Source organism: Schistocerca piceifrons, chromosome 3 (assembly GCF_021461385.2).
Source record: "Schistocerca piceifrons isolate TAMUIC-IGC-003096 chromosome 3, iqSchPice1.1, whole genome shotgun sequence".
Taxonomy (NCBI): Eukaryota; Metazoa; Arthropoda; class Insecta; order Orthoptera; family Acrididae; genus Schistocerca; species Schistocerca piceifrons.
In genome coordinates this window covers 650,920,815-651,209,172 of record NC_060140.1, presented here as the reverse complement: position 1 = coordinate 651,209,172, position 288,358 = coordinate 650,920,815, and the positions used below count along the sequence as shown (strand labels likewise).

At 42.8% G+C, this 288,358-nt stretch overlaps 1 non-coding gene across 1 annotated transcript; it reads right to left on the bottom strand.

The window, feature by feature from the left end:
• Positions 1–201,528: 201,528 nt before the first annotated feature.
• Trnap-cgg lies at positions 201,529–201,603 on the bottom strand. The gene has a single exon. It is a non-coding gene; the product is annotated as a tRNA-Pro (tRNA).
• Between the last annotated feature and the right edge of the window lie 86,755 nt (positions 201,604–288,358).

Below are 288,358 nucleotides of genomic sequence, written 5' to 3'. Positions count from 1 at the left end.
TCCGTAATGATTGTCTGGTGTGTCTCGAATGAAAAACAGCTCAAAGTTGCACTAAATTACGTTTATTTTAAACATTGACCATGGTTTAAGCTATAATAATATAGCCTTCTTCAGAAGTCATATACACTATAAATGAAAAATGTCTTAGCCCAACGGCTGCTTCAAGACAAATAAAATAACTTCAACATACACAAGACTGTTTCGGAGATAAATAAAATTATATATGGCACCGTATGGTTAAGGGTTAAAATAAACATAATTTAGTGCAACTGTGGGCTGTTTTTCATTCGAGACTATTTCGTAACGGTTGCTGTTGTCACTGCCATGATGAAAATAATTGTCTGGTGTCTTTCTATAATATAATCAGCACAGGATATTTCGAGTACATATACTTCTAGTCCCTCGCTATACCCTTTTTGTACAAGTAGTTCTGCAGCGCCAATTGAGAAATTCAGAATTTGAAAGAAACCGGAGAACATCATGACAAATTTGATTGTATCAGGGAGGGTGATATAACTGGTATCTCACATCTCGCCGAAGGCATGGTCCCGAGATCTAATCCCTAACTGGTACACCGACTGAACTTGTAACTGTCATCAATGCATTATTGTCAGCAAAGAATAAAAGATTCCTTTCACATTCGAAAACATGATTAGCCATTTCAGGTATACTGACATATTTGTCTCGAAAACTGATCTTCTGTTTACAGGCACAGCAGTAGGCGAATGCTATCGATATCGTACGTCAGATTTGTGATGTGCGACATCTTATGTGCATAAACAGAACACAACGCTGACAATATTACTTTTACTTTAATATAATTTTTTGAAATGTAGGATTCAGTCATGCACTGATTTATTGCATAGACTGAGGTCAGGGGTACGTTTAAAAGTCATAGTTTATGTACAGATCTCGTTTATATACACGAAAAGTTTATACAACATGCATATCCAACTCACAGAGGAATATCTGTGTAATATTTTTGGCTCATTGGCTCCATGCTGAAATCTACCAAACCTGAAACGTTATGTCGGTTTATTGGGAGACACTTCAGCGAAATGATGCGGTATATGAGAACTGTAAAGTTGCGTAACACTACAGCTGGAGGATGGATACTGCGTCGTGGTCATGCAGTGCATGCTTAGTCGACCACTTCAAACGACTGAAAAATACATATTCCCGTCTGTCTACACCACGACCTTATAATGAAGCGTTGTCCTTCCTGGCCTCTAATTGGGTAACATTTGAGAACAGACAGTCTAGAACGGCCTGACACGTACAAGTGGCATCAGTCTGAGGATTAACATGCGAGAGTGTTTCGAACTATGGTTTCTTAAGAGACCGCTAGAAGTCGGGCCTGAAGTACCACGTTTACAATTCCAACATGAGCAAGTAGTTGTGCAGCAGCCGTTACGTAATGCACTGTTTAATCCGCTTTGCTTTGGACTGAGAGTTGCTCGTTGTTTTCTCTCCTCATTGTGTAATGTGTGAAGAGGATTTCCTGGTAAGTCATGGCATTTGGTTAAGGCACTCACAACAGAAGGGATCGGCATCCCAACGAGCTTTCGCAGAAGCGTAAAACAAGATGATTAACTTCGAGCCCTGCGACGCGTGACTGTTCATTCACCCAACTCGTAACTCCACAAGCAAAGTTCTCGTTTGTTTACAGTCACGTCCGACTACCGTGCAGTGGTGTCCACACTGTACCTGTTGCCCATTGTTCCTCAGATAGAAATGACTGCAGTTGACTCTCCAGCGACTCGGTCGAACGCAGCGGTCGAACATGCCGGCTGCCAAAGAAATATTAATGTCTCTCCAGAATACTACAAGGAACGCAATGTCCTGCTGAAGCTTAAAAGAGAACTCAACCAGCTGTTCTGTGGTCACTTTACTCGTTTTGCTTGGCGAGAGATAATTGTGTTATGTATCCCTGAAAATCACAACCATGTAACCAAGTTGCTGATGCCAAGCATACACAGAACAATGATGAACCTGCTCGAAGAAAAACTGACTTGAACCTGCTTAATCTACGACGTGCATTTTTCTAGCCACAATAATTTTAAGATATTGACAAATATACCAAGGTAACATTTAACCATCGGGTTGTACAACACACATTCGTAAATAAGTCTTCAGACTGTTACTGTGAGACGTATTCAGTTACAATAGTGGATACAATTTAAAGCAAAACCCATGTTTGTACGTAAACAGGTAATTCAATTCTTTAAGTAAGATCATCGGTTATCATTCTGTTTAGATGACTATATGTTCTTAAGCTATAAAATTGTCTGTAAAATCATATTATATATTTTTGGTTATATCTCTAAAAACTAGTGTTTATATAGCGTTTGGCAATGACTTGGTATTGAAAGCTCCTTTAAAGATGTGAGTCTGCCTTTTTCATAGTTCTTGAACTAAAATATGATGTGGTTTCATCACAAACTGTGACGTCATCACATGAGGGGGGGGGGGGGGGGGGTATGCAAGATCGAGGTACGTTCTCACTATGGACGATACTATTTTTCTTGAGTATTTGGACTTTACGAACCATGGTTGTCTTGGTATGAATGGCCGTATACCCGCGTAGCGCCCCCCCCCCCCCCTTGCTTCTAGGGTTCCGTATGTTACTCTATCTAAACAGAGCCGTAATGAGTTTATTTTGTTGTTAGTCTGTCTGTCTGCTGTCTGTCTGTTTGACTGTTCAAAACCTTTTTTCTCAGGAAACAAGTAGAGGTACAAGATTAAAATTTATATCACATATAAAGGTCTACTCTTCCATGGCGATGGGAAATAGTGAGTCTTCTAAATCAAACCAATCAGCCATTCATACCATTTGTGACCCATATTTTGATTCTAGCAAACTCAGTCATCAAAACCTACAATAACGAAATTTTTGAAGAAGTAAGATTTCACACTACAAGCAAAGAAGAAAATCCGAAAATTCTATTCTGTAATTATAGCACATGAAAAACATTTTCATTTGTCATCTAACTGTCTGTCTGTACCTTTATCTCAAGATATTGTAAACGTACCAAGCTGAAATTTATGTTACAGACTGAGGTCTATAGTCGTTAAGCTTACAAGTCGTTTCAATCAAAAGATACGGCACCAAGTCACATTTTGGTACCTGCAGATTCACTCACTAAATCCTATAGGGGACTTCCTCTTTACGTAGAATCGTGAAATTTGGCAAGAAGAAAGGTTCTGCAGTACAAGTAAATGAAAAGAATCAGATAATTGCTAATTCGTGTTTATATCAAATTAAAAAAAGTATTTCTTCTGTCATTGGTTATCTGAGCTCCGACTTAAGTTTAAAAGCATTCTTGAAAGTCTTGGAACCCTTAGGACCGATATTTTTCTAGTATCAGTGTCGACAATACGTAAAAATCATCGAGATCCTCGATTCTCGGGGCGGATGAACTGTCTGTATACATAATTAAGTTTGTACGGGACACTCAGTGCGCATGTCCTACACGCACCAGATCAATTTTTTTACTTTTGTTCTATTCTCCTTGCCACGAGACAGTCGCTTGTTTTATTTGAATGGTCTCTGATATCAGAAAGCCTTTGTCAAATAATTGCAGAGATATAACATATACCAATCACATGTAGAAGAGTGAAACACAGTTATAATTGCATGTCGTATATTGCATCACAGGTCTAGGAAATGATTTGTTTCATGGCCACCCAAATACGTTTTAACAAAGGATTATGAAAGTAGGTTTCCACTGTTGTCCATGTATGCCACTTTGACGGATTATACCAAAAATATGAAAATGGCTACACAGTAGTACTGAATAGGAAAAAACAAAATGGTATTATAATCCAAAGAACAACAGCCAGTGAGGCATAGTTGTTGAGAAAATGCAGAGTGTTTCAGAAAGAATGACCTGATTTTAAAACTCCATATGTAGTGATAAAAACATGCCACATACAGGGAATACATTGCAAAATCTTCATAAAATCTTAAAGTTTTAGTTATGCTATTACGAATGCTCTATGTGTCCACCAGCAGCAGCAGCAGCGCGAACAACATATAGACGGTAGCTTAATTCGTCATAACCTTTACACACTATATCTGCTTTTGCGGAAGTTATGGTGACTGTTATTCTGGTCTTCACTTCTTCTATATCGCGAGATAAGCGGGAGATGAACATACTTTCTTTCACATGACCCCACAAGAAAAAATCGCATGACGTCATGTCTGGCGATCTTTGAAGGCAAGAATGCAGCGTTGAGGCAGAGTGTCATTGTGTGAGAAGCTGACGACGTTGTTTTGCCAGGTCGTTGAGCTCCATCCTGTCGGAAAATGAAGTCATCGGAGTTCTCCTAGTGGAAAAATCCAATTCTACAAGCAGGGTGCTGGGTCCCCTCCCAGACACTGCCTCGCATTCTTGATCGCCAAGACCGCCAGACATGACCCCATGCGATTTTTTCTTGTGGAGATACGTGAAGGAAAGTATGTTCGTATCCCCTTTGCCTCACGACACAGAAATAATGACTTCTGTAAAAACAGATATAGTGTGTGAAGTTTATAACGACTTTAGCTATCGTCTTGATGTTGTTCGTGCTGCGCTGGTGGACGAACATTTGTAATACCATAGCTAAGACTACAAGTTTTTTGAGTATTTTGCAATTGATCCCATGTTCATAGCACGATTTATCAGTAAATACGGAGTTTTGAAATCGGGTCATTCTTTTTGAAACACCCTGTATTCAGTACGTCAACACTTTGTATCACGTGACACGCGTCAACAGCTACGAAACATAGGCGCATCCTACTGCGGGTGATACCAATAGAGCGAATCGACAAAGCGCCTGCCTATGACTGTAAACTGAACACATATCACCTGCCGGACACGGCAGTACATCACTGCAGCCAACAAATTCCTCGTAGCGGCGGTGCTCGGTACACACAAACTTTGAGAGGCCGGAGCCGCCGCGTGTTGTGGTCAGCCTGTTGATTTGGAGCTGACGGCCAGCGCGGCGGAGTGGCGTGCTGTGCCGGGACGAGCCCGCGCCTCCCTCGGGACTAGACGCTGCAACTGGAGCGCGCGCCGCGCCCTGTATTATTCATGGGGGGAGGGCCCGGCGGCTAATGAGCAGGCGGCACCAGCAGCGGGCGGCGTGTGGCGCTCGGAGCGCAGGACAGGGCAGGACCGGACGTGGCAGTACGTACTCGAGTGGCCACCTGCCAAATTTTCGATAAGTCGTCTGAGTGACAACGAATTTCGTGGTACACAGGGTGATTCTTACTAACGTTTAAAAACCCCCGAAGCGATATAGATGGGGCTGAGACATTTATTATAAGACACATTTGGTTGTAAATGCCGGGAAATACCCCAAAAGTAGATGACAAATGTGGAACATGTGACGTCACTAGATGACGTACCTCAGCACACGTTCAGCAGCTGGGTATGGATGCGAAGGGAGGTTTGAGCGTTGCAGTATCTAACAACCCTACCACAACAAAGGTCAAAAATTAATTACGATTGTAGTGTTGCTCACGCTGCTAAATATTGCTTTTTCGGGCAACAACAAAGTTATATCATGTGGCAGTTGTCATTAGAGCACAGTTAATAACGTCATTTCTTGAAATAATGGATAAACTAGGCACTCATCTACTCGTGTTTCCCACGCTGGTCTCGTTGTGAACTCATGGCTCAATCGTAGAATATGTAGGTAGTGATGATTCCAAGCTCGGATGCAAAGAGGCCTAGGTGTTATTCTGTGATATTCAAATGTTACATAGATGTGTTTCACAAACCATTCTTGACGATTAAACTTTTGCAAGTTAGGACAATGGTGATGTAAAAAAGCAATCAGCACTCCGAATTTAAGTTATACTACTTTTTTATTACTTTTGTTGCAATATCACGTAACTCGTTCCAAAACATCACTTCACAATATAAAACCTACTTGAAAATATCTTCCTCACTGTCAAAGTTCACATTTCATAAAGTGACTACAATTTACGTCTTTTTAACATGACGACCAAAGCTTGACTCTCTAATAACCGCTTACGCGCCCAAAAATCACAGTTACAAGTACGTCAAAGATCATAGTGACAAAAGAAAGAATACACATAAGAATAATATCATTGCAATATGTCCATATCGGTGTATCGAAGTACTTCTACATTAATGAAATCAAATCTGAATGTTGTCACAGAAATATGTTAACTATTTTACAGAAACAGTAGAATATTGCTGGTATCGAGAGGTTGAGGTGAGGTGCCGTAATGGTTACGTAATTCAAGTACCATTACAAGTACTAACGGTGAAAACTTCGAACACCATCTGTAAATGTGTAGAAGTAGAAGTTACAAAATTATTGTCCTCGCTCTAACCAAGGAAAAGCTGTTCTTATTTAGTGTTTCTTTCATTCAATCCTTTCTCTTTTTTTTACAGACATTATTTAATAAACAAAACTTATTTACTGGTGAGGACTCTGTTCGGAAGCTTATACTCATGTACTTGTGATGCATGTGGTAGGTTTTTGTTGTTCTGTATTTGCAATAAACCAGCGGAGACGCGAGACCGGAAGCAGGATGATCTGGTGTGACAGACGGATTAAGTCAACTGCTGCACGTGCGCCGAGGCATGGTGACGTCACATGTTCAATATGTGTCTTCCACTATTGTGCTATTTCCCGACATTTGAGAGGCCATGTGTCTTCTACATTGAAGCGCCAAAGAAACTGGTACAGGCAAGCGTATTCAAATACAGAGATATGTAAGCAGCAGAATATGGCGCTGCGGTCGCGTTTTATATACCCTCCACTGCTGGTGTTGGCACTTGCCACCTGTGAGTGGTTACCGCACATTGACGTCGAGCAAAGGTGACGGTCACGTTAGTGTGACTGGATCGTGTGTTTGGTTTACTTATTTGTGAAGTATTGCAGTGGCTGTAGGCAATAAGGAAAAGATAACCAGCTCATTGTCAAGCTGTGATGTTAGATCATAAAATGTCAGTTAACAATTTTTTTGTCGAATGGTTTCCTCGAAATCGAATGAGAAAAGCTGCCTAGCGGGTAATAAATGTAAGATCCAAAACAGAACCAGTGGTTTGTCATTTTTTATGCGAAAAGTAAAACGTTTTGCTGAGAAATTGGAGATAGCTTTGCTTCATTTATCTAAGCCTTTTTTTTTTGTTTGTTTGAGGCACATAGGATAACTTTAATTTCCCTCGCCATGTATTAAACGACACGAGTTGCGTGGAGTGACCAGCAGTCCATGTTGCGCCTCGCAATATTACAAAGATATGGGCCAGTGTCGTGTCACTATCGTCCCACTGTGAACCAGACAAATAGCTTCAGCTACATTTCTATGCAGCCCGCCAATGCGGGTTTCTTCAGCATCTATTGGTGTGTTGCATCGCGTATCGTATCACATATCATATTGCCTCAGTGTGGACATCACATTACTGTGTGAATATAGTATTAGTAGGAAGAATTGATATTTTTATTGATTTGTGGTTATACAGGACGTAAACTTTAGTACACGGAGCAGAGGCTCTTCAACTGTAAGCTGTTTGAGTGTAGGGAGAATGCCAAGTGAGCTGGATTGAAGGGGGAGACATGCAGGGCTAGTCCATGCAGATGTATGCAGTTACTGTGCCAGTTTGGCGTAGTGGTTAGCATCTCTATCTAGTGAACAGGAGACGTGTGTTCGAATTCTGGTTTTGCTATAAATTTTAATTCTTCGCTTCAGTCTGCATTTATACATCGTTAATACATGCTTTATTGAACAACATATTACAACATGTTGCAGCACAAGCAAAAAGCTTTGACGCTCAATGACACATGCAATGAATGCAGAAACTGTTGATACCACAAATGTAACAGTGTTTGGTCCTGACAGAAATACAATAAGTCTTAACTCAAAATATCAACAATAACAGTAATGTTTTTAAAACACGTTCCTATATTCCTTACATAAAAGAATTTTGTTTGGCCTGAATAAGTATACAAAGGGGTTCCAACTAAAAATGACACCTTGTTTAAGCCCGCAGACGTGCACATTGAATAACAAAGACTAGCAACCGAATCACTGTAATATCTACAATTTACTGATGTTTGCCTCCATTGTCTGCCGGACCAGGCCTAAAGGATAAGACAGCTAAACAGAACTACTTACTACATGGACCTCAAGGAAAGCAGTACCATACACAACTGATCATATGACAAGAACTGATTCAAAGACATGGAAATACATCAGTGTTACGGAATCATAGTTCTAAATAACAACATAGTAATGTGAAGTTAATTTATTACTTTTAATTCAAAGTATTTTTGGCTGTTACTAACACCCCAATTTCCTTGCTCCATTAGATCACAGACTACGAACTGAATTAAATAGTACAGGTTTCGTCGATTCAGGATAGCACTAACATCGTTCCTAACATAATAACCGACAATTAACAGATCTACTTAATGAATGCAGAGCTATTATTAGAGCTCTACGAATGATGTGTGCGCTCTACTGACGACTTCCAGCAGTGTCAGCTAGGCCGTTAGTCAGTTGGCGGCGTGGCGAACAAGGTACAGTAAGTCCTTTCGCACGGCAGGACACATCGAACAACTCAAGCTGAAAAATTCTGCCCGCTAGATACCTAGTCAGAATAATGCATCAAGTGTGCGAACTCAGTTACTCGCCACTGCGCAGCCATCGTAAATTGCAGACAAATGGGTCGAAAATAAGTGAAACTGGACTCATGCCAGAATACAGTCCCACATCGCGGTGCCGGAACAATTAAGTAAATTAGACAGTACGTGTGCGCTGCGCAACAAATACCACTTATGTACTTTTACCGGAAAAAAGCCACAGTTTCGAGCTCAGTTAATATGAAAACAATATTCATTTTATTTAATTTCAACGAGCAATAACATGCACTCGAACTAATTGATAGTTAATTACTCCGATGTGATAAATTTCAGTAGTTCAAAATAAAACCGCTTTTTGTATGCTCCACAGTAAATTTGTTTTATTTATCTTGTGCCTCTAGACGCGTTTCACCTTAGTTCAAAGACATCTTCACTAGGTATCCAGAAATATTACATGATTTTTTTCGTTTGTACGTTTACTTTACCGTTTGCACATACAGGTTATAGATTTCAAATGGCTCTAAGCACTATAGGACTTAACATCTGAGGTCATCAGTCCGCGAGAAATAGAACAACTTAAACCTAACTAACCTAAGGACATCACACACATCCATGCCCGAGGCAGGATTCTAACTTGCGACGGTAGCAGTAGTGCGGTTCCGGACTGAAGCGCCTGGAACCGCTCGGCCACAGCGGCCGGCGTTATAAATTTAAAACAGCCCATTGAGGTTTTTGTGATAAAATGGAAAAGCACAGATCAATGCCTAATTCATTATTTGTAAGGCAAGCAAAATAATAAAGTTTATAGCTGTTTTCTTATGGTAATATGTTAGTTTTCACACCAAAACCTACCCTATCTTCCTGCTATTCTTCACACATTCTCCACTTTTAGCCACTGGCCTAACGTGCACGTGTTCATTCACTTTACTTTCTCAGAGAGGCACCCGTAGCCAATGTCCTCATTTACTTGTTGGATGTATTAGAGGCTGAGTCTTTCCATGACGTTTGCATCCTTTACAGCTCACTCTAGTATCGTTGAGACTATTCCCTGATTTCCTAACAAATATGCTATCAATCTCTCCCTTCTTCTTGTCAATGTTTTCCACATGTTCCTGTCCTCGTAAATTCTACGAACAACATCTTCGCTTTTTGTCACTTCGCCTAATTTTTAACATCCTTCTATAGCACCACATCTCAAACGTTCCGATTCTCCTTATCTCCGGTTTTCACACAATCCATAATTCACTTCCACCCAATGCTGTGTGGTTTAACTTGTAATACACATCATCTGAGATGAATGCCTAGAATACCTGGACTCGAGATTCTTCGGGTGTGTACTTCTGCCCATGTTTAGTAACTTAAGCACTGCAATATTTTATTTTGTTTTGTGAATACTGCAAACATGCCGATGAGGGCAGCTGGTATGAAAAGATTCCTATTTATTTTCGTTTCATTCATATACGCTATCAGCTATCCAATTTTTCTTTCCTATCAGTTGCTTTCCTTGTAAGGTTTCATTTTTTTTTTAACGTTAGATTCCATATTACCAATGCACCTACAACGTGTGCCATACCGATGGTATAAAAATTTTAAAGGTTTTCGCTCTGAATAGAAAATAAGATTTCGTAAGAAATCCTTGAGATATATTAAATTTTATGTTAGAAAGTAAACTTCTATGGTGAACACATTTTTAAGCATTTTTATGTTTTAGTTTTCTAAACCTGCAATAAAATCTACTTTGGGTGTGTTTAGTTCATAGAACTTTCTTCCACTGGTAACAACTAAGTAGTGAGTAGCCATCATTAAGGCAATACCTTGTGATTTAAAGGTGCTTGATGTGTTACAACACATGGACGCCAGTTTCTGTTCTCATTTCCTTTTAATTCGCTTTGGACTAAACATTCATGGAGAAAGCGAGTTTCTGGTTCGTAGTAGAATTTCTGGTTGACATGCTAACGGAAGTCTTAGAAGGACTGTTAACGTCTGAAAAAATTTACTCATAATTTATACGTAGTAATATAAAGTTTAGAGATGATTGGTCCAGAGTGGTTGTCTTGATGTTCTCAGACCGCAGACTGATTTGATGCAACTCTCTAATCTAACCCAACTTGTGCAGTTCTCCTCAACGTTTTTTTTTTATTTTACACCTCCACTTGCGTAAGACAAAATTGATAAGCAAATTTACATAATTATGGAACATGTCAGTACATGAAATTACAGTAGAAAAGTAATAACGGACAAAATAAAATGGTTACGAATCCTAAAAAGACGCAAGCTATACGTTTATAAGTACAAACACAATGAAAAATGTAACACAGAAATTAGCTTGGTTTTTTAAGAAACTCCTCGACAGAGTAACAGGAGTTTCCCTGGAGAATACCCTTAGGTTTACATTTGAAAGCGCGTGGGTTACTGCTTAAATTTTTGAGTTCTTGTGGTATGTTACTGAAAATGGATGGAGCAGAATACAGCATGTCTTTCTGCAAAAGAGGAAAGAGGTGCGATTCAAACGCAAGATTGGATTTCTGCCTAGTATTAACTGAGTGCAAACTGCCAATTCTTGGGAATAAGCAGATATTGTTAACAGAAAAGACATTAAACAGTGCCTGTATTGACAGGCCAATGTCAGAATACCCAGACTAATGAACAGGGATTGACACCTACTGCATCACCTACTGCAAGAATCGCACGTTCTTGAGCCAAAAATACCCTCTGAGAATGGGAAAAGTTACCCCAAAATATATAAAAATACTTCATAAGCGAATTAAAATATTCAAACAACACTACTTTCCGTGCCGAACCGTCACTTACTTCAAGTACTGTTCTAATAGCACAAATGTCAGCATTAAGTCTTTGAACATGGGCTTTCCATGACAGTTTAATATCAACATGAATTTGAACTGTCTCACTAATCAAATGCCCATTCTGTGTAATTGGAACGTCATGCTTTGTTGAACTGTGAGTTAGAAACTGTAAAAAGTGAGTCCCACTGTATGTGTTTATTTTCTACAAGCCATGATATTATATCTTGAACTGCACTATTTCAAACAGTGTCAGTTTTGCAAAACATCCTTTACTTCCACGTTATATAAATTTGAACGTGCTTACAATTTTCACCCTGAACACTTCCCCCAATTACAAAATTCCTTGATGACTCGGAATGTATTCTATCAACCAGCCCCTTTAGTCAAGTTTTTCCATAAATTTTTGTTCTATAAATTTCTTTTCTCCTCGCTTCAAATCAATAGCTTTCCATCAGCTGTCTTATCTACCCATGTAATCCCTCCTCCTGTCTGTACCTCACATTTCACCCCCGAATTAAGCTATACTCAAAGCAAATACTTTAGGGAAAAACACTGTATCGCGTAAATCTACAGTAATTAACATATCTCTCTTTTTCAAGACTGTTTCGCTTACTAATAAATGTGTGCATTCTGCTTCTCATCTGCTTCTGCTATAGTCAGTTACGTTGGTATGTTGATATCCACGCAGCAAAAATCGTCAATTGCTGCTTATGCCTCATTTCTTAATGAAAAATCCCTCAGTATTACCTTATTTGTATGGACTACATTCCATTCAATTACCATTGTTTTACTTCTGTTGGCGTTTATCTTCCAATCTCTACCAATACATTACTCTTTTCGTTCAACTGACCTTCGACGTTCTTCGTAATCTCTGTCAGACTTACAATGTCAATGACAAAACTTAACATTTTTATTCCTCCTTCTCGAACTTAAATATAATGCCTAACAATTTTCTCGTTGGTTTCGTTCAACGTTTCTTAAATTTACAGATTGAGAAACTTATGGGAGAGACTATAAATCTGTCTAACTACCCTGACAACTACAGGCACCCTTTCATGTCTCTCGATTCTTGTAATTGCAGTATGGTTTCTGTGTAAACTGTAGGGGAACCCGAGGTAGAACGGGCTACAAAGTTGAAAACATTGATTAAAAGCACAAAACTCTTAAATAAGAGAGTTACCAATCTTTATATGAACACATTAGCATGTATTAATCACAAAAATACAAGAAAATCGCCATAAAATAAAAGAACAATATTTTTTCACTCAAAAACAGAAAGCTATGTCATTCATTATTACAATTCGCTGAAAACTCGCCAACTTGATCATCCAACCCGTAGGCGTCTTCTTTTTTAGCTGGTGTGATAGGTGAAGGCAATTCCAATTGTTCAGATTGGGGTGGTAAGCACAAGTGATTATAAAAACGTATAAAATTATCGGAAATGGAGAAAATATTGGCTTTATCGGTATTGATTTACTTTAAAGTGAATGTTAATGTCAAACTACAGTTGTCGTGTATTGTATCCTTTTCTTAAGGCTATTTATAAAATTCACACACGAGGAAAGACTTCATCACCTAAGCTATCTATTCATGCAGAAGAATCGTGTGCCCATTTTTTGCACATAGAACAAGCGACCCAACCTTCAACCGATTTTGAATAAAACTCACCACAATATAAACATTCACAGTCAGAACTTTCCTCATAATCAGTCTCGTTAGTATTTGATGCTCTCTCCTTCTTCTTTCCATTTATCTTCAGGCCCCTTCCTTTCTTTTTTGAATTCTTAATTTTATTCTCTTTCACAAATAGTTTTTTCTTTGCTCTTTCTTCTTTGGGAAAGTTCTTTGCCTCTTTTTCCTTAATAATGGCTTCCAATTCATTCTTGTACCACCAATCAGTTAAAGCAACGTTTTCCCCCTCTTCCGTTTCGCCCTTTTAGTGCTTTCGTTAACTTTTGGCAAGGGCATCAGAATTTCAGGTGAAATATGAAATGAGGAGGCCGTGTTGTCAGTTGTCATCCAAGAGCACCCAGGACTAGAACAATTAGCCTCAATAGCAGTTCATTATTACAATTCGCTGAAAACTCGCCAACTTGATCATCCAACCCGTAGGCGTCTTCTTTTTTAGCTGGTGTGATAGGTGAAGGCAATTCCAATTGTTCAGCTCCAGATATAATAACACCTTTATCTGACGGCCTATCAAGTCCGATGTCAGTTGCGTCTGCCGGGAGGAAATCTGCATCGGTGAATATGGATGGGTCCGTGTGCCATATTCCAGTAGCTTCGAAACCTTTAATAGCGGTTTTCATTGTTGCACTTTTTATGAAAGCTCAACCGCAAAGCGATGGAATTTGGAAGAGAGTTACGACTTTCCCTGGGTTGCTTCGTAGCCATTTTCGGAGCTCATCACTATAATGAAGACTTAAAGAATTCATAAAAGAGACATCAAGCAGCTGTAAGTCTGTGAGAGCAATGTGGTGGTAAACATAGCAACGAAATGTCACTCTCCCACGCGTAGTCTACAACGCCAAAGTTCTTGGTATGTGTTGAGTGGCCATGTATTATGAGAAGAACTGGGAAGTCTTCTGATGCATTAGAAAAGCCCACAACTTTTCGAAACCATAAAAAGAATGACTACGTGGTCATCCATCCGGTGCTGTGGACCTCAGCCCAACCTCCTGGTGGCAGTCTTAACTCAAATTCTTTCTGATTCTTCTTTCGTGGAAAAATAAGCATTGGAGGCATGTAAGCTCCGCTTGCTGACATACAAATGAGGAAGGTTACAGTTTCGGCCCTATCTGCAGATGTTAACGATCCTACTTGACGTTTCACCTTGCAAGCCATAACCTTTGAATGGTTTTTGGGGTTAACCGAAACACCTGTTTCATCACAGTTAAGTATTTGAGAAGCCATTAGTTTGTGTTGGTCAAATACATTTGTTACTAACGAAAAAAATACCTATTGACAGCTACTTTATTAAAACCCATGGCTCTTACATCAGACGTTGCTTCGGGTTTGCGAACATATCAAGTAGGATGTCCTCTAAGGAATCCGTTGGCCCAATCTTCGCCTGCAATTTCATTATTAAATCTATGAACAATGCCATTTCTTACGGCAACTGATAAGCTAAGTTACGCAAGCCTTTGATTGTTAAGCCGAATAACCTAGCCTCCATATTTTTTAAGCACTTAACGAGCTCAAGCTCCTGTTCTTCTGGAAATACTTTTTTAAACTTTCCAGCCATTTTATCAATTTTGTAGTCAGGGTTATCCATTCTTTTTTAACGTAACTTTCCAGAGTAGTCTGGGGGAACGTCACAATGGCCAGAATTAACTGCCTGCATAGCATTGTTCATGGCCTCAGTAGACCATGACTGCCTATTTGTTTTTCTGTTATATACTCGACCATCTATAATCGAAAGCAAAATAGATTAGGAACCTAATAAAAGCGATCTCTTTGTTAAAAATGTAGCAGGGCAGAATGGGGTACTTCCCCACCCCAGGTGCATCCCTAGGTTATGGTGGTCAGGCCACTAAACAAAGATACGAAAACAAACATTTAACCGCATGAAACTGAAGATTATTAAACATATTTTAAGCATCTACTAACAATATTCCTATTGTAAATAAGTAAGTATGCCTTTTCGTGCCTCCAATTCGCCTGAAGTTACAAGGCAGGAGCAAAAATTAGCACAACGAAAACTTTGCGATCTAACGCTTACGAAAACCAAACAAAGATGGCAGCCAAGGTTGAGCAGTAACTGTCTGAACTACAGTAGTTCTACTTACTGCCGATCGTTGGCAGCACCTCCTTGACACGAAAATACGTACATCTTCATTCTGCCCCGGTACCCCGTTCTAGCCCGGGTTCCCCTGTGTATCCTGTTACCTTTAGAAGTTCGAATAGTGGATAACAGTCTACATCATCAAAAGCCTTGTACATTAAGACTCTGTGAGTAGAGTTTGTAGGGGTTAGCTTCTGTCACTGAAAAGTTTTCACTAACAAACATCATCCCTTAATAAAAGGAGAATCGTTTACAAGACTAAAAAAGGGAACAGACATTTTGACGTAAATGAACTGTAGCATGTGTATAAAAATGGGTATCGCTTTCAACTATTGACGAATCTGTGTTGTTCTCTTTCATTTGATTTTTTTGCATCTGACATGTCGTTTTCATGATCTTGGAAGTAATTCCGAGCCATTGACAGGTTTGGAATTACAGGAACAACAAGGAAAATTAGTGCGCATTCGTCTCAGTTTCATCAAAGAAATGAATTGTTCACTCAATAATGTCGTACGTAACAGAAGATGTTCAAAATAGCGATCACAGCATATAGTATAGGCATAGCATGTTCGTAGAAAATTCTGGCGCATTCCACCAGGTACAGCAGGAATCACACGAAGATCAGACGCTGCAAATATCCTGGCGTGTTATTCGTCGGGAACCGGTTTCACTACGCCTATAATAAGTTACCTGAGATGAGGGGAGTGATGTGACCATGCAAACTGGATTTCCCCTTTCGGTCGAACGCCCGACTTATGTGGTATTGAAAACGTCACGGACTTTTACAGAACAGTATGCCGGTGCTCCATCTAGTTGCATCCAAACATACGACATAGAAATACATTACCTTTGCTGAACTTACGGCGCGTTTGCACCGATTGTCGTCGTTGTCCTTACATTTCAAAGCTTTCACTGGCTCAGGATTTTTTCCAAGACCATAAGTCCATTTCTAATGCTTTTATATTTCGACTCTTCTATGAGCACCTTCAGCTGGTGCAAAACCTTTTCAACCCGCCCGTATATAAAACTTACATGAAATCATCTTTCATTATTAAGGAAGCAAATCAAAAACACTTCTCAAGAACTTCTCATGTCTCAAATGTCTTTGCAATTAACCGTCTCTCCTGCGTGTTGATTTAGCTATAACATCATCAATGTCACGGTCCGGCATTTGCTACTGCAAACCCGCAATTGATCTTTCTTTACGAGCAGTGAAATCTACAGTGCCAACAAAAACAAAAGCGGTTCCACAGCTGCTCGGAACTCGCTGCAGGCTGCACTCAGGAAAAAATAAAACAGCAGGCGCAGTGCTTGGATTGCGCACGTCATCCACGTCCTTTCAGCTGACACGTTAAGCACTGTATTGGCATGTTATCAGACTGGTAGCATCCGAAAGAGATGGAGTGGGAAAAATTCCCATACAGTATACTGCAGTGTTTTGCCTCTAAATCTGCCATAGCTATGTAGTTATGACGAGGTATGTTCACTAAGGCGGTGGAATACTCAATTCATTTAACAGGCTTCTGTTGCGAATTGGGGTTTGAAAAAAAAGAAAAAAAATGCTCTTATGAAACCAAAGCGAATTCACTTGTTATACAGATTACCCACGTCTGTGGGTAATGAAACTTCACATGGACTAAATATCCCTGCCTTAAAACGAAATAAAATAACAAGCAGACTCGTTTTTGCGGGCAAGAACAGACAAGAGTCGTGACAGTATGAGTATCGAAGTGTGCATCTCACCACTCTTTCTCATAAGAGTAATACACAAACAGCTACAAACCAACGTTTTCATAAAACCTGAATTGCCACAATTTTTCAAATTAATTGATCTGCTGTACTGAACAAGATTTATTATGATCATCTGAATAGTACAGATTGTTTATACAGAGAATTGCGCATAGACGCCATTATTTTCCACCAATTTTCCAACCGTTTCGGAACGTTGGCAACCGCCTTCAGAAGGAACCCTTGTGGTAGGTTGCTGAAAACATGGCGGATTCGAGCTTCCAAGTAATGCAGAATACCTGGTTTGCTCCGATAATCTTCCTCCTTTGTCCGCACTCACAAGAAGAAGTCACAGGTGTAAAATCAGGGCTGCTCATGAAGTCTGCGGTGACCCGACCGACGTCCCAGAAAATCATTTTCGAGTATTTGGCTACACTAATTGCAAATTATGTGGCGGGCCACCATCTTGTATATACTCGACTTAGTTGCTATGGTCGTACATAGACACAATCGGCCACACCTGATTTTCGAGATGGCTAGATACCTGTCTTAGTTCATAGTTTTGCGAAGAAGGAAAACACCAGTAAGTGGTTTAGATGTCATGATATTGGTGGCATACGAAGAATCATTCACGCAGTAATGCCAATACGGCCTCTCAAGCGCTTCATCAATCCGTAATACATATGAAAACAACTCGGGGACGTCTCCGAACACACTTATAGAGATTTATCCATACTGCAACCCGGCGGTAAGTCTTCCGCATACAATTACTGACAATAATGCGGCTTCTGCGAACGCAATTACAATCCCTTTTTAATGACATTACAGATCGGGTTATTCGTTAGACTGTTTCTAAAGGCTGCCTGGCGTGCTGAATTTTTAGAACTTTGGGATTTTCCTATGAGGTGGATATCCTTTGATGACTATTTCTCATAATGTCCACAACAGATCGGGTAGTCGTCAGTTTGGTACTGAAATTCCTGATGGTCCTCAGAAGTAAATTACCACGGAGCCTATGCACAGACCTTCACTATTTCTGTACCATTATCACAGAAAGCCATACTTCATATCGAGTGGCCCCATTAACCAAGTCGTGCACTGAAGGAAGTCTTTCTACTGTGTTCAGTTTATGCCAATGTAAAGAATGCAAAACAACTGGCTTTAAACAAAAATATCATCACTTACTACTTCCAATGTTTCTGTCTCCATTTTTCGAGGTTCTTTTTAACTTATTGGATTCGTAACACAGTTTTTGATTTTTCTATATATGTCATAGTCTTTTGTGTAAGCCTCATTGTTGAAAGTATTTGAAAATGTACATGTAGTTTTCATCTTCGTTCTCTAATGTCTGCAAATATATCAGTTTTTCTGTTGCTTTATTGGATTTCAGTCTATATCCTTCTTCCGTCTCTTTCCGGGCCAAGAATTTTGCTCATAATCGTTTTCTCGTCCTTCAGGATGTTTTCAAGATCTTCTTTCATTCAGAATTGAACTTTTACTTACGTACATAGCTTCAGACTTTATCATCATGCTGTAATGTCCGATCTACGTATGTGTGAGCAAACAATTTTTGTTTAGATGTCACGTCCCTCCTGCAGACTCTCTTGAATTTTCTTAATCGAATTCCTTGTGCTTCCTTTTCTAATCCCTTTCGGTCTATAACCTCGCCGAAATATTTAAGGTATGGGAGCCTTTGGATCTGCTCGTAATTCATGTTTCAATAATTCCTGAATGTTAAAGTTAATGCAGATGAACAGAATATTTTTCAAAAGAGATTAACTAGGCCAGCTTTTTCGGTGCATTCCTTGAGGAATCCTAAATGTTCGATCGATGTGCTTTTACACTCACACACACAAAAGCACACACAGATATGTACAAGGCCTCCCTGTTAAGGGACGGCGGATGCAGTCTCTCCTGTGTTTGGTTATTGGGATATGTAGCTAGGGTCAATCTCAACAAATACAGCACATTCGACGGAAAGCGTTGAGCTGTTTCCCGTTACAAACAAAATTATTTTTGAACCGCAATTCTAAGTGCCCATTCCATAGGGTGGTCCCAGATTAGTCTCGTGAGATATTCACTTTACTAATATGTTTTAACCAGCTTTGTACCTGTAATAGAAGTGAGAGAGGAGAAAACTAATTGAGTTGTCGGCCGAAATGGCCGTGCGGTTAAAGGCGCTGCAGCCTGGAACCGCAAGACCGCTACGGTCGCAGGTTCGAATCCTGCCTCGGGCATGGATGTTTGTGATGTCCTTAGGTTAGTTAGGTTTAACTAGTTCTAAGTTCTAGGGGACTAATGACCTCAGCAGTTGAGTCCCATAGTGCTCAGAACCATTTGAACCATTTGAACTAATTGAGTTCTGCAATAAATTTGAGCTAGTAATAATAAATACTCCGTTCAAGAATCACAAGAGGGGGAAATATACTTCCAAGAGGACAGGAGATGAGCGAGAAGGTTCCACTTAGATTACATCACAGTGTAAGTAGGCTGTTTAGGTTTTTATATTGGTAACGCCACGTAGCGCTCTGTATGAAAATCACTGGCTGCTCTGTGTGCAGTTTGTGGCTAGTTTGCATTGTTGCCTGCCATTGTAGTGTTGGGTAGCTGGATGTTAACAGCGCATAGCGTTCGGCAGTTGGAGGTGAGCCGCCAGCAGTGGTGGATGTGGGGAAAGAAATGGCGGAGTTTTGAAATTTGTAAGATTGGATGTCATGAACTGCTATACATATGATGACTTTTGATGATATGAAGGTAAATACATTGTTTGTTCTCTATTAAAATCTTTCGTTTGCTAACTATGCCTTCCGTTGTTTAAATCTTTTATTTAGCTGGCAGTAGTGGCGCTCGCTGTATTGCAGTGGTTCGATTAACCAAGATTTTTGTGAGGTAAGCGATTTGTGAAACGTATAGGTTAATGTTAGTCTGGGGCATTTTTTTGTTGGGTTTTTTGAAAGTCATATTGCGTTGCGCTAAAAATATTGTGTGTCAGTTTAAACACAGTCCTGTACAATTGTTCAAAGGGGATGTTTCATATGTCGACCCTTAGCCAAGGATACCTCACTGGAATCTTCTGATTTTTTTCTTGTAGTTTGTGTAATTAGTGTAGATTTTGTTTATTGCTAGCGCGTAATTGTAGAGAGAATCTCCTTTGTAGTTGCAGTCTTTCATTGTTGTACAGTAAAACAGGTGTGGCATGCATGTACATTTGCACCAAGTATTTTGCAGCTGCGCTTGCAATTAACTAGATATCATTTTCAGTGCTATGTTAATGTGTTTTCTTATTTTGTTCTTCAAATTGTGCTTTTCTGTATTGTCGTGTGAAATACTGTGACAATAATGGTGTGTGAAAAACGTAACACTAGGCTCCAAAGTAAACTGAGAAATAATAGTGACGACGAGCGTAGCTTATCAGCGCCGCCGAGTAATGAATTAACTAATGTTCAAAGTAGTAATTTGGTAATTGTGCATAGGGAAATGGAGCAGGCTGCAAATAATGCTGTAGGCAGTGAAACAATTAGTGAACAGGGAAGCATTATCGATTGATCGGTCGGCAAGAGCTCGCCTCAGGAATCCGAAATGACAGGACACAATCTTGCAAATACTGTAGATTTAGGTTTTGCGTCCTCACCGTTTTCTCAAATAAGTCAAGACACATTTTCTGCTTGTCAAAATTTGAATGTTGCCGGTGCAAATTCTCTGCCGAAAAGCATAGAGGAACAGATTCCAGACACTAATACATTATTATTGCAATTAATGCAACAAATGGGACAAAATCAGAGACAAACACAGCAAAAGCTTCAAACGATAGACACAATGGAACAAAATCAGAGAAAAACACAGCAAAAGCTTCAAAAGTTAGACATAATGGAACAAAATCTTCGGAAGTTAGACACCACACTTGAACAAACACGCCAAGATATAACTACTGTGTTAGATAACATTGAATCAAAATATCAAAAAGTCTGTAATGACGTAAAAACACAAATTTGTGAGAATTTTCAACCTATTTTTTCGCGGCATGAAAATGCATTACAGAATCACGAAGCAGCCATAAAAGAACTGCAAACCATTGTTCATGAAAATCATGAGACCTTGTGGGCTAAAATTGACTCAGTTGCATCTACCGATTCGGTTACGCAACTTGCAAAAACTCAGGAAAACTTAAAGGACACAGTAGATTCGATTTCATCACAAATGGATACTCTGAAACTTGGTTCAGAAAAACACACTGAGGAAATGTGTTCACTATCGGAGAAAGTAGCCGAACTTTCGGATCAGTTCACTAACTTATCTACGAAGGTAGATGACACAAAACCGGTAGTCTTTAATGACACAGAAGAGTGCGAACAAATTAGTAAATGCAAACAAAATCAGAATCAAATTAATACGCAACACCAAAGAGAAATCCGGGAAGTACAAGATCAGCTGACACAGGTAATACAAGAATAACGTATTTCAGAGGACACTCGCGCTCCAATACGGGAAGAGGGAGTTAGAAATACGGAACAGTCACAAAATAATAACACAGCGCATTTCGGAACTTATGAAAGAAATTGGCAAGGTGCAACGAATTTTGAAATAGAACCGCCGAAACGACGTAACAATGACCGATATGCGACTCGCCGACAGGATGATTTTGACTATAAGCTGTTCATTACTACACGTAAATTTAAAACATTTAAGAATTCTGACAACGACATTCATCCGCAAGTGTGGCTCCATCAATTCTCTCATTGTTTTCCTACCAACTGGTCATTAGAGCACAGATTAGAATTTATGTGTGGCTATTTAGAGAATGAACCAGCTGTAAGAATGCGATCGGTCATTCAGGATTGCCACAGTGAAGGAGAATTTTACCATGCCTTCCTCTCAGCATATTGGTCTCAAGCTACACAAGACGGAGTTAAACATAGCATCTTAATGATGAAACATTTCGAACAATCTGAATTTTCCAGTCTTGTGAAATATTTTGAATACATGTTGCACAAGATTCAGTACCTGTCAAACCCGTACAGCCCCTCAAAACTCATCCGCATTTGCTTAATGAAATTGCCTGAACATTTAAGAAATATTATTTTGGCAGGACGTTGCAAAGACGACATTGAAACTTTTCAGGGACTCTTACAAGAACTAGAAATTGACACTGACAATCGCAGAACGCGAAAACAGGAACACAACAATTACAGGTCACATCTGTCGCAATTCCGCGATGAAAGAAATAATAACTGGACACGACGAGGCTATTCTCACAACACAAATCGTGACCAAAACAGACACCACCCGTATGACAACCAGTGGCAGAGTAATAGTTACAGAGAAAGTTCGCATTTCCGTAGTAATGAATATGACAGAGACAATCATAGAAACAGACAATGTGGTAACCAGAACTATTATTATCAAGGGAGACAGAATAATTTCAGACGCAACAGTTCAGCGCGCAGTTACGATTCAGGGAGAAATTCTCCACCACGTGACCGACAAGAAAGAAACTGTGGAATCTACCGACATGACGACAGACCATATGATAGTAACGACGGACCTGAATTGCATCAGAACTGGCGGGATTTAAACAGAGCAGGGCCCTCTCGACAAGGTGAATTTGTAGAAGTTATGTCTCCAAATCCCAATACCGACGCGCGCCAACAAAGAAACAGACAATGACTCGCACCGCAGGCAGCCACGTGCGCCCGCTGGCTCAGGGAAAAATAACATAGACGGTAACCTTGAGAAAAATTCCAGTATTCTTTACCGACGTATACGACATGATAATTCCGTTGAAGCTCGAGCTTTGCATAGTAGGAAGAGTTAATGCTTGCACCACATTTCACATGTAAAACCATTTATTGAAAGATAATCTGCTTTTTAACTTTGTCTTTGCCATAAAACTTTTCACTTTACATTACTAGTATGCTTTGTCACACTTAGAATCTGTTAATATGCAACAATGTTTGAAGTCAAATATCCAGTTAAGAACCAAGAGAACTTATTTAAACAGAAATTACGAATGCATTGTTATTGTGAACAGATGACACAGTGTTATTGTGTGTGTACATTCTTGCTTGTTAGTTGCACGATTACATAACGACTATAAGGCTCACATACTTAGAACATTTACCAGTACTGCTAATGAGATTTTAATGCTACATTTTGGTTTACTTGAAAATACATTCTGGATTCAAAGTACTTTCTGTGAGATACCAGATGACACAGTGGTTAGTTTATGTGACAGCTACACGATTTTATCACGACGCTACTAATGAGTGACAATTCACAATGTTGTTTTTGCGGTGTATCTGTTTTATATCTGCACAGTTTTTCTGAATTCTTCTGTAAAGTAAAACATGTTTTACTTTTGTGGTATAGCTACAATGAGACAGCCTTTTCCGTAGCACAACAATACGTTACAGCACAGTATTTTCTTCATCACGGCAATAAGCGTAATAACTAAGATATCTATACGCAAAGCATTTCACTTTTGTATATCATGAGGTAAGTGCATTGACTTCTGCAGAACTTAGCTTACAGAGGATGATAACTACGACACTTCAACAGAATTATCTTACAGCAAGACGCACATTTAGCGCTACAGGACACGCATTCCAGTGATTAATTTTGTACTTAAAACATTCATTTTTAAAGATTTTTGAATTACAAAGAAAGTTTTCCGTGATACATTTCACTCCATTGCTGTAATCTGTAGCACCTGAGGGTATAATTACATTAATCCTCAGAGGGGTACACGCCTACTTTGTGTACCATGTGTTAGGCAAGCACAAGAAGCCCTAGCTAATATGGTATTTGCTTATACAACTTTACACATCAGTACCATATTTCTCTAACACACAAATTACACTGCTATCTGATCATTTAACTGAGAGAGACAAATATTTATTTTACTACATCAGTGACTGATGTTTACGTAATTACACAACTGGATAACTTCACATTTATGAAATTGTATTTTGTCTGTACTTTGTGAAATGTTCATATTTTTTTGGAACCATTGTGATATTACAAGAGCTTTCAATGATGTATTTGGTATGGGATCATGATTTTAAAGTGCGTTTGAGGTAGATGACACTATTGAAATGAGCAGAGGTTTTTTTTTTAGGTTTTGAAATCATTGGAGGAAGCTACGACGATTTTGAGAGTTGACTGAGGTGTTATGATGTTATTATTACGATGACTATGTGTACTATGCTGTTGCGGTATGTTTATGATCAATAAGCTGATACTATATGAGGAATTTGATTATGCTATGTATTTATTATGATGAAATATTGAAGAAGTGTTGACGAATATGTATATGTGGATTAAGGTAAGGAATAATGAGTAGTGGTTAGGGACTCTGACTTGTGAAAAAGTATGTTGGAAACCAAGAATCGTGCATTAAGAGTTATGAAATATGTCTAAATGCATGAATGTATCACAATGCCAATGAATATTTTTTGGACACTGTTATATTTATAGGATTTTGTTTCTACAGATTTGCAACACAAATTCTCGATCCGTGAAATTTTTATATGAGACTCGTAAATATTTTGGTGAGAAAGCCAAGTGACCTTGACGTAATGCGTCTTGAGTGGCCAGCTGTGTCAGACGCTTGGAGGAAAAGCCATTAGTGTGTGCCTTTTCAGAGGCCATTATCCTCGCTATTGACATTCCTTTGTAGAAAGCATCGTAAATACGACACCCTCAAACTTGAAAACATGATTACACGGTAGAGTTCTTAATTTATGATATTTACTGAAATGAAATGATGAGAAACATTTCATGTCTATTGTCTTGCTAGTTGAAAGATTGTTTACTGCATTATGAAATGCCATATTGCTAGTGAATGACGTTTCACGCCCTGCTTTGCCTATTTTGTTTAATATCTAGTTCCTAGCTGCACTGCAGCATTGGTTAAAATAAAATTTTATAGATGTACTAATATAAATATTTTATGCCTACGGATCCAGTAAAAAATAACTTCATGATGGATGTACTCCAAAAAAATGAGGGAGCACAAAAAGACATTTCCACTTCACAGGAATTGCATACATAATTTTTGTCAGTGACTTGGTAACTTGTCTGCTAGAGTAAGTTACAGTGATGCATCACTCTAGTGTTAAGATGTGACATAGGTATTAGACATGGCCATCTTTACTGTAATATTTTTTTCTGCTTGAGCTTTTTCCTGATTAGATATAAGTTATGCATTTGCTGCTGCTGTTTGCCAGGGATAGTGTTATTAAATTTCACTTTGCATTACTCTGTTAATCCAGTTTTACTACTGATATATTTTTCTTCTTTGCTGTGCATTGCCTTATATTAGTTGTAATATTGCATTTGCTTTGCTAATTTATGCTGCTTGCTTTGCCATTTGTATTTTTTATCATTGCTATTTGTGTTAATTGTTTTGTGCTGCTGCATTGCCTCGTTCCTTAGTTTAGCATCTGAGCTCAGTAGATTTAAGTTAGCTTAAGATGGGGTAGGCCATATGAGAGAACGAGTTGTGATAAATTGGAAGAAATGCATTGAGAAGCTATAAGAAAATGGTTTGGCCAAAAAAGTATTTTGAAAGAGAATATGAGCAAAAAAGTAGAGTTTAGGGACAATAGATTTAGGTAGGATTTTCTTGGAAATAGATGATGAGGTAAGACAATGGAAAATACATTATGAGGTAAGAAATATGTGAACATATAAATACAGAAAGCATGCTTGGATAGGATTTTTTTGTTGGAAACAAATGTTGAAATGAGACGAAAGATCTATGGAATGAAGTTTTGGGTTGGATTGCAGTACCAAATGTTACACTGAAAACAAACCCTGCCCTTTCCTCTTGTGTTATTCTGCTATGTGCTTGTCTACTCTTGTATATTGGTGTTTTTCCTGTCTTTATGTGTTTAGCTGATATGAGTTATGTTGTGGAATTTTTCTAATAATATGTTATTTACTTTGTAAAGATATTTAGATATTATTTATCCGTTCTGTTTTGTTGCTCACGTGTGAAGTTGATGTTTCAAAAGTTATTCTGATCTTTTATGCATGTACTCATGTCATAATTCCTGTAACACTGATGTACATGCTTGTTTCTATTCTTTTGTAAAGCCTGTTTTACTAAAAATGTTATCTGTATTGTTATGTTCTTTAATGATGCATTTTGTACCTTTGTAAATGTATTCTTATGTTATAAAATTGTAATTGACACCCATTCATCATATTATTAACTTGTAAGTTCCATTTCACTGCACACGTTTCTGTTGGTCATAGTATAAGGACAATATGTGAGAAGTAGGGACTGATAGTGTTTGCACATGTGTTAATAATTCAGCAAGGGACTGGATAACAGCATTGCTGGTTCTAAGGACAATACCAGAAACTTTGTGAGTTCACAAGTGGTGGTTATGGACTTGCTATATTATCTGCAAGACTCTTCAATGGTGATCGTGCACCTGCACAGTCACAACAGATGGCTGCTGGCGATCTTTACAAGGCTACAGTAAGCCTACACCTTTGATGATTCATCAATACCATTATTTCTACAAGGACTACAGTGGGTCTGCACCTCTGGTAGCCCACCAATACCATAATCTCTACCAGGACTACAGTGGGTCTGCTCTGTGATGACCTACCTACCAATACTCTTCAAAATTTAGACTGACTCTGCTGTGGGTTTGCTCTGTTGTGGACCAATACCTGTCTGCATGTCAAGAGTCAGTACTGTCTTTCCGTTGGAAGGACAACACTACTTCTTCAAGATTGCATGTAAATCCACTACTTCCATGTGCATTTTCTTTTACTGCTCAGACTTCGAAAAAAAAATTTTACTGTGATGAATGATCAGGACTGTCTTTATGGACTGTGAGAATATTTTAGTTTTTGACTAACATTGTATCAATAAGTGTGTGCATTTGATATCTTTGTTATTGTAATTATGAACAATTTTATCAAATCATTATTGGCTACTGCCAAAAACAATTTGTAAAATTTTTTGTGGGGAGCATGGGGGCTATGTAAGTAGGCTGTTTAGGTTTTTATATTGGTAACGCCACATAGCGCTCTGTATGGCTGTGCTGTGTGCAGCCTGTGGCTAGTTTGCATTGTTGTCTGCCATTGTCTGCCATTGTAGTGTTGTTAACAGCGCATAGCGTTCGGCAGTTGGAGGTGAGCCGCCAGCAGTGGTGGATGTGGGGAAAGAAATGGCGGAGTTTTGAAATTTGTAAGACTGGATGTCATGAACTGCTATATATATGATGACTTTTGATGATATGAAGGTAAATACATTGTTTGTTCTCTATTAAAATCTTTCATTTGCTAACTATCCCTATCAGTAGTTAGTGCCTTCCTTAGTTTGAATCTTTTATTTAGCTGGCAGTAGTGGCGCTCGCTGTATTGCAGTGGTTCGAGTAACCAAGATTTTTGTGAGGTACGTGATTTGTGAAACGTATGGGTTAAAGTTAGTCAGGGCCATTTTTTTGTAGGGATTTTTGAAAGTCAGATTGCGTTGCGCTAAAAATATTGTGTGTCAGTTTAAGCACAGTCTTGTATAATTTTTCTAGGGGGACGTTTCAACAGTCAGGAAGAGATTCAGAAATAAGACAGTGGATTGTGAGGTATGCCTAGGAGCAGATATAGGCTCAAATCACAATTTAGTAAAGCCTGAAGCTTAAGAGACTATTCAGGAAGAACCATTGTGCAAAGAACTGGTATATTGGAATACTAAGGAATGAAGTGATACGCCTAAAGTTCACTGGCGCTATACATGTAGCGATAATGAGTTGCTCAGTGGAGAGTTTACTGGAAAAGGAATGGACATCTCCAAAACGATAATCACAGAATTTGAAAAGAAAACCATAGGTGCAAGGAAGGTAACCGCCAGGAACCATGGGTAACAGATGAACTGCTTCAGCTGGTCGACGAAGGAAGAAAGTGCAAAAATGGTCACGGAAATTCAGTAAGACAGAAATACAAGTCAATCCGAAATGAAATAAATAGGAACTACAAGGAAGATAGATGATTTACATGAAAAATATGCAGAAATCGAAAAGAAATGAGTGATGGAAGGACAGACTCAGCATACAGAAATGTCAAAATAGCCTTCGGTGAAAATAAAAGCAGCGGCGGTAACGATAAGAGTGCAACGGGAATTCCACTGATAAATGCAGAAGAGAAAGCAAATAGGTGGAAAGAGTACATTGAAGGCCTCTATGAGGGGGTGGACTTGTTTGATGCGGTAGAATAAGAAACAGTAGGAGGGATGTAGTATTAGAAAGAGCTTTGGAAAACGTAAGAGCAAATATGGCAGGTGGAATAGATAACATTGCATCAGAGTTTCTAAAAGCATTAGAGGAAGTGGCAACAAAGGACTATTCACGTTGTTGTGTAGAATGTGTGAGTCTGGCGAAAAACCCTCTGACTTTTGAAAAATATCATCCACACAATTCCGAAGACTGCAAGAGCTGACAAGTGCGAGAATCATCGTACAATCAGTTTAACAGTTTATGCATCCAAGTTGCTGCCCAGAATAACATACAGAAGAATGGAAAACAAAATTGATAATCTACTAGATGACAATAGGTTTGGCTCTATTAAATGTGAAGACAAAGAGAGGTAGTTCTGATGTTTAGGTTGGTAATCAGGACACGTTCATAGAGTTTGCGAACTGGTAAATGTGTTCGACAACGCAAAATGGTGCAAGGTGTTCGAAATTCTGAGAGAAGTACGGGCCAGTTTTAGTAGGAGACGGGTAGTATACAATGTACAGGAATCAAGAGGGAAGAATAAAATTGGTACAACAAGGAGGAAGTGCTCAGATTGAAAAAGTTGTAAGACGGGGACATAGTCTTGCGCCCCTTCTAGACAGAGACCTAGTCTTTCACACATGATCAATGTCTAGCGAAGAAACAATGACAGATATAAGAGGAAAGTCCAACAATGGAATTATAATTCAAGCTGAAAGTATATCAATGATAAGATTCGCTGTTGACATTGCTGTCAATAGTGAATGAGAGGAAGAACTGCGTGATGTATTGAAGGTGTAAGTAGGCTGTTTAAGTTTTTATGTTGGTAACGGCACGTAGCGCTCTATATGAAAATCACTGACTGTGCTGTGTGAAGGCTGTGATTAGTTTGCATTGCTGGAGTATATGCTATTGTAGTGTTGGCAGTTGGCTGTTAACAGCACGTAGCGTTGCGCAGTTGGAGAAGAGCCGCTAGCAGTGGTGGATGTGGGGAGAGAAATGGCGGAGTTTTGAGAGCGGATGATCTGGACGTGTGTCCATCAGAGACAGTACATTTGTAAGACTGGATGCCATGAACTGCTATATATATTATGACTTTTGAACGCTATTAACGTAAATACATTGTTTTTTCTCTATCAAAATCTTTCATCAGTAGTTAGTGCCTTCAGTAGTCTGAATCTTTTATTAAGCTGGCAGAAGTGCACTCGCTGTACTGCAGAAGTTCGAGTAACGAAGATTTTTGTGTGGTAAGTAATTTGTCAAAGGTATAGGTTAATGTTAGTCAGGGCCATTCTTTTGTAGGGATTGTTGAAGGTCAGATTGCGTTGGGCTAAAAATATTGTGTGTCAGTTGAGTGTTGATCAGAATAGGTAAAGAGCGAAATGTCTGAGTACGTTCAGTTCTGCTCAGCTTTTTGAAAATCAAATAATGTAAGAGGTTTATCAGCACAGTAATTCATTAATTTTTCTAAGGGGACGTTTCAAAGGGAATGAATAGTCTAATGAGTACAGAATATGGATTGAGAGTAAATCTAAGAAAGACGAAAGTAATGAGAAGTAGTACAAATGAGAACAGCGAGAAATAGAATATCATGATTGGTGGTCACGAAGTAGATGAAGTTAAAGAATTCTGTTGCCTAGGCATAAAAATAACCCTGTGACGAAGTGAGCAAGAGAGATATAAACAGTAGGCTCACACTGGCAAAAATAGCATTCCAGGCCAAGAGAAATTTACTTGTATCTAACGTAGGCCCTAACTCGAGGACGACATTTTTGACGACGTACGTTTGAAGCACAGTATTGTACGTAAGTGAAACTTGGGCAGGACAAAAATTGGATCAGAAGGGAATCGAAGCATTTGAGATGTGGTGCTGCAGAAGAATATTTAAAATTAGGTGGACTGATAAGGCATGAGGAGGTTCTGCACAGAATCTGTGAGGAAAGGAGTATATGGAAAACACTGACAAGAAGAGGGGACAGGACGATAGGACATCTGTTAAGACATCAGGGAATGACTTCCATGGTAACAGAGGGAGCTGTATAGGGTGAAAGCAGCAGAGGAAGACAGAGATTGGGAGATTGGCGTATATCTAGCTGACGGAGGTATAACTGAGAACGTAGGTAGCAAGCGCTCAGAGATGAAAAGGATGGCACAGGAGAGGAATTCGTGGCGGGCCCATGGGACCAGTCAGAAGACTAATGACAAAAAAATGTCAGAAATATCTTGATAGTTACTTTACGCACGGTGTACTGCATTACGGGTAGATTTTAGATAACGTCGCTAGTTTATTTTGTAGATGGTGACTTTCTAATACCTAACAGTATAAGAAACGGAAAGAGTGACTGTACTAACGCGGCCTATACAGCCTTCAACACTGGCCGCTTGCTTTCGTCTGCGCGACGCACCCTAGTTGTCTATTCAGGCGCCGGCTACACCACGCGCTGATGACGTCAGCAGTCGGCGCCGCGGTGGCCGGGCGCAGTCGTGGCTGGCGGCGGAGGAAGCAGGAGAGACGCGGCGCCTCTTACGTGGACACAGCGCGTCGACCCCAAATACAGGCCGGAAGGGCAGAGCACTTCCAGGAAATTGCAATTTCCGGGGCTATCTACCGCTGACCGCGTGCAATTATGTGTGGCATCTTTGCTTCGACGGTAGAAATTTGCCTCACTTGTTGGCTAGCTTCACTTTCCAACGAAAGTCGTAGGGAACACAATCGCTGTTTAAAGGCATTTCTCCACACAGGGGATGCCAAGTATATCGAATATTAAGGTCGGTGGTAAAATGTGTTCTCCCAATAAACACGGATTTGGCCCAAGTACGCTGTAGGTTACAGTAAATGAAATATCCCGCTTAAAAGATGTTCCGGGATTAATAAACACGGTGGATTTTAGCAAGAAATGCCTACCATCAGTTTCCTTATCACAACTGGAGGCAACTTGCTTACTTTCCGTCTTCAGAAATCGTCTCCTAGCCGTCGTCTCACTTCGTTTCACCTCCGACGGTCGCGAGCTCTAACACTTGTGAAATAAAATAGTATATAATAACGTGACAAGTGGGTAGGTTTAAATGCTAAGCATTACAAGAATCGTAAAATGTTAGCAAGCCAAAAAATTTTGTTTTATTTCACTAATCACAAATTAGTAAAACGATTCCTAGAGCCAGTCTGTCGTTAATATTCATAATAAGATTCGTAGTCATTAATCATTTGTTCCCGACAAAAGTCACAAAAATACAACGTAGTTCACACGACCTTAGAATAAACATGATATCGCGCAAATATGTTTTCCGAAGCAGCTATAACAATACTTCCGACTTCCTGTGTAGTTGCACGTCACACACTAGTCCGCGCGTTGCCACCGCGAAAACCGATCGTGGACTGTCTTGAATTAACACATTGCACAAGTATGTCATCCGACGCAATTTCTCAACAAACTGCTCTGTCTTTATATGAGATCAGATTTCTTACACTGATTCATGTAGTACCTCCATGCAAACCGACCATAGACTCCTAGGAAGCTACCTTAGTAGTGGGGCGTCTGCCCTTTCAGAGTACACCCGTGATCGGTCCATCCTTTCATTCAATAAACACTGACAATAGCTAAAATTTGTATTTACCATTTCCTTACGAGTTGAGTGATACTGTAATTATTATTAACAAGTTCTCAGTGCAAGTAACATCTTCAGTAAGGTTGGAGCTGTACATTAATATTTAAACAGTAAATATAAATAATGAAAGTTTCGCTACTTGACGCCCAGCGTGGTAGGTGAACCTCTACAGTCCCTCTCCGCTCCAGTACGATATGGCTCTTGGTCACCCGGCCGTTCTCTCTCGCTGTGTGGCCACCTGGCGCGTCGTTCGATGAGTTTGCCTAGTAATCCCACTACCCAGCCCCCTTAACAAAATCTTACTGTGTTGTGCATTAGAACACAGTAACAAAAATACACTGAAGCACCTAGGAAACTGCTATAGGCATGCATATTCAAATACAGAGGTATGTAAGTAGACAGATTACGGCACTGTGGTCGGCAACACCTAAATGAAACAACAAGAATCTGGTGCAGTTGTTAGATCGGTTATTGCTGTTACAATGGCAGGTTTTCAAGATTTAAGATAGTTTGAACGTGCTGTTATAGACAGCGCACGAGCGATGAGACGCACCATCTCCGAGGTAGCGATGAAGTGGGGATTTCCACATACGACCATTTCACGAGTGTACCGTGAATATCAGGAATCCGATAAAACATCAAATCTCCGACATCGCTGCGACCGGAAAAAGGTTCTGCAAGAACGGAACTAACGAAGACTGAAGACAATCGTTCAGCGTGACAGAAGTGCAACCCTTCCACAAATTGCTGCAGGTTTCAATGCTGGGTCACAACAAATGCCGGCGTGCGAACCATTCAACGAAACATCATCGATATGGGCTTTCGGAGGCGAAGGCGCACTCATGTTCCCTTGATGACTGCCCGACGCCACGCCGGGGCCCTTCAACACCAAAATGGATTGTTGATGAATGGAAACATGTTCCCTGGTCTGACCAGTCTCGTTTCAAATTGTATCGAGCCGATGGACGTGTACACGTATCGAGACAACCTCATGAATCTATGGAACCTGCATGTCAGCCGGGGACTGTTCAAGCTGGTGGAGGCTCTGTAATGGTATGGGGTGTGTGCAGTTGGAGTGATATGGGACTCCTGATACGTCTAGATACGACTCTGACAGGTGATGCGTGCGTAAATATCCAGTCTGATCACCTGCTTGCATTCATGTCCATTGTGCATTCCGGGGGGTTGGGTTATTTTGAGGAAGGAGACCAGACAGCGAGGTCATCGGTCTTATCGGATTAAGGAAGGATAGGGAAGGAAGTCGGCCGTGCCCTTTCACAGGAACCATCACGGCATTTGCCTGGAGTGATTTAGGGAAATCACGGAAAACCTAAATCAGGATGACCGGACGCGGGATTGAACCATCGTCCTCCCGAATGCGAGTCCAGTGTCTAACCACTGCGCCACCTCGCTCGGTGTGCATTCCGGCTGACTACGGCAATACCAGCAGGACAATGTGACACCCTACCCGTCGAGGACTGCTACTTAGTGGACCCAGGAACACTCTTCTGAGTTTAAACACTTCGCTGGCCATGAGACACGCCAGACGGGAACATTATTGTGTAGGAAACATGCTGTTCAGAGGACATCACCACCCCCTCGTGCTCTTACGGATTTATGGACAGCCGTGCAGGGTCCATGGGGTCAGTTCCCTCCAACACTACTTTAGACATTAGTCGAGTATATGCCACGTCGTGTTGCGGCACTTCTGCGTGCTCGCGGGGACCCTACTCGATATTAGGCCGGTGTACCAGTTTCTTTGGCTCTTCAGCGTATAGTAACGTAGGCACTAATGTGATATAAACTCCACTACCGGTCCGTGGCTGCTAAAAATATTATAAACAAGCTATATCATAAAAAATGGTTCAAATGGCTCTGAGCACTATGGGACTTAACAGATGACGTCATCTGTCCCCTAGAACTTAGAACTACTTAAACCTAACCAACGTAAGGACTTTACACACATCCATGCCCGAGGCAGGAATCGAACCTGTGACCGTAGCGGTCGCGCGGTTTCAGACTAAAGCACCTAGAACCACTCGGCCACAACGGCCGGCAGCTATCATAATTTTTAGCGAAAAGTCCAAGGTTGACATTATACGACATTTCAAGGTAAATGTAATATGTTCCACAAATGTCTGCAGCTCGTGGTCGTACGGTAGCCTTCTCGCTTCCCACGCCCGGGTTCCCGGGTTGGATTCCCGGCAGGGTCAGGGATTTTCTCTGCCTCGTGATGACTGGGTGTTGTGTGATGTCCTTAGGTTAGTTAGGTTTAAGTAGTTCTAAGTTCTAGGGGACTGATGACCATAGATGTTTAGTTCCATAGTGCTCAGAGCCATTTGAACTCTGTTCCACAAATGAGCCGTTTGCGAGATAATCGTGAATATTTTGTGAGCCCTATGCGCTTCACCTAATCAGCATATAAGGTGAAATAAACTGTTGCAATTGGCTCAGTTTTCTTGCAATCTCCCACTTGTAAGGCTAACGTGTTTATAATGATGTCAAGAGAAGCCTTGCATAGTTTAAGTGATATCACACACGATACCCTGGACAACAGTACCGAAATCTAAACCTTCATCGAAACCAATTTCCTGGAGAAATTATCACAGCAATTAAACTATCATAGATAAATAAATATAATTTCTAATCCTCCTTTATGAAATGTAATGCTATGTTCACTAAATCCCTGCAACACTCTGGCTGCCAAGGGCCATGGATGAAGCAGGGCTGAAAATACCTGCCTACCTCCATGTCCTGTTAAATAAATATCGTGTCTCATATGCGTTATAACATGGAAAAGTAATAGTTTTTTTTCTCATGAGTCTACCGACTGGTTTGCTGCGACCGCGACTTGCGACTAATTCCTCTACAGTGCCAAACTCTTTATGTCAGACTAGCACTTGAAACCTACATCCTCAATAATTTGCTGGATGTATTCCAATATCTGTCTTCCTCTAAGTTTTTATCCTCTACAACTCTCTCTAGTACCGTGGAAATTATTCTATGATGTCTTAGCAGATGTTTTATCGTCCGGCCCCTTCCTCTTGTACGTGTTTCCTCTACTCGCCGATTCTGCGGAGAACATCCCCATTTCTTACCTTATGAATCAATCCTTTTTTAAACTTTCTTTTGTAGAACCACATGTCAAATATTTAAACTCTGTTCCGGTTTTCCCACAGTTCATATTTTACAAACATTCAATGCTGTTCTGCAGACGTTTACAGTGAGATATTTGTTCCTCAGTTAAAGGCTTGTGTTTGATACTATTAGACTTTTCTTGTCCAGGAATGCCGTTTTTGCCAGTGCTAATCTGCCTTTTATGTCCTCCTTGCTCCATCCACCATGGGTTAGTGTGCTGCCGAGGTAGCAGAATTCCTTAATCTCTTCTACTTTGTGATCAACAATTCTGATGTACAGTTTCTTGCTGTTCTCATTGCTCCTTATTCTCATTACTTTTGTCTTTCTTCGATTTACTGTCAATCCATATTCTGCATCCACTGTTCATTCTATTCAACACATCCGGTAATGCTTCTTCGCTGTTACTGAGGATAGCTTGGTCATCAGCGAATGTTGCCATTGATATCCTTTCGCCTTAATCTTACGCCAACCTTTAACCTTATTTTTAATTCCATCATTGCTTGTTCAATTAGCAAATTGAACAGTGGGGGTGGAAGACCACATCCCTATTTTAACCCATTCTAATCCGACAACTTTGTTCTTGATCTCCCATTCTTATCGTTCCATCTTGCTTCTTGTACATTATCTGTCGTTCCCGATAGCTTACTCCTATTTTTCTCGGAACTTCGAACACCTTGCATTATTTCGCAATGTCGAAGACTTTTTCAGGTCGACAAATCCTGTGAACGTTACTTCACCTTTCTTCAGTCTTGCTTCCATTATCCACCGCAAAGTCAGAGCTACCTCTCTGGTGTCTTTACCTTTAATAGAGCAGAAACTGATCGTCACCTAACCGATTCTAAATTTTCTTTTCCATTTTTCTGCATGTTGTTCTTGTCAGAAACTTGGATGCATGAGCTAAACTTACACCATTTTACACTACTAGCCAAACTTTACATCGTAGCGAGCTGTTGCTAACATGGTCCCTGGAACTTGAAAATAAACACATACAAGTAGATAAAAATGGATCAAGTGGCTCTGAGCACTATGCGACTTAACTTCTGAGGTCATCAGTCGCCTAGAACTTAGATATAATTAAACCTAACTAACCTAAGGACATCACACACATCCATGCCCGAGGCAGGATTCGAACCTGCGACCGCAGCGGTCGCTCGGCTCCAGACTGTAGCGCCCAGAACCGCACGGCCACTCCGGCCGTCACATACAAGTAGATACAAAACCTTACGAGTAACACTTCTAAATTATTACATTTCTCTCAAGTGAGTGTCTCTTTCGAAACATCTAATTTCGTTAGTTCGAAGTAGCTGATCTACGTTTTCATGATACTGATGAATTATAAGGGACAATCAAAAATTGTCTGTTTGAGGGCGTTGCTGCAGCTTCTATTCAACGTAGCGCGACTTCAAAGCTGGTGTATAAGAACCTACATACCGTACCGGCAAGGGATTGGTGTAAAATTCATTTGTTTCTGACGTGCATGCGGTAAATGAGAAAATCTGCACTATGTCCAAGTTAGTACTATATGCGACCAAACATGACTAACGTGCTGTTATTCTTTTCTTTGCTACTGAAGGCCAAACAAAGGTAGAATCCGTAGGAGAATGAAGAATGTGTATGGGGCAGCATGTCTGTGAAAAAGCACCGCTATGAATGGTGCGGCAAGTTCATGATGCACGTCCTCACGTTGCAAGTGTCGTAACACAGAAGTTACGCCACCTCAAGTGGGAGAAACTCGAGCAACCCCCCTACAGTCCTGGTCTCTCCCCATGCGATTATCAAGCCTTAGGTTCCACAAGAAAGGCCTTGAAAAGTTGACGATTCCTGTCGGACGAGGATGTGCAACATGCAGTTACGGACTTCTCCACGGAGCAGGACACGATGTTTTATGTGTTTTACCAGACGGGTGTCTTCATCTTGGTTCGATGGTGGGATGATTGCCTCAGTGCTGACGGCGATTGTTGCTGACTGTGCATTGCAAGGCCTTCGAACGGAAACATTTTGATCGCCCTTATACTCCAACCCATAGGCATTTGATTTCCTCCCGTAAGCTTGCCAAATTAAGCTGGTGATCAGTCCCTTGTCATTTCGACATCGACTGGACACCTAACTCTAGTTTTGCTTCGTCGGAGGAGGAAGTAACTATGACACATGACCTCTTCTTCATGTAAACTGTCCATGCTGTTTGCCGACACATTCTCTCATTGCCCATATGAGAAACCGTCGACCTGCTGCCATCGATGTGATAAAACAGTTCAGAAGCGCACGTGCGACTCATCAAAGAGGACATATTTGCTGTGGGCAGCAAATCGTCTTCACGACAAACGTACTGCAGACAGGCCGCTGCGATCTCAAACCTCCCAAGTGTTGCACTGTAAAACACTATTCTTTACTCTCTAGTTTTCACATGATAAAGGAACCATTGGAGCATTACCGGAGATTTACTCAGGCCTGCATGATGATAATGGAGATAAAGGTTTCCAGCATTGTTTCCCGTTTTGATATATACAGGCTATGCACTGCATCGACCTATTTACTGAGGAAGTCATTTTTATAGTGCGTGTTGAAGACTATTTCGTACCAGTTTTAGTGTCGTCGCCGAACTTGAACATCGATATCGAGATCGAAACACCAACGTTGCCCATCCAGAGTTTTTTGGTTCCAAGGCCGCACCGCAGGTGGCGTGGACCTCGCGTCAGTTGGCAAAACCCCCTGGCGGCTTAAGCTAGGAGGAATTAGCGCGTGAGTTACTCGTCCGTTTGTACTGATATACCCAAAGCTTTCCATTTTCCGATGTTTCTCTTCTCAGACAGTTACTCGTTTGCCGTGTTTTACGTGTCTCGGTATGCTATTGTGATTTTCTTTGTACGCTGTTGACGACTCTACTGAGAAATTTTAATTTCTAACTTATCCATGAGACCAATACGAGAAAAAACGAAAATTTCAAAGAAACAATGAGTTTTATAATCATTGCACTAGATACAACATTCAAAAGAACTGTGGTGAATGTCGGCAACCAGGTCGGTCGAGACACTGTTTAACAACTATAAGTCGGTGGACTCCCATCAACATCAGACGCGGCAACAGCCTTACGTAAGGGGCATCCTTGTACACGGGGCCAGCCTGACAGCACCATCTAGTCGCAATGAACTGTATCAAGTATCAAATCATTCCAGTTTACGATGATGAATTGACTGTGTATGTACATATGATGGTAATAAAAATTTATGAAAATATTGGTCCACAGTAAAACCATACAGAAATAAGAAGAAGAAACTAAGAGTAATCCAAAACGTGAAAGGCACTTTTATTTCTGTATGGTTTTACTGTGGACCAATTTTTTTCATAAATTTTTATTACCATCATATGTACATACATAATCAATTCATAAACGTAAACTGGAAATGATTTGATACTTGATACAGTTTATTGCGACTAGGTGGTCGCAGAAGAAGAAACTGAGAGTAATCCAAAACGTGAAAGGCACTCTTACTTCTGTATGGTTTTACTGTGGACCAATTTTTTTCGTAAATTTTTATTACCATCATATGTACTTACATAGTTAATTCATAAACTCAAACTGAAGATGATTTGATACTTGATACAGTATATTGCGACTAGGTGATGCTGGCAGGCTGGCATTTTCTTGAATACTGATTCTCTATATTTCCCAACTGTCTTTCGTCATAAAAACAGTTCCCTTCCTCAGAAGACGCTCAGTTTGATTCCCTGAGTTACCTATGAGCTATACTGACTCGTTAAAATCCTGCAACACGTCACTAAACTCCTTAGGTACAAGACCTCATATCACTACGACGGCGACCAAGAAACAGCAGAATATATGACAGTAACACGTCTACTACAGGTGTACTGTTATGCGTCACATCCTTAATTGAGTCATTTTCCTTAATATAACTTTCACATAGGTATACAATTTTATACACTCTGCCTCACAGAAAAATGGAGCTCCCAGAACGAGGTATGGATACAAAATGGAACTTCATAAGCTGAGAGGGTATGTCATGTTGTTTCAGTGATTAGAAAATGGAGTCAAATGCATCAAGAATTTGGCAGTAAGAGCCCGCCTATCAGTGTTGTGTAGCACCTCTTGCGGCCTGGATGAAAGGGAACGGTGTCATAAAGCCTTTGCATCCTCTCCTGAGGCTTGTTGGTTCACATCTGTTTTCAATGGTCTTTGATGTCCTGGGCCAAGTTGAAGTCCGACTTAATCCAGACCTGTTCTATCGGGAACAGATCTGGGGATATTTCCAGCGTCAGTGTACTGTGGATAAAAGGCACCACGCTAGTATCGCATGAGAGTTAACACATGAGGACGCACCGTCATCCCTCCAGAGTTCCCCAGTCACTGCCAAAAAAGACTTGAGGTCGTTCCCTACGGTTTCCCATTCAATGACGTCAGGAGTGACTGCCCATACACCTTTTCAAAACATTGGGAGAATGGGACCTCTTAGCCCGTCGCCATACTCGCCGGCGATGGACGTCTTGGGTAGTGCAGAATAATGATTCATCGCAGAACACAGTGCTTCATTATTCATTAGCAGTCCATGCAACACCTCGAACGCAACCGTTTGTGTTGTGGAGTTAACGGCATCTGCGCATCCCCAGTACGTCTCCTGTTACTCTCCGACCAACGGTTCACGGTGACACACAACGTTACGGAGACTGCATTACTTGTTCTCGGGTGGCAGGCGTAGATATGATGGGGTTATGTAGAGCTTGGTGCACGAGACACGGTTCGTCCTTTGAGGTGGTCAGACGTGGATATGTCTACTCTCACGGTACCAATAGGCCCAACATCAGTTCGCTTTGATATTCGATTGCCTCACAAACACGAGTGTGTAGATTCTCTGCATCATTCATAGTGATCACTGCTCATGCCCCTTATATAACCCACCACACCTGTTAGTAAACAAAACACGATCAACATTAATGCACTGTGCTAGACGTTCTACTGTCACAGAGAATGTCATCTCTAATCAGCCCGTACGTACCGGTTGTGTGTACTTGTACGAAGTTACAATACCATCCGACGATCTTCTGCTCACTTTTCTTGTAGTCCAATGTAGCTTCGTAGTATTATTTCTAAATATCTGAAAGACACTTTCTGTACATGAAATTCATCATTGATCTTTATACTTCCTACAGATAGTTTCTAGCGTTTATTTAAGAAGTATTCCATTTCATTACAGTCAGCTGGTGACAATACTTTTCTGAAGACAAAATGAAAAGATATCTGAAAGTATTGCTGACAATATCTGATAAATCATTTATGTAAAATGGCGTTATTGATGTTACTGTGACACACAATACTACTTTTGTTCCTATCGAAAGTTTCGGCTATATTAGGAGACACTAGTATATAAGCAAACTTTCATCTCACGATTCGCATGTTCATATAGATATTTCTCACTATCACAGTTTGATTATCAATCGACAGTCTGGTGTAGTTTCGGATGTCTTGCGGGGATCTGGGCAAAAGTAAGATACCATTTCACCTGGGCATCTGACTTCCTACATCACGCTTTACATATTCAAGCTTGCGCTCCGTCTCTAATGGCCACGCCTTCAGTGGGTCGTTAAGCGCTAATCTTCGTGCTTTGTCTCTTTTACTCCGTTCCTTACCAATCTTTATTTAATGTCTCCATTATTTCAGCAATGTCTTGTTATCTTGCTTTACAAGCTGAAAATTTTTCTTGCTTCTTCTAATTTACGGATCCCAATTTAGGTAGTTACCACGTCGTTGTTGTCCTTTCTGATGCTCATTAGCATTTTCGTCTTAGCTTTGTTTATCTCAAATTCAGTTTCGTGTTATTCGCTGTAAATTCGATTTAATGTCTGACAATGTTTGATTTTACTTTCTTTTAGCCAGAAGAGCCATGTCTTATGCAAGCATTGTATAGTATCATTCTGTCTGGGGCTTTTATTTCACTTCATTAATTGTTTCACAGTTTTATATAGCTTGAAAGGTACACAATATTAGTGGTAAATTACAACAGTAACATACAGGCTACCTAAATCGGTTCTTCTTGTTTTTCCTCATTTTTATACTCAGACCTGGCTACAGTAGATTTTGTAAATTAATTTTTTCTCGATGTAAATCGCCTTACACCCTGTCGAAGGCTTTCTCTGCGTCTTCAGTTGCCACAGTGCTGTACCTCTTGTTCTTAATTCTTTCATCCATTTCCAACTGGTAGGTTAACTGCATCTTTTTTCCAAATCAAATGAATAATCACTCACTATAATTTCAATGTTGCTGTCAATAGTTCTACATAAATCTTAACAATTACTTATAAGATGTCAAAGTAATCCTCGATTAGTGCACAATTTTTTCTGTCTATTGCATTAGATATGATAAGTCGTATCCTAGCGATTACTGTTACTTATTACATGTTCTGACTGTTTGAGGGAGGCATGGTGTACACTACTGCTTTATTTGCTTGCAGAAAAGAGGTACACGGGAATGTATATTTTCGTCAGTCTTCTGCGTCTGAAACTGTCCAGAGCGTGATGCCATTAAAACTTCTTGGGCTGACAAAGTTGTTTTCACCTCGTTATGCAGGCTCAGAGTCTGCCTACCTCCGGGGTCTCTACAAAAAATAAGATTATATCGTCGCCAAACAACTTTCCTCCGCTGCCGGTGTTAGCAGTTTGTTACATTCATCATTCAAGATATATTAACAGCAGTATTAACAGTAAATTCTGTTTTATTCAAACACAGAAATTTGGCAGGAAACATGAAGATTTTGTGGATGTAGGTGCCCTTTTTTTCAGATTTATCCTATCATCATCAGGACATATGCAGTCATTTTCGAGAGAAATGTAATGTGGTGGAGTTAGCGTTACCAACGTTCCTACAAAAGTCGACGAAATTTGAACCGATATTGGCAAACGCTGAGTATTGTCACTCATTTCAATTAACAAATGGATTTTCAGTTATACTTTTTTGTCTGGTCGACGTTTCAGCGGTGGATTTAAAATTTTTTTGAAATGCTGTGTACTCTAAGACCCTCAAAAAAGGTATAAGTGTGATCAATAGCACTCTGAGTAACAGTTTTGATGACTCCACTGCGTAGTCTCTACAGAACACTGGGAAATGAAAGGTAGTGTTCACAGATTTATGAATCCATAAAATCACAGCACACATCTGTCCGGCAGATACCACACGTCATTTGTAAATATAGGTGCCTACATGTATTATACACATTGTAAATAATTACTGTATAATGTGAAAGTTACTTTCTGAAACACACGAGGCTATTTGTGGTCTGAATGATACATTGTCTCCGGCATGTCAAACTCAGGTGTAGATGAAAAGAGAAACTACCAAGCTTGTGATATTTCATTTCACATTTGGTTATGAAACAGAAGTTGACATAGAGAAACTTAATTTACAAAACGTACATGGAATGCTGAAAGTAGGTCTCAGGTTAAAACTCAGATTAACTGACATTCGAAGCTTCATCTCTTTCTTCCGCGAACAATGCATTACAAATTGCGTTGTCCGAGTAAACTTTGTAAATCAGCCCAATGATTCCTTTTTCTTTCGTTTTCCTATATCACTTGTGGAGAATACCGGGATGATTTCTTTAAAGAAGACTCGAAATATTTTCTTTCTCATCCTTTTCAGTCCCAGACCAAACTCCGTTTCTGAGGTTCCCGTAGGTGACGTGACGTCAGATGCCTGTCCTCTTTTTCCTTTCCTTTAAATATCGTAGAATTTCTACTAAATATGCTGTTCTGTTTCAGGTACCAGTATTCGAAAATTATTATCCTCTATGGGTCGTCTTCACGTCAACAACGGTTCTGGATATTGTAGTGCTGTTAAAGAATTAATTCTATAATTTTAATTATTAAATCCCTATTTATTCCTAAATATTTTGACTGACGAGCGACAGTCCATACTTTTTTTCAAGCCATCCTTACTTGTTAGGAATTTGGAAGTGAAATAATAGTGAAATACATATATCTTTATTTCTCATGAGCAACTGCCATTAATCGGTTAGTACAGTACTGAGATAGTACAGTCGACATACATAAAAATTCCGTTGAAGCAATGTACACCGATAAATATACTGAAGCGACCACAAGTTTCCCAATACGACAATTAATCCATAAAGCTGAAACAGCCTTTGACACCCTAATTCTCATTAAAATGAGGTAACATTTGAATCACATTACAGTAGGGAGAATGAACAGCAAAAATAGCTCAATAACTTAGTTGAAGAAAACAATTCATACGCATTAAGATTAATATTTGCAAGAATCGTTCCTCACTGGCAAATTCATTTGTGTTTGTCATGTAGGTATGAACAAATATTACTCATCTTTTGCTAATGACTGCTAATTGTTGGTTTGAACCAAATATTATTCACCTATTTGTACTAGGCAACATCAATGGTTTATAAAAAAAAAGAAATGACAATAGTTTATTCATTTTGTTGTGATGTACGTAGTGTCACTTAGTATTATCTTAATATACCTCTGTCTGCACTACTCATAAACACAGAATTGTAATTTAGCACTTGCTTTTATTTCTCCTTCACTTTTCTCTTGTGTAAGTAATTGACGCACACAATATACTTGTTCAGTTAACTTTATGTCACAATTAGGAGTGTCATGGGCCCTAACCTGACTTGTCGTGCACTACACTCGACCTTCTTGCGGTGCTAGCTGAGGGAACTGCAGAGAATAACAGTGATGTGGGATGATGGTATGATACGGAAACCTTAAACTATATCCACAAAAGAAAGAGCATGTTCACTGCCCACAAGAAAAATAGAAGTATGTTCAATGACCGAAAGAGTGAGTGTGTTTGTAAAAAGAAATAAACACACACACACACACACACAAACAAACAATATAAGCACCAGAGTGCCCTCTTTACAGTTCACACAATGTCTCAGTTAGCCTTGACGCAATGTGAAATGCTGTGTACAACAAGAAACGTTACGCCCAGTGACGTGCTTTCTATTGAGCTACAGTTACTGAAAGCTTATACTGCATTGACAATCATCAAAATGATCGCTTTGAGAGAATTTATAAACTGTATACGAGTACTTATTTAAGATAATTCTCTTTTATTGTTACTTCTCAGTTGCACACTTTTTAAAATTAGATTACATGTTTCGATCACTCTGAATCATCTTGAGATGAGTAATTGCATCAGGAACGCGTCTTATCTACTCAGACCAACATATCAGAGTACTCTAATATGGTACACTAAGTGATCGAAACATATAACAGAATAAAAAAGGTCTGCAACTGAGGCGGGACAATAAATGAGAATGATCTTAAATTATATTGTTTTCGTTTAATGTTTGCACAAGAGAAAAGAACAGGATACAAATGTTAAATTAAATTCCTATATCTGTAGATACTGCAGGCAGTAAGGTAACACATATAAAGAAGTGTCTAGTTAGACAGTTCCCTCATATACATTTATAAGGCACTGATGACGACAAATAGGAAAAGGTCAAACATGTTTAGTTGTAAAGAGTAATAAACATTTAGCTGCAAAAATGGACAGACTAATATTTACTCATATCAAGGTGATTAAAACAAATCATAAATTGGTTTGCATTCTAGATCTACATCTGCGTACTTACCCTGAAAGTCACCATTCGGTGCGTGGCAAGGGTACCCTTTACCACTACTAATAATTTCCTTTCCTGTTCTACTCTCAAATAGAGCGAGGGGAAAACGATTGTCTGTATGCCTTAGTAGGAGCTCTAATTTGTCGAACCTTATCTTCGTAGTCTTTACGCGAAATGTATAATATGTTAGCAGCAGTAGGATCGTTCTGTAGTCAGCTTCAAACACAGATTCTCTAAATTTTGTCGATAACGTTCTTCGAAAAGAAAGTCGCCTTCCCTCCAGGGATTCCCATTTGAGTTCCCGAAACATCTCCGTAGCACTTGCGTGTTTTTCGAAGCTGCCAGAAACAGATCTTGCAGCTCGCATATGGATTGCTTCGATGTCTTCTCTGATTCTACCTGTCGCGGATACCAACACTCGTGCAGTACACTAGAATAGGTAACAATAGCGTCCTGTATACGGTCTCCTCTGGAGAGTAACAACTTTCGAAAATTCTCCCAATAAACCCAAGTCGATTTTCCCCTTCCCTACCTCAGTCCTAACATGCTCGTTCCATTTCATATTGCTTTGCAACGTTACGCCCATATATTTGAACTACGTAACTATTAATGCAGTACTTATCATTGCGGTTTCTTTTTTTTTGTACTCATCCGCATTAACTTAAATTTTTCTACCTGTACAATTATCTGCCATTCATCATACTAACTAGAAATTTTGTCAAAGGCATCTTATCGTCCTACAAGTCAGTTTATCGTCCTACAGTCACTCAATTTCGACACATTCCCGTACACCACAGAGAATCATCAGCGAACAACCCCCAATAGTGGCCCACGCCGTCCTCCAGATCGTTTATGTGTATAGAAAATAATAGCGTTCCTATCCCTCTTCACTGTGGCGACCGTGACGATACCCTCGTCTCTGATAAACACTCACCGGCGAGGACAACATACTAGGTTCTTTAACTTAAGAATTCGATCCACTCACATATTTGGGAAATTATTCGATATGCTCTTATTTTCGTTAACAGTCTGCAGTGGGGCGTCGTGTCAAATGTTTTTCGGGAATCTAGATACGTGGGATCTGCCTCTTACCCTTCATCTATAGTTCGCAATATTTCATCTACGAAAAGGGCAACCTGAGTTTCAAACGACTGATAGTTTCTAAACCTTGCTTTACTTGATTCATGAACCTCTTATTAAGTTTCTTGCAACATTTGTTATTAAATTAATTTGTAAATTTGTGGTATGATCTTATGGGACCAAACTGATTAGGTCATCGGTCCCTAAGCTTACACACTACCTAATCTAATTTAAAGTAACTTACGCTAAGGACGACACACACACCCATGCCCGAGGGAGGACTCGAACCTCCGAAGGGGGGAGCCGTGCGGACCGTGACAAAATTCCTAGACCACGCGCTTACCACGCGCTTACCCCGCGCGGCTGTTATTAAATACCAGCCTATCGGACACGTGAATGTACCGACAGAAATTAGAAATACGGAAGTTGATTTGGTTGCCGCGGTATTACATGCAGAAGGATACCAGCAGCGGCGCAGTCGAGTGGCTGTGTGTGGCGATCACTCGTCTGCCGCCCGCCGCGGCCGTGCGTCAGTTCCCCTCTCCGGGCCATCCGGCCACAGCCCCTGGGGAGCAGCACTGTCGCTCCAGCACTTAGCGTGCCGCCCTCGCAGCGAAATTTATCGCCTCGTCCTCCGCAACCTGCTTACAAAATAAAAAGAGAGAGAGAGCAGACCTGTTGTGGGGCGTTTACGTCGTTCTGCTGCAGTGAAGCTTTGCGGTGCGATACTCGAAGCCGTCGTACTGGGAAAAGTTTGCTGACTTCTGTGAATTTATCGTTTCTTATAACGTGCAACACAGTTGTGACCTGATCGATTGCACTACCTTAATAGCGTACAGTAATGTGAAGCTACAGGCACCTCAAGCATATCCCTAAAATATAAGGAGATATGCATTTTATTATTGATATTGCTCTATCTCACTCTTAACAGATAAGGATGAACTGAAATCTATAATTTTTGTCGCTCTCCAGGCAAAAGTTTAAGAATCAAATTGGATTTAAAATTTACGGAATTGTTTTTGTGGTCTTCAGTCCTGAGACTGGTTTGATGCGGCTCTCCATGCTACTCTATGCTGTGTAACCTTCTTCATCTCCCAGTACTTACTGCAACTTACATCCTTCTGATTCTGTTTAGTATATTCATCTCTTGGTCTCCCTCTACGATTTTTACCCTCCACGCTGCCCTTCAATGCTAAATTTGTGAGCCCTTGATGCCTCAGAACATGTGCTAATAACCGGTCCCTTCTTCTAACCAAGTTGTGCCACGAACTCCTCTTCTCCCCAATTCTATTCAATATCTCCTCATTAGTCATGTGATCTACCCATCTAATCTTCTGCATTCTTCTGTAGCACCACATTTCGAATGCTTCTATTTTCTTCTTGTCTAAACTGTTTATCGTCCATGTTTCACTTCCATACATGGCTACACTCCATACAAATACTTTCAGAAACGACTTCCTGACACTGAAATCTATACTCGATGTTAACAAATTTCTCTTCTTCAGAAACGCTTTCCTTGCCATTGCCAGTCTACATTTTGTATCCTCTCTACTTCGACCATCATCAGTTATTTTGCTCCCCAAATAACAAAACTCCTTTACTACTTTAAGCGTCTCATTTCCTAATCTAATTCCCTCAGCATTACCCGACTTAATTCGACTACATTCCATTATCCTCGTTTTGCTTTTGTTGATGTTCATCTTATATCCTCCTTTCAAGACACTGTCCATTCCGTTCAACAGCTCTTCCAAGTCCTTTGCTGTCTCTGACAGAATTACAATGTCATCGGCGAACCTCAAAGTTTTTATTTCTTCTCCATGGATTTTAATACCTACTCCTAATTTTTGTTTTTTCCCTTTACTGCTTGCTCAATATACAGCTTGAATAACATCAGGGAGAGGCTAAACCCTGTCTCACTCCCTTCCCAACCACTGCTTCCCTTTCATGCCCCTCGACTCTTATAACTGCCATCTGGTTTCTGTGCAAATTGTAAATAGCCTTTCGATCCCTATATTTTACCCCTGCCACTTTCCGAATTTGAAAGAGAGTATTCCAGTCAACATTGTCAAAAGATGTCTCTAAGTCTACAAATGCTAGAAATGTAGGTTTGCCTTTCCTTAATCTTTCTTCTAAGATAAGTCGTAGAGTCAGTATTGCCTCACGTGTTCCAATATTTCTACGGAATCCAAACTAATCTTCCCCGAGGTCGTCCTCTACCAGTTTTTTCCATTTATCTGTAAAGAATTCGCGTTAGTATTTTGCTAATGTGACTTACTAAACTGATAGTTCGGTAATTTTCACATCTGTCAACACCTGCTTTCTTTGGGATTGGAATTATTACATTCTTCTTGAAGTCTGAGGGTATTTCGCCTGTCTCATACATCTTGCTCACCAGATAGTAGAGTTTTGTCAGGAATGGCTCTCCCAAGGCCGTCAGTAGTTCTAATAGAATGTTGTCTACTCCCAGAGCCTTGTTTACAGAATTAAAAAGTTTTAATATTAAGGAGAAATGATGTCGATGTTAAGAGATCGTGATACAATTTTTTGTATTTTTAGATGATGTTGATCAAGAAGGTAGGACAACGAATCAGACAAGCAGTGGAGCAACCACGGACCAAAAGGGCTCATATGTGGGAGAAAAATTGTTTGTTGCAGCTAAGTATGGAAATATATTTGTATGAAGGGTGAACTAGAATTATTTAAAATAAATGAAAGTTTAGCTTATGTGAGGGCGAAGCGTCTTGATATGGGAAATGTTGAAGACTAGCCATACAGCCTAACGGGAACATAATCATTCTGTTATAAACGAAATTATCTTATGATATGCGATCTGAGGACATCGTCTGATGATGGCTTTTTAAGAAGCCAGTGGACTGAAGCAGGAAAAATGTAGTCAGTGGCGCTTCAGACGATTCACTGATCATGTAGATTCTTGTCTTCATGCAGGCAGGCCCATTCTCTCACTTTGGGCATGTGGCATGACTGTTCGATCTTGCATGACTGAGTGAAGAATATGTCTGTCCTCTCGGGCGCTAGTCGCATAGCGGCGCTGATGTCCTAGATGAGTATGTTGATCCTGACCCCTGATTCCATACTGGCACGGCAGTCGTGAGATTCCAACCAACTGGAGCAGCAATATCGCGAAACGGTAAAGGTCAGTTTCGAGAGGCCATGATCTTGCCGCTGTCGAGATCAGAAACCTTTCTATTTCACACGATGTTTTCACAAATAAACAATACTGAAATGTGATTTGTGAATGATTAATCTCGTGCATAATCGTTCCTTGTTTACAGAACGTAGGTGACATTACTTCTAACTATTTTTCGCAGTTGCGCTGAAATGATAATCATTTGCATGTCCAAGCACGTAAATAATATGTACGGACAAAGCTGCATGTGGATGGCCCTGTATTTATTACTTCGGTTATGCACTCACTGGTTGTATCGACAAGGAAAGCGTTGTGATTGTTTAGAGAATTTGGAGAACAGTGAACAGTGCTAGGGATACAATGTCGTCGACGTACAGTAGAAGTTTTAGTCGCGTTGGTAGTGAACATCGTGTTTAGAATAGAGAGTGTAGGATCGACGGAAAAGGCTTTCTGTGGGATGCAAAGAGTATGGAAAATGCGTAGCAACAAGGCATCCGCAGAGAGTCGAGAGATCAAATGTATTATCATCATCTTCAAATCAACAGCACAGATATACAGTACATGACCATTCCCATAGTTTCTCTACATTTTGTCCAACATCTTTTCAGGTCCAATTACTTTCGAGGCATTTGTTCTTACGACTGGTCTTTCACATAAAATTAGCACATCACTAATGACTGCATTTTTCCAATCTTATACCTTCACAATTGTTTCGATTTGATTCCTGCTGTTCAGAAACTTAGGTACCGTCGTTATCCACCGTTACTCAGTCCTTGTCCTAAGTATTACTTTATCATTATTGCAGTAGTTAGCTAAATAAAAACAACCTAAGTTCTCATTAAAGAGATACTTACTCACTTTACTCAATTTCTTTGAAGTACCACAGGAATAGAAATCATTTTTGGGACATGTTGGTAGCCGCAATAGGAAAGCAATCCTGCACTCACTGAAGTGAAGTGAAATGAAGGGCAAAAGTCGTTTCCAACCAACGAGCTACTCTCTTTTGATCTCCCAGACGAAGCACGCCCACCTCTCCGTAACCCCCTCCCCCCAATCCCCCACCCATCCACCTCAGCCCGGTAATCTTACCACTCCCCAGTGCCGGTAATCTTCAAAGGCATGCCGCACTGCGAAGACTGACCATGTTACTGATAAATCGGAAATCGTCTTTCTATAAGCCAACGACGAATCCTATTATGAAATCTGTTAGGCCTCGTTAATTCCTTCGCATCCATAATGAACCTGACAAATACCGCTTAAGAGACTTTTTCGTTTTTCTGAAGAAGACAGAAGCGAAGTTAGTTGAAGATGAAGTATATATGTTAGTCATTTGAAACAGACGAAGTGATTTACCATGTGCTTACACGGGGGAAGCCAGTCCTTGTAAAAGTTTTATACATACAGGGCATAAACGATAACTGTTTAAAACGTCCCACATTGGTGTAGATGAAGTCGAGACGAACTATTTGATACGGGACATTTATGTTCTATCATGTCGGGAAACTACCTCAAACTGACCAACAAGAACTAGCTGAGCTACGGTGCATGAGCGTCGCGCGAGATTTTCAATACGCTTCCTCTCCTCCAGCATATTATTGGTCCGAGAAAAAAATCAGTGAGGATTTTTGTGTAGGAAATTTAATGTAATTTCATTTTGTACTGATACATTATTTAGGTAGAGGTCGTGGTCTTCGTGTTATTCAAGAAAAATGCAAAGAAGTGGAGTTCCATCGCTCTTCCCCAGCTCCCCCACCCTCATCCCCATGGTCAGAATTATTTGTATGTTGTTCTTGGCACTCCTTCCTACCGCTCTACCAGTGTTCAAAAATTTGTTCGTCTTGACTTCCTCTACAATGCTGTGGTACGCTGTAAACACCTCATCGCTTATACAGGGCGATTCAAAAGCAACTGTACACACTTCATGGGTGTAATGTATATGTCAAAATAAGAGTAAAATCTCAAATAAAATTTTGTCTGAAATGGCTTGATTTCCGAGGCATACAGTAGAGCATGGATCACACATGCAACATTAACAACACAAAATGAATTCTACTCAGCAAGCAACGACGCGAAGAGAGCCGATTTCAGCATAACTATGTACTGTACTTTACCCCAGAACATATTCAAAATGATGATCGTGTAGACGAAGACAATGGCGTGCTCTACGTCTTACCACTCTCGAAATATTGCAGACTCTGTTCAAATCATTCTGCACAATTGCTCAGCCATTTCCAGTTCGTTTTATTCTCAGCTGCAATACTATACACAAGCTCCTAAAGGTAAAGTGCAGGGGGTTAAGGTCCGAAGATCTTACAGGCCAAGCGACTGGTCCTGCGCAGCCTATCCACTAATCGGGATAAGCAACGTAGAGATACTCTCTTGCCTTCCGACTCAAATGTGCAGGGACACCGTCGTGCACAAACCGTAAGTTGGTTCGTGTAGCGAGTTGGACATCATGAAGCATGCCACACAGTTCATGTCCCAAAAGCTATCGACACATTCTGCCAGTCAGCCACTATACTACCCGAAAAGTCCACTGCAATAGGATGTTGATATCCTCTTCTACATCTACATCTACACCCATACTCCGCAAGCCACCTGACGGTGTGTGGCGGAGGATACCTTGAATACACTTATAGTATAGAATTGGAAGAAGAATCAGCATTGGTCGTATTTTTTTGTTTTATTATACGCAAAAATCGATTTTCGGTCACTTAGTGACCATCCTCAGTGCTGTAATATACAATTAAAATTGGTAGGCACTGGTATCAACAAACTTAGAGCGATCACATAGTTTATGTGATCGCTCTGCGCTACGGTCGCAGGTTCGAATCCTGCCTCGGGCATGGATGTGTATGATGTCCTTAGGTTAGTTAGGTTTAAGTAGTTCTAGTATCTATCGGACTAATGACCTGAGATGTTAAGTCCCACAGTGTTCATAGCATTTTTTTTTTTTTTCGTAAGAGAGGGCCGCGCTGACCACTCAGCTACCGGGGCGGACTTCCCAGCTAAATATATTCTAAATGTATGTTCTACTTATATTGTATATACACTTTTTCTTTTAATTTTATTTCTTTTTAATCTTGTGTTGTGTTTGTGTTTTCTTTTTACAAAAAAATGGCTCTGAACACAATGGGACTTAACGTCTTAGGTCATCAGTTCCTTAGAACTTAGGACTACTTAAACCTAACTAACCTAAGGACAACACACACATCAATGCCCGAGGCAGGATTCGAACCGGCCACTGTAGCGCACGCGCGGTTCCAGACTGTTGCGCCTAGACCCGTTCTTTTTACATTTACCGTACTTTCTTTTTTTCAAGCTGCTACATTTTCATATTTCATTACTTGATATTTGAGATTGTTTGCACAATATTGTTTTTATGTAAGTTTCTTTTTTTTTTTTGTTCCAAGCAGTTCTGCATTATTCTACAAATTTGCGATACCTTGGGACAAAAAAATCTGAATGCAGTTTGATTTGCGCTGAAGCACACGGGATTTTTTTAAAGGACTTTTTCAACAAATCTGGGTGCACCGAAGTAACGTATATTAAAAAGGACACAAGTTTTATATAAAGTGCCTTTTTGTATGTGTTACCTTTTCAACGGCATTCATTCACAAATATTTCACTCATTTTCTTTTTTTTTTTTTTTAAAGGGGGTGTTTCTCCCTGTTAACGGCCTTATGGTCACCTATAAAAAACATGTGTCCCTTGGTTTGGTCTACACTAAAACATATTCAAAGACGATGAGAATCGAAGCGTGTCCCTTGGGTAGGTTTACTTGTAAGAGTCGCGACCGAGGTTCGGGCCGGCAGCTGTGCAGGTGGTGACGGTGGCCTGCAGAAGAGGCAGGGGGCAGCACTCGCGGGCCTGGCGGATTAACACCGCGCGATACCCGCAAATCATCCGTCCGTAAGCCGGCAGTAAATCCCATTAGCAGCAACAATTACAGCGCGCTCGCTGCCTGCCGCCGCGAGGTGCGGCGCGGCGCGTGCTGATCGCGCATCGATTTCCGATGCGCCGCGCTGCGAGAGCCGCGCCTGTCGCGAGGGAGACAGACAGGGACAGAGAGGTAGCGGCTCCGCCGCGTGCGGGGACAGCGGCGGCGGGCCGCTCTTTTGTAGGGCTCTCGCCGCCTCCAACCACAAACGCCGCCGCTCTGAGCGCTGGGCGCGCGCAGCGACGGCCGACGCTGGGGCTTCGCAGCTGACTGAGCGCCTTCACTGCACCCGGCGCCAGCGTGGCCAGCTGGTGTGGCAGGGCGTCGCGACTGGAAAAGCGGACAGCAGTGGTTGGGCACCCAAGCTAGCGGCGCTCAGCTGTTAAGTCAAAACGTGGATGACAAACGACAGCTGAACAAAGCAAAATTGAAACTACTTGGTTCCAGAGAACTTTTTAAATTTCAAACATCCATATGTATGTACTCAGAAATTACTGACTCTTTAACTGGCCACAAGACTTTACGGGAAGGACTGCGCCTAGTGTATTTCATATGCTTCATTAACTCATTTAATCCAATCCTCATTACAAATTACGTAAAATTTGCTACAAAACGCAATACACGCTAAGAAATACACTTTAACAAACAGAGAAGTTACCTAAGTGACAAGTTACTTTAAAAAATGGTAGCTATTCATAATACCTATGATTAATAATTTGAACAGGAGCAATAACTTGGAACTGACGGATTACCAATATGCAAACGCCCCTAGGTACCATGAACACACGGTACCCACTGATGCACAGGACAAATTTCAAAACTCACTTTTAAATGACAACGGACATAAGCCGTCCCTTAATAAAGCCTTTAAAATAGAAACTATCAGTTTGATTTAGATAAATAACAACTTTCCCTTTTACATCAACATCAAATCAAGTTAAAATCCCCTGCCTTAGAGAAAATGTTCACAGATATATTAATTTCGTAAAAATAAATTTAACCATGTTAGAACGGCATTAATAACAGCCGAGAACGCTCTTAAACAGCTTAATCGTCAGAGACCTCAGGAATCCCTGAAAGCTGACACTCGTGCAGTGCCTAGAAAACAACAAAGTCTAAATGATGCTAACTTAACTTGTCCAGAATATACACTATGTGATCAAAAGTATCCGGACAACCCCAAAACATACGTTTTTCCTATTACGTGCATTGTGCTGCCACCTACTGCCAGGTACTCCAAATCAGCGACCTCAGTAGTCATTCGACATCGTGACAGAGCAGAATGTGGCGCTCCGCGGAACTCACGGACTTCGAATGTGGTCAGGTGATTGTGTGTCACTTGTGTCACACGTTTGTACGCGAAATTTCCACACTCCTAAACATCCCTAGGTCCACTGTTTTCGATGTAATAGTGAAGTGGAAACGCGAAGGGACACGTACAGCACAAAAGCGTACAGGCCGACCTTGTCTTTTGACTGACAGAGACCGCCGTCAGTTGAAGAGGGTCGTCATGTGTAATAGGCAGACATCTATCCAGACCACCTCACAGGAACTCCAAACCGTAACAGGAACCACTGCAGGTAATGTGACAGTTAGGCAGGACGTGAGACAATTTCGATTTCACGATTGAGCGGCTGCTCATAAGCCACACATCACACCGGTGCATGCCAAACGACGCCTCGCTTGGTGCAAGGAGCGTAAACGGTGGACGATTGAACAGTGGAAAAACGTTTTATGGAGTGACCAATCACGGTACAAAATGTGGCGATCCGATGGCAGGGTGTGGGTATTTCGAATGCCCGGTGGATTTCATCTGCCAGCGTGTATGGTGCCAACAGTAAAATTCGGATGCCGTGGTGTTATGGTGTGGACGTGTTTTTCTTGGAGGGGCTTGCACCCCTTGATGTTTTCATGGCACTGTCACAGCACAGGCCTACATTGACGTTTTAAGCACCTTCCTCCTTCACTCTGTTTAAAAGCAATGGCGACTGCATCTTTCAACACGATCGAGCACCTGTTCACAATGTACGTCATATAGTGGAGTGGTTACACGACAGTAACATCCCTGTAATGGACTGGCCTGCACAGAGTCCTGACATGAATCCTACAGAACACTTTTGGCATGTTTTGGAACGCCGACTTCGTGCCAGGCGTCACCGTCCGACATCGATACCTCCTCTCCTCAGTCTAGCACTCCGTGAAGAATCGGCTGCCATTTCCCAAGAAACCTTGCAGCACCTCATTGAAAGTATGCCTGCGAGAGTGGAAACTGTTACCAAGGCTAAGAGTGTGCCAACACCATAATTAAATCTAGCATTACCGATCGAGGGCGCCACGAACTAGTATGTTATTTTCAGCCATGCGTCCGGATACTTTTGATCACATATTGAAGCTGAGCGCAACTGTGGCTGGCGCCCCGCTTCGGCGAACGCAGCGTGTAGTGGATGTGTGGCGGCAAGAGAGGAGACACCGCGGCCGTCCTTAAACACCAGGGCAGCGCGCTACGGGGTCCTGCATGGCCGACAGTCTCAGCTTGAGCGGGCCGCTTCCATACGAACTCCGTCACCGATAATCCGCTTAGAGAAATATCAATGACACCTTCGTGCAGTACAGAATAGTTACCGTAACATATGGACTACTACAAAGACACCATCAAGTGACACATTCCCAAATATATATTTTAACGGCAGGCGCTCCAAGACATCCACGATGGTCTCCTTTAAATAAAAAATAACAATCTAACGGCCTCATCAGGGCCCGAAAACTCCAAGGAATCTTTTTAATTTTTTGTTTTCAAAACATGAAGCCTTAAAATTAAATTACAAATAAAATAGTTAGTTTTTATCTGACACTGTGTTTGGTGTGGACGTAGAAACGCTTTGAAATGTCCCCTTAGAAAAATTAATGAATGACTCTGCTGAAAACCTCTTACATTATTTGATTTTCAAACAGCTGAGCAGAACTGAACGTACTCAGACATTTCGCTCTTTACCTATTCTGATCAACACTAAACTGACACACAATATTTTTAGCGCAACACAACCTGACTTTCAATAAACCCTACAAAAGAATGGCCCTGACTAACAATAGCCTATACCTTTCATGAATCACTTACCTCACAAAAATCTTCGTTACTCGAACTACCGCAATACAGCGAGTGCCAATACTGCCAGCTAAATAAAGGATTCTAACTGCTGAAGGTACTAACTACTGATAGGCATAGTTAGCAAATAAGAGATTTTGATATAAAACAAACAATGTATTTACCTTAATAGTGTTAAAATATATATATATCAGTTCATGACATCCAGTTTTACAAATTTACTCTCTCTGATGGACACACGTCCACGTCATTCGCTCTCAAAACTCCACCATCTCACTTCCCACATCCACCACTGCTGGCGGCACACCTCCAACTGCCCAACACTACGAGAAATAGTTGTTGTTGTTGTGGTCTTCAGTCCTGAGACTGGTTTGATGCAGCTCTCCATGCTACTCTATCCTGTGCAAGCTTCTTCATCTCCCAGTACCTACTGCAACCTACATCCTTCTGAATCTGCTTAGTGTATTGATCTGATCCACTGAGGCATCAAGAGAAATAGTATACCATCATTATTCACCCATTAAAATGCATTAATGAATAGTGCCATGTCAGTCGGGTTTTATAATTTAGTGCCAACATAACAAACCAAAGCCAACCCAGATGGGCACACGGTAGAATTTACTACTTTAATTCATGACTCATGCCTCGGTCATGCACGAAAATTACAATCTGAACTTACTTTAAACACCAAGCTGAATTACCAAAATTGCCATTAGGGGAAAGCTGTAAAGGGGGTGTGAGAACACAGGATCATCCGGGGCTGCTTAGCATAGTGCCCCCCTCCATTCAAGAACACTTGATATTAATTACAAACCAGTAAAATAAACCAATAAGATAATAAAAATTCATACACACAGCATATCAGAGCAAAAGTTCCAATACATAAATCCATAGTTTGACAGAAACATAATTTAAGGGGAGTTCAAACGGATTTTTTTTCATCACGTTTTCGGATTTTTATCTCATTATAAAATCTGCAATTTTTCGAATAAAATGATATATATATATTACTTATAAACTCAATGGGAAGTATTTTATTTTATCTTTATTTTTTAAATATTAGTCCACATCAGTTGAAAATGTTAAAAATTTCACGTGCATTACTTCAAGATCTAATAAAATCGGTAATTTTTTATATAAAAGGCTGTGGATTGCTGTGTTATAAAGGTCATGTCCAGGACAGGATTGGCACCAGGTTGAGGAAGCTGAAACAAAGTTTGAGAGACAAGAAACTCTCTGATGGTGAAACCATAAGAGACAGGCTGAGAAAGAAAATGATTGATGAAGTGGTGCAGTAATATGGGATGGCCATTAGAAATAATACTTAGGATTTATTGAAAACGAATCAGGCGTTAAGGGTTACCTTGCTCCACAGACTGTCAATTAATGAAAAACTAGTACACCACCTTTGCCCTCCTGGACCTGATTCATGTCTCGCTTCCCACGCCCGGGTTCCCGGGTTCGATTCCTGGCGGGGTCAGGGATTTTCTCTGCCTAGTGATGACTGGGTGTTGTGTGATGTCCTTAGGTTAGTTAGGTTTAAGTAGTTCTAAGTTCTAGGGGACTGATGACCATAGCTGTTAAGTCCCATAGTGCTCAGAGCCATTTGAACCATTTGATTCATGGTGCAATTACCGCAATGCACTGTACTCAAATAGTTCAAACAGCCATAAACGTTCCGTCTCAGCAGCAGTCATGGGTATCATAAAACCTATTTACAGAGACCTGGCAAATCCTTAATTACTGAAGAAGTGACTGCGTGGTCAGACTCAAAATCCCAATGATTGTTCAATAAACTCATATGGACTCGCTACGCCAAAAAATGTTTTTGTTGGAATGAAAACACTAAAGTGGGGGGTCAGTGATGATGTTATTGTTTTTAATTGTAGCAACATTAGTCGGGTCAAAGTGCTACAACATACGGGAATTAATACTGGAGCAAACTACATCAGAAAACGTGAACGGATGGACAAGGTTTGCACTGATAATGCTGAGTATGAAGTCCAGTTGGCCACTAAGGAGTCCAGAAAGAGGAAAAGAGGAAAAAACTTGGAAAAAGATCAAGAGGATGACATACAGTACGGTGCAGGGTGCTTCTGAGTGGCTAAAAATAAAAAATTAAGCATATATTGAGTTACAGTCTGTTGAAACTTTATAAGCCGTTTCTGAAAATTTACATTTTCTGTTGCATTTTTCCATAAATATCAGAAACCAATTCGAGTAGAGTATTCAGATTTTCAGGGAGTAATAACATACATATCCTGAGTCTACTGAACTAAAAGAAGAACATAATCTTATGTGTAATTAAATTATTTAGGATAACGTACAAATAAGTACACAAAATTTTAACCGTGTAGTTAAAAGACTGTATTTCCGAAATCAGTGGCTGGAATGTAATTATTGTAGTTCTGTAGACTCAAAACATACAGCTTAATGTCCTGTAAATATTTCATGTCAATGGTTACAGACATTCCTGAAATACAATGAAGCCAAGTCACGAAATTTAACATTGTCGGGATAGGGCGTTCCAACTCCCCTTAACAGACCTTAATGTCAACTCACTGTCTTAACCACAGGGAAGCCACTGCAATCCATCACGACGAAGACGAGAATAACCACGAATTGAACATAGCAGAAAAACACCCGTCCATCTTAGTGAGCATGCCTCTGGCAGTTCCAGTACTTCCCTCGTAAAGAACTGCAGCTCCTCTAAGATGCTAAACGGTGAATACAAGGCTCCTTCAGGTCATAAGATTGAGAGCCTTTTTCGCCCATTGCAGCGAGAGATTGGACGCCGCCAGAAAATCTTGTTTTTGATTCCACTCCACAGCCCATCCTACCATGACCAAAAACCACGAGACCCCTTGCTACACTTCTCCCAGAGGGAACCACACTGGTGTCAAAGACATGCGGTCAAAGATAAGAGGTGATTATCAAAGGCGACATCGCCTGATAAGCCGCCACAGCTCAGTGTACATACGCAGAACTAAGCGACAAATGAAAATTTGTATCAAAGCCGGGATTCGAACTGGGGTCTCCGCTCGTTCAGCAGACACACTAACCGTTATGCCGACATGGCATACTGGCTTTGCGCAGCTGCGCAGACTGCCTCAACACACCTCCCTCCTTAGTCCAAGTTGCCATACAAATCTCAGCTCACTTGGTATTCCCCTTAAACTCGAAGAGATTTGCAGGGACCCGGGTTAGAATCCCTGAATTGGTGCAGATTTTAATTCGTCACTTCAGTCCGTATAGATGCTGTGGTATCATGTATCGATACCATCCCATGGTTCTCAAAGTTGGCAACGTAAACGCAAGTTTCCGTCAGAAGCCAATAGCGGCCATGCGGCATCCAGCAGACCCAACGAAGTCGCCTGCTGAGCCACGCCTACAAAGCGCCCTTTGCCGCCGCTGTATAAGAAGGCCTGCGGCAGCCATACGGCCGACTTGCACTTGAAACTACTTCACTACGTGATACTATGTAGATGCCAGCTAGTAGCACCTCCAACACCATCAATCGTGCTTTAGTTCAGAGAGCCCATTTTTCTTGACATTGAGAGCTGGAATCTATTTCTTGCTGCGTTATTTGTAATGATTCTTCATACACTTGGAGAAACACAAATTAATAAAACTCCTGTCTCCTGAGTTAACTTGTTGGCTAATAACTTCTGCTTCTAGCTTTCGTAAGACATGAGTTGATTCAGCATTTCTAACCTACCTCTCCTTACCGTTGTGTACAAAGTCGTACACAACAGATACGTCACAGACGTTTGAAGCTCTAAAAGGTCTCTGAAACCATGTAGTTTTATTTGATTGAAGTACCTATCCCTGGGCTTCAGGTAGTATTCCCTATTTCCTTTGATGTTGAGGTGCTACTCTATAACAGGTGGGGAACCTCTGGACGGTTATTCGAGTTTAGTGGGAATACCAAGTGGGCTATGACGTGAATGGGAATTTAGACTGAAGAGAGAAGTTTGCTAGGGTAATCCGTGCAGTTCGACGCCGTTGTTCTAGGATGGCGTAGCAGTTAGCGCATCCGTGTAATGAGTGGTAGACCTGGGTTTGAATTCAGAGCTTGATACAAATTTGCATTCATCGCTTCAGTCTGCAAATATACATCAAAAGTGAGCAAGGAGGGAGGCGTTTAATGACTTTGAAAGTAAAATTTTATCAACCGATCTGACTAAAACCGCAAGATATTTTCATCTTACATCAAATTAGTAAGCTGTTAGAAATCATCTGTTCAATCACTCAGTGACCACAAAGGCACCGAAACGGAAAATGACAGAGAGAGGGCAGAAATACTGAATTCCGTGCTCTGAAACTGTAACATCGAAACACAGTCCCTTGTTTCAATAATCGTACAACCTTCAAAATGGCAGATATTGATATAACTGGTCACGGAACAGAAAGACAGCTACAACCGTTTTATACAGGAAGGACTTCAGGACCAGATGAGATACCTGTAAGATATTACAGAGATTATGCAAAAGAACTTGCTCGCCTGCTAGCAGCAGTTTATCGTAGGTCACTGTAGACACGAGGGGTACCTAGCGACTGGAAAGAAGTGGAGGTCTTTCCCATTTTCAAGAAGGATCGCAGGACAGATGCACATAATTGTAGGCCTCTATCAAAAAAAATTGCTCAAATGGCTCTGAGCACTATGGGATTTAACTTCTGAGGTCATTACTCCTCTAGAACCTAGAACTACTTCAACCTAACTAAGGACAGCACACACATCCATGCCCGAGACAGGATTCGAACATGCGACCGTAGCAGTCGCGCGGTTCCGGACTGTAGCGCCTAGAACCGCTTGGCCACTCTGGCCGGCCTGCAGGCCCCTATCGCTGATGTCAATCTGTTGCAGAATTCTGGTACATGTTTTATTCTCGTGTATTATAAAGTTTTAGGAGGACGAAAATCTCCTCTGTGAAAGTTTCTATTCCAACAACAGAGATCTTGCGAAACTTAGCTCGTGCTGTTCGTCCATGAGATCCACAGTGCTGCAGACATCGGCGCTCAGGCTGATGGCGTGATCCTCGACTTTATGAGGGCAATTAACACTCTTCCGCAGTGCCATTTAATAAAAAAATTCTAGCTTATCGAGTATCGAACCACATTTTCGAATGTGTGCAGTACTTTCTTGCAGACAGAACTTGAAACGTCGTTCTTAATGGCAGAAAACTGACAGATGTAAAGATTATTTCCGGAGTATCCCAAGACAGTGTGATAGGACTGCTACTGTTTGCAATGTTATAAATGATCTACTAGAATGCGTCGGAAGCTTTTTAAGACTGTTCGCAGATGAGGCAGTTGTCTGTAAGAAGACAGCAACACCAGAAGGTTTGAAAAATGACTTGCAGAGGTTTGATGAATGGTGCAGGCTTTGGCAATTGATCCTGAACGTAAATAAGCGTAACATATTGCGCATATATAGCAGAAGGTCACGACTGTACAGCTACACTACTGATGATAATCGGCTGAAAACTGGGTCTACCGTAAAATATCAAGGAGTAACTATATACGCGACCTTAGGTGGATTGATCACATAAAACAAATTATAAGAACAGCATATGACGGACTGACATTCATATGAAGAATCCTAAGGACATGTAACACATCATCTGAAGAACGGGCTTTCACGTTTGTTCTATCGATTCTTGGGTATTACTCATGAATCTAGGAACGTTATCAGTAGGACTGATAGAAAAGATAGAAAAGATACAACGAAGAGCGGCGTGTATCGCCAAGGGGTTGTTATTCGGCGAGAGAGCGTTACAAAGGTTCCCCCATAAACTACTGTGGCAAACGCTATAAGAGGGGCATTGTGCATCACAGAAAAGTTTGCTATTGAAATTTAGAGAGAGTATTTCCCCTCACATGCGTCTCGCGACCACAACGACAAAATTCAAAAGATTATAACTAATATAGGGGTTTAGTGACAAACATTCTTCATCACGCCGTTTGCGAATGGAACATGAAAGGTGAGATCGGTTAATAATGGCAGACGTAGCCTCTGGTACACATCGTAAGGTGGCCTGCGGAGTTTTGATGTAAATGTGGATAATAACTTAAACTCGGTTTTTTAACTGGGTGCTAGACTTCTCTCAGTATAGAACTCAATACTTCGCTCCTAACGGGTCGAAATACAGTAATTCTCTGGCCATTAAAAGTTCTGTGATGTTGAAAGACCAACTAATTTTGCTTCTGATACCTACACAGTACAGTAGTCAAAATATGTAACCAAGCATGTAGGTCTAATAATTTCGTGAGACTTATTTCGTTGAGGGCATCAGGTTACGACACTACCTGCTTTCCACAGGATACTATCAGGTACTGATTAACGTCATGGACGGGAAGAAGAAGCAGGCAGATCTAGAACTCTAGAAAACATCAGACACGCTCGATAAGAGCTGAACCAGAGAACGTAGGAAAGAGAGGCATCTAACAGCAGAAGTAGCAATGCACGGGCTTCGGAATAAAATATGCACCAACAACACTAATCGACTGAAGAGTGTAAATGTGTGCTACGCGAAAAGGATTTCAAAACTACCACATTATAATGTGTGTGAAAAGAATGAACTTTAGAACAGACTACAGCAAAGCCTAAAACATCTATAGACTTTTATAAGAATGACCAGTCTCTGTACCATTTTCTCAGTAATAATAATTTCGTGTGTGTTAACGGTCGGGTGCAAGCCTTTCAATTAGACGCCAATTCGACAACTTGCGTGTTCGTAACCTGCCCCTGTAATCCAACTGGGGAAACAGGCCTACCTTTTAACGTGGAATCTGAACTACGAGTCGATCTTGGTGACATCTCATATCGTTGAGATGTGTGACTCAAAATTTCCCTGTGCGACCAGAATTCGAGCACGCGACATCTGCTTTCCCTGGAATGTGCTTCGCCACTGGGCCCACAAGACCCGACAGTTTGTCTCTAATTTGCGGAGGTATAACCCAGAAGGTCAATATACAGAGCTGCTACGTCCACCAGAAAGCGAGGCTCTAACCAAGCTGTAAAACGAGGATAAGTCTTGGACGAAGTATGTCATTGCACACTGCTTTTACTCTCTACCAGAGTTCATCATTGTGAATTGCTAGTGATAACATGTCAGTCTCTGGAAGCTCTCGGAGATTGGAAGCAGACACAGGCATCAGAACGGAAAAATTTAGCGTCGTATGCACCCCATGGCACACCACGTCATTGGGCCAGGTACTAGGCCTGTATGAAGATCACTAATTATTGGAACTTTCATTCTCCTCGGAATCTCCACTCATGAACACGTCCAACATCTGAACTCGTCTGAAAAGAAGATGTTCTGCCACTTTTGTCCAGTGTTGTCGTTGGAACCACCACTGTCGGCCCGCCTCCCTGCTGCGGCCTCAAGGGAAGCCGTTAGAGTGGTCGTCGTCGTGTCACTTAGTGGTATTCGTGTCGCAAGGTGAGATTGGATGTTTGACCTGCAGCAAACCAGCCTACTCGCTCACACAGGATACGTGACGTGACTGTACGAGCCTTGGCGATTGAGAGAATAATATGTCCTATCTGGCGCTAGTCGAGAGGGGCCATGGAGATCCTGCTAAACGTTGAATATGGTGATACTGAATCTATCGATTCCGTACTTCCATGACGACCTTGCCATCCCAACCAATGAGAGCAGCAATATGACAGAACCACTAACTACTGTTTAATAAGCCACGATCCGGCCGGCCTGAGTGGCCGAGCGGTTCTAGGATCTACAGTCTGGAACAGCGCGATTGCTACGGTCGCAGGTTCGAATCCTGCCTCGGGCATGGATGTGTGTGATGTCCTTAGGTTAGTTAGGTTTAAGTAGTTCTAAGTTCTAGGGGACTGATGACCTTAGAAGTTTAGTCCCATAGTGCTCAGGGCCATTTGAACCAAGCCACGATCCGGTCACTGTCGAAATCAGTTATGTGCTTTTAGCCATTTATATGTCTTAATCAAAAATTAACACGATTGTTTCACATGCAGCCAATATTGAAATGCGGTTTCTGAATGATAAATCCACTGCATAGTATTTCTTTATACACTGTGTTCCAAAGTTTTTGCGACAAACATATAATGTGATTCATTACCCTCAGAGGCAACAACCCTTGTTAGAGACAAAATCATCGCTGATGCTTCCCAATGACGCTATACCCGAGAGGAAGAAGGCATTGTCACTCTGCTGCATATATGTGCAATTATAGTCAACTGCTTCGCAAGAAAGGCGCTAGGCCAAACAATGTTATTGAACTTCCTGATTCGTTCTCTGCTTGGATACATTCATTAGGATTATCTTGATGAAGATCATTCTGTCAATCTACTGGGGTAGTTTGTATGCTACACACTTGATTAGTAGACCATGCTCGTCGTCCAGGGCCGGCAAATACTAAACGACATGTAGCGTCGAATGAAGCCCCAGCGGACATTTTGCCTCTAATAGAAATTGTTCCCCACGACGTGATCTACCGCCTCTACATGTTTGCGTATAGACTTTGAAAAATCCTGTACACACACTGTATAGCTACTTGTTCATGTTGCATTGAAATACTGAATATCTGCATATCCAAGCATGCTAGTTAGGCGCTCGTTTCAGGCAGTCTTCAAAGAGTTGCAGTTTCAAAGTTCGGTAGTGTAACACAGACATTACCACAAGGAAGCGTTACAAGCCCGTAACTTCTTATGCAGGGTGTCGCACAACTCCTGTTATAGGCTTCTAGGTGCTGTAGAGGGGAATTATTAGATAAACATTTGATAAGGAGCCCATGTCAAGAAATGTTCCATTCGTATATAAAATAAATTTGAAGATCGGATCACATCCAAAACTCCCGCTTCACGGTACCCAGGCAAACTGATAAGAGGGTGTCTGTGGAAATTATAATATCACATACAGTTTTCATCGGACTGTAGCGATGGAAGGGATAAACTGATACTCTCGCATCTACGACTGTTTACTGTACTGCTCTACGCACGCCCGGCACTCTCGACTTTGAAGAAGACATCTTTCGTCCGACAGAAAATAACCCGATGACGTGAATGTGAAACATTGCCGGTGCCATTGGCTCCTGTAGAGCTGTCGAAGGCACTGATCAGAGCTGATTGTCTACCTTTTGAAGCTGAAGGTTTGAAAATGAAACGATGTTCATACATATTTCGCATCGAAACGGTACATTTCCACGCATTGGTTCATTGTCAGAAATTCCCTTCTACAAGCCCTAGTAGCCTGTTATACTAACTGCGAAACGCCCTGTATTTGTATTGTCCGTAAACAACTTCACTTTATCCGATGAAACATCTACAGCGACACCTACACTCCGCAAACTTCCTTACAATGTATGACGGAGGTTACTTCTGGTATCATCATCTAATCCCCCATTGCTCACTGTGTTGACGAATGGTGCGTTGGACGCACGACTGACAGTTGCTAAACTTCGGTATGAACTCTAAAATTCTCTTATTTCTTTCTTCTGTGTGGACGATACTCGAGACGTATGTTACAAGAAATAATGTCACCGGACTCATACTGGAACGTACGACTTTGGAATTTCAACAGTGAACGTTTATGAGATCACCCCCCCCCCCCCCACCTCCCAACCGCTTGGTTGTGCATCTCCACCATAACACTTTCGCGCCTACTAAACGATACCTTGACGAAGGGCGCACCAATCTTCTTTTTGTTTTGTCTACCCCTGCTGTTAAACCAGGCTAACAACCGTCCCAATCGTCTGTAGGACGGTTTTGTTGCCAGAAGACCGGCAGGGGGAAATGTGATAATTGACCATTGCTGCATAGAGAAGCACTTGACATTAAACCCAAATATATGTGACGTACGTAAAGAACCTCTAAAAACAAATACACTCCTGGAAATTGAAATAAGAACACCGTGAATTCATTGTCCCAGGAAGGGGAAACTTTATTGACACATTCCTGGGGTCAGATACATCACATGATCACACTGACAGAACCACAGGCACATAGACACAGGCAACAGAGCATGCACAATGTCGGCACTAGTACAGTGTATATCCACCTTTCGCAGCAATGCAGGCTGCTATTCTCCCATGGAGACGATCGTAGAGATGCTGGATGTAGTCCTGTGGAACGGCTTGCCATGCCATTTCCACCTAGCGCCTCAGTTGGACCAGCGTTCGTGCTGGACGTGCAGACCGCGTGAGACGACGCTTCATCCAGTCCCAAACATGCTCAATGGGGGACAGATCCGGAGATCTTGCTGGCCAGGGTAGTTGACTTACACCTTCTAGAGCACGTTGGGTGGCACGGGATACATGCGGACGTGCATTGTCCTGTTGGAACAGCAAGTTCCCTTGCCGGTCTAGGAATGGTAGAAGGATGGGTTCGATGACGGTTTGGATGTACCGTGCACTATTCAGTGTCCCCTCGACGATCACCAATGGTGTATGGCCAGTGTAGGAGATCGCTCCCCACACCATGATGCCGGGTGTTGGCCCTGTGTGCCTCGGTCGTATGCAGTCCTGATTGTGGCGCTCACCTGCACGGCGCCAAACACGCATTTGACCATCATTGGCACCAAGGCAGAAGCGACTCTCATCGCTAAAGACGACACGTCTCCATTCGTCCCTCCATTCACGCCTGTCGCGACACCACTGGAGGCGGGCTGCACGATGTTGGGGCGTGAGCGGAAGGCGGCCTAACGGTGTGCGGGACCGTAGCCCAGCTTCATGGAGACGGTTGCGAATGGTCCTCGCCGATACCCCAGGAGCAACAGTGTCCCTAATTTGCTGGGAAGTGGCGGTGCGGTCCCCTACGGCACTGCGTAGGATCCTACGGTCTTGGCGTGCATCCGTGCGTCGCTGCGGTCCGGTCCCAGGTTGACGGGCACGTGCACCTTCCGCCGACCACTGGCGACAACATCGATGTACTGTGGAGACCTCACGCCCCACGTGTTGGGCAATTCGGCGGTACATCCACCCGGCCTCCCGCATGCCCACTATACGCCCTCGCTCAAAGTCCATCAACTGCACATACGGTTCACGTCCACGCTGTCGCGGCATGCTACCAGTGTTAAAGACTGTGATGGAGCTCCGTATGCCACGGCGAACTGGCTGACACTGACGGTGGCGGTGCACAAATGCTGCGCAGCTAGCGCCATTCGACGGCCAACACCGCGGTTCCTGGTGTGTCCGCTGTGCCGTGCGTGTGATCATTGCTTGTACAGCCCTCTCGCAGTGTCCGGAGCAAGTATGGTGGGTCTGACACACCGGTGTCAATGTGTTCTTTTTTCCATTTCCAGGAGTGTATATTGGAGTAAATGTCCGAAGCGACCTCGAATTCAGTCAACGCATATAATAAGTTTCAAGAAAAGTAGATGGCAGATTGAGATTCGTCTGAAGAACCGTAAGGAAATCGGCAATTGACTCTAAATAATGAAAAGTGTGAAATATCAAAAGAAATCCGCTAAATTTCGGCTACACGATGGACTACACATAGGCTGTAAGGTTGTAAATTCAACCAAATTCTTATGATTACAACTACGTTAAACTTTATTTGTAAAGATTATATGCATAATATTGTGGGGAAAGCAAGCCAAAGACTCTGATTTAATGGAAAAACATTTACGAGTTGCAGGGGTCTACTAAAGAGACTGCTTACACCACTTTTCTCCACGCTCTTCTGGAGTATCGCTGTGCGGTGTAGGATCCGCAGCAGTTGGGATTGACGGAGGACACAGACAAAGTTCGCCGCGCGGGATTAGCCGAGGGGTCTAGCGCTGCAGTCATGGACTGTGCGACTGGTCCCGGCGGAGGTTCGAGTCCTCCCTCGGGCGTGGTGTGTGTGTTTGTCCTTAGGATAATTTAGGTTAAGTAGTGTGTAAGCTTGGGAACTGATGACATTAGCAGTTAAGTCCCATAAGATTTCACACACATCTTTTTAGGAAAAGTTCAGAGAAGGATAGCTCGTTTTGTATTAGCGCGAAACAGTGGGGAGAGTACCATGGAAGTGATGCGTGAGTTGGAACGTAAATCACTAAAAAAAGGTGTATTTCGTTGCGGCAGAATATTTTCGTGAACTTTGAATCACCAACTTTCTCATCCGATTGCGAAAATATTCTGTTGGCGCCAGCGACGTACGAGAACTCAGAGTTCACACACAAAGACTTAAATGTTCGTTTTCCCCGCGTACCGATGAAGAGTGGAACGGTAGCGAAATAGCTTGAAGGTGGTTCGACGAACCGTCTGCCAGTCACTTAAGTGTGAGTTGTAGAGCAGTCATATAGGCGAAGGTGTAGAATATTCATTGACGGAAAAAGTAAGGTAGAAACGCTCTTTCAACCAAATCTTATGTCTTCCTCGTCAATCTGAGATACTTATTGTTGAAAGGATAGAGAGGATCCGATGAAGAGCGGCGCGTTTTGTCTCTGGTTTGTTTAGGAAGAGAGAATGCATTACGGGCATGCTTAACTATTTAAAGTGGCAGATGGTAGAACATGGCCTTTATGTATGAGAGTTTTATGGTTAAATTTCCAAGACTTTCCAGGTAACGTATTGCTCTCTCGTAGATGTATCTCGCGAAAGTATGAAGATAAAATTCTGTGTTACATAGCAGATTCAGTATATCTAAATGTTTTACACTGATATCATTTCATGTCCTTTAGTGTTCACTGTTTTCATTCACGTAGATGCATTAATTAAGTTTCATTGTATTTAATTCTTTTCATTTATTAAAACACTTCAAATGTATGTAACTTAATAATCATCCTGAATTACCTGCACAAACGACACCAACTGACACAAACGTAACATCTATAAAATGTTATTTATTTATTTGTTAATCGTGTGGTTTCTAAATATAAGTTTAAATAAACCATAACACGTAATTTTCAAACACAGATATAAATTTCTAGAATAATCTAATGCCTTTTTCTTTGCCTTCAGCAAATCGTCGGAAGTTACGGAAGAAGAAATACTGTCAGACAATATTATGCAAATGCTGAAGTACATATACTTGTGCCACGTATTTAATTAGTGATATTTATAGCGTTTTACTCAAAGTTTGTATTATAAATAGTCCTTAAGAAATTCTACCTAGGAGCGCAATATTGAAATTGCAAAATTTTGACAAAATAGAATGTGTAACCACAAACTCAGTTTGTAATTTATCATTTACTTGTCCTTGTTCCTTATCATGATGGCCGCGAGTGCTGTTGCTTGACATACACAAACTGATGACTGCGCTGTTCCTGTACGTTGTCATATCGCTGGTAGGGTACAAATTAATGCGTCAGTAGAAGAAACGAGTAGCAGGATTTGAGGGGTAGCAAGTGGCGATTGATAAAGTTAACAGTTCAGCTGTAATTTCCTCTAATCCGAGGCATATTCAGCTATGAAAGCATCTCATAACACGTGAATTATTCCATCAGCTAGAGCCGTCATTGGTCTGTGCTGTTGGATGGAGGTATATAAACATTTAAGTTGTGTAAATAAATCACAGTCCCTCCAAAATCGTAAACAGGAAATTCGTTAGTTATGAATTCAAACAGGAATCACAATTAACTCAGTTTCTTGTATTGAAATGTGCATTAAATCATCTGACGAACATCGACAATATCAAACTATTACCTTGGCAAATCTGTGTAAAGATCTAGGTTCTGATTCTAAGAATTGTGTCTCAGTACAAAACAATACTATCAATGAATTGTAGCGTCATTGCTCGAATGTTAGAATTAAAAAGACAAATGGTTTATAGAATAGCATGCGTTTACATCTGTGGCCAGAGTTGAAAGCATGTTGAAGGTAAAAGACTGCAAACTAGTCTTCAGAGCGAAGCTTCGAAATTCCTGAAACTCAGTAGAAAAGCTATGACTGACCCTATTGTTCACGGCTACATCTCACTGTATTAAGCTGCAGGTAGAGGCTAAAGTGGCTGCGAAAACAATTATTCGTTTCTCACCAAATACATGCCTCTGCTGCTAAATTCAACTTTGTCCAAAATATTTCTGAGCCCTCCAACTCGTCTCTTTGACGACGTACTTGCCTGCCTGCTTGGCTGATGAGGCACAGGGATGAAGTCTGGCGGATACAAACCGTACTAAAGAAGTGATTTTGTTTTGTGTGCTTCCAAAAAGGAAGACTCGGGTTTGCAGATATTCCGAGTGCCGACCATTAAAAAGGGTGCCTTAAACGAAGCTGGTCCCCTCCACGACTCTGATTTCAGACGGTTAACCAGTAATACAATCCATAACATTTGGTGCTGAAAACTGCGCCCTGCTCTCTCTCTCTCTCTGTCTTTTTCTCTGGACGTGAGGTGGATCCTCGACAGCACAGCTTTGTTTCTCCTTATAACTCTTGATTCATTTACGTTAACTAGTCTAGGTGTGTCTTCCACTGTGTTAAACATGCAGTTTCTACAGTGCCTGAGCCTTGCGACACACAACTCGCTCTAAAGGCGGCCTGACACGACGTTTTGTGCTTATCTCCTGGAGAAGGGGTTCTAAGAAAACCTCCGGGGCCTCGCCAAAAATGGCATTTCTCTTCTTTCACCTTCAGGTGGTAAATCAGCCTCTGGCGGCGGTCCTACGCTGTCAGGGATCTTATCTGTCTTGTGACCTCAGTGTTCAGCGCCCAGCACCATCTCCTTAAAGAATGACAGTGGAGTTGACATATGTAGCTAGCGGCTAGCATTTTCCGGGAACTATCCCGGGGTGTTGGCCTCTCCCTATCAGCCTACGTGACCGGCTGCTCGCTGTCTTGCCCTGAAGATGCTTCCAGCCTGGAATCTTACTTGGATGAATCATGTGGATCCTTATAAAAGTGTAAGCCTAATTTGAATAACTACCGGCAACCACCGGTACTGATAAACTCATTGGTCCTTGGGGATTAATTATTTGTCTTGATTAGAGTTTTATATTAGTTATGGGACAGTTTTGGGAAAACGGTTATGGAACAGTTATGGGAAAAACGGTTGCGTAATACATGCGAACCTCTGTATGCCATGTTGTAAATGAATATGATTTACATTGTTATAAAAATGTCTGTAGAATGTGTGAGACTCGCAATATACTATTAGACGTTCGGAGAAAAACATCATCCACACAGTTCCAAAAACTCGAAGAGCCAAAAAGAGCGAGAAATATGCACGATCAGTTTAACAGCTCATGTTTTGCTTCCTAGTTGCTGACAGTAACAATATATATCAGAATGGAAACAAAACTGAGGCTCTGTCAAATTACGACCAGTGTCGCTTTAGGACAGGAATAGTTAATAGAGAAGCAGTTTTGACGTTGCCGTTCCTATTGGAAGCAAGAGCAAAGAAAAATCAACACGAGCTCCTAGGATCTTTCAGTCTGGAAAAAGCATTCGACAATGTCAGTCGGCGAAGAGAAAGACGGCTAACATGCAATTTGTACGAGAATCAAGAAGGACCATTAAGACTGGAAGATCTTACATTAAAAAGGGTGTAAGAAAGGCAGCCTTTCGCTCCTTCTGTTGAATCTATACATGGAAGAAGCAATACCGGAAATAAAAGAAAGGCTCAAGAGTTCGACTGAAATTCAAGGTGTAAGGATATCACTGATGAAATTTGCTGATGCCATTGCTATCCTCAGTGAAAGAGAAGGGTTACAGGATGAGCTGAATAGGATGAACAGTAGAATGAGTACAGTATATGGATTGAGAGTAAATCGAAGAAAGTCGAAGGTAATATTGATGGTCACGAAGTAGATGAAGTCGAGGAATTTGCTACCTTGGCAGCTAAATAACCCTTGATGGACGAAGCAAGGACGACATGAAAAGCAGACTAGAAGTGGCGAAAAGGGCATTCATGGCCAAGAGAAGTCTTCTAGTATCAAACATAGTCCTTAATTTGTGAAAGAAACTTCTGAAAATTTACGTTTAAAGCACAGAATTGCATGACAGTGAGCATAGACAGAAGAGAATGGAAGCATTTGAGATGTGATGCTACAGAAGAAAGTTGAAAATTAGGTGGACTGGTAAGGCAAGGAATGACGAGATTCTCCGCAGAATCAACAAAGAAAGAAAGGAAGATGATGAAGAAGAAGAAGAAGAAGAAGAAGAAGCAGGAACAGGTTAATTGGATATGTGTTACGAAATCAGGGAATAACGTCCATGGTACTAGCAGACTGGGAGCTTTAGAAGTTAGAAACTGTAGGGGAAGGCAGATATTGGAATACATCCAACAAATATTTTAGGACCTAGTTTGCAATGGCTCCTCTGAGAAAAAAAGAAAAAAAAAACACAGACTTTACCCAGTTTGAGATGTTTTGTTCAATCAGTCTATCTTCGAATTGTGAGCACTCTAAAAGATAAGAATTTAGTTTATTCTTCTCAAACTAATGTTACTTACACTCTTCCACGCATCAGAAGTACTGCAGACTGCCTTTTCGGTGGCCGAAAAATTTTTAATTTTTACTGCAAACATTTTTAGAAGTTGTAAATCTAATGGCATACATTTACTTAATGTGAACGACTTTATAATATTAAAAAAATTCTTATTGGTTGTTGTAAACGAAAAGCAGTTGAGGGTGAGGGCACCGAAAAGGAGATAAATCAGGACTTGCTCCAGAACCTGACGACACTGATGGGCTGGATAGTGCTTGAGACTCAATTTGTTTTTTTTTGGGAGGAAGCAGAGGTCGGCGAGGACACTTCACAAGAAATGATTTCTCCAATTTCTGCATCGATTGGTGGCGATCTTGATGGGCTTCCTGACCCACACTGTTCCTGAGGTACTGTAGCATGCCTCGATTTAAGATGTCTCTTCAGGTTTGATGATGAGCCAGAAGCCATGACGATTATCTGCTCACAGTAGCGGTATTTTCCTTTTTCCTTCATTTTGGTAAAATGGTACCCATCATAGCTCGTAATTCTTCTAGCCGAAGTCAATGTTGATAGCATATTGTCGTGCAGCACTGAAAGTACACTGGTAAAATTAAAACACCTTCTATTAACATAGCCATTTTACATTGTAAAAGCTTAGAGTTAGAACAAATACACATGCAGCAATTCTATAATCGGAAGTTATACAGTAGGATGTAGGAAGTAGTGATCTGCGAAACCTAGAGCCACAATCGTGAAGTTTGTATCATATACGGAAAGGTCCGAAAGAGTCATAGTGATTAGCAAACTCGCGAAGACCTACCGATAGTGCAGCCTTTATTCAGGTCCCCATAGAATACTTTCCACGAAATCCACAAGCAAAGAAATTCGTACCTGTAATATCAGCTCACAACATCATTACCAAGCTAACCCTGTTATCTAATCAATATGTTCCCCAAAGACTGGAAGACTGAAGGGAAAACCTGCACCTTCGCTAACGGAAGAGCTAAAACAGTCCATGAATGTCGGAGACACTGCACATCAGACTCACAAATGACCTCCTACCCTAGAAAATAACATTTATTACATGCAGAAAGCAAACAGAATCAATCAAACTGAGAGCAACAACAACTAAGACATTCCAATGCAATAATCTAAAACATAACGACCAGATATTCTATGAAAAGCTTGTGTGGTTTAGGGAAGTAGAAGCTGCAGAAGATTAGATTGTCCCAACCAAGGAACTAAACCAATACTTGGCTTTAGCGATAACCTTAATTGAACTGTACACAAAACATAGATGTACTTATTATTTCACAAAGGTAAATGACAGTAGTTGCGAGAAACTCTTTCTTGAGCTGAAAATGCTGTCGAAAAATCCTTCAGCTCAGAATTTACTGTACAGGACGACGTCGCAGTCCAAATACTCAAGTTTATTGTTTTTCAAGTAACTGTGATTTTAATGAGTTTTGTATTTACTGATGTAAGAGAACTCATGAGGGCATTAATCTCTTCAGGTTAAATGAATTAATAAAAAATTAAACATAATGTAAAGGTTGTCCCAGGATAAATGGTCAGTATTCAGGCATATGACAGGAACGACCATTTGAAGCAAAAAACTTCATTTGGACATATACACTCTTCTGAATGGTTTCCAAGATAGAACATATTTAATGTACATTGTTACTTATTTTCTTTACTATTCAGTACATTGTCATTGTTTACATTGTGCCATAGTAGTGTAGATGAATTCGAGACAAATAATTTGATATAGGACATGTGGTCTGTCAAGTCGAAAAACTACCGTGAATTCCCTTACTTACACCTCACTGCATGCGCGTTGCGCAATAGTTTCCATATTCTTTACCTCTCCTCACGGAACCTAAAAGTCCTTGAGAAAAAATTAATAGAACCCTTTAAAAGGAAATTTAATGCAGTTTAATTTTGTTTGGTGACAAGTTTTTTCTAGAGGCTGCGGATTTCGTGTTATTCAGCAAAAACATACGAAAATAACTTTAAATATGTTTCATCTCAGAAGCCATTTGGAATAGGTCATATGTCCATATTTAGTTTTTTACTTCAAGTGATCGTTCTTGTCACATCTGTGAATAATGACCATTCCTCCTGAGACAACGTGTGTACATGGACTATCATGTATGTCAAAATAACCGTTACTGTTAGTATTCTATCCACCCAAAGTAATTAAAAGGTGCATGAAGGTATCAACACACCAACAAAAGCAACTATAAATGCAACAGACATAGAGGAAGACGTAATAGTACACCCAAAAAGAACAATCACACAATAAGGAACCAGAAGAACAACAGCCCAAGAAGATGACGATTAGAACAGATCAAATATGGATACAAAGAATTAAGAGCTGAAGTTGGATGGAGACGCGCTCAGTCATGAAAGCGAGATGCAAGCTGTTTCACTGCGCCAAGAGCACAGAAAACAGAGTGACGTCTCAAGTCGCCATGGGATCTGCTCCATACGATTTCCTCGATGAGAGCCAATTGCCCTGGTGCGGAGCAGAGCTAGTTGCAAAAGGATCAGTAAGAATGGTGGAGAGCAGTGAGCCAGTGAGCTACCTTGCGATCTGATCCCTGAGAGTGGTGGGGAGCTGTGAGCTAGTGAGACAGCCTAGAGTCTGAACGGTGAGAGTGGTGGGGAGCGCTGAGCTATTGGGAGGGGAGTGATGCCCAGATCGCTTTGCGGCACACTCCGACCACGTGGTGGCTGAAGCCTGCAGCTTTTATGATCACTGGCAACACATTACAAGTGTGACGCTAATTCAAAGGATAAGAAGTAGCAACTCGCTCAAAAACATGTAAACGTTTATTGAGCTTTTGAAATTTGAGGTATTCTTTCGAAATCAAGAATGGCAACATGTTGCAAGTGCTTTCTACATTAATGTACCGTTCTGAAAGCCTTGATTTTCGTTTGCCTCAGTAGCTCCGTGGAAAGTGCCATCGACTGTGCAAAGTCGATTTTTTTTCCACTCACAAACTGGGTGTTGTATTGTGCTTACTTTCATATCGTCATAATTACCATTACTACTGAAATGGCTGAATGGATACTGTCTGACAGCCGATACATTGTAAAAAAAAACGGAGTTTTCTCTGTTTTCTGTTTTCATGGATGAGGCAAGTTTCATATACTAATAAGGTTTGCAAATCCACATGTGAACGTGATCTATAACACATTTTTTGTATCTTGGGAAACGTTTTCCTAAGGACATGATGTAGGACGCCATTGCAGCAGCCTAGTGGAGAATTTTCTTCCCACTCACTGCAGCCATCAGAAATGCATTTTGAAATCAGATGAGCTACCATTCATTATTTCCGAATCATACATTATCCATTCTTTAGAAAGAGCTTTCAATCAATTCAGGAGCAGAGTGCTCATCTCTACAGCATGGGGGCAGTGGGTCACTGCCCGCTTCATTATTGGTCAATAACTTTCCAACTACATGGGGAGGCGGGGCGGGAGTCGTGCCTTCATGGCACGAGAAGCCTTTCAGGGGCTGTTGAGCGCAAAGAGGCACCGCTGGTGGAGGAGGTTGCCTCACGAAGGCCATCGCTGGCCAACACTGTGCTCTGTCAGTAATCCTGGGCGTCCGCGTTGATTGACACAGAGGAATTAATTAGCCAAGTTGTTCCCATCCTGTAATGAGCTGCAGGACGGTGAAATAATTATGGACACTGGGTGTTGCAGACTGTTTCTCTGGAGCTCCTGGAGTCCTACAACCAAAACCGAGTTCCTACCACCCCCACAGGTAGCGCCTGCAAGTGCTGCCAGTAAATCGGTGACCCTAATATTCATGCCATGTTTCGAAATAATATAATTCTGTCTTCTGACATACAGTAAAGCGTAATGGAACTAAGCCTGTCTTCCACCCTATGTTATCGCAACATTAATAATTCCATCGTGGCACTCAATAAAACATCAGAGCACTATGTAGTTACCTCAGCATAGGGTGGAAGACAACCTTTGCTCTTTCACGCTATATTGTATGACAGAAGATCGAATTATATTATTTCAAAATCGGCCTTAAACAATAAAACGTTATTGGTTGAACAACTGTTGCGCTTTTTTTTAATTTGTGAAAAGAGACGTGCTTTAGGGTTTCTGTGATGTCTGAAGATTCACATAAATAGGTCGGTCTCGTATTCTCAAGTTAGATCATTGTTCTCAAGTCATAGTCTTGCGAAGTTTCTTATTTGATTAATTTACATAAAATTCTATTATACTACAGGTAAAGTAGCCATAACTTTAGCAACAGGTCATTTATTTTGTGTTGTATTGTTTGTTAGGAAGTGTAGCTAAATGTAGGAACGGATTTTCGAAAGTGTATCACACTGCAGTTCAATAATTTACTTTTAAAAACGCATTATTAAATATTTGAGTATCAAATGATTAGAGTAGAGGTGCTAATAAGCTAGCTTAGACGCCAATTCACACAACCCCCACTATCACAGTAGACGATTAGTAGTCAACGTCTTGTTGGGTATTGGTGGTCGAGTTATGAGAGAAACCACTTATTCAGTAACTAGTGAACTGCACGCAATAAACAAAGCCATTGTGTGTGGGTGTGTACAGAAAAACCGGCTGCCATTTCGTTTTGCTGTACTTAACTTCTTTTTTGGCAACTAGTAAACAGGATTAATTTTTTAATGCTTTATAAGCTTCGTAAACAACCGAAAATTTATGGTGACAACGCAGGGAATAAAGGGGTATCTACTTTGTTATGTTTCAAGTTTGTAGAATAAATATACCTTCGCATTATTTGAAGCTGTTCTTAGTTGTTGGAGCCTCAAAATTCACAGATCTTTTCCTGGCAGATTTGACATCGTGTTCCAGACTGATACTCGAACCTGTGACCTTTCTCCAGAATATCCCTTCTTCCACGAGTGCTAGCCCCGCACGGTATGCAAAAGAACTTCTGTGGAGTTAGTATAGTAGGAATCATGGCAGTGGCCGTTGTGAAGTTGTGAGTCGTGCTCGGATAGCTCAGTCGATGCCGACACTGTCGCTCAGCGTGTTCGCGCAGGGCACTGTTGAACCCCTGCAATAAAAATTTTTCAAAAAAGAGAAAAATGAGTGAAGTCCTCATTGACGGAGTTTGAGAGATGTCATACTACACAAAACTACTGAAGCGAAACGATGAACGAACAGATAGGAAGAAAAGAGGAAAAGAAGTTGGTAGAGCACTTGTCCGCCAACTGGCGAACGTCCCAGCTTCGAATCCCAGATTTTTTAATCTGCCAGGAAATTTCAAATCAGCAAACACTCTGATGCAGAGTGCCAATTCATTCTGTAAGTACATTTTTTTAAAGCTAAGGGAAACTTGATTATAATCAATTATTCTCACTCCAACTCTCACATTTTGTACTATGTCCCGCACAGGAATGATCGCAAATTACTGACAATAAAAAGATCCATTTTAATTGAAAAATATTTCTCGTGGACGTAAAGTCATCTCGGACATTTAAACAAAAATATCGAGAATGAACAAACTGCGCCACTGAACTCAAATCAGACACTACAGCGATACCATTTTTATAGTGTATTTAGCCTCATAACTGATAAATTCGAAGTTTATTACATCCTGCTGGAAAAAGAACAAACATCCTCATGCAAAATTTTGGCAAATGGTACAGCCTGTTGTTGCTGTAAATTTTTAAACACTAGTGTTTTTCATTTAAAAGGAACAACGTACTTTTAACACCATTGGATAGCTTGTAAGAAAGAAGCATAGGGTGCCTTACGCCTCACTTGTAACAATATTGGGCGAGTGCGTTAACGTGAGACCAAAGGTATGCAGCGCAGTTTTATCAACACTAAGGTACAAGTGTTGGACAAGCACATGGAAACACTGCGAAAAATGCAGATACTAGCCTAGCCTGCAGGTTGTGCTGTTCTAGTTGACCAAGAACAGCACCTGCACAATGTCCACAACACGTTGCAAGCGACAGTCGTGGTCAGAACAATGGTGTAGTTGTGAATGCATTGTGTAGGAGCAAAGAGAATGCGAATGTGGGCAGATTGTTGCTGCTCGTATGGTACGTGCCTCCGTAACTGAAATAGCTGAAGTGTTCGTTGTTTCAAGAGACACCATGTCGAAGACATATACTGCATAGAGGAAAAGTGGAAAAACACCATCTGCTAAGTCACAAAGCGGACGGAAGTGTCTGTTGAGTTATTGTGAAAGACGCGAGTTGAAGACTGTGGCGAATAATAACGGGCGACAGCACCAAAAGTCGTTGCAGAATTGAAACTCGCATTCGCGAACTCTGGCAGCAACAAAATAACACAAAGGCGCTGCAGTCATGGACTGTGCGGTTGGTCCCGGCGGCGGTTCGAGTCCTCCCTCGGGCATGGGTGTGTGTGTGTGTTCTTAGGTTAATATAGGTTAAGTAGCGTGTAAGCTTACGGACTGATGACCTTAGCAGTTAGGTTCCATAAGATTTCACACACATTTGAACATTTTTTTAAAGAAAGTCGTTTGGTCGGATGAGTCACGTTACACACTGTTTCCGACTTTTGGCCGTTTTGACGTCTCAGCACTGAAATATGGCATGGGTTCTATGATGGTTTGGGAAGCCATACCGTGGTATTCCATGGACGTGCAAGATCGCATTGTTGCCGAGGATTGTATGAACTTTCTGGCTGATCAGGTCCGTAGGGTACAATGCTTGTTCCCCAGTGGTGAAGCTGTCCTCCAGGACGGCGGCACGCTGTTCACTCAGCTCGCATCGTCCAGCACTGTTTTTGTGAGCACTACAGTGAAATGTCGCACCGCACCTGGACACCACAGTCACCAGATCTTAACATTACCGAGCCTTCGTCGTCTACTTTGAACGGAAGGGTGTGTGATCGCTATCGACCTCTATCATCGTTACCAGAATTTTTCACTATCTTTGCAGGAAGCGTGGTATAACGGACAGTCAGTTGAAAACGAGACTGATGGAAAAAACATAAGTTAGCTGTTTATTACTTGAATAGTAATCGCAATAACCCGAATACATTTATCCCATTGTAAGACACGTTGCCATTGTTGTTTCGAGTATGACGCAGACGTTTCGCTAGAAGTCCTTACACGTCCTTCATACAGTAATGATCTCTCACTCTACGATTTACATATTTTTGGAGCTCAACAACATTCGTGTCCGTCGATTTGCTTTGGGCGGAGAGTGCGTGCCAGAGGACCATCATGTTTCTGTAATCATTTCTACAAGATTGTCTTGTCTCACCGAGGAATACGAGTACTGTTAGTTATTCCGCTTACATTTGAAATAATAAATAGTTTACTTACTTTTTTTCCATGTGTCACTTTTCCATTTGACTGCCCCTTATATAAGATATCCTTGCAAATCGTACAGGATCTATATGTATCCATTCCAAACGACAGGAAGCAGTTGTTAACGGTAACGGATTTCCTACACCGAACTGAGAATGCTAATGTTTACGTTTTTTGTTTTTCCATAATGTTGTCCGCCCCCTGTACCAACAGCAGGTGTTATAGTTTAATCTTAGTTATACCGACGACCTTGGCTTCAGATTAAGCACATTTACAAACATTTTGAGTGAAAAGAGTTCACCTTTGTTACATCATAAGCTACCGAACACAAAATTCATTATCAATCACTATCTCGGAATATACATGAAACAAAACTTTAAAAACACAGATAAATAAGTATCTTACTATATTTCGATATCTTGAATGATTTATAAAATAATAGATACGTCAATGCCACGTTTAAGTATCCAGAAAAGTAATTTGATTTTATCTTTGAATGTATATTTCTTAGATAGTATGGTTCATGCATGTAATTCACTGTGGGTTGTGCAGATAGTTGGCATCTCTACTCCATAAGATGTAATAATTTAAGTTATCGAAATGTTGAAGACCCTACTAAGCTGAAACCAAGACATTAATCATATACACCTGTAACCTCCCCATCACTTATCGACCTTAATGACGGTGAAAAATTAAACCACGTGCACCTAATGGAAATTTGGGAAAAGCAATCGTCACAGAAGTTAATTTGTCGGTAAAGATGGAGGAAAGGGTTACATCTAAATGAAAGGAAAAATGCAAATGAATTTGGTGGAAATTAATTTTGAAAAGGGGTAAAGTTACTAAAGAAAGTAAATGTGCGGTCATTACATTAACAATTAATTGGCGTTAATTAGATATTTGAGATTTGGGGAAAATTATGGTCGCCAGTCCCACGGACAACTACTATAATAACTGAAAATGAAAGATTAATGCACATGTATTTAGCACTAAAAGTGTGGCAATTGAAGGTTGACACGTGTTGTTTGAAGATTGAATGTTTGTCAGAAGTAATAAATTTCGCTACACTCTGACTTAATTTAGCAATAAAACCGGAAAATTGAAAGTTAATGTAGTGACTGAAATTAATAGTGAACTTTGTTTCTAAAGCACTACGTAATTCAATAAAATATGGTTAGTCTTGGGCTACCTCAACAATCATTTAAAAAGCTACTTGAATCTACACAATTTAGAAATAAGAGATTTAACTTTGAACCTGTATTAAATGATTCTGAACAATTAACAATAGTAAAATTTAGTAAGTACCAAGCTCAGGTGCAGTCACAGGTAAGCTAAAATATGGTAACAAAACTCACACTCTTAATTTGTGCTTGTGTAATCTAAATATTCTAGCCAGCTATGAATACTATAACTGAACCTTGAAATTAAGACAGTGAAATGGAATGATATTGCTTTGATGCTGGCGTTTGAATTTTAACGACACTCAGGTTCATTCCGGAAAAGGAAGGGACCTGGCTTGGTAATGCAATTGGGAGCAACAAATGTTCATGCTAAGTTGCTGTAATTTTAGTTATGAAAATGGAACAGTTTGAAAAGCTGAGGTCTTCCATACAGTTCTAAAACTTTACGTGCTTCCAGTCTTCCTTGTTGATTGATTGAATGTTTGAAGCCGTCGATCGAGGAGGTGGCGACAGTCACTCATTGTCGGCCGTCGCTGTTGCAGAAGCTGGATGTTGGCGCGCCTTCTTCTCGACATGATCACCAGGCGAAACTGGATTTTGATGTGCGCCAGCTAATGCTTCCGGTCTGCGACACTGTGTCAGAAACTATCGTAGCAAGTCAAGCACAATTACATGCTGCAAAACCCCGAAAGCGTGGCAACTCGCGGGAGCGTCACACAACACACCTGCTCCACCGCTCTACTCCAGCCAGACCCTGCTCTGCCCGCGCTCCAAGCGGCAGAGTTCACACTACCAAAGATCCTAAACACTTTGGTTCTCCACACGACGTATCTCTGTATTCGTTCGATAGCATAGTTTTCCCTAGGCAAGACCCAGCGTAAAAATACAAATAGTATTTACAAAATAAACCAATTATACATCGACATAAATGCATATATATACAAATTGGAAAACAATTAAAATATATAAAGACACAGAAATGTCATATCTTCAGGTAACAAATAAAGGAAAAAAAATTATAGTACAATAGATGGAAATAGGAGGATATGCATTTCCGGCATTACACACTAACTCAGAAAATAATCGTGTACGGCAAGGATCGTGTGACAGGAATTCCAACTACAGTTCTCAGTATTAATTAGGAAATACTTCCTACCATTCTGCAAAAGTACGCTTATTTGGCCACAAACCGGTTTTCTGTTTCTTTGCTACTTTTATGGTAGTTCCAGCAAGCTCTCAGCATTCACAGAGCCACAATCACGCAGCTTTCCATTCGATGGTTTATTGCCTTCTATCTGTCCAGTTACCTGAATCTTCCTTTCAAACAGAACTACAGACCACCAGACGATATCACTTCCGGTAATGGCTATAACACTTATCTTATTGATATACACTACGAAAATTATACCATTTGTGTACGCTGGCCGACACGAACCAGTGAGTAGTTATTAACAATGGTGCACCTTCTCATATTTTAGCAAAATTTCCGGTGACCTAGCAGGAAAATGAGTCTTGCCACCACTGACCTACTGTTTATTATACATCAAACTTTTTGTGCAGTAGTAAAGACAAATTGCAACCCCTCTCACAGGGGGGAGGGGGGATGTCTAAAATCACACGCTTGCATTGTGGACAAGTATTTGCTAGTCAGTCAGGTACAGGTGTGGCAATTAGATTGAACATGAGAGAAACTGGAGATGGGAAAGTAAGATTAAACTTTGCCTATAATCTTTCGACAGAAAACCACTCATATAACATAGCATGCCATGTTTTACGTTCTACTAAGAAATTTCAAAGTTGATCCTATTGAAAACACAAAAAATCAGCAAATATGACACGATGCTAGCTTAGTATTAGATCAAATTCTATTTCCCTCACTGCACCCTGCCCCCCTACCAGCTTAAGTTTTAGTTGCATATAAAATATTAGAAGTGTATATCAATGTTACTTTTCATCAGTTGTTAAATGTATCACCAGATGACAAAAACATGTTCCATCTTTCAGTTAATGCAATTATTTCTGCGTGATGCAAAATATAATGCTTTACTAAATTCAGAGATGCTGTTAGGACTGTAGCATCTCGTTACTGCCCTTACAAATGCTTAACGGAAATACATGGGGAACTTGAACGGAAAAAGTTGCAAGAAAGACGACGTAGTGTTCGCAAAACTGTGTTGCAGAAATTTGGATAACCTTTGTTAGTAGAAGACTGTGTGACTCTCCCCTATGCATGTATCGCAAGAGTAAGGTAAGACAGACTACGGAACGTACAGAGGCATATTAATCTTCGCTGTCCCAATACTTCCGATATTACAGAAAATTGGCAATATGAGTGTGGAACAGTCTGCCACGCAGTATACAATAACTTGTGAGAAATTTTTGTAATTGTGGATGTAACTCTGCTTCCGTAGAATCTTATTCCCGAGAAGGGATCTCAGGCTGAATCAGGTTCTTTTTCTCTTAATTCCTTCTGCTGGATAAACACCTACCGTATATACCCAAACTTTCGGAAGTTGTTCAGGAATATTTTCTGAACGGTGACATGTATAATCAAATAGTTTGTAGTACCCACATACGTATGTAAGACGGCAACTGTGTTACAGATGATTTCTTGGGAAAAAGTCGTTTTGACACGGCATATGATTGGAATACGAGTAGGAAGTAAGAAACATTGCCGCAGGGGACCGCGAAGGTACTCCCGCTTCCCTCTTTACCAACCGGAAACTCAGTCCGCTCAGCATTCGCGTGGTCTCCTCGGTCGAAGGACTGCCACCCATTCAGCGGCGGTTCCCGCATCGATCTGGAAACACTGAAAGCTGGCTTCAAACGCTGCGGCCCTCTAAGTAACTTAATGGCCCTCAGCGGTACTCGCGGCACGCTCCGCTAAATCAAGGGCTCAATGGTAACCCTGACAGGTTTTCAGCGAAAGGGGTTTACTTCTGAGAGATTCCGCGAGAAGCTGGTTCAGGAAAGCGTGTCTGCCCTGCAGTTATTTTGTTACGTGCACGTACACTGTTAGTCTCAATGCTTTGTGTGTTGTACACCATTTTAACAACTGAGTGAAGTCTAACTACTTTTCATACTACTATCTTTCCAGAGCACTGAAACTAGAAGCCGTTCCTCAAAAAGCTGAGTAATGGAAGTAGCGATACAACGACTTCTTGTTGCAGGTAGTGACTGATTAGTGACACAGGAAAGAATTATAACGTAGTAAGTTGTAGTTTTCGAATCTCACAAGGGTTCTCATTTGCAGGGTGTCCCAGGAAGAATGGTGAATACTCAGGGATCTGAGAGGAACGGTAATTCGAAACAAAAATTTTAGGATACATGGGCTCTAAATGCATACCGTAAGACCCATGAGCACTTGTTCAGTACAAAGGTGTGTTCCACATTAGCGAAGATGGACAAGTGCTCATCGCTCTTAAGGTATGCACTTTAGAGTCAGTGTTTGGTGGACATCATTTTCTTATTTTGGACCACACTACTACCTCTCAAGATATAGAAAGCAAAGAGCTTGCAGTAGTAGATATTTGTATACACAGTATCTAAGATAAAATGCTCGTAGCTCCTAACTAGTATTTCAAATCCCATGTTTAATAGACTTTATTGCTTCGAATGATCTCCCCTGTAATATCTCTGAATATTAACCTCTCCTTCTCAAAAACCTTGTGTACGCAGGAACATCACTTCTGTCAAGCACGTATCAGCATAATTGTTTCTACTAGCTTCGTCCAAAGTAGGCCAAGACTCCCGAACTTCCCCCGCCCCTTTCACCCCCACCCCCCTCTCAGCCACTCTTTCCTCGTTATTAACCCACTAACCAATTGTTGCAGCGGTGTTTTCATCATTTGCCAAATTTCTACATGATTGTCACAAATTCTCGCAGTTGTATAGAGATACGACAGGAATAATCGGCAGTATATTAGTCACTGGAATCGTAGTGTAAATATCGATGTCTGGAGACCCTCTTTCTTGTGTATTGTATTTTCTTTGGTTCGACCAGAAATCAGCTGTGTAGCCAGTACGTCGTGTTCCTCCACACACGAGACGCAATTGTATATACAGAATGAAGGTTAACAATATTTGGTACACTTAAAAATACTTCGTATTCGAGTATTTAAGTTTATGAACAACATTACTGTATGTGTTGCACTTTTAATTTCAGCTACGTTGGACGAATTTTATGCTGTCTGACGCCACATTATTAATATTCCAAAGAAAGCTATTATAAAAGACTTGAAGTGAGTATGTTATATTATGAGAGCTTTCGTGAGAGTATACACCCATAGCGGCTACTGACATTTCACGTATTCTCTCCCGTTTCTTTACCTTGGTATACACGATACGTGGTAATGAGACAAGGATTGAAAGTGTTTGTGAATAAAGAAATATTTGTTAGCAGCACTTACCGGCGGTTGAACTATTACGTTTATTTGCAAATTTCTTTTACTTAACTCTTTGTCTAGATGTCCTTTCTGTCAGTAGGTTCGTCAGTTACTGTAGCGTGAGGGAAGTCCTGAGCACCATGTATCTGTGAACCATGTAAACTTTGTTCCATGTTTTACCGCATTTTGTTTGCGTCTCTTATTTTCAAATGCGAAGATTGGGTACTAGCGCAACACATGCCTTAACGAGTATGGAAACCCCTTAAAAACCACATTCTGGCTGGTTAAACAGCCACATAGATTTGATCATGGTGTGGTTCACATCTCTCACACCTTGCGCGGTAAGGTATACGGGCTTCCAGAGGCGCGTTTAAGAATGAGAGATGAAAATTTTCTAATCATCTATCAAATATATGTTACATTGATTATAATTACGTGACATGTTAAGTCAATAGCGTGTCCGTACAACAAAACCGAACTTTCGTAATTGTCGAGCACTGTCGGGTTGACAGTGATTTCCACCCACGCACAAAGCAAATACATTTATTAGACTTCTAATAAACCCCCATTGGCCACAATATAATTGTAATTTGATTGAAGGTGGTTTAAACCATCTAGATTTGGTACCTTTAGGAATGTATCGGAATACAGACGTCGCGTTTTTATAAACACTACTGGCCATTAAAATTGCTACACCAAGAAGAAATGCAGATGAGAAACGGGTATTAATTGAACAAATATATTATACTAGAACTGACATGTAATTACATTTTCCCGCAATTTGGCTGCATAGATACTGAGATATCAGTACCCAGAACAACCACCTCTCGCCATAATAACGGCCTTGCTACGCCTGGGCATTGAGTCAAACAGATCTTGGATGGCGTGTACAGGTACAGCTGCCCATGCACCTTCAACACGATACCACAGTTCATCAAGAGTAGTGACTGGCGTATTGCAACGAGCCAGTTGCTCGGCCACCATTGACCAGACGTTTTCAATTGGTGAGAGATCTGGAGAATGTGCTGGCCAGGGCAGCAGTCGAACATTTTCTGTATCTAGAAAGGCCCGTACATGCGGTCGTGCGCTATCCTGCTGAAATGTAGGGTTTCGCAGGTATCGAATGAAGGTTAGGGCTACGGGTCCTAACACATCTGAAATGTAACGTCCACTGTTCAAAGTGCCGTCAATGCGAAAAAGATGTGACCGAGACGTGTAACCAATTGCAACCCATACCATCACGCCAGGTGATAAGCCAGTATGGCGATGACGAATACACGCTTCCAGTGTGCGTTCACCGCGATGTCGCCGAACACGGATGCGACCATCATGATTCTGTTAACAGAACCAGGATTTATCCGGAAAAATGACGTTTTCCCATTCGTGTACCCAGGTTCGTCGTTGAGTACACCATCGCAGGCGCTCCTGTCTGTGATGCAGCGTCAAGGGTAACCGCAGCCATGGTCTCCGAGCTGATAGTCCATGCTGCTGCAAACGTCATCGAACTGTTCGTGTAGATGGTTGTTGTCTTGCAAATGTCCCCATCTGCTGACTCGGGGATCGAGACGTGGCTGCACGAACCGTTACAGCCATGCGGATAAGATGCCTGTCATCTCGACCGCTAGTGGTACGAGGCCGCTGGGATCCAGCAAGGCGTTCCGTATTACCCTCCTGCGCCCACCGATTCCATATTCTGTTAACAGTCATTGGATCTCGACCAACGCGAGCTTGAACGTCGCGATACGATAAACCGCAATCGCGATGGGCTACAATCCGACCTTTATCAAAGTAGGAAACGTGATGGTACGCATTTCTCCTCCTTACACGAGGCATCACAACAACGTTTCACCAGGCAACGCCTGTCGACTGCTGTTTGTGTATAAGTAATCGGTTGGAAACTTTCCTCATGTCAGCACGTTGTAGGTGTCGCCACCGGCGCCAACCTTGTGTGAGTGCTCTGAAAAGCTAATAATTTGCATATCACTGCATCTTCTTCCTGTCGGTTAAATTTCGCGTTTGTAGCACGTCATCTTCGTGGTATATATATATATATATATATATATATATAGGGTAAGTCATCTAACGTTACCGCTGGATATATTTCGTAAACCACATCAAATACTGACGAACCGATTCCACAGACCGAACGTGAGGAGAGGGGCTAGTGTAATTGTTTAATACAAACCATACAAAAATGCACGGAAGTATGTTTTTTAACACAAACCTATGTTTTTTTAAATGGAACCACGTTAGTTTTGTTATCACATCTGAACATATAAACAAATACGTAGCCAGTGCATTGTAAAATGTTAATCAGATCCGGAGATATTGTAACCTAAAGTTGACGCTTGAAACCTCCGACGTTCAGTTGCGTGTTGTAACATACAGCTGCAACATACATCGTGTTTCTACAGAATGATCTGCCAACGTTGCTCGGAAATGTCGCACTGGAAACGTGTCGACGTATGTGGTATCAGCATGATGGTGCACCTGCACATTCCGCAATTAACACTAGGCTGAGCCTTGACAGGATGCTCGACGGGCGTTTCATAGCACGTGGAGGACGCATAATTTGCCAGCCCGTTCTCCTGATCTTACACCTCTGGACTTCTTTCTGTGGGGTAAGTTATAGGAGAATGTGTACCGTGATGTTCCTACAACCCCAGAGGATATGAAACAACGTATTGTGGCAGCCTGCGGCGACATTACACCAGATGTACTGCGGCGTGTACGACATTCGTTACGCCAGAGATTGCAACTGTGTGCAGCAAATGATGGCCACCACATTGAACATCTATTGGCCTGACATGTCGGGACACACTCTATTCCACTCGGTAATTGAAAACGGAAACCACGTGTGTACGTGTACCTCACCCCTAATGGTAATGTACATCATGTGCGTCAGTGAAAAAGACCAATAAAAAGGTGTTAGCATGTGGACGTAATGTGCTGTTCCAGTCTCTTCTGTACCTAAGGTCCATCACCGTTCCCTTTGGATCCCTACGTAATTCGGTCTCTCCGATACACACGATCGAACAGCGGAGGAGTGGTACTCAAGCGTCAACTTTAGGTTACAATATCTCCACATGTAATTTACGTTTTACAATGCAACAAACGGCACTGATTACATATTTGTTTCTATGTTCAGATGTGCTAATAAAACTAACGGGGTTCCATTTTAAAAAAACGTAGGTTTGTGTTAAAAAACATATTTCCGTGCATTTTTTTTATGGTTTGTATTAACCAATTACACTAGCCCCTCTCCTCACGTTCGATCTGTGGAATCGATTCGTCAGTATTCGATGTGGTTTACGAAATATATCCAGCGGTAATGTTAGGTAACTCACCCTGTATATATATATATATATATATATATATATATATATATATTCCTAAAAGAATTCAGACGAGGTTCGAAGTTGCAAGTGACATAACGCTTGCTTATCTTGGTCCGCATCAAACTTGTTTTACGAGCTGTCGTCCCTCACGATGGATATCAGTCATATGAAACTTCAAGCAGTTTCCAAGCATTTTTTGACTGGCAGTCAGTTTGAATGACAGCATTCCTGAACAGATGTAACGGCTTTGCGACTGGTATCACTGAAGTCATCACTATGAACTGTAATTGCTTCCAAGATTCTTTTTATAAAATAAGAATTGAAGCCGTTCACAGCAGACACAACGCGGAGAGGAATTACCTGGAAGATATTGACTAGACGATGGGATAGCATGATGCGATATACCCTACCATTTCAGGGAACAGATTCTATCCCAAATAGAAGGCTAACAACTACGCGACTTCTCTCTGTACGAGATGAAGAGGTTGGTGTAGAGGAAGAAATCGTTGTCAGAGGACTAACACTCAAAAAAAAGTCTGCCTGTTGTCTACACTTCCCATATATCCCGGGCCTTCACGATTTCAAGCAAAACGATATCTAGTAACAATATCATTGAGTACTACGTCTTGTATGAAATTATTGAAAGCCACAATTTTTTCCTTAATTAGGCAGTATTTATTGCTCTAACATGATGAGTTGACTTAATTTGAATTTTACACTGATACAATGGCCAGTCACATTAATCTGACTACCTCTGAGAAGCAAGGACCGCTGCGAGACATCAAGGGAGAGAGTCAGTGAGGGTCTGGAAGGCAGCGACAGGGATGTGGAGCCACGCCGACACAATGCCGTGGCTAGCTGCGCTGATTTCCTCGGTTGAGGATTTTTGGCGCCTAATGACTGGTCGAGGTGAACCCACACATTCTTGACTTGGTTTAAATTCGTGGAGATTGGTGGATAGAGGAGTACGGTAAAGTCACCCTGGTGCTCTTCGAGGCATGCAAGTGACCTGCAAGCCGTCTGGCACGCTGCATTGTCTTGCTGGTAAATTCCATCGTGCCTAGGAGAAACAAACTGCATGTGGGTGTGTACATGGTCCGCAAGAATAGAAGCCTACTTGTTTTGATACAGTGTGCTTCCCAGGATGACGAGATCGCCCAGGGAATACCATAAGAATTTCCCAAACCATAACGCCCCTTCCTCCAGCCAGGACCCTTCCGACAATTGTTGCCAGGTGTTTGCATTCAGACGTTTAACGCCGTAGACGCCAACGGCCATACGTCCATCGTAGCATAGAACTTGATTCACCTGAAAAGGCTACGTGTTGCCATTAGGTGGACGTCCCGTTGCAGAGATGACGCTGGCGTGCAAAATGGCGCTGAGTACTATGGGACTTATCATCTGAGGTCATCAGTCCCCTAGAACTTACAACTACTTACACCGAACTAACCTAAGGACATCACCACATATCCATGCCCGAGGCAGGATTCGAACCTGCGACCGTAGCAGTCGCGCGGTTCCGGACTGAAGCGCCTAGAACCGCTCGGCCACTGCGGCCGGCTGCTGGCGTGCAAATTCCAGTCTTCGTCGCCGATGAATTCCAGTCAGCATGAGCTCATGAACAGGCGACTGCTGCGAAAGACCATCAGCAGCAAGGTTTACCAAATATACGTTGAGTAGCCCCTTGGTTCATCTTGCAGTAAGTTGCTTGTCTATTCACCTGTAGACACCTACGCAGCCTTCGTTCATCCCTGTCATCTGTGGCTTGTGTTACACCACAGTTGCCTCTGGGCCAGTTTTGGGTAGCGCCATTGGGCCATGCACTGTATACTTCAACCATGCCGGCACGTGAACAATTCAGATAACTTGGTAGTCTCGGGACTGCTTCCACTCTTGGTCTGAAAACCAATAATCATGGCTCTGTTTCAACACTAGGACAACGACGGCACCGTTCCCGCGTATTTCCCGACACACTTCATATACACTCCTGGAAATGGAAAAAAGAACACATTGACACCGGTGTGTCAGACCCACCATACTTGCTCCGGACACTGCGAGAGGGCTGTACAAGCAATGATCACACGCACGGCACAGCGGACACACCAGGAACCGCGGTGTTGGCCGTCGAATGGCGCTAGCTGCGCAGCATTTGTGCACCGCCGCCGTCAGTGTCAGCCAGTTTGCCGTGGCATACGGAGCTCCATCGCAGTCTTTAACACTGGTAGCATGCCGCGACAGCGTGGACGTGAACCATATGTGCAGTTGACGGACTTTGAGCAAGGGCGTATAGTGGGCATGCGGGAGGCCGGGTGGACGCACCGCCGAATTGCTCAACACGTGGGGCGTGAGGTCTCCACAGTACATCGATGTTGTCGCCAGTGGTCGGCGGAAGGTGCACGTGCCCGTCGACCTGGGACCGGACCGCAGCGACGCACGGATGCACGCCGTAGGATCCTACGCAGTGCCGTAAGGGACCGCACCGCCACTTCCCAGCAAATTAGGGACACTGTTGCTCCTGGGGTATCGGCGAGGACCATTCGCAACCGTCTCCATGAAGCTGGGCTACGGTCCCGCACACCGTTAGGCCGTCTTCCGCTCACGCCCCAACATCGTGCAGCCCGCCTCCAGTGGTGTCGCGACAGGCGTGAATGGAGGGACGAATGGAGACGTGTCGTCTTCAGCGATGAGAGTCGCTTCTGCCTTGGTGCCAATGATGGTTGTATGTGTGTTTGGCGCCGTGCAGGTGAGCGCCACAATCAGGACTGCATACGACCGAGGCACACAGGGCCAACACCCGGCATCATGGTGTGGGGAGCGATCTCCTACACTGGCCGCACACCACTGGTGATCGTCTAGGGGACACTGAATAGTGCACGGTACATCCAAACCGTCATCGAACCCATCGTTCTACCATTCCTAGACCGGCAAGGGACCTTGCTGTTCCAACAGGACAATGCACGTCCGCATGTATCCCGGGCCACCCAACGTGCTCTAGAAGGTGTAAGTCAACTACCCTGGCCAGCAAGATCTCCGGATCTGTCCCCCATTGAGCATGTTTGGGACTGGATGAAGCGTCATCTCACGCTGTCTGCACGTCCAGCACGAACGCTGGTCCAACTGAGGCGCCAGGTGGAAATGGCATGGCAAGCCGTTCCACAGGACTACATCCAGCATCTCTACGATCGTCTCCATGGGAGAATAGCAGCCTGCATTGCTGTGAAAGGTGGATATACACTGTACTAGTGCCGACTTTGTGCATGCTCTGTTGCCTGTGTCTATGTGCCTGTGGTTCTGTCAGTGTGATCATGTGATGTATCTGACCCCAGGAATGTGTCAATAAAGTTTCCCCTTCCTGGGACAATGAATTCACGGTGTTCTTATTTCAATTTCCAGGAGTGTAGCTTCCACCTGCTGTCCGTGAGCGGCTGACGTCGAACGTAGGTGGTGGTCACATTAAAGTGACTAGACAGTAGTTTTAAATGATTTTTACGCATATTAATGTCTTAAGAACGCCCATAAGGACCGAAATTACCTCGTCGTGATAGAGAAATAAACACTAGCTAATTAAAGTAAAATATCATCATTTTACATCGAGTGCTGTTTATACTTTGCTCCTTTCGCATCTCTCTTGATTCTTCTTTCTTACTTCGTTGAAATAGCCGCAGCAGACAAATTAGCCGAGTGTTGGAAGTAACATCGTGCTTCTCGATATGTCTCTCTCCACGCTAGTATACACTTTTTTTGTTTAATTTCTCCTCATACAACTGGCAATGTCCTTCTGACGAAAGGGAGCCCCATGTGGACAGTGGTGCTGCAGCACTAGCTCCAGCGGCCATGCACGTACCTGCAGGCGGCCGGATGCTGCCGGCCTGTGTGCCAGGGAGCTCTGACCGCGACCCCTGGTTGTCCCCGCGAGTCGCGCCCGCATCGGATATCGATGGCCATCAGCGCCGTTTGACGCGCTCCTAAGTTATTTGCCAGCACCAGCGCGCTGCGGCAAATGGTGGCCCACCTGAAATAGCGCCAGTCCAAATTTACGTTACTCTCTCCGCAGCTACTGCGTCTCGCTGTTTCCGCCTCTGCTCAGCGAAAATTACGATAGCATTTCAATCAACGACTTATAAAACATGAGCGCACAGTGAGACTATGCATATGTAATGTAGTAAAATCAATAACCATGCAAGCATGAAATTCAGTTACGTTTCTACATATCTTTCTCTTATGTTGTTTACAGTATGTTATATACAGGGTGATTCAGCCACCCCACCGGTGGGATGTATGCAACATGGGACGCCTTCAAGTACCATGTGCAAGATTTTCATATTCTCTCTCTCGCTACACACAGACTATTACATCTGCAGAAATAAGAGTAGCACCTTCTTGTACGTAATTTAATGCAGTTCAATTTTGTGCTGGAATCCGTTTTCACTGTAGTCCAGGATTTTCAAGATATTCAAGAAACTATGGTCTCTAGCGAAATTATATCTCAGTATACAATTTAACTAAATGTAAGTGAAGGCCTCTGTGATCGTTGTCATAGACAATAAAGTTCTTCTGGGCCTGTGACCACAATGTTATTGCAGTTCCTGTTCATTTTTTTTTTTTTTTTTTTTTTTTTTGTAGAACTAATGGTTTACATTTAGCGAGTGAAAGAATAGGAAAATCTTGGACATGTTATTTGAAGACATTGCGGGTTGTATAAAACCGAATGGTGGTGATAGCTGACTCAGCCAATATACAGGAGTGAGGGTGGGGGAACTGGGTCCAGTAAGTGAAATGTGGTCTTTTAAAACATATTAATTGCGCAAGCAATTAAATAAAAATTCAAAACAGAAAATTTACATATTCCTTCAAACCATGGATCAGACCTCTAGCGCCACATTTAGTGTTCATTTACACATTTCGTAACTTAAATTAATCCTATAATCTTCTCAAGTCAGCTGAGTCCACTGCCACAGGACAATCTACACAAGTGTGCTCCTGAGTTGTATGCAATGCATCGGTCCACGGTCTACGCCAAAACGAAGCCGACACAAGTAATACAAATAACATCACAAAAGGCTCACTGAAAAGGAAACTACATGGTCCAGTCTCATTGCCACCGTCTATGTTCGACGTCAAAGTCCAATAACCACTCATAGACGACATGTGGCAACGCTAGCTGTGGAGGATACAAAAAGTTTGTCAGTGGGACGCAGTCGTCGTACTACGGAACGCGACAGCTTATATCACGTCCAAAAGGGAATGATCATTGGCTTTCCCATCAAGAGTGAAAGCATTACTGAAAAAGCTAATTTCTTAAACTGTTTGTGTGCTGCTATGGTTTAAGCATACCATGCATGGGAAAAACGCGCTATCGAAAACCGCGCTGAGGCAACGGTGGTGTACCACGGGCCATAGTTCAAAAAATGGTTCAAATGGCTCTGAGCACTATGGGACTTAACTTCTGTGGTCATCAGTCCCCTAGAACTTAGAACTACTTAAACCTAACTAACCTAAGGACATCACACACGTCCATGCCCGAGGCAGGATTCGAACCTGCGACCGTAGCGGTCGCGCGGTTCCAGACTGAAGGGCCTAGAACCGCATGGGCCATAGTTGATAGTTGGTTGCAGACACAACGTCGCTGTTACAGTAGTCTACAGAGACCAGTTATTAGATGTTGGCCACTGATGGGAACGTGTATACTATTGGAGTTCACATAAAAAGGAGGCCTGACTTTTATTACATACATGACAGGGTTGAACGAATATTGGGGTGACGTGTATCAGCAAATAGACGTGGAACTCTTCAGCAACTGACCACCCAGATGAACCAAGGCGCAATCAACAGTCTCTCCTCAACAACCACTCAGCAAACATTGCCATGTATGGCCCTCTCTGCAGCAGGCGCTTTGTTTGTGTCTCCACGCTGACTGCTGTCAATCGGCGACGAAGGATGGAATCTGCACGCCAGTACCGAAACTACACTTCCACTGAGTGGTGGTAGGTGGCCTTTTCAGATGAATGACGTTTTATGCTCCATCGAACACATGGCCAATTCTGTTACAGCCCTGTTCACTAACTCCGACCAGCCTTTGGAAGCTAAAGTCGGTCGCATCAAGTTTTTCTGCGGGTCTATGGTTCGGTGATGATTGTTCATCTGCAACGTCAGTAATAATTCGTGACTGATTCCGTCCACTATTACTGGTTTCATTTTGATTTGGTGGAATATTACTATTCTAATTCCAGTGTGACGTTCCAGGATTCTGTCGATAACTGGGATTAAATCGCCAATCATGCTTCTTCTTCTTGTGTTTGTATCCTTAGTTATTGCCGTTTCCATTTCTGTGATTGTTGACATTGTTAAATCCTGTGTTGAGCGAACCTGTCTGCTGGTTTTTATCAGCATTCGCATGTTGCTGATAGTTGTTTATAAGTCCGTTTCCACAATTCTATCTATTTAACCCGCTATGTCCATTACCATTGTTTCATTGTGACCGAGCGGTTCTAGGCGCTTCAGTCCGGAACCGCGCTGCTGCTACGGTCGCAGGTTCGAATCCTGCCTCGGGCATGGATGTGTGTGATGTCCTTAGGTTAGTTAAGTTTAAGTAGTTCTAAGTCTAGGAGACTGATGACCTCAGATGTTAAGTCCCATGGTGCTTAGAGCCATTTGAACCATTGTTTCCTCTGGCTCTGGTGTCTGGAATCTACTGCAGTCAAAAACTCGATAACATTGATTCACTGACATATAATAATTTAGTCTGTATGTCCCGTGCCAGTTTTGTTTTCAGTATTCTAATGAGGTCTTTGGGATATACTGGTCTCTCAGATACTTATTATGATATCTCTCAAAGTATCTCCATAGTCTACCTAAACGTGAATTGTAAGGTTCGGGGTTGTATATCTGCTTACGAATCCTCTCGTGTATTGCAGAAGACCAGTATTAACATACGTATTGCACGTTTGTGCTGCTTCATCTGTCCATAGGTTTCCATCTCCTAAAATATGCCCACTCACATAACTAATCTTCTGGTTTTTCCGTCCATATTCGCGGCAAAACTCTTTTAAATGATCTAATAAAAAGAACCAGATGTACTGTCTTCTTTTCCGGATTATAAGATGGAAACTGTCTGTACTTAATTAATTTCTCCTCCACATGTAACGCCGCTTAATCACTAACATGATTTGTCATTACGTTCACATGTGATAAAGTTTATGTATGGACCTCTCCATTAGCTGTAAAAGCTTGCTGCGTTACGCATGGACTAGATATTTCATTTACAGATTAATTTTCCGCGACAACTGAATAGTTATCCTGGCAAGCTTGAAGTAAATCATTTACTTGCTTGCTCACATCTTCGACGTGCTTGCGAACTTTTTACAAACTCCTAACAAATTCCTGGTTGGCTAAATCTGTGTCTGAGGTGACCTTCTTTACCACAGGCTAATCATTTTGTTCAACAGTATTAGCTGTGTGTCTTGCTCACTTATCCACTGCTGGAAAAAGTCTGTAAATTGTTTCGTTTGTTGCGTCAGTTGCACTTCTATAATGTCACGCTGACCCCAAGTCACATTATCTACTGTTTGTGACAGCTCAGCGATAGTATGCGACAACTAATCCTGGTCTAAATTCACGTTTTCAAATTCCAATTTTAAAGTATTAGAATAGACCAGTTTGTGGATTAGAAATATGTCGAACTGCACTATTGCGTATAGTTTGCGACTCAACTACTTGATTCTACAATGCAGTTTTAGTTGCCAGCAATTCGGTTTTTAATTTAATCTGACCGTTTTGAAATTGTGCTTGAAATTGAGTTTTAACGCGGTATGACTATTCTGCAGTTCAGTTCTTAGCACTTTTGACTATTTTGAAATTCGGTTTTGGGTTCCATTTTTAACTCCATTTTTAAAGCCGTTTGGCTGTTCTGCAATTCTGTTTTTAGCCCTGTTTTGTGGCTTTGCAATTCTGTTCTTAATTCTGTTTTTAATTTTGTTGACATTTGTTCAATACGCGCTAACGTTAAAGTAATCGGATCAGCAACCACTTACAAATTCACCTGCGGAATATTTTGTTCGTTCCGTTCTGCCATTTTAGCTTCGTGTCTCGTTCTGACCATAAAATTGTTAATATCTTACACAGATCATTTGTCACAGTTTATATTGCTTAAATTAATTGCACTTGGGGCATCAACAATAGTATGCTGCGAAAACATGTCTGGTTGTTCCACAACAGCACGCAGAAACAATTTAATATCACTTACGTAGCGATATCGTCGCACAGATGGCTGACACAAATAAACTTTGATACTCATTATGAGTAACCTGCAAAAATGAAAGTATCTGTCTACCACTAATTCTTCCCTACAACACACGTAGAAAAGTCAGCAGAGATAGAGATGAAAATGTGCAGCTACTTTCTGTAGACAGTTGCGTAATGGACTGCTGTTATAACTCTTTGCTCGCCAGCTTTCTATTATGTACACCTCTCCTCAATATTACTCGAGCAATCATACATGAAAAAGAAATACAATATTAGTTCCTTACAACTGTAGTACATACAATATTCATAAAATACAATGCGTTGTAATGTCCATCTTTCTGTTCAGACTCAAGCCGTGTCCTGTCACGATCGCCAATTTTTATATTTTTTTATTTGTTGTGGTGTTTTATACAGTTTTATGTTGTATTGGAATATTATTTGGACGTGATTTTGGTTTGTAATGTTGGATTACAAGTGATATACTGTTAACGAAACTCATCGTTTGCATAATAAGTGGGGTAGCCACGTGGTCTAAGGCGTCTTGTCACGGTCCGCGTGGTTATCGCCTTTGGAGGTTCGAGTCATTCCAGGGACATGAGTGTGTGTGTTGTCCACAGCGTAAGTTAGTTTTATATATATATATATATATATATATATATATATATATATATATATATACACTCTGTGGTATTGTGTATACAGGTCTGGATCAGTGGGTGATATGCGATAAGTTTCTATTGTTGTCCAGCTTTTACAATCATTTAGGTCATTTTGCTTGTATTCAAAAGTGAAGATGGCTGGCCCGTATCTCAAAACCGAAGCTAGTATAGATCCTTGTGATACTATACACATTATGCTCGCCAGTGGACTCTGTAGTGCGCGATGTTACCGACCTCGGGTAAGCATTGGCTACCATAAAGACTGGTACTGTGACTGTCGGTTGCTGGAAGAATTTCAATATTAATTGTCCTGCATATCGACACTGCTCTCAGGTTACTGACCTGGACTTAGGAGGCGCCGGCGAAAGATTTTAACGGCAGTCCTGTACCCTAAAAATAAACATTAGGGGCAGGAGATATAGTTTAAAGAGGGAAGAATGCTGTGGGCGCCCACTGCATACATCGTAGCGCCTACTGCATCGGCATCCCACTTCACATCCAACCAACACGGGATGCCTGCATCACAGGGCGTATATTAACCAGGGAATTTTGTCAAAATACTTTGTCAAAATACTTAACTGTGACCACAACACAATATAACACCAGGCCTCCACCAACGACCGCCAGGGACCGCTACCCGTTCATGAAACCTGCAGATCAGCTTCACCAGAAGTCGCAGCTAGCCCAGGAACTACTTTGATACGCCAGCCATGTGATGGCAAATAGTTCCGGCAGATACCTCTGCCAACGGGCTCCCTGCTAAGAGCCAGGTCTTTTCTATTATTATTATTTGGTATTTTGTATTTGTGTCGATCCGCAGTTGGGATCGAATCTGTTGTTCTTTTCGAGGTCATATTATTGTCTCGTTTTGGTGAGTCCAATACATTGTTTTCGGACTTGGGTTTTCCGCATTTCTATTCTGCTAGCGCAGATACTGCAGAGAAATGCTGTGAATTTTTATTTCTTATCATATAGGTAATAGAAGTTATTACCGAGAGTTTTGACCAAGAGAAGAAGATAAGAGTGGGTTGTGGGCTGTCAAGTACTGGTACCAAGGGAGTTCACACCCCTGTAATTTGAAAGAGATGAACAGGCATATTCATGAAATTGCTAATTGAAGTTGTTAGTTACAAAACTAAAGAGCTGGGAAGTAGTGCTGCGTAAAGTACACCCACTTGCATGCAATGTGGAACCCTTGGTCCTAGCCTCTCGTCAATTAATCAATAACGGAAAATATTATATGTATAGAAAATGAGCATAAAAGCTGTTTATCGCTGTTTAATAGCGAAGATTGTAGTTGCCACATCTGTTTTCTGTGAGCGCCCCGTCTATAGGTGGGACGTCCAGAAGGGCAATGAGCGTTGACGCAACACCGGGCCCTTTCGCCGGCCCTCTGGTTCGTTCCTCCCTCCGTCCGCGTGGGTGGGTGCTTATACCGGTTCCCTGGAGTTCTTCCAGGGCAAACATTTTACGTGTATTCCTATGACGTACGCTCATGTAGCAGGAATCTACGTCTCTTTTCACTGAGGAGATGGCTGTTAGTTGAAACGCGTGATTATATTAAGTGTTACCAATAAATGCAATCTGGGCTGATCTGTTATGTATTACTATGATATCAACCCTGTACAAGAGTTTGATATTTTCTACAGTGATTGCTTTTACTTCCATGGAAGTTCAAAGAACATACACAAACATTATGAAAAGTCGCTTTTTGTTGAAGTGATAAATGCTCCTGGAATTAGTAGTTCGAGAAAAATAGTGCCTGGCATCCAACCCATGTTTTTAGTTCGCTGTTTGTGTTCATGGTCATTTACCTTTAATAATGAAGGACTGACGGTTTCTCTTTCTGTTTGCAGTCTCTAGTTTTTCAACTAATGTCATGCTGTATTTCTTTAGTATTTATATTGTTACGATTCCTGGCTGTTACTTAGTTGAAATATGTATGAAATTATGAATTCTTTGTGTCTTAAGAATTGTGACGTATATCTTCCTTTCCCGAGCAGAAAATTTGTGCAGCATATCTCAGTTTTACATAATGACCTATATTTGCTGACAGAAACATTCGACTTAAAATATAGAGCTCTGCGAATTTAACGTTTCAGGTGCTACCAGAATTTCTGGAGAGACAGGCAAATGTTTTGCATAAAATTTGGTTATACATGTGAAACACATAGAACATAAACGTAGAATATTAGGTACTAATGATTCAAATATTTTTACAATTTCGTATATTCACTTTGTCAATTTTTCAACGGCATTTTGTATTTTTGTGTGTGTTTTGGATTCCGTTGAGTGAAAATACATATTTGAGTGGCATTGTTTGTGTGACAGTGTTTGAAATATCATAGTTACAGTCGCCAACATGAACTTACCAGACGTTTTAAAATCAAACACAACTGTCTTATAGTACTCTTAATTACTCTATTGTGAATATTTATACAATAACCTTTGCCATTACTGGTGCTACCCAATTCATTGTATAGTATTGTATGAGGAGTCTGTTATATGCTGTTCACAATAAAACACAAGAACAAAATGAACCGAAATCCTTTTGATAAACTAAATAAGAATTTCATAAAGAAGCTTATGGCGTGACAGAAAAGGCGATTTTACAAGTGCTTGCTACCAGATTCCGTATACGACAGTGATACTTGGATTTTCAACGCAAAATACGTTCAAAATATGTCGGACCACACAGCAAGTAATTAAAAGATAAAAGTTGGAAAATGTTAAGAGAAATGAGAAACAAATCAATGTGTCATGGAAAAAACTGGAATGGAGGATTTAATTGCAACTAACAGCAATATACAGCATTGGGCCATTACTTAATTTGCATTCATTGCTCATATCTGGCCCAGTGCGAGTGGAAAAAGTGCAGGTGACTTCTCTTTATAAGTATGGATCCTAAGCATTACAGGCCAATATAATTAACATCGGTTTGCTGCAGAATTCATTAACATATTGCCAGTCCATATATAGTACATTTTCTTGAGAAAGGAAGTTTCTGTCCACAAACCAACATGATTTTAGAAAGCATCGGCCATGCGAAACACAGTTTCCCATCTCCTCACATGATATTCTGCGGCGGACAAGGGTATAATCAGAAGTTCTCCTGACAAGTTGATAAAACTGCTCTTAGTCTGTAGTCTCTAAGATGTGATGGACAGGGTTGCAGCAATATGCGGCTGTTTGCTGATGACGCTGGGATGTACGGGAAGAGTCATCGTTGAGTGACTAGCAGGATACAAGATGGCTTAGACAAAATTTATAGTTGGTTCGAGGAATGGCAGCTAACTCTAAGTGTAGGAAAATGTAAGTTAATACCGATGTGTAGGAAAAAAGATCCCATAATGTTCAACTACAGCGTTAGAACTGTGCTACTTGACGCTGTCAAGTCGATTAAGTATGTAGACCTAAAGCTGCAAAGCGGTATGAAAACAAACCTACGTGTAATGATTGTAGTAGGGAAGGAGAATAGTTGACTTCAATTTATTGTGAGAGTTTTAGGAAAGTGTGGCTCCTCTGCGAAGGAGACCGCACATAGAAAAGTACTGAAACCCTTTCTTGAGTATTGCTCGAGTGTTTGGGATCCCAACCACGTCGGATTAAAGGAAGACCACGAAGATTACGTACGAGAAATTAGAACTATTACGAAGGCATATAGACAGTCATTTTTCCCTCGTTCTGTTTGCGAGTGGAATAGGAAAGGAAATGACTAATAGTGGTACGGGGTTCCCTTCGCCACGCGACGTATGGTGAATTACGGAGTATCGATGTAGATGTAGACATCGAAGCATTTCAGAGGTGCTCTGCTACGTTTACTACCATTAGGTTCGATCAACGAGCATATATTACTCATATGCTTCGGGAACTCAAAGGGGAATCCCTCGAGAGAAGTCGACGTTCTTTCCGAGAAACGGTATTGAGGAAATTTAGAGAACCAGCATTTGAAGCTCACTGCAGAAAGGTCCTACTGCTGCCAATTTACGTTGCACCTAAGGACCACGAAGATAGAGAAATTTGGGAGCGTACGGAAGCATGCAGCTAGTCGTTTCTCCCTCACACTATTTGCGAATGGAACAGGTCTAGTAGTGGTACAGCATACCCTCCGCCACGCATCGTCTGGTGACTTGTGGATTACGTACGAAGATGTAGATGTAACTCTAGATGATTTTTCCGGAAAAAATTGTTGTGAAACGGACTTAACGCTACGAAAGGGGTGAAAAATAAATCCAATTAACTACACCAGATGTGCGAGGGTGAATCGAAAAGTAATGCATGCTGGGCCATACAAAATTTAATAATTAACATATTACAGCGAAATTAGGACAGTTCGTAGACTGAACTGTCCTTTACACAAGACTACCGTTCAATATAGTCATCATGCATTTGTACACATTTGCGTCATCATTAAATCCAGGAATCGAAAACAGTTTGTATAAATTCAGTGTTTTCCTTCTAGATCAAAGATTTAAAGAACTAGGTTGCCTTGTCATTTGCGAGCTTTAACGCGTCTGTGTCCTCAGATCACTTCATCAACATGTCCCCTGTTGGCACCTGTGAGATGCTTTCGGCCAATCGCTGAGCAGTTGATCTGCAACATCCGTTTCTCCGTTACCAAACTTCTTCAGCCAGCGCCGCATATTGTTGTTATGGTTCACAGCTTGCCGATCCTGTCTTCATGGATGGGGTTGAAAAGCTTTAAAATCGTGGTCAAGAAACGAAACGCTGAACTTCTCCAAGCTACTTTCTGTACCTGAGTTCAACGATGGCGCAAATGTATACAAATGATGAACGATGGCGTCTTGTAGAGGACAGTTGAGGCTGTGAACTGTACTAATTTCACTGTTATATATTCATCAATAAGTTTTGTATGACACATTGTGCACTAATTTTTGATCCGCCCTCCTGTGGCAATCATGTACGTGAGACAACAAAGTGCAACGAATAAGTGTTAGGGACATTACTGACAGCGAGAAGTGGAACAAAACACGGAAACTACGTTTTCTCCTTTAACTGCACACATATTTGATATCTTCATACAAAGTTCTCTTTTGTTTTTTATTCTGTCATTCATAGTATACAAAGGCAAACTCACAAAAAATTACGTAATCTATATATATTATAAAAGAGGATGTATGTATGTATGTATGTATGTAAGTTCCACATCTTCTTCTAAACCACTGCATCGAATCCGACAAGACTTGGTGCACGTCTCACGTGCTGCCTGGAAAGAACCATTGTGGGTCTATCAATTCCCTCTCTCTCAAACGAGTTGGAGTGCGGGTGAAGTAAAGGCGCAGCTCACAACGTGCAAATAGCCAGACTATAGTCATCCAGTATTTGATGAGAGGCTTAGAAGCTTGCAACCAACTTAACACACAATTTAAAACCTTTACGATACCTTTTTTCGCTGACACACCCACAAAGTGATGAACGGGGAAACTTTATCGCTGTTCATGCCGAAAACTATCGCATAATGTATCATCCTTTAATTTTTTCTACTACTTGCAACATATTTTCCAGACAAAAATTCACATGTACCCCTGAAAGTACTTCCAAAAATATATCATGGTAAGACACGCAGTTCAGGAGATATTAGAAAAAACTAAGATACGTGAAAGACTGCCAGAACATGCATGACATTTTAGTGTATTACTTCTTGTCTACTGACCATATTCGCAGATATATCGCTAGTAGTACCCTAAAATACGACTGGATGTATCCGTAAAATTATATTATTATGCAACACGTAGTTCAGTACGTTTGATGTCACAAAACATAAGCTGATTGAAAAAGAAAGTGCAGGGCGAAATTCGCTATGCATACAGTCATGAAAACCACACATTGCACGTTGAACAACCATAAAGCGAGATCTTCAGGAGAGGTGGTGGTCCAGATTACCGTACGCACCGGTACCGCGAATATCTAGTAGCCGTCCTCCTGCATTAATGCATGCCTGTATTCCTCTTGGCATACTATCCACAAGTTAAAAAGGCGCTGTTGGTCCAGATTGTCCCACTCCTCAACGGCGATTCGTAATAGACACCTCAGAGTGTTTGGTGGATCACGTCGTCCATAAACAGCTCTTTTCAGTCTACCCCACGTTGTCTGGATAATTGTGGTCCATAAAGACGAATGCCTAGCCAATATGCTGCCGATATGGCTGCACTATTGGTCAGAGGATGACATTCACACATCGTACAGCCATTACGGCGCCTTCCATGACCACCGGCGACGTACGTCAGTCCTACATAATGTCACCACAAAACAGCAGGGATAATGTCACCGCAAAACAGCAGGGAACCTCCAACTTGATTCACTCCCTGGACAGTGTGTCTAAGGCGTTCAACCTGACCGGTTTGTCTCCAAACACCTCTCCGACGATTGTCTGGTTGAAGGCACATGCGACACTCATCCCAGTCCTGAGCGGTCCATTCGGCATTTTATTGGGCTCTTCTGTACAGCGCTGCATGGTGTCGTGTTTGCAAAGATGGACCTCGCCATGGACGTCGGGAGTAAAGTGGCGCATCATGCAGCCTATTGTGTCGCAACATGACGACCTGTGGCTGCACAAAAAGCATTATTCAACATCGTGGCTTTGCTGTCAGGGTTCCTCCGAACCATAATCCGTAGGTAGCGGTCATCCATTGCAGTAGTAGCCCTTGGGCGGCCTGAGCGAGCCATGTCATCGACAGTTCGTGTCTCTCTGTATCTATTCTATGACCGAATAACATTGCTTTGATTCACTCCGAGTCTCCTGGACACTTCCGTTGTTGAGAGCCCATCCTGACACAAGTAACAATGCAGACGTGATCGAACCGCAGGATTGACCGTCTGGTCATGGTTGAACTACAGACAACACGAGCTGTGTACTTCCTTCTTGGTGGAATGACTGGAACTGACAGGTTGTCGGACTCCCTGTGTATAATAGGCACTGCTCATGCATGGTTGCTTACATATTTGTGTGTCTTTAGTGATATCTCTGAATGATCAAAGGGACTGTGATACAATATCCACAGTCAACGTCTATCTTCAGGAGTTCTGGGAACCGGATTGATGCAAAACTTTTTTTGATGTGTGTATAGGTATGTGATATACGCATACGCAAGTAAAACCACGGCTAAAAAGCCGAACATAAACCCCTGGACAGATTTCAACCATACTTCGTAATATATTATTTACTCTCAGGAAAGAAACACCCCTACAGGGGTGAGACTGATAAGGTGCAGAGAGATGGGGGAGAAGCAGATGGAGACACGAGAGAGGAAAGAGGGAGATGGACACAGATAGCAGGAAGGAAGAGATGTTCAGAGAGAGGGCGAGGAGGAAGCTAAAGAAAGAGAGAGGGGAGAGAAGATATACTCAGAGAGAAAAAGGGGAGGATATGGACTAATAGAATTGGAACAAATTCATTCCCGGGAAATGTCGGGTACTCAGCTATTTTAATTATATTATTCTCCTGTGCCAGATGCACTTCATCGCAACATATCGACAATAGCGTCAAAAAATGTCTGTTGTCTGCCTGTCAAACGAAAGTTTCACACAGATTTAATAGACTTAGAACACGCGCTTCTGAATCCATTACAGCCACATAATACTATGATATCTGGCACCTATATGCGGAATGAAAACAGAATTACTGCAGCATCTCGCCGTTGACTATCTAATGCGATGCTCGATATGCTTCGAAACTCGTTCAATTTCCACCCGAATTTAATCTTCACGCCAATTCCAGGTGCTGGTATGAAAGTGACAACTACCGTAGCTCGCTAGCAAGCTCATTGCGCAGGCAGATGATGTGATAACCAAATGCACGAGAAAACTGAAACAAATATCGGAAACCCATCAATGAATACATTGTTCGATAAAAGTGTGGAAAATGAGTAGCATAGATATCGTTGAATCCTCGCGCAGGTTTTCGGCTAGAAACGTTGCGTAATACGCTTGAAACAAATTCCATAAGGCGTCATTTTGATAAATGGGCTGCCGAAAGGCGAAACCTCATTAGAGACTATGTCTTGTAGATGATTATAATAGAACGATCATGCAAAGCAAGTTTTTTAAACTTTCGAAGGTCACATTTTTTTTCTAACTTCGCATAATACACCGCGCAACAGAATTAAGGAATATTTTTGTTGAAACCCCGTAATTCCCATTGCGACTCTTAATTTTGAAATTTCACTCCAAGGTGCGCACAACGTTGTGTATTGTGTACTGTGAGTTGAGCCATGGAGCTATATACGACGGAGAGGCTTCGTCCTGCCGTAGCACTTACAAGGGGAGGCCGCCAATTGTGAAATTCAGATTCGATTCATACTGCGCATAATAAAAGCTCATGGCTAGAGGAGTAATGTGGCAAAGCACCAAGATGCACTTCTCAGCCGTTGTCGAGAAAATCCACAGTTAAAAGAAACCGTTGCGGTGAAATACTCTCTACGATTAAAAATTTTCCAGAGCGTCCTGGCGCAGCCGTAAACGCTCGGGTTCGTAATCTGAAGGTCGCCGGATCGAATCCCGAGCCATGCAACTTTTTTTTATTTTTAGTTTTTTGTAATTCAAATATATATATATATATATATATATATATATATATATATATATATATATATGAATTGCTAATGCATGTTGGTGAAGGCGGATCGCTCTACAATTGTACCGCCTCCATTTTTCCGTTTGTTTAACAGGGTGTACCAAAGCTCTCCCATCCGCACTGATTTTCGACGATGTTATAAGTTGCACTAGGGACCGCATCTACCTTCTTTCGAAGTTAGCAGGCAACTACGCTGTTATGCGGCGGCTCGTTTCGGCCCATTCAGCATCTGTCCTTCAAGTGTAACGAGCGAGTAACGGAGTTTATATTTCATACCTGCCCCAGCAAATTTCTGTTCGTGGGGTTTCTATTCTAATTCGAACGTTTGACTTACGCTATACGTATTCGTTTCGGAATATCGTTTCTACGTCTTCCGTTAACTATACGTGGTTAACATTATGAAGACAATTAATAACATTTGTGAAATACAACTTTGTTTGCGGAAAACATAATGATGTTCGAAGTCGCCAGTTTTTCCACGACTAACGACTTTTAACAACTTATTATATGCATAATTGTTGCAACTGATTGCCGGGAATTATATATATATATATATATATATATATATATATATATATATATATATATATGAATTACAAAAAAACAAATACTAAAAAAGAAATAAGTTTGCATGGGGCGAGATTCGAACCAGCGACCTTTGGATTATCAACCCGAGCGCTTACCGCTGCACCACAACGCTGTAGAAAATTATTAATCGTAGAGAGTATTTCATCGCAACGGTTTCTTTTAACTGTCGATTTTCTCGACAACGGCTGAGAAGTGCATCTTGGTGCTTTGCCACATTACACCTCTGGCCATGAGCTTTTATTGTGCGCAGTAAGAATCGAATCTGAATTTCACAATTGGCGGCCTCCCCTTGTTAGTGATTCACAATCCAACAACAGGCCACAGCAGTCCACCAATCCACCAACCCCACCGCCGCCCTACACTGAGCCCAAGGTTATTGTGCGGTTCAGCCCGCCAGTGGACCCTCCTCCTCCCAACCCCAGCACGGGAACATCTCATACCAGACAAGTGTAACCCCAAATGTTTGCGTGGTAATATAACTATGGTGTACGCGTACGTGGAGATAGTGTTTGTGCACAACCTTACTCTGTAATGGTGCAAAAGCGTGGCGGTCTGCGTCGTCAGACTCCGTCTCGACAACGCTCCAGACAGCGAGATGCAGACGCATGCAATAAATAAATAAACAAATAAAAATGAAATAAAATAAAATAAACTCCACAGCTCAGAAGTTCATCTGACTTGTCATCTGGGTTAATTATGCCACACTGACACCAAATTTCACCACAATTCTGCCCAGTGCCGCCACGTACGCTTCACACGATCTGAAGGGCGTCACACCCTCACTCTTAACAATATTTCAACCACTTCCTTTGACGTCTCTGCGACGGATGTCAGAACAATGACACTCAGGGCTGAAATCCAGCGGTTTTCTTATGAGTGGTCGAATAAAACATTCCAGGCACACCGATGCTCAGAACAGGCACAGAAACCAGGCAGGGGATGATATAAAGGGTGCCAGTGAAACCAAACCTTTCCCTGGGGCGCTAATTCCGCAGATTTCGTGGTCGAAAACGACAGTTCCCAGAGCGATGAGCAATAGGAATATATTCTTGACAAACTTCGACACTGCTGACACCCTCGGACCTTTCAACCGTTCTCAAGGACGCTGTGGGCCTAACCCCATCGAACGTGATCGCATCCTTTTGGAGCGCAGTTCAACCGCAATTTGTGATCTTGTGTACAGGCTGGAACTGCTAGAGACCGTTAAAAACCATTCGTAGAAATCTGAACTTGATACAAAGCAACTGAGGGTGTTTATTCAGCACTCCAATTTCGTGTCCTCCTACTTGTGTGAATAAAACGCAAATGGTTCTCTTAAGACCTCCTACCGAATTCGGCAAACTTTCTGTGCCACCCATTCACCTTTTTTGAGCTCCTTAAAAATTATCTGTGCAGGCAGATAGACAGAAAACGTGAAGTGAGTCCGAGGCGCCCACAGGCAGGCTACGTGCTGCTCTTCCGCCACCACACTGTTGGCCATCCACAACTAGAGTGTAAGGAAGGGACTGCCGGTCTGCAAGCGCCAAGGCCTTTGTCACAGGTTCTACCTGTACAGGCACACTTTTAAAATTCTCAATAAAGGTAGGTGGGTGAAACCGAGGGTTTTGCCGAACTTTGCGTGTCGCAGTCGGACCCTTTGCCGTTTTATGGACGCATGTGTCAACCTCGCATCCCTCCATGATCACGCCACAGGAGGACACAAAATAGGAGAGCTGAAAAAGCACCCTTAGCTGCTTCGAATCCTGTTCAGATTTAGTGGAATGGTTTTAACGGTCTATAGTGACTCCAACTTGTCCATGAGAGCCAAAATTTCCATTGCACTGAGCTCCAGGCGGTTGCCATCACGTACGATGTGGACGCAGACCAACAACGCCCTTGGGGAAGGACTGATATGCTCGACGGTGTCAGCAGTGTCACAAGTTGTGAATAACGTCTTCATGTTGCTCACTGCACTGCAAGCTGTCGTTTTCGACCGCGAATTGTGTTTGAATCAGCCCGCTAGTGAAAAGGGTACTATCTTTGATGACCTTTATGTCACCCCCTTCAGCCTTATTGTAACGATTTTAAGCGTCGCTTCGTCTGGAATATTTTCCTCGGCCATGCATCAGAAAACTGCTTCATTCCAACGCTGGACGGCACTGTTATGACCTCCATCGCAGAGGCGTCAAAAGAAGGAATGAAATGTGGGTGATGGGGGGCGTGAGGTCCTTTCAATAGTGTGACACACCCACAGTGGCATTGGGCAGAAATGTGGTGAAATTTGGCGCCAGTGTGACATTACTAGCCCACCTCGCAAGTCAGATGAACTTTTGAGCTGCGACCTTTTTCTTCTTTCACCAATACAGAGGGAGGTAGTATGCAGCTTTGAGCTAAAGTTTAAACTTAAGCGAAGCAATTGGTTTAAATTATGGGGTTTCGAAGATGTGATCCTTTAGTTCTGTTGCGCGCAGGGAAGTTTTACGCACCTTTGAGCTAAATTTCAAATTTAAGCGAAGCAATGGTTATGAACTATGTGGTTTCGAAGAAGTGGTGCATTAATTCTGTTGCAGAGTAGAGATGCAAACACAAAACATCTATATTAGTAACATAAAAAGCACAGAATATTACTTGCAGATGACATTATGTGTACCTACGAATTTGCACACATTTACACCAATATTATGTAAGTATTTCTTCATTTTCAAGTGATCTCCTACGAACTTGTTTTGTATTCACTGAAATCACTTTATTTCCCTCAAATCTCGATAAAGGAACTGCCACAACTGCGAGGCGTATACTTAATCAGTGAGTTACATTTGAATAACCATTGTCTATAAATATATCTCTTGTTCTCCCTTACTAAGACTGTTGATAACTTGGTGACAGTAAACCTTTTCTTAGTGCTGATATTTCGTATAATATACCATAAAATGAGGAAAGGAAACCTTTTCTTAGTGCTGATATTTCGTATAATATACAATTAAATGAGGAAAGAATATAAGTATATTCTTCGAGGCATCTGATGTCCGCAAATCTGACATATTGCTTATGACTTATACGACTGTAAAATGTATCTTGGTAAAACTCAGGCTTCTTTTAGCTATTTATTTACACTTGCGACCTGTAGTATCGAGTTCAATTTAGGCCATTTTTTACAACATGTTTCCTTCAAACGAGGGTTGCTGAACGTACTCTTGCAGTGTTCCACCGTTTAATGGTTCCAGGAACAGGTTCTATTGCACCCTTTCTGCTAAAATAAGTAGCGTTGACGCCAAAGAGATTTTACGGTACGTAGATTCTAGTACCGGTTAAAAAAGTGGTCAGACGATATTTAACAACGATATCACTTTATGAGTGCAGTGTCTGATTTCCTACGTACACTTTTTACGCTCCGTAATTGTGTGTTACGCCTTCGGGAGTGAGAAATTCACCAATTTCTTTGATTGCTCATAGTCAAGAAGCTAAGGTACCTCTTCACAAAACGTATCTCGTTTCAAGGGGATGCTATCGGCTTAATGATTTGTATGCGATTCGTCAGAGTGCACCTGATATTCCTCCAGTTAGTTTCATGGAGACTCTAGAAGTTTCAGAGCTCCGTTGTCAATACCTCTCTGGGAACGGGTATTAGGTAATATTGCACATACATCTTCCAGTTGCAAAATGGGAAAATATATAAGTTCCGTTGCACAAAATACCAGTACATGTTCTAGAGCTACTGTGGGGTTTTCTTTCTTCCACAGAGCTGTTTACAAGATGGCTGCAACGTATCAATATATTCCCAAAATAACTGACGGACTTCAAAATTTGACGATAAGATGGTGCGGATAATTTTTAGAAATATGCATACACGAGCTGAGTTGTAAACCGTTTTTGGGTGTTGAAACAAGCTGCATTTCCTCCATGTTCTGTGAGAAGTCGTCCAGGCAGTTTAAAAATACAGTACTTTACGACCTCCATGTACGAAACCTCATTCGTAAGAAAGTATTCTTCACCTTTTGAAACAGGTTCTGTTATTGTTAAGAGAATAAATTCTGTACTCCATTATGTTTCCACGAAAGAGATAAGAGGTAAATGGGTTTGTTGACGTCCATTCATCGATTAGAGACGTTAACGTTTTGCGACACCATAACTGTCACTCAAAATGAGCAGCCTACGTCTGAGTACCTGGTTGCACTCTCATCTGCCGCTGCCATACCTATACACTCCAAGAAAAATACATAAATAACAAAAAATAAAAAAATAAACAATGGACGCTCCACGGAGTACATATCCGAATGGGGCGGAAATCGGCGTATGTGATATACACGTACAGAGAAACAAATGATTACAATTTCAGAGAAATTTGTTGATTTATTCAAGGCAGAGAGCTTCACAAACTGAGCAAGTCAGTAACGCGTTGGTCTACTTGTAGCCCTCGTGCAAGCAGTCATTTGTGTTGGTATTGATTGGTATAGTCGTTGGATGTCCTCTTGAAGGATATCGTTCCCACGCCCGGGTTCCCGGGTTCGTTTCCCGGCGGGGTCAGGGATTTTCTGTGCCTCGTGATGACTGGGTGTTGTGTGATGTCCTTAGGTTAGTTAGGTTTAAGTAGTTCTAAGTTCTAGGGGACTGATGACCATAGATGTTAAGTCCCACAGTGCTCAGAGCCATTTGAAGGATATCGTGACAAATTCTATTTGTCGCATTAGATCGTCAGCTGCCATGAGCATTGCGGCAATCATCCCACCGATGCAACAGGCTGAAGATACCCGTTTAGAAAAACACCGTTTCCAGTTGTGTGAGGCAGTCCATAACTTTCTGCTGCGCACCCTCGTCCGATAGGAATCGTCAACCCACAAAGGCCTTTTTCAAGGGACCTATGGCGCATTTAGCGCATGGTGAGGGATCAGGGATACAGCGTGGGTGCTCGAGTGTCTCCCGCTTCAGTTGGCGTAACTTCTGCGTTGCGACATTTGCTGTACCTCCGTGTGTTATCATGAAACAGCAGTACCTCTTGTGACACCATTCAACAATGATTGTTTTCGACTTACATGCTGCTTCGTGATCATTGCTCAATGGATACCTACTGGTGTGTGTTCATCGGCAGCCAAGAAAAACATAACAGCACGTTGGTCTTCTTTCGACGTATATTTTAATAATCCTACCATAGTTCACGTTTACTCATTTACCGCACTCACGTCGGAAAGACACCATTGCCACACTAATCCATTTCCTACATGTCGTTCCTTATGGGGGGTGTCTGTCCTAAGAGCCGCCAGGCCCACTTCCACTGGTGTTTCGACAGATATTCGCAGTTCAGTTTTGCATTGTGTAGTTGTAGTCAGCCCAAACAAGTGATGCTCATCAAATCTTTCGTGCGACGACCAATAATGACGGAAAGCTTCGGTTTGTTTCCCATTACAAAAAAATTTAATGTCGTATTTTATGTGACCATTCCATAAAGCGATCCCAAATTAATCGAGTACGACGTTCGTTTTATCAGTATGTATTAACAGTGACAGTAAAACTAAGAAGGAAAACCAGCACTCCAGCAGCAATAAAGCAACGCTGCAGCACGGCGGCAGCACTCAGTGCGAGTCAGGGCGCTGCTCAGTGGCTGCTGGACTACTGGTTAATCTGCGTATTTTACCGTCCCTGTTAATACATACTGATAAAATGGACATTGCACTCTATTAATTTTGGAACGCTCCATCGGTTGGTTATGTACGGTTACAAAATCATTTTCTTTGTTGTGGGGAACATAGCGCTCCAAACGTTCCCAGTGGGGGAGAGATCTGGCGACCTTGCTGACCAATATATAGTTTGGCATGAATGAAGACAAGCAGTAGAAACTCTTGCCTTGGGCAGGCATTACCTTGCTGAAATGTAAGCCCAGGATAACCTGCCATGAAGAGCAACAGAGAAGGGTGTAGAATATGGGCCGACTTACCGCTGTAAGGATTTCTACACACGTGTTAACTAGTTATTGGGGCTCAATTTGAAGCGGGACTCATCGCAGAGGACTATTCTACTCCAGTCATTGAGATCTCTCCTTATTTGAGAACGGTTGGAGCATTATGGGGAGGATCCTCAAAGCAAATCGGGATTTTTATAACATAACGCGCCAGCTGAGTAGAATCGGGCATGATATGCCCCGAGTAGGACACCCAACAAGTCTATCAATCACTGCCAAGCCGAATAACTGCTTCCAAGAGGTCCAAAGATGGCCCAAGACGCTACTGGCTCGATTTGTGAAGTTCTTTCTCTTACATAAATCACCCATTCTTTTTTTTTAATTGTAATCATTTGTTTGTCTATACCGATTTCCGTCCCATCCGGTTTTTTTGTGTGTGGTAGGCTATGGATACCATACACGTCTGTGCTATACCATCAGACAGAAATAAACCACAAGTCATTATTCGTGATTGTCATGTCCTAATGCTCTCATGTACAGAAAAACTTTTCTGTACCTGGCTGAATTGACCAGCCGTTCCCAAACTTTTGCTCTGACGGAATACTTTGAGAATACTTATACATTTATGGAACACTCTGTTTATTTTGAAGGTTGATACAATTTTAAAAATGAGAAACACTTTCTTTATTCACAGATTACTTTAGTTAAAATCATAATTAATAACAGATATCATAATGAAATACACTCCTGGAAATGGAAAAAAGAACACATTGACACCGGTGTGTCAGACCCACCATACTTGCTCCGGACACTGCGAGAGGGCTGTACAAGCAATGATCACACGCACGGCACAGCGGACACACCAGGAACCGCGGTGTTGGCCGTCGAATGGCGCTAGCTGCGCAGCATTTGTGCACCGCAGCCGTCAGTGTCAGCCAGTTTGCCGTGGCATACGGAGCTCCATCGCAGTCTTTAACACTAGTAGCATGCCGCGACAGCGTGGACGTGAACCGTATGTGTAGTTGACGGACTTTGAGCGAGGGCGTATAGTGGGCATGCGGGAGGCCGGGTGGACGTACAGCCGAATTGCTCAACACGTGGGGCGTGAGGTCTCCACAGTACATCGATGTTGTCGCCAGTGGTCGGCAGAAGGTGCACGTGCCCGTCGACCTGGGATCGGACCGCAGCGACGCACGGATGCACGCCAAGACCGTAGGATCCTACGCAGTGCCGTAGGGGACCGCACCGCCACTTCCCAGCAAATTAGGGACACTGTTGCTCCTGGGGTATCGGCGAGGACCATTCGCAACCGTCTCCATGAAGCTGGGCTACGGTCCCGCACACCGTTAGGCCGTCTTCCGCTCACGCCCCAACATCGTGCAGCCCGCCTCCAGTGGTGTCGCGACAGGCGTGAATGGAGGGACGAATGGAGACGTGTCGTCTTCAGCCATGAGAGTCGCTTCTGCCTTGGTGCCAATGATGGTCGTATGCGTGTTTGGCGCCGTGCAGGTGAGCGCCACAATCAGGACTGCATACGACCGAGGTATACAGGGCCAACACCCGGAATCATGGTGTGGGGAGCGATCTCCTACACTGGCCGTACACCACTGGTGATCGTCGAGGAGACACTGAATAGTGCACGGTACATCCAAACCGTCATCGAACCCATCGTTCTACCATTCCTAGACCGGCAAGGGAACTTGCTGTTCCAACAGGACAATGCACGTCCGCATGTATCCCGTGCCACCCAACGTGCTCTAGAAGGTGTAAGTCAACTACCCTGGCCAGCAAGATCTCCGGATCTGTCCCCCATTGAGCATGTTTGGGACTGGATGAAGCGTCATCTCACGCGGTCTGTACGTCCAGCACGAACGCTGGTCCAACTGAGGCGCCAGGTGGAAATGGCATGGCAAGCCGTTCCACAGGACTACATCCAGCATCTCTACGATCGTCTCCATGGGAGAATAGCAGCCTGCATTGCTGTGAAAGGTGGATATACACTGTACTAGTGCCGACATTGTGCATGCTCTGTTGCCTGTGTCTATGTGCCTGTGGTTCTGTCAGTGTGATCATGTGATGTATCTGACCCCAGGAATGTGTCAATAAAGTTTCCCATTCCTGGGACAATGAATTCACGGTGTTCTTATTTCAATTTCCAGGAGTGTATTTGATTAGTAATCAGTATCATTAAACTTTCGGAAAAAGCCATGTTACTAATAATACATCACGAAGCACTTTTTCATTTCGCACGGAACACTGATTTGGGAAATCCTGGTGTAGACCCATAAGCGTGACCCAGTCAATAACGCATTTTCATATAAAGCTTAAGAGCAGCCCCTGCAGTTACACAGAACAACCGTTGTTTTTTGCTTCTATATATTTCACCGGTGAAACTCTTCTACGTAGTATACGTTGAGAGAAATCACATTCTTCCTATTTAGAAGTAGGTGAGGTGCATTGGCAGTCAGGAGTTTTGGGAAGGGAGGAAGCCTGGTTTCGGTAGATCTGCTGGTCCCCTCGTCCGTGAACAGTTGAGAATCCGTGTCGAGCCCCATTTAAGAGAGCCCTACAATTTACTCGTAACTGAAACAATCGTTCAGAGCGGTTTGACAGTTGTCTTTTGAGTCACCAGCCTGTCACTAAACTCCAGGCCCATCCAGAGCTAGCAGATAAACCTTACCAATCACCGAAAATTGTCGATACCGTCTGGTATGCCACATCCCACCAAGGTCTCAAACAGCACTGTCGATCGCCATTTAATAGGTTCTAATGGTCCTCTGTGTAATTAATGATCCGCACGAGTACAGCTGCAGCCGGTAATTCGAAAACGGACGTTCTCTCTCGGGAGGCAGCGACAAGTGGGCGCTGGGAGCCTGTGGACCTATCAGCAGCAGCAGCAGGCGTCAAACTCGGCAAACCACGCCCCTCCCCATCCCGCCCCTCCCCCCCCCCCCCCACACCAACACAAAGGCGGTGCGTGCTTTGTGGCTGCACTGCGCTCTCCGCATACCGTCTCATTAATTATGTCCACCCGTAAACTTTCTTTTCTTTCATACGGTCCTTTGTTACGCACAAACGCCGCCATTCACGTTTCAATAAAATTCAGGATTCTGTCCGCTGCCTCAGTTTCAGTACGTATTGGTAGTTGTGAAGCTGTGCCACATAGTATAATAATGCCGTTCTCAATCGAAGAGCCTTTTCATTCGCAGGCCTATGACTGCGATTCTTGATAATAGCTGTTACCCTGGGTCTACTATGGTAGCATTATGAACTGAGTGAACAAGGCTCGTAAAATATCATTCGACGAAGCAGAATACGGAAGGGAGACCATGTTGGTACCTTATGTCTCTTCGGGATGTAAGAAAATGGTACAGAAAAGTCCTCTGTGATGAACAAGACCTCAATTCTGCTGCGTCCCCAGATTCTTTTTTTTTTTTTTTTTTTTTTTTTTTGTAAGAAATACCCACGTCTTGTCTTTCCTTGTCGCCAATAATTTCTAATCAAGGTAAATTCTTTCTGTGTCTGCTTCATCATTATTATTAGTGGCAGCAGCAGCAGCAGCAGCAGTAGGAGAAGTACTGCCAGTAATAATTTTATTAGTTTATTGTCAGTCTGTAGAGACATTCAAATCATTTTAATACTATATGTTATATTAAAATTGTTATTTGTTGGGTAACTATGGAGTAAAAAATGTACGCTATGTGCGAAACCCTGGTCCGATGTAAGAGCGGGCCTGATAGTCTTAATCAGATCAGGTTAAATAAATAAACAAGTATAAAAGGTACCTATGTGCCTGTGACGGATGCCAACACGAAATGGCTTCGTTTTAATGACTCACGGTCATCTTAATCAAAATAATTAAATCAGAAACTGAATTTAAAGTAACGAAACCAATTATATCGACAGATCACAAAACGAAGATTAATTTAATAAATCTTTAGGCTCACTGTTTAAGACCAAAGGAAACGAAACTGCGTCTTAAAAACGTACCTAGCAATTTCCAGTTACTCATTTCACTCAAAATTTATCATAGATAGAATCCACACACGCTTAATTAATCAGTTTTCAAGCCTTGCGCCTGACTGGGGTTGTAGTGTCGCACTTTCAAAATCGTGTATTTGCCGGAACGCTTACATCTGAACTTCCCTTCGCCCGAGCAAGATTTCCAGCGTGTTCTTTCACTCCGCAGTGTCGTATTTTCGTAGAACCTACTAGTATTCAGAAATGTCCGTATGGAAGTTGCCCCAATGCAATTGTAATCTGTTGTAGAATGATTGGATAAAAGGTATACTGAAACAGGTCGCTGGTTGTACATTCTTAGAGAAATGGCTTGGCCAGAGTCCAAGGGATCTCCTAAACTGTGCCAAAGCCATTTGTCTGCAATATCTCTTATCGAAGGGCTGCAAGCTATGGAGTGAGGATTTTAAGTTTGGAAGTTAGGGGAGAGGTAATGGCCTAAGTGAAGGTACAAGAGCGGACGGTACCTGAATGTAACAGGAAGGTTTTGATCCGCTGCGCAGTTTTAATTCGAGGAAAAGTTCCAAATGCAAAGACGGTTTTTCTTTTTATCTCTGACGCGTTCCATGAGGCGAATCACAACGACATCTTATTCTATGAGAACCGCTTCATCTCAGAATAGCACTTGCAATCAACGTCCTCAACTGTCTGTTGGATATACTTCAATCTCTATCTTCCGCTACAGTTTTTATGCTCTACATTTCCCTCCAGTACGATGGAAGTTATACCCTGATGTCTTTCCTATCAGCTTGACCCTTCTTGTAGATGTTTACTTTCCTGCCCAATTCTGCTGAGAATCTCCTCATACCTTTTAAGTCCGCCAGATTTGCAGCATCCACATATAGTACCACATTTCAAACACTTCGATTCCTTTCCTTTCCGACTTACGTACTCCTAACTGAACGCTCCTTTTTGCACTATTGGCAGTCATTGTACCGTGTTCCAGGCACCAGATCACTGTTATTTCATCGGAAAGACCTGATAGTTCTACAAGAACCCGGCCCGCTTTTTTAAGTAGAGTGTGGAAAGCACACGTAAGCGGGCCAGACTAGACGTTCGCATAAGCTCTCACAGTCTTTGAGTGAGATTATCACGTTTGACAGCTCGCCGAACACCTCTCAGTCCGACGATATTAAGTAGCATGAGATGTGTATCGCCGCGGTACGTGGCCTGGGACAGTAAGGCAATTCTACGATCGTGACGTCAGGCAGTAGCATCTGGAGGATGTTGCCTTAACTACAGTCGAGTATCTCCTCCCTCCTGAAATCTTATTCGCAGTCGTCCGCTGACGCTATCAGAAACGTTCAACTATCCAGCCTAATTCGCAGTGTGGCTTTGTCTAATTTTTCAATGATACGCTTACTTCCGTACTATCTGCTGTCTATTTACGTTAGTCTTAGACTGTCGCGTTCAGTAGGGTAGAACGGTGTAAGAAGTCTATTTTTTCTCGCGCAGATAGTCATAATTTTAGGCCTAATATTACACGTTACGGTCATAAGAAAAGACCAATTTAAATTTATTTTCCTTTAAATCTCATCCTGTATCACTGTAGGATGTCGAAACTACTGAAGATTATAAGGACACCTAAACGGATTTTGACTAGAATAATGGTCGTGTGGTAGCGTTCTCGCTTCCCACGCCCGGGTTCCCGGGTTCGATTCCCGGCGGGGTCGGGGATTTTCTCTGCCTCGTGATGACTGGGTGTTGTGTGATGTCCTTAGGTTAGTTACGTTTAAGTAGTTCTAAGTTCTATGGGACTGATGACCATGGATATTAAGTCCCATAGTGCTCAGAGCCATTTTTTTGACTAGACTAAGCTTACAATTATCCTAATACTAGCTTTAAATTCAACATTTTTCTTAATGGCTTTATACCCACTTTTGAAAGTAATTTTTCCAAATCATAATTAAACGTAACAATGGGAAGTGTGTAACAAGTGTATTAAGTTCGACTTCTCAAGAAACTAAACTACCCAGTAACAAGTCTAGTTACAACAATTACGACGAATTTTTACAAAAACAAAAAAATTTCGAAAATACCATGGGACAGCGGTTGACAATGAACTCTAAAAAATTTATCCTTTTATTGGAAAACTTCACGGGAAAAGGAAAACTAAATCAAATGAATAACGAAGAGTTACTGTTTGACTTCCTGCATATCAGTCTCTGCGAGTAGAAAATTAACCGTATTCACTCAAGTGGCTTCATGGGCAATTACCTTGCCGCAGTGGCTACACCGGTTCCCGTAAGATCACCGAAGTTAAGCGTTGTCGGGCGTGGTCGGCACTTGGATGGGTGACCATCCGGGCCGCCATGCGCTGTTGCCATTTTCCGGGGTGCACTCAGCCTCGTGATGCCAATTGAGGAGCTACTCGACCCAATAGTAGCGGCTTCGGTCAAGAACACCACCATAACGACCGGGAGAGCAGTGTGCTGACCACACGCCGCTCCTATCCGCATCCTCCACTGAGGATGACACTGGTCGGATGGTCCCAGTGCTATGTTCCAACATAAGTTCTCCATCCAGGAGTCTTTCATGAATATAGAAGTGTCGGACCATTATATCTTTCGACCGTCAACGGTACTCAGGGCTTTTCTTTCCTTTTTACTAGTTTTAATGCACTAGAATTGACAATGAATAGTGTTAAAGACTGTCCGCTTGGATTAATTCACTTATTAAGGAACACAATAATTAATTCTCGGGGACCTTTACTTGCAGAAATAATTTCTCCTGCAGATGCAACTGGCATGTCCATGTGTTGCCGTGCAAGAGTACTTTGCCAGAATGGCGGTTGTCGAACGTCTTGTCTGCTTAGAACCAGCGAAATAAGCATCACTGTAAGTTCTCAAATCTGCTTCTGTCATAATTAATACCGTAATTTAATGTATCTTTCTGGTACAGGACTGTGCTGTTCACGCGATTCCAGTCCGTAGTTATACATCAAGCAGCTTTATTCACGGCAAAAGTTACGTCTGGTTGAGTTACTACTGAAAGGGAAGTACGACATCCTATTGCCTCTCGATAGGAGATGGACACCAAAATTGCTTCAATCTGATTGTCTTTTTCACATTCAGTGGCAGTTGAGATCATGTTGGATTCTGCCATTGGAAATCGTTCCAATATTAAATTCGTGTATTTATCTTGATATCACTATCGCTCCCTCTCCATTTTGCGTTACTTTTATCTTAAGAACACTATCAGTGTTACCTGTTGGTATATCAAATTCACGTGGTAAAATGTTCAGGAAAGCTGCAGTTTCGTCCTTGAAACTTCTAACGTTTAGGCCATCATCAACACAAATCATTACATAAAGTCTGTTGTTATTGTGTCGGTGATAAAACAGGAAGGAATATGCAGCGCTGTTTTGAAAAACCTCTTTCTTTATGACTTACATAAAACGTTTGTTCCAGTCAACAAAGACTCTATTTCAAGAGACACATTAGATCTGTATTATCTTAGAATCCCTATGGTTGTTCCATATATACTTTATTTTAAAGTATTATATTCAAAAAGTTTGTCTCCACATAAAACGATTTTACTAACATCTTCCTTGGAGCACCTACCGCTAGCAAATTTCGAATGTTGTCGTAACCTGCACAGGACTAAACGCATCTTCATATTCAATTCGTTCTTGTTAAGAACACCCTTCAGCAACCAATCGGGCATTGAAGTGAGTACTTCCATCATCTGCAAATTTTCGACGTGAAACCGAGCGATTCTGTGATACTTTAGCAATTCGTAGGTGCCAACTAACGCTTACGTATAGTTTTCCTTAAGTGATTTAATTTCTTCCTTAATAGCATAGATTCATTTTTTTCCTTCTAATTTAACTGCAATATTCCAGAAAAATAGTTTGCATCATTATGTTCGTGAGCACCAACTTTTGCTGGCACCAATAATTCATCGCTTTTCACTCAGTTTTTTTTTTTTTCATTTTCTTCTTTTTGGAGTTCACGTTCTTCAAAACAATCAGAAGCTTCTGCTTTCAAGAATTCTGCTTTTATTCTTTGTTGCCTTCGCTTGGTACTTCTTGTAGAGTCAAGAGTGAAAATTTGTTCTGCACATTTTCTTCTTCCGGATGAATTGGACTGTAACATTTTCCTTTTCTGATTGAGATACCACGGTCAACCGTTTCTGATCTTGGAATTGTCGCCAAGAAATATCAAACTCAACATGGTCGCTACAGAAACTACAAATTACTTCTGATTTGAAGTTTATGTAACGATTCGAGACCAATTTCCTTTTAGAACAATTTAGAAACTAAATCGATAATTATCATTGACATGCTCAATAAGTTGTCGAAATACAGCCTTGTCATCTAACTTTAAACTGAAGTGTTTGTTTGTGTGGAGATAGCAAACAGTGCCAAACATGCTAAGGTGAACAAGATTTCCTAAGGGTCGACTGTACCACAACTCGCATGGGGGTTTGACTGGAACTGAACACCTTACAGCACGACTTCAGAAATGTACTGCTGTAGTAAAAGCTTCTGCCCCAAATCCTTTCGGCTATGTACGTGCATTCAGCAGCGAATTCAACGTGTCAACAATTGTTCTGTTTTCACGTCACCCACACCGTTTTGTTGACGGCTATAGGATGTAGGAATCAATAATTTTGTTCCTTTATCGATGAGCAATTTCTTAACACTCTTGTTACATTATTTGCCACCATAATATGTAAATGTTTTACCAGCATATCCATTGGTTTCCGCTTGATTTAAAACATTGTTTTAGCGCACGTACATCAAACAGAAAGAAAATTCGACGAATTTTATTGAAATCATCCTTAAAACATTCTGCATTCATTGGTCCATTGCCATCTGCATGGAGTAATTCTCCAGTAGATTTGGAGCGGCTTATCCGTCGTTTGAATGATATTCTGTGCTTCTTTCCTAATGCACAACCATCACAAAATTCATCCCTGTAATCTTCTATATTGATATCGAATTTCTTCAAGATGTTCTTGACGTGTTGTTCATTTGAATGATCGAATATTCTGTGGTACATCTGCAATGTTTCGGTTAATGTCACTAAATTAATTAGATTGTTCCTTTCTGGTGTTACAAAACGCATATTTAACAAACGCAGGCCATTCTCCACGTAGTGTATCATGTTAATATCGTTGCAGTGTTTCTTTCCCGAATCCTAACATCTTTATAGTAAAACATTACATCATAACCGGAACATGCAGCTACTTCGGCTAAGAACTAATGGGCACTTGCATCAAGCAAATATAAATCTTTTTTTTTTTTAATCACCAGTCTTCTGAATGGTTTAATGCTGACCGCCACGAGTTCCTCTCCTGTGCCAACATCTTTATCTCAGAGTAAAACTGGCAGCCTACAGCCTCCATTATCTGCTGCATGTACTCCAGCATATGAATCCCTCTAGGGTTTTTACTCTCTACATCTCCCTCTAGTGCCATGGAAGTTATTTCCTGATGGCCTGAAAAATACATCATCCTGTCCCATCTTATTTTCAGTAGTTTACACATATTCCTTTCTCTCCGATTCTGCGCAGAAACACCTCATTCCTTACCTTGTCAGTCCACCTAATTTTCAACATTCGTCTGTAGTACCACTTCTCAAATGCTTCTAGTCTTACGGTATATTGATAATGTTAATACTCACTCTTCTGCATTTATAGGTAGAATTGTCCGATTATCTACATCTAGTAGTCGAAATCTGTCGTTTTCTAGACCTTGTTCTGGTGTTATATATGTGTCAAATACTACGTCTATACGATAATGAATGTAACATCGTGTTTCATGAGATGTGAATATTGTAAATTGTAAATTAACATCTGCTATTGTAAACTCAATCGAACTAAAGTAAATTATTTACTGAAGAATAACATTCCAATCTCTTCTAAGATATGACTTGGTTTTTAATTTTCGACTTTCGTTAAGTTTGACAGGCAGAATTTTCAACTTTAACGTGCCTAGAAGTGTGCAGTAAATTATCATTTTAGTAAAATCGCCCACAATATAGTTTTCTGCAAAGAACTAAGTGATATTGGGAGACTGCATTTTTACACTGCAAACAGAATGAAGCATCCACTACTAAAATGCCATTAACTTGCAATACTAACTTATTATGTAAAACTATTTCAAAAGTACGTACAAAATCTCTTATTTCAGTTAAATAAAGTTGTATTACTACGACGTACCGATTTAAATACTAACTTTCCAAAAGAAAAACCACTAGTTATGGAAAACGCATATATCGAACATTCCACTAGATTTCTGTATAACATACTACACTGGTTCCTAGATGTGTTGCTACATGTCAAACTATACATATAAAAATCAATTGGTTCATGTGCGAAAGATCGTCACTTGATAACAGCTCGACCGATTCCGCTGCTTTTCCCCCCTCCATTTTTTCATGGCAAGCACTCATATTAAAGAACATTTTTGGAAAATTTGGGTGGAATTTTTTATAGAATCTTAATAAAAGAAATGTGACGGATCGTTTGACAGTTCTTCTGTCAGTTGTTTTCATAACAAAAATATACGACGTTCAGTTTGACAGTCCTGCCGTCGCATGTTTTCATAACAACAAATACCACAATGATTAATTTTATTTTGCGAAAAAGAGTAGAATTGAAAGCGATTTTTCAGTGTGTTATCGGTGGTGAACATATCTTTGCTGTGTTGCTAAGACCTATCTTTGGTATGTTGCTTTGATGTGAGTTCGTGGTTGTTTGGTGGGTTGCAAACATTCAATTGATTTAAGTTCGTGATTTATTTCTCTGGAAAAATTTCATCATTAAGGCTTCAAAGTATCGGTCGCCACATGCGCAAGACAAGCTAAATACATAATCGTGGAGTCAATGAGATTGAAGAAGAGCGTAGACAATGTCTGGAGGCAAATCAAATAACAAATTCTCAAGCGCGATCCATTAGGATTCCGGAACAACCGATACAGCCGGCTTCGACTTACTCTGTTGGAGCTTACTCACAAAATAATTTGCAGCCTCGACAAAACAGACGGGGAAACATGCCAATTTGATCCGAACGCTTGTCGCCCAGATACGACCCAATTTTCGATTACATCAAGGATGCATTGATAAATTTCTGAACAATGAACAATGTTTATCAACACCGCAAAGCTTAAGGTTTCGACACGAACCGGTAGGATTATGGTGTGCGAACGGAAATGAAAAAATTACAGCAAGTGACACAACCACCAGAGCCACTGGAATCATTGTTTTCTGGCCAATAACATCGATGGCAGCATTTCTTGTGGAATATACAAACGTACAACAGTTTCTTCTGGACGACATCATTTGGGGCGAATAGTATCGAAGAACGAAGTTTTAACCCAACTTAAGGTAAATTCTTTTTCAACTGCATCACACAGCACATGCACAACATATCAAACAAACAAAGTCAGCCATTCACAAAGATTCACCAAGTCTCATGAATCAATAATCTTCATTTTTACAGATTCGAGGTCATTTTCGCCATCGAGTGGGAACATTGTTGCCGCTATGAAACCTGATCACAGATTTCTTCAAATTTATTTCCTCGGAAATTCTGATGATGAAATCAATCAGCTTGATGCACTCAGTCGTGCGATTAAGCGAGAGATTATTGCGCAACTATAACATCTACTTCGTGGACACAATCAAGGGGGTCAGGAAATTGACATATAGAAGGTAAAGCAGGAAATGGACAAAGAGATAAGAGAGGAGGAGAAGGATAGAGAGAGTGTGGGATAAGCGATGTACATTGGGCGGGGGAAGATGATTGACAGATATATGGGGGAGGAGGAGGAGATGGAGAGGGAAAAGGAGAGGGGTGGAGAGAGGGGGGAAAAGGATGTTGGGCTGTAATCCAATTCCCATACATATTTAGCAAATTTCAAAGTATTGCAGGGTTTGCTACTTAACAATAAAAAACGTAACCTGCACAGTTCGGAGGCTGCCGTTGCACCCGCTTCCTATTTGGCCGATAAGAGTTTAATCGAGGGCAGGAGCGCCTGTCCCTGGGCGTCTCCGGGCACCCCGCTGTCTCGGTGGACAGTAATTGGCGAGCCATGTCGCGCTCGGAATGCGCCGGGGCTTCCCCGGGTCACCTGCAACCGACCGACTTCTGGCCAAGAATGCCAATATTCCGCGCAGAAACTTTCCGGATTGTTGCTCCGTCCTACAGCCGTCGCATCTCCTGCTTGATTACTTCGCGAGAGCTTCTTTCATTTTTTAAAATTCTTTGTCAACTTCTCATTCTCGACTCGGAGATTGGTACTTTTCTTCTTTCTCTAGCTATTTCTTCCATTGCCACGGCTTCTATATGCAATTCAAGGCGTTCTCGTACCTAGGTATCTTGCATACGCGGGCACAGCGCTAAGGTGTTTGAGATTCTACCAGCTCTCATTATAGTTCGATATCTGTGAGTAGTGTCGTCGTCACTGCAGACGTTTTCAATACTACTACGGAGGAGCAAATTCGCTGTTTTGAACCTCACAGCACTCACTCATAGTGTGTTCTTTGGAAAGTGCAGTCTACTTGGAGGGTAAGTACGAAAAAAGTGAAGCTGGATTGGATGATTATTTAAAATACAGTGTCATTTGTAATGAATGAGCGGGTATAATGGTAAAGACCCAACAGCTATCGATCTTGGATAACTGCAGTTAATCACATTGTTTTATCTCATTTATTACTAAACACTCAAGCTCATTAAAGAATTTCACGATCATTTCACGTCTCCGCGACACGTAAGTAATAATATACTATTTATGCCTCAACATTTGCCGTGCCTGTTTCACGAGCAGACTTCGTATAAATATGACAATTGTCATCAGTGCTGTAGTTTTTACGATTATTTGTCCGTGCATCCGCCTTACACTAATAGTTACGAGTTGCATAACTAATCAAGATACATACAACAATCTGAAAAAGTGTTTAGCGTCACTCCTCTAACTTGGACGCCCAGCCTAAACAAAGAATTTCAGATCAGGTTTCCCGCTTAAAAGCCTGATCACTTTGACTTCCTAACAGCACACATCATAATGAACATTGTAGTTTTTGTATCTACAACATGTGTTTTGTGTTGCTGTTGCTAGTATACATAGTTATTGCAAATATTGTCAACAGAACAGAATGTGTGGCACAGTCCGGATGATCTTCAGATTTTTTGTATTGTAAATGGCTCTATTGATAATAAGCTTGATGACGATTGAAAGCTAGGTAATGTACTTAAGTAGTTTTTGTACCTTCGTAACTAGTTGCTGTTACTTAAAGAATTATTCTTGATAAAAGCCTTTTGTGCAATCCTCTCAGTTTCTCTTTCTATGACAAAAAATGTTGTACAACGTTAATAATTTTGGCTAGTAATCCTCCTTATATTCTGAATTAGAATCGTCGGCAGCGGCGGGACTGGAAAGCAATATTAGGGGAAGGAATAGAAGAAAGAGATACCGTTGAATATGTGTTTGATAATAGGAATGAGAGAGGAAAAGTCTAACTGAGTTTTGCAATAAATATCACCAGGTAATACATTGTTCATAACTTACAATAGGAGAAATGTATTTGGAAAAGGTCTGGAGATAAGGGAAAATTAGAGCTGGACTGCAACATGATCAGACAGAAATTGCAAAATCATATATTGGACTTTAAGGCGTATCCAGGAGCAGACATAAACTCGCATTACACCTAAGTAGTTAGGTATGCCGAAGTTTAAAAAGATCATAAGGATCGATGTTCAAAGAAGTGTCGCAAATTAAACATCGCACAAACATCCCACTGCTGGCTATTTCAGGTTTTAATCAGCTTTCTGTAATTCATATTTTGTGAGCTTCATTGCTTTTCAGAAGCACTTCAGACTCTGGCACGTTGTTGCGAATGCTTCGCCAGTTAACGGCAACGATTTTAGTACTCTTGCCTGTGCGGCCACATGTAAGTTTTTAGATTTGTGAGCTTCAGAATCCCGTTATGGAGTGGGAAAGGTTTTGTGCCTTCTTCACTGCGTCACGGCATTACTGCTTAATCCAAAAAAAAAGTCCACAAGAGTAAGAGTTCAACTTATTTACAAAATTATTATTGGATAGAACTCATAAGGTCTGATCTGATTGGCCAGAGAGGTTCATAAACTGACAAAAACAACCAGGTTACAGAGGGTGAAGATGGAGAACACTGGCTGCTAGATGATCGACGAGTAAAAACTTGCTACTGGGATATCGATGAGACGTCTCTTGCTATTGCACAAAAGGATGTCCCGACTTTTATCACTGAGTAAAGAGGATGAGCAGGACTCAGAATCCCCAGCTGTTACTGCCGTCGTCTTCCACCCTTACGCTGTGTTAGAGTCGTAAGAATAAACTGACCATGAAATCACCGATTCGAACGGAACATAATGCTATTTAACTTTTATCAGGGGGTAATTTCACAGATTCAACGTTCTCACCCAGCTAGTTTCTTCCATCTTGCACTTTCCTTAGTCTATTGGTGTTCTTACATATTTTTCTTGATCCCTTTCAAAAACTAAGCATTCTTGCTTTCATTGACCGCATGCGCGGTTTACTCTCGTGACTACAATTTTAGTACGCTCTCCCGCCTGTGCCAGGGTTAGATTTTTTAAGTACAATTACTTGCACATTTTTTAAATATTCACTAACTTAGTGGGTAGTTCATATGTTAATGCTTCACAGTAATAAATCTGATTCTTACAGTGAGATCTCGTTCCTGATATAGATTCACTGTTTCGCTAGCGTAGAATGTATGGTGTGCATAGAACTTTTTATTTTGTCCACAAATTGCAACACCTTCTAAACCTTTCACGCTAATTCAGATCATAGAAGCATAGATTTTCCGATTATACTTCTGACCAAAAACCAGTTCTGGTACCCGGAGTCCACGGTTTTTGTTAAACGTGGCTTTTGTGTTCTTGTGGCGATATTCTCATAGAAACTTTCATCAAAAAAAAATGGCTCTGAGCACTTTAGGACTTAACTGCCAAGGTCATCAGTCCCCTAGAACTTAGAACTAACCTAAGCACACCACACTCATCCATGCCCGAGGCAGGATTCGAATCTGCGACCGTAGCGGTCGCGCGGTTTCAGACTGTAGCCTATAGAACCACTCGCCCACCCCGGCCAGCAAACTTTCATCCCCTAGGGCATATTTCTTTATATCTAACCGAGAAGTGAAATACCAAATTTCGTAGATTTAGCTATAGCAATTTTTTAATATATCGAAATATTTTCTTAAAAACTTTCATCCCTTATTTCACCTATTTAAGGGGCTGAATTTCCATAAACATGAAACACATTTCTTTTTAGATTCCTAACTGAGGAGTCATATACTAGTTTTCATGGACGTAACTTTAAAAAAGCTTTGGTAGTTCTTTAATAATTGTTTTTCAAAAAACTTGCGAGGTGCCGGGGTGGAGAAGAGTGTGTACATCTTTAAGTCTGGCGAATTTAGCATGGGAACGAGACATGCACTCGACCCCCTCCTTATCTACCAGCTAATTAATCACGAGCACAACGGTAACGGAAAAAAATTATGGAGGACCCTGCTAGCTGGTAAAATAAGGATTGTACACTCACAATAATTTAATAAGAATCGTAATCTACTCAAAAGAAGAGAACATTATCATAATAAACAAAAGGAAATGGGAGTCTGCTTATATCTACGAAATGATATGCGGATCAAATATTACAATGAGATTTATTACACATCAGAGCATAAATGCACATGATTGTCGACACAAACAGTAGCTTAAAGGATAGGGTATACTGAAATATGATGAGAATAAGAGTTGGCTTAAGAACAAGGGGCTCCTACTCTCTGTGATGCAAACGATAAATACTGGAGGTCCTAATAAATCAAATATTAGTCTCCCGACTATATAGCAGTATCGCAATTAGTAGTGAGAGCTCAAATGGGATCACAACGAGAAAGAAGCAAGGTGGACTTGCAGCAAAGCGAGTGACCGTGCTGCTGATGGATTCAGTATAAAATTGATAAGGTCCTAAAATGCCGGAGCCGCAAAATACTGCACCAGTACTGCAATCTGCAGCACGTCTTCGGTAGTCAGCGTCCTGATGATGTAGGCGCCGACTTCTGCCGTGCAGCAACTCTGTGTCAACCCCTGACAGCGAAGGCTGTCCGAGAATTCTAAGTTCTTCAGAAAACGAGTGACCAAGTCTCAAGACCGTCCGACTCCGACGAAGGTCAGACCCCCAATCTCCTCTGTGATGCGACGCAAGAACGAAGCCAGCCTTGCTTAACTCCCAACTCTCCTCGAAAACTGCGAATCAGCATTCAGTTCTAATTCCGAAATTCCCCCACACTGTCAAAGACCATCATTCGCGCCAATAGCGACGGTTACCTCCAATTTCGACCGGGACTTTATGTCGTCAACTAGCCTCAGTTTAAGTTGACCAGTCATTCCTCTGCTATTCAGCTGAGGGCACTGAACTTCCCGTTTGACCGGCTACGAAAACAACCTACCTAGACCACCGACCATCCGGTGCCAGACAGTCGCACTCAGCAGGGCACAGTCCACAATGCTGTCAGTCGGTGCCAGGAATCTTCGTTCCGGACGCGCCAGAACAGTAAACACACCAACTGCGGCGACACTCAGATGTCTCACAGGTCGTTTCGCCCTGCATATAATAGGTGAAACTCGACCGACGTCAGTCGTTCCACCAGGCGCTTAAGCCTACTGTACGAACCCCTCAGAATTCAGGGAAGAGCAGCTCCCAACCGGAAACGCAGTGTGCCGCGTCCTACAATGCTCGCCTCGCCCAGGCCACCCACGGAAGTAAAACAACATGTTTAAGAATCAAGTGAAAACATTTTTTGATCTCTCAGTACAAATACTCTCATTACAATTACCTTATACGGTCTGTTACTACCGTGCAATAACATAGAACATTAATAAAATTGATAAAAATGAGAGGAGACATGCAAAAGAGGGCATGGAACCTTTCAAACTCTCTCCAACTATTTCACCCCTATAGTGGTAAAATTTTCAAAAATGCTGGAACAGGCATTACTTTATATCTGACCGAGAAATCAAATACTAATTTTCGTAGTGCTATCTTCAAAATTTCCTCAATAGCGAACTATTTTCACAAAGCCATTCATCCCCTACTTCACCCCCTTATAATGGAATATCGAAAATTCCCTTCTTAAACAACGCGAACAGTCAGTCGGGACATAGAGAGGATTCCTCCTCCTTTCATTAATACATCCATGTTTGGTGTAGCACGTGCATTTTCACGCTTGATTGAACCACCCTGATTAATTATCGTTCATTAAGACCTTTCCGTTACTAGACACTGTAATTTCCTTAAAATAAGAGTGGTCTTATGGACAGCTTCCTTTCTCTGTAGGTCACCAGGCATCGGACTTAACAGCACCTCACGGATATGCTAAACAGCTCAACCACCATCCCAAAATTCCTATGAGTAGCAAAATTCCTGTCACAAAATTTGCAAATTCACAGTTACTGTTCGAGGTAACAAACAACGTTAAACAGTGTCCTAGCAACAGCGTCCTGACAATGCATTGCAACGCTAAAGAGCAAAAACCTAAGAATTTCAAGCGTAAGCTTAATCCTGTTTTAAAATTCTTTATGTATGAAAGTAACAACCAACACTTCAGCCTGCAAAGATTACAAGAACAGGGAATTTATATTAAGCACTTTGTTACAGTTTACTTGTGAGGATTATTAACCCTGTTACTAAGAAATAAATTTTGAGAGCAATGAATAGAAGTAGAGTATTAATAAACCTTTGAAATCGTATTTATTGTAGGTGAAGTAAAGATTGTGTGAAACAGAGGTAACGATAGGAGCCTCTGTGGTTTCGAGCAAGATACGAGATCGGAGGATATTGCGCTAGGGGGAGGGAGGGAGAGAGAGAGAGAGAGAGAGGAGAGAGAGAGAGAGAGAGAGAGAGAGGGGGGGGGGGAGGAGTGGCCAGAGGGATATGTATTGCAGTCATTCTTCCGCAGGGCGCGACTTGTCGCTAGCTGCCTGCGTCGCCCACTCGCGGCCGTTAAGAAAAGGCCAAGGGATCCCGAGACGCCATAACTCAGGCACAAAACTCGGGCCCGTAATTGCCCTACAGCTGCGGGGAAAACACTGTATAATCTTCTCCTGGCTCGTGTCTCAGAATTTATGGGTGCTTGGAGGACTTTGACTTTGTTCAAAGTTCTGCTCTAAAGCACAACTTAGCTCCACACCGTTAAACTCTCTAAGAAAGCGCTACAGATGTAAAACAACAAAAATTCAATAGATTATTCCCACAAACATTCTCTATACTTCTGAAAGATAAGTATCTCATCGCAGAGACACATTTCTTCATATATTGTCCAAACTTCGGATGATGTAATTTCAAAGGATTATTGTGGAAATAGCACCACGTCTACTGCTAGAAGGTTAGTGCCTTTATTGGTACATAGACGTGGCTCCCGACAACATCAGGGATACTTCCTCTATTGGCTTACTCAAACATTTTGTACTCATTGTGGTAAGGGCAACTGAAGATTTGAAATAGAAATAATTAACAAGCCGAAAGACATCAACGGCCAAGAAAGCGTGGGATGACCACATCCAGCTCGAAGACTGCCGTGCAAGGAAATATTTAGTAGAGAATAAAACACTTTCCGGTCGGTTGACTACTGGTCAACCGAGCAACCAAATTCCGTTCTAATTTAAATACGAAGTGGCTATAACGCAACTTTGGCTACTTGAGCCAGCGTCGACGGAAAATTATTTGCTGTATGGATACCCAACTTTAAGGGAAGGATGATCATGTGCGCTACAGGGTTTGTAGTGTTACTGCGAGAGGCCGACGGCCAATTGCACTACAAAATTGTTGATGAAGTTACTGTTGCCACGGCTGAAAATGCCAAATGCGATGTGCGATCTTCAAGCAGTGCACGAGCTGTGACGTGACAGCTAAATATTTCAAGGTTCGCCGTTCGGAAAGCACTGAGAATAAGCGTTGTGAAATGTTAACTCTAATGTTGTACCAGGCTGTCGTGGATGCAGATGATTGTCACGATGAGCAACGCATCTAACCTCGAACTTCATCGTGGTACGGAAGTAACTAATGTTACCCTCTCATGTGGAAATTAAAATTAATTTCTTTCATTTGTTTATTTGTTATTTCTCTTCCGCACATCCTTACAAATGTTTCCACAAAGTTTTACTGTCCTATGATCACTAGTTTTTCATCGGGGCCGTCTCAAACAGCCAAAGTTTAATTATATCCAACCTTTGCAAAGGCTTTCCTCGATTATTTTCTTTCCAAAATGATACTGATTTAGGGAACACCAACCAAGTGAGATTAATGGTGTGCTTCTTTGCGTCCAGTGGAGTTGTTGTACGCAATTTGTGTACAATGTTTGGGCGGCCGACTCAGTTGTCTTCTCGTGCTGCGAGTTGTGCTGTTACCGTGTAGTCACTGCATGGAATCAACCAGTCTGTCCGTGAAAAATAAATGCACATTTTTTCACTATTTCCCAGCTCTACCGAATGAAGTGATTGGAGAGCTCTCAAAAAATTTAAAGCCAGACCTCAAGACTTGTTTAAATTGATCTCCATGTTTGTTAAGTTTTCCGTCAGCTTTACTTCGATAAACTCCTTAACTGCGCTGTCCCGCAGTACTTCATTTAATGTTTATTTTCGAGGCAGTGCAAGGTGATAGCTGACTGGTTTGGTTGCTTTAGTCGGGTGTGTCACCGATGTTCATTGGATCCCTCCTCGACTGTTCTGATTGTCTGCTCCGCATTAGACATGTCACATTCGTATGAAATACGGTAAACAGCCGGCTCTCGGAGCCCTACGTGGCATTCTTGGTCAAATCTTTGAAAGCTTAGGATTCTGTGAGATGTTGCAAGGGTAAAAGCACATGCGGTACGATTCCGCTTATGTGACCTGCAAATTTTTGTCTCAAAAGAGAAAGAAATAGAGACTTTAAGTCTTAATAGGAGCTTTATCGTTCAGTGTGTAAGTCCGGCATTGAAAAGCCAAATATTCGGGTTTCAGTCATTGCTTGACTATAGTATATTTTTTCACATCTGATTATGCTGTTGTTATGTGTAGAAAGGCGAGTTACAACATGATTCGTATTTCATTTTGAAATGTACATGCATACCATAACTAGTTGGGTGAATTGGCTCACAGACAAAAAAAGGGTAACATAACAAAACCGTATCCACAAGAGAATTCAGGTATCCCCAGCGTAATTCAGATGATTAATTGTCTTAATTATTCACTTGAAACATATGGAACGCAAAGGAACGAGAGAAGTTCAGATAAGGTACGCTACGTTGTATAAACCGGCAGCGGTATTCTACTATGATGACATTCGTGCCCATTTGTGCTATTCCAGGACAACGCCAGCTAATACACTTCTTGTGTTTCACCCCAAGCAGTCTCCAAAACTTTCAGACGCTAAGAGGTAACGGTTTTGTTGCACTATCAGCGAAACGATGGATTAAACAACTACCTTAATGCACCAGTGACGCAAGCTACGCTGGTCGAATACCTCTGGAGTTTGTTGGGGGTAAAGTAGAGCTGCGCACAATAAATTATACAGACCATTCCATTTCTGTTCCTCATTCCTACAATTCCAGGCAGTTGTGCTCCTCCATGACAAAGCCAGCTAACACACTTCTTGCGTTTCCTCCTACACATTCTCCAAGACGTTCATCAACTCAGTTATTTGACTTTTATCTTACAGAGCACTTGTAAAACCACATACGAAGGCCTGTTGTTTTATGACCAATGGCTACTGCTGATAGAAGTATTACCGAACATAGTATTGCAAGATGAGATTCGATACATCTACAGTTACCTCAACGTACGATTTTAGGGGCATTTCGTAGCTGATATACTATACAAGAGACAAAAATTTATGAAATTTTTAATGGTTAAGATCGCATTCAATACTATTTATTCCTGATGTCCTGCTGCAACAGTCAAGCCTGTCATCTTCTGATCTAGAAACAAAAGCTTGTTGTTATACGTCCTGTTCATTATAACTGTATCATTCGTGTCATGTTGAAACTATAGTGGGCAACACGTAGCACTTTCGGCACAGGTTTGTTAAAAATAAAAACACCTTTGTCACAAACAGTAACAACACAGTTACAGTGCACTACAAAGTCAACATGACATATCTGATACAACCATAATAGAATACGACGTATAACGAAAAGATTTTTTTGAAGATCACAAGATGACTGTCTTAGTTGTTGCAACTGGTCATTAGGAACAAATAGAATCGATTGTGATGTTGAATATTAAATGTTCCTTCGAAGCAAATACAGATCGCTTCTTCCCTTCTCTAATTAAGGGAAATATCGATACTGAAAGTAGTGGCCAAGAAAATCTTTCCGCCTGTATTACCTTGACAGTGTGATCACGTGCTGTATATTACCTGAATAACTCTGCGTCTGCAATAAAACATTGTAAATGTATACCGACCCCTTCAGAACTGCTGCTTTTCATTTTCCACGAATGTATTCAGACACTCCTTCTGCTAATACAAATACATGTGAACCAAAGTATCTTATCATTTGTTTTAAAACTGTTAAGTTCCCATACAGAAGTGCCAGTCTACTTGCTACTACCGTAATTTTACAAACAGTAAAGTTCTTTACAAAATGCAACCTTTATTTTCGACAGATTGTACACCATAGCCAATGCACTGTGAGGCATGCTCAGTAAAATTCTTTTGGTTAGGGACTCGGTCAAAAGTAAAGTCTGCGTTTGTACAGTAAGTGTAGAAGATATGTTGACTGGTTATTTACCAACGGTGAACACCTGACCACAAATGTGTAATCTGGTCTCTGTAGGAAGCTAAGGTGTGTGAATATTGTTGTCATGATTTCATTGGATTGTGTTTAGCATATTAATGGGTTACGCAGCACATTAGTCATCAGTGTTTGTGCGGACTGTGCGCAGTAGCCTACCTTAGCTACATCTTTGTAACGTTCAACTACGTGAACCCACTACAAGTAACTGCAATAACCAACGAAAGGATGAAATTCCACGAGTCGGGACGTGGAATTTCAGAAGCTTGAAAATGTTAGGGAAGCTAGAAAAATCTGAAAATGGAAATGCAAGGGTTTAATCTAGATATAGTAGAAGTCAATGAAGTGAAATGGAAAGAAGACAAGGATTTATGGTGATATGAGTACAGAGTAATATCAACAGCAGCAGAAAATGGTATAACGGGAGTGGAATTTGTTATGAATAGGAAGGTAAGGCAGAGAGTGTGTTACTATGAACAGTTCGGTGATAGGTGTATTTCATCAGAATCGACGGCAGACCAACACCGATAACAATAGTCCAGGTATGCATTCCGACATCGCAAACTGAAAATGAGAGAAAGTATATGAGGATATTGAAAGGGTAAAACAGTACCTAAAGAGACATGAAAATCTAATAGTCACGATAGAATGCAATGCAGATGTAGGAAAACGAGGAGAATAAAAGATTACAGGAGAATATAGACTTGGGACAAGAAATGAGAGTAGAAATACTAATTGAGTTCTGTAATAAATTTCAGATAGTAACAGCGAAGACTCTGTTCAAGAACCACAAGAGGAGGAGGTATAATTGGAAAAGGCCTTGTGATACGGGAGGATTTCAGTTAGATTACATCATGGTCAGACAGAGATTCCGAAATCAGATACTGGATTGTAAGGCGCACCCACGAGCATATACAGACTCAGATCACAATATAGCAGTGATGAAGAGTAGGCTGAAGTTTAAGACATTAGTCAGGAAGAATCAATATGCAAAGAAGTGGGGTACGGAAGTACAAAGAAATGACGAGATACGGTTGAAGTTCTCTAAGGCTATACATACAGTAATAAGGGATAGCGCAGTAGGCAGTACAGTTGAAGAGGAATGGACATCTCTCTAAAGGGGCATACTGAAGTTGTGAAGGAAAACATAGCTACAAGGAAGGCAACGCGAAGAAATCATGGGTAACAGAAGAAATACCTCAATTGATCTATGAAAGGAGAAAGTACAAAAATGTTCATGGAAATTCAGGAGTACAGAAACACAAGTCTCTGAGGAATGAAATAAGTAGGAAGTGCAGGGAAGCTAAGACGAAATGGATGCATGAAAAATATTAAGAAATCGAGAAAGAAATGGTTGCCGGAAGGACTGACTCAGCATACTGGAAAGTCAAAACAACCTTCGGTGAAACCAAAAGCAAAGATAGTAAAATTAGCAGTGCAACGAGGATCCCACTGTTAAAAGCAGAGGAGGAAGCGAATAGGTGGAAAGAGTACACTGACGACCTCTATCAGCGGCAAGATTTGTCTGACGTGATAGAAGATGAAAGAGGACTCAACTGAGAAGAGACAGTGAATCCAGTTTTAGAATCTGAATTAAAAAGAGCTTTGGAGGACTTAAGATCAAATTAGGCAGAAGGGATAGATAACATTCCATCAGAATTTCTAAAATCATTGAGGAATGTGGCAACAAAACGACTAGGATGTATCAGTCTTGCGACATACCATCTACCATACGGAAAAATATCATCCACACAGTTCCAAAGATGGCCAGAGCTGACAAGTGCGAGAATTATCGCCCAATCAGCTTAACAGCTCATACGCTCAAGCTGCTGACAAGAATGATATACAGAAGAATACAAAAGAAAATTGAGGACATGTTGGATAATGATCAGTTTGGCTTTAGCAAAGGTAAAGGCACCAGATAGGCAATTCTGACGTTGTGGTTGATAATGGAAGCAGGACCAAAAGAAATAAAGACACCTTAAAATCATTTTTCGACCCTGAAAGAGCGTTCGACAATGTAAAATGGTGTAAGATGTTCGAAATTCTGAGAAAGACGGAGATAAGCCTTAGGGAGAGACTGTTAACACGCAATATGTACAAGAGCCAAGAGGGAATTATAATAGTGGACGACCAAGAACGAAGTGCTCGGGATAAAAAAAGGTGTAAGACAGGGACCTAGTATTTCCTCACTGCTGTTCAATCTGTACATCCAGGAGGGTAGGATGGCAATCACAGCAAGTTCAGGAATGGAATTAAAATTCAAGATGAAAGGATATTAATGACACATGTACAATTGGCTGATGACATTGCTATCCTGAGTGAAAGTGAAGTAGAGTTACATGATCTGCTGAATGGAATGAACAGTCTAATGAGTTCAGAATATGGATTGAGAATAAATCGAAGCAATACGAGCCGGCCGGAGTGGCCGTACGGTTCTAGGCGCTGCAGTCTGGAACCGAGCGACCGCTACGGTCGCAGGTTCGAATCCTGCCTCGGACATGGATGTGTGTGATGTCCTTAGGTTAGTTAGGTTTAATTAGTTCTAAGTTCTAGGCGACTGATGACCTCAAAAGTTAAGTCGCGTAGTGCTGAGAGCCAACCATTTGAACAAAGACGCAAATAATGAGAAGTAGCAGAAATGAGAACAGCGAGATACTTAACATCAGGACTGATGGTCACGATGTAGATGAACTTAAAAAATTCTGCTAGCTACTCAGTAAAATAACCAATGACTGACGGAGCAGGAATGACATCAAAAGCAGACTAGCACTGACAAAAAGTACATTCCTGGCCGGAGAAGGTTACTACACTCCTGAAAATTGAAATAAGAACACCGTGAATTCATTGTCCCAGGAAGGGGAAACTTTATTGACACATTCCTGGGGTCAGATACATCACATGATCACACTGACAGAACCACAGGCACATAGACACAGGCAACAGAGCATGCACAATGTCGCACTAGTACAGTGTATATCCACCTTTCGCAGCAATGCAGGCTGCTATTCTCCCATGGAGACGATCGTAGAGATGCTGGATGTAGTCCTGTGGAACGGCTTGCCATGCCATTTCCACCTGGCGCCTCAGTTGGACCAGCGTTCGTGCTGGACGTGCAGACTGCGTGAGACGACGCTTCATCCAGTCCCAAACATGCTCAATGGGGGACAGATCCGGAGATCTTGCTGGCCAGGGTAGTTGACTTACACCTTCTAGAGCACGTTGGGGGGCACGGGATACATGCGGACGTGCATTGTCCTGTTGGAACAGCAAGTTCCCTTGCCGGTCTAGGAATGGTAGAACGATGGGTTCGATGACGGTTTGGATGTACCGTGCACTATTCAGTGTCCCCTCGACGATCACCAGTGGTGTACGGCCAGTGTAGGAGATCGCTCCCCACACCATGATGCCGGGTGTTGGCCCTGTGTGCCTCGGTCGTATACAGTCCTGATTGTGGCGCTCACCTGCACGGCGCCAAACACGCATACGACCATCATTGGCACCAAGGTAGAAGCGACTCTCATCGCTGAAGACGACACGTCTCCATTCGTCCCTCCATTCACGCCTGTCGCGACACCACTGGAGGCGGGCTGCACGATGTTGGGGCGTGAACAGAAGACGGCCTAACGGTGTGCGGGACCGTAGCCCAGCTTCATGGAGACGGTTGCGAATAGTCCTCGCCGATACCCCAGGAGCAACAGTGTCCCTAATTTGCTGGGAAGTGGCGGTGCGGTCCCCTACGGCACTGCGTAGGATCCTACGGTCTTGGCGTGCATCCGTGCGTCGCTGCGGTCCGGTCCCAGGTCGACGGGCACGTGCACCTTCCGCCGACCACTGGCGACAACATCGATGTACTGTGGAGACCTCACGCCCCACGTGTTGAGCAATTCGGCGGTACGTCCACCCGGCCTCCCGCATGCCCACTATACGCCCTCGCTCAAAGTCCGTCAACTACACATACGATTCACGTCCACGCTGTCGCGGCATGCTACCAGTGTTAAAGACTGCGATGGAGGTCCGTATGCCACGGCAAACTGGCTGACACTGACGGCGGCGGTGCACAAATGCTGCGCAGCTAGCGCCATTCGACGGCCAACACCGCGGTTCCTGGTGTGTCCGCTGTGCCGTGCGTGTGATCATTGCTTGTACAGCCCTCTCGCAGTGTCCGGAGCAAGTATGGTGGGTCTGACACACCGGTGTCAATGTGTTCTTTTTTCCATTTCCAGGAGTGTACTTTCTTAATCAGAACATATTAGCTTGATCGCATTTGGTGAACGTATGGCAGATTGCTCGTTTCCACTCTTATGGGTGTGTTGTTAGCAACGTAACACATCAAAAAGACACTTAACGCCCATCGTGTAAACTAATTGACAACAAAGGGCACTAGATGACTATTTGAGATGTCACATCCGTAACGAGATACTTGTTGATAAGATTTCAAAGTGACAGATTTCGTTACTTAATTTAAATATCCAGAAATGTAAAATCGTGCAGTTCATAACAGGAAATCACGGAGTATCTTAGAACTACAATATTAGTGAGTCACGACCGAAATCCGTCAATAAATACGTGAGTTTAAGAACGCAATGTTTCAATTCTACAAATTAATATACTGTGAAATCTAATAATGAGGTAGGCTTATTCATAGATAATGCCGGTGGCAGAACTAGGTTCATTAGTTGAATAGTAGCAAGATTTAATCACTCTAGAAAAGTGATCGATTGCAAAAGTCTGGTGCAACCCATAATAGAATATTGCTTAAGTGTGAGGGACTCGTATAAAATGGCACTAACAGGGAATATTAACACTATAGGAAGAACGGCAACACAGCGCAGGCTGTTCTGACCGATGGTAGAGTCTCGTGGAGATGCTCAAGAAACGGAGCTGGCATAAACTTGATGTAGTGACAAACTATTCCGAGAAAGCGTATTTACAAAGTTTCAAGAAGCTGGGAATGTACTAGAACCCACTACGTATCACTACCGCAGGAATCGCGGGATATCAGATAAGCTACAACATGCAAAGAGGCGTTTAAACATTCTTCCCGCACACCATACGTAAATGGAACGAGGAGAAGCCTTGATAAGTGGTACACATGGGAGGTACCCTCTGACTTGCATCTCACAGTGGTTTGCCGAGTATGGATTTTGGTGGCTCTGATAATGAGTCGTATGAGTAGAAACCGGTAAGCTGTCATAGGTGCACAAAATGCGATAAAGACAATTATGATTAAATCCTCGTTTTTCTGTCGGTGTGCCCATTGTATCCTCACGCACGCCCAACTCTTACGCGGTGTGTTCGCGTCACGTTAGTCACGAAGCCGCGCTTCAGCCAAGCCGATGGCCGACCGGCGCTGGCCACGGGCGACGCTTTGATTGGTCGACCGGCTGGCGGCGTCCTCTAATTGGAGCCGCTTCCGCTCTTTTGTCGCGCGCTCGCCGCCAGGTGTAATTGCAGTTTGCGACGGCTGACCAGCACACAGATTCTGCTCACGTTCGCTGCAGTCCGCTCTTTCAACGCCTCCTCCAGTCAGCAGCAGTCTGTGGTACTTCTCCCGAATACATGCCCGAAAGGGCTCCAGCATCCTGGCGTACACCCACACCCTCCGACACTGATGGGGTTGTCTTTCGCTCCTATGAGCCTCCATAAAAAGAGGATACCGCATTTACTCACAACGTTTATTTGTCGCATACATCCAAATTTCTTTCCCTCCCCACTAATTTATCCTTTACATAACGTCTATTCCCGAATTGGTATGAATGCGACATCATGCGCTACCAACATGTTCCAAAATACCACGCATAAAAACGGAATTTTTCCGGGGTTCATAAGTCGGGTTCCATTTGTGGTAGGGACTATTCGTATACCAAACAGAAGGATTGCCTTCCTGTATCTATCCTACAGTACAGGCTAAAAGTCTGAATGTTACAAAATTCCTCAGGTGCACCTTAACAAGTTTATGGAGACAAGATTTAGTTCATGGGAAGTTCCTGAGAGAACTCGATAAAAAGCGTTTCCAGTGGGTGCGAGAGAGCTACAGTTAGGAGAGCTTGTGGGAGTGACTGGTTCTGACTTTCCAGTCAGAATCTTTTAGACAGGAGCGTATTCACCATCTTCGTTCTCCGATAAGAGAATATGCCCACGTCCTGCCTCTTGCTCTAGTCAGTGTTTTCAAAATACTTCTTTCCTCTCCAGCCTCCTCACTTTCTGCCTTATTAGTATACCTAATTTTTCCGCATTGTCCTGTAATATCAATTTTTAAAAACCGATTCTCTTGTTTTTCCGTTTCGCCGCAGTTCATGATTCACTTCCAAACAATGCTATGCACCAAACGTAAATACTTACAAAAAATGTTCTATAAAATAAAGACCAATATTCTTGTTTTAGCAGGGAATGGCCTATTTCCAAGCCTTTCTTCGTCATTCAGTCGTTACTTTTCCCCCAGGGAAAAAAATTCCTCCACTTCATCTACTACGTTCTCCCCAGTTTTGATGTTAATTGCTGATTTAATTTCTGTTTCTCCTCACTGTTTTCGTCTTTCTGCGGTACATCGTCAGTCCATATTCTGTAATGTTTTCTCACTTTCACTGACGGTAGCAATGTTATCAGCGACATTATACATGTTTACACCTACATGATTACTCTCAAAGTCACATACACGCGTTCAGCAGAGGTTTCAGAGAATTATTTTAATACTATTTCTCTATTGTTCGACTCTCAAATTAAACTTGCAAAAAATTAACGTGTAAAACTTTCCTTACGAGCTATGATTTCTTTCGTTTTTTTACGAGCGACATTTCTCCCTATGTAGGTGGGAGTCAACAAATTTTTGGCATCATTAGCCGACAGATAGTGATTGAAATTTCGTGAAAACAAAAAACGCTTTTATTTAAACGACAGCTATCCCAACTCGCTTGCCATGTCCGTGTCATTTTTTCCCTATTTCGAGATAACAAAATAACGAGCGGCCCTTCTTTGAGTTTTTTCGATGTGTTCCGTCAATTCTTTCTGATAAGGATCTCACACTGTATAGCACTAATCTAGCAGATGATGTGCAAGTATAGGGTAGTCATATAAGTAGGCCGCGTGGGATTAGCCGAGCGGTCTAAGGCGTTGCAGTCATGGACTGTGCGGCTGGTCCCGGCGGAGGTTCGAGTCCTCCTTCGGGCATGGGTGTGCGTGTTTGTCCTTAGGATAATTTAAGTTAAGTAGTGTGTAAGCTTAGGGACTGATGACCTTAGCAGTTAAGTCCCATAAGATTTCACACACATTTGAACATATAAGCAGGTTTTTTCCATCTACTAAGTATTCTGTCAATAAACTGCAGTCTTTGGTTCGTTATCCTAAATATTTCCTTTGTAATTATTACTTTTGTAATTGTAACTGCTATGTATGTGGTTCACCTGGTTTGCTTCTTCCAAAAATGATATTGAGAAGTACATCGACTACAACGTCATTTATCGTGTAATCGAAATTTAACAGAAATTTTGTGGTAATTACGTCAAGACCTCGCACTTTTTATTGGTCTGGTCAATTTCCACTTTTCGCACCATGCGGACACTTTGCCTAAATAATTTTGCAATTTTTTATGATTTTCTTATTATTTTAACAAACGGTAAACGACAGCATCGTCTGCAACCAACCTAACAAGGCTTCTAAGATTTACAGATCGTTGACATCTATTCGCCTATTTTAATGGCACTCTTGAGTCTTTCATGTACCCCGATCATTCCTTTTTTTTATGTATGGGTTGAGTGATCGAGAAGAAAGACTGCGTCATTGCCATTTTAATTCGAGCACTTGTCATCAATTCTAAATATTCCGTCTTCTTTCTTGTAGATATTGTAAATTTTCCTTCTTTACATATACCTTATTTTTCAGCGAATTTCTGTCTTTCACTATTTCACGTTGTCTACCGCTTCTCCTGGGGCTACAAGTCCTACAGACGTTTGTTCATTTTTCTTACGTTTTTCCTCTATTAACATGACGAACGCTTGTGGAGCCGTAAACTTACCTAAAGCTAATCTTATCTTCGTGCACCCGATTTTCAATGTTCTTTTATATTCTATGGAATTTTTTTCTCAGCAACTTAGGAGTATGTGATGTTAAGCTGATGGTGCGACCCTCCTAGTGTTTATCTCCCTCAAATGTGGCTTCTGCATTTAGAATTGCTTTAATAAGGAAGCTTTCAAATACAATTTTGAATTACGTGTGTCGTATTTTATCTGTTGACAAGATGAAAGTTTTCCCATGCGATATACAGGCTAAGTATAGTGAAAGGCTGAATACTCTTTTCTTATAAGTATTTTCGGGCACTGTCTACGCACGGTGTTCTGTGACGAAATGCAGCTTCATTATCTGGAAAGACGTATACAGTAACGCTATTTTGACAACTTTTTTATACAGTGTGTAGCAGATGTTAGGCAGTGTAACGCCTGTGTAGCTGCCACAGTCCATCTTACAATATGTACGTATATATTGGCCTGTCTATAGATTAAAACTCTGTGCAACGGACGAGGACTCGAGTCCAAAACCCTTGCCAATCGCAGTCAAATTCTTTGAATTATCAACGCCTGGATACCTCAGTTGCTGGAGAATTTACACAAAAGGCGAGGGTTCTGGTTTGAATTCGAGTCGGGCGAAAAGTTTTCATTTACTCGGGAGCTTTTAATTAGCAGACATACAGGGTGTGACGGGTTTAAGTGCGAATATTTCTGTTGGTGACTCAGGACAGTGTACTGAACGACATTACATCAGCAGACTAATAATTAAAACTATTAGGAGTAGTGCGTTTTTAGTTTAATTGATAGCTACATGAGGTAGGAGCAAGCGATTACTGGTTTATTTCCCCTGGACGGCAATAAGTTGTTGAAGTGTAACACGTGGACACAAAACCATTTTTCCATACCGGAGGGCGTAGCCCACTTAGTGGTGCAGTTATGGCCATGCAGAAAACATCAGGTCATAAAGTTTTTGGCGTGTTTGTGGGAAGATGTTCAATACAGAAAAAAATCAACTAAGGCATTGTGCGCATGTGTGTGTGTGTGTGTGTGTGTGTGTGTGTGTGTGTGTGTGTGTGTGTGTGTGTGTGTCTGTGTGTGTGTGTGTGTGTGTGTGTGTGTGTGTGTGTGTGTGTGTGTGTTTGTGTGTGTATTAAGTTACCCCATACAAAAATATCTGTACTTACACCAGTGACACCCTGCGTAACTGCAGACTGAAAATTCGTTTTGAGATACACACTTTTACAGTTCTCCATACTCTTCTGGTATATGTATGATTTTCTTACTAAATATAGTTTGCAGAATTTCTTGAAATATATCACTGATGAAACGCTCATTGGCTCCGAGTCGGATGGTTCGGAAGGATACTTGTAAACTGCAGCCAGTGAAATTCGTTCCCATACAAAACTCTGAACTTTGCGCCCTGTATTCATGGAAACTACCTGCTCACTAAGTCACTGCCTATCTGTCGTTCGAGATTCCTCATCCACCGGAAATGCTCTGTTTGCCCTTAATGATATACTTTGCCAACCTGTCAGAGTATCGTTGGCAGTGTACACATGTTGCTGCTGGAAGTAGAGACGCTCCAATGGTCGGCATAGCGTTCTACAACATTCACACTTATATACTCATATTGCATTTGTTTTAGTAGTTTTATTCTTCATATACTGCTTTTCTTTCTTTTATGGTACATACTCTCTCCTGAGAATAAAAATAACATTATGCATTATGACCTTAAAAATTTTAATTATTGTCCTACGATGAATACTCTGTCCAGTTAAGGAATATCTTACTTTAAATACAATTTTGTAATGCTCATTTACCTTACACTTGAAGATAATGGCTATGATGCGGAGAATTATAATTGAACCGGCCGTTTTAGAAACAATGTAACTCCATAAAAAACTATTTTTAAAAGAGTGTTCAACACATATTAAAGTTGGTTCCTCCTTTGTAAAGAGTAGAGTTAGGTGAGTAATTTAACATACAGTATAATCTCCAACTCCTAGCAGCAGGGTTGTGCAGTTTAATGTATATTCCAACAGCCCAATAAAAGTCATAGAATATTTAATTAATGAATTTATTAATAAATAGTATATTTGTATAATGCATTTGTATGTTATACTTTAGGTACGTGACAGTGGATGTATCAGTTACTTTTATTGCCGGTCGGAGTGGCCGTGCTGTTCTAGGCGCTACAGTCTGGAGCCGAGCGACCGCTACGGTCACAGGTTCGGATCCTGCCTCGGGCATGGATGTGTGTGATGTCCTTAGGTTAGTTAGGTTTAATTAGTTCTAAGTTCTAGGCGACTGATGACCTCAGAAGTTAAGTCGCATAGTGCTCAGAGTCATTTGAACTAGGGAAAATATGTACTCCATGTGTTACATATATCTGTACACAGTCCGGGCCTTTTAGTTATTGTGACAATAGATCTTATATGTATTTGATGTATGATAATCTGACCTCTTTGGTATGGACTGCATTTTAGTTAAATTAATTTTAAAGTAAGATTTGTCAGGTAAAGTGAAACTATTTTTGAATTATGTGCCTATCATTTGGTTTTTATGTTGTCCATTATAGTTTCTGTAAATTTAGTCCGAAGTAAAACTCTTACTACTATATTCTACACAAAATACAAGGAAGCTATAACTGAAATATTTCTCACTCGGAAGACTTCCACAGCAGATGTAATTAAAATTTGTTTATTTGAGGAAGTATATTTCGAACACATCAGTCTGCTGTTTCTGGTGTAGTGTTGTACATAAAACGTTCTCCAGAAATTATTCTTAATAATGTGAAGAAAAATTCGTCACAAAATTGTTCCCCAACGAAACGAAAATAGATTCTTGAGAGTATAGATTACGGTTCCTTGACCAATGAAAAGTCTATCTTCCAAACGAATTACATTTCCAGAGTCCTATTTCACGAGCAGTACGACTTGTCCACGGCACAGAACAAGGCTCGTAGCAAATGTAGCGGGAGCCCTCCGGGTGGCAAAGGCGACGTCCAATCCGAGGCGATGTCCAAATGGAGATAGTACAATGCTCGATGGCTGGCCGAGATGAAACAGGTTGTAGAAACACTCGCGCGGCGGAAGGTTGCAGTTTTCCTAATGGCTATAGAAGTTGTGGCAGATGCAGCAAGATGTGCATGTCTGGAGCGACCCCTGTTGTTATCTAACGCGCCCTCTGCCTGGTTACCGGGAGGCACTCTGGTGCTGAGCCGGATACCGCGGAGACCAGCCAGAACACAGGGGTTGAGCTGACGATAACCCGCCAAGAATAGACGCGTTCCGGGTTGGCGGCGTCGAGGGCGGAGCCGAGAGAGATGCCAATAAACACTTCTCGTTATAAAAATTCAGGCACTAAAGTTGCTGTTCGAGCACATCCAGTCCTCTTCTTCATTCTCCCACGTAGGAATTGTAGGCTGTTGTACCTGCCAGGGTAAGTTACAGAGTCTGTATATGTGGATTACTAGACCTTTCCTTAACCTTTTCTGGGTGTGTTGAGATACTGCGACTTTTCGATGAGTGTCATCATCTTCGCCAAAAGATGATTTGAATCACACTTGTGTCAAGGAGTCGATATATTAATTGTTTTCCGACTGCCACTTACGTGTTTCGTTATGAAAAATAAGTTGTATTGCAGGGTAGATATACTGATAAGATCTATCATAATTGCCGTATGTCCGGGCAACAACTTGATAAGTGATAATTAAATCGTTGACTAACCTTGGTATACTTCACTGTTAGTCTTCTCATCAGCAGAAATCTGATGCTATTACCACAATAAGATAGTTGCGATGTGAAAAGCATGCAGACTTTGAGACATTGGTGTCACTCATCAAGGTACGTCGCTGTACAGCAGATATTAGTCTGCGCGGCCGATCAGACGCGCGACTCGCCGCGGCTGATGCCCCTGGCGCAGCCGGCGACGCAACTGGGCGTTGCAGCGGCCAATCTGCGCCGCGATCCTAAATGGAGGAGCCACGATCGGCTTAGGGCGTTCGCCTGCGGCATTCTTTCCACGGTCCTCCCTCGTACACACTGGCCGCGGCCAGATAAAGGTCTTAACTCGATACTTAACGAGGAAAGCCGGATCGCCGTCCAGTGCTCGGCGCAGACTTATTTATCTGCAGGTGACAAGTATCTCAGGCCACCTGCTTCACGTAAAATTGCAGCTAAAAGTACTTTACTATCCAGTTACGCAGTGCCAATTAAGATTTGTGTCTGAAGAGCAGTTCTAGTACAGTGTTCCATAATTTTCTTTTGTTCCTTCACTTTTAAATGAATGCCTTCCATTCTTCACGCAACCTTCAGCAGTGGGGGATTAATCGACTGATGCTGCCTGCTTTTGTGAATTTCACTGCTTCAAGAGGTTATATTAATTCTTCTGCTCACTTCTGATACATCTGTGGCCAACTTTTAGTGAAAAAGCAGCAGCAGACAATTTCAGACTTTGTCAAAAATGTGTATAAAGGGCAAATATAAAGTTTCCGTTCGAAGGTTGAACAATCCAGAATCGGTGTGCCAAACATGCAATATCGCCACGAATATTGAGGCAATCATCCCACCGACGCACCAGGTTTAAGACAGCCGTTTTGTAAAACATCGCGTCCTGCTAAGTGAAATAGTTTGTGACAGGCAGCTGCACATCCCAGTACTACAAGGCATCGTCTGTATGGGAACGTTCATAATCGCGAAGCAGCGCCACTCCACAACGGCAATTTTCGGCGAACATGCTGCCCCATTCGTATTCTTCATTCTCCGTTGGACACCTGTTGGTGCTTCTTCTTCGGCAACAAAAAAAAAAAAAAAAATAAAAATAAAAATAAAAAAAAACGGCATGCCGGTCCTGTTTGGGCCCATTTTTACGAATGCTCCACTAACCTCTTGCCTACATGTCGGTGCTTATACATACATATCGGAGTCGCGATACGTTGCAAATATGCTGCTGCAGCGCCCTCTGACGGAAACCTTGGTGTTAAGGTTGGAGAATAGGTCCAGTCGTGGACCCCTCATTGAATGTGTTCAAGTGGTGAGGAAGGACCCCTGCTACCTACGAAAATGGGGTAAAACTGAAATAACTTCTCAGAAAACTTCTCGTTATGACACATTTTATCACAGCAATACGAGAAGATGCTAACACAGTCGAGTATGTGGCAAGTACGTTAAAGCGGCTATTAGAAGCTAAGATGAAACAAGCAACTTTTCGTTTGCCTTGGCGTTGGCAAATAAATAAAGACAAACATCTGAAGACAAAATGAATGAAATTTAAAGATCGCCTTGTATATTCTTTGAAGAACTTGACACCAAGTTTCTTCGCCCCTTCAAACACATCGATTCGTAGTATATTGTCAGAAACGTGCTTGATAACTTTGAAATATTGGATGCTTCAATGAGCTTGAAGCTGCACTTCCTGGACTTCTCCGGAAGAATCTTCAGTTAGTGCACAGATGAAAGAGCAATGGAGATTTAAGAAAGAAAGAAAATACTTTGATTTACCACATTCTGTGCTTCTTGAAGTACATAATGCTTATCATGATAGTTGGAATGCCTCATGTTATGCTATGCTTTTTAATAAAGGTTTTTTGAATGTATATGTTTGGGATCAATTTCTAGGATCTTCTTCATTACTTTATGAAACACCCTTATGTAATACAGGGATATCCTCGTATTTCTGAACTTTTCCCATTAAAAAACATTAGTATCATCTAAAACGAGCCAAGAAAAAAATTACAAAGTATGAATTTGCAGATATATGTAACGTAAACATTTTTTTTTAATTTTGAGTAACTTAAACAATTTATATGAAATTGTTGATTTCTAAGACGTCAGAATTCAGTCAATCACGGAAACGAAACATGTTTTCTATTCACTCCGTAATTTCATGGGCAGCACAGAACTTAATGAATAACCAAAACCACTGGTAAACTTCAGACTCTTTTCCTGTCTCTCATCTATGAATTTGATACCTCCCTCAATGGTGATTTAGCTGTTGGAGAATTTTTCGTCTTACATAAAAGATGAAACTGGTAAGCGTTCGTCTAGACAGCCGTGGTAATCAGAATGATAAGCTAATTTCTCTTGCAGCCTGTTGCTAGTACTTATGGAAAGATAATCAAATCCGAATAAAGTGTTTCAAGGTAAATTCGTTATACGAGAGCTAATAATAATAATGATATTTCCATGTGACAGTGACTAAGCACAATTTTTTTGCGAGATTTATAGTTCTTTCAGTTGAGATCTTACGTAGACACTTCTGGTGTGTTGCAGCCATTCTGTCGTCGCTGTGCACGGAGTTCCTGTCGGTGAACGTGTCCGCCATCCTGTACCTCATGAACTACGAGAAGTACGGCCGCAGCACGGCGTCCGCACAGTACTTCCTGCAGCTGGCCGGCTACCTCGGCATCCCGGTCATCGCCTGGAATGCCGACAACTCCGGTCTCGAGCGGGTAAGTACCTCGCAATCACACTCACGCTCTACGTTGCCCAGCCCAGCTCTGCTGACTACAAAATGACCGTCGAACATACTACTGCCTTCTTCAGGCCCTTTGTGCGTATTACTGCCATCATCTGGGTGGTCTGGGTGCGTCGTCTACATCGGGAGTGCAACAGAGTAGCGCTGTGAGGAATATGGTAGAGGGTGCTCCTGACGCTTGTCGGTGTCTTCGGTCCCATGCTTGGAGAAGGCTTAGTGGTGACTGTCGCATTTTCCCATTAGATGTCGATTATATACACGAAGTTATGAGTGCGATCGCTATGAGCTCCTAGATTTCAAGATTGCTTTTGACACCGTTCTTCGTAAGCGGTTAATATTAAACTGCGTACTTAATAAGCATACATCAGTTGCACGACTGTATTGAATATTCTTATCAGACGAGTAGCAATTTCGTAGTTATTGACGGGTAGTCATGTAATGAAACCCGGAGTTCCCCGAGATTTTTAGGACCTCTGTTGTTCTCTGTCTGTGCAAAGGTTGTAGGAGACAATCTGCGCCACTCTCTTACGTTGCTAACATATGATGCTATCGTTGGCTCTCCAGTAAAGTTAACAGAAAATCAAAATGAATTGTAAAACAATTTAGATGATGTACCACAATGTGCGAAAAGTGGCAAATGACCCCAGCCAATCAAAAGTGTGATCCGTTCCAATGAATCCTAAAATAATTTCGTTAAATTTCGAGAGATTTTAATTAATAACAGCTTAAATTGAAACCATCACATAGAAAGCTTACCAAGGACTGTATTTTATTGGGAGGACACTTAGAAGACGCAACGTATCTACTAAACAGGCTGCCTACACTACTCTAGTCCATCCTCGTATGGAATATTGTCCGCGATAGGGGATCCTTATAATATCGACGGAAGACATCGAAAAATTCCAAACAAAGGAAGTTCGTTTCGCGTTATCAAGAAAGAGGGGAGAAAAAACCACAGATATATCAGGCAAGTTGCGATGACAATAATTAAAATAAAGGCGATTTTCGTTGCTGCGAGGTATTTTCAAGAAATTTTCATCATCAACTTTCTCCTCCCAAAGACAAAATATTTTGTTGATTCCCACCTCCATTGGGATAAACGACCGTCATAATAAAACAAGAAAAGCCAGAGCTAGCGAGAAAACTTTTAGTTGTCCATTTTTTCCGTATCCAGTCGAGAATAAATCGTCAAGTTGGTCTATAAACCGACTGTCAAACGTGTAAATGTGAACAGCATAGTAATGTACACTGCAGGACTAGCAAGTGAAACACGCAGAAGACATGGTCTGATGCCAACGTATCTTCGTACGCGTACCTAGCATCGGCTGGTACGCAAACGATAAGAGCTGCGTTTCTCTCTGACATGTAGAACGATCACCAGAGTGCATTAGTACTGTTAGGAAACCTGGCCGTGAACACTGTATCAGATGAACGGTGCTCTTGTTAACAAATTGCGGGTCATATCCAAAATGTCTCCATGTAGTGCAGTGTTGTAATTTTCCGAACGAGCCGAAGAAGGTACCACTCATCGTCTAGTCCAGTGTTGCCCTTTTCACAAGTATGCGACATTTTAAACAATTTCATTTAATGTTTATTTTGAATATAAAAGTTTCACAGCGACATTTCATTTTTTTTATGTTACGTTTTATGGAAATAAACCGCTAACAATGCTTATGTCTGTTCAATACGAATTTTGTTGTTTATTTGGACAACGATTCTACTTTTTACTTAACGTAATCTGACCTTAACAGTAGAGGTTAGTGACAGAGTCCGCGACATGCAATATTTATTATAGAGTACTGCAGTCCATAGTTTTTTTTTTCAAAGAATGTCATGTTCTGTCCTCTACATTTTAAGAAGTCCTTTTATGGAGATTATCTGTGGGGAAAAACGACGAAGTTGAGATTGTACCTTGTATACCCACAACGTGAAATTTGTCAACTATACGTACATTTTTCTGGTAAACTGTTCGTGACAATATTATAAAATTGTAATGGCTGTTAGACGAAGGCTTTTTTCTTATCGACGTATTTTTGTAGAGAAGTAGGTTGTACAAGGACAGTTCAAAAAATCCCAGAACACTGGTAATTTCTCGCCAAAGGCGTGTTGGAGCGAAATGTGGCTGGCATCTCTGCACACGCCCGTGTTTAACGTGTAACTGCGGGAAGTTTCATTGTTGTATGTCTGTTAGTTATTGTCCAGTGCCGTGTTTAGTACAGCGTTATGTGGCACAGTTTGCGAATTTCGAGATGCCATAGTTAGAGGAGCAACGTGCCTGCATTAAATTTTGCGTGAAACTCAAGAAAACCTTTACAGAGACACACTAAATCATGCAGGAAGCCTACAATGGTGAGTGCTTAAGCCGCATTGTGTTACGAATGATTCACACTGTTTAAACATAGCCGAACGAAAGTTAAAGACAACCCTCGTTCATGGCGCTCTTCGACGTCTACTGACGACGCTCATCTCAGGAACTTCAACGAAATTGTGCGTGCCAATCGACGACTGAATGTCCGGGAGACTGGAAAAGTATGTAACATTTCAGTGGGATCATGTCATGAAACCTTGACACGGCACCCTAGAATGCATGGTGTTGCCGCCAAGTTCGTCCCACAGCTCATTAGTCGAGACCAGAAAGACCTTCGCCTCGCAGTCTGTGAAGAGCTTTTGGATCGCGCAAATGGGAACGAGATGTTCCTTAAGCGATTCATAGCCGGTGATGAGACGTGGGTCTACGGTTATCATGTTGAGATCAAGGTTCAATCTTCAGAAAGGGTCGGGGAAGGTTATCCAAGACCAGAAAAAGCTCCTTAGGTCAGGCTAAATAATAAAGCCGTACTGATAGTTTTCTTTGAAGGATTAGTTCATCATGAATTCGTACCAAACTGTTAATCGATGGTACTATCGGGACGTGCTGTGGCGCCTGCGAGAAAATGTGAGAAGGAAACGGTCTGAAATGTGGCGAGACAATTCGTGGTGGCACTTGCATCACGATAATGCATCCGCACTTTCATCCTTGTTGGTGGGCGACTATTGCACAAAAACGAAATCACTGTTGTGTCTCATCCTCCGTACTCTCCACACCCAGCTCTGACGACGTTTTTTTATTTCCAAAGTTGAAGACCAAGTTGAAAGGAAGAAGACTTGCAACGATAGCTGAGACAAAAGAAATTTCGCAGACGGCGCTTCGCGCGATACAGCAAAATGAGTACCAACACTGCTTCCGGAAGTGGAAACGCCGTTGGGAGCGGTGTAACAACTGTCGAGGAGAGTACTTCGAAGGAGATTTTGCACGATTAGTAAATGGTAAACGTAGAAAAATGTTATGGACGAAGTTCTGAAAATTTTTCAACAGCCCTCGTATAACTCCTTTGTAGAGAAATTTTTTCCAAGTTTTACAAAAATTTCAAAATATTTCAGTTTTATTAATTCATAATTTATAAAATATTAAATTTTCCGTCTTTAAAAATGCATCAATGATGTTCTGCTCAGTTAGTATAAAATTTTTAGATTTTACGGTTTTATGATGGTTCGTTCCTCAGAAAATTTATCTAAACATTAAAATAATTAAACCTCAGATAACATGTTTTAAAGTTGAATGTAGTTTGTTACTCACCTTCGAACCTCCAGGCGCCATACCCTGGGTCATCTGCAGTCTTTTCTTCCTCCATGGCCCTCCTAGTATTCCTTGACTGCGTCCTTGCCTTATTACTTATCATAGTCACTTCGTAATTTACTTTCTTCACACGTGCGGCATCCAACACGGAACAACCCATCACCAAATTTTTCCCATGTTGAATGCCTAACTTTTGAAGCAGCGTAAGTCTCCCCATATTGCCATCATTAAATGAAAGAACTGAATCATAAAAACTCAAATTCAGAGTATCTTTACCTAAATACAGTGTTTGAAGAACTCTAGACCATATGATACCGTTAAATGATTCATTTGGGTTCTGTGTTTCTCCGTGCAAACACTTACACGACAGGTTTGGATCAGTCAGACTTCTTAAAACGGGTTGTATTGCATTGCAAAATTCAACAGGCAATAAATACCTATGACTATATAGTTCACCAGCTGCTTAAGCACAGTTGTACAGCACCACCAGGAGGTCCTTTTGGGCACAATTCATGATAAGGCTCCTCGTCAGTTGATAGTTTATATAAATGAATTAGCCAGATATCCTGCTCTATTTTCATCTCACTGTCACAGCTACTTCTAATTGCCATACCGTAACAGTTCTGCAAACTGTTTGTCTCCTTGTCTGTAAGTTTACCTTTGCCAGATATTGGTTTTCCATCTGGGTAATTTTATGCCTTTCATATCTTTCGTCAACTTGCGAAGGCGAGTTCCCATTTTTCCTGGACCTGCCTAATACGGTCCAGCTTTCCCACACTGACATCTCCAAATGGATTTTCTTCTACCACACTCTTGAAGCTCTTACTGTCTCCATCCCCTAAATATTTCTCATACCTTACCCGAGACACATCAACTGACCTGGAAAAAATGTTTACTGCAACTACAGTTTCCATGTTCCCGCTGGACCCTTCAACATTTACGTTACACGCAGTACTTTCTTCATAAGATTTAAATTTTCCTTCATCCTTTATAAATGTACTCTTATAATAGTATTTACACAGTATCTTTGCATCTAGCACTTTACCATTAATCTTGCTTGCTAGAGTTACTGCACCATTCAGAGTTGTGTTCCCTCTACGCTGCCACGTCCCATCAACAGCCACAAACGAGCTAGGGGGCACAGCGGTTAGCACACTGGACTCGCATTCGAGAGAACAACGGTTGAAACCCAAATTCGGCTACCCTGAATTAGGTTTTCTATGAATTCCCTAGATCGCCTAAGGCAAATACCGGGATGGTTCCTTTTAAAGGACACAGCCGATTTTCTTTCCCATCTCTCCCTCACACAGTGGACCGATGACCTCACTGTTTGGTCCCTCCTCCAAAACAACCAGCCAACCAAAACCCACAACAATATCTGTAGAATTATCATTAATTTCAAGTGCCTCGTAGACAGCAGCTTTCGTAGAGGCAACAGGACAGTGTTTAGCAGCTTCAAATAGTTTACCTGTATACTTTTGGGATCTAATCTGGCCACTTGAGATATTCATGACTGCAAATAGTGTCTTTCCAGCTAGTTCACCTTTACCCTGTAATATTCAATCCATATCCAACTAATATTAGTTTCATACCCACTGTCAATCTTGCTGCTGTTACGAAATGAATACTGAGCTCTACAGTTCCTGCATGTCAGAAATAGTTTACTTGCAAGACCATACCTTGCAGTGGTATCTTCAAGACAAAATAAACTGTCACTAACATCATATACTTTACAGCTTGCAAGTGAAGGTGTTGCAGATGACAACAATTCAATATCTGTGACAACATTACTACGTGTCTGTTATCCATTATTTCATTATTATATTTAGTATTTACTAAAGATCCTACACTTGAATCACTGTTCATTTACCTTCTGGAAGCACTGGTACTAATATTTTGCGGGAAATCTACTGAACCGTGACAATGGTTACCAATTCAGTAACGCATGGAATTCCGTCATCTCCGAAATTCGCTCGAGACGAAGACGCCAGAAGACTTCGATAGCTGCGGCCAGCGATACTATCGGCGGCAGCTGAGTAGTGTGGCCCTTCTGTCTCCGTGACTGCAACACATGTGCGGCAGTACTATCAGCGCACTATACAAGACGGAGTGGGGAACGCCTTCGCCATCTAGAGGGTTGGATTCCCTCCTTTGAAGGCAAAAGATTACAGAGCCTGGACTACCCTCAGGGTGTGATCTACGTCTTCGAAGCTAGTTGCTGTTGCTGTTACGTTTGCTGTCTGTCTGTCTGCCGCCTGCTGCTGCTGTTATTGCCGTCTGTCCATCCACCTGTTCGCCGTCCATCGTCGTCGCCGCCGCCTGCTGTCCGTCCGTCGCCGTCCGTCCGCCACCATTACCATCCGACCGCCATCGTCCATCGCCGCCGCCACCTGCTGTCCGTCCGTCGCCGTTCGTCCACCATGAGCACTCCCACCTCCACTGTCATGTACACCTCCCCTCTCCCTCGTCCACAGTCACTTCCTGGAGTGCCGCCCCTTTCCCCACCTACCCATTCCCCTAGCTCCTCCCCAGCTGTGTATCCCCATCTCGACACCCTTCCTCCAGGTCACTTCATCATCCGCATCCCCAGCACGCATCACGTCACGCCGAGCCACCATCGACACCACTGAACCAGCTGCTTCTCCCGGCGACTCCACGACACCACCAGGATCTGCCACCTGCCACTTTCCTCTCCTCTCAGTCCCTCTCCCCTCCTCCCAGCCTCCAGTCTCCGAAAAACCCCAAAAGCGCGTCATTACCAATTCTGCTCCCACCACTTCCCACAAAAAGTCAACACCTCCTCCACCTCCTCCCATTGACTCCATGGGCACCACCCCTCGCCCAGCCACCCGTACCACAGACCCCACCCTCCACACCTTTGTCCTGTCAATCCCCAATCCTAAGTTCCTTGATACCTGTACCCTCACCATGGAGATATGAAAGTATTTACCTAGTCCTCCCATCTCCCAACTCATTCCAAGCAGGGACTCAGTCCTTATCAAGTCTCCATCCCACTCCTTTCACACAGACCGCCTGCGTAAAATCCCACGTGTTATATTTGGCCCCCATGCATCTCTGACACCTTCCTCTCCTCTTCCTCTCCTCATCAGCTCCAGCCACCCTGTTGTGGCCCACCTACACTGCTGTGATCACCAAACACAGCCCAGTGATCACGGAGGATGAGGTTTTGGCGTAACTAAACTCCCGCCCAGACCTCGAAATCCGCTCTGCCAACTGTATCCACAGTGCCTCTGGTCCCACCTACCTCATGTAGGTCTTCTCGAAGTCTGCCCCCTCCATTGACCATCAGGGTGCCCTGATTTACTACTGTCACCACCCTGTTGAATCGTCGAAATCTCCTCCCCAGCGATGCCACATGTACGGCGACCAACTGACCCCCAACTGCAAACCCCACCCCCATCTGTCCCCATTGCAAGACCTCCCACTTTTTTAGAAACTGCCCCAACCTCACTGCTCTTCCTTCCTGTAACACCTGCAATGGCCCCCCTCACACCTACTCCCACAAGTGTAAAGCCAAACCCCCTCCAGCCACCCACAAGCTTACAGTCCCTGTCCATCCCGTTGATCATCCAGTTAATTACCACTGTCCTCCAAAACATTCACCCTTTTCAGCACCCCCACACCTTCCAACAAATGTCCCTTGTCCCCCCACTCCATTTTCCACCTGAACACCTTTGCCATTACTCCCACAATCAAGCCCACTTCACCTTCACCCACATCAACACCCTATTCAAGCCTCTCCCCTTCCCTCTCTCCCCCCCTCACTTCCAGTCATGGCATGGCACGAGTATCGCATCCTCTTCCAGACCATTCTTTCCTTCTGAACCAACAAATACCTACTCATACACACCCTCTCCCACCACCAGATCGACATCTTCCTCTTGGACGAAACCTTGCTCCAATCCCACCATTCTATCTGCACCTCTCCCTATATCCTCCACTGCACTGACACTCCTGGTGCTCGTGCGCCTGGTGGAGTCCGACCACAACCTCTCCTAAATGACCCCACAGAACACCTTATCCTCAGCGTCTTCTTCCCAATCCTCACCACTACCTGTGCCACCATCTATGTCTGCTCCACTGCTTCTCTTCCTTATGACTTCATCTCCCACATTGACTGCACCACCTATGTGATTGCCGCTGACCTCAACATCCATAGCCGCTTCCCTGCCACCCTTCGGTGATGGCATCAGTTACTCTCCGCGATCCAAGGTGATCTTGTTCCCCTTCCCCAGCACACCTGACCTGAAAGTGACACCACACCCGATGTTGTGGCGTATCACCGTCGCCATCCTTGACCCCACATGTAGTGATCACCTCCCTGTCCTTCTCACCATAACGTTTGTTCACCACCCCTCTCCAGGTCTCCACCCTGCATCCCCTCACAAGGTCGTCCATGACAACCACCGTGCCAACTGGGATACCTAATGGGAATCCATCACCACCCTGGTCGAAAGCCACCCTCTTACCTATCGCCATCCTGACATCATCCAAGCCTCGTCCTTCGTTCAGAAGGTAATTACTGTCGCTGTGGAGGCCAAGGTTCCTACTAAAATCATCCACCCCCACCGTCCCACTCTCCCTCTGTGGGTTGTCCTCCATGAATCCTTCCGCCTCTATCGCTCCTTCCCGCGCTCTCGTGACAGGGATACACACCAACGCCACTGGCAAATACAGCAACACGTATAGAACATTATTACAGCAAAGAAACCTCGGGACTGTCGCCAGACCTGCACATGACTCAACGCCACCCTCCCTATCAACTCCTCTAAGTACTGATCTGTCTTCCATCGCCTTACTGGTTACCATTCTGCTCCCCACTGTCCCCCTTCTCCATAACAGCTGTCCCCTTCCTGACAACCTCAGTAGACCACCCACTTCACTTCCCACCTTTCCAAGGTCTTCTCCATCCCAGATGATCCCCACTTTGATTATTCTCTTTTCCCCATCGTCATGGAACGTTGCGATACCTCGGTCGCTCCACTTGCTCCTAGTCTCCAGTACTTGCAGCAGTTGCCCCCCTCTGACTTCAACACTCCAATCTCAGCACAAGACATTAAACTTATCCTCTGGTCCAAATGCAACATGGCCCCTGGTCACGACTGTGTCACCTACTGCCACCTTAGAGAAAGCCCCATTTCCTTCCTGACAGTCCTCACCCATCTCTATAATGTCTCTGGCGCCATCCTTCCTTTGTCACCCTCCACAACACCAACTCTCATATCTTTTATCCCACTGCTGACATCCCCCAGGGCTCTGTCGTCTCCGCTCTCCTTTATCTCTTGTATACCTCTGATATGCCCAAGGCACCCCCATTTGTCCACCTTCTCCAGTATGCTGATGACACTGCTTTCCTGGCTCTCTACCCTACCCTTCAACGGTTCCAATGCACCATCCAAACCTACCTCAACCAGTTCACCAATTGGTGTAACCAGTGGTTCCTAGGTCTTCACCCCTCCAAAACCCAGGCAATCATCATAGGCTGCTCCACCTGCTCCTTACGTCTCCATGATTTCTACCTCACCATTTATTGTCGTCCCATCCAGCTCACCCTCACCCTGAAATACCTTTGCCACACTCTCGACCAGCACCTCACCTGGGACCCTCACCTCCTGACCACCCAGCAGAAAGCCCATTCCTGCCTCTGCCTCCTGAAACTCCTGTCTGGCCAGACATGGGGATTGCATCCTTCCACCATCCTCCACACCTACAAATTCCTCATGCATACAATCCTCTGTTTTGCCAGCATTGATGGATCTCTGCACCCATCCACTTTTACAAGGCCCTCCAAATCCTCGAATTCCATGTGCTCTGCCTTGCCTTCTGTATCTGCCTTCCTTCCCCCACATGGCTCCTGTATGAACTCATACCCTTCCCCCAACTACTCCTTTTCCTCCAACATCTCTGCATCCTTTACACCATCCACAAGCGTGATATCCCCCACCCCCTGGTTACCACCTTCCTTCCACCCCCCCCCCCCCGCCCATTGCTGCACCTCTATCGCTGTATACCTCCCTCTCTCCACCTCCACACCCTCCTTCATCAGGGCAATTTCCAGCACCTCCCCATCCCGGATGATGAACTTCACCATGACATATACCCTTCCTGCCAACTATAACCTGGCCTTGTTTGCAGCCTCCCCAGGGCCCCCTTTTTCCTCTCCCTTCCTTCTCCCAGAACGGATTTTCTTCCTTCTTCCCACCCCCTGAGACTCTGTACCCCATTGTCACCCCTCTCTGTTCAAATGGTTCAAATGGCTCTGAGCACTATGGGACTCAACTGCTGAGGTCATTAGTCCCCTAGAACTTAGAACTAGTTAAACCTAACTAACCTAAGGACATCACAAACATCCATGCCCGAGGCAGGATTCGAACCTGCGACCGCAGCGGTCTTGCGGTTCCAGACAGCAGCGCCTTTAACCGCACGGCCACTTCGGCCGGCACCCCTCTCTGTCCCATGTTCCTCCCCCCCCCCCTGGCCCTATTTAGCGAGCCTCCCACCCACCTCCCCCTCTTTTCCCTCCCTCCCTCCCTCCCTTTCTCCCCTTCTCCCCTTCTCCCTCATCTCCTTGCACGTGGCAGATCCTCGGTTTTGATCACCCTCATCAGTGTGCCACGTCATTGTTGTGTTTGGTGCTGTTCTCCTGTGCGTGGAGAGGTGTGGTTTTACTTGTGTGCTGGCCTTGTACTTAGTGTTACTGTCAGTGATTGTTATGTGCTACGCCATCCGTCGATACTTTTATACTCCAGTCATACTACGCCTTGTGTTCTTTAAATTGTCCCAGCATGTGGTTTTTTGTGAGAGAATTTCACCTCCTTTTTTATATCTATGTACACCATGTTTTCTCCTTTATGTTATTTTTAAATGTCTTCTGTTGTATGTTCTATGTCTTTTGGGAAGACGGCTGGCAGTTGTCCAGCCGAAATATCGTGTAATGAAGTTCACGACGACTGGCTGCAAGCCCAAAATCCTTTTGAACAGTTGATTCGCCAGGAAAATTTCAAATTTTTCATTCTCGCACTTGTCAGCTCTTGCCGTCTTCGGAATTGTGTGGATGATGCTTTTCCGAAAGTCAGATGGTATGTTGCCAGACTCATACATTCTACACACCAATGTGAATAATCGTTTTGTTGCCACTTTACCCAGTTGTTTTAGAATTTCTTATGGAATGTTATCCATCCATTCTGCCTTATTTGATTTTAAGTCCTCAAGAGCTCTTTTAAATTCTAATACTGAATCCTTTATCTCTTCTAAATCGACTCCTGTTTCTTCTTCTATCACATCAGACCAATCTTCCCCCTCATAGCGGTTTTCAATGTATCAGTTCCACCTATCCGCTCTCTCCTCTGCATTTAACAGTGGAATTCCCGTCGCACTCTTAATGTTATCACCCACGCTTTTAATGTCACCGAAGGTTGTTTTGACTTTCCTGTATGCTAAGTCTCTCCTTCCGACAATCATTTCTTTTTAGATGTCTTCACATTTTTCCTGCAGCCATTTTTCCTTAGCTTCCCTGAACTTTCTATTTCTTCCTTCCTCAACGACTTGTATTTCTGCATTTCTGAGGCATTTCTGAGTTTTCCGGAATGTTTTTGTACTTCCTCCTTTCATCGATCAGTTGAAGTATTTCTTCTGTTACCCATGGTTTCTTCGCAGTTACCTTCTTTGTATCTATGTTTTCTTTCCGAACTTCAGTGATGGCTGTTTTTAGAATGGACATTCCTCTTCAACTGTAATGCCTACAGAGCTATTTTTTAATGCTGTATGTATAGCCATAGAGAACTTATAAATTACCTCGTCATTCCTTAGTACTTCCGTATCCCACTTCTTTGCATATTGATTCTTCCTGACTAATATCTCAAACTCCAGCCTACTCTTCATCACTACTATATTGTGATCAGAGTCTATATCTGCTCCTGGGTACACCTTACAATCCAGTATCTGATTTTCTAGTTTCTGAATCTCTGTCTGACCATGATGTAATCTAACTGAAATCTTCCCGTATTATCCGGCCTCTTCCAAGTGTACCTCCTCTTGTGATTCTTGAACAGATTATTCACTATTTTTAGCTGAAACGTGGTACAGAAATGAATTAGTCTTTCTCCTCTCTCATTCCTTGTCCCAAGCCCATATTCTCCTGTAACCTTTTCTTCTTCTCCTTCCCCTACAACTGCATTCCAGTCCCTCATGACTACTAGATTTTAATTCCCCTTTACGTACTGTATTACCCTTTCAGTATCCTCATACACTTTATTTTTGGGCAAAATGTACTGTATCCTACTTTTAGCGTTACCCAGAGACAATGACATGGACATAGTAGAATGATGTTCCCGTGGGGTGCTTCATTAGTGCGAGTCTCCTTGCCTCTCACAATTTGGGGTGCTTAATTAATGAAATTAGCCGCGAAGAAATTGCGCAAAATTATCACCATTTGCTTCAATGTATAAAGTCAATCGTCTGCGAAAGTTGTCCACAGATTTGAGTAACACATCCCTTGGCATGGCTGCACGTGCTCTTCGAATGCGTTGCTCCATATCGTTTCGGGTTGTGGGCTGTCTTTCATAAACAAATTTTTTAAATAACCCCACAAGAAAAAATCAGGAGATGTTAGGTGTGGTGAACGTGGAGGCCACTGAATTTGTCTGACACGTCCTATCTACCGACCAGGGTACTGTAAATTTAAAATGCTCCGCACCGTTTTAGCACAATGGGGAGGAGCTCCGTTCTGTTGGAACCACATTCGTTGTCTAATTTCTAAATCAAAATTTTCCATTAGCTCTAACAAATCATCGCGTAGAAGTTATAAATAAGATTCCCCAGTGACATTTCGGTCAAAAAATATGGTCCTATCAAGTAACCGTTTAAAATTCCACACCAGGCCATTAACGACCATTTGTGTTGATCTTCAGAGGGTCAGAGGGTCTGTGCTAGTGTGGATTGACAGGAGACCAACAATGACAATCATGGCGATTTAATTCGCCATTGTTTTTGAATGTGGCTTCATCGTGAACATAATCTATCTAAAAAAAATCATTGTCACCTCTTATCATTTCCAAGGCCCATTGGCAGAAATGCACGCGTATTTGCATATCTTTCGGCGGTTAATGCCTGTGTCAGTGTGATATGATAGGCATGATAATTATGCGCCTTCAAAATCCTCATAACAGTTGATTTCGGTATTCCAGTTTCTTTCTGAATCGCACAACAACTAATTTCAGGATCCAGTTGAACACAGGCGAGAACGGTAAGGGTACGAGCATCATTTTCATTGTATTCGTGATGACGAGGTGGACGGTGCATGTATCCATTTGAGCTCGTTGAGTGTAATGTCGCTTGAATGTCGTCTGTTCGGGAAACGGTCCACATACGATTGCGCAGCTGCAGCGTAATTGGTATGGCATTCACCTAAAATTAACATCATATCAACAATGTCTGTAGGAGGATAGTGAGCCATGATTCGCTAAAGAATAATATACTTTCGTCAGTTGATGTTTACGGTTCAAATCTGAAATGAAGCGACGTCTGATCGCTTGGCGTCGACCATTACACTGAGCCATAATTTGCGGTTTGGCCACGGTAACGCCCAGTCGTGTGAGTAATCTAATTGTGAAGAGTTCCCTAACGAGATTTTAATATCATTCCGCCATCAAAAACTGTGGCGGGTAGGATACATTTTGTAAAAAAAATAGCTTAATTTGGCGTAATGAAATAAGTGGTACACATTTTGTATCCATTTGATGCGTGCTTCTCGGGTCTTTCTAAATAAATTAGAGTTCTTGAACAATTTTACTTTTTTCTCGATTTGAGCGCAACCTGTCAATGGTTTAAAAAATGTTTCAGACAAAACTAGATTACTTTTTTTATGGAGAATCCGAATCTGCAATAAAAAATTGGTGTTTCCATTTAAGATTTTTAAGTTGCCCCCCGCCCTACCCCAGAGGGCGGTGGCTGGGGGTCATGTGTAGTATCGTTTGATATCCCCCTTTGAGCTTACGAATTTGTCTTACCCACTATTTTTACCCGATGTATAGTTTTCAAGATAATCCGAAACTTCAGATGGACCACCCTGTACGTTTTATGAATATGTTTTTTTTTTTTTGGTCATCAGTCTACTGACTGGTTTGATGCGACCCGCCACGAATTCCTTTCCTGTGCTAACCTCTTCATCTCAGAGCAGCACTTGCAACCTACCTCCTCAATTATTTGCTTGACGTATTCCAATCTCTGTCTTCCTCTACAGTTTTTGCCCTCTACAGCTCCCTCTAGTACCATGAAAGTCATTCCCTCATGTCTTAGCAGACGTCCTATCATCCTGTCCCTTCTCCTTATCAGTGTTTTCCACATATTCCTTTCCTCTCCGATTCTGCGTAGAACCTCATTCCTTACCTTATCAGTCCACCTAATTTTCAACATTCGTCTATAGCACCACATCTCAAATGCTTCGATTCTTTTCTGTTCCGGTTTTCCCACAGTCCATGTTTCACTACCATACAATGCTGTACTCCAGACGTACATCCTCAGAAATTTCTTCCTCAAATTAAGGCCGGTATTTGATATTAATAGACTTCTCTTGGCCAGAAATGCCTTTTTTGCCATAGCGAGTCTGCTTTTGATGTCCTCCTTGGTCCGTCCGTCATTGGTTATTTTACAGCCTAGGTAGCAGAATTCCTTAACTTCATTGACTTCGTGACCATCAATCCTGATGTTAAGTTTCTCGCTGTTCTCATTTCTACTACTTCTCATTACCTTCGTCTTTCTCCGATTTACTCTCAAACCATACTGTGTACTCATTAGACTGTTCATTCCGTTCAGCAGATCATTTAATTCTTCTTCACTTTCACACAGGATAGCAATGTCATCAGCGAATCGTATCATTGATATCCTTTCACCTTGAATTCCACTCCTGAACCTTTCTTTTATTTCCATCATTGCTTCCTCGATGTACAGATTGAAGAGTAGGGGCGAAAGGCTACAGCCTTGTCTTACACCCTTCTTAATACGAGCACTTCGTTCTTGATCATCCACTCTTATTATTTCCTCTTGGTTGTTGTACATATTGTATATGACCAGTCTCTCCCTATAGCTTACCCCTACTTTTTTCAGAATCTCGAACAGCTTGCACCATTTTATATTGTCGAACGCTTTTTCCAGGTCGACAAATCCTATGAAAGTGTCTTGATTTTTCTTTAGCCTTGTTTCCATTATTAGCCGTAACATCAGAATTGCCTCTCTCGACCCTTTACTTTTCCTAAAGCCAAACTGATCGTCACCTAGGGCATTCTCAATTTTCTTTTCCATTCTTCTGTATATTATTCTTGTAAGCAGCTTAGATGCATGAGCTGTTAAGCTGATTGTGCGATAATTCTCGCACTTGTCAGCTCTTGCCGTCTTCGGAATTGTGTGGATGATGCTTTTCCGAAAGTCAGATGGTATATCGCCAGACTCATATATTCTACACACCAACGTAATAGTCGTTTTGTTGCCACTTCCCCCAATGATTTTAGAAATTCTGATGGAATGTTATCTATCCCTTCTGCCTTATTTGACCGTAAGTCCTCCAAAGCTCTTTTAAATTCCGATTCTAATACTGTATCCCCCATCTCTTCTAAATAGACTCCTGTTTCTTCTTCTATCACATCAGACAAATCTTCACCCTCATAGAGGCTTTCAATGTATTCTTTCCACCTATCTGCTCTCTCCTCTGCATTTAACAGTGGAATTCCCGTTGCACTCTTAATGTTACCACCGTTGCTTTTAATGTCACCAAAGGTTGTTTTGAATTCCTGTATGCTGAGTCCGTCCTTCCGACAATCATATCTTTTTCGATGTCTTCACATTTTTCCTTCAGCCATTTCGTCTTAGCTTCCCTGCACTTCCTATTTATTTCATTCCTCAGCGACTTGTATTTCTGTATTCCTGATTTTCCCGGAACATGTTTGTACTTCCTCCTTTCATCAATCAGCTGAAGTATTTCTTCTGTTACCCATGGTTTCTTCGCAGCTACCTTCTTTGTACCTATGTTTTCCTTCCCAACTTCTGTGATGGCCCTTTTTAGAGATGTCCATTCCTCTTCAACTGTACTGCCTACTGCGCTATTCCTTATTGCTGTATCTATAGCGTTAGAGAACTTCAAACATATCACGTCATTCCTTAGTACTTCCGTATCCCACTTCTTTGCGTATTGATTCTTCCTGACTAATGACTTGAACTTCAGCCTACTCTCCATCACTACTATATTGTGATCTGAGTCTATATCTGCTCCTGGGTACGCCTTACAATCCAGTATCTGATTTCGGAATCTCTGTCTGACCATGATGTAATCTAATTGAAATCTTCCCGTATCTCCCGGCCTTTTCCAAGTATATCTCCTCCTCTTGTTATTCTTGAACAGGGTATTCGCTATTACTTGCTGAAACTTGTTACAGAACTCAATTAGTCTTTCTCCTCTTTCATTCCTTGTCCCAAGCCCATATTCTCCTGTAACCTTTTCTTCTACTCCTTCCCCTACAACTGCATTCCCGTCGCCCATGACTATTAGATTTTCGTCCCTCTTTACATACTGCATTACCCTTTCAATATCCTCATACTCTTTCTCTATCTGTTCATCTTCAGCTTGCGACGTCGGCATGTACACCTGAACTATCGTTGTCGGTGTTGGTCTGCTGTCGATTCTGATTACAACAACCCGGTCACTGAACTGTTCACAGTAACACACCCTCTGCCCTACCTTACTATTCATAACGAATCCTACACCTGTTATACCATTTTCTGCTGCTGTTGATGTTACCCGATGCTCATCTGACCAGAAATCCTTGTCTTCCTTCCACTTCACTGACCCCTACTATATCTAGATTGAGCCTTTACATTTCCGTTTTCAGATTTTCTAGTTTCCCTACCACGTTCAAGCTTCTGACATTCCACGCCCCGACTCGTAGAACGTTATCATTTCGTTGATTATTCAATCTTTTGCTCATGGTAAGCTCCCCCTTGGCAGTCCCCTCCCGGAGATCCGAATGGGGAACTATTCCGGAATCTTTTGCCAATGGAGAGATCATCATGACAGTTCTTCAATTACAGGCCACATGTCCTTGGGATACACGTTACGTGTCTTTAATGCAGTGGTTTCCATTGCCTTCTGCATCCTCATGTCGTTGATCAATGCTGATTCTTCCGCCTTTAGGGGCAATTTCCCACCCCTAGGACAAGGGAGTGCCCTGAACCTCTATCCGCTCCTCCGCCCTCTTTGACAAGGCCGTTGGCAGAATGAGGCTGACTTCCTATGCCGGAAGTCTTCGGCCGCCAATAGTGATTATTTATCAAAATTTAGGCATTGGTGAGGATCGAACCCGTGACCGAAGGCGTTTTGATTATAAATCAAAGACGCTACCCCTAGACCACAGGTAACTTTTGCCAATATTTTGGATATTTAAATCGCGATTCTATAACGCATTAAGCCCTTCTTGTCGCAAAACTGTCTTTTTATTCATCTGCCGACAGTTTTGTGGCTATTGAATCTCGTTTTTCTAACTATGTTGTGTTAGAGTCAACGATATAATGTACAAACTGGTCAAATCACAAAGTTATTGACGACGGAAGTAACATTCCTTGTAGACAGCTGGCGCTTCCAGTTCCTGCAGTGCCTAGGATCATAAACGCTTCACAAGAAAGTCTACAATGCTGGCAAAAAGCGTCATTACACCCCCAAAATTTTCGTCACATTTGTCTAATCGGATGAAGCTGATTTGCCGCAAAGTAAACAGTGCTGAAAGGTTATTCTGAACGTCATGGAAGAAACCGGTGCCAGCATACATGAATAATATGAAAAACAGTTTCTTACAAATTTCAATACTGCTGTATAAATGATAAAAAAACAGTAATTAAGTATGTATTCCATCAATAAGCTGCAAAAGATAACTGACGCAGTTATGAGTACGGTCTGCTGCGGAGTTCCACGTTCAATAATGTGCAATGAACGCTGTGCTCCGAAACAATTCGATGTCTTCATAGCATAGAGTTCGGCCAGATTTGTGCCAGTTAGCTCCCTGGCTGCGCTGATGTTGGTACCCCCCCCCCACCCCCACCCCCGCCAGAATTTGCCGGAAGATAGTGTAACGGGGACAGAGTTAGTAACTTATAATGACTTGTGTAGGTAACAACACACAGGATCAAATACTTTTTGTGAATGATGTAAGCTCAGCAAACATGAGAGCTTATGTGGATGAAAACTGAACATTCGTTGCAGTGTTCAGGATCATTTAGTAAACTGTCATAAAATGTCCTTCCACTAAGTCAGGGATCGTTTCACAAGATGATGGCAGTCCGTTCCACTGTCCGGCGCAGTAACCAGCAGTCATCTTTACTTTCGAGGCTAATACCCCCTAATCCTAGTAACCTTGGAGTTACGAGCTACATTAGCACGAAATTCTGGGTGGAGTCTCAAAGACTGCAGCGGATGCGTCGTTAGTGGCGGCAGCCTCAAATGAGACCGGGATCCACGTCCCCCCTCCGCGAGACTGCACCTAAAACCTCCTGCTGGCTGCTACTGCCGTCCCCCGAATCTCGCCCATGTAGAACGGAGCCTCTCGCAACCTTCTGACTTCTTCTGTCACAAAGGATCCTTTCTCCTGTCTCAACTGCCGCCCCAATCTGGAAATGATCTCATTGCTCATCCTTCACCTACCGTGTTCCATTATTAATTTACGCCCTTCCATGGTTTCTAAGGCAATGGTAAGGTAATGTTCCGAGTTCTCGGCCTAGACGGACCAGTCGGGCCAACCGACTATCGTGTCTCCTCTGCCGATGGTGTCATTGGGCGCGTTATGGAGGGGCATGTGCTCATCACATCATTCTCCCCGTCTTTGTCGGGTTCTTACGATGGTGCCGGCCGCGGTGGTCGAGCGGTTCTAGACGCTACAGTCTGGAACCGCGCGACCGCTACGGTCGCAGTTTCGAATCCTGCCTCGGGCATGGATGTGTGTGATGCCCTTAGGTTAGCTAGGTTTAAGTAGTTCTAAGTTCTAAGGGACTGATGACCTCAGATGTTAAGTCCCATAGTACTCCGAGCCATTTGAACCATCTTACGTTGGTAGCGCTACTAGGCGGTCGAGCAGCTCCTCAGTTGGCCTCGCGAGATTGAGTGTACCCCGTACCATTCCTCCCACCAAGGAAAAATTTCCTGCAGTATCAGGAATCGAACCCGGGTCCTCTGCATAGCACTCAGGTGCACTGACGGCTCTGCTACGGAGGAGAACTTCCATTTTGCATAGTTGTTCAAAATATTTTTAGTTATATTCTTTGTCTACAATAAAACAGCAGTCACCACCTCCCACCTCCGCCCCCCCCCCCCCCACCCGAATTCTTTGCAGAATCTAATTCTTATAGGACAGCTTCAAACGTCTGATTTCTTTACAGAAGTGTTAATGTGTTAAAAATTTGACGAGAAAAAAATTCAGAAAAGGTCTGAAATTTTCGTTAAGGCTTATTGGAAGTCGCTCAATGCTTTCATTATCAAACGCTGTGTGCGTGTTCTCTAAGTAATTTGCGATCCGTTTTAACCCAAATCTATCTTTTCATGCATCTTAATGTTTACGACGTCGTATTTCATGAACTGCTAGTCTTACCATGATATAACTTTCTAGGTACACGCAGAAGTGTATCTAGATACTGTCTGTAAAATGTGTAGTGAACTGATTTGAGGGTAAGAAGTAATAAAGTCATAAATAATGCTGAAGTTTTAGTGCATAAACCGCGAAAATTTAGTAAATGGTAAACTTTTTCCCTTTCATCATTTTTTCGGGGATGTCAGCGAAGAAAAGTTTCGTAATGGTTCGAATTTGTCCGTAAAGTTTGCTGGAAGTCGCTAAATGCTCTGACTCTCAAATACTGGATGAATATTGTCTAGCCAATTTGAACACTGCTCCAAGACATATAAATAGTTTCTGCATCTACAGCTACATACTCCACAAACCACGATATGGTGTGTGGCAGAGGGTACTCTCCATTTCTGGTCCATTAGCAAACAGAGCGAGGGGAAACGACTGTCTCTATGCATCCGGACAAGCCCTAATTTCTCTAATCTATCTTCGTGCATCATACGCGAGATGCACTTTGGCGGCAGTAGAATCGTTCTACGGTCAGCCTCAAATCCTGGTCCTCTAAATTTTCTCAGTATTTTTCGTCGTAAGAACATCCCATTCCCTTCAGTGATTTTCATTTGAGTTCCAGAAGCATCTCCGTAACACTTACGTGTTGTTCGAAACTTCCGGTAACAGATTTAGCAACTTCGATGTCTTCCTTTAATCCGATCTGCTGCAGATCCGAAACAATCAATAACTGGTCGCACTAGTATTCTATATGCGGTCTCCTTTACAGGTTAACCATACTTCCCTAAAAATCTCCCGAGAAACGGAAGTCTACTAATAGCCTTCCCTAGTATAATCGTTACACACTGATTCCATTTCACATCGTTTGCAACGCTACGCCCAGAAATTTAAACGACGTGACTGTGTCGAGCAGCACACTACTGATATAGTATTCGGACATTATGGGCTTCTTTTTCCTATTCATCCGCAGTAACATTTTTCTAAGTTTAGAAGTAACTACCACTCATCACAGCAACCAGATATTTTCTCGAAGTAATCTTACATCCTCCCACAGTCACTCAACGATGACAGCTTCCTACACACCACAGTATCTTCAGCAAAGAGCTGTAGACTGCTGGTTACCCTGTCCGCCAGATCATTTATGTATACAGAAAAAAAACGGCGGTCTTGTCACACTTCCCTGTGGCACTCCTGATAATACCCTTGTCTCTGACGAACACTCGCCAACGAGGACAGCATACTGGCTCCAGTTACTTAAAAAATTCTTCCAGCCTCTCACGTACCAGGGAACCTAATCCGTACTCTCGTTCCTTCTTCAACACTCTGCAGCGTGGCACCTTGTCAAATTCTTTACGGAAATCTAGGAATATGGAATCTGCCTTTTGCCCTTCATCCATGGTAGCAGGATCTTATGCGAGGTAAGAACAAGTTGGGTTTCGCACGAGCGATTCTTTCTAAAACCGTGCTGATTTGTTCACAGAAGCTTTTCCCTCTCAAGGAAATTTATTTTATTCGAACCGAGAATATGTTTAAGGATTCTACAGCACGAGCGATTCTTTCTAAAACCGTGCTGATTTGTTCACAGAAGCTTTTCCCTCTCAAGGAAATTTATTTTATTCGAACCGAGAATATGTTTAAGGATTCTACAGCAAAAAAAATGTTAACGATATTGGTCTCCAATTTTGAAGGTCCATCCTTTACTTTTGTTATATACAAGAATCGCTTGCGCTTTCTCCAGTCACTTGGTACTTCGCGCTAGGCAGGAGAATCACGATCAGTGCAAGCTAAGTAAGGGGCCAGTGCTGTAGAATACTCTTTGTGAAACCGAACTGGGATGCCAACAGGACGTGGCGACTTATTTGCTCTTAACGCTTTCAGCTGTTTTCTACACCGGGGATGCTTGTTCATGTCTTCCGCACAGGATTCTGCGCGATGGTCAAGCAATGGTATGTTTGCACGATTCTCCTGCGTAAACGATTACTTAAACGTGAAATTTGAGACTTCGGCTTTACTTTTGCTGTTTCGTACTACCACATCAGACTGGTCAGAGAGTAAATGGATAGAAGCCTTAGACTCACTTAGCATTTTTATGAAGCACCAGAATTTTCTCGGGTTCTCGGCAAGATCTATTGCTAAGATATGATGGTGGTAGTTGTTGTAAGCTTCGCACATGTAACTGTAAAATTTTCTTACTACATTAAACTTTAAACATAAAGTTGTATCTTTTAACAAGTAGATTATGGCAGCTTTATAAATCTTTAAATTCGTTCAATAATTATATGAAATACTGAAAATTAAATTTTTGTTGCTCCTGAGGAGGAGGAGGAGCTTAGTGTTTAACGTCCCGTCGACAACGAGGTCATTAGAGACGGAGCGCAAGCTCGGGTGAGGGAAGGATGGGGAAGGAAATCGGCCGTGCCCTTTCAAAGGAACCATCCCAGCATTTGCCTGAAGCGATTTAGGGAAATCACGGAAAACCTAAATCAGGATGGCCGGAGACGGGATTGAACCGTCGTCCTCCCGAATGCGATGTTGCTCCTGAATCAGCTAGATAGGCACCAGCAACTGGCATAGCATACCAGTAAGCTGTTTGGTAACATGTAAATGTGTTGCACAGTGTCTCTAGTGTGCCTGTCGATGGCATGAACGCACAGTGAATACGTAAACATGTCTAAAGGAATAGAGTCTCCCGCCAAGTGTGAAGTTCGTGCTGTCATTTGATTTATTCACGCTGAGGTTTCCCTCCTGATTTCATGCCGCTCACGTAACGTAACTGTCGTGCATGACAGCAAAGTATGGCAATGATGCAGGGATTCTGAAGCAGGACGAAGAGTCGTTCATGATGCATGCGGTGAAGGAAGGAAGCGAATGTGAATTGCCGGCCGCGGTGGCCGTGCGGTTCTGGCGCTGCAGTCCCGAACCGCTGGACTGCTACAGTCGCAAGTTCGAATCCTGCCTCGGGCATGGGTGTGTGTGACGTCCTTAGGTTGGTTAGGTTTAAGTAGTTCAAAGTTCTAGGGGACTTATGACCTAAGATGTTGAGTCCCATAGCGCTCAGAGCCATTTGAACCATTTTTTTGAATGTCAATTGATGATGTTGTTCGGGAAGTGGGTCAGGCGATTCGAGAAAATCGTCTACGAAGGGCAGTTCACATTAACCGAAGAGAAATTTTGGTATCACGAACTTCGTAACAATGCTCGCTTCCACAATGCAGCTGCAGCAAATGCGCTCCTGCAGTGTTGTCAATGGGAAGTGTTTGATCACCGCCATACAGCCCAGACTTGGCTCCCTCTGATTCCCATTTCTTTGGACACATGAAACACTGACTATGACAGCATTTAGGCACAGACAACAAGCTGAAAACCATCGTAGAGAATTGGCAGAAAGCATAGGCGGTTATGACGAGTAAAGTTCGTACCACCCTGTAACAAATGTCTAAGTGAGAGCAGCGACAGTGTAGAGAACAAGATGAACAGTGCAGTTAAATCTTGCAAATGAAACATTTTTTATTTCTATTATAGTTTTCATTTCACAGCCGGTCGGATTTAGGAAAAAATAGCCCTCTTTTATACTCTGAGACAAAAAACACCAATGCAACACGAAGGAAATACACAAATGGAACACAACAAATATTCAGATACATATCGACGAAAACTGCAACACTGTAAACTTCAGCTGCCGATGGATTAATCTCTTGGGCTGCTGCGCTATTTAACCGCGCAGGTAGCAAGTACATATCGATGTCAGCTTAAAAAGTCTTTTCGAATTTCATTCCATGTTCTCAGTTGGACGGTAACTGTTCCTTGCAGACAGGCGCGTGAACAATTTACGCAGGTGCCAGCATTCGAGAGAGGACGTGTAGTTGGACTCCAAGAAGCCAGTTGGAGTAATCGCCGAATCTCTCGACATCTGAAGCGGAGCGATGCCATTATTCGACGATGTAGGGAGAGATGAGTGAGCCATGGCCGGAGCAGCATTGAGAAGGGAGTAAACGGCCTAAAGAGACGAGAGAACGTGAGGACCGAGCAATCGTTGGAGCGTTGGAGAGGTAGTCAGAGCCCTTGATTCATCTTTTTCATCGATCCGAAGTGCAAACTGGTGCTTCAGTGACCAACAGGAGCTTGGATAGGCGGCTCACAGAAACGGAGCTGAGCTCAGTTCGCCCCTTGCGCTGACTAACGTTGATCTCTGTACATCAGTAAGCCCGTACCAGTGGAGTCGGGTAGATTCGGCTTGGAATCTGAGGTGACCGTAATAGAAATGTCTCTAGAATACAGTGATGAGTCCCGCTTCGATCTGAGCCCCGATAACGAGCGAAGACGCGTCTGGAGACGCCGTAGACAGTGGTGAGATACCAACCTGACTGAAATGATAATTAAATAGACAACCTAGCTGCAAACAGGCGTTGATATACATCATTGGGGACACGTTGAAAAATGTATGCCCTGAGCGGGACTCGAACCCGTGATCTCCTGATTATATGGCAGACGCTCTATCCATCTGAGCCACCCAGGGCACGGATGACAGTGCGCCTGCAAGGACTTATTCCTTGCACGCTCCCAGTAAGACCCACATTCCCAACATGTCCACACCAATACATTCGTAGTGCGCCTAATAGTTGTTTGCCCATCAAATTCACTAGTCGTGGCACATTAATCTACCAAGTCCAGTACGGGTTGGGGCATAGTGTGTGCGTTCGCACAAGAAGGTCAATGGCCGGGTAGCCATAACTATATATGTAAGTAGTATCTGTTCCCGAAAGAACAGTACCTTTGGTGACCGTGCAGTTTCTCTAGAATGAAATGGTAATTAAATCGACACCCTAGCTGCAAACAGGCGTTGATATACACCATTGGGGACACGTTGAAAATGTGTGCCCCGACTGGGACTCGAATGCAGGAGGTCCCAGGTTCGAGTCCCGGTCGGGGCACACATTTTCAACGTGTCCCCAATGATGTATATCAACGCCTGTTCGCTCCTAGGCTGTCGATTTAATTATCATTTCATTTTAGAGAAGCTGCAAGGTCACCAATGGTATCTGTTCTTTCGGGAACAGATACTACTTTCTTATATAACCTTCCTGACTATTGCCCACCATACAGCGCTACAACCAAGAGTGATGGCCTAAAATTCCTTTTCATTTCATAGCAGGACCACTTGACTGTCATCCACAACACTCTTGCAGCACAGCGGAATGTCGACGACATCTTACGGCACGTTTTTTGCCCTTCCTGGCAAGATATCCTGGGTTTACATTACAGTAAAATAATGACCGCCCGCACAAGGAGAGAGTTCCTACTATTTGTCTGCGTTCTTGCGAAACACTGCGTTGGCCAGCAATGTCGCCGCATCCTTCCCCAGTTGAGAACGTTTGGAGCATTATGAGAGGAGCCCTCGAACCAGTACGGGATTCTGAAGATCTAAGTGTCCTATTGGACAGAATTTGGAACTAAGTACCTCAACAGACACCCAAGAACATTATCAATCAATATCAAGCCTAATAATTGCATGCACGAGGGCCAGAGGTGGACAAACGTGTAACTGACTTGCTTAATCTATGATGCTCATTCTCTTGAATAAACCATCAGTTTTTTTAGACATTTTATTCATTTGTGTTTCTGTACATGCACATCACATCTACCGATTCTCGTCCCATTCGGATAATCTCTTCACAGTGTGCAATTTTTTTTCATAGAATGTATGCAGTAGTATCAGATTTTACATAAAATAAGGAATGTCTCTGTTTGAATTTGTCTCTCAGGTTCTCCGGAATGAGAGGCTTCTTGTCGGAGCTTAGTGATGCTCACCGCATTTTCACTTGGTCTGCTGTGAAAAAGACTCGAAAACAACCATATTTGTACCCTTCAACAGTATTGCATGGTATTACATTATGTCAAAATAGTGAAGTACAAGTACTGTGAGGTGTTATTACTCGAAATCGCTAAGATACACGGTGTTAGGGGTATGGGTATAGAATTTTTTTTTGGTGGCCAGTAAAAAATGGAATGATGTATGGCATTGTTGGCTGTGAGGTCGCATTCGGGTTCGGCCGTCAAGTGCTAGTCTTATTTCAGTCGCGCCACATTGGGCGACTTGCGGCCGATGATGAGAATCTACATCTACATCATACTCCGCAAGCCACCTAATGGTATGTGGTGGAGGGTACTTTCGGTACCATTATGTCATCCCTCCAACCTTCTCCCACTCGCGAATAGTCGGTATGAAAAATGATTGTTGGTAAGCCTCTGTGTTGGCTCCAAACTCGAGAAGAATTTTCTCCTCGTGGTCAATACGCGAGATGTATGTGAGGGGAGTAATATGTTGTCTGACTCCTCCTGAACAGTGCTGTCCAGAAATTTCAATAACAAGTCTCTCAGTGATGCACAAGGTCTCTCTTGTAACGTCTGCCAGTGGAGTTTGTTTAGAATTTCAGTAACGCTCTCTCGCCAGCTAAACGATCCCGTGATGAAATGCGCCGCTCTTCGTTGGATCTTCTCTACCTCGTGTATCAGTCCTACCTGATAGGGATCCCAGATAGATGAACAATACTCAAGATAGCGCGAACAAGCGCCATATAACCAACTTCTTTCGTGGATGAGTTAATTTCCTTAAGATTCTTCCAGTGAATCTGAGTCTGGTGTCTGCTTTTCCCACTATCTGTTTGATACGGTCATTCCAGTTAAGGTCGCTCTGGATAATTAGGGCTGGATATTTTACGGCAGATGCTGTGTCCAGCTGTTTGCCACCAATAATGTAGCTGTACAGTAGTGGATGAAATGATGATGAATACACATCACCCAGTCCACGAGCGGAGAAAATCTCCCACACGGCCGGGAATCGAACCCCGTCCCAGTGCATGGGAGGAAAGCACGTTACCACCCAGCTAAGCAAGCGGACACTAATGCCAGTGTACTAAAGAACATTACATTAGTATTTACTTCATTTTCAGGTCAATAATTATCTCCATTTGTCATCCAATATCGCGCTTTCAACGAATCGCCTGATACTTTAGGTGGTTTAATACCTCCAGTACATGTGACTAGAGCAAGCCTTCAGCACTTATTTTCCCCTGGAGATCAGGTCGGGTGTTAAATGTGTGGACGCTTGGATGCAGAACGGTTAATTTGTACTTAGTTGTGTAGTTATAACAGTGCATGAAACATTAGGTACTAAATTATGTGATGTGTTTTCTGGAAGGCTGTTGAAAGCAGAGCAGAAACGACTAACTCACTGAGGTGGGTACATACAAAGGTACCAATGATCACAATATCAGCATCCTATATGCGTAGCGTCGTGCGCCACAGTAGATGTACCAATTTTAGTGAATGTCTCATCACAGCTGTCGCCGTAGCTTAGGCTATTCGGGTCAGCTACCGTGCGGCTCAGCAACAGGGCAGCCACAAGTTGGCGTAGGCCGTGTCGGGCAGTGCTGGCGGTGACACTGACAGATTGGCTGTATCGCGGAAGAGCTCCGCTTTTTGGGGGCCGTCTGTAGAGGCTCACGTCCGCAATGAGCTGCCGGCGGGGCCGAGGGCTGGATACCGGCTAAGTGATTAGCCTCTGGGGCGTCGCCCTGCGCCCGCCGCACAGCACTCTCCTCTGTCCTGCTCGGGGACGGTTCACTCCGGCCAGCACTGGCTCTGACCTCTGATCTCTCCACAGAACGGAGAAGGGCTCAGAAGTGTTCTCATTTTTCTTGACGTCTCCCATGGCGCCATTTACACATCAAACAAAATTTGAATGTGCTACAAAAATGACTTTTAACGTCGTCGATTTTGACATTTTCTCAAGATTTTGACACGGAAAGAAATCACCGAAACACAGCACACTGCAACATGAAGACGTATGTCAGCCATCATCTCCGTTTGTCATCCAATATCGTGCTTTCAACGAATCGTCTGTTTCAACGTAGATGGCGTGACAAGGTACGTGGATTTAACATCCATACATATTCTTCGTTTGTGTGTGTGTGTGTGTGTGTGTGTGTGTGTGTGTGTGTAAGTATGTATGTATGTTCCATGTTGTTGTTGTGGTCTTCAGTCCAGAGACTGGTTTGATGGACCTCTCCATGCTACTCTATCCTGTGCAAAATTCTTCATCTCCCAGTACCTAATGCAACCTACATCCTTCTGAATCTGTTTAGTGTATTCATCTCTTGGTCTCCCTCTACGATTTTTACCCTCCACGCTGCCCTCCAATACTAAACTGGTGATCCCTTGATGCCTCAGAATATGCCCTACCAACCGATCCCTTCTTGTAGTCAAGTTGTGCCATAAAATCCTCCCCAATTCTATTCAGTACCTCCTCATTAGTTATGTGATCTATCCATCTAATCATCAGCATTCTTCTGTAGCACCACATTTCGAAACTTCTGTTCTCTTCTTGTCTAAACTATTTGTCGTCCACGTTTCACTTCCATACATGGCCAAACTCCATACAAATACTCTCAGAAACGACTTCCTGACACTTAAATCTACACTCGACGTTAACAAATTTCTCTTCTTCAGAAACGCTTTCCTTGCCATTGCCAGCCTACATTTTATATCGTCTCTACTTCGACCATCATCAGTTATTTTGCTCCCCAAATAGCAAAGCTCATTTACTACATTAAGCGTCTCATTTCCTAATCTAATACCCTCAGCATCACCCGACTTAATTCGACTACATTCCATTATCCTCGTTTGGCTTTTGTTGATGTTCATCTTATATCCGCCTTTCATTACACTGTCCATTCCTTTCAGCTGCCCTTCCAGGTCCGTTGCTGTCTCTGACAGAATTACAATGTCATCGGCGAACCTCAAAGTTTTTATTTCTTCTCCATGGATTTTAATGCCTAGTCCGAACTTTTCTTTTGTTTCCTTTACCGCTTGCTCAATATACAGATTGAATAACATCGGGGAGAGGCTACAACCCTGACTCACTCCCTTCCCAACCACCGCTTCCCTTTCATGCCCCTCGACTCTTATAACTGCCATCTGGTTTCTGTACAAATTGTAAATATGTTCCATATCTCCTGTTTAACCACTGGACCGAATATAGGAACCCATGTCCTACGACGGTTTCAATTCACATGTTTAACTCGTCGACGTTTCTTGAGGAATTGAATTATGCGTGACTCAGTGCAATTATTAGGTAATAGTTGAGAAGGAAACATACCGAAACATCCATTAATCACTTAAATACGTCTGTTTGTATAAGTACTTTTACATTACGTGTTTACATTATTCAAAAACATAAAAGAACCCAGCATACTATACGCACAGAACATACTGATGCATTCCAATAAAGGCGCCATGTGGTGACCACCAACATCGTTACAGACATCGTTCCTACGAAGCATGCTCTGGTACACACTCTCCATCCCACCCAGCGTCTCTACAGTTTCTGGTGTAGCGGCCAGCACTCGTCCCTGTAGATCTCCCTGTATCTCTAAAGGAGTTTCGTAGCAAGGCAGACGTTAACTGACATTAGGTGATCGTCTGACGCAGTACACGTCATCCGGTTCATCCTATTGCTTACCAGGACAAGAAACTCTGAGCCTTTTCAGTTTCTCTCAGCACAACTGGACGCGTTACAATACAAATGAAACCGTCGTCGAACGTAAACTTTACATTTCCGTATATGAGTTGCTATGCAGAATATCACTTGCTCATTCCCCTATACAAGTCCTAGAAGCTGCTAACGGTGATTTCTGAACACCCTGTATATCCCCTACTACGAGGCAAAAATCGCTGTGGGGTCAAGAACCACTTATCGCAATTCAGGAGATTTGAACGTCATCAAAAATTAGATGCACGAAGAACTGCATGCATCATGCATGACGTTTAAATGTCTTACTTTTCTGCTAGTAACTGTATTCGCAATAAATTTTGACACCAGTTTCCACATGTGCCGCCAAATGCACCAGAAAAGTATATGGTAATACCACATGTAGTTTAGGAGGTATGACGTCATACACACTGAAATGCGTGAAAAACTGCTACATTGTGCACTACATTTAATTTTATTACTTTTTTTCTACTAACTCCATTCGCAACACAGTATCCTCATATGGCACTGATTATACCTGCATAATTATATCATTGTGTGACACATAGATCAGAAGATAAGACGTCGTAAACACTGAGATGCTTGAGGACCTGCCGCATCATGCATGAGGTAGTAATACATTTATTCTTTACTACTAAGGCACTCCTACAGTTAGGTCAACTTAAAGAAATACCTAACAGGTATCGACGCTTGTAACATCTTTCAACTTCCAACCTCAAATGGCTGTAAGCGAAAACGATAACCGACTACAAACCTATGAAGACGCGTTGCTATAGATATGTTTACAAAATCGCGTTGTAGACGCTCGAAGCTGCTTCGTCCAGCCTACAGAAACTGTCCGGTATCATTTTTCTTAATTTCGATACTGAACTCATACATTCGTACATTATGCATACTTCCATGTACACTGTGTTATCAAAACTATCCGGACGCTTACAAAAACATACATTTTTCATCTTAGATACATTGTGCTACAACCTACTGCCAGTGTTTCCATATCAGTGACCTAAGTAGTCATTAGACATCGTGAGAGAGCAGAATGGGGCACTCTGCATAGCTCATAGACTTCGAACGTGCTCATGTGATTGGGGTCACTTGGGTTATATGTCTGTAGGCGAGATTTCCACTGTCCTAACTATCCCTAGATCCACTGTTTCCGATGTGATAGTGGAGTGGAAACTTGAAAGGACACGTACAGCACAAAAGCGTACAGGCCGACCTCGACTGTTGACAGACAGAGACCGCCGACAGCCGAAGAGGGTTTTAATGTGTAATATGCAGACATCTATCCAGACCATTACACAGGAATTCCAAACTGCATCAGGATCCACTGCAAGTACTATGACAGTTAGGCGGGAGACGAGAAAACTTGGCTTTCATGGTCGAGCGGTTGCTCATAACCTGCACATCACGCCGGTAAGTGGGAAACGACGCCTCGCTTGGTGTAAGCAGCATTTAAACATTGGACGATTGAACAGTGAAAAACCCTTATGTGGAGTGACGAATCACGGTACACAATGTGGCGATCCGATGGCAGGGTGAGGGTACGGCGAATGCCCAGTGAACGTCATCTGCCAGCGTATGTAGTGCCAACAGTAAAATTCGGAGGCGGTGGTATTATGGTGTGATCGTCTTTTTCATGGAGGGGGCTTGGACCCCTTGTTATTTTGCGTGGCACTATCACAGGACAGGCCTACATTGATGCTTTAAGCACGTTCTTGCTTCCCACTGTTGAAGAACAGATCGGGGATGGCGATTGCATCCTTCAACACGATCGAGTACCTGTTCATAATGCACGGCCTGTGGCGGAGTGGTTACACAACAATAACATCCCTGTAATGGACTGGCCTGCACAGAGACTTGACCTGAATCCCATAGAACACCTTTGGGATGTTTTGGAACGCCGACTTCGTGCCAGGCCTCACCGATCGACATCGATACCTCTCCTCAGTGTAGCACTCCCTGAAGAATGGGCTGCCATTCCCCAAGAAACCTCCCAGAACCTGATCAAATGTATGCCTGCGAGAGTGGAAGCTGTCATCAAGGCTAAAGGTGGGCCAACACCATATTGAAATCCAGAGTTACCGATGGAGTGCGCCACGTACTTGTAAGTCATTTTCAGCCAGGTGTTCGGATACTTTTGATCACATAGTGTATGACTGTTTCGTAATATTAAAGGTGTTTTCACGAATACATAGAAATGAAATTTTTTAGGTACTTTAGTACAAGCTCAGTTCAGTTTTTGCTTTTATTTCTGTTACAAAATTGGCAAAATAAATACCCGGGAAATGCTGGGTTTGTCAGCTGGTCCCCTACAAACTTCAGAAAAATGAACTGTGAACATCGATTATTCGTGAAACTGTTCACCAGTCGGAGGATCGAATTCGAAACCTCTTCATGCAACACAACTTTTTCCTTCACCTTTAGTCTGTACATGGAACAAGCAACAAGGACAAATACACTAAGGCTGAGAAGAGGATTAAAATTCACGGCAAAAGGATGTCGTGATAACATTCGCTGATCATCGGAGAAAGCGAGGAAAAATGATTGGGCCTTTTGAATATAATTTACTCTCTAAAGAGCACAAACGATGGATTGAGAGTAAACGGAAGAAAGATAAAAATGAGGAGCAGCATAATTCAGATTGTGGATAAACTTAAAGCCAAGATTGGTGGCCACGCAATAAATTAAAATACCTTGGATGCAAAATAACGCAGAGTGTAACCCAGAGAGTTTTCATAGCAGACACGACACATGGCAACGCCAGGCAGACTGCCCCTGCTAGTAACAGGAAACAGGGAGCGTGAAATAAAATTAATCCAGAAAATCTGCTTACAGCTTCATGACGCTGACTAGATTAAAAGGTTATTGGTACCAAGCAAGAACCCACTGACTGCGTAATTAAACGTGAAATCTGGTTTTGCAGGACACAGCGGGTCAGGTTGTCGAAATGGGCCAAGGTCAATTACTGTTAGTTATACAATAACACACACAACTTTATTGCTCAAACCAATGCACAGTTTTCTCTTTAAAACAACAAAGATCAATTCACGGCTGAGTGCCCAAGTAATTTCTCCAGAATAAGTTTAAATGCTTGCTTTTAAAACACCAGGATTTAGAGTAACGGCTGAAGGCCTTACTTAAGTAAAATACAATATCTTCTCTGCTAAAGGCCGAAATAATATTTCAGATCAGCTAAGGAAATTCCTTAAAAGCCAAGCATTTACAAATTCTGGCTAAAGGCCATATTAAGGAAAATTCAAGTTAAATCTTCGGCTGAAAGCCCAACTAAAGAAAATTTTCTTACTTAATAAAATAGAGACTTTAAAGATAAGCCTTTACACAGTACAACAGAAAAACAGCTTAAGAGAACTTGAAGTATCTTGTCGGCTGAAGGCCCAAGCAATTACTCAAGGATAATTAAAGACAACTTTAAGATAATAATTTACAGAACACGGCTGAAGGCTGTATAAAGAATTCAAAACAATTAAAGAGAAACCTTACAGGCAAGAATTTACATATTAAAGCCACAGATTGTGAAACAAACGCTGATGAAGGTCTAAATACAGAGAAAGAAGAATTTTAAATGAAACACGGCTGAAGGTCTAATCTTAAAGTTGTTACGAAGTTCAGCTGAAGGCCATATTTGAAGGCCATATACTAAACATAAAACAGACAATATTAATACACGGCTGAAGGCCTGGCGCAGTACCTGTGACCAAATAAAATGACAATCATAAACAACAAACAGTTGTGCTCCGAAGTGTTCCAAAGGTCAGCCTGGGGGAAACTGTAACCAAAATTTATGTGAGACAGACAGCCAAGCGTAACACTAAACAATCGGGTTGCCGCACGACCTACGGATGGCTGATGAACCAAGCAACCATCTAATCAATTCCCTTCCACCCGACCAACAACACGACAGCCAAATGTACCAGCGAAGACAAGGATCGCAGCAGGATTATTTCTTAATAACTGGCATACAAATACAGTCAAGTTAGAATAAAAAGTCAAAGAGAAAAAGAGAATAACACCAAGCTGTCGAAGTGCACGCCGTGCCGAACTACGCTAACGACCGGGGCAGGTAACCAGAACGTTAACGCCACAAGGCAGAAGATACCGCTGGTGCACTTCACTAATAATTTATAATTATTTCAAAAGTTAAACACCATACAGGGAGATGGCTGAAAAAATTTGTCGACTCCAACACACCATGACGTTGCTGCTTGCGGAGACAGCCCAGGATGCAACAACCAGCAATCAACGAAGAGATGTCACAATGGTTGAACTTTCATGACACATTCACTGATTACTCAACTCCTGTATTCTGGTGCGGTGGGCGACGAACTTAGCAATTCTCGCAGCTAGTGCCACACAACTCCAACTGCGCGTGCACGCCACCAGCGGCCTCAGCCTCATCACAACCCGCTGAGGCTCCCTCGCTGCTCCGCCGCAACCGACCAACTGCCACACACACCAAACACACAGAAATATAACTGCCACACCAAAGAAGTTACAGCAGTACCAGTATCGATAAACGCTGCTGCTGCCACTGATGGGGGCAAGCCAGTAACTCAATCGGATAGTAACTGAGGGAGAAATAAGACGCCACTCGATGGCGACAAAATGTCCAAAAGGAAGAACGGCATTAACGCGAGCCGACCACGTCTCAAAATGAACACCATAATTAGTCTATTTCAGTATTATAAGTAATTTTTCTGGCCTAAAAACACCACCGATGTCATGCCTACATTGTAAATTTTCGGGTGGAATGGTTAAACGTTTTTCGATTTCACCATTCAGTTAAAGTTAAGACCGTTCCCAATGGTGAATTTTCTTAAGGTTGGAGCCGTTACTTTCAAACTTGACCACAGATCACGTTGGCCTTTAGCCACACCAACTGCCCGTGCATTCGAAGAATTGGAATCCAATCGAGCCCTGTAATTTAATCTTCAAACAGTGGAACCATACCGCCATAGAAACTGTTAGCGCCTTCTCCCCACGGTTAAGTTAGCTAGGGCACCACTTTCCCTATGGTGAAAGAGTATTGTGGTTGGCGGCCGAGATAGCAAAAGCACAGAGAATTATCTGTGGGATTCAGTTGTATACAGCCATTTGAAGATGTGCTCTCTAACAATACCAAGAGATTTTCTATAATGAGCATTACCAAAGGGTTCGGTACTTTATGTCCGTCCTAAAAATGATTTCCAAAAACCCAAAATTTAATAATTGTTTTTAAATTATACTAGAAACATGCTATTTAAACAAATACTGATGTGGAAATGGAGGGCCGGCGGTGGTGGCCGAGCGGTTCTAGGCGCTTAAGTCCGGAACCGCGCGACTACTACGGTCGCTGGTTCGAATCCTGCCTCGGGCATGGATGTGTGTGATGTCCTTAGGTAAGTTAGATTTAAGTAGTTCTAAGTTCTAGGGGACTGATGACCTCAGACGTTAAGTCCCATAGTGCTCAGAGCCATTTTTGTAAGTGGAGCCCAGAAGCTGAAAATATGAAAATAACTTTTAAAACACTCTTAGCAGTATTAACGCACTTTCTATGACTTTATGACCTCCACAAAAAATTTAAAAATCTCAAATTCTTTTATAGTTGTTGACTTTCACTCTTTAAATATTTTTTAAAGAGGCTTGACGTTTAAGTAAGGCCCTGAACCTGGAAATACTGAATAAGACATTCAGTGGGGAAAGTGACATCTACTACTAAGACTTCAATATTTAGGTTAAGTTTAACTGAGAAATTTAGATTTTGGTAGAAGAACTCATTAAAAACAATAAATATTGTTTTAAAAATTTTAAAATGTGAAGTAACCGACTATATTACAATATTTTAGTAAATTGGACCTAAAGTACCTCTTCCCCCCCTTTGTTTTGTGAGTGTTAAGACGTGTCGCTTCGTGAGTAGCCGCAAAGTGAAAGTTACGATCATCTTATAACACGGCTGTCTCTCGATCACCTTGGAAGCAGCAACGTAAACGGACCAGATATTAGTCGACAAATATGATGGGCGATAGGAAGCTTGCAGCAACTACTGTGGCTGCTGTCGTGCAGTCACAGCGTATGGTTCGCTCACCCACAGAACCTCAAGTCCTTCAGCAGCAGTGCAGTAAGATTCAATAGGCTGCCCGTGTTTCTGCTGGCGTATCTCGATTCCCAGGACACGCATTTCCCATTCTAGAGGTTCAGCTCCCACCATGAGCTTTTACGTTTCATTGCCTTTATTGAACTTCTTAGTGTTTTTGTTATATGTAGTACATAGCGTACAAGACAAAAGCAGCTCGCCAAATCGTTTGTAATTGTCACTAGACATATGTAATTGTGTTAAAGGTACCTCAGTTTATGTTCCTTTTCGTCTACAATGCACTTTCATATTTAAATTCACTGAAGGCATCTCACTTACATTAACTTTTTATGTAGCTTTCTTTTTTTAAATAAGTGTATAATACGCTTGACAATAAAGCCGTGCAAGTAGTTGAAGAAGGAGTTTGCCTTTGCTGTTTAGGGACAAAAGATCACCAGCCGAGTGACGCTCTCACTGCCTGAAAGGGGAAAGATGTTAGGTCATCCTTCTTTTTTTCATCTCATTCACCACTGACGTGACGACAGCCACGATCACGGTAATACTCCTTTACCAGCCGCTGATAAAACCTCCAGTCGCTACAAGATCAAGGACGACATAAAAAATACGCCAGCAGAGGCGAAGAGAGCATTTCTGGCCAAAAGAAGTCTACTATTCTGAAACGTCGCCGTTCATTTGAGGAAGAAATTTCTGAGAGTTTACGTCTAGAGCCCAACTTCGTATGCAAATGAATCATATGCTGTCGGGACATCGGAACAGAAGAGAATCGAAGCATCTGAGACGAGGTGCTATACACAGTTCTTGAAAAATGGACGGACTGATAATATAAAAAAATGAGAAGCTCTAAACTGAATCTACGAGAAGAGGAACATACGGAAAACATTGAAGAGAGTAAGAATTACAATGATAGGACATGCGTTAAGACATTAAGGAAAAACTTCCATGATCATAAATGAGCTGCAGAAACTGAACCTAGAGGAGAACGGATATTAGTATACATCCAAAAGATAACTACTCTGAGATGAAAAGATTTTCACAAGAGAGAAATTCGTGGCGGGACGTATCAAACCAGTCAGTAGTGTGATGATGTAAAAGACTTCGTCTCTGAATCCCGATCTCGAGTTTAGTAATGTACCACGTAGTGCAGACCCGATCATAAAATGTTAAAGGCTCCAATCGACGTGAATGGGCATCACAGCCTTGATAAACCTGGAGAAAGACTTCGTTCCACGAGGCTATATTTTAAAACAGTGCTTCCTCAGGCACAACTAGCTTCGAGCGTTGCTGACTTTGAAGTGCATCTGCAACAGTTGTGGATATATCATACTCGTGAAATAGAAATGAAAGTCCTACGTCATGCGTGATTGTGCACAGCACGGTCGGCAAATAAAATCTGTCACAATCACGCACGATATACGATATTTATTTTTACTTAACTATTATGATGCATCCACATCTGTTACAGATTAACTTGGAAATGAACCAAGCTCGACACTAGTAGCGGGTAATAAGGAACAACGAAAATACAGTTTGCTGGAACGATGTTTTTCTTCAACCTGAAAACGATCAGAGGGGCGACCAACATAAACAAAATCGACAATGAGTGGAAGTTTCGTTATTTGTTCCGACTGCGACTCCTACCGGTGGCTAGTATTAGGCTGAATAGGTTTTTTTAACTCACATAAGTTGATACGAAACTATATGAAAACTTGTCCAGTTGGTAGTCAGCAAGGACTCGCGCAGTGAAGTAACAGTGTTTAGATTATTCTCCACCCTACCCATATACACACGTCAAAATAGTTTTACATCACCCCGGTTCGCCGAAGTCCTGAAGACAGACGTTGACTGCGCATACTGTATCACAGACACAGTCCCTTTGACAGGGGGTCCGACAGCCGATCAGTTCCAGTCATTCCACCAGGAAGGAGGTACACGGCTCGTGTTGTCTGTAGTTCAACCATACCTAGACAGTCAATACCGCGCTTCGATCGCGTCCGCATTGTTACTTTGTGCCAGGAAGGGCCAAGAAGTGTCCAGGCGTCTCGGAGTGAAACAAAGCGATGTTGTTCGGGCATGGAGGAGATTCACAGAAACTGTCGATGACATGCCTCGCTCAGGTCGCCCAAGGGCTACTACTGCAGTGGATGACCGCTACCTACGGATTATGGTTCGGAGTAACCCTGACAGTAACTCCACCATGTTGAATAATGCGTTTCGTGCAGCCACAGGATGCCGTGTTAGGAACTCAAACTGTACGCAATACGCTGTATGATGCGCAACTTCATACCCAATGTCAATGCCGAGGTCCATCTTTGCAACCACGACACCATGCATCGTGGTACATATGGGCCCAAAAAGGTGCCGAATGGACCGCTCTTCACCGATGAGTGTCGCACATGGCTTCAACAAGACAATCGTCGGAGACGTGTGTGGATGCAACCCGGTCAGGGTGAACGCCTTAGACTCACTGTCCAGCGAGTGCAGCAAGGTGGAGCTTCCCTGCTGTTTTAAGGTGGCATTATGTCCGGACGACGTACGCCACTGGTAGTCATGAAAGGCGCCGTGACGTTTGTAGATACGTGGATGCCATCCTCCGGCCGCTAGTACAACCATTTTGGCAGCATATTGGCGGGGCCTTCGGCTTCATGGACGAGGATTCACAGCCTCATCGTGCACATCTTACGAATGATTTCGTACAGGATAACGACATCGCTCGACTATTGTGATCAGCATGTTCTCCAGACATGAACCGTATCACACACGCCTGGGGTACACTGAAAAGAGCTGTTTATGAACGACGTGACCCATCAACCACTATGAAGGATGTACGCCGTTGGGGAGTGGACAATCTGGACCAACAGTGCCTTGATGAACTTGTGGATAGTATGCCACGACGAATACAGGCCTGCATCAATGCAAGAGGACGAGCTAATGGGTATTATGGGTACCGGTGTGTATAGCAATCTGGACCACCACCTCTCCTGAAGATCTCGCTTTATGGTGGTACAACATGCAATGTGTGGTTTTCATGAGCAATAAAAGGGGCGGAAATGTCTATGTTGATCTCTATTCCCATTTTCTGTACATGTTCCGGGACTCTCGGAACCGAGGTGATGTAAAACTTTTTTTGAAGTATACTGCCGAGCTCCTGAAACTTTAGTCTCGGATGCTCGAGTTAGACTGACATTTTACAAGCTACAATATATGACTATATGTTGAAAAAAGGCCTTTGGACATATTGCTTTGTCTAGTTTTAGTGATTTATCGTGTATTGTTCCATTTACTATTATTTCTGTACCTATAGTCTACGGCGATACCGTGAAAACTGTATTTGTTACTTGTTACTACTGTCGTTCCACGCGCGTCCGTTAATGACCAGTTGCCACATCATGTTGCTGATCTCTTCGCCACTGCAAGGGGTCTCTAACGAGGTGCCGGCCGGAGTGGCCGTGCTGTTCAAGGCGCTGCAGTTTGGAACCGAGCGACCGCTACGGTCGCAGGCTCGAATCCTGCCTCGGGCATGGATGTGTGTGATGTCCTTAGGTTAGTTAGGTTTAATTAGTTCTAAGTTCTAGGCAACTGATGACCTCAGAAGTTAAGTCGCATAGTGCTCAGAGCCATCTAACGAGGTGGTCAGGCGTGAGGTCCTTGATGTAAGAGAGGTTGCTGCCTTGAAACAGTACAGCACTTACTTATGCGCAGCGTACTGCCCACACATTGCACTCACTAGCTCATCGAAAATTGGCCCGTAGCAGCTCCTGTTGACACACGGTAACATGCAATGTGATACGATGGTGGGGATGAGAGTGTGGTTTATTGCATCAAAAAATAAGCTACACAAGGCCCACGCTGATAACCTTTAGACATTTAATCTGTAAGTGAAACACTCATACTAAAATTATGTAAGATCACAAGCATTGATTAAAAGCACCCCCACCCCAAAAAAGTAAAAAGCTTGCAAAACCTTGCGCCGGGGATTCGATAAAGCAATGTCAGATCAAAATACTTTAAAAGCGCCACCCAAAATAAATTAAAGACCATGTAATTCCAAAAAAATGGGTGCTAATGATTCAATTAACAAACTCCTGCGCTTCAAACCTGTACGACACCAATAACTGCATTAAGCATTAACATAGAGCTCAAAGGCTCAGTTTGCATTAATGCGTAAGAAAATACTTTTTTCTCTTCTTAGAAGGTTACCCATAAGTCAAAAAAATTTCATCAGGTTACCTACCATTCTGAAAGTGGATGCACTCTGCGACTGTATGTGACTTATAAATTATTGAGTGCAGCAATCAGTCGTCCTTTTTAGATTGTATTATGCAAATCCAGATTTCGGATAGTAGCTAGCCATTCTCAATGCGCTGTTTTTCGGGCGTCAGTCACAGTTCTTCGAATTCAAAGAACTGTGACTGACGCCCGGACAACAGGGACTTACATTAATTAAGAATAAAAAATAGTACATTGAGAATGGCTAGCTACTAGCCCAAATCTGGATTTGCATAATAAAATCTAAAATGGACGACTGATTGCTGCACCCTATAATTTATAAGTCAACACAATATAATATAAAAATTTCGTTTAAATCTCAGCGACCAACTTAATTCCAACACGCTTCCACCGACACAGGATAAACTGCATTGATTGCTTTAAACAAAACTTCTCAGGCAGTAACTGACGAACGTCAACGCTTCACCCTGAGAATCTTGCCCCAAACGATTGCATTTCACACGGCCACCCCCTATAAGTTTTTCACAGGTTGGCAAAAAGACTTGGGTTTCAGAACTAAACAAACAGATAAACAACAATGTTAGAAACACGCAGAAGTACCATTAAAAGGAATTAGAAACTATTTACCAATGACTAATCAGCTAATATATCACACCATTTATCACACAGAGCGTCTTTAAGCGATCACCGACTCTGGCTGTTTAAAGCAGGCATCGTGTATGAAAAAATACCGCTTGTGTGGTGGAATAGCTTAACACTGTTAGACCACCCAAGGAGGAGGAGATTAGAGTTTAACGTCCCGTCGACAACTAGGTCGTTAGAGACGGAGCACAAGCTCGGATTAGGGAAGGATGGGGAAGGAAATCGGCCGTGCCCTTTCGTAGGAACCATACCGTTACTTGCCTGAAGCTATTTAGGGAAATGCAGGAATCCTAAATCAGGATAGCCGGGGCGGGTTTGAACCATAGTCCTCCTGAATGCGAGTCCAGTGTGCTAACCACTGCGCCACCTCGCTCCGTAGCCCCACCGAAGACACACACAAATTAACACTACCTTTGGCATAACCCAGTTATTATCAAATTCAGCAGGCAAGATCTCAGCATAAACCTGTAGTGTGGTAGTAATAACAGCTACACGGTCTCCCGCCAGAAGCTTCGTGGAAAAATTATCTTGCTTCAGCGGGTTCGATTTTCCGTATCGGCAATGGAGATGCCACGAATGGAACGACAATTTTGCCTGCAGCTACTCTTCACATAGCCACCTCTAAAGAGCAAACCCTGTTGTCGTGCCACATCAACACTCACCACAGTTGAGGAAAACCCTTTCGTGTTTCTGCTGCTAGAGAACTAACCACCACTCTTCGGCCAAGCCCCAAACTTCAATTTTACGAGACGTCTTCAGATCGCCTAACCGAAAACAACGTGCTCTTACGCCGCGCCAATGAACACGAAGTCTATGCACTACCGTTGGCTTACCCACGCTATGTCGATATGAACGTATCATATTGGATACCTGGTTGCCTGTGCTATTCTGCTTCTTACACGCTGACAATTACTGAACTATATAAAATAAAATCGTCATAACTTCTGAACTGTTTATGTTAGGATGTTCAAACTGCACGGTTGGCCCCGGGGCATGATGGTTTGACTTAGCGACGAAGCCAACTTTCATTTGGATGGGCTCTTATATGAGCAAAATTGGTGCATTTGGGAGATGGAGAACCCTCTTTTCGCGATCGAGAAGTCTCTTCACCCTCAACTGGTGACTGTGTGGTGTGCAATTTCTAGTCACGGAATAATCAATGTGATATTCCTTGATGGCACGGTGACTACCGAACGGTACGTGAGGGATTTGGAAGATGATTTCGTCTCCATTATCCTAAGAAATCCTGATTTCGACAAGACGTGGTTCGTTCAAGACGGAGCTAGACCCCATCGAAGTAGGAGATTGTTGGATGTCATGGAGGAGCACTACGGGGCCTTATTCTGGTTCTGGGCTACCCAGAGGCCACTGACATGGTCCTCGGTGGCGGCCATATTCTCCGGATCTGAACACATGCAACTCCTTTTTGTGATGCTACATGAAAGACAAGGTGTACAGCAATAACCCGAAAACCATTGCTGATCTGAAAGCAGCCATTCAGGAGGTCATCGATACAATCGGTAGCTGCCTTTATCTTTAAAAAAGTCAAAGTGATCGACAAACAACATTTCCTCAAATTTTTTTTTCGATTCTTTTGTGCACTACTCTTGCCAGAAACTATGATGCATGAGCTGTTAAGCTGATTATGCGATAGTTTTTGCATCTGCTCTTGCCATAATCGGAATTGTATGGCTAATATTTTTCAGAAGGTCTGATGGTATTTCATCAGTCGCATTATTTCCATACATGAACCCCAATAGTCGTTTGGTTGGCACTTACCCCAATGATTTTAGAAATTCTGATGGAATGTTATTTATTCCTTCTGTTTTATTTAATCTCGAGTCTTCCAATGCCCTTTAAAATTATAATGCTGGATATTCTCCCTCTTAAACATAGAATGTCTTCTTCTGTCACGTCATCAGACACTCCTTCCTCCTCATAGAGGCCTTCAGTGTACTCTTTCCACCAATCTGCTCTCTCCTATGCGTTTAACGGCGGAATTCCTATTGCTCTCTTAATGTTGCCTCCCTTGCTTTTAACTTCACCAATTGTTGGTTTCACTTTTGTATATGCTGAGTCAGTGCTCCCTATGATCATTTCTTTTTCGATTTCTTCACATTTTTCATGCAGACATTTGGCTCCCCTGCTCTTCCTATTTATTTCATTCCTGCGTGATTTATACTGTTGTATTCCTAGTAACTCTACATTGACCTTAATTTGAGAACGAAACTACTGAGAATGTATGTCTTTATCGCTGAATCGAACGGAAATGAATATTGGACTGTGGTAAAGCCGGAAATTAACTGAAGCTCTGCGTTTGCGGTATAGTATTGCAACAGGATTCCGAAAATTAATCCGAACTGGTAAGAAATGAAGGAGTCCTTCACAGATTCAGCGAGGAAAGGAGTATGTGAAACCCGCTAAGTATAAGAAGATACAAGATTATACATCTTTTGTGACATCAGAGGACAACTTCCATTGCAGTAGATGGAGCAGTTGAGGGCAACAGATGTATGTGAATGCAGAGATTGGAAAATACCCCCAAGTAATTCAAGAAGTTAGAGAAAGAGGTTGGTACGAGATAAAAAGGCTGTGGGTGATGGCAACAAATTAAGTCACAAGATTCATAAGGGAAATAGCATATAAGTTACACATGTTGCTGAGAATTATCTCATTTTTAATGATAAATAACAATTTTGGTGTGTTGAAGTATTTTTATTTTCTCAATGATCTAATTCGATAGTCTATCTGTCATCTTCGGATCTACAACATACCAGGAGAAAACTTCAATATTCCAATCTGCGTAGCTTTGCAACGAGTGTACAAGTGGAAAAACGTAGTAACCAGATCACAATACTTTTTTACATACCTTTTGTGAATATATTACTGTGCGTCATTGGCATGGAGAGCTGCATCAAACCAGTCTCTGGACTGAAGACCACAACAATAAAACAACATTCGCACCAACGTACCAAGAGCACTCTCCATTTATAAAAGAAAGTGGCCACAGTAGCTTGTCAAATACATTTGTTGCTGTTGTGGTCTTCAGTCCTGAGAGTGGTTTGATGCAGCTCTCCATGCGACTCTATCATGTGCAAGCTTCTTCATCTCCCAGTACCTAATGCAACCTACATCCTTCAGAATCCGCTTGGTGTATTCATCTCTTGGTCTCTCTCTACGATTTTTACCCTCCACGCTGCCCTCCAATGCTAAATTTGTGATCCCTTGATTCCTCAGGACATGTCCTACCAACCGATCCCTTCTTCTAGTCAAGTTGTGCCACTGACTTCACTTCTCCCCAATCCTATTCAATAACTCCTCATTAGTTACGTGATCTACCCACCTAATCTTCAACAATCTTCTGTAGCACCACATTTCGAAAGCTTCTATTCTTTTCTTGTCCAAACTAGTTATCGTCCATGTTTCACTTCCATACATGGCTACAATCCATACAAATACTTTCAGAAACGACTTCCTGACACTTAAATCTTCTCGTCTTCAGAAACGCTTTCCTTGCCATTCCCAGCCTACATTTTATATCGTCTCTACTTCGACCATCATCAGTTATTTTGCTCCCCAAATAGCAAAACTCCTTTACTACTTTAAGTGTCTCATTTCCTAATCTAATTCCCTAGCATCACCCGACTTATTTCAACTACATTCCACTATCCTCGTTTTTTTTTTTTTTTTTTTGTTGATGTTCATCCTATATCCTCCTTTCAAGACACTGTCCATTCCATTAAACTGCTCTTCCAAGTCCTTTGCTGTCTCTGACAGAATTACAATGTCATCGGTGAACCTCAAAGTTTTTAATTCTTCTCCATGGATTTTAATACCTACTCCGAATTTTTCTTTTGTTTCCTTTAGTGCTTGCTCAATATACAGATTGAATAACATCGGAGAGAGGCTACAACCCTGTCTCACTCCCTTCCCAACCGCTGCTTCCCTTTCATGCTCCTCGACTCTTATAACTGCCATCTGGTTTCTGTTCAAATTGTAAATAGCCTTTCGCTCCCTGTATTTTACTCCTGCCACCTTTAGAATTTGAAAGAGAGTATTCCAATCAATATTGTCAAAAGCTTTCTCTAAGTCTACAAATGCTAGAAACGTAGGTTTGCCTTTCTTTAATCTTTCTTGTAAGATAAGGCGTAAGGTCATTATTGCCTCACGTGTTCCAACATTTCTGCGGAATCCAAACTGATCTTCCCCGAGGTCGGCTTCTACCAGTTTTTCCATTCGTCTGTAAATAATACATGTTAGTATTTTGCAGCTGTGACTTATTAAACTGATAGTTCGGTAATTTTCATACCTGTCAACACCTGCTTTCTTTGGGATTGGTATTATTATATTCTTCTTGAAGTCTGAGGGTATTTCGCCTGTCTGGTACATCTTGCTCTCCAGATGGTAGAGTTTTGTCAGGACTGGCTCTTCTAAGGCCGTCAGTAGTTCTAAAGGAATGTTTCGACCCAGGTCTTTCAGTGCTCTGTCAAACTCTTCACGCAGTATCGTATCTCCCATTTCATCTTCATCTACATCCTCTTCCATTTCCATAATATTGTCCTCAAGTATATCGCCCTTGTATAGACCCTCTATATACTCCTTCCACCTTTCTGCTTTCCCCTCTTTGCTTAGAACTGGGTTTCCATCTGAGCTCCTGATATTCATACAAGTGGCTCTCTTTTCTCCAAAGGCCTCTTTAATTTTCCTGTAGGCAGTATCTATCCTACCCCTAGTGAGATAAGCTTCTACATCCTTACATTTGTCCTCTAGCCATGCCTGCTTAGCCATTTTGCACTGCCTGTCGATCTCATTTTTGAGACGTTTGTATTCCTTTTTGCTTGCTTCATTTACTGTATTTTTATATTTTCTCCTCTTATCAATTAAATTCAATATTTCTTCTGTTGCCCAAGGATTTCTACTGGCCCTCGACTTTATACCTACTTGATCCTCTGCTGCCTTCACTACTTCATCCCTCAGAGCTACCCATTCGACTTCTACTGTATTTCTTTCCCCCATTCCTGTCAACTGTTCCCTTAAGCTCTCCCTGAAACTCTGTACAACCTCTGGTTTAGTCAGTTTATCCAGGTCCCATCTCCTTAAATTCCCACCTTTTTGAAATTTCTTCAGTTTTAATCTACAGTTCACAACCAATAGATTGTGGTCAGAGTCCACATCTGCCCCTGGAAATGTCTTACAATTTAAAACCTGGTTCCTAAGTCTCTGTCTTACCATTATATAATCTGAGACCTTTTAGAATCTCCAGGATTCTTCCATGTATACAACCTTCTTTTATGATTCTTGAACCAGGTGTTAGCTATGATTAAGTTATGCTCTGTGCAAAATTCTACCAGGCGGCTTTCTCTTTGATTTCTTAGCCCCAATCCATATTCACCTACTATGTTTCCTTCTCTCCCTTTTCCTACTGTCGAATTCCAGTCAGCCATGACTATTAAATTTTCGTCTCCCTTCACTACCTGAATAATTTCTTTTATCTCATCATACATTTCTTCAATTTCTTCATCATCTGCAGAGCTAGTTGGCATATAACCTCGTACTACTGTAGTAGGCATTGGCTTCGTGTCTATCTTGGCCACTATAATACGTTAACTATGCTGTTTGTAGTAGCTTACCCGCACTCCTATTTTTTTATTCATTATTAAACCTCCTCCTGCATTACCCCTATTTGACTTTATATTTATAATCCTGTATTCACCTGACCAGAGATCTTGTTCCTCCTGCCACCGAACTTCACTAATTCCCACTACATCAAACTATAACCTATCCATTTCCCTTTTTGAATTTTCTAACCTGCCTGCGCGATTAAGGGATCTGAATCCGTAGAATGCCAGTTTTCTTTCTCCTGATAACGACGTCCTCTTGAGTAGTCCCCGCCCGGAGATCCGAATGGGGAACTATTTTACCTCCGGAATATTTTACCAATACATAAATCAGAATAAATAAAATGTCCGTAGTAACAACAGTGTGCCCTGGAGAGGAGGCGAGTTCCTGTCTGGAGCGTTTATAGCTATGGCCCATCAGGAAAGATTGAGCGGGGATGCTGTGCAAGGGCCAACCGGTGGCAAACCGGTGGCGCGAGTGAGCCATTACATTGATTATTAAATACTCTTTGAAATACAACAAACAATGGTTGCGCTATAAACATTGAAATAGGAACGATAGTTATTATATAACAGATAACTTATCTCTCGAACTTAAAGGTAACTACCATTAGCATTTACATTATATCTCAACATAGGGCAAAGACTGACATTCACCTGAATCAAGTATACAATTGTATCGTACATTACTACAATTACAGCTTATTTATACATGCTATTAATAAACACATTTCTAAGTTGGCTCCTCTGATAATCCATGGACACTGCCCTACACTTGATACTCTTAAATAATTGTGATTGTTCAAAGCTTATGAAACTGAGGTATAAAAATGTAGAGCCTACCTTATACTACTAATAAAGTATGTTCTCGTTACATTTGATAAGCCATTCGTCACAATAAGATCCCCTCATATTTGTAGTATTCTATCTATAGATGCTTCATACTAGCAGCTCACTGTTTTGAAGCATATTACATTTCCTTATTTTTACTGTCAATTTTATTTTTTCAAGAATATTTTAATGTTAGAGCTGTAATTCTAAGGTAGTCTGGCCTCCAAGTATCTCCTTATCCAGCTGTTGATGAAATTACACTTACAATGTGTCAGTATAGTTTTGTGGATGATCCTGTAAGTGAAGGTACTATGTCTGTATGCATTGTTGCCTTCAACAAGATAATTATCTGGTTGTATAAATAAGCTATAAAGGCAACAGTGTACGATACATTTGTGTCGGTAACTCAGTTGAACCGACAGTCCTTGCCCTATGTTGGGATATTATGTAATTTCTGGTTGGTGTTACCGTTTAGACCGACAGATAGTTTTTCAGTTATATAATAACAATTCCTTCGCTAATGTTTCTAAGAAATATAGCGTTGTATTTTAAAGAATATGAAATAATCGGTGTGATGGTCACTTGCACCAGCTGCTGACCAAGCGCGTAAACGCCCATCGATGCTTCCGCAGTATGCCACTTAAGTATTTCCCGACGGGCCGTAACTACAACGGCTCCATGAACGAATTCGCCTCCACTCCGGGATACTGTTGGTCCTATGGAATTTTTGTATACCCTATTTAATATATCTGACAACCCAACGTAGCGCCTTTGTTTTATAAATGGGGTGTGCTCTTGTTATGATTGTAAGACTCATGCACACTAACATTATTTTCAGAAGATATATAAAAAAATATGTGATTCGGTTATGTTTTTTTTTAATTGTATACATATTGTACAGTTATGCAGATTGTCATAGTAATGTTTTTTTCCTGGTATACTGTAGATCCAAATATAATATGTAGACTCTATCGAAACCGGTCACTTAGGAAATTCGTCAACGCGCGAGCTTTGCTGCAAAAATTGTTATCTATCGGAAAAAATAGCGTTGTCGTTATTTTCGGTGCGTCTTCCGGTCAAACACGAAGTAAATTTTACTCTTCAGTTCTATGAAAAATATATTTTTTCAACTGATGCTGTAATTCCCATGTTACTGAAGACGACTTCGGTATCAATTCTGTCTCACTTAAGAGAGTACAAAGAATTTCTATTTTAGCAGGTACAATTTAAATTCGAACAGTTAAGTTATTTAAATCGCATCTACGAGGTGCATTCAAGTTCTAAGAGCTCCGATTTTTTTTTTTAACTACTCACCCGAAATTGATGAAACTGGCGTTACTTCTCGACGTAATCGCCCTGCAGACGTACACATTTTTCACAACGCTGACGCCATGATTGCATGGCAGCGGCGAAGGCTTCTTTAGGAGTCTGTTTTGACCAATGGAAAATCGCTGAGGCAATAGCAGCACGGCTGGTGAATGTGCGGCCACGGAGAGTGTCTTTCATTGTTGGAAAAAGCCAAAAGTCACTAGGAGCGAGGTCAGGTGAGTAGGGAGCATGAGGAATCACTTCAAAGTTGTTATCACGAAGAAACTGTTGCGTAACGTTAGCTCAATGTGCGGGTGCGTTGTCTTGGTGAAGCAGCACACGCGCAGCCCTTCCCGGACGTTTTTGTTGCACTGCGGGAAGGAATTTGTTCTTCAAAACTTTTCGTAGGATGCACCTGTTACCGTAGTGCCCTTTGGAACGCAATGGGTAAGGATTACGCCCTCGCTGTCCCAGAACATGGACATCATCATTTTTTCAGCACTGGCGGTTACCCGAAATTTATTTAGTGGCGGTGAATCTGCGTGCTTCCATTGAGCTGACGGGCGCTTTGTTTCTGGACTGAAAAATGGCATCCACGTCTCATCCATTGTCACAACCGACGAAAAGAAAGTCCCATTCAGAGTGGAGATACCTCAGTACGTTGCCGTTTTGACGTCGACTATTGGCCGATAAAGACGTTAACAGAGCTACTCTACTTTGAAACGTAGTGAGAGACTACGGTTGAGCATTTAGAATACCCTTGGGATGCTAACGAGATCTGAATTCGGTGACCTATCATGTGTAATATTAAGAAAAGGTCATGCAACGTACACTTTTGAACAACTGAATTTAAAGAGCGGTGGCCCAGTTGCACATGAATTATGGGTACCATACCTGACGTGGGTATAATGAGGAACAGATTTCATGAAACTATGGAGTGAAGCGAAAGGTCGCAGTAAAGTCACCTTTATTACCAAGATGCATTAACTTGATTCCAGTCACTGAACAAGAAAAAAAATATTATGCTGTGCACAAAGGTGCAAATTAATCATTAATTATACGCAATAATACTTTCACACAGTTGGGTGGAATTTTGAACAAAATTACACAGTTAGGTGTACTCATGTAAATGCCAATGATTACTGAATTAGTCACCAGATTAAAGAGAAGACCCAGAAAAGTACGTCTGGGCACCAGTTCCCTTGCTAAGAAAATGCTGATTTCAACTAGTTGACTGTGGAACTAAATCAGATAAGCAAAACACTAACCGGAATAAATGACTTCACTGTTCCTCCTCGCAATGCACCCAAATGCGAATCATGCTTACCACCGTTTGAAACGTCCCCTTTGAACAATTTTACATGACTGTCCTTAAACTGACACACAATATTTTTAGCGCAACGCAATCTGACTTTCAATAATCCCTACAAAAGAATGGCCCTGACTAACATTAACCTATACCTTTCACAAATCACTTACCTCACAAAAATCTTCGTTACTCGAACTACTGCAATACAGCGAGCGCCACTACTGCCAGCTAAATAAAAGATTCAAACTACGGAAGGCACTAACTACTGATAGGCATAGTTAGCAAATGAAAGATTTTAATAGAGAACAAACAATGTATTTACCTTAATAGTGTTGAAAAATCATTATATACATAGCAGTTCATGACATCCAGTCTTACAAATTTCAAAACTCCCGCCATTTCTCTCCCCACATCCACCACTGCTGGCGGCTCACCTCCAACTGCGCAACGCTACGCGCTGTTCACATCCAGCTGCCCAACGTTACAATGGCAGACAACAATGCAAACTAGCCACAGACTGCACACAGCACTGCCAGTGATGTTCATACAGAGCGCTACGTAACGTTGCCAATAAAAAAACATACACAGCCTACTTAAACGTTCTAAGTTTCCGGTGCAGAGGATGGCTCCAATGCAAACTGAGAGTCGTAAATTCAGCCCCAACACCTATGAATAGCTCTAGGACGATGTCCTCCGCCGGCCAGAGTGGCCGAGCGGTTCTAGGCACTACAGTCTGAAACCGCGCGACCGCTAGGGTCGCAGGTTCGAATCCTGCCTCGGGCATGGATGTGTGTGATGTCCTTAGGTTAGTTAGGTTTAAGCAGTTCTAAGTTCTAGGGGACTGATGACCTCAGAAGTCAAGTCCCATAGTGCTCAGAGCCATTTGAACCATTTTTTCGATGTCCTCCATCGCAGCTGCTTTAAGGTGAAGATACCTCCTCATCTTACGGTCCAATGCGAAGATGTCTCCTCTCTGGAGAGCTAAGAAGAAGTGTGAGTCTGCTCTCCTTCTCAAAATCTTACTGGTTCTGCCAGCTCAGGACTCTCATTATCCAATCGCTGTGGGCCTTCAGAGTTCCAAACAATGAAAAAAATATAACAGCAACAATCTCCCTCCTCCTAAAGAATGTGCTGCGGCCAACCAGTAACATACATTTTTTGTCTCAGAGTGCGGCAGAAATTCTCTTACATATTAGCGTCGTTTCTGTGGTGTCGTCCGAAGAGCGACGGCCAAAGCAAGATCGGTACCTCGCAACGCAACCACAAAAAACTTCATTTGCTACAAGCCTTATCGACGAATGCGTGACATCGTGAAAGCCACGCCCACAAAACGTTTCGCTATGCCGCCGCTCCGCTCGTCTACTTACAGCAGAGGACAGGACCGCCCTCCTCTGTCTGCAATCATCGACTAAGACGACAGCATCGTCATCTAGTAGATCGGCGGAGTAATCAGTTTATCAAGCTGAACCCTAGGTCAAAGTTATTGTTAATTTAGTCACAGTGAGAGACTTGTATTTTGTTTTTATCAACTGATACGTCAATGTTCACAGAGAGTTGTAAACTCTCATGACACTCCAGACGAAATGTACTGCACAAAGTTGAGTATTCTTTTTATGTGTGCTGTAATAAAGTGAACTTGTCCTCCTCCCAGAGCAAACCAAAGAACATACCATTGTACCAGTGAGTGTATTTTCGTCAGGCAAATAAGTTTCCCATTTCAGCCAGCGATAGTGGCTCACTTATGGACTTATTTCCACTACGAAAATAATTTTGCTGAACCAGTCCGGAACACCGTTACTGAATTTCCTTGAGTCCAACAGATTATTTTCCCTCTGAGTGCTTCTTGTTTCCCATCCGTTGCAGAGCATCCTTTATTATGCTTCTGGCAATGGGAATTTCCAACTTGCCGAATGTTGCCTCCACCCCTCAGCGAGGATCCTATCAGAATATGGTACCACATCTCTTACAGAGTCTATTCAGCCAATGTGTACCTTGCTTGGACTCTGACTTTCAGCATCTATTACAGCGCCTATTCAATCAATGTGTACCTGGCTGGACTCTGACTTACTGCGAGGAACAGTTTTAAAACTCGCTTGCAGTTGCGCCCTTGTGTCCCCACTTTGCCACAGTCAACCAATGGACCCACCATACAGAAAAACGTTACGCGTATATTTCACCGTAATGAAATGAAATTGAGACGTATTTATGAAGTTCGGAACCATTAGTGTTTGTTTCATTTACCTGCGCACTTCCATAATTTGGTTGATGCTGACTGGTCTTTGGATTATTGTAGGACATCTACTGCTGATGCAGTGCAGTGAAATCAACATCAAAACGGCTCTATAATCGAAACTAGCCGACAGGGCTATAAATGAATTCTATTCTCAGGGATTAAACAATCCTTGCGGAAATAATGCCGTCTGTGAAACAAATTACGTTTGGAAATATGGCATCGACGTCAAGTAATTTTGATTTATCAGGGCTAGTGTTTCATACCTGGCGGGAAGTGTTAATCAGAAACACGTAATTTCAGGCCCACACGAAGGAAGGATCATAGCCTATACAATAATCCTTCAAGCAGTGTAAGCAAGACAGACATTACTTGTCCGAGCGAGCCGACCCAATGGTTACGACATTGTGGCTTCGCGTTCAGGAGGCTGGGATTCAACATCACGTTCACCCAAGCTGAATCAGTTTTTTTCATCGTTTTCCTTGGAAAGTACCTAGATGGCTCTTTCAACATACATCCCGCGTCTTTATCTTGACCCATATTAGCTTCCGTTCCCAATTTTCTAGATCTCAACGTGACGTTTAGCTTCCACCACTCTTCAGATGGTTTGCTAATGCCAGAATTATGCACAATAACGGTTTTCATATTGAATAACGGTAAGGAAATTCAGAACGATACAGGAAAAACTATCTTTTTGCTTTACAGAAATTTATATTATAAATCGGTATATGTGATATAAATCTATTTGGGGAAAAGAAAGAAATACGTTTAGTTTTGTGATTTCCGATATAAAATTGGACTCTTACCGGAACGCAGCAACACGATATGTCGCTATCGGAATGGCAAATGGACATGCCTGCTTTACTGGAAAAATCTGAAGAGACCGTCAATAGACGACACGTTTAAGAGTACCAGTTTGTAGGGATGGTGCACGAGTTTCTATTGAGGCAGTATCGGGAAGGAAATCAGCCATGTCTGTTTCAAAGAAAAAAATCCGGGAATTACCCTTAAACAACTTAAGTATCCCGCAGAAATTGTACATCTCAATGCCCATAGAGTTATTTAAACTGCCGCCCTTCAGAATGGATATTTGTAACTGGCCAGTCAGCAACATTCTTTGGTAAAGTGCGGAAAAAATAGGAAATCACTTACACGAAACGCTGTTCGCTGATTTTAAAGAAGCAATCCCGGACAGAACGTTCAGCGATTTATTAGCAACAAAAGCAAAATACATTCAATGAACACAATTCACAGAAATCTCTCAATACGTGTTGTGCACCCTGCAACATAAATTTTCTATTTTCTTTCACAGTTGAGTGCTGTTAAAGACAAAACGTAGATTTTTCAGATCCACGTTGCAGGCTTTTCTCCTGGGAAATTCCTCCCATTCTCACCAGAACTACATTGAGTCATCCTATTCTTTTCTCTTCTCATTTTAGGCTTTTTGCTGCTTGTTATGGTTTTCTTATTTTCCTCGGTCTGGTATGGTCTTGTTTGCCCTTTGTTCTGTATTCTTACTAGAAATGTTTCAGTTTCCGTTCTGTGTAAATGTTCAGTCCAGAATTCTCACTGTTGAGCATGTACCGAGCAAGGGTCAAAGCTATCAGTCACTGTTCCAAGCCCTCCACTTAGGAGACGAGGGGTAAAATCATTGGAATCCCATAAAATCAATAAATGTGTTGCACACAGTTTTGGTATAATGTTAGATGATCGAACACAGTTCAATACTTCCCCCTCTACAAAACTTCACTCGAAATTCATATTTATCCACTCTTGCCCACACTCTCTGATACACTCAGTTCCTCCCCATTTTCCTGTTTTTTTAATTTTTTTTTTATTTTTTAATTGTGTGGTCTGTGAACGCTATGCATTCTGCTGTTTGATTATATGTGTCTTTTCCTGCAGTAATCAGTAAGAGAAATTGAAACTTCCTGGCAGATTAAAACTGTGTGCCCGACCGAGACTCGAACTCGGGACCTTTGCCTTCCGTGGGCAAGTGCTCTACCAACTGAGCTACCGAAGCACGACTCACGGCCGGTACTCACAGCTTTACTTCTGCCAGTATCTCATTCTGGAAGTAAGAGAAATTATTAATTTCATGTATCTATTTCTTCTTACGATTTACTATCGTATCTTTTACTCTGTTTCTGCATCTCTTCATACATGTAATACCTCATAAAGTTATCCCTCAGTGCTCTTGTTTTGTGTTAAATTTATTTTATTGTGTATGTTCATTTATTTTAAATAGTTACATAGATTATTAGGTTGCTTTACCCCATGTACGTCTTGTGTGTAATTCTTTGCTAATTCTGACTCCTCTCTCCCCCTCTTTCTCTCTCTCTCTGTCACTCTCTCTCTCTCTCTCTCTCTCTCTCTCTCTCTCTCTCTCTCTCTCTCACACACACACACACACACACACACACACACACACACACACACACACACACACGCACGCACAAACATACGCACACACCACACATACACACATTTTGTTTGTTCAGCTGTTCGATGTTTAGAGTTAATGTTTGTTTCTGATGTGTTCCGTTTATATTTATTAAACATTCAAATTTAGCAATGTTACCACTGTACTGTCAAATATGACATTTACTTTGACTTTACACCATGTTCTCGGTGTGTGACATCTTTTTCAATGCTGTTCATCAGTATATTCTTTTTAAATACGATAGTTTAAGTCTGGTTATCTGTAGTAATAGTAACTCGTGCGGTACTTTCGGATAGGGATGTAACAGTGTGACATATGGAAGTTTGGGTCGGTCCGGGAAGAGTGTGCGGATAGCTTAATGGTAAGGCAACCACCTGCGACAATCGGGAAATTTGGGTTCGAGTCCCAGTACAGTTCAACTTTTCGTATGTCACCAACAGGTAGAGTATCCGTACCTAATACAGTTGACGCCAAGTTATTCGTATTCAGGGAATTTATTTCGGTCCACTTCCGTATGTATTTAGCCGAATTAAGTCAGAGAGAAGTCACGAAGTGACAGAACTGCATTGTCATGACACACGTGATGTCACTGTCTCTGAGACGGAGCAACATTATCAGCGATACTGATTCCGTTGGATGGTACACAATTTATATCTTTGTAGCTGCTCAGCAGGGAGCTCCAGATTCCTTGCACCACCTTTAAGGGTATAGCCGCTTCGTGTTTTTCTTGCCCATCCCGATTTCAAACGGCTTCACTGAGAGGATTCAAGTAGACAGATGCATGAAGCAACGTTTTTATTTCATGAAACAGAATCATATGGTTCTTTGTGGGTGCCTTCAGATGCGGAAGTTTTGTTAAAACCTCGATATTTAATGTAGCGTCGGTACACTATCGAGCGCTCTGAAACTGTATGTACATATTTACCAATGCGCACCAACCTTTGTGAAAATTGCAACACCTAGGAGGAGATGTCTGATTACAATGAACTTTGTTCCACAGATTACGGACATGACGATGCAAAACTTATTAGAAGTAAGGAACTCTACAGGCACTTTGACCGTGAAAATTCAGTTTTGTGCTATAATCACAACTTCCAGGTAGCATGGAATGATATTCTGCAGGGGAACACATTACCACGAGGCCTGTAGGTGCTTCAAAGTGACTAGAATGAACAAGTTGCCAACCGACCATACATGAGACATGTTCAATGGGTGAAAAGCCGGTTTCCACATTCTTTACTACATGTGGCTGGACGTGGCTCTGCTGAAATATGATATGTGCAGCTGCCTGCAGGAGAGGCAGCGGTTCGCGCTCTAAAACTTCCTTGAAGTAGCAACTGCTTTTTCAGATTTCCCTTGGCAGCTAAGAGGTGACACATGTTGCAGCCTAGTTTGCATACTCCGCTGAATAATGTATCGTCTAACACGCAACCATTACTGTAGAGCAAGTTAAAGTGGGACTCGTCCGAAGGCAATGCACTCTGCCACTAAGCACACCGGTCAAGATCTTTGCGCGCCCATTGCAGTCCCTGGCGTTGTGGTTTCCGATCAATGGTTGGTGCTTTCCGATCAATGGACGCTGACGCAATAGCATTTGTGCCACCAGTGCAGCGTTCAGCAGGCGACGTCGAACTGTCAACGAACAAATGTGCATACCCTCTGCAGTGTGCCAACGTCAAGCCAATAGCGTGGACGGAGTTGTTCTGCCGCTTACGACCGCGCAGACAAGATGGCGGTCATCTCGCGCTGTGGTCACGTTATCGACACACTCGTCGCTGCGTATGCTGCCACATACCAATTTTTTGACCCATTCTCTGTCTCATAGTGATACTCTGCCATTTGACGTGAACGACGTATACCGGCACTTACTTGGACGTTTCCACTTTGCTTGACGATTCTGTGCCAACTGGGCGTGACGTAACACTGGTGTCTCAGTTCACAGAAAAGATGGCGCTGCTGTGGCATAATTCGTGTAGTCTTAATCACTTATTAAGTTTCCACTGTTTTATTATGCTTTCTATTATGGAGCGATTCAGATGATTTCTTATGATTGTTCTAATTTTTATTTATTTGTTGGTCTTGGGTTACACCAGTACAGCCATTGCAAACTTGAAATACTGGCCAACGTTAAGAAAAGTGTCCAGATTCCGTCTTCAGATCGCTTTCCTTGAGTTCCATATGACTGTTCCGAGCCAGCTGCCCATCCAAAGATCTATTACAAAAAAATATTTTATGATTACAATGGGTGCACAAATTTGTGCGGCCTACCATTTGTTACAGTTATCTGTAGAATGTGGAACAGACAGTTCACTGTCACATCTAGCCACGCACTAGCCTACACTGGTTATTTTATTTATTTATTTATTTTTTTTTTTCGAGGAACCTGATTGATGCAACACCTAGAGCGCTGAAAAACGACTTCTAATTCCTGATTCTAGAGAGTGAACCATGGTAATTCGTAAGAAATGCACCAAAGTAAAACATAAAGCAATGATGTGGAATTTAATAGCATTGAAATATTTAAAATTAACTTTATAAAATAATTATAGAATTTTTAAAATTATTTTTAGGGATCCTAGCTCGTCCAAAGTTTGATGAGCGCGAAAGTGCCCTCCGTGGCAAGATATCATACATACGAGATGTTCCTAAATGTAACAACTCCAACATTGATGAGGACATTATTATTAAAAACTTTAAAGGAGCTTTAAAACATCCAAAAATATTTTCTCCTCCATCCATTTGGTCATCATAGAGCCAGTAGCGCTCAAGAGTGCGCCCTATGGACTGAAATAATTCAGACATAAAAATGTTCCTAAGCATAAAAAACAAAAAATCATAAAACTTTGAAAGAAACGTAGAAAATTCAAAAGTTTTCTTATCTTCTTTTGATTTGGCGGTCGTTCAGTTACCACTGCGCCGGGTCGAAAAAACCAGGCCGAAGACCGCACAGCGATGAATTTTCCTGTGCCGAGTTTAATTCGCCGCCACGAGCGTGCTGAGAGCTGGGGCAGCTGATGTATGGCAGAGTATCGAACTTCACACCAAAGCAAAGGCTGTATAAATTTCGTAACAGCTGCTATTCATGAAGTCCCTTTGCTCCTTAACTAGTTTCTCTCGTGCCTTCACTTGCAGAGCGTAATTTTCCAGTTCTTCCAGAACATTCAAATAAAAACTTTTCCGAGCTATGTGTGACAAGCACTTCCATTTGATCGTTTATTGCGCTAGCCTCAGGTGCACTGTCTTCGACATGCGCTCCTAGTACTGTACGATTACCTTGTATGTATGTATATATGTATGTTAACCGGGGGCCTAGAAACGACGAAGAGGCTCCGTCACCGCCGCAGCCGCAATGGTCCACAACCCCACGACGACTACCGCAGCCCACTTCGTCCTTCCGCCGCCCCACACCGAACCACTCTTTCAGGGTTATTGTGCGGTTCGGCCCCCGGTGGATCCCCCTTCAAGGGAACGTCTCATACCTGACGAGTGTGATCCCTATGTTTGCGTGATAGAGTAATGGTGGTGTACGCTTACGTGGGGAACTTGTTTGCGCAGCAATCGCCGACATAGACAAGCTGAGGCGGAATAAGGGGAACCAGCCCGTCTTTGCCGAGGTAGATGGAAAACCGTCTAAAAACCATCCACAGACTGGCCGACTCACCGGACCTCGACACAAGTCCGCCGAGCGGATTCTAGCCGGGGACCAGACGCCCCTTCCCAATGCGGAAAGCCGTGCGTTAGAGCTCAGGGTTAACCGGGAGGGCCCGATTACCGTGACTACAACGTTCCTTGTATCGAATTTCGGAATTTCACCCAACACCTATCAGAGTCCGCATGTTTGATCTTGTGCACTCCGGAGTTGCAGTGTTTATTTTCCTTCGTCACAGTCGGTCTATGCTTTAATCTGTGCGCCATTTGCCTATCCTTTTTCAAATTCTACAACAATATCTTCAGGAAACACTCCCAGTGTATGACAAAGTGACGAATTTCTTCCTAACTTTAATCTCACAGTTCTCTTCATTTGTACTGGTAAAATTGTTCTTGAAGGCATTAAACATACGGATATCATGTCGTATCCTGTACCAATTATCTGTAGCAACTTCCTTAACAATATATATTTCTGTTTGTAATTCCTCTTCCCTTAGAGGCAGTTTCAGGGATCTATTGCACACTGTATAAAAGTACGCTCTTTTATTTTGGATTGGGTGACGTGTGGTATCTCTCACAATACTATCTGAGCACGTGTCCTTTCTAAGGATGTCGAATTCGTGCCTTCCTCCATCCCTTTTTGTAAATCTAAAGCCGGCCGAAGTGGCCGTGCGGTTAAAGGCGCTGCAGTCTGGAACCGCAAGACCGCTACGGTCGCAGGTTCGAATCCTGCCTCGGGCATGGATGTTTGTGACGTCCTTAGGTTAGTTAGGTTTAACTATTTCTAAGTTCTAGGGGACTAATGACCTCAGCAGTTGAGTCCCATAGTGCTCAGAGCCATTTGAACCATTTTTTTGTAAATCTAAGAAGTTAATTCCTCCGTTATCCTCAATTTCTAATGTGAAGTGCATTTTTGGATGTTGCTCGTTTAAAATCCCGGTCATTTATACTATTTCTTCTATCCTCCATTCAAACAGTAGTCGTCAACACACCGTGTGTAATAGATAATCTTGTCGTTTCTACAATTTTCGAGTAATTTAAAACAATTTCATTAAGACGGTTAATAACACATAATTAAATGCAGGGACATCTTATCTCAACTGACTACTTTCTAATAAATCGAAATAAAAACGAGCGAAAACACACACACACACACACACACACACACACACACACAGACACACACACACACAAGGAAGCCAGAAGCCGAAACTTATATATGACCAATTCACGAGCGATTTATAAACGTCTATTTTTGGGACGTTCTTGATTCATCTGGATCATCTGCATAAGTAACCAGTCTGATTGTCTTACATATATATGGCAGCTAAAGGAGATGCAACTGACATCCTGAATGTCCCTACAGTCGCAGTTTGGTGGTGGTGTGATGTATATTCTATACGGGTGTTGACGGCAGCAGCCGTGGTTGAATTTCAACTGGGCAGTGGTACTTAAGTACAGCCTCAAATTCCCTATGCGAGTTGAGTTACGTCTCATACTCCACTTTTCAATGTTCCTTTGGGATTTTAATAAATTCGGGTGTACTTGTTTGTAACAGACGACCCTATGCAGAGCTTCGGTTACTGTTCAATTCGATTTGGCCCACGTCTCTACTATGACAATCACACCATCCGCCGGGATGTATCACTGTTGCATTCATTGTTGCGTTCTTTGTCAGATGGTCAGCTTTGTGATTCGTCATAACCTCAGCATGTCCTTTGTTCGACATAAATGACACTTCTACACTATGTGATCAAAAGTATCGGGACACTTAGTTGAAAATGACTCACAAGATAGTGGCGCCCTCCCTCCATCGATAATGCTGGAATTAAATATGGTGTTGACCCACCTTTAGCCTTGATGACAACTTCCACTCTCACAGGAAGAGGTTCAATCAGGTGCTGGATGGTTTCTTGGGGAATGGCAGCCCATTCTTCACGGAGTGCTGCATTGAGAAGAGATATCGATGTCGGTACGTAAGGCCTGGCACGAAGCCGGCGGCGTTCCTAAACATCACAAATGTGTTTCATGGGATTCAGGTCACGACTATATGCAGGCCAGTCCATTAGAGGGTTGTTATTGTCGTATAACCACTCCACCACACGCCGTGCATTATGAACAGATACTCGATCGTGTTGAAGGATGCAATCGCCATCCCCGAACTGCTCTTCAACACTGAAGAAGCTTAAAACATCAATGTAGGCCTGTGCTGTGATAGTGCCACGCAAAACCCAAGGACTGCAAGCCCCCTCCATGAAAAACACGGCCACGCCATGTAGAAAAACATTTGAGGATGGTCATTACTAACTGCAACCGGTCATCGTCAAAGGAATTTATATTGTGATCGAACACTGGAATAAAAAACTTTTGACACCATCATACCACCGCCTACGAATTCTACTGTTGCCACTACACACGCTGGCAGATGACGTTCATCGTGCATTCGCCATACCCACACCCTGCCATCGGATCGCCACATTGTGTACCGTGATTCGTTACTCCACATAAATTTTTTCCACTGTTCAGTCGTCCAATGCTTACGCTCCTTACACCAAGCAAGGCGTATTTGGCATTTACCGTCGTGATGTGTGGCTTATTAGCCGCCGCTCGACCATTCAATCCAAGTTTTCTCACCTCCCGTCTAACTGTCATAGTACTTGCAGTGGATAATGATGAAGTTTGGAATTCCCGTGTGATGGTCTGGATAGAGGTCTGCTATTACACATTACGACCGTCTTCAGGCGTCGGCGGTCTCTGTCAGTCAAAATGGTTCAAATGGCTCTGAGCACTACGGGACTCAACTGCTGTGGTCATCAGTCCCCTAAAACTTAGAACTACTTAAACCTAACTAACCTAAGGACATCACACACACCCATGCCCGAGGCAGGATTCGAACCTGCGACCGTAGCAGCAGCGCGGCTCCGGACTGGAGCGCCTAGAACCGCACGGCCACCGCGACCGGCTCTGTCAGTCAACAGACGCTTGTGTGCTGTACGTGTCTCTTCACGTTCTCACTTCACTATCACATCGCAAACAGTGGACATAGGGACGTTTAGGAGCGTGGAAATCTCGCGTTCAGACGTATTACACAAGTGACACCCAGTCACCTGACCACGTTCGAAGTCCGCGAGTTCCGCGGAGCACCCCATTCTGCTCTCTCTCGATATCTAATGACTACTGAGGTCGCTCATAAGGAGTACCTGGCAGTAGCTGGCAGCACAATGGACATTTTATGAAAAACGTATATTCGGGGGGGGGGGGGGTTCTGAATACTTTTGATCGCTATGATAGAGCAGGAGATACGTGATATAGTAAATAATAACTCCCTTTATCTTTGTTATTTGATGTCAGTGTTTGCACAGTGGAGAGGAGTCGGTGGTTATTAGGTATCGGTACCTCCCCACGGGCGCCATAGGAACGGAATTGGAAGTTTCCAGTAGACGCCTATAAGGGTGGCGCGGGATATCGTGCATGCTGTGGTCTGGGCAGCCTGAGTCACGTCTCCAGCGGCTTGGTACCACGAACGCTCTCCGTCGCCACGATATAGGACGGCCAGCGGCAGCCACTGAAACCACTTGCACTTGGAGCAAGTCCAAGGTGCCTCATCCTAGTTGCTACTGTGTGAGCTGGACTCTGGTTCTTGCTGCGTTATGAAATGGGCTTTCACGGTTTGTTAATACCACCCAAGGGTGAATGACGGAAGGTGTGGACCAAAGGGATTTGAGGTAGTTCATTCACTGTTTATCTTTTTTTTACAACACACTTCTTTATTAATAACATTGATAATACTATTAAAAGGAAACAACACAACAGGCCTTGTAATTCGCCTAACTGCATAAGTGAACTACTAAAAGTAATCGTTAATATGTTTAGGAACACAATAAACTTCAACTCACAAATAGCATTCAGTTGTTTACTAATTAATTAAATGTCTGTTCAAGGCAATTTCCCCACATAATCAACACAACTTAAAACCAGAATTCTTTCTTGCTATTACATGTCTGCATAAGTTAATGGCCATACATAGTAACCTCTGAACAACAATTAATATATCTAAAACAGTGTTCCTTTCAAGATTAACACTCAATGTCACAGGGAAACATTAATCAGAAACAGACATCGGTTCGTTACAATAAACTCACAAATCACGTGGCTGTAAAACACAACCAAGTCAGTGGCACACAAGAAGGTCAGTAGTAGTAAGACCCTTTATCATTTTCCCATTCGGAGGGGCGTAAAACAATAACTCTTAAGCGGAGAAGTATGAATGCATTTGAGCAATTCAGTGACTGACAACAACTAAGTTTTTAAATGCAGAACACAAGTCCTCACAGGATAAATGCGGCCTTACGCAATGGACTCCTGATAGTAAGGTCAAGCGTCAAAAGCACACTGCTCAATAAATACACCAACTGTGCTCGCAATGGCATCACATGAGTCACAGAGCCATAGAGACGAGAATGTAGTCACTAGAAGCAAATCCATCATAAACAAGGAAGCAGCATGTTCCCGACAGCATCGGCACCTCTACCCACCAAGTCCGCCGCAAACGCCCCAACACAATCAGATAACGTGGCAAACTTTCCTCTTGCCACCACACACGGCGACGGCAGACACGGCTTCACGCTCCGCGCATTACTGCCTATTTCCCTGTTTCTGCTCGCCCTCCAAATTCCAACTACTCGACTGTCACAGGTGCCTCACCGACTTCTCCCACTAGGGGGCGCCACTTCTCTCTTTCCTCCGCGATACAGCGATAATACACTCCTGGAAATGGAAAAAAGAACACATTGACACCGGTGTGTCAGACCCACCATACTTGCTCCGGACACTGCGAGAGGGCTGTACAAGCAATGATCACACGCACGGCACAGCGGACACACCAGGAACCGCGGTGTTGGCCGTCGAATGGCGCTAGCTGCGCAGCATTTGTGCACCGCCGCCGTCAGTGTCAGCCAGTTTGCCGTGGCATACGGAGCTCCATCGCAGTCTTTAACACTGGTAGCATGCCGCGACAGCGTGGACGTGAACCGTATGTGCAGTTGACGGACTTTGAGCGAGGGCGTATAGTGGGCATGCGGGAGGCCGGGTGGACGTACCGCCGAATTGCTCAACACGTGGGGCGTGAGGTCTCCACAGTACATCGATGTTGTCGCCAGTGGTCGGCGGAAGGTGCACGTGCCCGTCGACCTGGGAACGGACCGCAGCGACACACGGATGCACGCCAAGACCGTAGGATCCTACGCAGTGCCATAGGGGACCGCACCGCCACTTTCCAGCAAATTAGGGACACTGTTGCTCCTGGGGTATCGGCGAGGACCATTCGCAACCGTCTCCATGAAGCTGGGCTACGGTCCCGCACACCGTTAGGCCGTCTTCCGCTCACGCCCCAACATCGTGCAGCCCGCCTCCAGTGGTGTCGCGACAGGCGTGAATGGAGGGACGAATGGAGACGTGTCGTCTTCAGCGATGAGAATCGCTTCTGCCTTGGTGCCAATGATGGTCGTATGCGTGTTTGGCGCCGTGCAGGTGAGCGCCACAATCAGGACTGCATACGACCGAGGCACACAGGGCCAACACCCGGCATCATGGTGTGGGGAGCGATCTCCTACACTGGCCGTACACCACTGGTGATCGTCGAGGGGACACTGAATAGTGCACGGTACATCCAAACCGTCATCGAACCCATCGTTCTACCATTCCTAGACCGGCAAGGGAACTTGCTGTTCCAACAGGACAATGCACGTCCGCATGTATCCCGTGCCACCCAACGTGCTCTAGAAGGTGTAAGTCAACTACCCTGGCCAGCAAGATCTCCGGATCTGTCCCCCATTGAGCATGTTTGGGACTGGATGAAGCGTCGTCTCACGCGGTCTGCACGTCCAGCACGAACGCTGGTCCAACTGAGGCGCCAGGTGGAAATGGCATGGCAAGCCATTCCACAGGACTACATCCAGCATCTCTACGATCGTCTCCATGGGAGAATAGCAGCCTGCATTGCTGCGAAAGGTGGATATACACTGTACTAGTGCCGACATTGTGCATGCTCTGTTGCCTGTGTCTATGTGCCTGTGGTTCTGTCAGTGTGATCATGTGATGTATCTGACCCAAGGAATGTGTCAATAAAGTTTCCCCTTCCTGGGACAATGAATTCACGGTGTTCTTATTTCAATTTCCAGGAGTGTATTATACGCGGTACGTTCGATAGATCAAACCCGAGCCGCCACGGCTCACGTTACTTCTAATGGGTCTTCGTACACTCTCTTAAACTGTTCACTAATGATTTCTGCTGCCGTACAGCTTTCCTACCACGACAGTTGCCGGACCGCTGTGGAGCCCACCTCTCCTTACCGTTGTGTACTAAGTTGTAAACGACATTGGGTGTGATGATCATGCTGTATCTTAATGCCGTTTTGGCAATGGGGCTTATTTCGGTAGGTGAAATATCACAAGCAGAAATGCATCTGCTGCCGCTGGCTTTTACTGGCGCGGTAAGTAAAAGGTGAGACATTTATCCAAGAATTGGACAATGTTTATGTGTGACAGAAATTTGGTGGTGTACGCTTGGTATCTCAGGGAGCAGTACTGCCGGACTGGGTAACAGGCGTCATCGGCGAGACCTTGGGAATGGGAGCGACAGCTCGGTAAACGAGCGGCCCGGTCGATAGCGGGACAACCCGCCGCCGCTGGCGCCCCGGCCGACTTACCGCACAGATCCGTGCCGGCGTCTCAGCGTGGCGCGGCGCGGCGAGGGAAGTCTCCCCAGCGGCGGCACGCGCCGGCGTGGGCAGGGCCCCCAGTTAAGTGCAGCCCTAACGGCCAGCCCCATGCACGCTGTCTTCTCACTATAGTCTGTTTTAAAAGACACTGTTTCGGACCAACGCTCATAATGTACTGCCCCAATCCGTAGCTCCTAAGGATATATCTATAGAATAAAAATCCGCTTTGGTTGCAAGTAATTTTCTTAACTCATTTCATGACCGGTTTCGAAGCTTTGAGCTTGATCTTCAGGAGCCACCAAATAATTACGTAAGGCGGTCGGGACAGTCAATTATGGGGGATCACACCCACGTGAAACAAGCGCTTGGGAGCTTAATACTGGCAGCCACAGCGCCCGCCTGCACAGCACGACACGGAAGTGACTTTTCACCTCGTGGTTGTATTTTGAAACGCAAAAGCCAAAACACACAGTACACAGCAAAATTATTCTATCCTACCACTGTGAGGATTCGAAACCCTGCCACTCTAATGGTAGCATTGAGGCAGGAGGCAGCTGTTGGGGAACGGAAGCGCTGATAAAAAAGTTGTATATACTTAAGCAATAGTTTACTATCGGATAACAACTGAAAATCGTACAGTTAGTAAAATATATAAACTGTGTATAGATTTAAACAGTAGTCTATTATCAAAAAAGCATGGGACACTTTACAATTAGTAAAATACACAAATAAAATAATTGAAGTCCTAAAAATGCGCGGGTGCAAGATGTAACTTAAAAAAAACACACACACAGAAAAAGAGAAGGTCGTCACACGTTGGCGGGTTGGTGGACGCCAAATAAAATCACCCTTTTTTTCTTATCAAAATAATTAAAAATACTAAGCAGTTGCATTAGGAATTACTAATTGCCGAACGGCTTCGCTCATTAACAGAGAATAACTTTAGTTGATCGGTCAAATAAAAGCATTTAGCAACTGCACAAAACCGCTGAAGGGTGACTGATAAATGTCTACCACGGTGAAGCACATTTAAGTAATTAAATTTTATATACAAATTTCATTAAAGAACAAGATCCCTCGCCCATAAAGACCCGCTTGCGACAACGTTAACCAATCTTAAGTCATCAAAATTTCAATATTAGTGACGTTACGCATGTGAGGGTAGGTGAAATTTTTGTAGGGCTGACGCTAGCTGAAGCCGCACCGCAGCAGGCCCGACTGGGCGACCGATATGGGCCAGCCCAGGTATAAAGATAAGCAGCGTCGCCCGAAATGTATAAACGCTGAAGTTTGGAATTCCGATGACATTTGCCTCACTTAGCAGAATGCGAAATGACCAGCTATGGCGGGCTTTGAGACTAACTGAAAGATGGCTTCCTACAGCTCTTTGAGAATATGTACTTTACTGTCAGGTAATAATACAGATTTGAATACGCTGGCGACCTCAGACAAATGAGGTGCATTGAAAGCCAAAACCAACATATTTAAAACTAGAGAATTTAATGTTTCACAGCGAATAAACATTTTCACAATGAACCTCTAAATGAACAACTTTTAAGTGCCTCATGCGATTTCAGCATATGATATTTCAGATGATAGAATTACACTATAGCTATCACCTTTGAAAGCTACGTATCTGTATCTATTTTATTTCTTGATTTATTACATTTTTATATATTTTCATAATGCAAATGTTTGGCAGAACATCCTATCCTCCACAATTAAACAGTGAATCAATACAGCGTGAGAACCTCACATTTTATCATACTTACTTGTTTATTTAATTTATTTAATGAACAGTTTACCACTTTGCCAGTAACTTTATTTAAATATTAGCTACAAATCATGATAGAAACTGAAGCTAGTTTAAGAAGTGGTCGTCACGTGTGTTAGCTGATACTACCTTTGTAAAAGAATGCGAAAAAGATCTTCTGAAAAGTGAAGAAAAATATTTGTTTAAATGATCTTTAACGACAATTAGTTGTCATCGTGAGCCCCCCAGGGGGCTCGCCGCTTTTTGGTGGATTCGTGCTTGGCTGCCACGAGGCCCTAGCCTTTGCACCACCTTTTCCCTTCCGTGGTGCGTGTCTATACTCCTGCTATCCATTTTCCCCCCCTTGGGGAACATATCTGGGATGTTTTTGGAAGTGTGTTCTGCATTTTCAGTAGCCGATATCAGAATAGTCTCTCCAATGTTTTTGATTCCTTTTTTCTTTCTTCGTTCCCCTTTTACTATACTTCCTCCTCTTTGGCGTTTGAAGTTCCTCTTCTTCTTCTTCTTCTTCTTCTTACTCCCTGTGCACTCCTGAAGGTAAGCCCATGCGTTTGATGATTAACAGGTGACTGGGTAACGCGTAATTCCCAGCCCATGGTTGACATGCAAGTTTCGCACGTACCCCCCAAGGAGGGGTGACTGCCTGAGATGCTACATTCCCAAATTGCCGATTGGTCCCACTGTCAGGTGTTCCAAAGCGGTGACATGGTGTGAGAACAGTTACCTAAGGCGGATGCGCCCCATTCTGAGGGTGGGGGGATGAGTGGGTGGCACTGGGAGGGGGGGGGGGGGAGGAGCAGTTGGAAGGAGTGCACCATCGGAGACGCTGGCAATCATGTGGGATTTTTCTCGCAATGAGCTAATCATGTTCTTCACAGTCAACGTCTACTAAACTTAAACTGGATGAGGCTAATGATTTATAGATCGTCCCAGCTGCACCACGATTCCTCGTGGTTCCACTCACTGAAGACGGACAGTCCTTTGCTACGGTAAATCCGTTTATTATTCAGAAAGGTGTTGATGCAATTGCCGGCTGTGTGAAATCGTGCTCTCGTTTACGCAGGGGTACTTTGCTTTTGGAGACTACTTCTGATTCTCAAGCACATAAACTGCTTGCATGGCTATCCTGTTTGTGTCGAGGCGCGTTGAATGATGAATTCTATGCACGGTGTTATTTGCACTAGACTATTCGATGTTCTGACTGAGGCACAAATCCAAACTTATCTCTCTGATCAGGGCGTCATTACATTCATTTGAGTGATGAGAAAGATAGATACATCCAAGTTCCCACACACGCTCTTTTTCTCATGTTTGATATAGTGCTTGTATCAAAGCAAGGTATGAAGTAATCACGGTCCAACCGCACATTCCGAACCTGATGCCCCGCTACCAGTGTCATCGTTACGACACTCGTATGTCCTGTCGACACCTGTCCAAATGTGTAACCTGTGGTAGGTATGCTCAGGAGCGCGGTTAGCCACCTTCTTCTCCTCGTTGTATCAACTGCAATGGAGACTATGCCTCCTCCTTCCGAGATTGTCACGTTTATCTCGATGAGTGGGGTGTCCAGGAGATCCGGGTGAAGGAAAAAGTGCCCCACCCAGTCGCTTGCAAGTTGTTGGCTAGTCGAAAACCCTGTATCTAACATCCAGCACTTACAGTACTGTTCTTGCTACATCTCGCTCCACGCAGGACATAGCCATGCAGACATGCGACCTTAAATTCAACACCGCGGTTGTAAAATCACCCAGTGTCATGGTAGCATCCCCATCTCCTTCTCCAACTGTGCAACAAGGCACCAAACGTTCGCCTCATGGAGTGAAGTAACCTGCTTCACAACTGGCACGGCGGAAAGGACGGAAGGAATACTTCTGTAAAGACTTCCTACATCCCTCCAGACAATAAACATCTGAGTCTTCCTCTGTCAATCGGAGAGGTTCCAAGAAATCCTGCAGAGCGAAAGGTCTTCTCCTTCGCCAAATCCGAGATGCTTTTCGACGGTGTCGCCACATGATACCCTCGCCCGACCAACCGTTTTTCTGCACTGCACTCTGCCGACGCTTTTGTAGGCCTCATGGAGCAGGACTGTTCAGCCTCTGCGCCCTGCAACAGTGAGTCTTCGAAGGCTGGAACTCGGCAGCAGCCGATATGACACTCCTTCATTTCTCCCTCCTTCCCTTTGCTCGTAATGACTCTCCTCCAATGGAACACTCCCATCGTTAGATCCGACAAAGAGGACTTACAGCTGCTCTTAGAATCGCAGCATCCGCTTGTTCTCTGCCTTCAGGAAACAAAATTGCATCTTCACGAAAATTTTGAGCTTTTGCATTTCTTCCCCGTCCACTTTGACCTCCCCCCAAGAATGTCATTCAATCTCGTGGGGGAGTCATGCTGCTCATCCGGGATTATGTTGATAGTCAACTCATCACTCTGACTATCTGGCTTCAAGCTGTTGAAGTTGACATTTTCCTTCCTCACTTGATCTTTTCCTTTTGCACCGTTTACATCCCTCCGTCATTCGATGTCACCGGGACAGACTTCCTCCAGCTTATTGAGCAACTTCCTCGCCACTTTCTGCTGCTCGGTGACTTTAATGTGCACCATCCCCTTTGGCCTTTGGGATTCTCCCAGAACATTTCATAGAGTTGCTGTCTTGGCTGTGCTTCATAATAAAGTTAACCTCATCTGCCTTAACACAAGAGCACCCTCGTTCCTTTCAGACGCCACACACACCTATTCCCATTTGGATCTCTCATTCTGCACGGTCCAGCTTGCCCATCGTTTCGAGTGGCCCATTCTCTCTGACACCTACTCGTGCGACCGTGTCCCGTGTTCTATCCGTTTGATGACTCCTACCCCACCTACGTGCACACCCAAATGGCAGCTTTTTAAGACCTACTGGAGGCTTGACTCCACCGTGGCGATCTTCGATGAACAACGTATCCCCAGTTGCAATTACCAGGTAGAATATCTTACAAACGTTATCCTTACCGCCACAGAACGTTCCATTCCTCGCACTTCCTCTTTACCACGCCTTGTCCCAGTCTCTTCGTGGACTGAGGCATGCCGCGACACAATTCGCGCGCTGAGACATGCTTTCCGCGTCTTGAACCGTCATCCTATGATGGCAAAGTGCATTCGTTAGAAACAATTGCATGCACAGTACCGTCGCGTTCTTCGGGATAGCAAGACAACTAGCTAGATTTCATTTACTGGTTCTTTTAACAGTTCCATTTCCTTAAATAAGATTTAAGACTGATATAGGATAACAGAAACAACGATAGCCATGCAAACAAGTTTTACAATGGGTGAAGCTGCATTAGGATTTACATGACATTTTGTTAAAAATACAAGATTCCCATTTGTAAATAATTTAATGGAATGTAAGCTTACCACCAAATACGCCTCCACCACAGGCACATTATGAGGTTTCTAAACAGAATGAGAATTACGGCGCAATGGCCGACCAACGACACCACGTACAAGGCGTAAAGTTTGCGAAACCTTTACTGTAAATTGCCTAGAACATATCAATCGTAAGGGCAAATAATTATAAATACAAGGGCACTTTGTCCGATATTATATTAAGCTGAAATATAAAACGCTACAGTAAGATAAAAAATATCAGGCGTTACACGACAGTGGACAACGGCAAAAGCTAATGAGATATACAGAAAGAGTTAGCTAAGCCCGACAGATGAAAATGGTAAACATACAAATGACGATATAATTATTACAGAGGCGGCTCGTTAGATAAACGGCCAATAAGAAGTAATGCGGAATTGCTAGAATCAGCTAGCCAGCTGTCTTACCAAAATAGATACCTTTTCCACATTGTATTACGTATTGCCATTACCAAAACTGATCTGATGAGAGCCACTAGACCAAATAAAGGACACAGTACAGCCGCTTTCTGGGTTCACTCTTGAATACAATAATCAAGGAATTAATGGCTAATCTCAAAAATGGTTCAAATGGCTCTGAGCACTATAGGACTTAACATCTGAGGTCATCAGTCCCCTGCCAACTTCTGAACTAATAACAATTACGAACAGCAAATTAATGGACAATAATCCTATGCCGTAATATCATCATTGTCTCGTCCACTCCCGCAACAAATATAAAATCACAAATTTCTTACAGTTGACATTAGTAACTTGTCACAAAAATATCTTTGATAGCCTCAAAGACGCGTTAGGCTTCAATCATCCTAATGCAGGTGTGGTGATAATCGTTTGTCACTCCTGGAGTGTATGTTTTCAGAACCATAGTTTCATTTGTTGAATGGGGCTTAAGTAACGGAAAAAAACTTTCGATCAGCGTTCCTTTATTATTGTTATGGACAACACTACTAAGTTCGAAAAGAATCTGTGAAATATCTCACTGCCTCAGTTAGTCACTGTTTCCACACAACCACCCGTAACAAAAATTATACAGCGTTCCCGGATCTGCCCGGGTATTTGTCCCTCCTACCAACATCAACTCTTCCCCACCAATCTCGCTCCACATCAGGGCTGCTCTCCTTCTTTCACCCTCTCCACCTCTGTTCCTCTCCTTTTGTTACCCCTGCCCCATCCACACACTAAACTTCTCCTCACTCTCTGTCTCTCCCACCATCTGTCTTCTCACTATCCACTCCGAAACCTGCCTTCATCGCCATGGATTTCCTACCAAACAGAACCCCATATTTTCTACCAATACCCCTCAACTCTACAGAACAAATTGTATCCTCCCACAATGCTTCTCACTCAGTGCAAGCCCTTGAGGTTTAAAAGTGACAGTGCCCTGCTCCGGTACTTTTTCGTAGAGGAGTATCAACAGTTGCAATTGCGTTTTTTAAATTCTATTTTTTGTCCTTCTAGCTCTCCGTCATTAAGATCTCATCTTTGTTATATTTTAAGAATGCTCTTGAGTGAACACCAGAGTACTGTATCGCTGTCAGCCCACCCCTCGCTCGTTTGGGGGCTGAAATAACAACAAAGGAAAAAAATCTATGGAAATCGACGGGCAAAGTGGAATGGCTAAACGATATGGACTTCCTTGGTGAAAATCGTAAGGTCTAGACTGCACTAAAAGCTATTTGGAGTTATCCGTTGTCCATTGGGGTTTTTATAATTTTTGTTTTATGCTCAAGTTAACGCCAGGTTTACTAACTGGCATTTAGCAGTAATTATATTCGTAAATTTTGCTGTGCTTCATGCCCGTTTCTATCTATTGGCTCTGTGCTCTGTGAATGATTCACGGATTTTATGAAGTTTGTGCACTCAGCATTAAGGCATGTTAGGTCTTCCTATCTTAACCGAGGCCTTGTGGGCATGGCTCAAACTACGTGTACTTATACACTTGTGTATGACTTTTAAAAAGGCAAGCTACACACGTTACTGAGGGTTTCTGTCTATTTATGTTACAAGTGTTCCTGTTTATTTTATTCGAACACGATTTGTAATTTAGGAGTATTGTTTGTCCTTACTTTCTGGACACCCCTCGCATCTTTTAGCGAAAAAAGATTTTAGATTTACAATACTTGGACGAAGAAGATCCCTATACTGTGCTTAATTAGGGTCATAAATAAATGAAAGATTTTTCTTTAAAAGCTGATCTTTAAACAATGAAGAAGTCGGCTCTAATGGAGTACAAGCGTAAACCATATTTTACGTTATTTATTACTTAGAGAGGAAACAAACAACAACGGCATACGTGAAAAAGTTATATGCATTTTCTCATAAATGCTGTACCATGTGTTCGTATTTATATGTTTTCTCTGGAAACTAAATTTCCAGGTTCAGAAGCATTTGGACGTCTCTTGTCCTTTCTTTCACTTCTTAGTAAAGTTAACGTTTACCTTAAACTTTTGTCATGAGCGTCCGTTATGAATTTTTCTTTGGCCCGTAGTAAATTCCGTCATTGCTGTTCCGTAAGTCTCATACTCCTCCCCAACTTTTGTGTCATAACCTCACTTTCATCGTTCAGTACTGGGTTAAGTAAAGTGACATTCTTTCCGTCTACAGTGGTTCAAAATGGCTCCGAGCACTATGGGACTTAACATCTATGGTCATCAGTCCCCTAGAACTTAGAACTACTTAAATCTAACTAACCTAAGGACATCACACAACACCCAGCCATCACGAGGCAGAGAAAATCCCTGACCCCGCCGGGAATCGAACCCGGGAACCCGGGCGCGGGAAGCGAGAACGCTACCTCACGACCACGAGCTGCGGGCCCGTCTACAGTGGAAATACTTCTATTTGCCGATGATGTTTCTTCCCGTTCTGTTTCGTTGAAGTCCACTTTGCGTCGAAAATTATTCAGAATTACGAGGGCTATCCAGAAAGTAGCAACCATTAGGCTATAATTGTTATGTACAGTGTTAGTTAAGAATGAGCAAAAATGTTCCCCAAGGATAGTATGTTATAATTACCGTCGTAATTTTTTTAATCCTAGGTTTATTGTTAACATTAGGAATGGAAAACGTTAACCATTTAAAGAGGAATTCAAGAAGCAAAACACTTTGACATGCCTAGATGTATGATAACGAAGTCAAAAGTCCTGATTCACAGATCCGTACTGGGAAAACACAAGGAATGAACTACTCACAGAATTCCAGCAATCACATAAGAAGTTGGGTATCAACACTGAAAGAGAGTACAGTCACTTGACACGTGAACTTTGGACCATAAATAAAAAGAGGGAAAGCCGACCGAGGGCCCAAGTAAGAGAGAGCAGTATCTGTCCTGTTCATGGCAGCAGTGCACTCTTCGATAATAACTGATACACACCGTGCCAACAATCTGCTAAACATGGTTTTTTATTACTTTGTTTAATAGTGTTCCTACCCAAGGGTCCTTACAGCCGAGTACGAGTACATAAACATTGCGTATAACATAACATCCCAGTATTAGGGGAAAACGTTTACCATGGAGGTATTAAGAACCTCAAGGCGTGATAAGAAACAGATGAAAATAATTATAAACGTAGGTTCAATTTCTCTGCTTTACAATTACTATGCTTCATTCCATTTTAAATAATGGTATGTTTAGAAGGATTCTTACATGTAAGATTTGGGCAACAGAAACCATTTTCATTAAAAAAAAAAAGGACATGTGCGAGAAGGACTCGCGCTCTGAGGGCGCCATACAAACGTAAGTATGTATCTACGTAGATGTATACAGATTCTTCATCAGTAAGTTTTGATGAGAGAATTTGCGAGTATCAAAATATGTGACATAAGTGGAATTGACTCAGAAGCTAAATTTTTACATCTCCAAGGGACCGTAGACCTTAGTATCTGATATTGCATGATATAGTCAGTTTGGAGACAGTGGTATGAACACTTGAAATTCTGGAGATTTTGTTAAAACCTTTATGTGGTCAAGATCGATATGTAGAAAACAGTGATTACTAGTTTCAACCTTTTAAACGGTGATCTTCAAATGTGGATAACGTTATAAAGAGGTTACATGTCAAAATATTCCAGGAGTACAACAGCATTAACACAAATAATTATGTAAATATACTTACGAACACACACCGGGATACAAACATGAGGTGTCTAAATCAAGAGAATTAGTAAGACACTTCGTCATTACAGTGTTAACATAAGGAAAAGTAATCTTCAGATCAACATACAATAAAATTACCTGATATAATTCAATTGTCCGAACCTACGTGCAACACAATTACAACGAAAACGTGATTCCTACTGTAAAACGTCGTTACAGCAATCTGAATAAGATATAACATAAAGTTATAATGGCAAATCACATAGTCAATCAAAGTTTACCAGACTGCGGTAAAAACAGACTGACATTGTGTACTCGGGCTCACAGCTCAGCCAAAATGGCACCAAGTGGCATAATGAAGTGTAATATAATGTAGAACAATAATTAAAACAGGGAAATACATAAACAGTAATCAAAACAACGGAATAACAGTTAGGCTTTGCTACAAAGTTATTAAAATTTTAGTCTTACAAAAGTGAAGCTCCGCCTATATAGGACGCATATAAATGGCGTAATATTATGAAAGGTTAATAATATCAGAGCTAGAGAATTAACAGTAATAACATTTTTTCTTTCTATACCTCATTACAAAAATACTGTCTATTACGTGTCCAAAGCCTAAATGAAGTTAAGTTGGATCTCCTTATACAGTAGGAAAGCCAGGAGATGATGTATTTAAAGCAAATGTGTACAGATAAATTTAAATAAAATTTCTATTAATTTTAGTTAGGTTGCTAGGAACAGTCGATGTTTTAGGGATGAATGCAGAATGCTGCACATACTACGCTGTGTTCAGATGGGTATTCTGGTGGCATAATGTTCATGTAAGTGCAGTCTGAAAGCGAGTGCCCACGCTCTTTAATGCACAACTGAGTTAGCCTTTTATACGACCTGATGTAAAGTTGCTGGTGCCATGGAACGACAAGCCTCCTTAGTGTGCAACTCTAACAAGGGGACCGTGTCTCCTCCTCATGAAATTTATTGTATATTCTTGGCTATGCCAGAAATCTAAGTGATTGAAGTGGAAGCTCGAGATGGTTAAACATTTAAAAGAAAGTAACATTTTTGGGAGCGTATCAGTTGGCAGCTCATAGTTGGAGACGCAACACCGTTGTCACAGGTAGTCTGCGAAAACTATTTCATAGACGTTGGCCACTGATGAATCGTGCGTATGAGTGGAGTTAACCCCCTCAGCGTCAGTTAAGGGTTAACTGAAGCACCGAAACTGGTAGCCGTACAACAAAATAATACCGTATGGACGGCTGAAGGTGTTCCACTTTATCACATTAGGGAGGAAGGTTGTACATACCTTTGAGCCAAATTTAAAACTTATGCGTTTCAGTGAGAGATTATTACGCTGTTTCGAAAAAATGATCCTTTAATTCTGTTACGCGCTGTATTGCTGACATCGGCTGAAGTATAAATTCGCAGTACTCCACGGTACTCCGCTAGATAATAGCAACGTGTCAGGAATTCGGAAAGAGATCTTCACTCTACAGCGGTGTGTGCGCTGATACGAAACTTCCTGGCAGATTAAAATTGTGTGTCGGACCGAGACTCGAACCCGGGACCTTTGTGTTCCGCGGGTAAGTGCTCTACAGAGTTCGAGTCTCGGTCCGACACACAATTTTAATCTGCCAGGAAGTTACATGTCAGGAATTCCTTTTCTGGATTTTACGAATAGATAGTTTTACAGTCAAACACGTAGATGATGTGCCATAAAAGGTAAAAGATTTCCTTAATGATACCCTTGCCTAACTACGCATGTTAACGTGACCGACTGCGGAACAGGGAGGCAAGCCAGGGCTTGATTAAATCCGTCCGGCATGTTTGCAGCGAGGGGTCAGTATGCCAGCCAGCCCCGACTTATTTTTTAGGCGTTTCTACCATAACCCAGGAACTGAGTACCGGCCAGATTCCGATTTTGTTCTTCAGATACACGCTACGAAAGCATTTAGAAGACTTTCTCCAAAAAACTTGCACACAGAATTTACTCTACGCGCAGACAGATTAGGTACACTGGTTCTGCCCTGGGAGGGAGGCGGGTGAAGGTGTGAATTGGAGAGTGATGACCCTAGCTGTTTGGCCTCAGTAAATAGTTTCTCATCATTTCTTTAATGCCAAAAGCTGCTGTAGCACATATTCGAAATAGAAAGCGTAAATTTTCCGTAGTTTAGCACTGGACACGCCAGTATCATTCTCCGACCGAGTATTTGGTCACAGCCAGATCGCAAGAGAAATTTGAGTTGGAAACATTGTGTGTCGCTGGATTTTATTTTTTAAACAAAATAGACTGATGAAAAAAAATGCAACACCAAAATGTAATTAGTGTAGAGTAACGAAATTTCGGGAATACATTTGTCCAGGTAACATACTTAAATCATTAGCACTGCAAGATCACAGGTTAATGTACGCATGAGGCAAGGCATTGCAAGTGTGAAATAATAGTATATTAATCACTGGTGTAACCACCAGAATGTTGAATTCAAGCACGCAAACGTGCATTCATTTTGTCACAAGTGCTGGATGTGAGTTTGTGGAATGGGGTTCCATGCCTGTTGCATTTGGCCGGTCAATACGAAGACGGTTAATGTGGATGTGGAGGACACTGGAGTTGTCGTCCGATGATGTCCCATATGAGCTCCATTGGAGACTGATCAGGTGATCAGCCAGTCAGAGCAACATGTAGACTCTCTGTAGAGCATGTTGGGTTACAACAGCGGTGTGTCCTGTTGGAAAACACCTCCTGGCATGCTGTTCATGAATGACTGCACAACAGGTCGAATAACCAGACTGAAATACAAATTTGCAGTCAGGTTGTGTGGGAATACCAAGAGAGTGCTCCTGCTGCCAAACGAAAGAGGAACCCAGACTATAATTTCAGTTCTTGGTTCAGCGTGTCTAGGCTGCGGACAGGATGGTTGCAGGCGTTCACCTAGCCTCCTTTTAACCGACACAGTCATCAGTGCTGCCGAGGCAGTACTGGCTTTCATCAGAAAAGACAGTAAACCTCCTGCGCAAAAATAAGCTCTCGCTTGACACTAATGAAGTCGCAAATTGTGGTAGTTTGGGGTTAATGGAATGCTGACTCGGAGAAGTTCTTGAAGTAACAGATGTCTAACATTTCCTTGTGTCGCTGTGGCCTACTGCTCAAATTGCTCCTGCAGATGCAGTACGATGCGCCAGAACCATACGCGGAATGCGATCTTCTTCTCTTTGTGTTGTGCTACGTGTTCGGCAAGAGCCCGGTCTTCTTGACCGTACCTTGTCGTAACCATCACAGCCAGTAGTGATGAACAGTGGCTACATTCTTGCACTCCTTTCTGCGATATCGCGGAAGGAGCATAGAACTTCTCGTAGCCCTATCACAAGACATCGTTCAAAGTCACTGAGCATCGACAACGGTGTCTTTGTCGCCTTAAAAGCATTCTTGACTAATACCAGCTCACCACGTCCAGTCTCAAAGATACCTAACGCTCACGACCGCTACAGCGTGTATTTAAAGAAAATCTGATTTGCATCCTCAGAGTGGAGCTACTAGCGTCACTTTTACGTGACTGGCCGGAAATCTGAATAGACATCGTCTTTCAGATGAAGAAACTGGTCTACCAACTTTCGTTTACGTCGCACAACACATTCCTGGAGTTGCGATTTCTTTCCGTCAGTGAATATGTTAAATAACTCATACGTACGGCTGCCGAAGGTAAATTGTACACGAAACAGCCTTTCCACATTGGTGTCAAGGCTTTGTTCAATAAGCCGATGTTCTCGTGCCGGAGCTGGAAGATAATATGGAAGCCCGTGCTCTCAGCTTGACAGTCACTTGGCTCCAAGCCTTGTCGCCGCCAGCTGGCGAAGAATGCTGCGGTTCGCTGTGGCAGCGGTGCAAGGGGTGGCTGTTTTGCTGCGCGTCATAAGGGGCGGGGGAGAGTGTTGGGGGCGGGGGTGGCGGAGGACGGCGGATGACAGCGCAGACATCGATTTTCAGCGGGGAAATTCCGCGAGCCTATTCTGCGACGCGGCGCCCTGATGGACTCTCTTACCTTGACCCACACAGCTCTGCTAATCTGTAAAGCTCTCTCTCAGTGTCAAAGTCACGGAGTCATACCGTGTGTGGACGTTGGGAAGCGCTGAGTAAGAATGTTGATGTTGCAAGGAGAGATATCTTAGGCGTCCTGGATTACTGGAATTTAACTTCATGCTATCGCGTAGCTTTCGGTAACTGAGACACAGTATGTTACTGTGAGGTATCTTGGACCTTAGGAGAAGGAAGAAAGGGAAAATAAGGTTTGAGTCACGTACGGTTACAGTACAAGAGGCTTAGCACGATCTCGCAATGAGGAAAGAATGGTAAGAAAAATCTGGATGACAGGACACGTCCTCTAGAATTCAAGTCCAGTGCCCTAACCAATCTGCTGTCTCATAGAGTTGTAGCTTTAGAAACAGATTACCTTCGTGAAGCGTTCTGTGAAGATGTATTACTTTCGTACATGTTATTACACATGTCCGTCCTGTAACAGCATACCAATGGACGCCATTCTCTTTCACAGGGTACCACAGAAAGAAATGTATCAATCTGGAACGTAACAAGGATATAGCATGCACAGTGCACGTAGACGCCCACTCGATTTCTAACAGTTCCGTAGGTTAATGTTTATTATCATATCATTATGAATAATGTCATATTTAAAATATCTATGTATCACAATAAACAATCAAAAATTCAGTATCACTGAATTCGTCATTTGTCTCGTGGGAACATCATCCGTTGCCTTTGTTTGTATCTGTACAAAGTCCTTTACACTCTGGTGACAAAAATCATGGGATATCAATATGCATATACACAGGTGACGTATGTGGAGTTCATGACACCTGGTCCGTTCACCGCCACCACCTACCTACTTGGTATGTGGTCTGAAGGTGGTCAGCAACTAATAGAAACCGGTAACCACAAAACCAAAGGTTTCCTGCTGTCGAGATTGTTTACGTTCGTTTTAAAGTACATATACAGATGGTGGTAGTAATACGTACACAAGATATAAAAGGACAGTGCAGGACCTATGTAATTCATATGAAAACTTTTCCGACGTCACTATGGCCTCATGACAGGAGTTAACAGACTATGACGGCAGAAGACGCATGGGACACACCATTTCGGAAATCGTTAGGGAATTCAGTATTCCGTGATCGACAGTGACAAGACTGTGCCGACAGTACGAAATTTCATGCATTACCTCTCGCCACGGTCAACGAAGAGGCCGACGACCTTCACTTACGGGCCGGGAGCAGCAGCGTTAACGAACAATTGCCAGTGCTAACAGACGAGCAACACTGCGTGAAATAACTGCAGAAATCGATGTGGGTCGAGTGAGAAACATGTCTTTTAGGACAGTGATGTGAAATTTGGCGTTAATGTTCTTTGATAGCAGTAGACCAGCGAGAGTGGCTTTACTAAAAGCATGACATTAACTGCAGCGCCTTTCCTAGGCTCGTGACCGTATCGGTTGGATCCTAGTTAGCTAAACCGTTGCCTGGTCAGGTAATTACCAACTTCAGTTGGTAAAGAGCTAATGGTAGGGTTGTAGTGTGGCACGGATTCCAGGAAGCCATGGACCTAGGTTGCCTGCCGGAGTGGCCGAGCGGTTCTAGGTGCTACAGTCTGGAACCGCGCGACCGCTACGGTCACAGGTTCGAATCCTGCTTCGGGAATGGATGTGTGTGTTGTCCTTAGGTTAGTTAGGTTTAAGTAGTTCTAAGTTCTAGGGGACTGATGACCTCAGCAGTTAAGTCCCATGGTGCTCAGAGCCATTTGAACCATGGACCTAGGTTGTCAACAACTCACTGTGCAAGCTGGTGGTGGCCCTGCGGTGGTGTTTGCTGTTTTTACATGGAACGGACTGAGTCCTCTGGTCTCTTCGGTTTTTTGGAGACTATTCGCAGGCATTCATGGACTTCATGCTTCCAAAAACGATGGAATTTTTATGGATTATAATCCGCCATGTCACTGGGCCACAACTGTACGCGACTAATTTGAAGAACATTCTGGACAATTCGAGCGAATGGTCTGGCCACTCAGATCGCCCGACATGAATCCCATCGAACATTTATGGGACACAATGGAGAGATCAGTTCGTGCGCAACATCCTTCACGGGCAACACTTTCGCATTATGGACGCCTATAGAGACAGCATGTTTCAGTATTTCTGCAGGGGATTTCCAACGACTCGTTGAGGCCACGTCATGCCGAGCTGCTGCACTCCATCTGGCAAAAGGAGGTCCGACACGATATTAGGAGGAATCCCATTAATTTTGTCACCTTAGTGTATAAGGTCAGTATCATCCATGATTTGACTTACGAACAAATCACACTATCGTCGGTACACGTTTATTTCAATTTATCCTCATAAATGAGCAAGTCACATTGCTTAGGCGTGGAGTTCTTGATGACGTGATTCAGTGATGACTCCACCGATTAAATAATGTTCCATTGAGATTATTACTACGTTTGACTGAATGTAGTGGGGGGCTTTAGTAGACTGTAAACAACTGCATATACAGTACGCTGTAATGACATTGAATTCCCATTGGTCAAAGGTATAGCTTAGAGTATTTCAATTATGAACATATCTCTCTATATGTACATCCATACTCCGCCACCTTACGGTGCGTGGTGAAGGGAATTTTTGAAGCCAATCTCTTTTTCCCTCTTTTGTGTTCAGTCCACAACAGGCGCGTGGGAAGAATAATTGTATGTTCCTCTTTATGACGTCCAACTTCCACCATTTTCCCGTCATGTTCATTTCGCGAGACGTATGAGGGCTGAAGTTATATGTTTACCGAATCTCCTCGGTGCGCATGCTCTCGACATGTCGACAACAATCCTCTCCTTGATGTAGAACGGCTCTTGTGTAGTTGGAGTTTGCTGAGCAGCTTCATAACACCCTCGCATCGAGCAAACGATTCCGTGACGAAACACGCCGCTCTTCGTAGGATTTTCTTTATCTTCTGTATTAACCCTTCTTGGTAAGGGTCCCAAGTTGATGGGCAGTAATCGAGAATCGGTCGGACAAGCCATTTTTAAGCCACTTCTTCGTGGGGAAGTACACTTCCATACGATTCTGCCAATGGCATCTGTTTCTCCTACTGTTTGTTTCCTGTGGTCATTCTGTTTTACATCTCTCTGCACGGCTACTCTAGGTACTGTACGGTACTTTCGGTTTATCACGGTTTGTCACGAATGGTGCAATCGCAAAGCAGTGGATCTCTTGGCCTATTTAAGCGAAATACGTTACAATCATTTACGTTAAGAATGTCTCAACAGGAATCGTCGATCCTCTCCAGGTCGTCTTGCATTTCGATGCAATCATTTGGCTTAGCGATCTTTCTACAGACAACAGAATAGCTGCCGAATGGGCTCAAATGTCCAGCAACGTTATCTACTAAGTTTCAATAGTAACGAGCCTGCAACATTCGGTTGCGGTAGTTCCGAAATAATATTACATTTGTCGACTTCTTTCCGTTAAGGGCGACGTGTGGAATTTTACTGCAGTTGCAAGGAATTCCTGTATTCGATCACAAGTTCGGTCAGGTTCTCGGTAAGCTCATATTTTGTTCACTAAACTACAATGTAGAACTGCATCGAATACCTGCCGGAGGTCAAGGAACACGGCACTTACCAGAGTGCCTTTGCCCACTGCACTCTCGATCTCATGGACGAACAGAACGACCTGACTCCGAAAGATAATTTATTGTGTAATCCATGTTGACTGTTATTGAGGACAAAGCGAGATGCCGCAATGGTTAGCGCAATGGATTCGCATTTGGAAGGATGACGGTTCAAGCCCGCATCCGGTCAGTCACATTTAGGTTGTCCGTCATTCCCCTAAATGGCTCCAGGCATATTCCTGGGTGGTTTCTTGAAATGGCACGGCTGAAAGTTTTTTTATGAAGAGATTTTTGTTCTCCAAACACGTCATCACCACTCATTTTTTACAGAAATACTCAATCGGAAAACTCCAGCTATACTGAGACAGGCTGAGAAATTGGTGGAGATGTTATTTGTATGGCAGTTATTTCCGCTTTCGGCTCCTACAACTATAGAGTTCAAGAAAAACATATCACATAGAGATGGACATTCGCTCGCTATTATACACTGAGGTGACACATCATGGGATGGCGATATGCATATATACAAATGGCGGTATCATCGAGTACACAAGATACAAGAGAGCAGTGCATTGGCGGACCTATGATTTGTACTCAGGTGATTCATGTGAAAAGGTTTCGGAAGTGATTACGGCCGCAAGAAGAGAATTAACAGACTTTGAACGCGGAATGGCAGTTGGAGCTAGCAGCATGGGAAATCGTTAGGTAATTCAATATTCCGAGATCCACAGCGTCAGAAGTGTGCCGAGAAAACTGAATTACACGCATTGCCTCTCACCACGTGCAACGCAGTGGCCGACTGGCTTCATTTAACGACCGTGAGCAGCAGCTTTTGCGTAGAGATGTCAGTAGTAACTGACAAACAACACTCCGTGAATGAATAACGGAAATCAATGTGGGACTTGTTCCTTTTACTCAAGCATCCAGATAAATGAAAATGTGCCTCGTCACTGAAGAACAAGGACATCATGATTCCACATGCGATTTTCGTTAACCTAAATCGCCTAGATGAAGTGTGTGCACACAATCTGTTTGGATGAAATTTCAAGTCCTCATGAAGAATTCGTCTCGTTTAGCGACTGTGAATTCCAAGAGCAGCTGCATGTTTCCGTGCAGAAAGCTTGGAGGAATTCAAAACTGCCAATCTTACTTTCTCTACGTTTTCTGGTAGTTGTTGGAGGTCCTGTTTTTCTTTCAGCACCCTACTGGTATCTAGTAACGTGTCCACTCACACAACAACCGATTTTCCAAAAGGACCACGACCTGCAGGCGCGATGTTAAACTGTTGTCTGACCTCAGGCTGGTTTGCGACGATCGAACGAATATTGGAACAGTAAGTAGCCATGACGAACGAACGCTCCTCTCTCGTCCACTCCATAATCGCTACTAAACTAACCTTTAAAAGAACGTTAGGCCTCGCCCTTTCGGATGCGCTCACCAGCATTTTACAATGACTAACGGTCGCTCTGAAGCCCGCTTTTCAAATAAGGAAGTTTCCCGCATCTCATCCTGTACTTAACAAAGCTTGTTGTGTACGCTTTTGTACACACCACTAAGGAGAGTTGGGCTACAGAGTGCTAAGGGCAACTGTCGACGTACGGAAGCTGAACAGGAGCAGAAATGATTAGGGAAAAGTTAACACAGTACATAGAAGGTATAATTCACTCGTATTTCTCCAAGTCTGCGAAGACTGATTACAAATAATACAGCAAGAAGTAAGTCCAGCTATTGAAATAGCAACAAGAGTGAAGCTCTCTGAACTAAAGCACGAACAATGGTGTCAGAGCCGCTACTAGACGGGGTCTGCGTAGCGTCACGTAGCAAAGTAGCTCCGAGTGCAAGTGGGATGTGTGGCTGCCACCGGCCATCCTCTACTGCAGCGGCAGAGGGCGGTCGTAGTCCAGAGCCGCTGAGGTCCTGCCGGTTGCCGGATCAACCACAGCCGTCGGCGTCTGACGGAAACTTGCAGTTCACTTTCCGACTTTGACGCCCATGGGCTGGTATCAACGACTGATACCGCAAAATTGATGGATGGATCACTAGTTCGTATCTCGTCCTTGAGGCATTGTTAACAGTGATTCACGAATGTAAGAGTTAGGTCGGTTTTTGGGACCTCGACTTCGAGTTGGATCTCCGTGTGACCACGCATTCGTGTTTAAGAGAATTATGGGGATTAGTGCTTTGCTCATCGATATTGGTTTGAGCTCACGTTACTTGCTTTCGTTACATTCACACTCTACTGTGTTTCTGCTTGGCGCTGATCTTGATATCCACAAGCTGCATGACTACCTGTTCAGCTTATGTCAGCCTTCAACTCGAAGGAAATGAGCTTCCTACTATGGGGGTTCCCCTCGAAGAAACCCAGTGGCCAGAAGACATGGGAGGCATAGCGAGTCGAATTGGTCATCCGCTGCTGAATCATAGGCTATGTATTTGTCTATGTACAATCCTAATAGAAACACAGTCCTGATGTCTTACGTACTAAACTGCCACTATTGGACTCACAGCAGAGCGTTGATGGCCACATACGGCTGTGAGAAGGTGACCTGAAATATAATCGTGAAAAACTTCCAGTTTTCCAATTCAGAGGTTTTCCATATCGAAACACTGTGCTAAGGTACTTAAGGTGAGCTCAGTAAATTGTTAACCTTTGAAACACGAATTCTGTTGTCATCTCCGATGTCCAATGACCCACACATCTGGCACTGACGATCCTCTCTTCTTCAAAGTCTACCTTGCGACGAGCCGCAGTGTTCACTACAGGCCTGCCAAAGTGCTTGGATTATGTGTGGACACTCACTCAATATTCTGCATCTAGTCACAACATTTGGGCGTCAAAGGAGCCGTACCTTCATACGCGACTGTTCTTCCCTTGACTTTCGACCATACAATTCATGTACTTCTTGAAAAAAAAATACCAATTTGACTACCTCTCTTGTTTCAAAGTACCGTAACACTTCTATCAAGCCCACCTACACGCAAAGAGAGAGAAGGGGGAGGCAAGGAGGGAGGGAGTAACGATCGTGGGTATAGTTTTTTTAGACAGAATAGAAACGTTCTCCCGGGTGGCAATTGCCAACACTGAACAGGCAATTGATCAGTTGCACTGATGCCTGAGAAATGTGCCACAGCAGCTTCAAGATGACATACACTAGGATGACAGAAGTCATGGGATCGCTACATCCCCATATACAGATGGCGGTAATATCGCGCACACAAGCTATAATATGGCAGTGCATTGGCGGAGCCGACATTTGTACTCATGTGATTCACGTGAGAACAGTTCCGACGTGATTGGGGCTGCACGACGGGAATTAACATATTTTTAACCCAGAATGGTAGTCGGAGCTAGACGCATTGGATATTGCATTCCGGAAATCGTTAGGAAATTCAATATTCCGAGATCCACAATGTCAAAAGTGTTCCGAGTTTACCGAGTTGCAGGCATTATCTCTCAACACGAACAATGCAGTGGCTGACAGCCTTCACTTAACGAACGAGAGTAGTAGCGTCTGAGTCGAGTTGTCAGTGCTAACAGACATGCAAAACTGCGTGATGTAACCGCAGAAATGAATGCGGGACGTACGACGGACGTATCCGTTACGACAGTAATGCGAAATTCGGGGTTAATGAGCAATGTCATCCCGACTGAACTAAGTCCAATGAATATTACGCTATATATTCAAATTTTGCGTATGCGGACTGACGTCAGCTAATTGTGACACATGCAAATTTGCGCGTGACTGGGACTGGAACCCGGATTTCCCGCTTATCGCGAGTGGTCGCCTTAACCCTCGCGGTAGCAAGAGGGGGTCGGGGTGTGGTACTTTATGCGTACCTTTTGAAAATCTTGTAATCTAGTCAGTATTTTATATTTTAAAATTTTGAAAAAATATTAATCGTTTTTAACGAAATCTTCTTGCAGATTCCAGAAATGCTTCAACTTTTCCGGTTAATCAAAAAATTTAAGTCTTAGTAGTAAATGTCACTTAACCCAGTGAATGTCATATTCAGTATTTTCAGGTTCAAGACCTTACTTACATATCAGTAATTCTTTAAAATTTATTTATGAGGAAAAATCAGCAACAACTAGCCAAATTTCGATTTCAGGTTCTTTTTTTCTTTTTCTGTGATAGTCATAGTATATGTGCTAGTACACGTTTTTAAAAGTACCTTGATACTGCTAAGCTTGTAATAAACGAAACTTTCGGGTTGTGGACGCAATTTGCACATCAATACCTCTTTGAAAAGTAAGCTGTTAATGCAAATCAACAACAATTAACGAATACTGATTGTTTTTAGGTTTTTTAGGACAGGCATAAAGTATCCCCCCCCCCCCCCCCCTTGGTTTGCACGTTATGTGAAATACGTTGTACTGCTAGTGTTAACCACTTCGGCTGTGCGAGCACGCATCGAGTACCAATCCAAACTTCTACATGTCACGGAATCCACAATCCTTACACTCGTAGCTATTTCTTCATTCCCCCACAGGAGCTAAGAAATATTTTATCGTCCTTTTAGCAAGTCGAGGCATGGATACATTATTAATGGGTACAATGTCTATATTCTTCTGAAGGACATTATAATGTGAGGATACTGTATAAATCCAGATATTGTAATTAACAATAATGTATCCACCAAGATAACACCTTTACCTTCTTTCAGAATGATGTCCAGTTGGTAAACGGGATGCCTCTACTCATGTCCTTGTACCCTGCCATTCGTGTTCCTGCGCTCATGCCAATCTCTCTGTTCTGTGTCGCCCTTTCATAGCAGCTCGGCATTCTGAGAGGTGACGCCCGTCTTCCCGGAAAGGCAAGCCGCTTTCATGCGCTCGTGCTCGTAACAGCCGCTACTTTACGGCTCTCCAGACGACAGTTATATGCGCTCCCAAAGGGGTCGTACGCAGAATGTTTCCATCATTTCAATACCACTTCGTAATAGGCACGTGGCCGCGACGGTAACTAGATACCGTCCGATGTATGTGACATGAAAAGAAAGAGCAATTCTCTGTGCATTTCACTCCTAGCTTCATAGATATGGGAATGTCTTAAGGCGTTAGAACAGTTACGCATAATTTAATTACTTTACATCTCTGTTAAAAGGTAAAATCTGGGGCCTGACTGCAGTCAGATTGCAGCCTTTCTTCACCTGGCACTTGGAGGGGGAGGCTGTCGAGCCCATCGCACGGTTGCCTTTTACTCCAGCGAAAGATTCCGTTACTCATTTGATTGCATACTCAGAGACCTGAGGCGTTCTTGAAACAAGGAAAATCCCCGCCAACACCCCAGACTGAACCCAGAACCTCCAGGATAGGAATGTGGTGTTCTTCCCACTACGGCAACTACGTATGTATGCCTTTCAATACTGTACACATTGGAACCTTGTGGTATACGGCGTGAGACAGTCGTTGTTACTTATTCTGGCAGCCGTATTGGGCTGTTTATGCAATTACCTGTTCTATCAGCTACTCGTATTTTCATGATCGATTAGCACCAGATTCAACAAGATATATCTACACAGCTGAGAACACATTACAGAAAAGAAAGTCCTACATATACCAAAACAGAAAAAAGGATCGAAATTAGTCTGTATTTTCAGGTAAGCAAGAAAATAAGAAAATTCATCAATATATCTCAGAGCACTTGGACTGGGTGAAATAAAAAAAATATATTCATTATACGATATGCGTTTTTGAATGTAATTTCGTTGCTGTATTACAAGTTTTCGTCGAGTAACTGGATGAGAAGAGCGAGAGTGCTTCCTTGTCTGCGACGGAAGGGAGACCATGTTGTTTGCGTCGACAGGGCTGGCTGGACTGCCCCTAAATGTGTTAACCAATGAAGTTCTATAAATCTGCGTTGCCGGACGGGCTTGTGGAACCATCAACCTCGCAAATTCAAGTCATGAAAACATTAGGTGAGCAAAGAAATCCGCGCAAGGCTCTCTTCAGAGGGCGGGACAGGTTAGGGGGACACATGTTAATGCATCCAGCTGTAGGTGATGTGACGCTGGAAGGAGCAGTGCAGGGTTAGAACAACACTACAGTATGAAAAGAAAATTAATAGAAATTATAGAGGAAGGTAGCAGAAGTATTTAATTAGAGTTGAGTAGATGAAAACAAGTGAGGGAAAGGTGGAGAACAGGGCTGTAAAGTTGAAAGACTGGTAACAGAAATGAAGAAAACAAAAAAAAAAAAAATGTTTCAAATGGTTCTGAGCACTGTGGGACTTAACTTCTGAGGTCATCAGTCCCCTAGAACTAACCTGAGGACATCACACACATCCATGCCCGAGGCAGGATTCGAACCTGTGACCGTAGTGGTCACAGATATTTTAATGCGTCATTGGTCCTATTGAAAGGTTGTAATTGTACTCCCATTTTATGTAAATGATCGTATACCCTAATCGATTACGTTTCACTCGTAGGAATTTTGTACCAGTCGCCATATTAACCCTCGACCTACTCGTATAAATGTTGGTGGAATTGTACGAGTGGTTGTATCAGAAGAGTGATTTTACGGTGGTACCAGTGAAACTAAAATCTTCTGGCGATATATTCACTTTCTTTGTGGTACCAGTGAAATAAATATCACCTGGCGATATATTCACTGTCTGTCAGTTTGCTAGTGACTTCCTCGTGATGCTTGTGAAACACAAATTCATATGACTGATTTTTCAGTCTATTCATTTAGCGATACATTCACTTTCTGTCAGTCTGCTTTGATTTAAGAATTGTATCCGAACAGTAATTTGCTCATGGTACCAATGAAATAAAGAGCATCTGGTGACACTTTCTGTAAACAGATGCATGCAGATTTATACCTGCGATTTGTTTACGTCTTTAAGAACAAAAAATTAGACGCATTTTGTGTTCTGAATGGCTGAAAATTGAGAGTAACTGCAGCTGCTTACCTCAACGGGTGAAAGATAAGGTGCACCGCGATCTACATTTGATCTACGTCAGTGTCCCGCAAGCCACCTGAAGGTGTGTGGCGGAGAGTACTTTTTGTACCAGTCGCGCATCCTCTACTTTCCTCTTCCACTCGCGAACGGCGCGTGGGAAGAATGTTTGTCGGTATGCCTCTGTATTAGCTCTAATTTCTCGAGTTTTTTTCCTCGTGATCACTTCGCGAGACGTATGTAGGAAGACGTAATATCTTGTCCGACCCTTCCCTGAAAGTGCTCTCGAAATTTCGATAGTAAACCTCTCCGTGATGCACTTCGTTTCCCTTGTAACGTCTGTCACAGGAGTTTATCGAGCAGATGTCTAATGGTCTCACGTCGACCAAACGATCCCGTGACGAAACGCGCCACACTTTATTGGATCTTCACCATCTCTTCAAGCAGTCCTACCTGGTAAGGGTCCCCGATTATGAACCATACTCAAGGACCGGTCGAACAAGCGCCTAGTAAGCAACTTGTTTCTTGGATGATTTACATTTCCTTAAGATTATTCATATGAATATCAGTTTGGCATCTGATTTTCTTACTATTTGTTTTATGTGTTCATTCCACTGAAGGTCGCTCTGGGTAGTTACCCATGAATACTTTACGATAGGTACTATTTTCCGTCAATAGTGTAGTTCTACAGTAGTGGATTTCTTTCACTCCGTATGCGCAATATGCTAGATTTATTTACGTTTAGGGTCAACCGCCAGAGCCTCCACCATTCTTCAGTCCGTTGTAGGTCATTCTGTAAATCGATATTGTCTTCTGGCGTCGCTACTTTATAATGGACAATGGTATCTTCTGCGAGCATTCTTAAGGAGCTTTCGGCGCTTTCTACTTGATCATTTATATACACTGTAAAAGGTAACGGTCGTATCAACTTCACTGCGCTACTCCGGAATTTACATCTGTCGATTTTGTTTCTTTAAGAGCGAAGTGTTGAGTTCTAGCTGCAAGGAAGTCTTGAATCTATTCGCAAATCTGGTCCGATACTCGGTAAGCTCGTAATTTTTTTCCTTTAAACAGCCGTGCGGGACAGTTTCAAATGGATCCTCAAGTCAAGAAGCACAGCAACCTGAGCGCCGTTGTCTACAGCACTGCGGGACACTTGGTGGCGTGATGGGTCTGACCGTCTAAGGTTGTACTTAGGCCAAGTTAGCAGTTACAACATATGTATTATCACTTACCATTAAAATCTTGGTTGTTTATGAATGACACGCATATCTAAGAGTGATTCACATCTTTTTTGAATAGCTCCCGGGAGTGCATAAAGGTCATTACTATTTCCTACTTCGACATTTCGGCTATAAATCCATACAGTCACAGTCAAAATTCCTTGTTGACTGACTGATTAGTAAGATGTTATTCTTGATTATTTCTTCTCGCACGCTTATTGTTCGGGAGGACGACGGTTCAATCCCACGTCCGGCCATCCTGATTTAGGTTTCCTGTGATTTCCCTAAATCGCTCCAGGCAAATTCCGGGATGGTTCCTTTCAAAGGGCACGGCCGACTTCCTTCCCCGTCCTTCCCTAATCTGATGAGACCGATGACCTCGCTGTCTGGTCTCCTTCCCCAAAACAACCCAACCCCCAACGCTTACTGTTACAAAAAGTAAGTCAGATGACGCGCAAGAAACTTCTTTAAAATATAGAAAAGTTAAGCTAATTTTCAATACCATAATCATTAGGTGCCTGATGATTGTCTATTAAAAGTGCCAGGCAGTTCAGACACAGTATGTGATAGCCATTTAGTATGGCCCATTGGCATAGTTTTCTTCCGCAAAACCGTTGGAGTGTCAGTTTCTCCCATATCGAGAACCTATTACAGTCATATAGAGAAATGTTATCGATACTGGTGAAGATATGCCAAATTACGATTATATGACGTAAGTAGATTATATTTTCGGCCAGTGAACTTTTCCGTGAGGCAGGCATCGGCCCATCGGAATTCACTGTTAGCGTGGCACAGCATTCCCAGCCAAACCTGATGATAAGACCTTACAAGTCAAGCGCATATGAAATTTATTGTAGGCTTCACAGAAATTGGTATAGAACCACTCATCGGATGAGTACAAAACGGTTACAGTCTGTCTCTAATACGCAACCCGTTGAACATTTTACTTGACGCATTATACGGACACATGCTAAATACTTTTATCACTAGTACCATCGAAAAGGTTCTCAAATGACTGAAAAGTACACTTCAGTATTTCATATTCCGATAATGCTTAGTTTTATTCGTGTTTTAATTGGTGTGTGTTAGTAAGTGTGAATGAGCAGGTCTGGAGCAGCAACACAGACATTTATTCCGTTCCTTCTCAGCTTTCCGCGTTTTTAATAGCGACTCATGGAAGTAACGTGGAGAGGCCTTTGAATCGCGCTTCGATTCATTAAGGATCTCTGCATTTTGTATGTGAAAGGTAAATTGGATGCTGAACAACCTGTTGCACAGCACTCATCTTCAATTCTGAGAAGCTGCTGCACCACTGCCAGTCATCATCTCCACATTTTCTCACGAGGCTGCAAATGGAAGCTGAGGCGCAGTAATAGGTTACCAAAATACTCTCACTTCTAAACATTCTAAACATTAACAGCTGTTTCCTTATTTTCAAATATTTATATGTGTTTTTTTTAGTTTTTTCCATATAACTGTCTACTGTTTATTTCCCAGCGTCAGTCACATGCGTATTCTGCGGTCATCTCCCACACCTACTTCGTCGCTAGAATATCGTTTAGCCTACTGCTACTGTATTCCTTCAGTCTTTCTTAGCGTCATCTGTTGGATACATCTACTCTATGATTTGGTGTAGCGATTTGATTTGCATTTCATTTATCCCAAGGCAGTACTGCACAAGTAACACGTGGAAAGCCGATGCAGTTTCTTACATAAACTACATTTTCAGTATGTGTAGTGGAAATCACAAGAGACTCATAGAATCCACTGTTTTCGTAACGACAAGTTTACATTTACTCTTGCGATAACACTAATATTTTCCTAACGTGGAGCACTAATTTACGTTAAACGGTACAAAGTCTTCCACGTACTGAATTGCAACCCGACAAAGAGGTCATAATTGTGAGCTATGTAAATCTAACAAGTGGCAATTTAGATGTCAATATCCACCTGACGATGGCCTTACTAGCGTTACTGTAGTGAAACACAGTCTTTTTTCCCTTTCTTATTGATTCGCTGATGTTATGGGCCTTGTAGAGAGAGCTGAAACCGTAGTTACGGTAGGCCTTACACGGCGCAGCAACTGCGAAAGTGATTTCCGGCTTATGGGGGAAAGAAAATTTTTACAGGAATAGACTGTTCCTGACAATCATAATGAAATAAGCTATTCTGCAAAGGCATTATACCGTTTCCTTCTCCAGTGGCGTACAATAAAGTGAGTACAGCGGAGCAGAATAATGGCATCCGAGATATCTCATCTCGTACACAGAGTACTGCTACGACATCGATGAATAAATGGAATCCCGGAGATAAGAGTGTCTTACGCAATGACAACCTGTATCTCAATTCACTGAATGACCTTGGTCTCATTCCTATCACCGCGTAGCACCGTCTAGAAAGTTGGTTCGACACTTGTGCAACGCAGTAGGTGTGGACCTGTCTGCTGGTTGGTTGGTCGGTTTGGGGGAGGGGACGAAACAGCGAGGTCATCGGTCCCATCGGATTAGGGAAGGATGGGGAGCTAAAGCGGCTGTGCCCTTTCAAAGGAACCACCCCGGAATTTTCCTAAGCGATTAGGGAAATTTTGTGAAAACCTAAATCAGAATAGCCGGATGCGGATTTAAGCCGTCGTCCTCACGAATGCGAATCCAGTACCACCTCTCTCGATGGACATGTCTGCGTCGACATTTTAGCACAATTATATGAGCGCTGGACTGGTGGCACCCATTGGCCAGACGTCACAAACACCTCATACAGCAATGACCACGTGAACGGCCCCCGATGGGGCGTGTGGTTGCTGAAATTTGTAGTTATCAAATGAGTCACACACAAATCTGATCTACCGAGACGGCTGCTTACGCATTGGACGCTTTCAAGTGATTGCAAACTGACAGCCAGCGTTACTGAAGGAAGCAGCGGAGAAACGCCGTCTTTATGTGGTAAGCCACTGCAGAGGGGTCCAGTCAAGTGTCATACGGGTACTCTGAATATTATTTGTTTCATGAGAATGAATTTACGGCTTGATGTAGTAGCCCTCATTCTGTAAAGCCTCCGCACGTCAAGCCTCAGCAGAAAAATATCGGGGCAAATGTTAAGCTACCATCTCCACTTCGAACCAGGGGTGACACGCCACTTTTACACAGGACAAAGTGGCGGCAATGGGTCCTGTCAAGGACAGAGGCCGGTGCTGGCTTAGTAAAACAACATTAACAAGTCAGTCACTTTATGACAACCCATGAATCTACGCTCTGATGCCTTGCTGTGTCAGCCAAGCCACTCGGGGTGTGTGGCGAGGTAAGTCGGTGCAGCGCGGTGATGATTGGCGCCCGGAATGCCGACGCCGACCGCCAGCTAGCAGCACACATCCCAGTCAGGCGACCGATGCTGTGTGCGAATGGTTCCAGTGACGCGGAAGACGACCCGAACACTTTCAGAGGATGGCAGCCTTCTGGAGAAGTCCCAGCCCTGCAAGGCACAGCGTGATGCTCCGCAGCACGTGCTCCTTGTGCAGAAGGGAGGGCGTGTGACCCGCCCCGGGTATGACCCATTGCTCCCTGAGCAGGAGTGGGGTGAGTCTGGTGTGGCTCACTAGTGGAGCGGTGCCAAGTCCCAGAAGTTGGGCGTGGTGCTAGTAGATGGTACCGTGGTGTCAGCTGGCTCGGTTCATGGTGGCTGCAGGCTGAGCCGTAGTGAAGCAGTGCCTGCTTGCTAGGCTGTGCTAAAAAGTCACAGTCATTCATACAAGACAGTCTCTAATTTACTGTGCCAATGCGCCACTTTGAGTCATTTTTCCTAATAACATTTCTGTGGCCTGTTGCAACAGAAATCGTTTGATCCCTTATGTAAGACACCAGTCTTCTTATTGCGCTGGCCGGTTCGTGGTCCCGGGTCTTGTCTATCTCGCAATGCGTAAACAGGCACGTTGCGTAATCAGCAAGCCGATATACGGCGCTTATGGCTGCCTATCGCTTCAGCAATGCTTCAGTGCTATGTTTTCGCAGAATCCTTCGCTAATGGCAGTGCTGCAGTACGGACCATTGCACAAGAAAAGTGAGGTCTCTCAGGGCACTGTCCCCTGGCAGCAGTCGGAGTGTAGCACACTACGCTCTACCTGTATCACACCTGTAACCTGACTAGCATGCAAAGTAATTCTACTTCTTATAATTTATAATTCTTAGAGCTATGTAAATAGTCGAGTGGCTGCCCACCAGAGTGAGTGTGAGTCACGTGGTTAACTTACTACAGATAACAAGAAGCGGTCAGCCAGTGCTGCATTCTCAGGTAGATTAAATACAAAGACTGATACAGTTTTCAGTAAAATAAATTCTTGAGTTTTACAATCAATATCTTGACTATAAATACAAGAGAAAGTTTACAGCCCAATAACGAATGTTCAACCTACAACTTCATGTTTGCAGTTTATGAACCAAAGAAACATCGTCTAACCGATGTGATCCTCATACTTAAATGACTAATCTTTACGATGCCCGCCCGGCTAGCCGTGCGGTCTAATGCACTGCTTCCCGAGCGGGAAGGCGTGCCGGTCCCCGGCACGAATTCGCCCGGCGGATTAGTTGAAATGGTTCAAATGGCTCTGAGCACTATGGGACTTAACTGCTAAGGTCATCAGTCCCCTAGAACTTAGTACTACTTACACCTAACTAACCTAAGGACATCACACACATCCATGCCCGAAGCAGGATTCGAACCTGCGACCGTAGCGGTCGTGCGGTTCCAGACTGTAGCGCCTACAACCACTCGGCCACCCCTGCCGGCGGCGAATTAGTGTCGAGGTCCAGTGTGCCGGCTAGCCTGTGGATGGTTTTTAAGGCGGTTTTCCATATGCCTCGGCGATTGCGGGTTGGTTCCCCTTATTCCGCCGCAGTTATACTATGTCGGCGATTGCTGCGCAAACACTGTCTCCATGTACGCGTACATCATAATTACCACGCAAACACTGGGGTTACACTCGTCTGGAATCAAACGTTCTCCGGGGGATGGGGGAGGGAGGAGGGGGGGGGGGGACGGGGTGTCCAATGGGGGGGGGGGGGGGGGGAACTGCACAATAACCCTGGGTTCGTAGTGGGGCGGCGGTGTCGTGAGTGGACTGCTGTAGCCTGTTGTGGGGTTGTGCACCACTGAGGGCTTCGGCGAAGACGAAGACTCTCCGTCATTTCTTAGTCCCCAGTTCAATACATACATACATACAATCTTTACATTTCAGAAGAGGTTAACATCTTTGAATTCATTTTAGCATGTGACGTAGTAAAGCAATATCTGATGCGATAACCAGCTTCCAAACAGTTCTTGATAGCAACCTATGAGCACAGATTACGCTGCGCGGAAACACGCGACGGATACCTACACACGAGTAATAAAAACGAATGTTCACAAGCTAATCTTGGCACGTAAAAATAACGGTCGTCGCAGTAAATCAGTTCGTTTCACACGATTCCTTATGCACTGCAATGTGTCCTTAATAGCTTGACCCTTCACCAGAGAAAAGCTAGTTCTTTTCAACATCAGAACACAGCTCAGAGGGTCTCTTTGACTTTAACCATACTAATTCTGAAAATGAAGTAACCAAGAGTAATGGTGAAGTACTTTCGAACAAGAAGGCTCACCTGTCGCACACCCACAAACGAATGCCGATGAGAGCAAAACGACTCATCAAAGACAATTTTGTCACCGTGACTATGCAAAAAGCTTGCTACAGAACGTGTATCGATAGACAGAAACTGGGTAGAGTATGTTCTCACAGATTATAGCAAATATAATCATCGTGATTTATAAAAAGGTAAAACATACTGAAAGAAAATGAAAGTTCTCATTAAATACACAACTTTTGCTGTTTTTTCTGGCACTTAATCTGTTGTACTAATTGTTCCACTGCAAGTTTCACAATCGTTAGTCTATTTGTCATCATTTGTAGGCAGAGTGGTATCCTGGTAACCAGAGTATCGTAATCTGATTTTTATAAATTACTATTCCCAATTATAGTTATATGAAGATAGTTATACCACTAACAACAACGAGCTACTGTCAGCTGATGAGGGTTTTGGATAGCCTCATTGATTACACGTAATAATTTGTAACTCTGCTGAGCATCTGCTAACTGCATAACACTGCGTTATACACTGACGAGCCAAGCAAACTGCTAAACTTGCTTAATATCGTGTAGGACACACTGAAATCGCATTCGGCAGGATGGCGGTTCAGTTCCGCGTCCGATCATCCTGATAAAGGTTTTCCGTGAGTTCCTTAAATCGCTCCAGGCTAATGGTTCCTCTGAAAGGGCATGGTCGATTTTCTTCCCTATTGTCGAATCGTTCCGAGCGTATTCCCCGTCTTTAATGATCGCACTGCCGACGGGACGACAAACCCTATCCTGCTCCATCAGTTTAAGGAATCAGACGTTTTGGCTACTGCTTCGTGACCTTTATTATAGATAATGTACTATAAATTTAAAGGTCCGACGATGTAGATAATTATAACCACAGACGGAAAAGGACCATCTGTCTTTAGCATATAAAACGGGTGAAAAATACTGACACAAAAATATTTGATCACAGTGTCACAAAATGTCAGAGAGAGAGAAAGCAAAGTTAAAATTGAAAAGAGACAGAAAAAAGATATTTCTTGTCAACTCCTATGCTGCAGAAGAATTTCTGTTTATTTAATAGATAAAGGGTGGTGGGTAGGAATACTTAATTGATGACTGATTTACTACTTGTTGCAAGCGGCGGTCGCTTTGAACCCTCTCCTTCCCCCCCCCCCTCCCTCCCCCGCTGCCGCCCAGGCAAGCTTTTTTTTTTTTTGACGACACATGACACCCCTGCAAGTCCATTCTTGAATATTTCGCTCAGTTTCTTTTTTAATTTTTCATTTTTTTTATTGCAGAGGGCAGCCGGCTCCTTTTCGGCGATCAGGGTGCGGTTTCAAGATTGACCGAAACTTTCATATTTGACAGTCTACTAATCCATTGCTCGAAACTTTGCTTGGATTCGAATATATAATTACAAAAGAAAACGTGTAAATAGTCAAAAAAATGTTCAAATGTGTGTGAAATCTTATGGGACGTAACTGCTTAGGTCATCAGTCCCTAAGCTTACACACTACTTAACCTAAATTATCCTAAGTACAAACACACACACACCATGGCCGAGGGAGGACTCGAACCTCCACCGGGACCACCCGCACAGGCCGTGACTGCAGCGCCTAGACCGCTCGGCTAATCCCGCACCGCTGTAAATAGTCATCATGTAGCTATATTTCCGTATGAATATGGAATATGAATGTAAACTGAGTAGTTCAACATCATTACGGTTAACAGTTCAGTGAATGGAATCTAAAACTAATTACATACCGTAGCTATTTGATACACAAATTACGTCTATGATTCATAGTAAAAGCTCTCCTATTGCGTATTATGCTCGTTAAAGGCAGTAAAATGCTGTTATACATACCTTACCTAATATTTTTTTAAGATGAGTCGTCCTTTATGTATTATTTTTATGCAGAAGAGCTTGAGGGTGGACCCTAAAATAGGTCGCAGAAGAATGAAAGATACATCAATTAAACTTAGAAAATAAGATGCAACTGTAGAAATTCTGTTGCCAAAGTAAAACTTTGTCCGCTACGGATCTGGAAAAAAACACTCTTTCAAATATATTTGATAAGATCACCAATCCATGCATATTAAAAATACTATATACTGCTGACGTATTACGACGTAGTGATCACGAGCTGCTCTTCCTTGCCGTGTTCGCTCGTGCGACGCCGCATGCTCCGCAGCGTATTGGGTCGGGAGACAACGGCAGGAGCAGAGATCGCGTAACTGGGCTAGGGGCGCGGCTTTTATGGGCTGCCGCCGCTCTGCGAAGCATCTGGCGGCGAGCAGACGACCGGCTGCGCACGACAGCTGCGGTCAGCCGGCGGTTTGCGCTGCGCCCGACGCTTACTGGCCGCGCAATTCCGGCCAAAACACAGCAGAGATCATCAACTGCCGCTGACCGCACGGCCGGCTGCGCGAACTTGTCTGCACCAATATTCCACTTTTCAGCCTTATTGTGCCCCTGCAGACTCGAACGGCAGAGAAACTCATCTCAGTGTACACCGATAAGCCGAACCATTATGACCATCTGTTTAATACCGTGTTGGTCTACTTTTCAGACAAAGAACAGCAGCGATTCTCCTTGGCATGAGTTCTGCAAGTCCTTGACAGGTTTCCAAAAGTATGTGGCACCAGATTAGACACAGGTCACTAATTCCCGTTAATTACGGGACGTGGTTTTTGTGCATTAAAATGGTTCAAATGGCTCTGAGCACTATGCGACTTAACTTCTGAGGTCATCAGTCGCCTAGAACTTAGAACTAATTAAACCTAACTAACCTAAGTACATCACACACATCCATGGCCGAGGCAGGATTCGAACCTGCGACCGTAGCGGCCGCTCGGTTCCAGACTGTAGCGCTTAGAACCGCACGGCCACTTCGGCCGGCTCGTGGGCATCAGCTGGCACCCGATATGTGTTCCAGTGGGTACAGGTCAGCGGCATTTACTGGCAAAGACATCAAATCGAGTTCACCATGATGCTTCCCAGACCATTGCGGCACGATTCTAGCCCTGTGTCGCCGAGATTTATCCTGCTGGACGACGTCATCGCCATCAGAGAGGACTTCATCTACAAGGGATGCAAGTGGACCGAAATAATATTCAAATAGTTCACTGCTCTCACGAGTACTACTATGTCCCATAGAAGCCCAACTTAGCGTACCCCCTACCGTAACTCCACTCTCAGTGGTCTGCTACTGCGGCGCGATGTGCGTTTCAAGCAGTTATTTGCCTGGATGGCGGCGTTTAAGGACCCAGCCATCGACCTGGCTGAACAAGAACTTCGATTTATTCGGCAGGCGACACGTGTCTATTGATACACGGTGAAAACTCGGTCATGCTGTGTCCATTGCAATCGTAACTGACGTCGTCGTTGGGTCAACGCAGCAGCACGTAGGGGTCTTTTGATGCGGAGCTCTATATTCAACAACGGCCTTTGAACGGTGTTCTCCGAAACACTTGTGTCCGCACCAGCACTGTACTCTGCCGTCAAATATGCCACAGATCGCTGTCTATCCTGGATCCTCCGACTGATACGTTTTTTGACGACACGTGGACGTCCAATAACACACGGCCTATTCGGTATTTCACCATTGTTCAACCATTTTCCATAGGTGCTCACGCCACTAGCACTCAAACAGCCGACCAGCTACAACGTTTTAGTAATTCTCGTTTCCAGTCGAAGCGCCGCAACAACGTGTCCTTTGTCAAAATCGCTTATTTCAGTGGATTTTACGGCCCGTATCTTTGTTATAATGCCTGGCCATTCGTCTCTCTTCCGCTTACGTACTTTCGTTACTGCGTCACGTGTTCGCAACCCAACCAGCTGGCATTCAACCTCGCGATAGGTTGTGATCGTGATGTTTTGGTTCATCAGCGTACATGATTAGCCGCCAGACATGCCGCCTAGGTTCGGGAAAGGGCGATCAACATCAGTTTATTCTTTTGTGTTCGGGAGTCTCACATGTCTAAATAAATCCTTAAATATTATAAAAAAGGGGTTTATGTGTACACATATGTATGTACAGGGTGTTTCAAAAATGACCGGTATATTTGAAACGGCAATACAAACTAAACGAGCAGCGATAGAAATACACCGTTTGTTGCAATATGCTTGGGACAACAGTACATTTTCAGGCGGATAAGCTTTCGAAATTACAGTAGTTACAATTTTCAACAACAGATGGCGCTGCAAGTGATGTGAAAGATACAGAAGACAACGCAGTCTGTGGGTGCGCCATTCTGTACGTCATCTTTCTGCTGTAAGCGTGTGCTGTTCACAACGTGCAAGTGTGCTGTGGACAACATGGTTTATTCCTTAGAACAGAGGATTTTTCTGGTGTTGGAATTCCACCGCCTAGAACACAGTGTTGTTGCAACAAGACGAAGTTTTCAACGGAGGTTTAATGTAACCAAAGGACCGAAAAGCGATACAATAAAGGATCTGTTTGACAAATTTCAACGGACTGGGAACGTGACGGATGAACGTGCTGGAAAGGTAGGGCGACCGCGTACGGCAACCACAGAGGGCAACGCGCAGCTAGTGCAGCAGGTGATCCAACAGCGGCCTCGGGTTTCCGTTCGCCGTGTTGCAGCTGCGGTCCAAATGACGCCAACGTCCACGTATCGTCTCATGCGCCGGAGTTTACACCTCTATCCATACAAAATTCAAACGCAGCAACCCCTCAGCGCCGCTACCATTGCTGCACGAGAGACATTCGCTAACGATATAGTGCACAGGATTGATGACGGCGATATGCATGTGGGCAGCATTTGGTTTACTGACGAAGCTTATTTTTACCTGGACGGCTTCGTCAATAAACAGAACTGGCGCATATGGGGAACCGAAAAGCCCCATGTTGCAGTCCCATCGTCCCTGCATCCTCAAAAAGTACTGGTCTGGGCCGCCATTTCTTCCAAAGAAATCATTGGCCCATTTTTCAGATCCGAAACCATTACTGCATCACGCTATCTGGATATTCTTCGTGAATTTGTGGCGGTACAAACTGCCTTAGACGACACTGCGAACACCTCGTGATTTATGCAAGATGGTGCCCGGCCACATCACACGGCCGACGTCTTTAATTTCCTGAATGAATATTTCGATGATCGTGTGATTGCTTTGGGCTATCCGAAACATACAGGAGGCGGCGTGGATTGGCCTCCCTATTCGCCAGACATGAACCCCTGTGACTTCTTTTTGTGGGGACACTTGAAAGACCAGGTGTACCGCCAGAATCCAGAAACAATTGAACAGCTGAAGCAGTACATCTCATCTGCATGTGAAGCCATTCCGCCAGACACGTTGCCAAAGGTTTCGGGTAATTTCATTCAGAGACTACGCCATATTATTGCTACGCATGGTGGATATGTGGAAAATATCGTACTATAGAGTTTCCCAGACCGCAGCGCCATCTGTTGTTGACAATTGTAACTACTGTAATTTCGAAAGTTTGTCTGCCTGAAAATGTACTGTTGTCCCAAGCATATTGCAACAAACAGTGTATTTCTATCGCTGCTCGTTTAGTTTGTATTGCCGTTTCAAATATACCGGTCATTTTTGAAACACCCTGTATGTAGGTTCCACATCTCCTCCTAAGCTACTGGATCCATTGTAACCAAACTTGGTACAAATATCACTTACAGTCTGGGTAGGACCGCTCTGGAGGTAAGAACCACGTACCTGCCAAAGCGGTAGGATATGGGCGAAAAAGGAGTGTAGCCGACGAGGCAAGAATATCCAGAATTTTCTTATCCAGTATTTGGTAATGAAAGCACTTAGGGGCATGCAGCAACTTCACACGTACTTTTAGACCATTACAAAACGTTTTCTTGCTGACACTCCCAGAAAATGATGAAACGAAAAACATCTAACGCTTACTACATTTACATTATTCATGCAGTAAAACTGCCACATGAAGCTTAACGTTTTAATTTATTAATTATTTACTATCTGCATTCGCGACACATTCTGCAAATGGTATTAATATACACCACTGAATGTACCACGTAAATTGCGTCATTGTACACACGTAGTTTGGGAGTTATGACGTCAAATACTGAGATGCGTGAAAAACTGCCACATCAAACATGACTTTTAACTTTATTATTCCTTTGCTACTAACTCCAGTAGCGACGAGTGCCACTGGATGTACCTGCAAATTTATATTATTGTACAGTACATAGTTCAGAAGATACTACGTTACAAACATTGAGCTGCGTGAAAATTAAACTAAATTGCGAAATTCGCTAGAGATACAGGGGAAACATGTGTCTGTACAAATACGTGTGAGATATGTTAAATATACAGTATATTAAATTTATTCGACATATGCGTATGCGGGCAAAGCTACAAGTAAAAAGCTGACCCTAAACCCTAGAACGAATTCAACCAGATTTGGGTACACATATTTTTTAAATTGACGTGAGCATGATACTGTGTAGAGAGAAGGGAGGAGGGAGAAACGGACAGACAGCGAAGAGGTGTAGAGCGAGGGGACTGGGAATTGGTTAAAGTGAGGGGAGAGGAGATGGACAGAAGACGGAAGTATGAGGTGATGGACATAGACACATAGAGGAAGAGACAGGCAGAGAGAAGGGTGGGGGGGGGGGTGATGAACGGACAGAGGGGGAGGAGAGGGTTGACAGAGAGAGGGGGAGGAGCAGATGAACTAAAAGAAGACGAGAATAAATATATACCGAGGCAACGACGGGCACTCAGCTAGATGACAATAAAAGTGTTCTTCAATTTAACAAAGAATCCGATTGACTTTCATACACTGATAAACTAAAACATTGCGATCACTGCACACCTCAAGATTCAGTGCCACCTGGTGCCCTTACAGGCACGTCACACGGTAATGAAACTGTATTAGCGAAAAAAAAGAAGAATAGAGACTCATGGACGGTCGGGCCACGAATGGGGACGTGACTTTGACAAACGGCAGGTGTTTTGGTTCGTCGCCTGAGGACAAACATCTTGTGCACAGCGAAGCTGGTCACCGGGTCACATGCCAATGTCGTGAGCACCTACAGAAAGTGACTCAAGGATGGTGAAGGAAGGAGTTGGCGACAAGGTGTCGGACATCCACACTACGTCACAAAACGTTGAAACTGGAGGCCTGACTGCGCTGTAAATCACGATAGGCGGCGAGGCACAAGAATTTCGAAAGCACACCGTTCAGCACAAATTTTTTAACACGGGGCTCTGCAGCAAATAACGCCTCACGTGTTTCCGCGTTGACTCAACGACATCTTGGATAACGACTGTAGTGGGCAAGGGATAACTGAGACTGGAGTGTGCAACAATGGAAACATGTCGCTTGCTCAGATGAATCACTCGGAAGATGTCACCCGAAGTTGACAACGAAACGTCAGACGGAAGAATTTCCACTGTCCGACCACGGGCTCTTAGCACGGAAGTTTTAATTAATGAAGACGCCGGCCGGGAAAGCCTGCGCGTTAAGAATCACGTTCTTTGTTTCACCATATCGATCGTCGTATCTGGATAAGGCATCATCCAGACGAAAGACTCCTCGAGACATGCACCGCGCCAAATACGCAGGCCGGTGGGAGAGGTATCATGCAGCATGGGAAATTCACCTGAACCTGCTTGTGTCGTATGGTAATAATCTTAGGTACCATGATAGCTGTGGCTCTCTCAACATTGTTACGGACAACCTGCATCTCTCCGTACTGGATATCTTCCCCGACGGCCGTGACATCTTCCGTCACGATATCTGTCCTTGAGACAGGATCATACTAGAGTGGTGCGAGGAGCATGAAAGTGATAATATGACTTGGTTTTCGCGGCCACCAAATCCACCTTATCTGAATGCGATGGAAGTGACCTGTGCGTATACTTGCTTATATATAAAATCGCACATAAAACACACTGTGTTTCACAGCACTTGCATTCAGTCCGCTTTTGGAGAAATAATCGACGATTTGTTTTATATCTGTTTCTATTCTCCATGTTCCTGACGACAATACTCATTTTTCGGAGAGTCAAAATATCAGTATAGTCAAACGAATTTTTTCCTGAGTACTCTAGTTACTAATCGGCGTAGATAAGGGTCTTCGTGTGCGTGATACGGAGATCTTCGGTCGCCTCGTTTGCGCTGCGTCTGTACCGAACACTCGATGTTCACTATATCGATGACACTTAGCTGCTCAAATCCCAGTTCATGGACATCGGACATCGCTTTTTAACCGTTCGCCGACATTTTCGTCATCTACATCTTTATATTTAGAAATTGTTAGTCTAAATGAAAGTACTTGTTCTAATTACAACAAAATACATCTGCCCTCGTTTTTGAATTTTTCAATAATCGCCGAGCTATTCACGGATAATCCACAGCCGCATTAACTCCTCGGTCATTATGTAGGACATATGACACATCAAGCTTTTAATTTTTGATAGTTCCGGGAAACAACCAAACTTGCTGTGCCCAGTGGCAGCAAATACTCTTACCTCACACCATGTGCTTTCTGTGCATTTCTTATCTCTATTTCTGCACATTTAACTCAACTCCACCCCCACCGCCCACCCCCCTTCACACTCTGAAATTTGAGTAGAATTATTATCACTGAATAATATCTGTACTGCATTCGCGAATGCGGTCGCAGGTTCGAATCCTGCCTCAGGCATGGACGTGTGTGATGTCCTTAGGTTAGTTAGGTTTAAGTAGTTCTAAGTTCTAGGACACTGATGATCTCAGATGTCAAGTCCCATAGTGCTCAGAGCTATTTTTTGAATTTCTGCATCCGTTTGAGTTTGCTGTCATAAACCCTCTTGTTGATCCTGGTCTTCTCGGTGAGATTAACCAGAGCTTGGCTAATTTCCCTTTATAAGGTATATCAGTATCTTCTGCTTTCGGAATTTTATCCGCCCATTCATTTCTTTCCTTTCCTCTAAACATCGATTCTGCGGGTGTGAATTTGGTTGAGGCGTGAAACAACTTGTTCCTAATTTCCACTTCTACAGGATTCTTAAGACATCAGGGAACAGGACAGGAGCTATGACCGTATGTCGTATGTGCCATAACATCAAGATGACACCCATATCCTTTGATGATTACGGGTTTTTCTTCAAAAACACCCGAATGAGGTAATACGAAGCTTGGTAACTGCTGCTTCTATTAATCAGTGAGATGTAAATGTTCCTTTAGTTTCTTGATAACTTGATCTGAAAATGTAGATACTCTCATTGTAGTCAGAGAAATCATCGTTCGGCATTTATTACTTGTGATGATCAAGCTTACGCGGGCCGCACGATAGTACCGGTCATGTACTCCACTAAAGCACCGTCGATCAAAAATTTCGCATTTCCCGACGAGAAGTCGATGCTTCCGTCCCTCTGTCGTATGCTGCTAAAGCCCAGTATACAATCCACTATCAATTTTTCAACAATTAGGAACGCGCATGCAACAGCTGCATTTCCCAAATTCAGTTTCAATTGTCTCTTCATCCTTACAATGGGGTTCTTATGTTTAGTGCTCCTATAATTCTACAGTTCTCCACTGGCAATACTAGTAGTTTTGCTTTTCGTGATAACTTTTGGAAGAAAGTGCTTGATATCACATTACCGTGTCTAATGTTACAGTGACTGGAATTCCTTCGATTGTAGCAAAGAATTCCGACACTGGCACGAAAGGAAAAACTTATTCACACTGATACATATTCTCACTCAACTCCTACTTTGTCACACTGATAAATATCCTCACACAACTCCTCCGATAATTTCTATCATCGCTATTCCGTAGCATATGCAACAACGCTATTCGAATCACTGACCGCATCTCTGGGGCTCGAGGCAGCCACGATAGATTTGTTTTACGTACATCAATGCCACTATTTGCGCCATCTGTTACCTTCGTAATTATTGGTGTCTGCATGAGCCAATCTCCTGGCATAGACTGCGGGTGATTCTATTGTTGCTGTTGTTCTATTGTCCAAAACTGGCTAGTTAACGATTGTTGGTTATTAGGTTGGACTGGATTGTACCTCCGATCGCCTCTCTTAAATTTGTTTCTGGCGGGTAGGAATTCAGTACCATTTCCTTGTCCATTTTTGTTCTTCCAACTATTGTTTGGATTATCATTTCGTACATTGCTTGCATTTGCTTTATACATTTCCTTGGTTCTTTGTTCATTACTAGCATTTCCACGACTACTTTGTGCGTGGTAGACAACAGTGATCGCATTATTCTACCCACTATTCACCAAGCAAGGTGGCGCAGTGATTACTACACTGGACTCGCATCCGGGAGGACGACGGTTCAAACCCGCGTCTAGCCATCCTGACTTAGGTTTTCCGTGATTTCCCTAAATCGCTTCAGGCAACGCCGGGATGGTTCTTTTGCAAGGGCACCGCCGACTTCCTTCCCCATCCCGCCATAGTCCGATGGGACTGATGACCTTTCTGTTTGGTCCTCTCCCCCAAATCGATCAACCAACCCGTTATTCGATCCTGACATGAACTTCAGGTCTTCTTGAGTCAGGTCGAGCGAATCCAACACAGATAAAAATTCTTCCAGATTTTCGTCTGACACATTAACTAGCTGATTTTTAACCTTGACCCGTAATCGAGCATTTAGTATTCTCACTATATCCTGTTTTGGTAACGGATAGTCCCAGTAGCGACATTTGAATACGTATTTTTCGAAATACTTCCTTAACGTCCCTTGTTTGAATGAGAATTCTTCAGGGTAAAATACTTCTGAATTGTTTTGAATTCGACGCGACCAGTATGTTGCTATGAACACCTGTTCAAATTCATCGTAAGTCCAACAAGATTCGCATGTGTCGGATGCTTCTCCTTGAATATAACGTGATACAAAGCTTATCTTCCATGCATCAGTCCAGATCCCTGGCAAAGCTCCCCTGAAGCTTCTCGTGAACACTACCGGATTTACCGTCCTCTTATCGGGATTAATTGAGCATTTCCTCTTCGCTATTTTGGGTAGAATACATGTGCTGGCCCGTAGAGGCTTGTTGCGGATTCTATAGGGGACTGTAGTACGGCAAATATACGTTTAGATTTCCGTACTGATGCGTCGCCCGAAGTTTGAGGTCGTGGAGCTTGGTATACCTTGTTACGATTGCTCGCCATCCCTCGAAACTCTTCTAGCTTTCCTTTCCATATATACTATGTGATCAAAAGTATCCGGACATGCCCAAAAACATACGTTTTCCATATTATGTGCATTGTGCTGCCACCTACTGCCAGGTACTCCATATTAGCGACCGCAGTTCTGGTTAGACATCGTGAGAGAGCAGAATGGGGCGCTCTGCGGAACTCAAGGACTTTGAACGTTGTCAGGTGATTGGGTGTCACTTGTGTCATACGTCTGTATGCGGGATTTCCACACTCCTAAACATCCCTATGTGATAGTGAAGTGGAAACGTGAAAGGACGCGTACAGCACAGATGCAAACACACTCACCTCGTCTGTTGACTGATAGATACCGCCGACAGTTGAAGAGGGTCGTAATGTGTAATAGGCAGACGTCTAAGCAGAACATCACACAGGAATTCCAAACTGCATCAGGATCCACTGCACGTACTGTGACAGTTAGGCGGGAGATGAGAAAACTTGGATTTCATGGTCGAGCGGCTTCTCATAAACCACACATCACGCCGGTAAATGTCAAACGTCGCCTAGCTTCGTGTAAGGAGCGTAAACAATAGACAACTGAACAGTGGAAAAACGTTATGTGGAGTGACGAACCACGGTACACAATGTTGCGATCCGATGGCATGGTGTGGGTATGGCGAATGCCCGGTGAACGTCCTATGCCAGTGTATGTAGTGCCAACAGTAAAATTCGGAGGCGGTGTTCTGTTGTGGTCGTGTTTTTCATGGATGGGGCTTGCACCCCTTTTTGTTATGTGCCGTACTATCACAGCACAGGCCTACATTGATGTTTTAAGCATGTCCTTGCTTCCCACTGTTGAAGATCAGTTCGGGGATGGCGATTGCATCCTTCAACACGATCGAGTACCTGTTCATAATGCACGGCCTGTGGCGGAGTGGTTACACAACAATAACATCCCTGTAATGGACAGGCCTGTAAAGTGTCATGACCTGAATCCCATAGAACACCTTTGGGATGTTTTGGAACGGCGACTTTGTGCCAGGCTTCACCGACCGACATCGATACCTCTCCTCAGTGTAGCACTCCCTGAAGAATGGGCTGCCATTCCCCGAGAAACCTTCCAGAATGTATGCCTGCGAGAGTGGAAGCTGTCGTAAAGGCTGAGGATGGGCCAACACCATATTGAATTCCAGCATTACCGATGGAGGGCGCCACAAACTTGTAAATCATTTTCAGCCAGGTATCCGGATACTTTTGTCACATAGTATATGGAAACAGTGTAAGTTATATGATGAAAAAGGTAAAGGGATTCATCAGACTATGCTCTGCTACTGCGCCAACATCCAGTGCCAATGGTTACATGCCCATCTCCGTCTTAGTTGCCGATGCCGTGGTGTTAACATTTTCACACGCGGCGATCATCGGATGCGGCCCATCGTTAGGAGTGGAGTGTTCGGTGCACTGTGTGTTCAGATACGCTTGTACTCTACCCAGCGTTAACGTATGATGTCAGTTCTGTAGTGAGGACTGGCCGCCCGACTCCACGACGTCTGGATATGTTTTCACCTTGGTTCCGTCACGTGTTGAAGGCACTCACCACAGCACTCCACGAGCACCCGACAATTCGTGTAGTTTCTAAAATACTCGCGCCGAGCCTCCTGCCCATCACAATGTGCTCTCGGTCAAATTCAGATAGATCGCGCGCCTTCTCCATCCTACACAGGGATAGCACGGTCACTGATACTACGTGCACCGTACGTGTGTCTGGTTTGCAGGCATTCCTTGCCAGTGGCGCTATTCTCGGCTGGACGAGTTTAAATCGGTAATAGGTTGGCGGTCATAATGTTCTGGCTCAGCACTGCATACGATTTGCACACACATTTGGTAATAAAGAATAAATCAATGTGATGGATGGGCTTCCATATTTTTGCAAAGATTTTCAATTCTTTGTTAAACAGAGGAAAGTGTACAACGTAAATCGCTAGCAATATTGAGTTTGCTTCTGTATTTCGTTTTCATTGTTACAACTACTGGAAACGCCCTTCCCACCAGTAAGTGCTTCAAATTAGTAAGTGTAACCGGCCCGTTAGATTGTTAGAAATTTAGTCAGCCATTGTCGTAATTTTGAAATCAGAGTATCACTGTCTCGTAATAAATATTTCGCGTAAAGCGCCGTTGCGACACAGGCAAAGATTAATTTTGGAATCTAAGCCACTGAATATTAAAAGTAACGTAATTAAGAAATACACCCGACTGACGACTCAAAATAAGAGAGCACGTACATTCGTGAGTGAGTGGTTCAAAATAAGAATTAATACTGTAAAGTAAATGAGTCATAAGTATACCTACGTCGGTACACACTCAGTTGTAAGCGAATGTACGATAGGGTTAGAGGCACGTACGTTCTAAGTACTATCATTCCCCGTGGGCTGAGTAAAAAGAGTTGTGTTTAAAATGCATTTATTCATCTGAGGAAGAAAATAATCGGGCTACGTAATTAAATGAAAAGAAAGACTGCAGGTTCTGAATGTCGCGGAAAATATGACCTAAATATTGAAATTTTCCTTAGTGACCACGAAGGGAAAGAGATGAACACATCCACGTACCTCTATTGTTGAGCTACGCCGTCATGAGGATCGTCGCCTCCATCTAAATTCTCCATACAAAATTAAAATAATAATAATAATCTTCCAGAGTTACAGGAGGTGAAATACACGGTATCTTAAATTGAAACACATTTCATAACGTAACACAATTTCACTTTAATATTACACAGCATATCTTATCACTAGGACATGAGAACAACGAAACATTACTATTACTAAAACTAATAAATCTTCTTTCGTCCGACAGTGTTAAATACTTTTCAAATTAATCTTTGGTATGAGAGTCAAATTATTATCTATACATTCATCAATAAGAAAAAAATTATTAAGTTCCTTTATTTGCCCCTTTGGAGAATTGTCCGAAAAATGTGAAATTCCGGGCAATGAACCCAACCACATTAAACATTGGTAGTTTCTTCACTCCACACACATACTTGAATTGCACTGATCATAAGTGTCTTTTACGGGATTTCTTATCACCACTTTGCTAACATAGTTCTGTTAGCAATGTAAACAAAACAAATACATTAGGGTATACAAAATATACATTAACTTACATACTACACACAAAAATTACTGTATCGTCCTTTACATTTTAGAAAAGTCCATAGTTCAGTTCTTTATGATTGGTTTGTAGCGTCGTTGTTCCTGCCTACAAATAACATTTCAGTAGCAGGTTGACAAAACAATTACATTTCACAAGTCTTTTCTATGCTTCTACAACTACATTTTTCCTGAAAATGAAAAAAAAAAAATCTCTCAATAACGTCATACGTTTTGGTGTTTCGATCCAGGCTGTAGGGTTAGCAAGGATATCTGGAGTGATAAGTGTGATAAATTCTCCCTTATGGTTGCTTATGCTCCCCACTGCCACCGTCTTTTGTACCAGCATCTGTTTGATAACGTCACAGTATATCACATTTCTGGATTTTATAGTTGTGTCATCATGGGCAACATAAACATGTAGCAAATAAAATTCACAGAGGTTAGTACTTAGTCTAATTAATACTAACATATACGTAAACACAGGTGATGTTCTGCCTTAAGTCCAATGAACATGGGTTTCGTTTTTATTTCGTAACGTGGGACGTAAATTAAGAGCTGTAGTGGTAAGAATTTATTTTAGTGGGTCAGGAAATCGTGTCACTACATCTCTTTGCACAATGGCGACTGTCCATTTAAAGGTAGATTTTGCTTTCCATTCAAGTTGTCCTCCCGCATCACGCCGTCAGTCAGTAATGCGTCAGTTACAAGTAACCACACACGCAGCTATTAGTCTGGGAGCACGCTTTGCACCGTTTGGAGTCCAGTAGCCACGCACCCTCCGCCAGGTAGCGATGTCGCTCGTGCCGGTCAATGTATCTTTATGAAATGTTTTCTGCAGCGTTCGCATCATTTACGATACTACTGCACCTGCTTCAACTCGTCGTGCACCTAGGCTGTGAAAAGGGGCCATAGGGCACCTCCTACGTTCACTGCACGAAGGTAAATACTGCACTTTATTATTTAGCTTGTCAACGGCAAAGTGTCTTAGAGCACAAACAACCGTATCGTAGAAGGCTTCCTCGATTCACGAAGTCTCATTTATTTCGAAGTAGAAGGCTCGTGGTATAAAACTAGTTCTCACTTGCCTCTATGTGTATAACTCATATGTCACTGACTAAATCACTGTCACTGAATAACTCACCGTCATGGGGTAACTATACACTGTTCTGCTCATTTTTTAACGTTCAAAAAACTGTAGCTCATCAGACCACTGGCTAGTTTTTAGTAGTTTATGCCAACGTTCGTTATTTGCTTATATATTCTATTTCAAAACTTTATCTGTGTACATACTGCTCAAAATATTTCATTACACAAGATGCACAAGTGGCATTAAAAAAACTTGCAGCTAATTTGTTCCAAGGTCTGTGCTAATTGTTCACTCCACAATCGTTTATAGTAGTACAGTCGCAGTGCTTGCTTTGCAATGCTTGGATGAACTTTCACATGTTTTTCTCAAAATAAATGTTTATCTTCTCAAAGTCATACTTGGCTGCAGAATAGTTTTTAATTTCCAAAGCTTGTTTTCGCAGTGTTTCCGACAGCACATGTACGTCAAAGTGAAAAGTATGTGTTATCAATTTGTAAATGTTATCACACGAGCTAGGGAAGCAGCGTTTGAATTCGTCAGTTAAATGCCGCAAATGATTTTATATTTTATTCGTAGTATCCGTCTCCTTAAGGGCCATCATTTTACGTTTCCAAACTTGCAGCTTATCAGTATACGCTGTGATGTCGCTCCGGTTCGGATCCCTACCATGCAGTTTCAATTTCACTGAGTTCAATGATTCGAAAATATCTGACGGATAAGCCAACACAATTTGAACCCTTGGCTTCCGGAGTTCCACACACAAAGCAATTTGAATTTCCAAAAACTGAATCACTTCATCTATAAGTTCAAATAATCTAGCTAACATATTTCCTTTTGAGAGCTAGCGTACTTCCGTATGCAACAGCAGTTTCTTTCGTTCTGTCCCCAAATCTTCACAAAGGACGACAAAAAGACGAGCATTTAATGCACACTTTTTAACATGATTCACAGTTTTGATGAATTCCTTTTAGACATCCTTGAGTTCGCTTGAAGGTGTCTTAGCTGCCAAGGCTTGAAGGTGTATAACACAGTAAATTGGAATAACATTTGGATCCACGCGAATCCTAAGTGCGATGTATTGACGATACGGCGATCAGCTTTTGCCACGACAGTTGACATGTCGGTGTCATTATATGAATTGCCTTTGAAGAACTCATTAGCTCTGTAGAAAATAGTCTCTCGTTTTTAATTGTTTGGTTTTGTATGTATCGAATAAAACCTAACAATTTACAATAATTTGCAACATCTGTACTCTCGTCTAACTTCGTTGCGAAAAATTCTGATTCTTTCATGGCCTGCACTATCGATTTATTATGTCTTCGGCCATATCATCAACCTGACATTTCACAGAGTTGTTAGAAAGTGGTGTATGTAAAAGTTTTTGTTTACTTTCTGGTCCAAGAACAGTATCAGCTGCTTTTAACAAACAGGGATTGACAATCGTTTCTCCGACAATTTGACTGTTCAAAGCCTTTGCGATGAGCAGCGATAAGTCATAGCAAGCTAGGATCGCTTTTTTTTATGAAACTGAGCGATGGTTCCAGTACTGTCCAGCTTCATACGTTTCGAACTCACACATTTTGCATGAAAACACTCCGTCGGCTTACCTGTAAAGTACTAAGTTTATTTGCAAATGCCGTTCGAGACGACAAGGTCTCGTGGCACCACTGTTCAGTACTTCATAACACATAACACATTGCAGCTGGTCTACACCATTGGTTTGTACACCAAAAAACTGTATTTAATGTAATCATCACCGTTTTCTCATTTCTTCGACAAACTCATGACGAAGTAAAGAGAAAAATTGCTTTACAAGTCGACAGTTCACTTTCACATCAGAAGTACTCACGACTAAACTGCTTGTTTAACGGATACTGATTGAACAACTAAGGGCAACTAAGACTAAAGCGCCAACTGCATGGGAACAAACATTGGCAACAATTATTACATTGTAGAAGTTGTGAGAAATCTACACAAAATACGGTTGGCGAGAAGTGTTCAGCAGCAGGCCAACGTGCGACGATCGGCCAAGTTTTCGCACGCCTACTGTACTCGTACGCTACTAATTCCAGCGGTCGGACTGATTACGTGCTTACGTTCAGGCTGATAATCTAAGACGAAAATGAAACTCAGGGTGCACAAGAAAGACTGGGTACCCAGTAGACCGTTCGTCGTTAAGTATTAACACATTTATCTTGATTAAATAGTTTTTTTTTCTTTAATTCTTTAATAAAGTAATGCGTTGGTACCTCTCGTCCCTTGGGGGGGGGGGAGGGGGGGCATAGTTTGAAAACCAGTGATCTAGAGGATGCGGGAGTATATGGTGAACGTTGGCATTTGATAACCAACTCTGATTAAAACTGGTGATACACTTCTCTCATCAATAACCAATATGAAATACATGAGCCATCGTGGAACTCATATAAAGAATTCTATATTTTCTTACTTGATGAAAACTACGCTTAAACAGAATGTGAACACCAGCGTGAATGATTTAAGAAATAAGGACAGGAATGCTGGGAATATATGCAAAGTGGAGAACAAACCTCCATTAACGTTAGAATAGACGCAATCAACACAGTAACAAAAGGGAATAATACATTCTCCACTTCTATAAAATCGCAGCAGAGCAAGAAGCTGTGTTCACAGTGAGTTAAGGAGATGTCAAAACCTTCCCACGAAAATCAACAAATTCCACCTATTAGGAAAGCCTTCGAACGCAGCAACTCTACTTGCTGCCCAAGTCGCGGTGAGGTGCACAACGTTCTCGCAAACCACTTTCAAACTACGCTTTAATTGGTAAATGAGATAACTTTGACTGAGAAGTTGCAATCTTTGCTTTGCTGCTGCCTGAGGCTCATCACTCAACATTAGCAATCTGCTTATCCCAAGGAATCAATACGTATCACTATCGCCATGCTTGCAAATTGAGAAAATTGCTGCTTCTAGACAAACACAGATTATTTCTCAGGTAAAGAGGCACCAATGCTGATGACATGTGACCCTTATTGGTACGAACGAAGGTAGAATTCAAATTCAAAATTCGCGAGAATTAAACCAAAAGCTGCATGAACCGAAATTGAAAACCCTCACGAGTGCTTGGTGAAATTAATGAAGTTGTTTCATGTCAGAAGACTAATTTCTGCCCTCGCTAACCGAAACACAAAATGTATCAAACAATGTTTGAGATATATACACATTTACCACATCGGCGTCCTGACCAACAGTGAATTTTACCAGAAGCCGGCCAGTGGCCATTGCCCTGAGGATCCATTGTTTTAAGAGAGTGGGGGAAGGCGGAAAGAAAATCCGGATAGCCAATGGTTTGGGGAGCCGGAAGTGCGGGAAACGCACTGATTCTCGGAGAAGCAACTTTATCAGCTGCGCAGATAGGCCAGCTAACGGCGGTCTCCGAGAAGGTTAGTCTTTACTTAAGGGAGTCAGGCCGGATCTCATTGCCAGTATTTCGGAGAGAAACAAATGGAACTGATTTGGCTGTAAAATAAGCCCTTTGATAAGCTGGAGAAGTTTGGTGAGGTCGGCACTACACTACCATAAAGCACCAAAAAGTGTGTGTTTCTCCCAACAGCATGTTTCGACACTCGTTCATACTTACAGAGATTACTCTTGAATAAGGAGTGGATGAGGAGAGGACGTTGGTTACTGCACAAAATAAATACTGTCGCACCACATGTAATCTATCCGCAATAGGCTACAACAAAAAGAAAAACCATCCGTGCAATTCATAAGCGAGTTTTCCAGGCAATATAAGCAAGACAAATGAAAGTGGGATAGGCAGCAACGTTTCAGATTTTAATTGCATTGATCAACTGGATACATTTTATTTCATTATTGCAATAGCTCATAACACTTATAGTTCCATAATGGTTTCTTACCTAATTGTACGTTTTTTACTTACTGCACATGCATATTTGTTAAATATGTCTACAGTAGAGACACAAGCGTGAGTGTTGTGTCCCCAGTTTGCATCAAGGTCACTCTTCATTCGCACCAATGAAAGTAACGTACGCAAGAAACCCACAACAATGAGCTAGCAGTGACGCTACACCATAAATGTATCCTTTAGCATAGCTGGACAAGTTTGTCTGCTGTTTTACGTACTGTTTCGTAACATTTTCAAATCTTAATTACATTCGTGACGTAATTTATTATATCATACGTCAATATTTTGTTTACAGTTCCGTTCCTATTTACAACTCTGCCAATCCGCTTCTACGTAATCTTAGTACCGTCTGTGCTTTTAGATTGTGCAGGCGCGTGGTAAGCATCGTCGGCTGTTTCCATAGGTACGTACCATTTTCCGTCAGAAATGTACCCCACGAACTTGTAAACGTTACTTTTCTTATCTATCATCACAAATGGTATTTAACTGTTTTACACACGATGGAGTGACATTCGAACGCTGAACAAATTTTGGAGTTATTGTTAGCTGGTGTAGACTACAGACTCAGTGGATGCACCCGTTATTTTACAAGATGTAACAGAGCTTAGTGACAATAAAACAGTAATATTTGATGATGAAACTGACAGTGAAATAGAGGACAGTGAAGAGGCAGAAGAAAGGAATGTTTGTGAAGAAAATCAAGGAACAGTAGGACAATCTGGCTAACCTTATGAAAAAAATGTTACGAGATTTTATAAAATAATTCAGCACGGAATTGATCAAAGCAAATATTAAAGAGAGCAAAATTAATTCCAGGAATTTTTGTAGGGACTTGCAGACTGCAATGGACAGAGTTTCTAGCAAAAATTTTGTGAATCACTGCAATTTCTGTGAATCTGCAGTGCAAGTCCAAGAGGGACCGATTCGGCCAAAACAATGAAGGCGTCACGCCTTAAAGACACAAAAACTACCGAAAAATGTTCTGAATGTGAAAAATACGTGTTCAAAATCAATTCCATTGACAGAAAGGTATGTCTTGATCAGTGTTGAGTGACCTGTTGACAGCGTATAACGTTCAGGAATTATTGGTGTAAGAAATTATTCTTTGAAAGAGTACCTTAAAGTAAGCAAATAATTCAGATTTATATATTATATATATAATTAATGTTAAATGATGTACCTTGCAGATGAACCTGGTTTTGTAAAGCAGGTTCTAATCGGCATCAGAACATCATATGATATCTCCAGTTCCCGCTCCTTACTGTTGCTGACTGTAGCAAAAAATGGTTCAAATGGCTCTGAACACTATGGGACTCAACTTCTGAGGTCATTAGTCCCCTAGAACTTAGAACTAGTTAAACCTAACTAACCTAAGGACATCACAAACATCCATGCCCGAGGCAGGATTCGAACCTGCGACCGTAGCAGTCTTGTGGTTCCAGACTGCAGCGCCTTTAACCGCACGGCCACTTCGGCCGGCGCTGACTGTAGCCTGGTGTCCTCCTCGCAGGAACAATTTTCGTCATCACCCTCTAACAACTTAACCTTTTTATTCTCTGGTGAGGAGTAATACTGCGTAATCTTACGATTCATTTCGACTCTGAAACTCCAATGGAATTCCACACATTGTCTTAACCTCTTTAACACCAAATACGGAAGAGAACAAACGACATTACGACCTTCTTGCGTAACAATAAAACCACAGCCTTCTCGAAATATATTTTAAAATCTGACCGTGTAAGACTGTTATTTATTTCAGCGGCTCTTAACATTCGTATTTGGAATTATTTAAATAATATTTTGCAGATCGATATTCTAGGCAGTTTTCGTAGAGGCTGTAGACTGGCTGCCATGGTACTTAAAGATGTACCAACATACCATTTGAAATGTCCTAGACGTAGACGAAATCTGATATGTTTACCTTCTTTTACTAATAATTTCACTGATGCTTGATTTTACAGTCTTTTTTTAAGAAAATAGAATGCACCTTATCTCCTCTCCGAGCATTTGGAAAACTAAAGGGGGCGCATCCTCTAGAATACTCCAAAAACTGGTCTTGACACGACGAAGAAAAATAGTTGGTAAGGTGATTCGTTCTTGTACTTAGTGTCACTTTTTGTCGAAGCTCATTGTTCATTTACTTTGTTTATTCTTTACTTAACTGATCACTACTTGAGCTCAAAGCATGTTTCTGAACATTACTGAAGAAGATTTCCATTGTTTTCCTAATTATTTCCAAAAACTGTGTTTAAGCGGCCAATGTTGATGTAAGAGACTTAATTATTGGTAAGGTCATATTTCCTCTTTTTAATAAAGATAAATTTTTATGAATGTACGTCTTTCTTTATTGATTCTTTGACAACATTGTAGAGAAATGTAGAAGTAAGTAAGTTTAATTTTGTTTTTGTTTTTGAGTTCGAAAAATGTCCCACGACGTTACTAACGTCAGTTTAAGTAACGAGCGTAGTTGAGGGTTAAGCTCCTAAGAGTTAAGCTCAGGTTTTCTGTACATGCAAAATTAATACCATCACTACATTATTAATTTTTTGTTTACACGATGTATACTGTCCAGCTGTTGCATTTAGCTTCCAATTTTCCATAAAGACCTGAGTATGCTCATTACAGAGCGAAATCCATGGCATGGCGACAGTTTGTTTGTGATCATTGACGGGAATTAAAGAAAGAAAATCTGTACTTCGTGTATCACTGTCTTTATTCACGATACATTACAGGTTGTATGAAAAGTTACATTACAATTTTCGAAATAGTGTTCAATGGCAGACAGCGCGACATTTCTTATTCTAGTAGTCAAAAGCATTTGGTCAACCACATGTTCGACTCGTGTGGTTTGGTACTGCTACGTGACTGACACGCACCGCTAAACGCTCGCCGAGGTAGAAGTATTGCTCGGGCAAACGTAAAAAAAGGAACCGCAGCGATCCAGAGAGCAGCACATTGGGAGGAGAAGGGAAGGAGAAAGGGGCGCGGGCCCTGTTCCGTCGTATTTACCGCTCGGCCGAGCGAAGTCGCCGCCGAGGGAGACGCCGGCCAACGCCGTGTTCGTGTATGTGTGTGTGTGTGTGTGTGTGTGTGTGTGTGTGTGTGTGTGTGTGTGTGTGTCTGTGCGTGCGTGAAAGCATCGAAGATTCTGTGGCCGCATCGTGTTGTTCCTCTATCACGTCTGTGCCCTGCTTCTCTCCCGACGCAGTTCGAGAAGCCTGAGATTTGGCAAGTGACCCAGAATCGGATCCAGGTTTTAGGTATCGAATATTTATTACCTATGCTTACCGAGTGTGCAACGTAACGTCAACAGCACGAATGGTCCTGGAGAAACAAGATTTCCGCAATCGATAGCAGACAAAGCGCAGTGATTTTGAGCGTTCCTTACCTCAATCGGTAAAAGAACCCTTATAGTGTCACTTTTGCCGTCTGTCTATCAGTCTGTCCGTCCGACTGTTAAAAAATCCTTTTTATCAAGAACGAGTAAACGTATCAAGTTGAAATTTACGCCATATGCCAAAGTCTACGATCCCCTAGTGGTGTGAATAATTGAAACGTAAGCCAAAGCAATTACAACATACGGAAGTTTGTGTCAAATATTTTGTTACCCGAAAATTCACTCATTAAAACCAACAGGGTACTTCCTGTTGACCGAGACTCATGAAATTTAATGGGAAGCAAGATTTCAAAGTGCAAGTAAAGTAAAAAATCAAAAATTGTTAATTAGGAATTTCATCACACAAAAATAAGTCTTTTGGTATTTGTTCACCCAATTTCTAATTAAAAGTAAAGCACTCCTGGGAGTCGTAGTATTCCCGGCACCGACATCTTGTCAGTATCAGTGTCGATAACGCAAAAAACGTGAAGATTCTCTATTCCCAGGACGGATGAACTGTCTAGATACACAATTAAGTTTTTACGGAACCCTCAAAGTGCTAAGCCTACTCACAATTGGACAATTTTTATGGTGTTTACATTTTCTACAGCTAAGTTGTTCAAATAACCATATTAAAAAAAAACTATATACCTTTCAACAGCAGACGATGCCTTTTCAATAGATCGTCCTAGTTGCATGATGCATTTTGAAGTTATCAGTTTTACTTTTCAAAAAGCAGAAGGTAGATAGTGAGATAAATGACAGTTTCTGCTCTGTTATCCGTCGTTTAAAATGAAATAGCGTTGAAATAGCTGTGCGATACAGATTTTCGATGTTCACACCGCTATCTGTTAACGATGATCATAGCATGTGAGCTATTTACATTGAACTGACTTTTGTTGCCATCGCGATAGGTCTATTTGCACATTTAAGTGTTGCAGCTGTTCTGATACAAAAAAAATCCCTTTAGTTAATATTATTAAATCATCTGTAAAAGCAGTTATGGGCAAATTACTTGAATAAGGCAAGCTAACTTACAAGCTATATAATGTGCTATAGCGACTCAGATCGCAAAGAGAACCTCGTCGACATTATTTGCTTGCTGTTCTCCATTTTCTATGGTTTTGTGGTTCTGCGGTTAAATCTGCTAAGCGTCAAGCCCCGGATGATTGCAGTTCACGGACGTTTCAGCAGTAGTAGATCACCAGTCTCTTGTACACCTAGACTCATCACGGTTACTCATATTTTGGCTTTCTACAAATTTGTAACTGCCTTTAAGCTATCGGTCGTGTCTCTTTTAGTATGACGGCAAAACTGATGTTTATACAGAAGATATGTGGAGCACCAGAGGTCAGACAGAGATTCCGAAATCAGATACTGGATCGTAAGGCGTATTCAGGAGCAGATATAGACTCAAATCACAATAGTGTCCGCCCCGATAGCTGAATGGTCAGCGTGACAGAATGCCGTCCTAAGGGTCCCGGGTACGATTCCAGGCTGGGTCGGGGATTTTCAGTCTGCCTTCGGCAGGGCAACAGAGCGGACGCGTACGTGTTGACTTCGTGCGGCGCGCGAGCTCGCCTTGTTTACTTTCTGACGGCCGTTGCTAAGGTGCCGTCTTACCTTGTACGATCCATGGCGAACCGTTACCGTAAATCAACACTCCGATTTACTTTCTGCAACGATTATGCCCGACCCAAAGCACTTGAGGTGGAGCGTTTTCTGCGAGAGGACGTGAAGATCCCGGCGACCGATATTATCGGCATACATTTGTCCATTGTGAGCAGCACGGTCTATGTGAAAATCATTAACGACGCGGCGTGCGAACGCATACTACGTGAGACCAAACAGGGGCTCCGCTTCTGTCAAGCTGATGGCAATGTGGGGGAGGCAACCGTCGACCACGCAGGCTTAGGTATGCGAACGATACGCATTTTCGAATTGCCATTCGAACTTCCAGCTGAGGAAGTCGTCGCGGCACTACGCCCATACGGCACAGTCCACGGCCACACTGCGGAGAAGTGGACACAGTTTCGGACGTATCCTGTCCTAAACGGGGTCCGACAGGTCAACATTGTTCTCCGAAGCCACGTCCCGTCCTACTTACAGATCGGCGGATACCGTGCTATAATTATATACGATGGCCAGCCTCGGACCTGTTCCGGGTGCGGCAAAGAAGGCCACCTTAGATCCGAATGCCTACAACGGCGTATTACGCAACTTCCAGCTGCCGAAAAACCACCCACGTCGCAACCTACAGTGCTACCGGTGACCTATGCCGCTGCTCTGGCTTCTCCCACCACTTTGCAACGTCGGCCGGTCACCACAAACGACGCCACCAACGAGCCCGACCAGACACCGACGGAGAGCGCCTCGGACGACCCGCCGCCTCGGCCGGCCATTGACGCCGCTCCGAAGATGCCGACGCAACCAGACGCTGACCCTGATCTCGGAAACACGATGGAGATCGACTCGTTCCTACAGCGGCCTTTCTGCCAGAAAGACGCGACTCCCTTCCGTCGTCGGACACGGAGGGTCGCACAAGGAAACAACGTTCCCTGAAACGTCGCAAGCGAAGACGTCGCACCGTTTCCGGCCAAGAGGAGACGTTACAAGTCGAGGAGGACGTACCCGTCGACCAGCACGAGGCCTCAGAACCCGCTACTGCTGACGAAGACGTAATGAGCGCGGAGACATCTATCGCTGTGCCTGCGCCCCGTGCTGACGCTGAACTAAATCTTGAACGTCTCACAGGCGATACTACACCACGCACAATTACAACATCTTCTGCAGACAAAATGGACGATACACCAGTTTCCGCTTCCACGGCGTGGCACGAGGAGGAGGTCACGGAGCAGGAGCCGTTACGGGACCCTGCGCCGTCACGGCCGCACCACTAATCATACTCTCCCCAGACTCCCCTGCGGCCCAGCGGGATAACGTTCCGCTGCGACGCCCACACCCTTGCGCGGACGGCGGAGTGGACCAGCCTCCAGCAATCCGACACCAGGCCTACCGGATAGCAACCATCAACACCAACAACATCCGTTCCAGGGTGAAAATCCGCCTTATGCAGGAGATGTTCTGGGCTTCGGATATTGATTTCGCCCTTCTGCAGGAAGTTCACTTGGCTAGTCTCCCGGATATTAATGGCTATACCGCCCACGCCTCCGCGAGTGATCCTATGGGCCGCGGGGTGGCCATCTACGTCCGCCACGGGATTTCTGTGACCGATGTCGCCTTCCATCCATCAGCTCGGGGCATGGCACTCACTGCCATGGGGACACGCATCATTAATATCTACGCTCCCTCAGGCACCGACCGACGGCATGAAAGAGCCCAGTTTTATTCCAAGGAAATCGCCCCCCTGTTTTTAGGGCGTTATGACCATTGCCTACTAGGAGGTGACTTTAACTGCGTTCTGCTTCCTAAAGATCAGATTCCCCACTATACTACATGCCAGGAGCTACGTACAGTGGTGCGAGACCTCCTGCTTCACGATACCTGGGAAGTTCAACACGGCGACCTTTCTGGCCATACCTTTCTTACAAGTCATTCCGCAAGCCGACTAGACAGGATATATCTCTCACAAACTCTTAGATCTGCGATACGGGGCGCCGAACGCTGGCCGCTGGCCTTTTCCGACCATTGCGCTTACATCTGCACGGTCCTCATTCCGCCGCAATCAGTATGGCGCAGCCGTGCGCCATGGAAACTCAATACCTCACACTTGCATGACCTGGCGTGTCGCCAACAAGTCACTGAAACATGAACAGCCTGCGAACGACGCCTTCCCCGCTACCACTCGACATTGACACGGTGGTTGGACTGCGCCAAACCCGCGATCCGGAGGACTCTGATGAGATACGGGAAGGACATGGCCGTCTGCCATCGCACCACTGTTGACTTCTATTACGCGATTCTCCGAGATCTGGATGCTCAACCGACAATCCCGGACAACCAGTTGGAACGGCAAAGAACTAAGGCGAAGAAAATTGCGCTGGCACGCCGGAAATTGTAAGGGGTCGTGATACGGACGCGGCGCCACGATCACGCGGATTTAGAAATTCCATCCATGCATGATATAGTGTCCGACAAACGAAGGCGTCGTCGGCAGATCATCAGCACTCTGACCACGCCTCATGGAACGCAGGTGACCACTCAGAATGACATCGTCCGCGCATTCGTCGAGCACTACGACGCTGAAACTGCAGCAGACGACTCCATTTTGAATTACGTCACGCGCACCCTCCCCCACACGGAGGCGGATGCTTTGACAGTGGCGGTCACGCTAGACGAAGTCAACAACGCAATCGCCAAGGGTGCAGTCAACAGATCGCCCAGCATTGACGGCTTACCGATTGAGTTTTACCGTACCGTTCGGGACCTCATGGCCCCACGGTGGACGACTATGTATCAGGAACTGATAACATCTGACCAAGCAATCCCACCCGCCTTTGCTGAGGGCATCATTATACCAGTCCACAAACCAGCCCGTGGTTCGATGGTCACGAGTTACAGACCGCTCACCCTCCTCATTGCCGATTACAAGATTTTCGCGCGGTTACTGGCAAAGCAGCTCCGAACTACACTCCCTCATATCCTCTCGCCAGAGCAAACGACGCCAGGCGGACAGATTAACATACAGACTGCCACAGGGGAATGCCGCGACTTAATTGCGATAGCGGCGGCCTGCAGGCTCCGGGCAGCGGTCGTCGCTATAGACTTCGACAGCGCCTTCGATAAAGTGCGTCATCGTTTCCTGTTTTCGGTGGCAGCCCGAATGGGCATCCCCCCTCCGTTTCTCGACGTCATCCGGCGTCTTTACGACAGTGCCAGTTCACGTGTCCAAGTCAATGGACGTATAGCAGGGCCGGTACCTATCTGCCGTTCGATACGGCAGGGGTGTCCCCTCTCTACCCTCCTGTATGCTATTGCCCTTGAGCCCCTAATTAGGGGCTTGACGACCAAGCTCTCTGGCCCCACCCTACGCCAACACACTTCTCGCTGTCGGGCATATGCTGATGACCTCCTCCTCCTCATTCGCTCCGGCTCTGAGATTCGGGATGACCTCGAATTGATTACCCGTTATGGGGCTGACACTGGCAGTGCCATGAATGTCGCCAAATCTTCTGCAATGCACATTGGACGAGGCCTCCAGGAGGGTGAAGTGGCACCACTGCCGCTTGTGCGGACTTCCCGGTACCTGGGCATTACCTTTACCCCCACGGTCACACGCACGGCGGCAACGAATTTCCGTCGCCTGTTACACGTCATCCGCAACGACGTCCGGCAGAACCTCTTGCGCCGCCAGGACACACTTCAACGGGTTGCGTTTATTAATCTTTATGTGGCATCAAAATTGGTTCACATCGCGCAAGTTCTCCCTCTGCCAACTGCAATCGGGCGCAACCTTCAGGCGGCTTTTGGCTATTATCTCACGGCTGGTTCAATGTTTAAAGTCCGTTATGAGACACTTACCCTGCCCTCACGGTATGGTGGCGTCGTCGAGCTCGTCAATGTCTGTATGCGAGCTGCAGCCTTGTACATGAGTACCATGAGAAAACGGTGGATTGGCCAGGGTACATCTCTAACACGCAGCTTGCTTGAGGTCCTCCTACCTGCTTCCACCTCACCACCAGTGTCTGTCGGCCATATCGTGCCTCATTTGTCCCATATTTCGACCTTTTTCGTCGACTACAGTTACATACATACCAGTCTCCCAGATACACGCCCCCCTAGGACTAAGGATTTTTACAGCCTGTTGCTGCGCTGTATTCCCCGGAATGTGATGGAGACCAAACACCCCTCCATCCAGTGGCCCATAGTGTGGACTACCGTCCACCAGCCCTTCCTCCCTACGAACGTCCGGGCACTGTGGTACCACATAGTCAACAGGAAATTTGCCACGAAGCAGCGCCTGCACAAAACTGGCTTGTCAGAATCCCCTCTTTGTCTCCTTTGCCAGCAACTGGACACTGATGAACACCGTCTGACATGCGCCTCATCACAAGATGTATGGCACTTCGTGCAGCAAATCATTGCCTGCTATCTCCGGGTGCCACCAGACACAGTCGAGCCTCGAATGTTTCTATACCCGGAGGACCGACATTTTCCCGCCGCCAAATTTCATGCTATTACGTGGGTCAAAGGGTGGGCGGTCGCTTATCTCTTTAATGAGGGACCTAAATCCCGCCTCGACTTCTGGACCTATTTACGAACGGCCCATGCAGCTCTCGAAAACACACCACGTTACCGAACATTATTTGCTAACTATCTTCGAGCGGTCTTTGTTAGACCTCCACGGAGTTGGGGGGTGCCTGGCACAGAGGCCACCCACCCCTCCTCCCCCGGCGGTGTCTGAGTTTCAACCGCCTACGATCTATTCTACTTCTGACCTCCGCGGATGGGAGAGCGCGTCGCAGATTCCGTGGATTTCTTTTTTTTTTTTTGCTTTTCCTTTTTCCTTTCTTTTTCTTTACCCAGAATTTATATTTCTTTTCTTTTTCGAATATGTGTTTCCATAATTTCATGCTATTAGTGAATATTACAAAAACACATGCAAATAAGTAAATAACAACGCCATCCACTACTGTTGATTCCTGTTTCTCCCACTTCCCTAAGCACCACAGGCTCGGTGGTGGTGAGGGGGACACTGTGGCCAGGCCTCAGGTTTCGACCCCTGCCCACTTTGCCCCCCGAGCCCCCACCGGTCCACTACAAAATAAAAAACAAAAAAAAAGATGGATAGAGAATCTGCCATGTAAGCAGAAGATCGCGGGTTCAAGTCCCGGTCGGAGCACAAAAAAAAAGAAAAAGAAAAAAAAAATGAAACAAACAAAAAAAAAGCGTGTTCGTTCAGAGGGTTAGCTGCACTCTGCAATAAAGAAAACTGAGTGAACGGATCCACAAAGAACCTGTATGGGTGCCATCAAGAAAAACAAAAAAATAAAAAAAACAAAAAAACAAAAAAATGGTCAGCGTGACAGAATGCCGTCCTAAGGGGCCCGGGTACGATTCCAGGCTGGGTCGGGGATTTTCTCCGCTCAGGGACTGGGTGTTGTGTGGTCTTCATCATCATTTCATTCCGATCCGGCGCGCAGGTCGCCCAATGTGTCGTCGAATGTAATAAGACCTGCCCGGTAAGGAGCCTCCTGGCCAATGACGCCACACGCTCATTTCCATCACAATATAGTAGTCACGAAGAATAGACTGGAGTTTAATATATTAGTCCTGAAGAATCAATATGCAATGAAGTGGGATACGGAAGCACTAAAGAATGACGAGATACAGTTGAAGTACTCTAAGGCTATAGATACCACAATAAGGAATAGCTCAGTAGGCAGTACAGTCGAACAGGAATGGACATCTCTAAAAAGGGCCATCACAGAAGTTAGGAAGGAAAACATAGGTACAAATAAGGTAACTGTGAAGGAACCATGGGTAACAGAAGAAATACTTCAATTGAGCGATGAAATGAGGAAGTACAAAAATGTTCCGGGAACTAAGGAATATAGAAATACAAGTCGCTGAGGAATAAAATAAATAGGAAGTGCAGGAAAGCTAAGACGAAATGACTGCAGGAAAAATGTGAAGACATCGAAAAATAAATGATCGTCGTAAGGACAGACTCAGCATACAGGAAAGTCAAAACTATCTTCTGTGACATTAAAAGCAAGGGCGATAACATTAAGAGTGCAAAGGGAATTCCACTGTTAAATGCAGAGGAGAGAGCGGATTGGCGGAGAGAATACATTGAAAGCATCTATGAAGGGGAATATTTACCTGATGTGATAGAAGAAGAAACAGGAGTCGAATCAGAACATGTAGGGGATTCAGTATTATAATCCGAATTTAAAATATCTTTGGAGGACTTAAGATCGTATAAGACAGCAGGGATAGGTAACATTCCATCTGAATTTCTAAAATCATTGGGGCAAGTGCAACAAAACGACTATTCACGTTGGTGTGTAGAATGTATGAGTCTGGCGACATACCATCTGACTTTCGGAAAAGCGTCATCCACACAATTTCGAAGACAGCACGAGCTGAGAAGTGCGAGAATTACCGCACAATCAGCTTACCAGTTCTTGCATCCAAACTACTTACAAGAATTATATACGGAAGAGTGGAAAACAAAATTGAGGATGCCCTAGATGACCATTAGTTTGGCTTTACGAAAAGTAACGGCAGGAGAGAGGCAATTCTGACGTTGCGGCTAATAGTGGAAGCAAGACTAAAGCAAAATCAAGACACGTTCATAGGATTTGTGGACCTGGAAAAGCATTCGACAATGTAAAATTGTGCAAGATGTTTGAAAAACTGAAAAAAGTATGGGTAAGCTATAGGGAGAGACGGGTCATATACAATATGTACAACAGACAAGAGGGAAAATAAGAGTGGACGACCAAGAACGAAGTGCTCGTATTAAAAATTGATGTAGCCTTGTAGACTCAAGGATCTGAGTTAACTTATTTGCTTCAGACCAACTACGACATGCAGGCTAATTCTAAGCGCTAGAAAAGCAAAAGATGTAACTGTTTGCACAGTTCATGAGCCCCTGGGTAGAGGACTAACGGATATAGGAATCACTAGCAGCAGTGTGAAGTAAAACTTAAGAGAGCTGCACTCCAAATGGAAAAACAGACTTGGAGCTTACCCGAAGCTGGCGACGAGACTGCGAAGCTGGCGTCCAAATGGTTTGAGAACACCTTCGAATACAAAAATTTCGGGTTTCTTAAAACATTATAGCGGTGCACTATTTCTCGCTTTCTAAAGTAGGCCCGCCAATCTACCATCTTTTACAGGCGTCCGACAATCCGACATAGGAGTCAGCACCTCCCTGATACTTATTGCCAATCACATTCAGATGCATCCCCTGGCCTTTACATTAGCAAACTCCAAGCTGACAGCTGAATGTCATTACCCATCTTTACATGATTTGGTCCCGTCCTGAGGGCTTTCCTGAGTGCGGACCGCCGTTCCAGCAGTTCTACTCACTTCCAAGACGGGAAATCAGAGACACAATGCAGACAGAAGGAATAAGTGTATCGTCGTATTAAGAAAAAAAAACTATATCGAAAGGAGGAAAAATGAAACACGAAAAAGAATCTAACTTGACATCTTATGTTTCGTGAGAAATATTACGAACAATGACCCAATTTGGGATTTCACTTCCGACGAATTTCTTCGGGTAACATGTCTAGTTATACTACACGTCAAGTGAAATCATTAATACATTCTGCGCTATCTTTACAATGGTTATCACCTCGGAATCGAACGGACAGAATGTAAACAGAGTTCTAAGCGTTTTCCTCGGTTATGTGAGTTATTTGAGGACCAGAAGATAGTTTCACTGGATTGAAACTTGCAACAAGCTGATCGGTAGAACCTACCACAACCTTTCACGACAGAACTGTAAATTATAGAAGTAATAACAAAAAAGAATCTTATGACAAAGGATACGTGAATTGCAAGATGTCACTAGTTAATGTAAGTTGGGCTATTAAAAGCAAGTGAAACACCACAAACAATCCTGATGGGGGAGGGGGGGGGGGTCTGCGGAACACAATAATAGATATGGAAGTCACCGCTTCAGATGAAAGAGATTTATTTTTAAATTCACCAGAGGTTTTGGCTAAGAAACGCCAACAAACAAGAGACGTGCGCTATAAATAGCCTTTACATACGCTTGTTTGCATAAAATACTGAAAACTACTGAGGATTATTGTTATAAATTGTAACACTGGTCGCCTAAATACGGTGAAAAGTGAGAAAGAATTTAAAAATCCTTACAGCTGAAGGGGTGATTTTCATGTCCAAGTGCGTAAAACTTCTATGGTCGTCGTAGAAGCACTATGGTTGCGTTGCAGAACAAAGAGGTCGCTTGCTTTCGAACGTTTCTTCGCGGATGTCGGAATCTCAACTAGTCATTGTTTCGTATAACTTCAAAACGCGTGACAAAAACGTCACTGCACGCTACTTGCTGTAATTGGTTGCTTGTTGCGGTCCTTGTAACGTATTGGTAAGATTCATAGCTATTTCTTGTGTAATTCTTGCTCTTGTAAGATTATCCCTCTGCTTTCCTTGCCTCTATCTTCTTTTTTAACAGTCACTGCAAAAGTGTATGTAATCAGATTGTAAATATTGTTTAACCATTGCATTGAGAAACTGTTCATTATTACTTATTACTGTTATTTTATTACCTCCTCCAACTTTCCTGTTAGTACTGAAAATAACTTCATTTTTAAGAACTTGCATTTCCATAGTGTGCTTAAAGTTCAGCTCCTGTCTTCAACATATGCCGGTATCCCCACCTAAGAGTAGTCAGTAGCATTTTCTCTGATGTTTCTGCAGATATTTGCTTTAGTTCTTGCACTGTGTAGCCGTAGTTAACCTAGACAAACACTGCTCATCACGTCCTTCATGCGACGTCCAGTGTCAACTGTAAGCGGCGAGTTCTTACCCATTGTGAGGTAAAGGGCGAGTTGCGGCGGCCACCGCTGGGGCCGCTAGGCAAGGCGCGGTTCGTCAGCAAGCGCGTGATGCCGCACAACGGCCGGACCACGTGGCCCATCAAGCACGTGGCTGGGAATTCCTCGGTGACGCTGTATGCCGAGAGTGCCAAAGCCGGCGGACTTTGTGGAACCATCATGGCAGACATTTCACAGCTCGTATAGAAATTAATAACAGCCAGATGAATCATGATACCTCAAAATGAAACATATACATTGCTATTATTTGCACGACGATGCTGATGGTGTAATCAGATTTTCAATACCTTTATTAGTTTAAAATTTAGTATCTGATGGTAAGTTATACAAGTAACACCCAGCAACGAATTTCCAAAATTTAAACGCTTCATCCGATTTCGTCGATCGCCATGTCTTTAGAAAGCTATTAGTGTAAACCTAAATTGGTATGAATTACAGACATGTAACTTGAATAGTACACGAGTTATTGCAGGTCAAAGTGGCCGATTACTATCGATCGCGTCAGGCCGTAAGTACTCCACAGTTACATGAAAAAACGGTAGCAGCGTGCTTATAAATATATTTATTCATCTATGTCTTTGTTTATATCCGATATATCCTATTCATGAAGCAATCTGTTAAATATTTACAGTGTTTTAGAAAGCACAGAGATATTAGGGTAATGGCCTACCTTTTGTTGCTATTCCTTTGATATATGTTTATTTAGTTTGCTTATGTATTTAATAATGTGTGTTAGAGCGTGTTTATGGTCGAGCCGTAGGAATAGTTATTTAATTTCAAGTTATTTAAATGTAACTCCAATATTTCGTATGTGTTTAAATATGTTGGTGAGCGTACATTGGCTCCAAGCCATGGAGGGAGTGCTCTAGCCAATCAGAGCACCCGTTAATGGTGAGACTGTATGGAAGTGAGGGAGGAGGATCGTTTCGAGAGAGGACATGGAGTTTGGAAGTGCGGTAGTTCGAGTACTGCACAGGACACGGGAAGTGCTGGACGCGACGGCGCGACGGACGCGGAGTCGCGGGAAAAACTTGGAGTGGAGCAGTTTGCGCGTGGTCGCGGAGGATAGAAATATATCGTAGTGCCGACTTGTGCTCTTGTGTGCTTACCGTGGTTTCTGCAATGAAGTCGTAGTATGCGTTCAGAAGTGAATATCTCGCGAGCTATATTGTTGTTCATAACTAATTACGTGAAGTAGGAATCTATTGTTTCCCTGTTACTCAACTTATATTTTATTTAATTGCTGGACCATCGACACCAATAAATGTTTTGCAGAAATATACCGCACTCTCAAAAGTACTTTTACTATCGTACTCATTATTTAAAGTCGTTAAGATAGTACCTACAGATTTTATTTAATTGCAATCTTTCATTTATATGTTACATTCATAATTCGGAATTTCCAAGTGATAGAAACTTGGACCGTTCGATTCATGTGTGTATTCTTATCGTATACTGTAGACTCAGCAGTATTTGGCCTGTAATGCGACCCTAGACAACGAAACCAGCCACAACTTTTAGTGTTCCAACTCTGAGTCAGAGGGTACGTAGTTGAGGGCCACCACCACATGACTCATCTTTCATTTATTGTTTGAAAGCCCGCACCATTACAAACAAAATGATTCTTAAAGCACAATGTTACGTCCTCATGCGATAGAGGGATCCCAAATACATCTAGTCCGACATTCGTTCTATCGGTAGGTGTTAATGTTGAAAGTAAAACACGAAGAATAACCAGAACTGCAGCAGCGACTTGACAGCGTGGGCCACGGCGGCGTTCACGCTGCTGGAGTACTGCTTATTACCTGAGTTTTACAGTCACTGTTAACACATACCGATCAAATCAATATCCCACTATACTAATCTGGAACCGCTGTTACGAATAGGAACGTAAAATTCCGCCACACAAATAATTTTCTTTGTAATGGGAAAGAAACCTATGCTTTCCGTCGAGACTGGACTTCGCATGAAAGAGGTGATAAGCAGTATTTACTTTTTCCATTTTTTGTTTTCGGGTTGACTACAACTACGCATTGCAAAGTCGAAATTGCAATTATCTGAGAAAATACATCTAACAACACTTAGAAGGGACCTTCTATACCTGATTAGATGAAAGTTTTCTAAACTGACGATTTCATATTATGGTTGCAGATAATCTAATGATTATATCGTTTAACGTGCGTACATTTACCTGATTAAATGACAGACATTTATAGCAGATCAAATAAGTAAACAAACCAAAATGAATTTTATCTTCTTGAATACGGTGATGTGTACAAGGAGTACTATTACACGTAAATTGAAAGATTAAGTTTTTAATTAATAAATACGAGGTAGAAAGATCCACAATTTGAACACATTTCACATTAATTTATTACTGCTTTAGACAGTACACTACTACCCATTCCTTTCCCCACTCTTCCTAGATTGCTGCTGCCATTGTACATGCACTACTATGCCTTCCCATCCCCACCCACTCCAGATTGCTGTTGCTTTTGTACATACACTAATATACCTTCCCTTTCCTGCCATCTCCAGATTGCTGCTGCCATTGTATGTGCCCTAGTATCCCATCCCATCCACACCCACCCCATATCGCTACTGCCATTGTACGTGCACCACAATTCCTTCTCTTCCCTCCCCCCCCCCCCCCCCAACCACACACATTCAAGATTGCTACTGCCATTGTATGTACACTACTATCCCTTCCATTCCCCACCCTCTCCAGATTGCTACTGCCATTGCAAGTGCTCTACTATTCCTTCCCTTTCCTGCCGTCTCCAGATTGCTGCTGCCATTGTACATGCACTACTATCCCTTCCCATGCCCGCCTTCTCCAGATTGCTGCTGCCTTTGTATGTACACAACTATCCCTTCCAATCCCCACCCTCTCCACATTGCTAATGCCATTGTATGTACACTACTATCCCTTCCCATCCTCGCCCTCTCACAGATTGCTGCTGCCATTGTATGTACACTATTATCTATTCCCTTCACCACCCTCTCCAGATTGATACTGCCATTGTATTTACACTACTATCCCTTCCATTCCCCACCCTCTCCAGATTGCTACTGCCATTGTATGTGCTCTACTATTCCTTCCCTTTCCTGCTGTCTCCAGATTACTGCTGCCATTGTACACACACTACTATCCCTTCACATCGTTGCCTTCTCCAGACTGCTGCTGCCTAAGTATGTACAATAATATCTCTTCCATTCCCCATCCTCTCCTGATTGCTACTGCCATTCTACGTGCACTACTATTCTTCCCCTTTCCTGCCGTCTCCAGATTTCTGCTGCCATTGTACATGCACTACCATCCCTTCCCATGCCCGCCTTCTCCAGATTGCTGCTGCCTTTGTATGTACACTACTATCCCTTCCCTTCTCCACCCTCTCCAGATTGCTACTGCCATTGTATGTGCACTACTATTCCTTCCCTTTCCTGTCATCTGAAGATTGTTGCTGCCATTGTACACGCACTATTATCCCTTCCCATCCCCGCCTTCTCCACATTGCTGCTGCCTTTCTATGTACACCACTATCCCTTCCATTCTCCACCCTCTCCAGATTGCTACTGCCATTGTACGTGCACTACTATTCCTTCCCTTTCCCGCCATTTCCAGATTGCAGCAGCCATTGTACATGCCTTACTATCCCTTTCCAACCTCGCCCTCTCCAGTTTGCTGCTGCCATTGTATGTACACTACTATCCCTTCCCTTCCCCACCCTCTCCAGATCGCTACTGCCATTGCAAGTGCACTACTATCGCTTCCTTTCGCTGCCCTCTCCAAACTGCTGCAACTATTGTACGTACACTTTTGTCCTTTTCCTTCACTGCCATCTCCATACTGCTGCTGCCATTCCACCTGATAGTTGCATTGTGGCCTGAGCTACCATGGTTGGTGGTCATTTGTGCTCGTGGTATGCTTGCTCGTGTGTATGAAAGGTGTGCGTTCTGTGATTCTGTTTTGTTGAGGTAGGCTGTCGCCGAAAATTTCGTATAAGTGTCTTTCAGTTGTGACTGTCTACAACTTTACGTGTCCTTCTTATGGAAAGCAGCAATCTATCTTTTTCTACATTACTGATATTCCTACATGGATTTTCTATTGATCAAAATGAGTCTTTGTTATTCGTAAAATTGTTCACTTACCTCCCTGCTTCCTTTCTACAGCAAAAAAGTTACATATTTCGATTGTATTTCTGATTGTTGCTACAATTTATAGCACTACTATAAATTCCGAAATACGGATTCATTTAAACGTGCTGCTTCATTTTTTATCATTTCTCGTTGTGCTCATACAGGCTAGCTGCTCTGTAGTGCTGCATTAACGAAGTTTCAGGAATGCTGTGGATTCATTGCCTTGCACCAGTGATCTCTATACTATCTGTAGGTAGAACTTCAGCTACCTGAAAGGGCTGGACAAAGATTTTCGTATTTCATTTCTTGTCTGTTTACAACACTGATGCCACGAAATGTCACGAGATAGCAAAATGAAAATACTTTTCTAATCTCCTCCCACTTCAGCCTATTCATCACACATTGTATTAAGTTCAAGCCAAAAATAAGTAAAGCTTTCCTTATCACGTACAGACCGATGGACTATGCTGATGACACTAATCTTCACGCACATAGAATCTCCATGACCTGGGATCAGAGATCTACATCCATTTAGTATAGAGGGCGCTGTCTTGTTTATGTTTGGTCTCGGTGAGACGAAGCAAGCTGGAATAATTTTACTTCCCTTCTTGTTTTGCCATCTGCCTCCTTACAATTAATTTTTTCACTTCTGACTAATTACCATTAATATACGCAACTATAATCTGCATTTCCATACTAGAGAAAGGTTGGCCGTTAGTCTTAAAGAATATAACACCAGATCTAATTTTGTGCTTCGTTTTATGTACACTGCTGGCCACCGTAAATGCAACACCAAGAAAGACAAGAGGTGGTACAACAAAATTTATTTTGTAGATAACATGTTGACCAAGTATCAAATGATTACGTTTACAGACGTCTGTGACATGTGGTTCCTGCCAGAATCAGTAGCCAGAGTAGCCGCCATTGTTGGAGATCACCGCTGCCACACGTCTCGGCATTGAGTCAAAGAGACGTTGGATGTGTTCCTGGGGTACAGCAGCCCAAGCAGCTTCCACACGTTGCCAAAGATCATCTGGTGTGGCAGCTGGGGATGCAATCTGGGTCACTCGTTGAGCAACCATGGACCACATGTTTTCTATCGGTGAAAGATCCGGAGAGCGAGCCGGCCAGGGAAGCACTTCAATCTGGTTATTGACGAAGAACCTTTGGACAATTCGTGCCACGTGTGGTCGCGCATTATCCTGTTGAAATATGGCTGTGGCCGAGCTCTGAAGGTAAGGAAGGACAACTGGCTCCAGCACCTCGGATATGTAGCGGCGGCTACTTAAAGTACCGGCAATGTGTACTAGAGGCGTGCGAGAGTAATATCCAATACCGCCCCATACCATAATACCCGGTGCAAGACCAGTGTGGCGGTGCATAATGCAGCTGTCCAGCATCCTCTCTCCACGGTGTCTCCACACTCGAATCCGACCATCGTGGTGCTGCAGACAGAAGCCTGCCTCGTCAGTAAAGACAACATCATTCCATTCTGCCGTCCACATCCGTCTGTCATCACACCATTGGCGACGGAGACGTCTGTAGTTCTGCGTCAATGGTAGACGAAGCAATGGACGTCTTGCAGACAGACCACTCTGCTGTAAACGGCGTCGAATGGCACGCGCAGACACTGGATGATGCGTTACAGACGCAATGTGCTGTGCTATGGTTCGGGATGTCACTGAGCGATCCGTCACTGCCATGCGCACAATTTGCCTATCAGCACGTGCAGTGGTGCACCGAGGTGAATGCGCTCGACCACGTCGATCCGTCGTACCCACCTGCATCCAACGGTCACATATCCGCATTACAGTTGTTTGGTTTCGTCCAACACGACTAGCGATTTCTCTGTATGATAATCCACAATCTCGGTAAGCCACTATCCTTCCTCTGTCGAACTCGGATACTTGATCAAACGATGTTCGCTGTTGTCTACAAGGCATAACTGATCGTCTTGCGAAACAACCACAAGGTAAACACACGTGCCGAACGTACACTCGTCGAAATCGCCAAGCCTTAAATGGCGCTATGAGGTGCTGCCACAGGCGCGCGTGATGTGCGCCTTCTCTGAAATTCTAATCACTTGCATATCTCATCGCTGCAAACCCATGGTGTAAATTTCACTTGATTCGGATGCTTCCTTCAGGGTGTTGCATTTACGGTGGCCAGCAGTGTATGTAGTAGATTTTATAATTTATTTTGAGTATGCCTAGTTATTATCTTTTATTATAGGGTGAAGTCACTGATTATTTCGTAACTTAAATTCTATTGTTGACGTATAAACAAATATAAATTATGTACTAATTATAAACATTTGTAAGACCAACTAATAGTATTCTTAATGCATCTATTTTGTTCTATTCAAAGACACGTTAGCAAAGCCGGCTCTTAATGAATTCCAAAGAAATTAACAGTTTTGTCCAACGTATTATTTGTGTATTTATATTTGTTAATTTCATGACTGAAACAAATAATTTGGCATAACTCTTGTAGTAGAGGGAACTGTTAAAAAGACGGAATTTTTCGATGTATTCAGTTAGTTTAATGAGTTAAGTTTCAATTGTAGTTTCTGTAAATTAAACATCGAACGATGTGAAGTTTCAGTACCTATTATTGTGAGGATATATAAGGGCCCAATTTTTGGTCCAGAGACAGTCAACCCACAGCCGAGTTTCAGACGAGGGACTTGTACTAATAACATTAACAACAATGTGTCCGTAAAATAAGTGTAACACAATTAGGCCGTGTGCTAAAACAATGACAATGTCTTCTCCATACGTACCTTTCTATTCTTCAAGAACTGTATACTTTGTCGTTAGGGTTTTACTGCTCGTAGATGTTCAATAATAAACTATTGTAGCAGTATGTGGAGGTTTGCCTGAAAACTATTAATGAGGCTTATGCACTGACCATATATAACTGTGTATTATTGGTGGATTGTGAACAGTGAAAGTAAACTACTGTGAAACGCGACTGTGCACCTGCCAGCTACACTATTTAGCCGGTGTTGTACTTCCACACACCATTTTCCAGTCAGTATCACAATGCAGTACGTCGATACCAAGGACAACAGACGAAGAAATGAAGTAGGTGATCCGTCCCATCATATGGGACAACTGACGATTGAGGGGGCAGTCAGGAGAATCACCTGTGAATATCTGCAGTATTTACAGCTTCCTTCCACAGAAGCCACGTGGACCAGCGCTGTCCTTGATGATCGTATACCCCATGTTGTTCGCTTACATAATGACAGCAGTTGGAAAAATTAGCTGTACTGAGCAGGGATCACAATTGTAGTGATTGTCGAGCCATCTACGGCTAGAGCCAAGTACTATATACTTGTAGCTGTAATCCACCACTCCGTCTACAGGCCACAAGTGGCCCATCGGGACCATCCGACCGCCGTGTCATCCTCAGAGGAGGATGCGGATAGGAGGGGCGTGGGGTCAGCACACCGCTCTCCCGGTCGTTATGATGGTATTCTTGACCGGAGCCGCTACTATTCGGTCAAGTAGCTCCTCAATTGGCATCACGAGGCTGAGTGCATCCCGAAAAATGGCAACAGCGCATGGCGGCCTGGATGGTCACCTATCCAAGTGCCGACCATGCCCGACAGCGCTTAACTTCGGTCATCTCACGGGAACCGGTGTTGTAGCTGTAATGATGGGGAAAAATAAAATATATATTGAACGCCCCTCGTATAAGAATGTAGAACTCCGGAAGACTAGCAAATTGCAAGAAGATCTGCAGACGACCGTTGATGGGTGCAAGGCCTGACAGCAAACACTGAGCGTAAATACACCGAGGTGACAAAAGTCATTGGATGGGTATACGCAAAGGTACAGATGGCGGTAGTAGCGCGTGCGCAAAGTATAAAAGGGCAGTGCAATGAGGGGGCTGTCATTTGCACTCAGGTGATTCATGTCAAAAGGTTTCCGAATGATTGGGGTGGCACGACGGGAATTAGTAGACTCTGAAGGTGGACTGGCAGTTGGAGGCAGTCGCGTGGGATATTCCATTTCGGAAGTCGTTGGGGAATTCAGAATTCCGAGACCCACAGTGTCACAAATGTACCGAGAGTACAAAATTTCGGGCATTACCTGCCACCAGGGCAATGCAGTGGCCGACGGGCTTCATTTAACGATCGAGAGCAGAGGCATCTGAGCTGAGTTGTCAGTGCTAACAGACAACCAACACTGCATGAAATAACCGCAGAAATCAATGTGGGACTGTCAACGTATCCGTTACGGCACTGCAGTGAAATCTGGCGTTAATGGGCTGTGGCAGTAGACGACCGACGCCACTGCCTTTGCTAACAGCACGACATTGCCTGTGGCGCCTCTCCAGTACTGGTGATCATATCGGTTGGACCCTAGACGAGTGGAAACCGTGACCTAGTGATATGAGTTTCAATTTCAGTTGGTAAGAGATGAAGGCAGGGTTCGAGTGTGACGCAGACCCCATGAACCATGGACCCAAGGTGGTGGTGGTGACATAATGATGTGGGCTATGTTTACGTGGAACGGACTAGGTCCTCTGGTCCAACTGGAACTGGTTGATTTTGGCTACTTGAAGACCATTTCCACCCATTTATGGACTTCATGTTCGCAACCAACGATAGAGGACACATGGTTTCAAGAACATTTCGGACAACTCGAGTGAACGATTTGGGCATCCAGATCACCCAACATGAATCCCATCGAACATTTATGGTACATAATCGAGAAGTCAGTTCGTGCTCAAGATCTAGCAGCGGCAACACTTTCGCAAGTATGCACGGTTATAGAGGCAGCATGGCTCAGTATTTTTGTAGGGGACTTCCAATTTGAGGCCATGCCACGTCGAGATACTGCACAATGCAGCCACTTGGCCTAGCAAAAGTATAGGAGAGGGAAGGGATCCATCTTGGTACAACAAACATATTAGAAAGTTGCTGAGAAAGCAGAAAATTTTGCACAGTCGTTTTAAACGTAGTCACTGCACCGCTGACAAACAGAAATTATGCGAAATGAAAGCGGCTGTCTGTAGTACAATGAGAAATTCTTTTAACGAATTTGAAAGCAATATTTTATCTGCTGCTTCTAAAAATAACCCCAAAAAATTTTCGTCGTACGTAAAATCTATGAACGCTACAAATAATTCAATACCTTCTCTTCCTGACAGTACGGGTAATGTAAACAGAAGGCCGATATTCTAAACCTGGCTTTCAAAAATTCGTTTACGGTAGAGGGCTGCAGCACCATTCCCCCTTCCAGTTATCGAACAAACAAAAGGATGGCTGACGTAGTGTTTAGTGTATCTGGGATTGTAAAATAGTTCAGATCCTTAGACGCCAGGAAGGTACCTGGCCCAGACGGTATCCCCGTAAGATTTTATGTTGACTATGCTACAAATATAGCACCATTCTTATCCATCATCTATCAGAGATCACTCGAACAGCGGGAAGTTCCACGGGACAGGAAGAAGGCCCAGGTCATAGCAATCTATAGAAAGTGTAGAAAATCGGATGCACATAATTACCGGCCAGTTTCACTGACATCGACTTGTTGTAGAATCATGGAACATATTTTGTGTTCAAACATAATGACCCTTCTAGACTCAAGCTCATCTGCAGAAACCAGGACGGTATTAGGAAACAGCGGTCATGCGAGACACAGCTAGCCCTCTTTGTGCATGATATACAAAAGGCTCTAGATACCGGCTCCCAGGTTGATGCCATATTTCTCGACTTTCGAAAGGTGTTCGACTCAGTTCCGCACTGTCGCTTGCTACAAAAAAATGCGCGCTTACGGTCTATCCGATGACATATGCGGTTAGATAGGAAGTTTTCTAACAGACTGGGAGCAGTATGTCGTCCTGAACGGGATGACTTCAACAGAAACAATCGTAACGTCAGATATGCCCCAAGGCAGCGTAATAGGTCCTCTGTTTTTTTACGATTTGCATAAACGATCTGGTTGACGGTATTGACAGCGACCTGAGACTGTTTGCCGATGAAGCTGTAGTCTACAGGAAAGTAGTATCACACGAAAGTTGTGAACAAATCAATGAGGATTTGCAGAAAATAAATGCGTGGTGTAATGACTGGCAGTTATCTCTCAATATTAGTAAGTTTAACCTACTGCGTATAACAAGGCGAAAATCCCCATTAATGTATGAGTACGAAATAAATGCCGAGTCTTTGGAAGCGGTAACGTCTGTCAAGTATCTGGGTGTTACTGTTCGAAATGATTTCAAATGGAATGATCAGATTACACAAGTAACAGGTAAGGCGAACTCTAGATTGCGGTTATTTGGTAGAATCCTGAAGCGATGCAGTCCTTCAACAAAGGAAATAGCTTACATTACGTTAGTTCCTCCAGTCTTGCAGTATCGTTCGTCTGTATGGGACCCTTACCAGTTGAGTCTGATTCGAGAGAGTGAGAAGGTCCAAAGAAGAGCGGCAAGATTCGTCACTGGTACATTTAGGCATCGCGAGAGCGTTACAAATCTCATAGAAAGTTTGAAGTGGGACACACTTGCAGATAGACGGCGCGCTAAACGTAAGGGGCTGGTCACTAAATTCCGAAATCCGATCTTCACAGAGAATGTAGAGCATATATTATTAGCACGTATTGTGCCCTCTGCCATACACCACTTGGTGGCTAGATGAGTATATATGTAGATGTAGAATCCCGGTCAAAAAACAAACATCAGAAAAAATAGATACCAGACTGAGATTCGCTTTAAGAATCTTAAGGAAATGTAATCCATACACGAAAGAAACCACTTACAAAGCGGATTATTCATCAGTCTGGGATCATTATCGGGTTGGATTCACAGAACAGATACATGTGATCCAACTAAGAGATGCACGTTTTGTCAATGGATCGATTATTTGAAGCGAGAGCGTTACGAAAATGCTCAACAAACCTCAATAGCAGACATTACAAGAGAGGCGTCATGCCTGACAGTGAGTGGAAAGTGCGAAACCGTACGTTCCTAGAAGAGCCGGGCAACATACTACATCTTCAGAATAACCAGGACGAGAAAAGCCGAGATATTAGATGCAGTACGGAGGTTTATGGAGTACCATTTTTTCCCAAGCGCCATTCACGAATGAAACAAGGAAGAAGGGAACAGACAGAGATAGCGAATATAACCTCCACCATACACTCTTAGGAGGCCTGTGGTATGCAGTTATATAAACTTTTTGCTTGACTACAACATAGCGGACTATCATGTTTCAGAGTGCTCGCTGAACTACTGTACTGGCGTTCGGAGTTCTACAACGGCGTAGTTTGGAGATCACAGGGTAATACCGCTTCCGTTCGTTCAGGAATCCTCTGTGAGCTACTTTATTCTGTGAACTGGAGTACGTGTGTGTTATTGCAACGGCCAGTCACCTAACAGAGTTACTCTGGAATGCAGAGCCAGTCGCCTGGCCCTAACACCGCCAGCCTAGGGGCGGCTACCGAAACATTGGACGGCGGGGGCCCTAATTGCGAGGACAGTGTGCTCCAAAGGGAGCCCGGGCGCATCACAGCGGCAACAACTGTTCCCGCGCCACTCTCAAATTAAGCTCACTCCCGTTGATTGCAGGATCGTGTCCCTGCAGCGCCTGCCAGCATGCCGGGGCAGTTGCAGTTGCCAGTCTGTTACTTCGGAACGCCAACGGCCGCGCTTCGCACCCAGAGAGGCTCCTAATTAAAAGGACTCCGTCTGCAGGCAGCCCGCCTACTCGACTCTCCGCACACTAATACCTGCGCGTGCGGGCTGCTCTCGCTTTTCGTATTTCTTCTGTTGCTATGCAAAGATGCAGCCAATGCCCTGTCGAATAGGTTTCAAATTCTCTGCACTTTCTTCCGTAGCAACATTACACAAAGCATAATTATTAGAATGTATGGGACCTAAGAACTGGTTATATATTTGGAAATTCTACGTATTTATTTGTTTTATATATTCAACATGTGCATGTAGTGCCAGTTACATACAACTGCAGCACAGAGTGCATGATGATTTACAACTTTAATTTAGTGCCTGAAGGGTATGTAAGAACTTTTA